The 254272-nt window shown below is 45.7% G+C and overlaps 2 protein-coding genes and 1 long non-coding RNA gene across 10 annotated transcripts; 2 read left to right on the top strand and 1 right to left on the bottom strand.

Moving 5' to 3' along the window:
* Positions 1 to 38860: 38860 nt before the first annotated feature.
* On the top strand, positions 38861 to 204557 carry ano5a (anoctamin 5a). Of its 8 annotated transcripts, XM_078221001.1 has the most exons (23): positions 38861 to 38975; positions 83013 to 83051; positions 86483 to 86556; positions 101939 to 101992; positions 114907 to 114948; positions 134331 to 134441; positions 159643 to 159711; positions 162561 to 162845; positions 164050 to 164163; positions 173427 to 173542; positions 176732 to 176866; positions 178189 to 178291; positions 181631 to 181691; positions 182225 to 182376; positions 183167 to 183241; positions 184815 to 185037; positions 188557 to 188726; positions 191883 to 191980; positions 194898 to 195028; positions 195207 to 195412; positions 197506 to 197675; positions 198992 to 199097; positions 201337 to 204557. In XM_078221001.1, exons 1-23 carry the CDS (start codon positions 38906 to 38908, stop codon positions 201559 to 201561), a joined length of 2829 nt encoding a protein of 942 aa, XP_078077127.1. In that variant the 5' UTR covers positions 38861 to 38905; the 3' UTR covers positions 201562 to 204557. The 8 variants fall into 8 exon arrangements, 7 of the variants coding, with proteins under 7 accessions (XP_078077127.1, XP_078077128.1, XP_078077129.1 ...); XM_078221002.1 differs by lacking the exon at positions 83013 to 83051; XM_078221003.1 differs by lacking the exon at positions 114907 to 114948 and having other exon boundaries at positions 38863 to 38975.
* On the bottom strand, positions 134297 to 136845 carry LOC144498985 (uncharacterized). The gene is made up of 3 exons (XR_013498781.1): positions 136752 to 136845; positions 135856 to 136051; positions 134297 to 134417 (listed from the first exon to the last, which is right to left on the bottom strand). It is a non-coding gene; the product is annotated as an uncharacterized LOC144498985 (long non-coding RNA).
* Positions 204558 to 227615: 23058 nt separating the features above from the next.
* Positions 227616 to 228482, top strand: LOC144499287 (P2Y purinoceptor 1-like). The gene has a single exon (XM_078221402.1). The coding sequence runs from the start codon at positions 227616 to 227618 to the stop codon at positions 228480 to 228482; it is 867 nt and encodes a 288-aa protein (XP_078077528.1).
* Positions 228483 to 254272: the final 25790 nt, after the last annotated feature.

A 254272-nucleotide genomic window follows, 5' to 3' on the forward strand; every position in this document is an offset into this window, starting at 1 on the left:
CACTGGTCCCATGCTCTCTTGAAAGGATGTTCATGGCAAGAGGGGGGAAAGATAATAAAATCTGGGTACACAATGTGAATTCCTGCCAGAACAATCTCTATATTTATGTATAATGGTACATGCTTAATTGAGCTGAGGAAGACAATTCTCATTGCAAACCGGTTAAAACAAAAAGCTATCGGTGAAACAACTTAAATGACCGTGACATCTCACACACTCGTATTCTGTTCAGCAGCAAATTATAGGAAATAAATGGAATTACTGATCTGACAAATTATAATAAGAATGAGCTACACAATGAAAAGATGTTGCAGTGTTAGTCCCGTGCCTTCATTCGCCGTTTTTGAAAGTCAATTGCCATTCTCCATGCTTCATGTCCATTCTTAATTTCTGCACATGCTGTGCCCAAAGCAGAACTTTAAGATTTCTTGTTTCTTTCGAAACAATTAAAATTTTTCAATGCAACCAGATAATCTGCTCAAGCAGGGATGTGCACAGATGAAGCCGAGAGCACCCCATACACAACAAAACCTGCAGCCTTCCACTGAGATCCAATTTCATTTTGAAGCGAATACGAGTTATTCGCTTCAGTAAAGTTCTCTTTCATGTTGCCTTTGGAGGTCTTTGGTCTGATTTATTATTGACACATGTGTTGGGATACAGTGGAAAGTCTTGTTTCTTGCACGCCACACAGACAAAGCATACCGTTCACAGAGAAGGAAAGGAGAGGGTACAGAATGTAGTGTTACAGTCATGGCCAGGGTGTAGAGAAAGATCAACTCAACGCGAGGTAGGTCCATTCAAAAGTCTGATGGCAGCAGGGAAGAAGCTGTACTGAGTCGGTTGGTACGTGACCTCAGACTTTTGTATCTTTTTCCTGACGGAAGACAGTGGAAGAGAGAATGCCCGGGGTACTTGCGGTCCTTAATTATGCTGGCTGCTTTTCCGAGGCAGCAGGAAGTTTAGACAGAGTCAATGGATGGGAGGCTGGTTTGCGTGATGGACTGGGCTATGTTCACAACCCTTTGTAACATAAGGCACACCCCATCTCCCCTCGCCTTTTTCAATAATTTCCCTACCACTGACATAAGGCTCACCGGTCTATAATTTCCAGGATTATCCCTGCTGTCTTTCTGAAACAATGGAACAACATTGGCTATTCTCCAGTCCCCCGGAACTTCACCTGTACCCAATGAGGATTGCCTTATCTGAGGCCTCGGTACAGTCCATTCGGTGAACTGAGAAACCCTCCGGTTGTAAGAGAATCAAAGATGAAATATTTGCTCTAAAGGATTTTTCTATTAGTGAGGGAGTGCAAAACAGGGTATGTTATTAGAGTTTCCGAACATTGCTGGTTTGGAGACCATGCAAACTCAATGCAGATAGTCACCCGAGGCACTGCTGCCTCACAGTGCCAGGGACCCGGGTTCAATTGAATTGAACCCGGGTCCCTGGCACTGTGAGGCAGCAGTGCTAATCAATGTGCCACCATCCTGCCCTATGGCAGCAATTTAAAAAATGAGACAGGCAGGGGCCTGAACTGGACAAACATGGAGATCTCAATGGGATTGATAAGGCTGAAGGAGGTTACAGAGATTGGGATAACATTCGCATAAAATGTGTGGGATTTTACGGCCTTGCTCGTCCCGAAACCATAAAATCCCACTTGAGGTCAACGGACCTTTCTATGGTCCGGCCCCCGCCTGCTCCAATTCCCATGGTGGGCGGGATGGTAAAATTCTGGCCAATATTTCCATGAGCAGCCGTATTATATGAGCCTGACAGTTTAATTGGATTAACACCGACATAAACAAAAATACATACAGGAGCGTATAGTGCAACAGTACTAACCAGTCATGGTCAGTATTTCTGATCTGATATGCGCAGCTTTGATTGTGAATTTGGTTGCCAAACTAACCATAATCAGCTGGCTAACCCGCAATTAGAGCATTTCTTTTTATGAGAAGACAAATCAAGACTACCGAGAAGATCCTTCTGGAACGGGGGTGGTGACGGCATCATAGAATCCATAGAATTCCTACAGTACAGATGTGGAGATGCCGGCGTTGGACTGGGGTGAGCACAGTAAGAAGTCTCACAACAGCAGATTAAAGTCCAACAAGTCCAACCTGTTGAACTTTAACCTGGTGTTGCGAGATTTCTTACTGTACAGTACAGAAGGAGGCCATTCAGCCCATCCAGTCTGCACCGACCACATTCCCACCCAGGCTCTATTCCACACATTTACGCTGCGAATCCCCCTGTCACTAGGGTCAATTTTAGCATGGCTAATCAACCAAACCCACAAATCTTTGGCGGTTGGGAGGAAACCGGAACACCGACAGGAAACCCACGCAGACACAAGGAGAATGTACAAACTCCACACAGTGACCCGAGCCGGAAATTGAACCCGGGTCCCTGGCTCTGTTAGGCAGTAGTGTTAACCACTGTGCCACAGTGCCACCTTAGTGGCATGGTGGTATTCTTGTTGGACTGGTAAGCTAGAGACCCAGGGTAATGCTCTGGGAATCAGGGTTCAAATCCCACCACCGCTGATGGTGAAATATGAATTCGCAAAAAAGAAATCCGGAATTAAAAGTTTTTTTTTAAAGTTTAAAGTTTTATTTATTAGTCACAAGTAAGGCTTACATTAACACTGCAATGAAGTTATGTGAAATTCCCCTAGTTGCCACACTCTGGTACCTGTTCAGGTCAATGCACCTCACCAGCACGTCTTTCAGAGTGTGGGAGGAAACCGGAGCACCCGGAGGAAACCCATGCAGACACGGGGAGAATGTGCAGACTCCACATAGACAGTGACCCAAGCCGGGAATTGAACCCAGGTCCCTGGCGCTGTGAGGCAGCAGTGCTAACCACTGTGCCACTGTGCCGGCCCACCATCTAATGATGGTCATGAAACCATTGTCGCTTGTCATAAAAACCCACCTGGTTCGCTCCTGTTCTTCAGGGAAGAAAATATGTTGACCTTACCTGGTCTGGCCTATGTTTGAGTCCAGACCCACAGCAATGTGGTTGACTCTTAAATGCCCTCGGGGATGGGCAATAAATTCTGGTCCAGCCAGTGACGCCTACATCCCATGAATAAAAAAATACAATTACCACATCGAATAAGGGAACTGCCACAAGTGTGCGAATTATGGAACCCGGGAGAGCAAAAACAAAAGAATTGTGCTGTGATCTCCCTCATGTCATCCTATGAAATATCTGCGGAATCCTTAGGGTCTCACAACCTCAGTCCCACAATCGGGGACGACAGTCCCACAGCAATAATCATGGCGATAAATCGTTTGAACAGCCTCAGGGAGTAGCTGCAGCTTTACAAAGTTCCCCCTTGGCCCTTAATATTTCAGATTTACTGGCTCCAATGTTGCCGTTTCAGCACTAACTTTTAAGAACAAAATTAATAGCCTGTAGTCATTAATGATGCCAGCGTTACTTTAATTAAAAAATTTCTGCACACGAGGATTTTGAGAAAGGTTACAACCAAAATAAGAATGTGAGAACATGAGAAGAGCAGGAGAAGACCATACATACAGCCTGTCGAACATGCTCCATCATTCAATATGATCATGGCCGATCTTGGCCCCCATCTCGACTTTCCCCGCCAGTTGATTCCCTGAAGACAAAGAACAAGGAAGATTACAGCACAAGAACAGGCCCTTCGGCCCTCCAAGCCTGCTGCCCGACTGAACTAAAACCCCCGACCCTACCGGGGACCATATCCCTCCATTCCCATCCTATTCATGTATTTGTCAAGACGCCTCTTAAAAGTCACAATCGTATCTGCTTCCACTACCTCTCCCGGCAGCAAGTTCCAGGCACCCATTACCCTCTGTGTAAAGAACTTTCCTTGTACATCTCCTTTAAACCTTGCCCCTTGCACCTTAAACCTGTGCCCCGTAGTAATTGACACTTCCACCCTGGGAAAAAGTTTCTGACTATCCACTCTGTCCATGCCCCTCATAATCTTGTAGAGAGATCAAACATCTGTCTATCTTCCCTGAGAAGCATCTTGACAGATACGTGAATTGGCAGGGAATAGAGGGATACAGACCGTGCAGAGATAAAAGGTCTTTAGTTTAGAAAAGCTTTATGGGCTGAAGGGCCTGTTCTTGTGCTGTACTGTTCTTTGTTCTTTGCGAGATCAAACGTCAAAACCATAATCATTTTACATTTTAACAATAATTTGCAGCTCTATAATTTCCCTTTTGACTTCAGATCTTCAGAATTTTCAGCATTTTCCTTTCTAAAGGTAACCTAACGGGCGGCATGGTGGCACAGTGGTTAGCACTGCTGCCTCACAGCTTCTGGGACCAGGGTTCGATTCCCGGTTTGGGTCACTGTGTGGAGTCTGCACATTCTTGCCATATCTGCGTGCGTTTCCTCCGGGTGCTCAGGTTTCATCCCGCTGTCCGAAAGATGTGCTGGTTAGGGTGCATTGGCCATACTGAATTCTCCCTCAGTGTACCCTAACAGGCGCTGGAGTGCGGCGACTAGGGGATTTTCACAGTAACTTCATTGCAGTGTTAATGTAAGCCTGCTTGTGACACTGATAAATAAAAAAACTTAACGGTGTCTTTGACGCAGAAACATATCCCAAAGTAGTTCTCGGAGAAACAGAAGAGCCAACACCAAGCTTTTGTGGGGTGATTAAGAGAGAACTGTAAGCTTGGGCAATGAGATGAGTTTAAAGCAAGATTGAACTGGCTGTGAAAGAAGTACAGAAGTGGAGGGATTTAAGGATAAAGTTCAAGAGAACAGGACTAAGGTAGCTTGAAGTTCCAGCAATGGATGGAGTGGAAGATGCACTGAAGTCTAATGTGAGAGGATACAATGCAATCTAAACTAGAAGAGATTGCAGAAACTGTGAGTGTAAGACGGTAAAGGGAACTATATTTGATGAAAATAATTTTATAATTAATGAACTGGGAAACAGGGAATCACAGCCGTCCAGTAAGGATGGGGATGACCTGAGGTATTTTAACTCCCAGTAGATAGAAGGGTTGAGAGCAGATAAGAAGGTAAAAATTGCAAAAAAATCTCAAATCTGATCTCAACTAATTATCAACTTCCAAGTTTAATGAAAGCTTGTTTAGCTGTGTGGGAGTAATCTGATCACCAAAGCTGCTTCAGTCAATATAACATTTTAGTAAAGCAATTTTCAGCAAGATATCGACAGGGATTTTAATTTAACGTCTCCAGCACAGGCTTTCCAACACCCAGGATAATCAATAGTGAACCAGAGGCAAGATTGTTTAAAGTTTATTAATTAGTCATCAGTAGGCTTACATTGCAATGAAGTCACTGTGAAAATCCCCTGGTCATCACTCTCCGGCGCCTGTTCGGGTACACTGAGAGTGAATTTAGCATGGCCAATGCACCTAACCAGCATGTCTTTGGACTGTGGGAGGAAACCGGAGCACCTGGAGGAAACCCACGCAGACATGGGAAAATGTGCAAACTCCACACTCAAGCCGGGAATTGAACCCGGGTCCCTATTGCTGTGAGGCAGCAATGCTAACCACTGTGCCACCGTGCTGCCACTTGTGCAACACTTTATGAGGATGTTTAAAGTTCAGATTGTTCCTTTGGAAGAAACTCTTCAAAATGCATCTAATGAAAATACAACAAAACTTATAAATCAAAGAAAGGGTTCAATAAAGAAACGTCATTACTCCAAACTTGGGGCCTCGCCCTGGGCCACTCCAAGCTCTCCACAATTCTACATAGTTCCTTACTTACAGTGAACCAGCTGGTCAGCTGACTATTACATCCCTCTGTAATTGGTTCCATGGTTTACTGGGTCAGCTGACCCTTACATCTTGTTCCCATTGGTCATATTACACCCAATACAAAGTTGTCACTGGTTACATTCTAACAAGGAGTGCCCCAGTTAAATAAAGGCTAAGGACTCAGCTGATTTTTCCCCCCTGATGTTTGGAGAGAATTCTTGTGATCATCCTCAGAGGTGTGGAAGCTTTCAAATGGACAACATTAGGAGGAACGTTTTCAAGAGAACATCGGATGAGGAAGATAAGGCAGAATTCTTCCAAGCCTCCACCAGCAAGTTCAATAGTATGGAGAATTAGGGAAGGACGTGGTGCTGTGGTATTGTTACTGGACTAGTAATCCAGAAATCCAGGGGAATGCTCTGGGGACCCAGGTTCAAATCCCACCACGACAGATGGTGAAATAAGAATTCAATAAAAATCTGATGACCATGAAACCATTGTCGACTGCCAGAAATCCCCATCTGATTCATTAAGGGCGAGGGCATTCAGCCTCCGATCTTCGGGTAAGCGTTCTCCAAGGTGGCCTTCAAGACACATGACTATGCAGAATCGCTGAGCAGAAACTGATAGCCAAGTTCCACACGCATGAAGATACCCTCAACTGGAATCTTGGGTTCATATCACACTACTTATAACTCCCACAACTTGCCTGGGCTTGCAAAATCCTACTAACTGTCCTAGCTCGAGGCAATTCACACCTCTTTAACCTGTGATTATTCCTCTCTCTACGCACACTGTTTGTATTTGTGAAGACTTGCTGTAAAGACTTGCATTCCTGCCATTCTTCACATCCCAATCTGTAATTATATTGCAATTGTGTCTTTGCCTATATATGCCATGTTTGTGAACCTACCTCCACTCACCTTGTAAAGGAGCAGCGCTCCGAAAGTTCGTGATTCCAAATAAACGTGTTGGACTTTAACCTGGTGTTGTGAGCCTTCTGTGGTTTATTAAGGTAAGGACAGCAGATTTCCTTCCCTGAAGGACATGACTGAACCAAATGGGTTTTCTTAACAATTGAAAATGGTTTTGTGGTTCATCGTGAGACAATTAATTCCAGAACTTCTATTGAATTCAAATTTCACCATGTGCTGTGGTGGAATTTGAATCCAGGTCCCCAGAACATTCCCCTGGGTCCCTGGATTACTAGTTCAACAACAATACCACTCCACCACTGCCTCCCCTATAGAGGCCTACAGAGGCTACCTGCCTGGTAGTGATGCGTATAGACAATACCTGCACAATTAACTGCCCAATTGTGGGCAGATTGGGGGCACCAGCAGGATCTTCCCAGCAGTGGACCATCAAGTCCTCCACTGATGGCCAAACCTTTCAGGTGCCTGGAGCCGGCTTGTCTGCGGTTGGCCAACAAGTCCCGCAAGGCCTTCAGTTCTAACCTCCACCATCTGCAGAGCATTGATTGGTGGATCATAGCTGTGATTGTCGGCTTTGGGTGGATGTGTTTCCCTCATATCCTCAGATCCTAAGATTCCGTCCTGTCTCAGGGATTTTGACCTACATAAACATAGGTGTTTCTGCAGCTGGAGATTGGCACAGCAGGTGGTCACAAACATCTGCATTCTTTCTTCCAGAATTCCTATCGGCTGTTGGATTCACTGGTTACACATGACTCTTCGCTGTTAAAATCACCACTGCCCTCGATTGCTATGCCACCGGTTGCTTCCACTGTATTGTTGGAGACATCTCGAGAGTCTCTCGGTTGGTTCTGCACATAGGTTTTCGGCGACCACAGATAGGTTGCTTCCAGGGTGTTGAATTATGTCAACTCCTCCTGGCAGCGAGAATAGCTAGAATGAGCAGATAATCAGCTTTTGTATCCCTGATTGGCTTCTCATAGTGTGCCACCATGGCAATCTAAGGTGGTGGAATTTAAATTCACTTCATATAGCTATAGAATCTCTCCAGTGCAGAAGAAGGCCATTCGACCCTTTGTGACTGCACCGGATCTCCAGACGGGCATCATAATTTAGTGCCATTCCCCTGCCCTTTCCCCCCGTACCCCTGCACTTTGTTTCTATCCAAGTAACCATCTACTGCCCTTGTGAATACCTCGATTGAACCTGCCTTCACCACACTTCCAGGTAGTGCATTCCAGACCCAAACCACTCACTGTGTGAAAAAGAATTTTTCTCATATCACATTTGCTTCTTTTGTGAATCACTTTAAATCTGTGACCTCTTGTTCTTGATCCTTTTACAAGGAGGGACAGTTTCTCCCTCTCTACTCTGTCCATCCCTTGAATATCTCTATCAAATCTCCTCTTAGCCTTCTCCTCTCCAAGGAGAACAGTCCCAACCTCGCCAATCTATCCTCATAACTGAAGTTTCTCATCCCTGGAACCATTCTGGGAAGCCTCTCCTGCACTCTCTCCAATGTGTTAACACCCTTCCTATAGTGTGGCGCCCAGATTGTAGAAATTTATTAGTTGAGGTCTAACTAGTGTCTTGTATAAGTTCAGCATAACCTCCTTGCTCTTGTACTCTATGCCCCTCTTAATAAAGCCCAGAATACTGCATGCTTTATTAACTGCTCTCTTCACCTGCCCTGCCACCTTCAATGATCGATGCATATATATAACCAGGTCCCTCTGCTCCTACAGCCCTTTAAGAATTTTACCCCTTATTTTATATTGTGGCTCCATATTCTCCCTCCCAAAATGTATCGCCTCACATTTCTCCACTATGGGCCTGATTTTACCAAAACTTAAACGGGTGCGAAATCACGGTAAAGTTTGGCATCGGACCTATACCACGATCTGCAACCGAATCCGAGCAGATCGTGGCTTTACCGACATCGGGTCCAGCCCACGCCCGAATCGGGCGGCCCGACGATTTAAATGCATTTGCATGCATTTAAAGCGACTTAATGAACCGCGCGCCCAACTCTACCGCCAAATCCCACTTTATCGTCTTCTGGCCCGTTCCGCGTCCGCGCTGTTACCGACCTGCAAAATAAAAGTCTGAAGTCGCCGCCGCAGCCTCCGAAGAGCGGGTTCAGAGACTGCAACGGCTCCCTGACCCAGGTCATCCTCTGGTCGGGGCGGGAGGGGGGGTGGGAGGAGGAGAGGGGGTGTGACGTCTCATCCCCTGGGGGGAGGGGGGTGGGAAGGGAGGGGGTGTGACGTCTCATTCTCTGGGGGAGGGGGGGGGGAGGAGAGGGAGTGTGACATATTATCCCCTGGGGGGGGAGAGGGGGTGTGACGTATCATCCTCTGGTCGGGGGGGGTCGGCTGCCAGTCTGCGGCCGATCCCTCCTACCGGAGTGGACGTGCGGCCATGCCATCCCACGAAACCTTCAGGATGAAGCGATTCCTCGCTAAGAAGATGAAGCAGAACCGGCCGATTCCACAGTGGCCGATTCCACAGTGTAAAGGGATACACCATCACTGGTACACTGCCAGCCACAAATTTCTCTTCCCTGCAGGGGCAAGAGAGCGGGAGAGATGGCTGTGGCTGGCAGTGTACCAGTGATGGTGCATCCCTTTACACTGTGGAATCGGCCGGTTCGGCTTCATCTTCTTCGCGAGGAATCGCTTCATCCTGAAGGTTTCGTGGGATGGCATGGCCGCATGTCCACTCCGGCAGGAGGCATCGGCTGCAGACTGGGAGCCGACCCGACCCCCCCCCCGACCAGAGGATGATACGTCACACCCCCTCTCCGCCCGCCCCCCACATGGGATGATACGTCACAACCCCTCCCCTCCCACCCCCCCAGGTGATGATCGGTCACACACCCCCCCCCACCTCCCCCCCCCCCCCCCCCACCACCCCCCCCCCCCCCACCCCACCCCCACCCCCCGACCACAGGATGAACGTCAGAGAGCCGCTTTCTGCTTTTTTTTTCACGCCCGGGCGCACTCTGTCAGATCTTTTTCGAACTGCGCATGCGCAGTTCAGAGCTCCAATCGGTCCACCAGTGCTAAGCCCCGCCTACAGCGCAGATCGGACTGGAGCCGGCAAAACGCGTATGGGCGCGCTGGAAAGCGGATTCCAGGCTCGGATCTATTTGATGCCCAGATTCGGCACTTAGGCTCAAAATGGTAAAATTCCCCCCATTGAACTTCATCTGCCACCTATCTGCTATTATACCGCTTTAATTTAAACACCTTCCAAGCATTCCAGTTTAATGAGACAAACAAGGACAGTAATTCAATTATTTCCTTATTTAACACTTCTTGTATCAACTCAAACATAAACAGTTGCAACTCCTTAACTCTTTACTGAACTTTAATTTGAACTGAACATCAACTTTCAACTGCACTTTAACTTTAACTGAATATCAACTTTAACTAAACAGCAACTTTAACTATTTAACTGAAAATAGATACTACCGAGTTTAGGAAAACCTTGGCAAAGAAATATCCTCAATGTAGAATCTATCTTCTCCTCCTCTGAAGCATCCTTCAGTGTACAGGTCTTATTGTGATGGTTGGTCTCTTTGCCTACCAAACAAAGGACGCACAAGTCTTTTTATCCATAATTCTTCACTCACTTCCAGAAGATTGTCTGTCATCCAGCCAACTGTGCAACCAGAAACTGATCACATGTTTCGAACATCCAATGAAATTACTTTTGAATGATGCCATTACACTTAATTCATTGACATGTCCCATACATAGCAGCGATAGAAATCAAAGACGTAGTGTCTTGTTGATGTAAGCAACTTCCCTTACCTGGGAAGCTTCAGATCACAGCCTCCAGACCAGAGCTTCTTTACGACCTGCATCTGGTTTTAATCTATTAATTGATCAAAAATCCCAGCATGCTACACTCTCAGGGAGAATAGCCATTTTAAAGCCACTATGCCATTATTGTTGAATCATTGTTGTAGCCATTCTTTCTCTGTCCACACTGCCAATTTGCCTGTTTTTTGAAGTTCTACACTGTCCAGTTCACAATTTACAATACTTGCAAGTTTTGTGTCATCCGCAAAATTTGAAATTGCCCCCTGCGCCTCAAGATATTTTAGGGAAGGTAATCTGCCTTGCTTACCTCATCCAATCTACATGTGACTCCGGACCCACAGCAATGTGGTTGAAATGGTCCAGCAAGCTATTCACTTCAATTACTGATGGGCAACAAGTGCTGACCTTGGCGGCAACACCCACATCCCATCAAAAAATTAATTTTTAAAAAACAGGAGGTTTATCACCGCAAGGGATTTTGTTCCATCAATGTATAACAGATGTGTAACCAGAAGCAATGATTCATACAGCTGTGCATCAAATTCCTTCACAGCTGTCCTGATGATTTACAGTATGACAATTCAACATTTCAAACCTTTTCATAATTAGGAAGCAAAATGAATGCCTCCTTCTTATGATACCCTCTTACATTCTTAGGATATCCATTTCAAACTTGCCTCCTGACGATTGTGAGAAACCCAGAAAGGAGGCACAGATTACGACAACAAGAGCTATATAGTTGCCAGCTGTGTCATTGAGCGAGCATAATGATTGGGCTGGTGGGGAATTGGTGGGAATGCAATTGGACTAATAATCTGCGGTCCGGACCAATTGTCTGGAGACCTTCGCTGATGTCTTGCTGCCACTTCCGCCGGCGCGATCTTCTGGTCCTGCTGACAGCGCACCCCCGTCACGGATTTCCCAGTGGCAAGGGGTACATTCACCAGGGAACCCCCGTTGACAATAATGGGACCGTGAGATCCCTTCGCCAGCGAGTGGCACACTGCCTCCCGCCTCGGCGAAACATGCCGCAGAGGATGGAGAAAAACTCCAGCCCTGGTTTCAAGTCTCACCATGGCAGCTGATGGAATTTAATTTCAATTATTACAATCTGGAATTAAAAGCTGGTCTCAGTAACCATCGTCAGTTGTTACAAAAACCCATCTGGTTCACTAGTGTTCTTCAGGAAAGCAAATCTGCCATCCTTACCTGGTCCTGGGAGGTGATGGCCTAGTGGTATTATCGCTAGACTATTAATCCAGGAACTCAGTTAATGTTCTGGGGACCCGGGTTCCCAGAACGACAGATGGTGGAATTTGAATTCAATGCAAAATACCTGGAATTAAGAATCGACTGATGGCCATGAAACCATTATCGATTGTTGGAAAAACCCATCTGGTTCACCAATGTACCTTAGGGAAGGAAATCTGCTGTTCTTATCTGGTCTGGCCTATATGTGACTCCAGAGCCACAGCAATGGGGTTGACTCTCAACTGTCCGTGGGCAACTAGGGATGGGCAATAAATGCTGGCCAGCCAGCGATGCCCATGTCCCATGAATAAGTATGAAAAAAAATGTGACTCCAGACCCACAGCAATGTGGTTGACTCTTAAATGTGCCTTCTCAACCTTGCTCCTCGCCAGAGGTATGGTGATCCTCAGGTTAAATCATCACCAGTCAGCTCTCTGCCTCAAAGGACCATTTGGGATTATGGTGACTTTACCCTTAAGCTGCAACCCAATCTGAAGTAAGAAGAGGAATGAGGTATAGAAAGAGAGTCCTAGTAAACTATGACATGATAAACCATGATCTGGATCTTGAATACAATGAGTGGATAGAACCCGATATTATTGTTGTAATATGTCACAGCATGTACCAGAAAAGGGGAGAAGTGGTTGCACGAAAGTAAACTGAAGAGATTGAGGAAATGGGAAAGAGTAGAACTGTTTAGCAATAGTATTCCACAAATCTGTAGAATAATCTGTGCTGGAGCACTCAGCAGTGCTGCAACCCGGTGGCGTCTTTGCTCGGAGCTGTGCACCAATTGTGTTTTCATTTCAAAGGATAGGGGTTTCACATTTTATTGTGTGCATTCGCTTATTGATAGTCCTTTTGAATGGGTCTGACTACACAGTGAACACTGAAACGTTGGTGTGGAGTAGTTGAAATTGCCATAAAATTGCCTTGCTGATTGCTGAATAAGCTGCGATAACACTGAGCTTGTAAACCAGTGACGGAAATAATAGAGCAGCAGTGAAGGGTGAGCTGCTCGATTAGTGTGTTGGGAATGCTGAACTGCAATGAAAAGAAAATCACAGCTAATTAATTGCAAGTGCAATGCTTTATTATTTTCCTGTTTAAAATATTATTAAAAAATAGTAAGGAGCTAGAATTTTTTGTGTGCATTGCACAGCACTTTATCACTCCCATCAATACTCAATTTGTTAAAAAGTATAGGTAAGAGTTTTTCTGTGCGTTTTGGGACCCTGACAACACAGCATCTCTGCAGTGCTGAAGGAGGCCGTTTGGCCCTTTGGATCTGCATCAACTCTCTGTTAGAGCCTTTTACTCAGGCCCACCCCATGCCCCATCCCCGTAACCCCATGCATGTACCCCAGTAAGCCCCCTAACCTATACATTAGAGACACGAGGGACAATTTAGCATGGCCAATCCACCTAACCTGCACATCTTTGGACTGTGGGTTAGGCCTAAGCGGGTTTGGAGCCTGAGTGGGGGTGGGGCTATGGGGGGGGGGGGGGGGGGGGGGGGAGGGGGTGGTGGGGTGGGGGAGGGGGTGGTGGGGGGGGGGAAGGTAAGTGGGGAGCTCTGCAGGGCTGATTGGAGGGGGGGTGCAATTCTACAGGTTGTGATCGGCGGGGGCAGGGGGATCTCTGCAGGTGGTGATCAGTGGGGAGGGCAATTCTGCAGGAGTGGTGATCAGCGAGGGGGGCTGGGGGGGAAACAGACCGACATGGGGAATGATCGCCCGGGGGGGTGGGGGGGGGGGGGTGGGGGGGGGGGGGGGGGCGGGGGGATAGAGAGTGGCAGAGAGTGCGATTGGCAGGGGAGTGGGGTAGGGATCGGCGGAGAGAGCATTTTGGGTGGGGCCAATATTCGTTGTGGGTGTGGGGGGGTGGCAGGAAATCCCCCAGTTCCTCCCCACCACCCCCTCCACTGGTGAGGATTGCATCTGGGCTCTTTTATTTTGCACTGAGTGCCATAAGATTGCAACCTGCGGCTTGCCGGAAAACCCGGCACCATTCTCTCCCATTTTCCCGCACGTTTGGTACTTAAAAGGTTTTCGTGCACAACACATTTTTTAAAAAATCACTTATTGGATCTCAGTTATCACAATTCACTGATGCACACTCACTCTAAGTGAACCCATTATTCTGCTTCCAAAACCATCTCGTAACTTCACACTTGGTAGGGCTCTCTGTTTAACCTTCACCCAGTCAGCTGACTTACATCTGGATCATGGGATCCAAGCTTATCAGGTTTAGCAATGCAGCACAGTGGCACAGTGGTTAGCACTGCTGCCTCACAGTGCCAGGGACCTGAGTTCGATTCCTGGCTTGGGTCACTGTCTGTGCGGAGTTTGCACATTCTCCCCGTGTCTGCATGGGTTTCCTCCGGTTTCGTCCCACAGTCCAAAAATGTGCGGGTTAGGTGGATTGGCCATGCTAAATTGCCCCTTAGTGTCAGGGGGACTTGCTAGGGTAAATACATGGGGTTGTGGGGATAGGGCCTGGGTGGGATTGTGGTCGGTGCAGACCCGATGGGCCGAATGGCCTCCTTCTGCACTGTAGGATTCTATGATTCTTATTTTAGAATCTGCGCTATAGATTAATGTCCTTGTCAGGTATAACAAGCATTTGCTGTTTTTACCAGCCCAATAGGCTGCTATGGAATACTTTATTTTAACCAAGAGAGCTGTGAGTTGTTGCTCAGTTGGTAGCACACTCACCTCTGCATTACAAGGTTCAGGGCTCATAAAGCCATTCCAGTTCAGCACTGAGGGAGCATTGCAATGTTGGAGGTGTTGGCTTTTAGATGATGCATTAAACCATTGACCCATCTGTCCGCACAGATGGATATAAAAGATCCAACTGCACTGTTTCGAAGAAGGGCCGGGGAGTTTTCCTCCTGTCATAGTCATAGAGGTTTACAGCATAAAAGTAGGCCCTTCAGCCCAACTTGTCCATGCCACCCTTTTTTTTAAACCACAAAGCAAGTCCCAATTGCCTATGTTTGGCCCATATCCCTCTGTACCCATCTTACCCATTTGACTGTCTAAATGCTTTTAAAAAAAGACAAAATTGTACCCGCCTCTACTACTACCTCTGGCAGCTCGTTCCAGACACTCATCACCCTCTGATGAGTGTGAAAAAATTGCAGTAAGAAGTTTAACAACACTCGGTTAAAGTCCAACAAATTTACCTGTTGGACTTTAACCTGGTGTTGTTAAACTTCTTACTGTGTTTACCCAGTCCAACGCTGGCATCTCCACATCATGATATAATTGCCCCTCTGGACCCTTTTGTATCTCTCCCCTCTCACCTTAAACCTATGCCCTCTAGTTTTAGACTCCCCTATCTTTGGGAGAAGATATTGACTATCTACCTTGTCTATGCCACTCATTATTTTATAGACCTCTATAAGATCACCCCTAAGTCTCCTACGCTCCAGGAAAAAAAGTCCCAGTCTATCCAGCCTCTCCTTATAACTCAAACCATCAAGCCCCGGTAGCATCCTAGTAAATCTTTTCTGCACTCTTTCTAGTTTAATAATATCCTTTCTAGAATAGGGTGACCAGAACTGTACACAGTATTCCAAGTGTGGCCTTACCAATGTCTTGTTCAACTTCAACAAGACATCCCAACTCCTGTATTCAATGTTCTGACCAAGCATGCCGAATGCCTTCTTCTCCACTCTGTCTACCTGTGACTCCACTTTCAAGGAGCTATGAACCTGTACCCCTATTATTTTTGTTCTGTAACTCACCCCAACACCCTACCATTAACTGGATAAGTCCTGTCCTGGTTCGATCTACCAAAATGCATCACCTCGCATTTATCTAAATTAAACTCCATCAGCTATTCGTCAGCCCACTCGCCCAATTCATCAAAGAACAAAGAACAAAGAACAAAGAACAGTACAGCACAGGAAACAGGCCCTTCGGCCCTCCAAGCCTGTGCCGCTCCTTGGTCCAACTAGACCAATCGTTTGTATCCCTCCATTCCCAGGCTGCTCATGTGACTATCCAGGTAAGTCTTAAACGATGTCAGCGTGCCTGCCTCCACCACCCTACTTGGCAGCGCATTCCAGGCCCCCACCACCCTCTGTGTAAAAAACGTCCCTCTGATGTCTGAGTTATACTTCGCCCCTCTCAGCTTGAGCCCGTGACCCCTCGTGATCATCACTTCCGACCTGGGAAAAAGCTTCCCACTGTTCACCCTATCTATACCCTTCATAATCTTGTATACCTCTATTAGATCTCCCCTCATTCTCCGTCTTTCCAAGGAGAACAACCCCAGTCTACCCAATCTCTCCTCATAGCTAAGACCCTCCATACCAGGCAACATCCTGGTAAACCTTCTCTGCACTCTCTCCAATGCCTCCACGTCCTTCTGGTAGTGCGGCGACCAGAACTGGACGCAATACTCCAAATTTGGCCTAACCAGCGTTCGATACAGCTGCATCATCAGACTCCAGCTTTTATACTCTATACCCCGTCCTATAAAGGCAAGCATACCATATGCCTTCTTCACCACCTTCTCCACCTGTGTTGCCACCTTCAAGGATTTGTGGACTTGCACACCTAGGTCCCTCTGTGTTTCTGTACTCCTGATGACTCTGCCATTTATTGTATAACTCCTTCCTACATTATTTCTTCCAAAATGCATCACTTCGCATTTATCCGGATTAAACTCCATCTGCCACCTCTCCGCCCAATTTTCCAGCCTATCTATATCCTGCTGTATTGCCCGACAATGCTCTTCGCTATCCGCAATTCCAGCCATCTTCGTGTCATCCGCAAACTTGCTGATTACACCAGTTACACCTTCTTCCAAATCATTTATATATATCACAAATAGCAGAGGTCCCAGTACAGAGCCCTGCGGAACACCACTGGTCACAGACCTCCAGCCGGAAAACGACCCTTCGACCACTACCCTCTGTCTCCTATGGCCAAGCCAGTTCTCCACCCATCCAGCCACTTCTCCTTGTATCCCATGAGCCTTAACCTTCTTAACCAACCTGCCATCAAGATCCCATTACAATCCTAGATAACCTTCTTCACTGTTCACTATGCCATCAATCTTGGTGTCATCTGCAAACTTACTAACCATACCTCCTATATTCTCACCCAAATCATTAATATAAATGACAAATAACAGTGGACCCAGCACTGATCCCTGAGGCACACTGCTGGTCACAGGCCTCCAGTTTGAAAAACAACCCTCTACAACCACTCTCTGTCTTCTGTTATCAAACTGATTTTGTATCCATTTGGCTACCTCACCCTGGATCCTGTAAGATTTAACCTTATGCAACAACCTACCATGTGGTACCAGGACAAATATTGTCCTGGCCAATATTTCTCCCTCCCACCGACATCATTATCTGGTCATTATCACATTGTTGTTTTTGGGACTTTGCTGAATGCATGTTAGTTACTGCGTTTCTAACATTACAACAGCGACTACAATTTAGAAAGTATTTCATCAGCTGTAAAACACCTTGAGACATCCAGTGGTCAGGTGCTATATAAATGCAAGCCTTTCTTTAATAATATTCAATAAATTTCTCAAAATTTTATAAAGTTGTTTTTTTATTTACTCGTTTACAGGATGTGGGTGTCGCTGGCTAGGCCAGCATTTATTGTCCATCCCTAGTTGCCCTTGAGTAGGTGGTGATGAGCTGCCTTCTTGAACAGCTGCAGTCCCTGAGGTGTAGGTACACCCACAGTGTTGTCATGAAAGAAAATCCAGGATTTTAACCCAGCGACAATGATGGAACAATGATATAGTTCCAAGTCGGGGTGGTGAGTAACACGGAGGGGAACCTCCAGGTGGTGGTGTTATAGAATCATGCAGTGCAGAAGGAAGCCATTCAGCCTATCAAGTCTGCACCGACCACACTCCCGCCTAGGCCCTATCGCCGCTTAGTTACGCTTACCTCAGTTAGGATCCCTCTAACCTATCACATCCTGGGCCACTAAGGGTTAATTTAGCATGTCCAATCGACCTAAGCCGCACATCTTTGCACTGGGGGAGGAAACCGGACCCCATCCGCACAACCCCATGCATTTACCCTAGCTAGTCTCTCTGACGCTAAGAGTCAATTTAGCGTGGGCAGTCCACTTAACCCACTCATCTTTGGAGTGCAGGAGGAAACCGAAGCACCCAGAGGAAACCCACGAGGATGCAGGGAGAATCTGCAAATTCCACACAGATAGTGACCCAAGCTGGGAATTGAACCCAGGTCCCTGGAGCTGTGAGGCAGCAGTGCTAACCATTGTGCCATCATGCCACCCCAAGGTGTTCCGAGGTATCTGCTGCTTTTGTCCTTCTAGATGGTAGTGGTTGTGGGTTTGGCAGAGGCTGCCTAGAGAAGATTGGTGAGTTTCTGCAGTGCATCTTGTAGATGCCACTGTTCTTCAGTGGTGGAGGGATTGAGTGTTTGGGGAAGGGCTAGCAGTCAAGCAGGGCAGCTTTGTTCTGCATGGTGTCAATTCTTGAGTGTTTTTGAAGCTCCACTCATCCAGTCAAGTGGGGAATATTCCATTACACTACTGATGTGTGCCTTGTAGATGGTGGGCAGGCTTTGGGGACTTATATAACAATTTCTTGCCACTGCCGGATGCTAATTCGTTTGATGAAATCCAGTTATATTTTTCTTCGTTAATACAGATCAGAACAATTTGGCTCTGCTCCCAATTAGATCAGAACATTTTCAATCATTAATTTTTTTCCTTGCAAACCTCTTGCATTATTCAACTTATTATTCCTTAACTTCGAGAGATCTTGTTGCAAATTTGTCAATCGGAATGATTTTCTTTGGCTTTCTCATTATACTTGGGTATACAAGAATTTAATTTGACTTTCAGCCTTGCAGAACTCAAGGATTAATCTCTTGTTTTGCAGAAAGTCTGCAGTATGATTTGGAATGGTCAATTTTCCTTGCACAATAAATCTGGAGTTTAAGAGATTTAATTGTTAATCTCTCATTAAGGAAACATTCCCCAAATATTGGAACCTCTAATATTCTTCAATCTAATCTTTGGACAAGAGCTGAATTAATCAGGCTAAGTATAACGACATAATGAATGATAGAGCATGAAAAGGTCTTTAATCCTATAAAGCTAATTACGCTCAGAGTCCACATTCTGTCATAGACCTCACTCTCAAATCTCGGTTGTCAAGGTACCTGAAGGAATATTAATTCCTGCCATCCATTCCCTTGAATCAAAATATCAATAGAATCCCTACAATGTAGAAGGAGGCCATTCGGCCCATCGAGTCTGCACTGATCACTGATCACCCTAGCCCGATCCTCATAACCCTTTTACCCTAGTTAATCCCCCTGACACTAAGAGCAATTTGGCATGGCCAATCCACCTAACCCGCACATCTTTGGACTGTGGGAGGAAACCGGAGCACCCGCAGGAAACCCATGCAGACACGAGGTGGGGAGTGTGAAAACTCCACACAGACAGTGACCCAAGTTGGGAATCGAACCAGATCCCTGGCGCTGTGAGGCAGCAGTGTCCACCACTGTGCCACCGTGCCACCCTTAATGTAAGTAAATATAAGAACAAGGCCCCACAAACAATGAAATGTATGAACTAATCTGATTTTGGTTTGTTAGTGAAGGAGCCAATGTTGGCCAATACACCAAGAAAGTCCCCATAATTAAGGACTCTATGCACCCCGGACATTTTCTCTTCCACCTTCTTCCGTCGGGAAAAAGATACAAAAGTCTGAGGTCATGTACCAACCGACTCAAGAACAGCTTCTTCCCTGCTGCTGTCAGACTTTTGGATGGACTTATTTTGCATTAAGTTGATCTTTCTCTACACCCTAGCTATGACTGTAACACTACATTCTGCACTCTCTCATTTCCTTCTCTATGAACGGTATGCTTTGTCTGTACAGCGTGCAAGAAGCAATACTTTTCACTGTATACTAATACATGTGACAATAGTAAATCAAATCAAAATCAAAGAAAAAGAGCAAGAAAATTTGCTCTTCATGCACTTGAACAATGGGAGGGGAAGGGGGTTCAGTTTAATGTCCCCCCGTGAAGACACCATCTCTAATATGGAGCACTCCTTTTCTTACTACACTGAAGACCTGTCAGCCTATATTGCATGTGCATGTCTTTGAGTAGGAACTGAATCCACGGTCTTCTGACTCAAAGATAAATATTCTACCACTGAAACAAGCTCATGTTTCAAAATATAAAGCAGAAACAATTCTCAAGTTGGAAAAAAAGTGATGTTTGACCCCCCCCACCATTTGCTCCGGTTTTGTGCGTAACCTCTGGTAGCAATGTCCCTTCTTCAAGACTAATAAAAATCCTTACAGTGCTTTATTTGCGAAATTATGTTGGCAGAAAAAGAGCAAGAATTGGTCTTCTAAAACCAGGAGTGGTAGTTTAGATTTAACCAAGCAAAGTATTTACGACAGCAGACAATTCAAATACCAAGGACAACAAATTAACAAAATGAGGGGAGAAGTGTCAGTACTTCATGTGTCTCATGTTCCAAAATACTTTACATCCAATGGATTACCTTATAAAACATAGTCCCTGATGTTTTACAGGCAAGAGTGACAGCCAGTTTGCACACAGCTGGTCTCATAAACAGAAATAAGATTAATATGAGAAATAGTCTGTTTTGATGATACAGGTTCATGGATGAATATTGGCCATGACAGCAGGAGAATGCCCTGCTCTCCTTTGAAGTTGTGCCACGAGATAACTTACCGCTGCCTGAATAGGCTGGATTTCAGTTTAAAGTCTCATTCGAAAGACTTCCAACTGTGCAGTATCCCCTCAGTACTGCATGGAAGCGTCAGCCTGGATTATACACTGATGTCCTTGAGTGAGACTTGAAGGCTCACGGCATGTGAGAATAAAACTCAAGTGGAAAATTTTACAGAGAGGGCTGATAGAATAAATTGCCAGCAAAAATGTTTGAAGCATAAACACCAGCATGTTGTTCTTACTCTTCTCCTGCTAAAGTAATTTCATAAATAAGGTTCTGCAATGATTGTGTTGAGAAGGGGACGTTGATGCCAAATAATTTATTATAAAAGTTATACACAAAACTGGAACACATGGTTGAATTGGAGTCAAGTACCACTGTTTTTTTTAAAGGAACCACATTAATATCATTACATTAATGATTTGGATTTAGTGTAGAGGGTATGATCAAGAAGTTCATGGATGACATGAAAATTGGTCGGGTGGGAAAAAGTGAGTAGGATAACCATAGACCGCAGGAGGATATCAATGGACTGGTCAGGTGGACAAAGCCATGGCAAATGGAATTGAACCCAGAAATGCGTGAGATCATAGAGCCATAGAGGTTTACAGCATGGAAACAGGCCCTTCGGCCCAACTTGTCCATGCTCCCAGTTTTTACCACTAAGCTAGTCCCAATTGCTCGCATTTGGCCCATATCCCTCTATCTTACCCATGTATAAAAACAAATCACTGCAGATGCTGGAATCTGAAACCAAAGGAGAAAACACTGGAAAATCTCAACAGATGCTGCCAGACCTGCTGAGATTTTCCAGCATTTTCTGTTTTGGTATCTTACTCATGTAACTGTCTAAATGCTTTGTAAAAGACAAAATTGTACCCACCTCTGTTCCTATCTCTGGCAGCTCGTCCCAGACACTCACCACTCTCTGTGCGAAAGAATTGCCCCTCTGGACCCTTTTGTATCTCTCCCCTTTCACCTTAAACCTATGCCCTCTGGTTTTAGACTCCCCTACCTTTGGGAAAAGATGTTGACTATCTACCTTATCTATGCCCCTCATTATTTTATAGGGGAAGGCTAACAAGGCAAAGGATTACACTATGAATGGTAGGATTCTGAAAAGTACTGAGGATCAGAGGGACATTGGAGTGCATATCTCCAGATCCCTGAAGGTGACAAGGCAGGAAGATAAGGTGTTTAAGAAGGCACATGGGATACTTGCCTTTATTGGAATACATGAGCAGGAAGGTCATGCTGGAACTGTATAAATGCTGGTTAGGAATAATGCAGTTCTGGTCACCACATTAAAGGAAGGGCGTGATTGCACTGGAGAGGGCGAAGAGGGGATTTGCCAGAATGCTATCTAGGCCGGAGGGTCTCAGCTACGAAGAGAGATTGGATAGGCTGGGGTTGGTGTCCTTGGAACAGCAACGGTTGAGAGGGGACCTGATGGAGGTGTATAAGATAATGAGGGATACAGATACGGTGGATAGCAAGGCACTCTTTCCATTAGTAGAGAAGTCAATAACTAGGGGGCATAGATTTAAGGTCAGAGGTAGAATGCCAAGAGGGGAGTTGAGGAGAAAATCTTTTACCCAGAGGGTGGTGGGAGTCTGGAACACACTGCCTGAAAAGGTGGTTGAGTCAGAATTTCTCATAACATTTAAGAAGTTTTTAGATATTCACTTGTGCTGCCATGACCTCCAGGGCTATGGGCCAAGCACTGGAAAATGCAATTTGCATAGATAGATCTTTGTTGATCAGCATGGACACAATGGGCCGAATGGCCCCCTTCGATGCTGTTATCATCTATGAATCTATGACTCTGCTGAGAATAGTTACTGTGTTATATTCTATTATAACATAAGTTTCGCACTTTGAATTTGGCTAGGGTAAGTATGATATGTTTCACCTCAAGTATGATTCAAATGACCCACAAGGGAGCTTTTATCAAATGAAGTTTATTTAAGAATATAGTTAACATGTATAGAAAGAAAATTAGCTATAACTTTTATCAATTGCAAACAAAAAACAAAACCACTACGATAATGTATAACCCTTAACAAATATATCTAAGTTGTTCCAATCAAACAAAACTTCCCATAGACAAAACCCTTTCCATAGGTTTAACACAGCAAAGACCAATGCTCACGTGATACTGGAACTGAGTCTTTTGGTTGGAGTTTTAAAACCCTGACTTCTCAGCCTTGTAACTGTAGCAGCCCTCTGCATATACCCAGAACAGTTTAAAGTCAGAACAGCTTCCCAGAACACCAGGGAGAGACTCTGGTCAAGCCACCAACAGCAGATATTCTACTCCATGAAGGCAAGAAGCCTTGCTTTCAGTGAACTAGCAAGAATTTCCAAAACCAGGGAGAGAAAGAAACACTCATCTTCAGCTTGAGGTCCCTTCTAAAACTTAACTGCTGCCAACCAAATGCTGGCTGCTTTGCTTCGCAAAACAGCCAGCATAATTAAGGACCCCACGCACCCCGGACATTCTTTCTTCCACCATCTTCCGTCGGGAAAAAGATACAAAAGTCTAAGGTCACATACCAACTGAGTCAAGAACAGTTTCTTCCCTGCTGCCTTCAGACTTTTGAATGGACTTACCTTGCATTAAGTTGATCTTTCTCTACACACTAGCTATGACTGTAACACTACATTCTGCACTCTCTTCTTTCCTTCTCTATGAACGGTATGCTCTGTCTGCATAGCACGCAAGAAACAATACTTTTCACTGTATGTTAATACGTGTGACAATAATAAATCAAATCAAATCAAATCAAAATCTCCACAAGCGACCGACTTTCCAGCACTTTCTGTTCTCCTCAGGTTTGTAGGGTGGGCAGAACAAAGATCAAAGAACAAAGAACAATACAGCACAGGAACAGGCCCTTCGGCCCTCCAAGCCTGTGCCGCTCCCTGGTCCAAACTAGACCATTCTTTTGTATCCCTCCATTCCCACTCCGTTCATGTGGCTATCTAGATAAGTCTTAAACGTTCCCAGTGTGTCCGCCTCCCCAACCTTGCCCGGCAGCGCATTCCAGGCCCCCACCACCATCTGTGTAAAATATGTCCTTTTGATATCCGTGTTAAACCTCCCCCCCCTTCACCTTGAACCTATGACCCCTCGTGAACGTCACCACCGACCCTGGGGAAAAGCTTCCCACCGTTCACCCTATCTATGCCTTTCATAATTTTATACACCTCTATTAGGTCTCCCCTCATCCTCCATCTTTCCAGGGAGAACAACCCCAGTTTACCCAATCTCTCCTCATAACTAAGCCCCTCCATACCAGGCAACATCCTGGTAAACCTCCTCTGTACTCTCTCCAAAGCCTCCACCTCCTTCTGGCAGTGTGGCGACCAGAACTGGACGCAGTATTCCAAATGCAGTGTATTGCATTGCTCTCAGACAGGGACAGTAGAAACCTGAATGAGTTGGAGTTTACGGAAAGAGTGAAGTGGGATGCTGGCCACAAGCTGATGAAATAAGATACTTTTACCACAGTCACTGCACCAACATCGTTGAAAAGATAGGCTAGATTTCAAGCTGCCCCTGACAGCCACAACCCTGCATTACAGTGACCCAGAATACAGATTACAAATCAAATGGTATCAAGATACAATAGATGTGTTTCACAGGACACCGTGTTACTCTTAGCTATGACTGTAACACCACATTGTGCACTCCCTCCTTTCCTTCTCTTCTATGTACTCTATGAATGGTATGCTTTGTCTGTATAGTGTGCAAGAAACAATACTTTTCACTGTATCCCAATACATGTGACAATAATAAATCAAATCAAATCAAAAAGAAAATGAAACTTTAAACTCACAGGAACTGTCCAGAACACATGACCTGCCAACCAGTCTTCCTCCTAACAATGCAGGGTCATAAAAGATCCCAGAGTAAAAATAAACAACCCCCATTTAAGCCACTTTAGGAGCGATAAAAGGACTTCTAGCAGAAGGCCCGGCAGCAATGAAACCAAAACTGCTTATAGCTGCAGAGAACATGATTTTTAAAAAATTATATTAAAGGTACACTAACATCACAGATAGAATATTTATCTTTATTAGACCAAATGTCCTCCTTCTGCACTGTGGGAATTCTATGATTTTATTGAATGTCTTGTTTTTGTAATTAAATAGAGATGATTTGAGAGCTGAATTTTCTTTCTTTACTTTTTCCACTCTTACCCTTTTCACTTGCAAATGGCTGGAGCCCTAGCAGATATTTCTGGAGAGGGAGGGGATTGAACGAAATGGTGAGTTGGTGGACTGAAGGTCTGTCAATACAGGAAGGGACTTGTTGGACCAAATGACTGTGTTCTAACGAAAATGGTGCTGTGGATGTTTTCAAGTTTTAGCAGGATAAGCAGTGGTAAAATTTGAAGGAGGTGGTGATGCTTGCTTGAGCTGCTTCAGAGGCCCATTATTTTCATGACCCTAACATTGGTGAAGGATGTATAGATCCTCCTTCTGCTCGTACAACAGCAGGGATCAAATTAACAGCTCAGTCATCATACAGGTGTAATATGGGGGAAAAAAAAGAAATAAAACTAATTGCTTTTTGTCCTCATCATCTCAGGATTGCAGCAACTTCTTAATTAGTGGGCCAGTAATAAGATTCCTCCTGTGGGAGCTGGCAAGCATCACAACCTGGGAAGATGTGTTTTATGAGGCATTTTTAAGTCCTTCTGTAAGCCTGCAAAAACAATTTACTCTTCTGCCATTACGGATATGTAAATATTGATAATTAAAAACAGCCCCTGATAAAATATTAGGAAAGGTACCTTCTCCCTAGAGGATGTGCCAGCCATGAAGAATGTTTATGACAGAAAAGGCAGGCAAATTTTAATTTGTTTTCACTTTCTATGGGAAACCAATAAAGGATCTGGTGCCTCCTAACATCAAAGCACTGAGGAGGAATGATCTCTGCTTTTTATTTGGAAACGCCATGTTGTGGTTTAAGATTGATGCGTTGCCAAACATTCTCGGACAGTTATTAATGTGTCAATGTTAATGTACCACATCAATAATGAATCATGCAATCAAACCAAGTCTTCCTCATGCTGAGAATGCACTATTTCCATGGCGATTCTATATTTACTTCAGATATGCCTGAAAACAAAGCAAAGTCTCAGCTTTTGACCATCTATGACGATCAAGCCCAGATGTTGTGTGACCATCAGATGTGCTTCATGTACGTGTGTGCCTGTTTTCCAGGGAGTGTACATGACAGCTTCACCCTCGACCAGTCGCAGATCCCTGGAATCTTCGAGGAAAACCCCAGGCAACAAGGATCGCTCCTTGGGGACAAGGGATATCCCATCATATCATGGCTGATGACACCAGTGCAGAGGCCATTGACTGCAAAGGTCAGGTACAACGGTGCAACCTGAGCTGTCATCAACAGTGCATCGGACTCTTGGAGATGCATTTCTGCTACCTTGACAGGTTGCGGGGGTGGGTTGGGGGGGGGTGCTCTATAATACAACCCTTCGAGGGTGTGCATGGGCTAAAGACACCTTCATTGCCTCATGCTTCATGGAGGACGACTAACTCGTTGGCCTACAACTTGACCCCCCTCATCCTCCCCACCCCACCTCCAACCAGGATGTTGTGACTCCTTGCGACCAGGGCATGAAGGTGGCTGAGCTCTCACTCACCAGGGTACTGGGGCTGGGGACTGCTTGCATGTCTGTTCCCTGCTCTCTGCATAGAGTCATAGGGCAAAATTCTCCTGTCCCGCCCGCCATGGGAATTGTAGCGGGCGGGGACATGGACCATGCAAACGTCCGTAGACCTCGGGTGGGATTTTCCGGCCTTGGGGCAAGTGCAGCTGGAAATTCTCGCCCATAGAGTCATACAGTGCAGAAAAGGCCTTTTGGCCCATCGCGTCTGCACTGACAATAACTATCACTAAAGGTGCACGAATCCCATTTTGCTGCACTTGTCCCATATCCTTGAATGTTATATTTCAAGTGCTCATCCAAATGCTTTTTAAAGGTTGTAAGGTTTCCAACATCCACCACTTTCCCAGGCAGCGCTTTCCAGATTCCCACCACCCTCTGAGTGAAAACATGTATTCTCAAACCCGCTCTGAATCTCCTGCCCCTTACCCTAAAACTATGCCCCCTCATTATTGACTCCTCAACCAAGGGGAGCAGCTTTTCCCTGCTCACCCTGACCATACCCCTCATAATTTTATAAACCTGAGGAGGGTGATGAAAATTCGCAATGGGGAATGGTCTGTGATGCTCCTCAGCTACTGCTTATGTCTGATTCCTGTCTGCTGCCAGCACGCTGACTCCCCGGCTTGTGCTTGAGTGAGGTCCCATGCTTCATTCCTTTGTGCCTTTGCTCTGGAGGGGGATTAGGGACGGGGGCCTTGGGTTCATTGAATATTGCCTGACTCCTTTCACTGTGAATGCAGGATTCGCACTGAGACGGCGTAACTGCCTGGTGGGCATGGAGGCCCAGTGAGAACAATGGTGTCCCAATGGGGAGAAACACCATGTCACTGAGAGTTGCTTGAGATGCCCCTGCTTGGTATTATAGAATCCCTGCAGTGCAGAGGAAGCCATTCGGCCCATCAAGCCTGCACCGACCACAATCCCATCCAGGCCCTATTCCTGTAACCCCATGCATTTGTCCTGCTAGTCCGCCTAATTGGCAATTTAGCATGGCCAATCAACCTAACACACACATCTTTGGACTGTAGGAGGTAACCGGAGCATCTGGAGGAAACCCACGCAGACACGGGGAGAAGGTGCAAACTCCACACAGATAGTTACCCGAGGCCGGAATTGAACCCAGATCTCTAGCGCTGTGAGGCAGCAATGCTGAGCACTGTGCCATCGTGCCACCCTTGTTGTCAGCTCACACGCCAGAAAAACTGGAGACATTGGCACAATGTTCCTAGATGTATTCTGCATCTCAATGCTGTGAGAATTAAATACCTCCCCATAGAAAGAATGGAAAAATTAAAAATACGGTCACTTTTTAAAATTAATTCATGGGGCATGGGCATCACTGGTTGGCCAGCATTTATTGCCCGCCCCTAGTTGCCCGAGGGCAGTTAAGAGTCAACCACATTGCTATGGTTCTGGAGTCACATGTAGCCCAGACCAGGTATAGACGTCAGATTTCCTTCCCTGAAGGACATTAGTGAACCAGATGGGTTTTTCCCAACAATCAACAATGGTTTCATGGTCATCAGTAGATTCTTAATTCCAAATATTTTTATTGAATTCAAATTCCACCATCTGCCATGACGGGATTCGAACCCGGGTCCCCCAGAACATTAGCTGAGTTCCTGGATTAATAGGTGAGCGATAATACCACTAGGCCATCGCCTTCCCTATCTAATGGTTTCTTCAGTAAATGTAACTGCTGCAAAGCGTAAGAGGACTTTTAAAACAGAAATTGAAAAAAATTAAAAGACCATGAAAGAAATTGCCTTCTACAGTTCATCAAATGAACCTGTCCCATCTGAACCATTGCTGATTTTTGGATGTAAAACAGCCTGTTAAAAAACCAGATAACTTTGGCAAGTGGCCAGAGCTTCTAGTTGTGAAGCCCAATAATTACCTGAACGGAACATTTGCCTCAGCGTCTGCAGACGATTAAATTTTAAAAGTAAAACATTCGCCAACATTTCCACTGAATGTGTTCACTTCCCTTGCCATGGGGTGGTGTGAGAGAGTTCAGATTCTGAGATCTATCGCAGTCTCCGAATTTAAATATGCAAAGGCAAAGCATGACTGTGCTTTCAAAAAAAGGACTTCCGAAAGGATGCTTCTGTGATGTGACCTTAAACATGACTAACTTTATGATCACAAAATCCCTGCAATGCAGAAGGAGGCCATTCGGCCCATCGAGTCTGCACCAACAACACTCCCACCCAAGCCCTATCCCCATAACCCCACATATTTACCCTGCAAATCAGCCTGACACTAAGGGGCAATTTCACATGGCCAATCAACCTAACCCACAAATCTTTGGACTGTGGGAGGAAACCAGAGGACCCAAAGGAAACCCACACAGACAACATGCAAACTCCACACAGTCACCCAAGGCTGGAATCGAACCCAGGTCCCTGGTGCTCTGAGGCAGCAGTGCTAACCACCATGCCACACCGTGCCACCTAGGGTTTAGAGGTTTAGAGCCCATTTGAAGTGATTGAAATATTTGAATTTAATTATCTCCATCCGTTCACGTTTTACTAATATGCTACATGCCACACTCCCCATTAGAGTCCTGTATGGTTGAATTGGTCCCTGTTGCATGATTGATACTGCATATAAGCTTACAGCAGATAGGTGAATGCTTTTTGCACTTGGTATTTTGAGCAAGGTATCATGTGTCTCCTCTGGACCAGTAGATAAAAATTGGTGAATATTTCTTACGTTTTATAGGTATCATTCAGTATTCATTTAAGTTAATACATTTCCTTTTTTTCTTTTGTGTAGCGTTTATTAATTCTGCCCTTCTTTAAAAAAGGGACAATTTCATTAAATTTCTGTTACTGGAGTTGATGACGCTGAACCAGTCCAATATCATCTTCTAGAGAAGGAATCAAAAATGATGCAGTAGTAGTGGCTTCAGTAGGAAGCAATTGTTCGAATTCACAGTGAGAGGAAGTGCTTTGTCACTTTACAGCTATCTCAGGGGTCCAATTGCCTGAGGGAGAACTGCAGTTCATGCTGCCGGCTGCCTCGCCTCTTGGGATAAGTCAGTTAGTTTAACAGGAAAGCCAATGGAGCTGGCAAAACCAGATGGCATGAGAAAAAGAAGGTGCCGTAAATTTATTCATGTTACCACATGAATATTAATCAAGTCCGACTACTTAAAGCAGACCTGCTTTGGAAATCACTGACACAGATCACAGGCACTTGGAAGTGAAGATTGGAGATGGATTTATATATCTTTAGTCTATTATCCACCCATAAAATAACTTGATCATCACAAGCTTTCACTCTCGGCCTTTTGGCTAAGATCAAGCGTAGAATCAAGCACAGGATCAGGTGTAATGCCCGTTCTTGTCAGCTTGGATCTAGTACGTCGCTATTGAGGGAACTATGAATTGGTTTGAGTTTTGAATTGGTTTTTAGAGTGAGCAAGGCGATAGAATATAGAACAGTTCAGCACAGGAACAGGCCCTTCGGCCCATGATGTGCTGAACATGACGCCAAATTAAACTAATCCCTCTGCCTGCCCTTGGTCCATATCCCTCTATTCCATGCATATTCATGTGCTTATCTAAAAGCCCCTTAAATGCCCCTATCATATCTGCCTGCAGCACCACCATCCCTGGCAGCGTGTTCCAGACACCTACCACTCTCTGTGTAAAAAACTTGCCCCTCCACATCTCCTTTCAGCTTTCCCCCTCTCACCTTAAGTGCATGCCACCTAGTCAGTCAACCCTCTCTGTGACTCTCATAATTTTACAAACTTCTATCAGGTCTCCCCTGGATGATGTATAAGGGGCTTTCCCATCCACTCTGCTCTTTGGCTTTGTAACTCTGTAAAAAAGTTTAAAAAGCAGTGAATGTCACTGAAATTATTTGAAATGTTTTTGAATGTATTTTTAAGAAATTATATGAATAAACGATAATGTGGGGGGAGAAGATCTCTTCTTATCATTTGGGGAAAGGACTCAGGTTATGGTTTGCCTCCCACAGTGCAATGAGGGGCTGGTAGCTGTGTAGAAACTGCCCCCCCGCCCCCCCCCCACCACCACCCCCCTACACTCCTCGCTCTGGGTTTATGCTTGACAATAGTATTAGGTGCATTGCAATTGTACAGAGACATGTCAGAGTGAAACATACTCTATGGAGGTAAGTTTAATGTGATTGCACTTTCCCTCGTGCCCAATTTGACATCATAGAATCATAAAGCGCAGAAGAGGCTCTTCAGCCCATCGAGTCCGCACCGACACATTAGAAACACCTGAACTCCCACCGAACCCCATCTGCCAGCACTTGGCCCATAGCCCTGAATGTTATGATGTGCCAAGTGCTCATCCAGATACTTTCTAAAGGATGTGAGACAACCCGCCTCTACCACCCTGTTAGAATGTGACAACTTTGTATTGGATGTTATGTGACCAATGGGAACAAGATGTAAGAGTCAGCTGACCCAGTAAACCATGGAACCAATTACAGAATGATGTAACAGTCAGCTGACCAGCTGATTCACTATAAATAAGGAACTATGTAGCATTGCGGGGAGCCTGGAGTGGCCCAGGGCGAGGCCTCAAGTTTGGAGTAATGATGTTTCTTTATTAAACCCTTTCTTTGATTTATAAGTTGGAGGAAGTTTTGTTGTATTTTCATTAGCTGCATTTTGAAGAGTTCCTTCTGAGGAATCACATCCTCCCAGGCAGCGCATTCCAGACCGTCACCACCCTCTGCGGAAAAATGTTTTTCCTCACATCCCCCCTAAACCTCCTGCTCCTCACCTTGAACGCATGTCCCCTTATGACTGACCCTTCAACTCAGGGGAACAGCTGCTCCTTATCCACTCTGTCCATGTCCCTCATAAATCTTATACACCTCCAACAAGTCACCCCTTAGTCTTCTCTTCTCTCGCGAAAACAACCCAAGCCTCTCCAATCTCTCTTCGTAACTTAAATGTTCCACCCCAGGCAGCATCCTGGTAAATCTCCTCTGCAACCCCTCCATAAGGGGACATGTGTTCAAGGTGAGGAGCAGGAGGTTTAGGGGGGGATGTGAGGAAAAACATTTTTCCGCAGAGGGTGGTGATGGTCTGGAATGCGCTGCAACCCCTCCAGTGCATTCACATCCTTCCTATAAAGTGGCAACCAGAACTGCACACAGTGCTCCAGCTGTGGCCTCACCAAGGTTCTGTACAGCTTCAACGTGACTGCCCTGCTTTTGTAATCTATGCCTCGATTGATAAAGGCAAGTGTCCCATTTGGCTTTTTCACCACCACCCGACTAACATGCCCTTCCGCCTTCAGCGATCTGTGGACAAACACGCCAAAGTCCCTTTGATCCACAGAACTTCCTAGTGTCCTGTCATGTTTGAAATGTGCATTTTATAAAAAGTACATTTTCGTGAGCCATGACAGCTGTGGCAACAGCTGTATTAGCTAACCACCCTCCCCTTCCACCCCCAGCCCCTCAATGCCATCGGTTTGCTACAGGGAGCTTTGTGCACGTTGCACAGATATCTGGGGAACCTCAGAAGCAGCCTTGTGTCAAGCATTTGCTTCAGGTGGCTTCTCCCAGTTACAGTCTGTGTTACTCCAGCCCCCGCTAATTCCTTGTAAAAATGTTTTGAGTTATTTTAAATTCCGTTTCCTGGTGATTTCTTTTAGTTGGCATCATTTGGAGAAGGATGGACGTAAGTGCTGGCCTGGTTTGGAAGAGAGACCATGAAGGCTCGAATCTTCAGGCAGCTAGAGGCAAGTCCTTGGGAGAGGAATCACCAGTATTGGGAGACCCCCGCTTGTGTTGGGGAGCCCCCATCACCCAGGACACCCCGGCATGACAAATATTACTTGTAGCAACCTGTTACTGCCAGGGCTGCCAGCAGAGGGAGCCCCCAGCTACAACCTTCGAATGGGTTTGCTGTGAACGAACGAACAAGGGGAATTAAACTTGATCTTACCGTTATTGCATTAAACAGGAGACGCTGATGTTGATCCTCCACCCCATCCAACCCCACCAAGCAATATTCTTCTAAAACATTAGGCAGAGTATAACAGAGCCACTTTCCCTCTATAACCAAAGGTCAATTTCACCCAGAAAGTTTTTAAAAGTCCACAAAGTCTTGAAGAGAATAAAACGTTCATCAGAATTCTCCCACTTTGGGATTTTCTGACCGCGCTCGTCCCAAAGCTGGAAAATCCAGTCCGAGGTCAACTGACCTTTGCACGATCCGTGTTCTGCCCACTACGATTCCCGTGGCGGGCGGGATGGGAAAATTATTCTCTGAGGGTGTGTTCTTACCGGCCATTCACACCACGTTCCCGCTGCAACGAGATTGGAGAATTTGGCGCCTGGCCAAATCCCCGTCCACTCCTGTGGGGTAGAAAAATCCCGCCGGCGAGAATGGCTGTAACATTCCGGTCTCAATGTTTCCCACAGCAGCAGCCAACAGGAATACACGCCAAGTCTTCCAGCCCCGACCAGGGTCATTATGCACCCAGGGGAGCGATGGCCTAGTGGTATTATCATTAGATTATCAATCCAGGTACTCAGCTAATGATCTGGGGACCCGGGTTTGAATCCCGCCACGGCAGATGGTGAAATTTGAATTAAAAAAACAATATCTGGAATTAAGAATCTATTGATGACCATGAAACCATTGTCGATTGTTGGAAAAACCCATCTGGGTCACTAATGTCCTTTAGGGAAGGAAATCTGCTGTCCTTACCTGGTCTGGCCTACATGTAACTCCAGACCCACAGCAATGTGGTTGACTCTTAATGCCCTCGGGCAACAAGGGATGGGCAATAAATGCCGGCCAGCCAGCGACGCCCATGTCCCACGAACGAAGAAAGAAAAAGGTGTTTCATGCCATGTTCAGTGACGGGGCAGACCTGGAGGGCGCATTGTCTGCTATCGTGTCCGGGTGCCATGGTGAAAAGGCACCCAGAATCACTAACCCGGTATTGAAGAAAGTAGGCGGGCCACCCGGGAAAGAATGAATCTCTGGGAACGCTCTTGAGGCTGGAAGCTGGACTGCAACCCCCTCGCCCTCATTAATCTCCCCACCCCACCCTCATCTCCCCCCTCATCCCCATCCCCCCTCCCATCCCCTCTATCCCCCCATGATCACCTCAAGATTAGGTGTCCTAGGTTGAGGCAGCCTCAGGCATTGTTCAAATAAATCCTGACATTTATGCATCACGTTTTCTGCTAGCATTGTGGAGAATCTGGCATGGGATGTAAATACGGATATAAATACAGTGAATACAGACAGCACAGTGGCACAGTGGTTAGCACTGCTGCCTCACAGCGCCAGGAACCCAGGTTCAATTCCTGGCTTGGGTCACTGTCTGTGCAGTGTCTGCACGTTCTCCCCATGTCTGCGTGGGTTTCCTCCGGGTGCTCCGTTTTCTTCCCACAGTCTGAAAGACGTGCTGGTTAGGTGCAGTGGCCATGCTAAATTCTCCGTCAGTGTACTGGAACAGGCGCCGGAGCGTAGCAACCAGGGCATTTTCACAGTAACTTCATTGCAGTGTTAATGTAAGCCTACTTGTGACACTAATAAATAAACTTAAACTTAACTGAGGTTCACGCCGTCCTCTGCTGGGTTTTCTGACCCGCCATGGGGGGCACCAGCTGTAAATTCACACCAATGTGAAACCGATCTCTGGGCTTCCCCTCATATTCTCCCACCATGCTCACCATTGGGCATGCCAGTGGGGGAGAATTCCGCCCATAGCTTTTAGGCAGAGCTATGAGTGAAGAGTGTCATTTTCCCAATAAAAAAGTACCTACCATTAAAACTGTTTATGCTTTTTAGCATCACCTTGTCTGTCGACAAACAAAAGGAAGTTTGCTAAACACTTTTCACGAAAGTCAACGCCCCCATTGAGCTCATTCCCATCAACAATAATAACCAGTGGGTGAATTGGATCATAGAATCCCTACAGTGCAGAAGGAGGCCACTTGGTCCATTGATCCTGCACCGACAACAATCACATCCAGGCCTTATCCCCGTAACCGCATGTATTTACCCTGCTAATCCCCCTGACACTAAGGGGCAATTTAGCACGGCCAATCAAACTAACCCGCACATCTTTGGGGTGTGGGAGGAAACTGGAGCACCCAAAGGAAACCCACACAGACATGGGGAGAACATGCAAACTCCACACAGACAGTGACCCGAGGCCGAAATTGAACACGGGTTCCTGGTGCTGTGAGGCAGCAGTGAACAAAGAACAAAGAACAGTACAGCACAGGAAACAGGCCCTTCGGCCTTGCAAGCCTGTGCCGCTCCTTGGTCCAACTAGACCAATCGTTTGTATCCCTCCATTCCCAGGCTGCTCATGTGACTATCCAGGTAAGCACTCTGTGTTAAGCAGAGTGCTAAGTACTCTGCCACCGTGCCGCCCGTGGTGAGATATAAAACTGTGGGGCACCTTTCAGAAAGAAATTAAGATTGTGGGACTACTTGAGGAGACGATGCTCAAAACATCTCCACTTCTTGTTTTGCAAAAATATACTTTCTCTATGTCTAAAAGAACAAATACAAAACATTCCACAGAGCGGGAAGTTGAATGATATTCAGTGTTTCTACATGGATCATGTTGCAAGGTGAGACATTGCTGTGTAATTGTAATATATGTAATATTTACTGTATATATTGGATGTGAGTCACACAGCCGGAGGGGTGCGAGATGATTTCCAGTCCCTTGGTACACTATGCCTGAAAGGCCTTCTACTGCGATCTTTCCCTACTGAGCCTCTGTGACGAAAGACCCAGGCTTTAACCTGGCAAGTCAACAGGACATGTCTGGGATTCGCCGTTCCAACAATGCCACAGACAACCTTAGCCTGACCTGACTGTAATCAGGCACTAATTAAAACCAATCTAATTGCTAAAAAATAACAGTCATATTGTTTTTAGATTTTGCCTTTAAGTCAGCAGACAGACAGGGGTGAAACTAATTAAGGCAGAGCCTAGCTTTTATTTATCCTGTATGACCCAACGACAGGATAAGCCTTTGGTATTTCCCAGATATCAAACTCCTGATCAGTCAGTTACAGCGAGCAGGGTGGGAGGGTTTTACTTGGGACAAGTACCTCAATGGTGAAGATGGAGGGGTGATTGAGGCTATCATCAGCTGCAGGATAGCGTGACAAAAGGAGGGACAACTGTCAGGTAGAAGTTTGAAACTGGCATTGTAAGTGATTTTTGGAAAGAGATTTTTCCAGGGAGGGGTGGGAGAGGAAGTGTAGCAAGGAGGATGTGGGTGGCAGAGGAAAGGATGACAAATGACCTTGTCTTTGACTGAGGCAGTATGAATAGAGACTACATGAGATGGCAGGAGGGAGAGTTTATATTGTTGGAAAGGTCAAGGGGGAGACAGGAAGACAGTGAACTCAAAGAGAGGATGTGGTGAGTCCAGATCACCGAGAATGAGTCCAGATCACCGAGAATGAGGAGTCAATCAGTGAATAGACTCAGGTAGGGAAAAAAGTGAGAATCTTTGATGAAAATGGGTAGAAAGTGAGGATTTTAAAGGCGAGGCAAGAAAAGTGGAAGATAGTGAGGCACTAAAATGAGGAGGATATTCCAGAAGAACAGATGCAGACCGAGGTAGGGTAACACGGTGACTTAGCAATTAACACTGCTGCCTCACAGCGCCAGGGACCTGGATTCGATTCCCGGCTTGGGTCACTGTCTGTGCGGAGTTTGCACATTCTCCCCGTGTCTGCGTGGGTTTCCTCCGGGTGCTCCGGTTTCCTCCCACAGTCCGAAAGACGTGCTGGTTAGGTGCATTGGCCGTGCTAAATTCTCCCTCCGTGTACCCGAACAGGTGTCAGAGTGTGGTGACTAGGGTATTTTCACAGTCACTTCATTGCAGTGTTAATGTAAGCCTACTTGTGACACTAATAAATAAAAAAAAACAAGGTGAAGTTTCGCAATAAGAACCTGACCACCAGGCAGGTGGTGAAAGTCATGAACAGGGGGGGAGGATAGGTGGGATTTTCCAGCTGCATTCGCCCTAGGGTCGGTAAATCCCACCCAAGGTCATCAGACCTTTGCATGGTTCAAGTCCTGCTCCGGGCCAGGAAAGTTACCCCCAAATGTGCCATCACCATGGTGCCAATGAAATCCTGTATGAGAAGAAAGAAAATGAATGGAGGGAACAGAATGAGATTTAATGATGAGGATCAAACCTCCCCCCAAAGCCCGAGCCTCCAACTTTCACTTGTTAGTCCGCAATTTCCTCACGGAGCTTGTCTTATCCATTAGACTCATCATCTGGTCTCTCAACTCTCTTTCCATTAAGATGCTGATGGTCCAACCATCCTTCCTGGCAGCCATGCTAGCTGATATCATAAATGGCTCACCCTCCACTTCTCTCATCAAAAGAAATCACCCTTGACCACCCCCCGTCCTTGCAAATTACTACGGCCACTCCAACCTCCCTTTCGTCTCGGATGTCCTTGAACATGCTTTCACCTTCCAAAGCTGTGGACATTTTTGCTACTGCTCAAACATCTTAATCAGGTTTTCTCCTCATCAGATAACATCCCCTGTGACTGTGACCCTGTTACACTCTATCCCTCGTCATCCTCTCTGCAGCCACTATCACCGTGACACGTTGGTCCACAAATTACCTGATTTATTGAATTCAATTTCAAATTTACCTTTGATATCAGGACGTAGGTTGTTATTTCAGTACCACAGTGTTATATATTTAAATAGTTGCATGATTGCTTTGACAGTTGATCACATGGTTTGATGGTGACATCATTAGGGTGTTGCACCAGCTGCTGTTTCAATTTCAGTTTGCACTCTTTACAGGCAAAAAGCTCTTAGAATAAATCTGTAACTTTGAACCTATGTGTGCAAACCACGTCTTTTCAGAGCGGCACGGTGGCACAGTGGTTAGCACGGCTGCATCACAGCGCCAGGGACCCAGGTTCGATTCGCGGCTTGGGTCACTGTCTGTGTGGAGTCTGCACATTCTCCCCGTGTCTGCGTGGGTTTCCTCCGGGGGCTCCGGTTTCCTCTCACATTCTGAAAAGCGTGCTGGTTAGGTGCATTGACCCGAACAGGTACCGGACTGTGGTGACTAGGGGAATTTCACAGTAACTTCATTGCAGCGTTAATGTAAGCCTTACTTGTGACTGATAAATAAACTTTACTTTCTTTTTGTGTAAAACCCACAACTCCTAACATAGTTAGGGTATTACACATAGTCATAGCTCGACCCTACAAGAGAGAGGCAGTTATTTGATTCTCATTGTAGTCATTTGACAGAAGAAAGATTCAATTGGTAACAGTGTGGAGAATTCTTCAGCCTCCCAGCCGCATGTTTCTCGGCAGTGGGAGGCGTCATGCCGTTCGCTAGCGGCGAGATTCCATGGTCCTGTTGCTGTCAATGGTATTTCCCATTGACGTCACCCAACGCCACTGCAAGATCCACAGGAGGGGGTGCGCAGCCAGCAGGACTGGAGAATCCCACCTGTGTGAACAGCCAGAGCACTCCCCCGAGTGGCTCAAGACAAGACAAGGATCTTTTTGTTTCAACTTGACCAGAATCATAGAATCCCTACAGTGCAGAAAGAGGCCATTTGGTCCACCAAGCCTGCACAGGCAACAATCCCAGGCCCCATCCCTATTATTTACACTGCCAATCCCTCTGACACTGGGGGGCAATTTAGTATGGCCAATCCACCTAACCCGCATATATTTGGAGCATGGGAGGAAACCAGAGCATCTGGAGGAAACCCACGCAGACACGGGGAGAACGTGCAGACTCCGCACAGACAGTCATTGGAGGCCTGAATCGAACCCGGATCCCTGGCACTGTGAGGCAGCAGTGCTAACCACTGTGCCACCCACCGGCTACCTCCGCTATTGGTGCAGAGTGCCCACCCTCCTTGCCCATGCTAGCAGAGTGGTGCCCCCCAGGAGAAATATAACCATTTGCCTCTCCCTCTCTCTCCAATGGAGAAGGGGATGCGTGTAGTCCTTAGTGGACCGAGGCTTATTATTTATAAGGTAATTCGACAAAGAACCTGTGCATTATTGGGAGGAATCCAAAGCTTTTGAAAAACTCCCTGAGGAATAGTCATAGAATCATAGAATCCCTACAGTACAGAAGGAGGCCATTCGGCCCATTGAGTCTGTACCAACCACAATCCCACCCAGGTCCTATTCCCCTAACCCTACACATTTACCCTGTTAATCCCCCTGACACTAGGGTCAATTTAGCATGGCCAACAATCTAACCCGTACATCTTTGGAGTGTGAGAGGAAACCGGAGCACCCGGAGGAAACCCACGTAGACACGGGGAGAATGTGCAAACTCCACACAGACAGTCTCCACACAGATAGTCTCCCGTTAGAGATAACAGCGTGCCAAGGTCTTTGGCATCAAGCTTCTCACCCAACCAGCCACAGAATGACAACGTTTAAAGTTTTAAAGTTTATTTATTGGTGTCACAGGTAAGCTCACATTAACACTCCAATGAAGTTGCTGTGAAAATCAGACGAATCGCTCGGGATCCGTAAGACGGTAGGGGGGGACATTCCATTCTGCCGATTGAAAAGGCGAACGGGACCATCCCTTTAAGGCAGACGTCAAGATAGCTGAATGTAAAACAGGCTGAGAGAGAGGGAGAGGATTGAGAGCCGGCAGCAGTGTCCATGGGGGAGAGAGAATGAACCAGTTCAATGGCAAAAACCTGGAAACTCTCATTGAAATGTCTTCCACTGGGGAGGAAACAGGAGGTAAGTGTGTTTATTTATTCATGTGTACACGCAATACAGATGTTGGTAAATGTACAGGTTAACATTCGGCAGAGCACTGGGGATGGTGAGCGTTGCGGAGGCAGGAGGCGAGGGGAGAGTTCATTTCTTTCCCACACCCCAGAGGGGATGCTGGAGGAAATGGGGAGCAGTCCCACGAACGGCGTTAGAGAAGGAGGGGATGAAATGAGGGGACCTGCCTCTGCTGGCTAGTTTCAGGGCAAATCAGCTGGTGCGCATCAGTCAAGGCTGAGTGGCAGCTTCAGGCTCCCACTGAAACTGACACCAGTCAGTGTTAATTTCACCTGACCAGCCAGAGGCGGGGGGGGGGGGGGGGGTGTGGGTGGGATGTGTGTCCCACACCCCTCAATCCCTTATTGTGAAAGGCTCTCTCGGGAGACAGGGTCACCCCTAAGTTGGCACCATGAGTAATGTCTTTATTGGAGGCATTTTGGGGAGATGGTCACTGATGTTCTAGGGTCAGAAACTGCGGCGAAATCTCCAAGTTTGTTCTCATTCATGTACCCTGGCGATCCGGGTGGAGGGGAATGGATATTGCGACCTTTCCTCCAAATGGCGGAAGAGAAGCACATTCCCTCTATCCGGCTGTTCTCAATCCCTTTTGCCTGCCTCCCTATTTAAAACATGCATACACAGCCACAATGTCCAGATGCATACTCCCAATCTGAATAGGACAATTCAGATTCGCTCGTTTTGAGATTTGATTTATTATTGTCACATGTATTGGGATACAGTGAAAAGTATTGTTTCTTGTGCACTATACATAGAGGAGAAGGAAAGATGATGCAGAATATAGGCCGGAATTCTCCCATCCCACCCGCCACTGCGATTGCAGCGGGCGGGTTGCGGACAATGTGAAGGCCCTTTGACACTTAGGCGGGAATTTCCAACTTTCAGACCAGCGCGGCCGGAGAATTCTGCCCACAGTGTTACTGTCACAGGGTGGGATTTTCCGTCCGCGCTCGCCCCCAACCTGGAAAATCCCACCCGAGGTCAACAGACCTTTGCATGGTCGGTCCCCACCCCCCTGCTTGTTACGATTCCCGTGGCAGGCAGAGCAGGAAAATTCCGGTGATAGAGTACAATTTTAAAAGAATAGAATGAGAGTAAAAGATTAGAGGGGATGCTGGGGGCAGCTCGCAAGAAGTCACCTTGCTCTGGTGCCATCTTGAAATCTCTTGTACCCATTGGTGGCAACCACCTACATTGACGGGGCGGGGGGGGTGGTGTTTCTATAACATTTAAGAAAACCTTGGATGGGTTCATGGATAAGAGGGGTGTGGAGGGATATGGTCCAAGTGCAGGTCAGTGGGACGAGGCAAAAAATGGTTCGGCACAGACAAGAAGGGCCAAAAGGCCTGTTTCTGAGCTGTAATTTTCTATGGTTCTATGGCATGCACGATTAAGAGGGAAAATTCCATATAACTTGGGTTACAGCAGCTTCAAATAAATCCTTTAAAGGAATGGGATATTTAAGGTTGGTTCTCTGTTCTGGAGCATGTGATGTCTTCCATATTGTTGTGTAATCCTGCACGGAATTGTCAGTTGTGTAAAAATCTACCAGCTTTTTCACTTGTGGGGCAAATTTCATTTAACTTTTCAGTAGTGCTCAGTCATTAGGAATGGGTCCATCTCTCTGGGAAAGTGACCCATCTTCTGTGTTAGGACACATGGATGCTGGGAGCAATTTATTTTGCTTTTTGCTCCCCAATGGGCCAGGTTGGACTGTCTGAACCCAACAAAATCTCACCAGGTGACAACAATTCATAAAATGTAGATGCTTAGACCATGGAGGCAGTTTTATTCAGATGGGGCGGCTCAGTGATGAGCACTGCTGCCTCACAGCACCAGGGACCCGGTTCAATTTCCGGCTTGGGTCACTGTCAATGTAGAGTTCGCACATTTGGCCCATGTCTGTGTGGAGTTTGCGCGTTCTCCCTGTGTCTGTGTGGGTTTCCTCCGGGTGCTCCAGTTTCCTCCCAAAGTCCAAAGATGTGCAGGTTAGGTGGAATGGTGATGCTAAATTGCCCTCCAGTTTCAGGGGATTAGAAAGATAATTTAAAAAAAGAAAATTATTCATTCATGGGATATGGGCGTCGCTGGCTGGCCAACATTTATTGCCCATCACTAATTGCCAAGGGCAGTTGAGAGTCAACCACACTGGGCCGAATGGCCTCCTCCTGCACTGTAGGGATTCTATGATGTCAACAATCCACTGTGCAAATCAGAATTTGGGGACACAGCACCCATGATTTTTCAACCAAGGGGCAGTGTTGACTCATAAAATGACCCTCCCCCATTCCTCAGGGTGACTGTCCTTTAAAATCTAGAGAGTCAGAAAAATAAATTGTATTTAATAAAGGGTTTGTTCTCATAGAGTCATAGAATCCCTATAGGTCAAATGACTCCTCCTGCAATATCAAGTCTGCACCAACCACAATCCCACCCAGGCCCCACCCCCACAACCCCACATATTTACCCTGCTAACCCCCTGACAGTAGGGACAATTTAGCATGGCCAATCAACCTAACCCGCACATCTTTGGAGTGTGGGAGGAAACTGGAGCACCCGGAGGAAACCCGCGCAGACATGGGGCGAACATGCAAACTCCAGAGAGTGACTCAAGGCCGGAATTGAACCCAGGTCCCTGGCGCTGTGAGGGAACAGTGCTAACCACTCTGTGCCACTGTGCCATCCCGTTCTCATTGACACTGGAGAGATTGGGTCACAAATGTTGTTATTAATGCAGCAATCGCAACCCTAATATATCATAAATAAGGAACCAAGCCTAAGAAGCTCAGAGGCTATGAATTCTCTGGTGGGTAACTTGCTTCTGGTATGTTCAGAACCTACAAAGTATAAGATAGGAGGGTGGTGGAATACTCTCCACTTGCCTGGATGAGTGCAGCTCCAATAGCACTCAAGAAGCTCAACACCATCCAGGACAAAGCAGCCTGATGATAGGGGCCCCCTCCACCACCTTCAACATTCACGGATTCCACCAATGTCTCACAGTAGCAGCAGGGTGTGCCATCTACAAGATGCACTGCAGCAACTCACCAAGGCTCCTTAGACAGCACCATCTAATTCAGTGACTATCTACCACCTTGAAGGAGGGGGTTGGCTGAGGGTAAACCTGTAAAATTATGAGAGGCATGCATAGGGTTGATTGTTAGAATCTTTTTCCCAGAGTTGAAATGTCTAATACTAGAGGGCACGTACTTGAGGTGAGAGGAGGAATGTTCAAAGGAGATGTGAGGGGCAAGTCTTTTTACACAGAGAGTGGTAGGTGTCTGGAACACACTGCCGGGGTGGTGGTGGAGGCAGATACAATGGGGCGTTTAAGGGACTTTTAGGTAAGGGCATGAATATGCAAGAAATAGAGGGATACGGACCAAGGGCAGGCAGAAGGGATTAGTTTAATTTGGCGTCATGTTCGGCATAACATCGTGGGTCGAAGGGCCTGTTCTGTGCTGTACCGCTCTATACTCTATCTTCTTGCTTGCACCAAAAACCAATTCAAAACTCAAACCAATTCATGTTCCCCACAGTAGCGACGTACTAGATCCAAGCTGACAAGAACGGGCATTACACCTGACCCTGTGCTTGATCCAACGCTTGGTCTTAGCCAAAAGGCCAAGAAGCGAAAGCCTGCGATGATCAAATAATTTTGTAGGTGGATAATAGACTAAAAATATATAAGTCCAGTTCCATTCTTCACTTCAAAGTGCCTGTGATCTGTGTCAGTGATTTCCAAAGCAGGTCTGCTTTGAGTCGTTGGACCTGATTAATATTCATGTGGTAACATGAATAAATTTATGGCACCTTCTTTTTCTCATGCCATCTGGTTTTGCCAGCTCCATTGGCTTTCCTGTTAAACTAACCGACTTATCCCAAGAGGCGAGGCAGCCGGCAGCATGAACTGCAGTTCTCCCTCAGGCCATTGGACCTCCTGAGATAGAAAGGAATAGAGAGATATGGACCAAGCGCAGGCAGACGGGATTAGTAACGTTTGGCTTCATGTTCAGCGTAACATTGTGGGCCAAAGAGTCTGTTCCTGTTCCATGTTCTATGTTTAAGAACAAGGATAGCATGGGAACACTACAATCTGCAAGTTCCCCTCCAAGCCACACACCATCCTGTTTCTTCACTCTTGCTGGGCTAAAATCCTGGACTCCCCTACATAACAGCACCGTATCGACACCACATGTCCCACAGCACTTCATGAAGGCAGCTCACCACCACCATCGCAAGGACAATTAGAGATGGACAATAAATGCTGGCCTAGCCAGCAACACTCCCTCACTCGAATAAAGAAATGAAAAGACACCCAAAGGGGAGTCTTATAGGGCTGAATCCTGGGTGGTGTTGAGTTTTTTTGCATGCTGATGGAGTGCACTCATCCAGGCAAGTGACGAATATTCCAACATGCTCCTGACTTGTGTCTTGTTGATGGTGAAAACACTTTGGGGAGTCAGAGGGTAAGTTATTGACCATAGAATTCCAACTGCTCTTGTAACCACAGTATTTATATGGCTGGTCCGATTCCATTTCTTGTCAATGGTAACCCCCCCCCAGGATGATAAAAAATGTTGATTGTGGGGGATTCAGTAATGTTATTGTCATTGAATGTCAAAGGGAGATGATTAGATTCTTTCTAGTTGGAGATCATCGTTGCCTGGCACTGTGAATGTGGTGTGAATGTTCTTTGCAATAAAGCCTCTTTTCAGAGATCAGTGCCAGAAGAACACCTGACCTGAAGATGAATTGGGTCATCTTTCAGACACGGAGTCTGGAATTCTACCGTCCCGTCTGCCACGGGAATTGGAGTGGGCGAAGGGTGGACCATGAGAAGGTCCATTGACCTCAGGCGGGATTTGACAGTTTTGGGATGAACAAGGCCGTAAAATCCCGTCCGTAGAGTGGCTGCCAAAGAGTGCATTTGGCAAGTTGCATGGATTAATGAGGGGCCTCATGGGGGATTTAGGACCCTGCGGAGAGATTGGGATGCCAGCTATCAGACCTCCTGTCAGCCATGAATATCTGTCTCTGGGATTGCCAACTATTATTGCCAATGTATTCCTGGGGGGTTTCATCATATGACTTGTCCCCGCATTGGAGCCATCAGTCGCCAACACATCCATCCTTGTGATGCACTGCCTTCTTACACTAATTGGAACGCAAACAGACTCTCACCAAATTGGATAATGCATGACTGTCAGTCAAGCAGCCTTTTTCAAACAGTTGACAGAACGTTCACTGTGTGCCTCAGCTTGTACAGCTCCCATTCACGCTGTTATACCAATGCAGATCTTTGTCTCTTAAACAATTTAACATTGTCCAACATATTGGGATTTGTAATATACTTTTTATTAATTCATTCCATTTCTCTGCTTTGCATCTTGAACTCACAGGTGGGCTTTTAAAGTTAATTGTGGATTGTTGAGACTGAAACGCTGGTGCACGGTGTTGTCTTAACATGCTGGATTAGAAAACAAACAAAACAAGCTCTACTTTTCCACCGGGAAACAACTTGCATTGATATCACACTTTTTTAATGTGGTGAAATGTTCCAAGAGTGTAGGATCAGAGAGAGTTAAGTATCTTGAGCCACCAATGGTGAAGTGACAGAAATTGGAGAAGCATAGATTTCTGTGAGTGTTGCACAGTATTTACAGCACGGAAACTGACCATTACAATGTCAGACATTGCTGTGGGTCTGGTGTCAGGTGTAGGCCAGATCAGGTAAGGATGGCAGATATCCTTCCCTAAAGGGCATCAGTGTACCAGATGGGGCTTTTACAACAATTGATAGTTTCATGGTGACCATCCCTGAAACCAGCTTTACATTCCATATTTTATTAGTTGAATTTAAGTTTCGCCAGTTGCTCTGGTGGGATTTGAACCCATGTCCCCATAGCATGTGCTTGAGCTTCTGGATTACTAGTCCAATGACATTATCACTACACCACCATCTTTCCCTAAGCCTTCATCAAACCCCTCGACGTGTTCTCATATAGTCAGTCGTACAATCTGAAGGAAGCTATTCGGCCCATCAAGTCCAAGCCAGCTCTCCGTAGAGCAATCTCATCAATTCCATTCCCCTGCTCTGTCCCTGTAGTTTATAATAAAATCTCCTCTCAATCTCCTTTGTTCCAGTGAGAATAATCCCAGTTTATCCAGCCCAACTTTATAGCTCGAAAGTGTTTCCATAAGGACTAACTTTCCATATTCGTCACAAAGTTACTGAGAGTGAACAGTGTAGCAGATCCGTAACAGGACATGGCCTCAACTAGCTGGTTTCACACAGTTCATAACAGTGGGAGAGTTCTTTCTGATTTACGAGCAGTCTGTTTTCAGCATTGACGTTCTCCTGCTTCAATGAGTTATGGCAACTTGTAGTCATTGCATAACTTTCCCACCCTGGGATGACAAATCTGCAAAATGTTATCCTGTGCATCCTGCAGAATGCATTCGCCTGCCACCTCTCGCCTTCTTCAACTCCAGCAAGATATAATTCGCCCTGGTTCTAATTGACTCTCGGGACTGTGGAGAAAATCCACTCACTGGGCAAAGGCTCTCGGGCAGATGTTTCAGCTGTCCTCGCACTGTAGGTTGTTTTGAAGCTCTCATTAATAGTTAATCGCTTGGTATTCTTACTGTTGATGGATGGTGTTAAAATAGCAACTGTGTATCTGTCCTTTTTCCAAAATAGATTCTGAAATAAAATGTTTTTTTTAGAAGGCCGGGTATCCGAATGCACAGTTGGACACCCTCACGTAACTATTTAAAATTGCTTTGACAAATTCCCGATGCTTTAGATTTCACCAAAGGTTAACGCCCAATTGAACAATCTGGTGTATTATATTATGGCTTGCAATCCTAATCTTTCTGAATATACCTACCCTTTTCTTAGAATTAACAACACAGCCCAACTGGTCCATGCCACACAAGCCTCCTTCCATCCCTTTGGATTTCATCTTGTCAGCATAGCTAGGGTGTAGGGAAAGATCAACTTAATATGAGGTAGGTCCATTCAAAAGTCTGAGGAGATTGAATTAAAGCATTGTTACAGAGTTCAAAAGAGTTGGAGCAGAGTTTTAAAAGCGTAGAATGAGAGTAAAAGATAGAATTAAAAGGTATGCTAGGCACAGCTTGCAAGAAGTCACCACGCCCCTGCGTCGTCTTGGAATATCTTCAGTCTTTGCTGGTAGTTATGACCTCTCATGTTGCACTATATAAAACCTTGGTTGGGCCGCATTTGGAGTGTTGCGTTCATTTCTGATCACCACACTACCAGAAGGATGTGGAAGCTTTGGAGAGAGTGCAAAGAAGATTCACCAGGATGTTGCCTGGTCTCAAGCGTGTTGACTATGAGGAGAGGTTGAATAAACTTGGATTGTTTTCACTGGAAAGGCAGAGGCTGAGGGGAGACCTGATAGAAATCTACAACATTATGAGAGGCATAGACAGGGTGGATAGTCAGAGGCTTCTTCCAAGGGTGGAAGTGTCAATTACAAGGTGAGAGGGGAAAAGTTTAAGCAAGATGTGCAGAGGAGGTTTTTCATGTAGAGAGTGGTGGATGCCTGGAACGTGCTGCCAGAGGCGGTGGTGGAAGTGCACACATCAGCAACATTTAATAGGCATCTGGATGGGTACATGAATAGGGAGGGAATAGAAGGATACAGACCGAGTAAGGGCAGAAGATTTTTTTTTAGTTTAGTTTGGGCACTATGATTGGCATGGGCTTAGAGGGCCAAATGGCCTGTTCCTGTGCTGTACGTTTCTTTGTTCTTTGTTCTCTCAGTTCTTATGTTCTTCAGTTAGTTTGCTTTCTTTGACCGGGCCATGAGAAATTGGCTGCTTTCTCTGGGAAATGTATTGATTTATCTATATCTCCGATACACTTCCTAGAAAATGCATTGTAGGAATACATTTGAACCGTACAGTAAAATTACTGAGTGCTCGATTTACAGTCATACTATTGATGACTCCAGTGCAAGTAACAAAATGCTGAAATGGAAATGGGACCAACAAGCTGTGGGTGAAAGGATTTGAAGAGGTAATCGGGTCCGGAGTTCTCCAGCTCTTCATGCCCTGCCGCTATTGCCAGCGAGAATAGAGAACTTGGCGCTCAGCCAAATCTCCACTTACTGCAGCGGGACTGGAGAATCCCAGTTGTGGGCGAGGTCGGAGAATCCGGTCCCAGATGCTTGGTTAGCAAGATGGGTTTTTAGAAAGATGTCAAGGTGTAACAGAGAGTAAAGGAAATCAGGGAATAGATTGCAGAGAGTAGGGTTCAGCAGCCTCTCAGTATTGTTGTGGTGATAGAAGGGAGGGATGTGTGGAGAACTGGCAGATGTGGCATTGAATATCCAGCTTTAGGAGGTAGGATTAAGAACTGTGATTAAATGTATTCTTGAAGGTTTCATCGCATGACTTGCCTCCGCATTTAGTCAATCATCAGCCTACAATCTCGCTTTGTGATGCATTGCCTTCTCGTGCCAACTGTAAAGCAAAAAGTCTTGTTAGCCAATTGGATGATGCCTGACAGCCAAAGAGCCCCCCCACCCCATTTTCAATACTTTTATTCAAAAGTTAAAGTTTATTTATTAATCACAAGTAAGGCTTACATTAACACTGCAATGAAGTTACTGTGAAATTCCCCTAGTCGCCACACTCTGGTACCTGTTCGGGTCAATGCACCTAACCAGCATGTCTTTCAGACTGTGGGAAGAGGTGGGGGGGGGAATTTAGAATAAATTACTCTATGAAAAGGGTCCAGAGGGGCAATTTGTTTCACACAGAGGGTGGTGAGTGTCTGGAACAAACTGCCAGAGGTGGTAGTAGTAGAGGCGGCTACAATTTTGTCTTTTTAAAAAGCATTTAGACAGTTACATGGGTAGGATGGGTATAAACGGATATGGGCAATTGGTTTTTTTTAAAAAAAAGGGTGGCATAGACAAGTTGGGCCGAAGGGCCTATTTCCATGCTGTAAACCTATATTACTAATAAATTGGAGCAATTGTTCATACAGTTATTGGTTTGAAACAAAAACTGACCGAAACCAATCCGAGAGATCGACCTTCAATTCCTGGTGACTCCAGAACAATTCTGGAGGGTTGGCAACCCTGTTTGGAGGTTTCAAAGATGAGTACGAGGAATCTGAGGACAAGTATGAGGAATGTACATTTAATAAGTAAGGGACCTTGGGGCAAACATGGATCCACAATGACAGGGGTAAAGGAGAACTGGAAAAGGATGCAATATCTGTATTTTGGAGGAGTTGGGAGTTCCTGGATGAGAGGAGGACTTTGAAGACATCACGTCTTGAAGTGAGAAAAGTAAGCAGTCTTGGAGTGGATAACATCACAAAATCCTACAATAGAGAAGGGGCCCTTCGGCCCACTGAGTCTGCACCGATGCATGAAAAGCCCTGACCTGCCCACCTAATTGCACTTGGCCCATAGCCTTGAATGTTATGGTGTGCCAAGTACTCATCCAGGTACTTTATAAAGGATGTGAAGCATATCACCACCACCACCCTCCCAGCCACTGCATTCCAGACTGTCACCGCCCTCTGGGTAAAAAAGGTTTTCCTCAAATCCCCCCTAAAGCTCCCACCTCTCACTTTTAACTTGTGTCCCCCCATAACTGACCCTTCAACTAATGGGAACAGCTGCCCCTATCCACTCTTCCATGCCCCTCATAATCTTGTACACCTCCATCAGGTCGCCCCTCAGTCTTCTCTGCTCCAGAGAGAACAACCCAAGCCTATCCAATCTCGCTTTATAACTTAAAAGTTCCATGCCAGGCAACATCTTGGTGAATCTCCTCTGCACCCGTTCCAGTGTGTTCACGTCCTCCCTATAATGTGGCAACCAGAACTGTCTGAGTTTTCCCCTGTACTCCAATACCCAAGTCATATATGAGTAGCAACAAAAACCTTGGGGGATGCCAGTGTCTAATAACATCCTCCAGTCTGAAAAACAATCATTGACCATGACTTGCTGTTTTCTGGCCTGAAGCTAATTTTTAAAGAATCTAAGGTGACTCATTCCATGAGCCTCTGTTTTGGTAAACCAGCCTTTGATGTGGTATGTGTCTTGGATAGTGATAACCTTCTTGAATATTATTGATTCTGCCCTCATCCAGGCAAGTGGAGGGTTAACCAACAATCTCCTGACTGGTGCCTTATTGGTTTTGGGGAGTCAGGCTATAAATTGCTCTCACAAAAACAGAAAATGCTCGAAAATCTCTGCAGGTCTGACAGCATCTGTGGAGAGAAAATAGAGTCAACATTGAGTCTGATTAGAGCTGCCCTGGGCAAAGGTCACACCTTTTATTTCACTCCTTCTGTTTTTGTTTCAGATTGCAGCATCCACAGTATTTAAGTTTCAAATAGGCTCACATTAACACTGCAATGAAGTTACTGTGAAAATCTCCTCGTTGCCACACTCTGGCGCCTGTTCGGGTACACTGAGGGAGAATTTAGCATGGCCACTGCACCTCACCAGCACGTCTTTTGGACTGTGGGAGGAAACCGGAGGAAACCCATGCAGGCACGGGAAAATGTGCAAACGCCACACAGACAGTGACCCAAGCCGGGAATCGAACCCGGGTCCCTGGCGCTGTGAGGCAGAAATACGTTGCTCACTGCTGGACACTGAGTCCCTGGCCTGTTCGTGTAGCTCCAGTATTTATGTGTCTGGTCTAATTTATATTTCTGGTCAATGGTATTGATGGTGGGTGTCCAATGAAGGTAATGTCATTGAGTGCTGAGGTAGACTGTTAAGCTAAAATGTAACAAGATATACCATGATGTCCGTGATTCTAAGGCAACCAAAGGTAAATTAAAGATTTCATGCCATTTTAATAAGAGTCTGGGAACCAACACTAATAGCAATTTTGAACAGTTTGCACATCAATCAAGACAAATAAATCTTAAAGGGGCTGTTATAACATCCTGGATAGGATTTTCTGTTAAAAGTGGAGTGGAGGTTTTGTCTGAAAGTGTCATTTGGAAAACCTGGTCTGGACTTTGGAATGCAAACTGCTAAGGGAAAGCATTGTGATGAGACAGGATTGTAAAACCTGTTTCTGGAAGTGGAAGTCTCATGTAACAACAATTTGGGGGAATTCTGTGGAGAAATTCACAGACACTAACTTGGGTTCAGAGCAGAGTGTGTGCATTTGACCACAGTCAGTCTGTGTGCCTAAAAGAGACTTTGGGCCTGATTTTTACCATTTTCATTCTAAAGTGCTGAATCTGGACATAATTCACATCTGACTTGGAAATCTGCTTTCAGGCGCCCCCATACGCACTCAGTCTGAAAAACAAATTGCGGGTCCCATTTGCGCTGTGGGCGGGCTTAGCGCGGCCGAAACAATCGGAGTTCTGAACTGCGCATGCGCAGTTGGAAAAAAATTTGAAAAAGAGCGCCCTTGTCAGATTGCTCCCGGGCCGCAGAAAGTGGCCCGGGAGTGAAAAGCGGGAGCGATGGTGCACACAAACATCACTGACCCCCCTTATCCACCGCCCCCCCCCCCCCCCCCCACCGCTAACCAGACCGATCGCAACCCATGCCCCCTTCCCCCCTCACCCCCCAACTGATTGCCCACAGAGTGGCAGTGGACCCCCCCACACCAGATACATCTGCCCCCCCCCCACCAGTGAGTGATTGCCACCCCCCCCCCCCCCCCCCCCCACCAGAGATACATCTTACCCACCCCCCCCCCCCCCCTCAGAGAATGATCCGGCCTCACTCACCCCCTGCCCCCCTTAGAGAACGATCTGGCCTCACTTCCTCCCCACCTCCCAGAGAGTGGTCTGGCCTCACTCACCCCCCCCCCCCCCCCCACCTCAGAGAACAATCTGGCCTCACTCTCTCTCGCCCCCCCCCCGTCCCCCAGAGGAACATCTAACCCGCTGCCTCCTCCCTCCCCACCAGACAACGATCAGCCCTTCTCTCCCCCCCGCCCCCCCCCCTCATTACCAGGCAACGATCGACCCTCCCCCGCACCAGGCAACGATTGCCCCCCGACCCCACCCCCTCCACCACCACCAGACAAAACGATCGTGCCTCCCTCCCTGACCCTCCCCACCAGAGATACATCTGACCCTCCCCCCCCCCCCCCCCCACCCCACCCCACCAGACAACGATCGGCCCTCACCACCCCCCCCCCAACCAGACAACGATCAGCCCTCTCCCCTCCCCCCTCTCCCCACCAGACAACAATCGGGCCTCCCTTCCCACCAGAGATACATCTGACCCGCCTCCTCCTCTTTCCCCCCCTCCCCCCTCCCCAACCAGACAACGATCTGGCTTCCCCCTACCCCCGCCGAGAGCCGTTGGAAGCTCTGAACTCTCTCTTCAGCAGCGAGAGCACCCGATTCAGAGTTTTATTTAACAGGTTCCTTTCAGCACAATTCCGGATTGGCGAATGCAGTGGTAAAGGGGGAAATGCTGATAAAGTTGGGCGGGCAGTTTATTAATTCAATTGAAATACATACAAATGCATTTAAATCGCCGTTGCGCCCGTTTCGGGCGCAAATCGTATCGCCGCCATTCTAAGGTTTCGGTAAAGTGGCCATCTGCGCGGATGTGGGCGCGGATCGCGTTAATGGCCTCACACTCGCCTTTACCATGTTTTTGCACCGGAAAACGGGCGCGATGCAATGGTAAAATAGGGTCCTTTGTGTTAAACATAGAAACTAGTTGCACGGAGGCACAGTGGTTAGCACTGCTGTCTCACAGCACCAGGGACCCGGGTTCGATTCCCGGCTGGGGTCATTGTCTGTGCAGAGTCTGCACATTCTCCCCATGTCTGCGTGGGTTTCCTCCGGGTGCTCCAGTTTTCCTTCCACAGTCCAAAGATGTGTGGGTTAGGTGGATTGGCCATGCTAAATTGCTCCTTAGTGTCAGGGGGATTAGCAAGGGGTTATGGGGATTGGGCCTGGGTGGGATGGTGGTTGGTTCAGACTTGATGGGCCAAATGGCCTATTGTAGGATTCTATGATTCTAAGCAAGAGTAGGCCATTTGGCCCTTTGAGCCTGCTCCGCCATTCATTACGATCGTGGCTGATCGTCCAACTCAGTAACCTAATCCTGCTTTTTCCCCATAACTGTTGATCCCATTTGCCCCAAGGTTGGCTAAGGCTACTGGAGAGACTTTAAACTAGAAAGGTTGGGGGGAGGGAATCGAAATGAGGGGACTGAGAGTGAGGAGGTTAGCTCGCAAATAGATAAGGAATGTAAACAGGGTAAGAGGGAGGTTAGACGAGTGATGGAGAAGGGAAGTGCTCAGGCTGAAGGTCTGAGATGTGTCTATTTTAATGCCAGGAGTGTAGTGAATAAAGTGGATGAGCTTAGAGCGTGGATTGCTGCTTCGAATTGTGATGTGGTGGCCATTACGGAGACTTGGATGTCTCAGGGACAGGACTGGGTGCTTCAGGTGCCGGGTTTTAGATGTTTCAGGAAGGACAGGGAGGGAGGCAAGAGAGGGGGGGGGAGTGGCACTGTTGATCAGGGATAGTGTCACGGCTGTAGAGAAGGTGGACGCCGTGGAGGGATTGACGACGGAGTCTCTGTGGGTGGAGGTGAGGAACAGGAAGGGGTCAGTAACGTTGCTGGGTGTTTTCTATAGGCCGCCCAATAGTAACAGAGATGTTGAGGAGCAGATGGGGAAACAGATCCTGGAGAGATGTAGGAATAACAGAGTTGTCGTGATGGGAGATTTTAATTTCCCAAACATAGATTGGAATATCCCTAGGGCTAGGGGTTTGGACGGAGAGGAGTTTGTTAGGTGTGTCCAGGAGAGTTTCCTGACACAGTATGTGGATAAGCCTACTAGAGGAGAGGCTGTACTTGATCTGGTGCTGGCTAATGAACCTGGACAGGTGGAGGATCTCTCGGTGGGTGAGCATCTTGGGGATAGCGATCATAATTCTATCTCCTTCACGATAGCATTGGAAAGAGATAGGATCAGGCAGGCTAGGAAAGTGTTTCTCTGGAGTAAAGGGAAATACAGTGTCATCAGGGAGGAAATTAGACGGGTAAATTGGAAGGAGGCATTCTTGGGGAAAAGTACCGAAGGAAAGTGGAGGATTTTCAAGGAATGTTTGTCTGGAGCTCTGCATGACAACGTTCCGATGAGACAGGGGGGTGTTGGTAGGGTACGGGAACCGTGGTGCACGAAGGTTGTGATGAACCTGGTGAATAAGAAAAGAGAGGCGTACAGAAGGTTCAGAGAGCTAGGAGGTGTTAAGGATTTAGAGGAGTATACGGGATGTAGGAAGGAGCTTAAGAAGGAAATTAGGAGAGCGAGAAGGGGTCATGAGAAGGCCTTGGCGGGTAAGATTAAGGAGAACCCCAAGGCTTTCTACAAATATGTCAAGAGTAAAAGGATGAGATGTGAAGGCATAGGACCCTTAAAAGGTGAAGGGGGAAAAGTTTGTGCGGAACCGTTAGAAATGGTGGAGCTGCTTAATGAATACTTTACCTCGGTATTCACGGTGGAAAGGGATCTGGGTGGTTGTACTGCTGGTTTGCGGTGGACAGAAAGGATCGAGCATGTGGACATAAAGAAAGAGGATGTGTTGGAACTATTGAATGGCATCAAGGTTGGTAAGTCGCCGGGACCGGATGGGATGTACCCCAGGTTACTGTGGGAGGCGAGGGAGGAGATTGCGGAGCCTTTGGCGATGATCTTTGCATCGTCGATGGAGACGGGAGAGGTTCCAGAGGATTGGAGGATTGCAGATGTGGTCCCTATATTCAAGAAAGGGAACAGGGACAGCCCGGGAAATTACCGACCGGTGAGTCTAACCTCAGTGGTTGGTAAGTTGATGGAGAGGATCCTGAGAGACAGGATTTATGATCATCTAGAGAAGTTTAGTATGATCAAAAGTAGTCAGCACGGCTTTGTCAAGGGCAGGTCGTGCCTTACGAGCCTGGTTGAGTTCTTTGAAAATGTGACCAAACACATTGACGAAGGAAGAGCGGTGGATGTGGTCTATATGGACTTCAGCAAGGCGTTCGATAAGGTCCCCCATGCAAGACTTCTTGAGAAAGTGAGAGGGCATGGGATCCAAGGGGCTGTTGCCTTGTGGATCCAGAACTGGCTTGCCTGCAGAAGGCAGAGAGTGGCTGTGGAGGGGTCTTTCTCTGCATGGCGGTCAGTGACCAGTGGAGTGCCCCAGGGATCTGTTCTGGGACCCTTGCTGTTTGTCATTTTCATAAATGACCTGGATGAGGAAGTGGAGGGATGGGTTGGTAAGTTTGCTGACGACACCAAGGTAGGTGGTGTTGTGGATAGTTTGGAGGGATGTCAGAAGTTGCAGCGAGACATAGATAGAATGCAAGACTGGGCGGAGAAGTGGCAGATGGACTTCAACCCGGATAAGTGTGTGGTGATCCATTTTGGCAGATCCAATGGGATGAAGCAGCAATATAATATGAAGGGTACCATTCTTAGCAGTGTAGAGGATCAGAAGGACCTTGGGGTCCGGGTCCATAGGACTCTTAAATCGGCCTCGCAGGTGGAGGATGCGGTCAAGAAGGCGTACGGCGTACTGGCCTTCGTTAATCGAGGGATTGAGTTTAGGAGTCGGGAGATAATGCTGCAGCTTTATAGGACCCTGGTTAGACCCCACTTGGAGTACTGCGCGCAGTTCTGGTCACCTCATTACAGGAAAGATGTTGAAGCCATTGAAAGGGTGCAGAGGAGATTTACAAGGATGTTGCCTGGATTGGGGGGCATGCCTTATGAGGATAGGTTGAGGGAGCTTGGTCTCTTCTCCCTGGAGAGACGAAGGATGAGAGGTGACCTGATAGAGGTTTACAAGATGTTGAGAGGTCTGGATAGGGTAGACTCTCAGAGGCTATTTCCAAGGGCTGAAATGGTTGCTACGAGAGGACACAGGTTTAAGGTGCTGGGGGGTAGGTACAGAGGAGATGTCAGGGGTAAGTTTTTCACTCAGAGGGTGGTGGGTGAGTGGAATCGGCTGACGTCGGTGGTGGTGGAGGCAAACTCGTTGGGGTCTTTTAAGAGACTTCTGGATGAGTACATGGGATTTAATGGGATTGAGGGCTATAGATAGGCCTAGAGGTGGGGATGTGATCGGCGCAACCTGTGGGCCGAAGGGCCTGTTTGTGCTGTGGCTTTCTATGTTCTATGTTCTATGCTATATCCAGCCGCCTCTTGAATACATTCAATTACAGGTTAGGAACTTTGAAGTTGAAAGAGACAGGAGTCCTCTTTAGTCTTCCTTCCTGCTGCTGTTTCTGATTTGCCCTACCTCAAGATATTTTGCCTTCGGTCCCTCGGTTATACAACCATCCTCAGTATGAAGTTTGAATATATGAAACAGAGATAGATGGGAAAAGACAGGAAGTCTGCTGCACATTCATGAGGACTAGTAGAACATGACTAAGCACTTCCTCTCTCTATCCTTCCTCAGAAACTTTAAATTCTCCTGGGAGAACTAAAAATGTGGAAAAATAACTCAAGGCCGATGTTAGTGGAATTCCATTGTTAATGTTACAATAAAGGGTTGGTAGTCCTGCAACAATGACCCCCTCATGATTCAGGCCTGAGGGGTCTTTGAACAAATATACATTGTCTAATAATAACAGCATTTGTTTTATATAACTATCCTTTAATGTTAGATGGCAAGCAATTAATACAAACTGTTTCCTCCATGAATTCCATTCAAGCTGATCAGACATCCTATCTTTCGTATTTATTTATTTTATTAGTATCACAAGTAGGCTGACAATACTGCACTGAAGTTACTGTGAAAATTCCCCTAATTGCCACACTCCAGTGCCTGTTCGGGTACACTGAGGGAGAATTTAGTATGGCCAATGCACCTAACCAGCACGTCTTTCAGACTGTGGGAGGAAACCGGAGCACCCAGAGGCAACCCATGCAGACACGGGGAGTTCATGCAGACTCCGCACAGAAAGTGACCCAAACCGAGAATCGAACCTGGGTCCCTGGCACTGTGAGGCAGCAGTGCTAGGCACTGTGAGGCAGCAGTGCTAACCACTGTGCCACCGTGCCTCTAACATAGGTCAACATTACAGTGAATGGACCTTAAAACTTCCCACAAGCACTTTAATGTTTGTCGGGAACAGGTCTATTCTTTGTATTATCTGGCTACCTTTGGGGCTGTTTGTACTCGTATCAATATTCTGTCAGAACGAACAGTTTATGATATGTCCTTATAGTTATTGTTCTTTTTATTTGTAAGTGGTTCAGGACATGTTACCGTAATGCCAGCCATTCTATGACGTTGCCTGTTAGTTGGGGGTTACCCTAGCAACCAGTCCCTGATCTCAGTTTTGAAACTTGAGCACTTTTTCCGCATTTTTTCCCTCTGGCCAAAATGCTGAAGCAAAGCATGCTGGGATATGTTGACCATTAAAACCACTTCAAAATATTCTGACAGCCAATGAAGGGGGAACAATAATCTGGAAGATTCCTATCTGCTATCCTCTGGGATTAAAGCTAGCCCAAGGGATCACATTATCTATAAAGACTTTAAATGCTGTGACGAGTATCCGCAGTCAGGAACCAGTGAAGGAGATGATCAGATGCATTGAGCAGGAGTCACGAGTCAATGCTATTAATTAATGAAGTTAAATAAATTGAAAAGATTGTTGATGTGTGCCAGTCAATACACCATCTGATCTGTTTGCATACCTCTTTGTCCTCAGCTGTCTAATGACCTGAATATTGTGACAATTGTCAGCTGTGTCACACTGCCTTGAGTCAGAAAGTTGTCAGTTCAAATCCCACTCCAGCAATCTAGGCTGATGCTCCACTGAGGTACTGAGAGAACACTGCATTGCCTGATAAGAGCTCATTCATCACAGAACCCAGCGCACTAATTCGAAGATGAGCAGAGAGCGTCCCTGGCCAATATTTACCCCCCTCAACCAAGGTCACAATTTGATCATTATCTCGTGCTATTTGTGGAATCTTGCTGTGCGCAAATTGGCTGCTAGGTTTCCCACTTTGCCTCAGTAAATCTACTTCATTGGTATTTCATTGGTTGCAAGGCACATTGAGATTCCAGGTGGTCATGAAAGGTCTTAGAATCCCGACAGGGCAGAAGGAACCCCTTTAGCTCATCAAGTCTGCACCGTCCCTCTGACAGAGTATCTTACTGAGCCCCCACGCCGCCCCCTCCACGCCCCCCCGCCCTATCCCCTTAATCCCTCACATTTATCATGTCCAATCCACCTGACCTGCACATCTTTGGAGTGTGGGAGGAAACCGGAGCACCCGGAGGAAATCCACGCAGACACAGGGAGAATGTGCAAACTCCACACAGACAGTGACCTGAGGCCGGAATTGAACACGGGTCCCTGGCACTGTGAGGCAGCAGTGTTAACCACTGTGCCACCCCTACTTGTACTTGCCTTCCGTTTGTTCTTTCTGATGGAAAAGCCCCTGAAAGATTGATTTCTTTTTTGCGTGTGTGGATCTTTCATGCACAACAAACTGATAAAAGAACAAACCTTGGACAGATTTGGACCAAATGCCCCTGGAAACATGAGAGGCATCAACAACCTGCTGCAAAAAGCCGAAAGACCATTTTCAGGAGATGCTCGGACTGAGTTTTCCTTGCATTTGTGCAACCTGTTTTGTTTTATGCCTCGGAGATATGCAGAGGTAACTCCTGTCAGACACTAAACAATTGAACACATCGCTATTAACTCATTTTTACTCCATTGAGGATCATTTTCTTTGCACACTTGGAGCTGGTTTCCCATTCTCATCAACTTTTCTTTGCTGGGATTAATGATCAAATAAATGGGGCGGCATGGTGGCATAGTGCCAGCGCTGCTGCCTCACAGTTCCAGGGACCTGGGTTCGATTCCCGGCTTGGGTCACTGTCTGTATGAAGTCTGCATGTTCTCCCCTGTGTCTGCGCGGGTTTTCTCCGAGTGCTCCGGTTTCCTCCCACAGTCCAAAGACATGCTGGTTAGGTGCATTGGCCATGCTAAATTCTCCCTCGGTGAACCCGAACAGGCGCCAGAGTGTGACGACTAGAGGATTTTCACATAACTTCATTGCAGTGTTAATGTAAGCCTAGTTGTGACACTAATAAATAAACTTTAAAAAATAGGAAAAATAACAAACAATTTGTAAAAGAAAAACAAAAGCAAACTGAAGCAACTGATGGAAATATCACATTTGCAGAAGTTGTAATCTCTTATTTTCCAGGATAAGACGGTTGGTAAGTAGCAATGATTCAGCTCCACAGAATCCAATTTCCTTCATTTAAAAGCTCCAGGATGCAATTTGCAGGATTCATTGAATTACAGTAAAATATACTTAGAGTCATAGCATCATCAAATCCCTACAGTGCAGGAGGAGGCCATTCGACCCATCGAGTCTGCACCGACTCTGCAACAGTGTGTCTTACCTGCCCCCCCACCTATCCCTATAACCCTGCACATTTAACCCACTATTCCATCTTGCGACACTAAGCGGCAGCTTAGCATGGCCAATTCACCTAACCTGCATATATTTTGCCTGTGGGTGGAAACCAGAGCACCCGGAGGAAACCCATGCAGACACAGGGAGAACGTGCAGACTCCACACAGACCGTGACCCAAGCCGGGAATCGAACCTGGGTCCCTGGAGCTGTGAGGCAGCAGTGCTAACCACTTGCCCTAGAAAGCCCACAGTTGGTGTGGCAAAAGCAACGTAAGTCACTGTAACCTCTGCATTTCCAGATGGCTGAACTGCAGAGGTGGCTGCTAATGCATTGACATGGAAGAAAATAACTAGCGGGTTACCCCAAAGATGCACGAGGTGGGGGGCCGGGGGTGGGGGGCCGGAGGGGGAGGAAAGAGTGTAGGAGTCGGGCGAGAAGTGAGTGGCTGGAATTCCGGGAAAGAAACAAGGGGTGGAGTAGCAGTCCGAGTTGGATTGCTGCTCCATGGAAATTCAGGCTCATTGTAACCTGATCCTTGCCACCTTTTACAAACATTATGCCCTGTGATTTTCTTTTCCTTTTTTTTGCATTTGATTTTATGTAGATATGTATAAGCATGAAAACATGTTTTCAAAAATCTACAGTGTAATGTAGTTGGTGCATTTGATTGCATGTTATTTTGGTAAAAAGACACTTGTGTTTATATAAAAGCCTTTCTTGACCTCAGGACAACCTGAATGTTTTACAGTCAATGGAGTATATTGTTGAGGTGTAGTCACTGATGTAATGTAAGAAACGTGGCAGTCAATTAGCACACAAATTAAGATCCCACAAGCATGTGATAACGACCAGATCATCTGTTTTTTTTGTTGCTGAGGTTAAGAGGTAAGTGTCGAGCAGGACATATCTAATCTAATTCAGTTATGAACTGAAGTGCAATTATTTTCTTCCATGCCACCTCAGCACTTCAGCCATCTTTTAAATGGGTGGCACAGTGGTTAGCACTGCTGCCTCACAGCGCCAGGGACCCAGGTTCAATTCCGGCCTCGTGTCACTGTCTGTGCGAAGTTTGCACATTCTCCCCGTGTCTGCGTGTGTTTCCTCCGGGCGCTCCGGTTTCCTCCCACAGTCCTAAGATGTGCGGGTTAGGTTGATTGGTCCTGCTAAATTGCCCCTTGATGTGTCAGGGGGATTAGGAGGGTTATGGCGATAGGACCTGGGTGTAACTGTTGTCGATGCAGGCTCGATGGGCCTAATGGCTGCCTCCTGCACTGTAGATTCTATGAGATGGTTAAGATGTCAGGATGGCTAAGGTTTCAGGAAATCCATTTTTTTTTGTGTAAGTATGTTAGACGGAGATGTAGGACAAGATAGATAGACGGTTTGGAGTGGGTGGGTGCACATACAGGAAGAGGGGAGTCCCCTTAAAAGTGTGAACCTATGAACGACCAGTTAATGAATGTATATTTAAGCACAGGTTAAACAGACAGTTGTTGTAGGGAAAAATCCCTTGTACCAGTGCATTCAAAGAAGTCGAGTCGCAAGGCAACGTTCAAAGTGTTTTTCTTTATTGTACAATTACTGGGAACCCCGGGAGAACCAACGTAACCAGCTCCGAAACAGTGGCTTGGCCACGTTGATCTCAATCCTTTCACATCAGCTCTGGATCTTTATAGGGATCCAAATTCGAGCGGGAACATTTGATTATGCATTTTTACAATATGTATAAAGTGGTCTGTCGGGTCAGGAAGTTCTCTGGGAGGCTTGTCAATTTGCATTTGTATGGTGTGTGTTTGTGTTAATGGGACGACCTGTTCTTGCCCCGGTGTTTTAATGTGTTTCCCATTATCCCCTCTATGTGTCCCCTTATCTGAATTGACCTCATTTTTTTGTGTCTGTGTTCCCTGCTTGCGAGATTAGGTGTTAATGTCATTTTGTCCTGCTGTGTGTAGGGAGATTTAATCTAATCTTTTATTCCTTTTACCCTAGTTTGTTAAGTTTCTTTGCCTGCCTTGGCCATTTTATTCCTGTAATATTTTATTGATAGTCTGGTTATGCCATATAGCCCACTCTCGGTCTTGACTCGCAGATATCCCGATCTTCCTTGGCCAAAGGCCGGTTTAAAATGCAGCTTCGCGCTGTTGCCGGGCAGAATAAGGATCTTTCGTTGGCTTTGAAATTTAAAGGTCTCTCAGCTGTGCAGAGGGGGTTTGAACGAATATCCATCCAGGTGTTCCCCTCTGCATTGTAGGCACGTTATGAATGGTGCCAATATGGCTTTTGGAAAATTGCCTACTTTACAGTTGAGAAAAGAAGAGAAAGGGACTAGGAAGCAGAGCAGGGCCTTTGGGATTGGGCCTAGTTGTGTGAAGAATATACAGGTGGAGTGGGTTGGGTCTCGCTGTAATTTTCTGCAGCTTCTATGAAGAACACAAATCCAAACTGAATTGATGGGAAGAGGTGTATAGGAATAGAAAACTGGAATTATTCTGAAATATAGAAAGTGGGATCAGGAGTAGGCGATTCGGCCCTTCGAGCCTGCTCCGCCATTCATTATAATGGCTGATCAACCACCTCAATAACCTGATCTCCTCCCCCACCCCCCCCCAAATCTTTTGATACCCTTCAACCCAACATTTCTAGCTAACTCCTTCTTGAAAACGTCCAATGTTTTGACCTCAATTGCCCAATGTGAGGATGTGTTAGATCGAGGAACGATGGTGGAAGCAGATTCCTTAAATGGTTTCAAGGAAGAGGTGGATAGATTCTTGGTAAGGAAGGGGGTGATAGGTTACAGGGGGTAAGCGGGATACAGATTTAAAGTCTATTTATTAGTGTCACAAGTAGGCTTACATTAACACTGCAATGAAGTCACTGTGAAAATTCCCTAGTCGCCACACTTCGGCGCTTGTTCGGGTACACTTAAGGGAGAATTTAGTATGACCAATGCACCTAACCAGCACGTCTTTTGGACTGTGTGAGGAAACTGGAGCACCCGGAGGAAACCCATGCAGACACGGGGAGAATGTGCCGACTCCGCGTAGACAGTGACCTAAGCCTGGAATGGAAGCCAGGGTTCCTGGCGCTGTGAGGCAGCAGTGCCAGCCACTGTGAGGTTACTTTCAGATCAGCCATGCTCCTATTAAATAGCAGAGCAGGCTCGAGGGGCTGAATGGCCTACTCGTGCTCCTCATTTCCATTCTGCCACAGCGTGCTTGGCATAAATGTCTGCCAGTCCTTGTTCCTTCTGGTTACTGCCAAAATCTTGGGGTAAGTGGCATGAATTTAATTCTGTGTCGAGAAGTAAACTGAATGCTTTCCAAAATGGATGCCATTTCCCCAACACCAACATCACCCTGAAGGAAAATCCACGTGGATGGATATTAGGTTGAGGACCTGACTGTATTCGACTGTGATGCATTTCGTGGTCAAATACTCTGTCATCTAAACTCACACATGAAGAATGTGGATTAGCTGGAATGAAACAACATCAAAGTGTACAGGACCTTGGTGAGACCACATTTGGAATATTGTGTGCAGTTCTGGTCACCTCACTATAAGAAGGATGTGGAAGCGCTGGAAAGAGTGCAGAGGAGATTTACCAGGATGCTGCCTGGTTTGGAGGGTAGGTCTTATGAGGAAAGGTTGAGGGAGCTAGGGCTGTTCTCTCTGGAGTGGAGGAGTCTGAGGGGAGACTTAATAGAGGTTTATAAAATGATGAAGGGGATAGAAAGAGTGAACGTTCAAAGACTATTTCCTCGGGTGGATGGAGCTATTACAAGGGAGCATAACTATAGGGTTCGTGGTGGGAGATATAGGAAGGATATCAGAGGTAGGTTCTTTACGCAGAGAGTGGTTGGGGTGTGGAATGGACTGCCTGCAGTGATAGTGGAGTCAGACACTTTAGGAACATTTAAGCGGTTATTGGATAGGCACATGGAGCACACCAGGGTGATAGGGAGTGGGATAGCTTGATCTTGGTTTCAGATAAAGCTCGGCACAACATCGTGGGCCGAAGGGCCTGTTCTGTGCTGTACTGTTCTATGTTTGCCTTCTGGAGAATGAGAGTAAAGCGTGCTGTATCGTGTTCACTCTTTAGCATATTCCATCTTTTGATTTTACGAGTGCCAGTGACAATAAATAGCTGTTTTCAGTGGGTTCTGTCGTCTCTGATATGTATTTTACATCGCAGGAGCAGACAGGCTGTTGCTTGTTTCGTGTACACATCTTTAAGCTGTCTCTCAGCATAATAACCATATCCAGGAATTTTTCTGATTTTGTCAAAACAAAGGTCTTGAATCGACTGATGTTCCAATTCGAACACCAACACTTTTTACTGGAGCCACACTTTTAAATTACTTCTGGTCGACTTAAAAAGAGTAAATTATCCAATTTTACTTGTAAGTCCTATACGGTTACATATTATAACAGTGGAACTTGACATGGCACAGTGGTTAGCACTGCTGCCTCAGAGTGCCAGGGACCTGGGTTCAATTCGCAGCTTGGGTCACTGTCTGTGTGGAGTTTGCGCGTTCTCCCCGTGTCTGCGTGGGTTTCCTCCGGGTGCTCCGGTTTCCTCCTACAGTCCGAAAGACATGTGGTTAGGTGCATTGGTCATGCTGAATTCTCCCTCAGTGTGCCCGAACAGGCGCCGGAGTATGGCTACTAGGGGATTTTCACAGTGACTTCACTGCAGTATTAACATAAACCACTTCTGACACTAATAAATAAGCTTTAACTTGTTAAGTACAGCTGGAATGAAGGGAATATCATCAGTTTGATATAACTTTCCATTTCTCTTTTATTCCAGTGAGGTTTTCTTTCAATATAACCTTTCGTGTTTTAATGACCACAAATAGACTGCGTGAACCCAAGCTGGTGATATCTCTTTATTCCATTTAGGGTAAATGAAATGTTTTTAATCCCTAAATTTAATAGCAATCTCAGCCACTGATTGTGATCAATGCGCTGTAATAATTGGGGATAACCGTGCTCTTATATTTCTTGTAAAATGAGCTTCAGAATGCTTTGTGTGTTTAAACTCAGGCTTGTTTCTCATTACAATAGATCTTTGTTGCTTCCTAAAAGCCTTTTCTCCCATTTGTGCAGCAGACAATCTAATGGACTGAATATTTATTTTGGTTACCTAGCATTTTCTGACCTCAGGCTCTGTCTCTGACATTTAATTGTAGATGGATCAAATTTTTCTTTATTAGGAAGACCAGAGACACCAATATGCACTCCCACTTAAAGACTCTTTCACTGACACTGTCTCCAAGCATCACCGGCTGACCGCTGAGGCTGAATCAGCAGTTGTAAAGCCTTGGGGTATTATTTGACCCTGAAGAACTGGGTTTCAATCTTCAGCATTATCAAAACTGGTTTACCATTAACTTGGGGTAGACCAGTCAGTCCACCATTCACTGAGCTCAGGGATGATCTGGGATCTAACTCCATGGGCTTGGATATACAGCCCCTGCTGAGGCTGGGAATGCAGGCTGGCCTGCAAAAGTCTGACAGCAGCAGAGAAGAAGCTGTTCTTGAGTCGGTTGATACGTGATCTCAGACTTTTATATCTTTTTCCCAATGGAAAAAGATGGAAGAGAGTTTGTCTGAGGTGGTTATGATTATGCTGGCTGGCTGCTTTTCCGAGGCAGCTGGAAGTGTAGATGGAGTCAATGGGTGGGAGGCTGGTTTGTGTGATGGACTGGGCTACATTCATGACCCTTTGTAGTTTCTTGCGGTCTTGGGCAGAGCTGTGATACAACCAGAAAGAATGCTTTCTATGGTGCATCTTGTATGAAGATGCGGCTGAAATGCCACTTCATAAAAATTCACTTTGAGGTATCTATCCAGATATCCATGACAGGTATCCTTCTGGGCAGCATGGTAGTGCAGTGGTTAGCACTGCTGCCTCACAGAGCCAGGGACCCAGGTTCAATTGCTACCCTGGTGACTGTCTGTGTGGAGTCCGCACTTTCTCCCCGTGTCTGCGTGGGTTTCCTCCGGGTGCTCCGGTTTCCTCCCACACTCCGAAGATGTGCAGGTTAGGTGGATTGGCCACTCTAAATTGCCCCTTAATGTCCCAAGATGTGTAGGTAAGGGGGATTAGTAGGTTAATTACATGGGGTTATGGGGATAGGGCCTAGATAAGTGTTCTAGGGCGGCACGTTAGCACAGTGGTTAGCACTGCTGCTTCACAGTGCCGGGTTCGATTCCCGACTTGGGTCACTGTCTGTGTGGAGCTTGCACATTCTCCCCGTGTCTGCGTGGGTTTCCTCCGGGTGCTCCGGTTTCCTCCCACATTCTGAAAGATGTGCTGGTTAGGTGCATTGACCCAAACAGGTGCCGGACTGTGGCGACTTGGGGAATTTCACAGTAACTTCATTGCAGTGTTAATGTAAGCCTTACTTGTGATTAATAAATAAACTTTACTTCTACTTTAGTTTACAATTGTAGAGTCGGTGCTGAGTCGATGGGCCAAACGACTCTTTCTGCACTGTAGGGACTCTATGACTTTGATATGCCACTGCATCTGACATTGAATATAGACTTCTCGATGTTTCGACAGAGTTGTTGGTTATTTAAGTTAACGTGGCTTTTCTGAGATGGGTGATCTTTAAGCTTGGTCAGGAAGGTCTAGTTTTGCCTTTGGATCACTTTCAGTGGTTAAATCTTGACACGCAGATAAAGAGTTCCAACACCAGGGTTCACAGTGCCACTTTCTGTGAACTCCCTCTACTGTCTTTTTCCTGAGTCACTACATATGGCAACACGTTCTCACTGAGCCAATGATTTGCATGTAGAATGTACTTTCTTTCCTACTGATATACATTGCCCAAAATGGGAAAATTGGGCTTCATTGAGCTGATGTGATTCGAAGGCAACGGTGTAAGTTTTTCATTAAAACACGCAGCGTTCTTTAGTGTGAAAAAGTGCCCTAGTGTTCCTCAAAGATATGAGGAAAGCATGAAGGAGGACAGGGTAACTTGTCTGACCAAAAGTGCTTTAAAGAGATGGGTTTTGAGGAGAGTATTCGAAGAGAGGGCAAAGGGTGAAAAGGATGGAATTTCAAGAGTGGGATCTCGGTTTCAGAATGTACAGGTGGGGCAAAGTTGAAAGATATTGATCAAGAGGTCAGATTCGGCAGAGGGGAGAGCCCTGGCGTGGGGGGACCTTGTGCGGTTGTAGCATCTTTTTAAGAGACTGGAGGAACATAAATAAGAGTTTTTTTATTTTGCGCTGGACCCAGTCAGCAGCGATGGGAGGGAGGAATTGGGAGCAGTGTTTTAGGTAAACTGAACATTTAGAACCAAATTAATCAACAAAAGACAAATAGGTCTACAACACTCCACAAATTATTGATTACTTAACCAGTGTGGCTCAGTCCAGGAATCTGGAAGGGTAGACCAGCACTGGGGATGCTTCCCACTCAGCTCTGGCTAATTAATGTGCAAAAAGAAATTTCTCGTGTTGCATATTCCTGATTAGAAAAGCAAGCGAAAGCTTGCCAGATGCCGGTAATCGAAAGTTGGACGTTTTTAGATGTTTAACCAATAGCAATAGCTCTGTGGAGACTGGGATAGTCTCACATGCACGTGGTGACATGTGTTTAAGCTTTGAGTTAAGATCAGAAGTGAATGAGTCGGTCAATTGATCATTCCCTCCCTCTCTACCCGCTCCCCCCCCCCCCTCTTGCTGAGAGAAATAGTGTACCCCAAGCGCACAAGGCAGAACTCTAGCTGTGCAAATGTAAAATGTTTGTGAGAAAGTGTAGACCTCGGCCTCACTTTTAACAAGTCCTTGGGCTTCCCTCCGAATCACAGTGCCTCCACCGGGCTTTAGCTTGATAAAGCAGTGTACCAAGAGCATTCAAGGACATGGAGGCCCAGCCAACCTTAATGCCATTTTCTCATTTTAACCCAATGTTTCCAGGGTCCTACCGATACCCAGCCAAATTGGAGCGGCATGGTGCGCACAGTGGTTAGCACTGTTGCCTCACAGCTCCAGGGACCTGGGTTCGATTCCTGGCTTGGGTCACTGTGTGTGTGGAGATTGCACATTCTCCCTGTGTCTGCGTGGGCTTCCTCCGGGTGCTCCAGTTTCCTCCCACAGTCCAAAGATGTGCGGGTTAGGTTGATTTGGCCATGCTAAATTGCCCCTTAGTGGCCCAGGATGAGTATGTTAGCAGGGTAAATATGTGGGGTTTCAGGGATAGGGCCTGGGTGGGATTGTTGTTGGTGCAAGCTCGATGGGCCGAATGGCCTACTTCTGCACTGTAGGGTTTCTATGAAATTCCTATCCTGGCTATTGGGTTGGAGCGGGATTTTGATGACTTGAATTGCCAGAGAGGAGGAAGTTGCAGTGTGTTATGGGTGGGGGTGTGTTTGATTTGATTTATTATTGTCACATGTATTAGCATACAGTGAACAGTATTGTTTCTTGCGCGCTATACAGACTAAAGTATATTGTTCATAGAGTACATTGGAGAGAAGGAAAGGAGAGAGTGCAGAATGTCATGTTACAGTCATAGCTAGGATGTAGAGGAAGATCATTGTGAAAAGAGATTGTATTGGGTGGGCCTCTCTGTGGGACACAAGGATGTTCTGTGAGGCCTGATAAAGCACTCCTACTCCCGAGAGAAGTATTTTTTTCAATAATTAACTTACTGCTAATTCTTCACATCTTTGGGGCATGTGTAACACCTTGAATGGTGGTTCTGTTGCTGGGCGGCAGACAACAGGAGAATCCCCTATATTAAAATGAGCATAATTGGGGCTCTGGCTTTTGTAGGCCACTTTTGTATCCTGCTGCCCTAAGGTGGAGACTTGTCAACAGTCTGATTTGCCATTGTTAATCTCACAATGACGACGAACGTGGTTGGTTAGAGGTGGGATCAAGAGCTTTGAGACTTTTAACTCCTTAATGGCTCATCTCTTTCCTGCCCCTCGTATGTGTGGTGGAGGGGGTGGGCAGGCAGTGGGTGACAGGGGTCTAAAAATGAGGCCTATAATTGTGCATATTTCTGACTATCATTAACCAATGGAAACTCCATCAGAAAACAGCTCGAAAGATGTGTTCATCTTTGGACATGCTAAGAACAGGGTGTACTCTGGCAATAAAACCACTAAATATAGAAAATTAATATAATCATACGTTCAAAACAGCCGTTTTGGTCAGCGAGTTAATCACTTAGTATTGAAGGTTAATTTGCACCTTTATTGTATTAAGAACATTTTTGCAGTCTGGAGAGTGTCACAAAGTCTGAGCGCCTTGTTTGTGAAGTGAGCCTTGGCACAGTTCCTAGAATTTATATTTTACTACAGTATCAGTTCTCTTGAAGGAAAAACTTATTTTGTATGCTGACCTCGAAGCAAGAAAGCTGCTGTATTTGTCCTTTTATTCTCTGCGTTCTGGCAGAGCTTTGGCAGCAGAAATCATTTCTTCTTTACGGCTCGTAATTCTTAAGCTGCGGGAAAAATCCATGAACAAAAATACTGAAATTTGACCTGTCAAATACAAAATCTTCCAGAACCCTGGGGTAGCTGACACCTGATAGATGCAGTTTTTGATGTTTGTTAATGTTAATCACTCATTGTAAAGTAGTATCACTGGGAGCACAGAAAAAAATCCAACTGCTGGGTCAGATTGCAAATGGAAAAGGGTTGAAAGCTGTGGACTGGGCCCCGGATCACTGGAATGGATACAAGTTGCAGAATTCTCTGGAAGAATCATACAATCCCTACAGTGCAGAAAGAGGCCATTTGGCCCTTCAAGCCTGCACTGACAACAATCCCAGCCAGGCCCTATCCCCGCACCCCGATGTATTTTACCCTGCTAGTCCCCCTGACACTAGGGGGTAATTTAGCACGGCCAATCCATCTAACCCGCACATCTTTGGAGTGTGGGAGGAAAGCAGAGCACCTGGAGGAAACCCACGCAGACACGGGGAGAATGTGCAAACTCTACAGGCAGACGCCCAAGGCCGGAATTGAATCCAGGTCCCTGGCCCTCTGATGCAGCAGTGCTAACCACTGTGTTGCATGCCACCCAATAATGCTTTTCTGATAAGACGTAGCAAACCTCCACACTCCTTTCTCATTACACCAAAGATTTTATGTTGCACTACCTTTTTGCTTTCCTGGTTAATTTTGCCAGATAATCTCCTGACTTTCTTTCCCGAGGTGTGAGATGTTCCTTCCTCTGCGTGCACACCTTTTAGTGCAACTGAAGCGTATTGGGGCAGCGTGTTTATAACCCATCAGATTGTTTTGTTTGATGTATGAGTCATATTTTGGTATGTCCAAAATCAACCTTGTGGGTTAGGATTGAAGTGGATCTCTGGATTGAAGGTCAGGTTTAATAATCTGCTTTCTTAAAAAATGTAAACAGCACGTATACTAGTTTAAAAATAATCATCTGTGAACAAAAGGGTATTAGCCTAGCCGTCTATCAAATGTGTCACTTGTTAGAGTGACACCCACTCATTTTCATAGAATCCGACAGTGCAGCTGGAGGCCATTTGGACCATTGAGCCTGCACCAACAACAATCCCACCCAGGCCCACGCAAACCAGCTTCCCATCCATTGACTCTGTCTACACTTCCCGCTGCCTCGGAAAAGCAGCCAGCATAATTAAGGACCCCACGCAACCCGTACATACTCTCTACCACCTTCTTCCATCAGAAAAAAGATACAAAAGCCTGAGGTCACGTACCAACCGACTCAAAAACAGCTTCTACCCTGCGGCCATCAGACTTTTGAATGGAAAATTTCAGCAGGTCTGGCAGCATCTGTAAGGAGAGAAAAGAGCTGGCGTGTCGAGTCCCTTTGTCAAAGCTAAGAAAACCTAAAAAAAAACAGCTTTGACAAAGGGTCATCTGGACTCAAAACATCAGCTCTTTTCTCCTCTTTATAGATGCTGGCAGACCTACTGAGATTTTCCAGTGTTTTCTCTTTTGGTTTCAGATTCCGGCATCCGCAATAATTTGCTTTTTATTTAGACTTTTGAATAGACCTACCTCGCATTCAGTTGATCTTTCTCTTCTCCCAAGCTATGACTGTAACACTACACTCTGCACACTCTCGTTTCCTTCTCTATGAATGGTATGCTTTGTATAGTGTGCAAGAAACAATACTTTTCACTGTACACTAATACATGTGACAATAATAAATTAAATCAAGATGCAGTGTGCCTGTTTAGTGAACTTTAGAAAATTTTCAATCTACAGAAAAAAAGGCAAGTGTTTTTGTCTGTTTTCCAAGGGTAATTTTGAAGGTCAGCTTTGTAAACTGGAATGCTGATTGCTTTGACTTGATACACCCAGTGTCACCAGTAAATGGATTACTGTGATTATAGTGAATTGCATTTATTGAGCTCAGAAAGGCTCACTGCTGCCTAGCTAAAAGCAGCTTAATTTTTCTCAATAGACAAGAACTGGATGATTTATGTGCCAAACTGAACCAGATGGAATTCGCTGTTTGGAGAGTGCCTGAGGCCTCGATATTTGACTGCATAGCACCTGTTTTTTTGCGGTGGGGGGGGGGGGAGGAAGAGGAGGAGGAAAGGGTACAAAATGGCTATCTACAAGATGGCTGACAGGAAGTGCACCATTAAGATGACCTGGAAGTGCACCACAATTCATGTTGTCAAAGGTTAGCATGCTGTGCCCATGTCTGAAATGGATGAAGACCCATTTGCGAATGTTTGAGGCTATCATGGCAAAATTGATTTACTCAAAAACGGGCATGTTTAAATATTTATGGCCAGGTAGTTCTGCTGGCAGTTGAACCGTGTTGTGTGTCTCTTCGCAGTCCATGTGGTATATTACTCAGAATCCAAATTGTGCATTTTTGCCCTTGACAAATTTGAAATGATTATGGGCAGAATTTTCAGGAGGGTGAGTGGTCAATGCTTGCCATCCTGAGAATTGGCGCATAGCACGCACCCGCTGACTCTCGGAAGCCCGTTGCCATATTGCACTCAGTTGAGCATTGGTGGACAGGTGGGTGAGACTTGCCCTGGCCGAGAGTTCTTCAACCCAACCAAAGTGCTACAGTGCTCTGCCTGGAACTAAGTCCTGGGGCCAATCTTAAGGTAAATCCTGCATGTCCTGGGGGTGGGAGGGTAGGGGATAACCGGGGGGAAGGAAGGGGTGTGGTCATGACATTGGCGGGGGTGGGGTCGTGGCGCAAGCCATGGGGGTTGTCGAGAGAGTGGGAGATCCTCGGTCCCAGAAGGGAGAATGTTCTAAGTGTGAAAGTGGCCTCCCCCACTGTTCCGACGCAAGTTGGAAAATTGTCTTTTTTTGTTTCCCACCCTGCTTCAACTTCGGCTTTATGGCCACTTCCGGGCCTTAATAAGGGAAAGGGTGGATTTCCCACCCAAGGACCTGCTGGGACAGCCATGAAATTGTTTCTGAGTTGGGTTGGGTTGGATCCTGAGGGGAATTCTGTCTGTAAAGCTCCACCTCAGAACTTGCCTGCTGAGAGTGTAAAATCCTGCCCTATGTATCGTAAGATTCCAGTTCGTCATCTCCCGTTCCTCTTATTTTTTGGCTCCAATATATTGTTCGTTTGGCACAGTTCCCAAATTATGATCAGACTTGTATCTTGTGTATTTTTCACGTGGTGTTTCCTATTGACCAATATCTTCTCCCTCTGTGCTCTCGAGCAAAACTAGCCAATACCGGGGTCGGATATTGTTACCTATAGTATTTACCAGTAATTCAAAGGTTGTGTCTTCAAATCCCATCCTGGAAAATTGTACAATGGGATAGAATTGACAGGGTGGATGTGGCGAGGATGTTTCCTCTTGTGGGACAATCTAGAACTAAGGCTCACTTTTTAAAATTAAAGGGTTGCCCATTGAGACGGCGATGAGGAGAATTTTATTCTCTGAAAGTCATGAGTTGGATGATCAGCCATGATAATTAATAGCATGGCAGGCTCGAAGGGCTGAATGGCCTACTCCTGCTCCTATTTTCTGTGTCTTTGGAATTGCCTTCCTGAAAAGGCTGTGCAAGCAGAGACTTTGAATATTTTTAAGGCAGAGATAGATGGATCCTTGAAAAGCAAAGGGGCAAAAGGTTATCAGGAGTAGGCGAGAGGTTACAATAGGATTAGCTGTTATCTTATTGAATGGTGGTGCAGAATCAAGGGGCTAGTGGCACAGTCTGACTCTTAATTTGTATGTTGAATATGATCTGAAGATGGTAGGCAAAATGCCAGATTAACCATGTAAATTGCAGATTGTTATTTAAAGAAATTCCATCTGACCTTCTCTGTGGAATGGGGAATTTAGTTGATATACTGTGTGGCTGATTCTTAACGCAGAGTTATAAAACAGCCAGCTTCACCGCAGGGAGGGAGGGCAGGAGAGTCAGCTTATCCTGAGATAAATGGAGGCAGGCAATAAAATGTGCTGGTGTACCCCAGGAGAGTGTGGGGTGGTTCTTCACCCCCTGTGGTGTGTTTTGCGATGGTGGGGGTGGCCCTCCTTTGGCTGGCGGCGGGACCGGCTGTCAATGGGGTTTTCCATTGTTCGCACCATCTGCTGCTGGGGAACCTGTGGCGGGGGTGGTCACTGGTAGCGGGAACAGAAGATCCTGCCATTGGGATCAGCCAGAAAGTCCCTACCCTATATAGAGTCATAGAGTTTTACGGCATGGAGACGGGCCCTTCAGCCCAACTTGTCCATGCTGCCCAGTTTTTGCCACTAGGCTATTCCCAATTGCCCGCATTTGGCCCATATCCCTCTATACCCATCTTAACCATGTAACTGTCGACATGCTTTTTAAAAGACAAAATTGTACCCGCCTCTACTACTACCTCTGGCAACTTGTTCCAGACACTCACCACCCTTTGTATGAAAAAATTGCCCCTTTGGACCGTTTTGTATCTCTCCCCTCTCACCTTAAACCTATGCCCTCTAGTTTTAGACTCCCCTATCTTTGGGAAAAGATGTTGACTATCTAACTGATCTATGCCCCTCATTATTTCATAAGCCTCTATAGGATCACCTTGAAGCCTCCTATGCTCCAGGGGAAAAACGTCCCAGTCTTTCCAGATGTTTTTTTCCCCAAGTCCCAGCAGCATCCTAGTAAATCTTTTCTGCATTCTTTCTAGTTTAATGATATCCTTTCTATAATAGGGTGACCCAGAACGTTTCACAGTATTCCAAGTGTTGCCTTACTAATGTCCTGTACAATTTCAACACATTGATATGTATTGGAAAATATATTTTCTTGGGCGTTACTTGGGGATTAAAATAATGCACATTTGCTTTGGCTTTCTGCATCTCCAAAGACCTGTTTAACTCACAAAAGTCAATACCTATTTAAAATGTTAGAATGAAAAATGGGTTTCTATGGTTGTTACAAACCCTTAATCCATCTCCTTTCTTGCTCCATAAATCAATCCAAATTCAAATTGAATCCAGTTTATGGACTAGGCAATGGGCTAGTGGTATTATTGCTAGACTATTAATCCAGAAACTCAGCTAATCTTCTGGTGATTCAGGTTCAAATCCCCACCACGGCAGATGGTGGAATTTGAATTCAATTTTTAAAAAAACTCTGGAATTAAGAATCTACTGATGACCATGAAACCATTGTCAATTGTCAGAAAAACCCATCTGGTTCACTAATGTCCTTTTAGGGAAGGAAATTTGCCATCCTTACTTGGTCTGTGCCTACATGTGACTCCAGAGCCACAGCAATGTGGTTGACTCTCAACTGCCCTTTGAACAAGGGCAACTAGGGATGGGCAATAAATGTTGGCCAGCCAGCGACACTCAAGTCCCACAAATGAATAAAAAAAAGAGAGACATGCAAGGTCCAAACTGGATAGGGAAAGGCATTGCACCGGACCCTGGGCTTGATCTGATGTTTGATCTTGGCCAAAATATCACTTGTGTTTTATCATGTTCCAATTATCCCCTTATTTGATTGCAGCCTTCAATTCACTCATACAACTGGTTTTATTTACATTTATTATTACATTGTGCTCTCTCTCTCTCTCTCACACAAATGATGTGTACTGATCATTTGCCAATCCAGCCTGATTGTGCATTTGGCACTACTTTTGATAGCAAAAGTTTTGGAGTTAAAGATTCTGACGGGGATCTCAATGCTGGGATCAGCAAGGTAATTGGAAAGTTTCCTATTGGAATCATAGAATCCCTGCAATGCATCAGGAGGCCATTTGGCCCATCGAGCCTGCACCAACAACAATCCCATCCAAACCCTATCCCCATAACCCCATGTATTTACCCTGCTAGTCCTCCTGACACTAAGGGGCAATTTAATATGGCCAATTAACCTAATCTGCACATCGTTAGAGTGTGGGAGGAAACCGGAGCACTCAGAGGAAACCCATGCAAACACGGGGAAAATGTGTAAACTCCAAACAAACAGTGAACCAAGGCTGGAATTGGACCTGGGTCCCTGGCGCTGTGAGGCAGCAGTGTTAACCACTGTGCCGCCATTATGTGGATATAACCCTGGATCAGTTCTAGACAATGGGAAGGGAAATGTCTGAAAATTGAGTGGATCAAGTGCTCAGAAAGGAATCACAAATGGATTTAGTCAGAAAGAAAATGATCATTCAATGCTACGAATAGTGTTTTGTTTCTTCTATCAACATTCCAGTTTTACTGCAATTCTATATGCAGAAGGCCAGTTTCTAGATCAGCCACCATCACATTGTTTTTAAGTTTATTTATTAGTGTCAGAAGTAAGCTTACATTAGCACTGCAATGAAGTTACAGTGAAAATCCCCTAGTCGACACACTGCGGCACCACTTCGGGCACACTGAGGGAGAATTTAGCATGGCCAATGCACCTAACCAGCACATCTTTCAGACTGTGGGAGGAAACCGGAGCACTCAGAGGAAACCCACGCTGACACGGGGAGAACGTGCAAACTCCACATAGACAGTGATCTAAGCCTGGAATTGAACCCTGGTGGTGTGAGGTCTCAATGCCATCCATTGTGCCACTGTGGTGCCCCTATTGGCTCAATAGATTACGTGATCTATTCCTGGCCCTATTTCTTATGTTCCTTCACCTCATCTGTTTTCCGGATCCTTTTACTCTTGGGCCATTGTTTCTCTAACCTACATACCGTAGCCTTCCAAATAGGGTATTATCATGACACAGATACATACATACCATATCCCAGGACATTGTGGGAGGCTAGGGAGGAAATTGCGGGTTCCCTAGCAGAGATACTTAAGTCATCAACAGCCACAGGTGAGGTGCCTGAAGATCGGAGGGTGGCAAATGTTGTGTTTAAGAAGGGCTGCAGGGAAAAGCCTGGGAACTACAAGCCGGTGAGCCTAACGTCTGTAGTGGGTAAGTTGTTAGAAAGTATTCTAAGAGAAAGGATCTACAGGCATTTAGAGAGGCAAGGACTGATTAGGGACAGTCAGCATGGCTTTTTGAGTGAAAAATCATGTCTCACAAATTTGATTGAGGTTCTTGAAGGGGTAACCAAGGAGGTAGTTGAAGGAAGTGCAGTTGATGTTGTCTACATGGACGTAAGCAAGGCCTTTGACAAGGTACCATATGGTAGGTTGCTGCAAAAGGTTAAATCTCACGAGATCCAGGGTGAGGTAGTCAATTGGATACAAAATTGCCTTGATGACAGAAGCAGAGGGTGGTCGTATAGGGTTGCTTTTCAAACTGGAGGCCTGTAACCAGCAGTGTGCCTCAGGGATCGGTGCTAGGTCCACTGTTATTTGTCATTTATTTAATGATTTGGTTGAGAATATCGGAGGCATGGTTAGTAAGTTTCAGATGACACCAAGATTGATGGCACAGTGGACAGTGAAGAAGGATATCCACGATTGCAACGGGATCTTGATCAATTGGGCCAGTGAGCCGATGAATGGCAGATGGAGTTTAATTTGGATAAATGTGAGGTGATGCATTTTGGTAGATCGAATCAATGCAGAACCTACTCAGTTAATGGTAGGGCGTTGGGGAGAGTTATGGAACAAAGAGATCGAGGAGTTCAGGTTCATAGTTCCTTGAAAGTGGAGTCACAGGTGGACAGGACGGTGAAGAAGGCATTCGGCGTGCTTGGTTTCATTGGTCAGAACATTGAATACAGGAGTTGGGACATCTTGTTGAAGTTGTACAAGACATTGGTAAGGCCACACTTGGAATACTGTGTACATTTCTGGTCACCTCATTATAGAAAGGATATTATTAAACTAGAAAGAGTGCAGAAAAGATTTACAAGAATGCTACCAGGACTTGATGGTTTGAGTTATAAGGAGAGGCTGGGTAGACTGGGACTTTTTCCCTGAAGTGCAAGAGGCTTAGGGGTGATCTTGTAGATGCCTATAAAATAATGAGGGGCATCGGTCAGCTAGATAGTCAACATCTTTTCCCAAAGGTAGGGGAGTCTAAAACTAGAGGGCATAGGTTTAAGGTGAGAGGGGAGAGATACAAAAGGGTCCAGAGAGGCAATTTTTTCACTGAGGGTGGTGAGTGTCTGGAATGAGCTGCCAGAGGCAGGTACAATTTTGTCTTTTAAAAAAGCATTTAGACAGTTACATGGATAAGATTGATACAGAGGGATATGGGCCCAATATGGGCAATTGGGACTAGCTTAGTAGTAAAAACTGGGTTGCATGGACAAGTTGGGCCTGTTTCCATGCTGTAAACCTCTATGACTCTCTGATACATGCTCACAGGAGTAAATAATAAGCTTTTTGCAGAATAGGTGTTTTGCTTACAAGTCAAGGTAGGTTACAAATTTTGCTGCATAGTTGATGATTACAAGCTGCCAGAAATAGATTGACTGTCCCAGAATGCCCTGTACAAAGGAGAAACAGAATGCAGATTCAGGCAGGATTTCTCTGAGGCAAGTGCCATATGGCGCGGTGCCACTAACAAGCAGATTATTTACATTTTAAAAAAGACCAGTACCAACTCCCTCTAAATAATGCTCATTGTAAATGAACAGATGATCAGTGCTAAAAGTGGAAATGGATTTTGGATAACAATCAAATTAGAGAAGGATTCATTTTGAACTCTAAAAGGTGCAAATAGAAACTAGAAGCAGGAGTAGGCCATTTGGCCTTGCGAGCCTGCTCCTCCATTCATTTTGATCATGGCTGGTCATCAAATTCAATATCCTGATTTTCCCCCCACCCCCCCTCATATCCCATGATCCCTTTAGCCCCATGAGCTCTGTCTGATTTCAAGAAATTAGACAATGTTTTGGCCTCAACTATCATTGCTACAATTCTGTGGTGGTGAATTCCACACATTCAACACTCTCTCTGGGTGAAGAAATTTCTACTCACCTCAGTTCTAAAAGGTTCTAAATATCTTTGTACAGAGCCAAAGAGCATTAGCATTCTAAGTTATGAATTTAGATAGCAATGAAATAGAATCCCCACAATGCAGTCCATTCGGCCCATTTGAGTGTGCACTGTCTCTCCTCAAGCATCACACCCTATCCCCATAACCCCACGCATTTACCCCACTAATCCCCTGAACCTACACATCTTGGGACACTCAGGTCAATTTAGCATGGCCAATCCACCTAACCTACACATATTTGGACTGTGGGAGGAAACTGGAGCACCCGGAGGAAACCCACCCAGACACGGGGAGAACGTGCAAGCACCACACAGTCATCCAAGACTGGAATCGAACTCTGGTCCCTGGCGCTATGTGGCAGCAGTGCTAACCACTATGCTCCCGTGTCACCCTTGTAATGATTGAAAGTTGGAGTAGGCCATTTGGTCCTTCGAGCCACATGCTCCACCCCACCATTCAATATATTCATGGTTGATCTGGTTATGGTTGAAATGTGTGTGTTTATCTTTCATCATTTTCTTTTTATTTCTTTACCTTGGAGGGTTTCCAGAAAGCTTATCAGACTGAGTTCTTTGCAACTAGCACGTGAACAGTTCAGAACAGACATTGAATTGACACCTTCACCCTTATAAATTTCAAAAAAATCAGTAACCGTTCTATTGAGGAATGGGAAAGGGGGTGTCCTCACTCCAGTCCTCAGCCGTTGTAACAACTGTTGTAAAGTAGGAATTGTGGCATCCAATTTGTGCACAGTGATGTCTCCCAAACAGCAATGTGAAAATGATTAATTAGTGGGAGAGATGAATGTTAGCCAGGATAAACACCATTGCAAGACATTGTTCTCCCTTACTGCATTTCTAGCTAATTGGAATATTTTATTTATTAGTGACAAGTAGGCTTGCATTAACACTGCAATTAAGTTACTGTAGAAATCCCCTGATTGCCAGCCTCTGGTGCCTGTTCGGGTACACTGAGGGAGAATTTAGCATGGCCAATGCACCTAACCTGCACGTCTTTCAGTTAGATGCATTGGCCATGCTAAATTCTCCCCCAGTGTATCCGAACAGGCACCGGAGTGTGGCGACCAGGGGATTTCCACAGTAACTTCATTGCAGTGTTAATGCAAGTCTACTTGTGATTAATAAATAAAATAAATATTCAATTAGATAGAAATACAGTGTTGATGTGGCTGGAATGTTGGTTAAGATTTTCCTGTGTTGGGCACTTTCATCCAGTGAGAGAATGGTCACTTCCAAGTGCATATCATCTTTTCCTTTTGTCAATGCAGCATCCTCACTAACTCTGGTTTGCAGTTTAATCTGTGTATTTTTACCAAGCTGTAATTCAGTTCAGCTTGTTTGGTGATCTGTGCTCTCAAATCTAACTGTAAATTAATCTGCTTGGGATTTCATTGTGATGTGATTGAAGTTGAGCATTTGCCCGTGATATAGGCCAACATGTGCTGCATCACGTGAGATGATGGTTTGAGCTGTGGTTGTCAACTCCTGTGTTAAGCATTGCTCTGGATCTCCACTCTGGCCTGGCAGTCTTTGCCATACTTACTGCAGAAGGAGACAGGGGCTGCTGAGAAGGTGCACATTTACATAGAAACATAGAAGATAGGAGCAGAAGGAGGCCATTCAGCCCTTCGAGCCTGCTCTGCCATTCATTACGATCATGGCTAATTGTCCAACTCAATAGCCTAATCCTGCTTTCTCCCCGTAACCTTTGATTCCGTTCACCCCAAGTGCTATATCCAGCCGCCTCTTGAATACATTCAATGTTTTTTGGTATCAATTACTTCCTGTGGTAATGAATTCCACAGGTCGCCACTCTTTGTGTGAAGAAATATTTCCTCACCTCTGTCCTAAATGGTCTACTCTGAATCCTCAGGCTCTGATCCCTGGTTCAGGACTCCCCTACCATCGGGAATATCCTCTCTGCATCTACTCTATCTAGTCTTATTTCCTCTGGGCTTTCTTCTTGTCCAGCTGAGTTTTGTGTTTCTGCTTGCCTCTCTGAATGCCCTTCCAAACGGTCAGCCTCCAGAGGCCATGACCATCAGCGAACATCATCCAGGTATCAATGTCCACCATCTTTGTATCTCACGTGCAGTTTCATAGAATTTTTCTCTACAGTGCGAAAAGGCCATTCAGTCCCTTGAGTCCGCAATTTAACATGGCCAATCCACCTAGCTTGCACAACTTTAGACTGTGGGAAGAAACTGGAGCACCTAGAGGAAACTTATGCAAACTCCACACGGTCACCCAAGGCTGGAATTGAACCCAGGTCCCTGGCACTGAGACAGCTGTGCTAACCACTGTGCCACCATGCCGCCCTCTTGTAGTGTTGTCGTTTGCAGTGGAGGTAGAGACACCAAAGAGGTTGTGGCCCATAAGAAATCAGTATTCCTAGAATCCCGAGAGTGCAGAAGGAGGCCATTCAGCCCATTTGAGTCTGCACCGACTCTGTGACAGAGTATATTACCGTTTCAATTTTACTGCAATTCTGTATTTAGAAGGCCATGAAATGGAAATTTTGCTGTGGCCAATGCATCTAACCAGCACATCTCTCGGACTGTGGGAGGAAACCAGAGCACTCGGAGGAAACCCACCCAGACACGGGGAGAATGTGCAGACTCCACATACCCATCCAAGGTCAGGTGCTAACCACTGTGCCACCATGTTGCCCTGTATCCTTCCAATGAATTAAAACTGTCCAAAAATGTTTCCCTCCTTACAGCTGAATTAAACATTAGTGAGAAGCCATGAGCTCCATCAGCTGAAAGGAAAGTCCCATTATGGCGATAGATTTCCTTAATACTTCCCTTTAAGGTTTGTTTTCTAGCGACCACACTGAATTCCCAATTTAGAAAAAAATATTCTCCTCAAAGTATGCAGCGAATGCTGAATATGTTTTCAGGACTGTAATCCAGATTAATTGGGTGGCACAGTGGTTATCACTGTTGCCTCAGAGCACCGGGGACCCGGGTTCAATTCCAGTCTCGGGTCATTGTCAATGCGGAGTTTGCACGTTCTCACCATGTCTGCGTGGGTTTCCTCCGGGTGCTCCGGTTTCCCCTCTCAGTCCAAAGATGTGCAGGTTAGATTGATTGGCCATGCTAAATTGACCATTTGGTGTCAGAGGGACTTGCAGTGTAAACACATGGGGTTACAGGAATAGGGCCTGGGTGGGATTGTGGTCAGTGCAGGGTCGATGGGCCGAATGACCTCTTTCTGTACTGTAGGGATTCTATGGTTCTGGAATTAATTGAAATCTAAAGCCGAATTGGAGACCCCAAAAAGATATAAATACTATGCGAATCTTTGCAACTAGTTCACAAACCGACCCCCCGCAACCCCCGCTTCCCTGCTGTATCTTTTTTATATCATTATGCTGTTTGTTTCCTCTTGTTTTAATTTTGGAGCCATGGTAATTTTTGAGCTATGATGCCTCTCTGGAATACTGCTAACAAGAGACTCCGAACATCCTTGGTGATATTACTGTGGTATCCCAGAGGATAACGAACAGTAGATTACAGTGTAAATCCGAATACATTCATGACCTAATTTCCAACACACTCTGGTTGGGATTCATTTTTCTGTTTTAAGTACTGATTTTACACAGTGATGCATCAGCAATTATCAGCAAGCATATCACTTAGTAAAATACAGTATTATATTTTTCCTTTTGAATGATGAATTTCACTATGATTAACAATTCATCGGCCCACAGCGCTAGCTACAAGGTGAAAGCAAACCATTAGGTTGAAATTTCTCTGTGCACTTCTTGCTAGTTAATTGTTTTGTGTCGCATTCCTGTGTTTTATTTATCCATGTGACGTGGCTATCTCTGGCAAGGCTGATATTTATTGCCCTTCCTGGATGCCTTTGAAGTGTTTTTTAACTTCATTTATGGGATGTGGGTGTCACTGGCTAGACCAGCATTTATTGTCCATCCCTAGTTGCCCTTGACAAGGTGGTGGTGAGCTGCCGCCTTGAACTGCTGCAATCCATGTGGTGTAGGTACACCCACAGTGCTGTTAGGGAGGGAGGGAGTGCCTGGATTTTGACCCAGCAGCAGTGAAGGAATGGCGATATAATTCGAAGTCAGGATGATGAATGAATTTGAGGGGAACGTCCATGTGGTGGTGTTCCCATGTGTCTGCTACCTTTGTCCTTCTGGGTGGTAGCAGTCATGGGTTTGGGCGATTGCTGCCTAAGGAACCTTGGTGAGTTCCTGCAGTGCATCTTGTAGATGGTGCACACTGCTGCCACTGTTCGCTGGTGTTGGAGGGATTGAGTATTTGTGGAAGGGGTAGCAATCAAACAGGCTGCTTTGTCCTGGGTGGTGTTGAGCTTCTTAAGTGTTGTTGGAGCTGTACTCATCCAGGCAGGTGGAAGGTATTCTATTACACTCCTGACTTGTGCCTTGTAAGTGGTGTACTGGCTTTGGGGAGCACAGGAGGTGAACAGGTAGTGGTGAATCATTTCTTTGAACCACTGCAGTTTGTGTGAAGTTGATTTCGCCCAGTGAGGTACTTTGGAAGTGTCGTCACTGTTTGATGTAGGCTAATGAAGTAGTTAATTTGTACTCAGCAAGGTTCCACTAAAAGCAATGAGATAAATGACCAGATAATCTCTTTTAATGATCTTGATAAAAATCGGCCATTATGTCGAGGAGAACTCGCTACCTTTCTTTGCATTAGTGACATGGATTATTTGTGTGCACCTGAGAGAGCACAAGAGGCCTTGGGTTAGCATCTCTGCGCTGAAAATTGAATGTTGGGAGCCATGCAAGGTACTTTCCTGGTTAGTTAATGCAAAACCACGCCCGGATTAAAAATGGAAAACACAAGGAAATATGCTGGTATGTTACTTACAGATCTGCACTGTGCTGGTACAAATTGAATTTAGTCTTAGAATCCCAGAGGAAAAATGGCCTCAAAGGTGCAGTTTTCACTTTCACTTCAGATGCTGATAGAAGCTAACTTGACAAAGTTAACTTACCATTTTAAATTCTGAGATTTTTAATTGACACTGTGCCCTAATCCAAGTGTGAAACTTTTAGTTTGAATACTAATTAACATAATTGGTGCATACAGAATTGCTTGATTTTTGTCCCATGCCAGTCATTATATCACAATGCCCAAAGCATTTCTCTGTGAATTATGACTTGAGTAAAGCTGGCCAGACTATTGTCAGAGAAGGATTGTACCCTGACTTTAAAGTGGAGGGATCCTGTGTGATCTAAATCCATTCTCCACCAACTTCAGATAAGTGGCCACTTCAGTGACAACTGGGGAGGCGATAGCCTAGTGATATTATCGTTGGACCATTAATTGAGCAACTCAGTTAATGTTCTGGGGACCCCAGTTTGAATCCCGCCATGGCAGATGGTGAAATTTGAATTCAATAAAAAATATCTGGATTTAAGGATCTACTAGTAACCGTGAAACCATCGTTGATTGTTGGGAAAAATCCATCTGATTCACTGACGTCCTTTAGGGAAGGAAATCTGCTGTCCTTACCTGGTCTGGCCTACATGTGACTCCAGAGCCACAGCACTGTGGTTGACTCTCAACTGCCCCCGGGCAACTAGGGATGGACAATAAATGCTGGCCAGCCAACGACGCCCATGTCCCACAAATGAATGAAAAAAACTGGACATTTGATTTGATTTATTATTATCACATGTATTAGTAAACAGTGAAAAGTATTGTTTCTTACACGCTATACAGACAAAGCATATGGTACATGGAGAAGGAAAGGAGAGAGTGCAGAGTGTAGTGTTACAGTCATAGCTAGGGTGTAGAGAAAGGTCAACTCCATGCGAGGTAGGTCCAGTCAAAAGTCTGACAGCAGCAGGGAAGAAGCTGTTCTTGAGTCGGTTGGTACATGATCTCAGACTTTTGTATCTTTTTCCTGACCAAAGAAGGTGGAAGAGAGAATGTCCGGGGTACGTGGGGTCTTAATTATACTGGCTACTTTGCCGAGGCAGTGGGAAGTGTAGACAGAGGCATTAAGACTTCCAGAACAAGCCTTCAAACATGCAAGGACTGGGCTGTGGTTACTAGTTCTGAGAATGAAAGTATGTTAAGCTGCTAGTTGATGTATCATTTCAACAAAGCTTCATTTTACCTGAATGGATTCAAGTTGTTCTTGCTTCCCCTTGTCCCTAAACCTAATGTTTTCTTCCTTAAAGATATTGCCGTTATCACCGGCATCGCAGTGGACTCACCAGGTATAATAAATCTTTCTGGCAATGCTTTGTGCATTTTGTGTCCTGCTGTGTCTCATTTTCAAGTGTCAAACCAATGTGCAAGTGGTTGGACGTTGTGCTGATTGATCTTTCCAGTGTTATTCTTGATGTTGTGTCAATGTCATTGCGTTTTGTGGTATTCCTCAATAATTAAACTGAAATGCCATAATTATCAGCATTGCGCAAGAGTTTATGGAGGAAGTGAATTCATCTGAAATGCCATGTACTGTTACTGTTCCAGTCAATGTCTTCGTAAAGTCAAGATTTTTGATACTGAGGAGGATAGGTCAAATCAACAACTCTCCCCATTCGGCAGATGCACCTTGGTTTAAAGATCCCAGTTTGATCCAAATTTCACTCTAGGGCAAGAGGGGGCAGTATTGAGTCAGGCCTGCTGACCCCAGAAGCCACTAGCTGAGGAGCCACAGGGATGGGCAAGTGCTGAGGCAGCTGGTCAGAAGATCCTCCTAGATTCTCTGGGACTTCATTCCAGTTGTTTTGGATACTTTTTGGGCCCTCTCACCCCTCCGTGCTTCCATCCACCCACCATACCCCCTCATGGCCCCTTTCCACCTCCATTCCAATGAATGGCCACATCCTCAAATGCCAACTCATGTCCCCATGCCACCTCATGCCCCACACCCACCCTCCATGTCAACTCACACCCCTCATACCACCATGCCAGCTCCAGAACCACTCCCCCAGCATCGACCATGAGCAGACCTCCGGGTCACATCAAACAATAACTTCTGACTATTTAATACCGTGCTCACTCATAAACGCTTAGTAGTCTGGGGAACCCCCAAGAAATGAATGCAAAGCTTTTTAATCTCCTCAACTGGTTAATCTCCTATAAAAACAAACTTTATTCAGACTGCACATCAAGGAAAACCAATCCTTTACTAGTCTCTTGATGTCAATCAAACAGTCAAGTTGAAACCCTTTGCTAAGCTAATTGGAATTTTAAAACTCAGACAAGCAATCAAAATGACATAATAACAGACCTTGGGGCAACATCAACAAAGACATCATGAAAGTGCATGACCAGGTGATGATTCTTTTTCTAAATTACATCAGATCCCTGTCAATCAAAGTAGCCCAGCAGAGGGTGTTCTTTCAAATCTTACTGACAGCTAAAGCCTGTTCTTTTTCACGTTTAAGGAAGAGGGATTAAAATCATGACACAACAGATTTTATTTTCTCTTCAAGAGCTTTTTCATCTACTCCATCAATTCCTTACTCGGACATTGCGGATTAAGGCCCTTGGGGTTCGTTTGAACCCGACACTAAGATCAAAAATGCCTTACTCAGTTCAGATTTCCCTGCTCTGTGAGTCAAGCTCTGCTCTCTTCCCTCTGCTGGTAAATTAGGATCTGTTTTTAATGGGAGCAGGAGTCCCACCCACTCTTTTTAATGATCCACAGAACCTTCTGGACTCCGACAATGAGAGTCATGGGGCAGAATTTTCCCGTCCCGCCACGGGAATCATAGCAGGCGGGGGTGGACCATGCAAAGCTCGGCACAGTGGTTAGCACTGCTGCCTCACAGCACCCAGGGACCTGGATTCAATTCCAACCTCAGGTCACTATCCGTGTGGAGTTTGCACGTTCTCCCTGTGTCTGCATGGGTTTCCTCCCGGTGCTCCAGTTTCCTCCCACACTCCAAAGATGATTGGGTTAGGTGGATTGGCCATGCTACATTGCCCTTACAGGGAGACTAACAGGGGAAATATGTGGGGTTACGGGAGTAGGGCCTGGGTGGGATTGTTATCAGTACAGACTGCATGGGCTGAAAGGCCTCCTCCTGCACAGTAGGGATTCGACGATTCTATGACCGCGGGTGGGATTTTCCAGCCTTGAGGAGAGCGTGGCTGGAAAATCCCAGCCATAGTCTCGCTTTCTTCCGATTGTCACTAAACAGGGAATTCGATATATGCTGCTCGCTTCTGGACTTTCACTGGTCATGTAGCTTTCCAGATGGATGCACTTCCTTTTCAATTGAATGATGGATTCAATGTCTTGTCATTTCTTCATTTGCATTCAGGCGCTTTCCTTCAAGATTTGTCTCCCCTCTAAATGTACTGGTTTTTGCAAGCTGGATTGCATCAAACTTGATGCAGCATCATATCGTTTCAGTAGCTTCATGTTCAACCATGATCAAAATGAATGGTGGAGCAGGCTCGAAGGGCCAAATGGTCTACGCCTGCTTCAATTTTGTTTTTTATCTATGTTTCTAGCTGCCCCAATAGTTTCCCCTTCAAAAAAGTTTGTTTATTAGTGTCACAAGTAGGCTTACATTAACACTGCAATGAAGTTACTGTCAAAATCCCCTAGTCGCCACACTCCGGTGCCTGTTCGGAGACACTGAGGGAGAATTTAGCATGGCCGATGCACCTAACCAGCACGTCTTTCAGACTGTGGGAGGAAACCGGAGCACCCGGAGGAAACCCACACAGACACGGGGGAGAACGTGCAGACCCCGCACAGACAGTGACCCAAGCCAGGAATCGGACCCAGGTCCCTAGCGCTGTGAGGCAGCAGTGCTAACGACTGTGCCACCGTGCCGCCCCAGTGCTTAGAAAAGCATGTTGTGAGGAGGAGGGTGGATTAATCTGCTTTCTAAACATTTATTGGGCTAAAAAAAACCACAGCATCCCGTGGGAGCAAAGATTAACAGTATTTTGAGGCATCCTGTGGGAGCAAAGATTAACAGTATTTTGAGGCATCCTTTGCTGGGGAGGGGTCAATGGGGATCCACTGTTAACAAAGCAGTGAATTGGAATTGAAACTTCTGTACGAATGCCTGTAAATATTTGGGCAGTGACTGGAGTACTGGATTAAGGTTGTTCTGACAATCCATAGCACATTGAACGCTGGCCAGGGCACGTCATAGTCATCTACAGAAGTGTTTTGAGTGGTGGTGATCACCCCTCCTATCTTAGCCTGCAATAGCTGAACTTTGCTCCAAATAGATCATTCTCCGGATAATTTGGCTCATGTAAATCCCCCAGGCTACCCACTGCTTGAATAATCAGGAATCCATAAATAGTTTCTTGTACGGTTCATTCAGTTTGGATAGGGAAGACTTCCACTCTTCCCACCCCGCTCCGTCCCATCAACAAGGCTGGAGAGATAAAGGTGTGTTAGATTAAGTGAAGCATGTTGCTTAAACTTGGGATCTAGCAGTCAAGCATCATTCCCACGTGGCGCCTTCCTGCATCAATGTTCTTGTCCCACAATGTTTGAAAGAGCCACGTCCAATATTTAGTTGTGAAGTGTTGTTTTTGCCTGATCATCCTGAACAAGATGCTGAGTGATGTTTTGAAAAGATCACTTGCTTCATGAAATGTTGCTGAGATTTCTAAGGGTTGTTTGTGCCGGCAGGAGGAACTCATGTTGTCCATTATGTTGTAGGTGAAGATAATGGGCCTAATTACTACGGCTCTTCCATTGGGAGCAGAGACTGTGAAATTCCCGGCAATCCAGAGGTAAATCCAATTGTTTCTTGACCAACTTGTATCTCTATGTATGTTACAACTTCTGTAGAACGCCAGTGCTGAAAGAATATTAATGGCTGAGATAAGTGCTCAAAATGAAGGATGCATTAACCTAACTTGGACAAAGGGTCATCTGGACTCAAAACGTCAGCTCTTTTATCTCCTTACAGATGCTGCCAGACCGGCTGAGATTTTCCAGCGTTTTCCCTTTTGGCTGTATTAACCTAATCTGATGAACAGTAGGCCGGAAGTATACATATCCAAAATATCATAACTTGTCATTTTCTCTGTACAATTCCTGATTACTCTACTGTGTATTCCTAGAATTTTTTGTTCCTTTTTAATTATTTACCTTTTGTGTCATTTTTATCGAGTGTTGTGCGATAAAATGTTTTGGACGATATGACCAGTATGAAATGTTGGCAAGTTGTGGAAACGACCTTCATAGATTACTCAGGAGGACAGATAAGAATTAATGAAAAAGTGTTGTACCAGCATTACTGAAAATGTAGCTTTCCTGTAAAGGAGTAATGTTTCCCCTTTAGATTCTTCTATAGACATCTAATACTTGACTGTTCAGCTTTTGTTTTGTTTCTGTCACTGGAAGCCCTCGACTCTCCCTCAAGGATCACTCCTGGATAACCATGGATGTATAGGTTAGAGGGATTAGCGAGGTAAGTATGAGGGGTTGTGGGTGGGATTGTTGTCAGTGCAGACTTGATGGGCTGAATGGCCTCCTACACTGTAGGATTCTACGATTCTATGAACCAGTGGCATTCTGCCAATTAACAACACTGATTGATAGACCTTCCCCCTCAGTTTATGCTTCTTCACTCCTGGATTCAGAATCATAGAATCATAGAATCCCTACAGTGCTGCAGGAGGCCATTCGGCCCATCGAGGCTGCACCGACCACATTTCCACCTCGGCCCTAACCCCATGCATTTACCAGAGTTGGACGTGAGACGAAAGAAAAGTGGCAGAGCACATGTCCTCTCTGTGTCCGACCCCAAAAACCCATAACCCCATGCATTTACCCTAGCAAGTCCCCCTGACAAAGGGGCAATTTAGCATGGCCAATCCATCTAACCCACACGTCTTTGGACTATGGGAGGAAACCGGAGCACCCGGAGGGAATCCACGCAAACACGGGGAGAACATGCAAGCTCTGCACAGACAGTGACCCAAGCCAGGAATCGAACTCTGGTCCCTGGCACTGTGAGGCAGCAGTGCTAACCACTGTGCCGCCCATCTCGGGGCGAATGGATCTCTGAAATCCGATGCTAACATGAAACAAGCAGCAGAAAGGTGGAAGTTAATTGTGAGAATTGAATGAGAAATACCATCCAGATGCTTCCCCAGTACTGTCAAAGAACCCTACTTGGGACCGAGCTCCGATTTTTAAACTTTAACCTCCCTCACCTCATCCAGCGAGGATGGGCATTGAGTGTGTCCCGGTAACGGCTTCGCTTGGAGCAACAGGCCCAGGAGGGGAGGGACCAAGATTATAAGCAAATTTTAAAAGGTTCCTGGAATTATTTTTTTTGTTTTATTTTAGCTTGTCGTAAAATCACATGAGCTCCCAATTCCAATATTTTTTAAAAGCAGTAAATGAAAGTGTTCAAAACACACTTTTTAAATGTTTCCGTGGTTTTTCTCTTGAGTAGCTCATAGCAGTGTCCTGGTACCTCCAGGAATTAATCCTGGAAGAATGATAAATCTGCCAACACTCCTAACGATGAAACGTTGGTTAGTGGTTGCCCATTACAGTGCCTCATTTTATTTTTTAAAATGAGTGCTAGTTTCCTGGTCTTGGAGGCAATATCAAGACTGCCAAACATTCTAAATTCCATTCCATTGCTATGAGTGCAGATAAAGCTGCGGTCAGACTATTTAAGGAAGAAAATTGCTCTTGTTTTTAATATAATCTGCAGCAAGTTAGTTGTTACAGGGATCGGTTTCAGCTGCTTGTCAGCAGTGTTTAACGGTTACACATGATGCCGGCATTGGACTGGGGTGGGCACAGTGAGAAGTCTCACAACACCAGGTTACAGTCAAACAGGTTTATTTGGAATCACAAGCTTTCGGAGCGCTGCTCCTTCATCAGGTGAGTGAGGAGGTAGGTTCACAAACACAGCACATATGGACAAAGACACAAGATAATTACAGATTGGAATGCATTCCAACCATTCTTCACATTTCAATTTGTAATTATTTACAATTGTGTCTTTGCCTGTATATGCCGTGTTTGTGAACCTACCTCCACTCACCTGATGAAGGAGCAGCGCTCCGAAAGCTCATGATTCCAAATAACCCTGTTGGACTTTAACCTGGTGTTGTGAGACTTCTTAAAAGTTATACAGCTGTGCTCCTTTTTTTACTGAATTGGAGGGTGGGACTTTGTTTGAGTTGTCACATTGGAAGGATGTTCAGAGTTGCAGGTTCTCCCCGTGTCTGCATGGGTTTCCTCCGGGTGCTCCAGTTTCCTCCCACACTCCAAAGATGTGCACGTTAGATAGTTTGGCCATGTTAAATTGACCCTTTGTGTTGGGGGGTTAGTAGGGTAAATGCATGGGGCTGCGGGGGTGAGGTCTGGGTGGGACTGTTGTCCGTGCAGGCTCGATAGGCCAAATGGCCTCCTTCTGCGCTGTGGGGTTTCTATGATTTTATGAAACGTTAACTTGTCCCTCAGTCATTTGAAAGCAATTTTTTGCACAATTTTCCACTTCATACTTGAGTGTTAGAATTTGCTTTTGAATCCATCATTGGAGTTTAGCCGCTCTCGGGCTGATGATAATCCCCCAGCAGTTCTGCTTCTGTGGTTGTCACCTCATAATCTTTTGCAGAACAGAATTTCGCACCCACAGTATTTAATCTCTAGACAGTTCAGGTAGTTTCTGGAGCTGGAAGCCCAGGCAAATCCTGGCAGCTGTCTATGTTTCCCAGGAACATGATGAGCCCCCCAACTACATCTTCGCAACTTGCATTCAGCTGAAATAAAACTAATATATCAGCCAGAATTCTCTGACCAATCACGTCGGCGGGATTCTCGGGTCCTGTTGTGGTGAACAGAGATTTGGCTGAGTTCCAAATTCTCCATCCTCACTGGCAGCGGCCATGGGGCATGAACGGCCATAGAATTCAGGCCATTATTCCCAGAATAAACATAGAAACGTAGAAGCTAGGAGCAGGAGGAGGCCATTCGGCCCTTCGAGCCTGCTCCGCCATTCATCACGATCATGGCTGATCGCCCAACTCAGTAGCCTAATCCTGCTTCCTCCCCATAATCTTTGATCCCATTTTCCCCAGGTGCTATATCCAGCTGCCTCTTGAATACATTCAATGTTTTGGCATCAGCTACTTTCTGTGGTAATGAATTCCACAGGCTCACCACTCTTTGGGTGGAGAAATGTCTCCTCACCTCCATCCTAAATGGTCTACCCTGAATCCTCAGACTGTGATCCCTGGTTCTGGATTCTCCCACCATCGGGAACATCCTCCCTGCATCTACCCTGTTTCGTCCTGTTAGAATTTTATAAGTCTCTGTGAGATCCCCCCCTCATAAACAACAACATCAGCATTGTATGAGTGTTAGGGTTGCCAACTCTGGGTGGATATTCTCTTAAGAGATTCAATCGCATGACCTCTGACCTCCAACTGCTCCCATATTGGTCATGTCCGTTCATCCCACCTCCTGATACACCAAGCTATTTCACACTTTCGAAAAGCCTTTCAACTGCTTTGAGTGTGGAAGGGGTTTCACTTGGTCATCCTATCTGCTGATACAGCAACAAGTTCACGTTGTGGAGAGGCCATTCACCTGCTGTGTGTGCGAAGAGATTCATGACGTCCATTCTCCCAACGCGCCACTTCCTGTGTCCATTGAAAGGCGAGCTGGCTTTTGACCTGATTGGATGATTCTTAACTGTCAGACAGCTCCTTTTTCTCACTACCAGCACTGTTTATTTTGAGAACAATGAAGTACATTTTTCTTCCCTTTAATGGCTCGATTGCTTTGCTCTCAGCAGCGTCCTGGGAGCTTGTCTTAAATTCTTGGAAACTCCAGACACAGACGAGGCGATTCTGCTGAGAGTGTGTGTACACATTATATTGTCGCTGTACAACTGATGGGAGCAAAATCAAACACAGGTCTGCAAACCTGAGTCATTCTCATAACTCGGAAGCAAACTTGGAGAGGGGGTGAGCGCAATCCCCGTAAACCCACACATTTCCCATGGTTAATCCAATGAACAAGAAATCCTTTAGTCAGGCAAAATCCGGTCTCATAAAGTGCTGCTTTACATGCATTAGCTTCTAGCAGCCATGCAGTTGCAAGTTAATTGCTTGGGTTTTAAAAGTCCTGACTGCTTGGGTTCTGTGAAAGGAGGAAGATTTAATAGTGGAAAAGGAACAGCGTGGTTTAAACTCCAGTGGCACATTTCCCAATTAGCTCCAGTAGAGCATGAATCAGATCGGAGGTTAGGATACCACTACCATCTCTTGAGTGGTTTGTCACTTGTGAGTTCCTCTGCGTGGGAGAGAGGAGGTAATTTTTTTTTTAGAATCAGTGAATCCTTACAGCGCAGAAGAGGCCATTCAATCCATTGAGTCTGCATCAACTCTCTGACAGAGTGACTTACACAGGCCCTCTCCCCTGCTATATCCCCGTAACCCCACACATTTCCCATGGTTAATCCATGTAACTTGCACATCCTTGGACCCCGAGGGGCAATTTAGCATGGCCAATCCACCTAACCTGCACAGCTTTGGAATGTGGGAGGAAACCCACGCAGACAGGGGGAGGACAAGCAAATCCACACAGACAGTGACCAAGGCCAGAACTGAATCCGGGTCCCTGGCGCTGTGAGACAGCTGTGCTAACCACTGTGCCACCGTGCAAAATGTTACTTAAGCATGATAATGGAGAGAGTGCTACAACCTTTATATTTAATAAGACCAGAAGACATAGGAGCAGAATTAGGCCACTCAGCCCATCGAGTCTGCTCCGCCATTCAATCATGGCTGGTTTTTTTTTCTCATCCCCATTCTCTTGCCTTTTCCCCATAACCCCTGATCCCCATTATTAATCAAGAACCTATCTATCTCTATCTTAAAGACACTCAATGACTTGGTAAAGAGCTCTACTGATTCACCACTCTAGCTGAAGAAATTCCTCCTCATCTGTTTTAAAGGACCGTCCACACTATCTAGGCCTTGCAGTATCCTGTAAGTTTCAATAAGATCTCCCCCTCCTCATCTTCTAAACTCCAACGAGTACAGACCCAGAGTCCTCAACCATTCCTCTTACGACAAGCTCTTCATTCCAGGGATCATTCTTGTGAACCTCCTCTGGACCCTTTCCAAGGCCAGCACGTCCTTCCTGAGATTTCCAGTATTCTGACCAATATTTTCCACCAGCGAAGCAGATCGGACAATGGGAGAAGAGGCAATAATGTTTGTTCAGCGTACTAGTTTTTATATTCTGATCCTTATGCATTCTAATATTATTACTACTGAGGGCAAGTTATTTTCTCCCCATTTCCGTGCTTTTTCTTGGCTACTCTAAATGGAGTAAAGAAAGCAATGGGCCACCCTGCACCTTCTGTCAAGGCTCCCCTGAACTGGCTATTTATAATGTGTACTTCCTTAGATGTGTCTTCACGTCAGGGAGACTGGCCCCGACCCTCCCTCGAGTGTTTTTCTTTCATTTTCCACAGTGATTTGGCTGATGTTGGGAGGTTGCAGCCCCAAACCACATCCTGCTGCTCATCCTGTGCAAAATACTGATATAGAAACATAGAAAAATAGGAGCAGGAGGAGGCCATTCGGCCCTTCAAGCCTGCTCCGCCCGCCATTCACCATGATCATGGCTAATCATCCAACTCAATATCCTGATCTCCCCCCCCCCCACCGCCACATCCTTTGATCCCCTTCGCACCAAGTGCTATATGTGACTGCTTCTTGAAAAAAACATAAAGGGGGGAGTTTTAGCGTCCTACCCACCACGGGAATTGTAGCGGGGGGGGGTGCGGACGGACCATGCAGAGGTCCATTGACCTCGGGTGGGATTTTCCGGTTTTGGGGCAAGCGTGGCCAGAAAATCCTACCCATTCAAACATTCACAATGAAACCAAGAACATCTCCTTGCCAGAATGTTGCACCGTCCAAAGGTGTGTGTGTGTGTGTCCATTTCCATGGACTGGGATCCTTGTTATTATTTCCATTTTTGTTGGATCGGGGCCTCGACCTCTTGAAGGCCAAGGTTGCGGGCAGAGCCTCAGTCAGATACTATCCCATCAGTATAATGCTACGGGGTCCACCTCCTACATTTTTTTAACCATGTTTCCAGTAAGATGGCAGGAAAAGTCGACAGTCGAGCTGGCAAGCAGCGCACCAATTTCTCCCACCTGAGTTGTCACTTGGTTTAAAAAAAAGACTCAGTCCTTCATTGTAAATGGCTCCCAATCCACAGACAATCAAGTGGGCTGCTTTGTCCTGGTCAGTTTCCTGAGTGTTGCTGGAACTGCAACCATCCAGGCAAGTAGGGAGTATTCCATCGCACTGCTGACTTGTGCCTTGGCTTTGGTGCCTTGGTGGACAGGCTTTAGGGAGTCAGGGGGTGAGTTACTCACTGCAGGATTCTTAACCTCTGACCTACTCTTGTAGCCACAGTATTTATCTGGCTAGTCCAATTGTGTTTCTGGTCAGTGGCAATCCCAGGATGTTGATAGTGGGGAATTCAGTGATGGCAATGCCCTTGAATTTCAAGGAGCAATGGTTAGATTCTTGGAGCTCTTGTTGGAGATGATCGTTGCCTGACACTTGCCTGGCGTGAATGTTACTTGCCACTTGTCAGCCCAAGCCTGGATATTGTCCAGGTGTTGCTGCATTTGGGCACGGACTGTTTCCATATGTGAGGAGTCGCCAATGGTGCTGAACATTATGCAATCAACAGTGAACGTTCCCACTTCTGACCTTCTACCAGAACAAAGATCATTTATGAAACAGCTGAAGATGGTTGGGCCTAGGACACAACCCTGAGGGACTCCTGTAATGATGTCCTGGAACTGTGATGACTGACCTCCAACCACCACCAATCATCGTCCTTTGTGCCAGGTACGATTACACCAGTGGAGAGTTTTCCCCTTGATTCCAGTTTTGCTGGAGCTTCTTGATGCCACACTCAGTCAAATGCTGCCTTGAAGTAAAGGGTTGCCACTCTCACCTCACCTCTGAAGTTCAGCTCTTTTGTCCATGCTGGAACCAGGGTGGTAATGAGGTCAGGAGCTGAGTGGCCCTGGTAGAACCCGAACTGAATATCATAGAAGCCCTACAGTACAGAAAGAGGCCATTCGGCCCATCGAGTCTGCACCGACCACAATCTCACCGAGGCCCTACCCCCATATCCCTACATATTTTACCCACTAATCCCTCTAACCTACGCAGCTCAGGACACTAAGGGGCAATTTTAGCACGGCCAATCAACCTAACCCGCACACCTTTGGACTGTGGGAGGAAACCGGAGCACCCGGAGGAAACCCACGCAGACACGCGGAGAATGTGCAAACTCCACACAGACAGTGATTCAAGCCGGGAATCGAACCCAGGTCCCTGGAGCTGTGAAGCAGCAGTGCGAATCACTGTGCCACCCAATGAGTAGGCTCTATGGCCTATATTCCTACTTCTTCTTGTGTATGGTACATGAATGTGTTCTCTCAGCAGTTCAATCTGAACTTGCTAGAGCAAGTCTAAGAATTGGTGAGTGCTGCAGTGAATGAGTAATCATGTAGGCCTCCTCAGGATCAGGACACGTCACTGAAATACTATTTTTTTATGTTTCGTTTTTAAACCAGCCCTGTGTTATAAACATGAAATGGGGCTGAAGAATATCGTAAGGATGAAGGGGGATCTTATTGAAACTTACAGGATACTGTGAGGCCTGGATAGAGTGGACGTGGAGAGGATGTTTCCACTAGTAGGAAAAACTAGAACCAGAGGGCACAACCTCAGGCTAAAGGGACGATCCTTTAAAACAGAGATGCGGAGGAATTCCTTCAGCCAGAGAATGATGAATCTGTGAAACTCTTTGCCACAGAAGGCTGTGGAGGCCAGGTCATTGAGTGTCTTTAAGACAGAGGTAGATTGGTTCTTGATTAATGAGGGGAATCAGGGGTTATGGGGAAAAGTCAGAAGAATGGGGATGAGAAAAAATCAGCCATGATTGAATGGCGGAGCAGACACGATGGGCCGAGTGGCCTAATTCTGCTCCTATGTTTTATGGTCTTATAAAGCACTCTGTTAAAGCCAGGGTGTTAGTGTTTTTTTAAAAATGGAATTGAACAGGAGTTCCTTCAGTTACATGGATCTCTTCGACGGAGGCCCTGGATGGGAGTTAGGAAGCTTTTTGAACTAATTTGCTGGAAGAAGCTGAAGGAACAGAAATGCCTCGGAGTGTGTCCTGCTTTCATTGGAGGACGGGAATCAGATAACTGTGAAATGTGCAGACGTCTGCTGGGTGCCTGCCAAAGGCTGTGTTTCCATGCACGGCCGACACAGATTTTTGCAGCTATTCGAAGTTAGAACGTAGGGTTTGAAGGCAACGCAGATGCAGCACTCAGCTTTTAACCAGTGGGCTACGAGTCGTGCATTCCAGAGATGAGGAACCCTGATCATATTTCCATCAGCAAATTCCAAGGGATAATGTACTTCTTTCAGAGGGAAGTGACAATGGTGAGGCCGAGCATTGTGCCCTGCCGGCAAAACTAATCTGTTTGAGAAAAGGAAAGGTAGGTGGATTGCCCTTCAGAAATCAATTACACCCCAACACCAAAGCAATGCGACTTGCCCATGACTTTCAAAACTAGACGTTGAAGCCAGCGTTATTCTAATGATAATTTTAACCCATTATTAAGTAAATCATATCAGCATTAAAAATGAAGTCAGTCAGAAAGCCTCGTGCTCAAAGTTTAGGTAGTTTGAAATTTAGCAGCACCGTTCCAATACCATCATCATATTAAATGTTATAGCAACAGGCAGAGATATAATCCAGGAAAGCGACCCATTGAAGGTGATCTTCGTTGTTGCCAGGAAGAAATTGTGGAAACTCTGGTCTGGGATGTTGTAATAATTAGCTATTCCGATTTTTTTTTTTAAAACCCCCCCCCCCCCCCTTGATTTTAAATTCTCATCCTTGTTGCACGTTCTCCCCGTGTCTGCGTGGGTTTCCTCCGGGTGCTCCAGTTTCCCCTCTCAGTCTGAAAGATGTGCAGGTTAGGTGCATTGGCCGTGCTAAATTCCCCATCGGTGTACCCAAACAGGTGCTGGAGTGTGACGACTAGGGGATTTTCACAGTAACTTCATTGCAGCGTTAATGTAAGCCTACTTGACACTAATAAATAAACTTTCACTTTAAATTCTTCCATGTCCTTGTTTCTCTTTATGACTTCCCCAAGCCCAGCAACCACAAGATCTCGGCACACCTTCAATTCTGGCATCTTGTATCTCCTGAATTTCTTCATCTCACGGTTGGTGACCTCGCCTTCAGCTCCTTGGGCCCAAAGTGCTGCAATTTCATCCCCAAAACCCCTCCAACTCTACTCCATTAAGATTGTAAAGATCCAGCAACTCCAAACTGGGCATCCATGAGGTATTGTGGGCCTCAGCAGCAGCAGAATGGTATTCAACCACAATCTATAGCCTCGTGGCCCAGCATACCCCCCACTCTACGCTTACCACCACCCCTGGTTCAATGAAGAGTGCAGGAGGGCATGCCAGGAGCAGCACCAAGCATACCTAAAAATCAGGTGTCAACCTGGGGAAGCTACAGCACAGGACTACCTGCTTATCAAACAACGCAAGCGGCATGTGATAGACAGAGCTAAGAGATCCTACAACAAATGGATCAGATCTCAGCTCTGTGGTCCTGCCACATCCATAGAAATATAGAAATTAGAAACTGGAGTAGGCCATTCGGCCCTTCGAACCTGCTGTGCCATTCATTTTGATCATGGCTGATCATCGAATTCAATGTTCTGATCCCCGCTCTCTTGCCCCCCATATCCCTTGATCCCTTTATTCAGTCATGAATAACAATGGATAATTAAACAACTCACTGAAGGGGAATCCACAAATATCCCCATCCTCAATGATGGAAGAGCCCAGCACATCCGTGCAAAAGACAAGGCTGAACCATTTACAACAATCTTCAGCCAGAGGGGCCAAAAGGATGATCCATCTCGGCCTCCTCCTGAGGTCCTCAGCATCACAGATGTCAGTCTTCAACCAATTTGATTCACTTCATGTGATATCAAGATATGAAGGCACTGGATACTACAGAGGCAATTAGTACTGACAATATTCTGGCAATAGTACTGAAGACTTGTCCTCCAGAACTTGCTTCATCCCTAGCCAAGCTGTTCCAGTACAGCTGCAACACAGGCACCACTCCAGCAATGTGGGAAATTTTCCAGGTATGTACTGTACAGAAAAAGCAGGACAAATCCAACCTAGCCAATTACTGCCCCAGCAGTCTGCACTCAATCATCAGCAAAGGAAGAGAAAATATTGTCGACAGTGTTATCAAATGATTCTTAATCAGCAAATAATCTGCTCGCTGACACTCAGTTTAGGTTCGGCCATGACCACTTGGCTCCTGACCTTATTACAGCCCAAATGTGGTCAAAAGCATTGGACTTGAGAGGTGATGCATTTTGGTAGAACTAACGTAGGGGGGAGCTATACGATAAATGGCAGAACCATAAAGGGTGTAGATACGCAGAGGGACCTGGGTGTGCAAGTCCACAGATCCTTGAAGGTGACGTCACAGATGGAGAAGATAGTGAAGAAGGCATATGGCATGTTTGCCTTTATAGGACGGGGCATGGAGTATAAAAGTTGGGGTCTGATGTTGCAGTTGTATAGAAGGTTGGTTCGGCCGCATTTGGAATACTGCGCCCAGTTCTGGTCGCCACACTACCAGAAGGACGTGGAAGCTTTAGAGAGAGTGCAGAGGAGGTTTACCAGGATGTTGCCTGGTATGGAAGGGCTTAGTTATGAGGAGAGATTGGGTAAACTGGGGTTGTTCTCACTGGAAAGACGGAGGATGAGGGGTGACCTAATAGAGGTGTATAAAATTATGAAAGGCATAGATAGGGTGAACGGTGGGAAGCTTTTCCCCAGGTCGGTGGTGACGTTCACGAGGGGTCATAGGTTCAAGGTGAGGGGGGGGGGAGGTTTAACACTGATATCAGAAGGACGTATTTTACGCAGAGGGTGGTGGGGGCCTGGAATGCGCTGCCGGGCAAGTTGGTGGAGGCGGACACACTGGGAACGTTTAAGACTTATCTAGATAGCCACATGAACGGAGTGGGAATGGAGGGATACAAAAGAATGGTCTAGTTTGGACCAGGGAACGGTGCGGGCTTGGAGGGCCGAAGGGCCTGTTCCTGTGCTGTATTGTTCTTTGTTCTTTGTGAGGTGAAATTGACTACTCTTGGCATCAAGGCAGCATTTGACCGAGTGTGGCATCAAGGAGCCCCAGCAAAATTGGAGTAAATGGGATTCGAGGGGAAAACTCTCCACTTTTTGGAGTCATACCTGGCACAAAGGAAGATGGTTGTGGTTGTTGAAGATCAATCCTCTCATCGACGAGACATTGCTGCATAAGTTCCTCGGGGTAGTGTCCGAGGCCCAACCATCAGCTGTTTAGTTAATGACCTTCCTTCCATCTTAAGGTCACAAGTGGGGGATATTCGCTGATTGCATTATGTTCAGCATCATTCACGACTCCTGAGATACTGTAGCAGCCCATGTCCATTTGCAGCAAAACATGCACAATATTTAGCCTTGACTGATTTGTGATGAGTAACATTTGCGTCAGACAAGTGTCATTCATGACCACATCCAATAAGAGAATCTAATCATCTCTCCTCAACACTCAAAGGTATTACCATCGCTGAATCCCCCACTATCAACATGCTGGGGGTTACCAATGACCAGAAACTGAATTGGACTAGCCGTATAAATACTGTAGCTGAAAGATTAGGTCAGAGGCTGAGAATTCTGCTGCAAGTAACTCGCCACCTAACTCCCCAAACCCTGTCCACCCATCAAAAATGCACAAGTCCTTGAATGTGATGGAATTCTGTCCGTTTGCCTGGATGTGTGCAGCTCTAACATCACTCAAGAAGCTTGACAGCATCCAAGCCAAAGCAGTTTGTTTGACTGGCACCCAGTTCACCATCTAAAACATTCACTCTCTCCACTAGTGACACACAGTAGCAGCAGTGTGTACCATCCACAAGATACATTACAGCAATTCACCAAGGTTCCTTCAACAGCACCTTCCAAACCCAGAAGGACAAGGGCAGTAGGTGAATGGAAAAACCACCACCCTGGAGGTTCCCCTCCAAGTCGCACACCATCCTAACTTGGAGCTATATCGCCATTCCTTCACTGTTGCCAGATCGAAGTCCTGGAACTCCCTCCCTAACAGCATTGCGAGTGTATCTACTCAACATGGACTGCAGCAATTCAAGAAGGTGGCTCACAACCGCCTTCCCAAGCGTAATTAGGGATGGGTAATAAATGTGAGCCTATCCCATGATGCCTGTGTAAGAACATGTATAAAAATAATAGCTCCTTGAAACCTACCTCTTTGATCAAGTTTTTGGTCATCTGTGCTCAGCACTTTGTGGCTTGAGTGTCAACCATTGGCAGCTAGTGTTTCTGCAAAGCACTTTGGGACAGTTTTACTATGTTAAAGGGCAGCACGGTGGCACAGTGGTTAGCGCTGCTGCCTCACAGTGCCAGGGACCCGGGTTAGATTCCCGGCTTGGGTCACTGTCTGTGTGGAGTTTGCACATTCTCCCCGTGTCTGTGTGAGTTTCCTCCGGGTGCTCCGGTTTCCTCCCACAGTCCAAAGATGTGCAGGTTAGGCTGATTGGCCATGATAAATTGCCCCTTAGTGTCAGGGGGACTAGCTACGGTAAATGCATGGGGTTATGGGGATAGGGACTGGTTGAGAATGTGGTTGGTGCAGACTCGATGGGCCAAATGGCCTCTTTCTGCAGTGTAGGATTATATGATATAAATGCAAGTTGTCTTTTAGAAAATAGCTCTTTCTTGCAGAATTTTGGGATTCATTCATCCCTGAAATTTTGGCTGGTGAATGGAGCTTGACTGTTTGCTAACATGTTATGACCCATCAGTGACTTTAATGATAGCTGCTAGTCATTTGCTGCTGCCATTAAAATGACAGTAGGCAATTGCAGACTTTTATCTACATTCGTGAAGGATATCCATGGGATCCCCCACTTTTGGAATTAGTCGATTGGTCACTCGAGAAACCTTTGGTTCAGAGTGGAATGAGAAAGCAACCTCTGACTATCTCTGATACCAGAGATAGAATTAAAGATGTCACAGCAGATAATGGACACCACTTTGGCCAGAACAGTGGCTGGAGCTTTTCTTGTTTAATCTCAGTTCCCGGCCCTTTCTCTCAGCTGCTTATCCAACTCGAGTTATGTTGGAATGTCAACAGCCCATTGTCACAATGTTTTCCCTGTTCTACTAACCCCTTGTGTTGAATACTAACTTCTCCCTTTGTGTTCTTCGATTTGACCCATGTTGTTGCCAACTTGAAAGCAAGCTGTTGACTTTTACTTATTAGTGCCACGAGTAGGTTTACAGTAACACTGCAATGAAGTTACTGCTGACCAAGGGTGTCTGTAATCCAGGGGTGTTTTTTATAACTTAACCTACCCAACAAGAGATCATGTCCATGAAATCATCCAAACATTTCGTGCCCTGCCCCATTCAATTTTAACAATATCCAGAGGTAGCCTCTGTAAACATCACTGCCAATGTATTCATTTGAATGATTCTGATGTGGGGACACCAGTGTTGTTCCACAGAATTCTGAGCGCGTCGATCCAGCAGCATGTTTTAAAGTTTAAAGCTCATTTATTAGTGTCACAAGTAGGCTTACATTAACACTGCAATGGAGTTACTGTGAAAATCCCGTACTCGCCCCACTCCGGCGCCTGTTCAGGTACACTGAGGGAGAATTTAGCATGGTCCACGCACCTAACTATCACGTCTTTCAGATTGAGAGAGGAAACCGGAGCATCTAGAGGAAACCCACGCAGGTATGTGGGTTCTGCTGCTGGACTTGTATATAATGGACAGGTAATTGGTTTGCAATGCATAGACATGACATTCAATTCATTTATATTTATTAGTTTGGGTGGCACAGTTGTTAACACTGCTGCCTCACAGCGCCAGGGACAGCGGCTTGCGTCACTGTCTGTGTGGAGTTTGCACATCCTCCCCGTGTCTGCGTGGGTTTCCTCTGGGTGCTCCAGTTTCCTCCCATAGTCCAAAGATGTGCAGGTTAGCTGGCTTGGCCATGGTAAATTGCCCCTTTAGGATCAGGGGGACTAGCTAGGGTAAATGTATGGGGATAGGACCTGGGTGGGATTGTGGTCGGTGCAGACTTGATAGGCTGAATGGCCTCCTTCTGCACTGTAAGGATTCTATGGAATTTATAATTGAGGCAACCAGAAATCTGCCTCGTTGATGACCCCCTCTTGAGTGAGACTTCTGCGTTCTAATTGACCCGGGCTGATCTGCAACACTTTTAGAATTGGTTTTCAAGCTGTCATTCACATTTCAGTCCAAAGAAACTGATTTAAAGTAGCTTCAACTAAATTTATTATCGTGATATATTTACATTTAGGGGAGGCAATGGCCTTATGGTATTATCGCTAGATTATTAATCCAGAAACTCAGCTAATGTTCTGGGGACCTGGGTTCGAATCCTGCCACGGCAGAGGGTGGAATTTGAATTCAAGAAAATAAATCTGGAATTATGAATCTACTGATGACCGTGGAACCATTGTCGACTGTTGGAAAAACCCATCTGGTTCACTAATGTCCTTTAGAGAAGGAAATCTGCCGTCCTTACCCGGTCTGGCCTGCATTTGACTCCAGAGCCACAGCAATGTGGTCGACTCTCTAAGGGCAACTAGAGATGGGCAATAAATGCTGGCCAGCCAGTGTCGTCCCACGAATGAAAATAATAGTGATATTATACGTATTGAAAGATTTTCATTTTTTGCACTGCTTGCCTAATTGTTCAATAATTCAGAAAACAGATGGTGTAACCATCCAGAGAAGGCGCATTCCTCCCCACAATTGCATGCACGCTGTCACCACTGCAGTTAATGTATGCCCTCCTTTCACTGCCCCGCTCCCTCACCTATGCCCCGGATGAATTCCATTCATTAACCTAGTTGACTGCTGTATAACCCTAAAGAATGGCTTCTTTGGTCTGTGACCTAACATGCAAATCTCTCCTTGATGCACTCATTAGGTACTAAGCACAACAACAGAGACTGCATCTCTCATCCATGGTCTGCCTAAGGGGGTAAGCAGCCATCGTTACATAAGTCCGTCTGCATGTGGGTGTTTGCATGTTCTGCATGCTCAACCGTTGTGAACCAATTTGTAAAAGTAGTGCATGTGATGACCATAGAACACTGTTTGTCTGTGTTTTTCCTCAGTATGTTGAAACTTGGCTGTTATTAGGAAGTCACGGTTAGCTTGTTGGTCCGGATTTTCGCCCCAAGCTCGGGTTCACAAGGTTGGCAGGTTTCTTGGTTCGGCAAACCCAATGTTTAAAAATAGCCGCCCTCAGGACGACTGTTCTTGGTCCGTGGTTGGGGAGTGGGCAGTTATGGGGCAGGCTGAAATAGGGGTTGGGACAGATGACTGCAGACAGACCGTAGAGGCTGTTGGGTGTGAAGGCAGTCTGGGCGTAAGGCTTACCTCTCTGCTCTAGAACTGTGTGTAAATAAATAAAAAGCCTCTCCAACCCTCACCCCTCAAACTCTCAATACCCTGTCCATGCCAAGCTGTGCCAACCCACCTAGTGTCCGAGGACAGTTCTTGGACAGGTTTGACAGCTGGACAGCCCTTTAAAAGTTCCTTGACAGCTTGACCATTCCAATGTGTTTGTGCGTAAAAGGTGCATAATGATGTTCACTTTTCACGATCCCAAAGGCTGTACACTGACTCTGTGAAAAATTGTCCAAACTTGCCTTGCCCATTAGAAGCAAAACAAATCCAACTCAGCCAATGATTGAACTATCGGTCTACTCTCCAACCACTAGCAATGTAATACAAGGAATTATCAACACCACTCACACAAGCTCCCAACGATGTCTCAGGGCCCTATCCAAAGGGGTACCCTGGCTATACAAACAGACCCACCAAATACAGACCTCCTTTTACCCGTTCCAATTCGCACACTCCAGTTTGCACACTCTTGGGTTTTCAAAATCCCATTTCGGTGGAGGCAGCTAGTGATTTAATTGGCTAGCTGCTTCATTAAATCTCACATGTATGAACTCCAGCCCGACTCCACGAAAATGGGAAATGCCAGGATCGGGGGTGGGAGATAGAATTTCTGGAATCATTGCAATGTTGGAGAGGATCTGTACCCTGGTGAAGATCCACGTCATTATCAGGTTAAATGTGCTGGAATCATCCTCCTCCAGAGTGTTCCATTGTCGCTGTTGCTAGTGATCGGCCATTTTAAATCATTCCTGATGATATGAATAAACAGCGAGTTCACTCGACACATGACAGCTCAGCCCCAGTTTTGGAGTCTCCATCCAATGTGGACGGAAGAGCTGAATTCCAGAGGTGAGGTAAAAGTGACTGGTTTTGACGTCAAGGCAACATGCGACCAAAATGTGGCACCGGAGAGCCCTAGTGTCAAGTCAATGGGAATTGGGGGAAATCAAATGTGGCAGAGAAGATCATGGTCACTAGATGCTCTTCCTGTCCCCCGATGACTGACCCAACTATACTCTCCGTCCCTCCTGACAACTCCTCTCAACCACCCGACCACTGCCTCCCACAACCGCCCATTGGCCATCTTATAACCTCCACAATCCAGTCCCTTCCCCCCCAAACCAATCCTGTCCACTTATCTTATTAAAATTTGTTCTTTCTGGACTTTTAAACTTGCTTGTTTTATGGCAACTAGTGCCGTAACAAAAGGGGAATGCACTCCTTAACGCCAGTGCTGCAGAAGGACAGAAGATCGTGGGAACCTGCTGAGTAACACAGAACTCACCCGGCTTGAGTTGGAAGGTCAGGTGAGATAGGACTGCCAGGATTACCAGGTAAGGAGCTAAGAGCAGAATGGCCATCTGACACTCCACTGGAGGTTTTAGCCCATTTTGACATTGGGTGCCAGCTATGGTTCAGTTATAACGTACTCACCTCTGAGTCTGGAGGGTGTGGGTTCCAGCCCCAATCCAGGATTCGAGCACAAAAATCAAAGCTGAAACTCCAGAGTAACACTGAGGGAACGCCACATCCTTTGAGGTGAAGCCTTTTGGATGCAACACTAAACTAAGGCCCCACCTCTTCCCCTGTGGGTGTAAATAATCCCAAGGTCCTACTTTGTCCCTCAAATCAGCATCAGCAGAACAGATTATCTGCTCATTGTCACATGGCTCTTTGTGAGAGTTTGCCGTATGTAAATTGGTTGCCATGTTTCTTACATTACAACAGTGGGAACACTCCAAAAATACTTCCATGGCTGTAAAGTGCTTTGGGATGCCCTGCAGTTGTAAGAGACGCTATATTAAATGCAAGTCTTGCTTTTTTGAGTGGTAGCATAAACACGTGATAGCAAGTCTGCATTGCTTTGACTCAAATGAAAATAACATCGGTAGTGATGTGAATTGAACTGCCAACTTACTGTTGTCTGTTTTTCACTACTGTATTAAGTCGAGTGTGTTTCCTGTTAACTTACAACCTGTGCTGAAATCTGACTGATTTGTTGGAAGTTAATTGCAGGTGGTGTAATCACAAGAAAAGTCTTAATTCACTCGTACTGTGCACTCCATGTTTCAAGAGATATGCATTTAAGCAGTTTAAGAGGTTTCTAAATGAGAACAACAATGACAGCATTTTTGATCATCCCATCTCACTCCTCTTAATGTTAGAAAAAGGAAAACCAAGAATCTGGAAGTCAGAAATAAACATTGGAAATGCTTGGGTTCAGTCAACATTTACACATTGAGGCTACCTAAACAATGAGGCTACCTCATTGAATGTTCTTAAGGCAAAGATCTTTTTGAACAGTAAAGGAATGGGAAGGCACAGGTTCAATTCCTGGCTTGGGCCACTGTCTGTGCGGAGTTTGCATGTTCTCTCCGTGTCTGCCTGGGTTTCCTCCGGGTGCTCCGGTTTCCTCCCACACCCCAAAGATGTGTGGGTTAAGTGGATTGGCCGTGCTAAATTGTCCCTTTAGTCTTAGGGAGACTAGCTAGGGTAAATGCATGGGTTATGGGGATAGGGCCTGGGTGGGTTTGTGGTCGGTGTAGACTTGATGGGCTGAATGGCCTCCTTCTGCACTGTAGGATTCTATGATTCTATTCTGAATTAAGCGTTATGGTGAGCGGGTGGGTAAGTGGAGCTGAGTCCGTGAAAAGATCAGCCATGATCTTATTGAATGGTGGAGCAGGCTCGAGGGCCCAGATGGCCTACTCCTGCTCCTAGTCTAATGTTCTTATTAAAGGAAAAAGCTAGGTTTGCAATTTGGGTGGAAACTTCTGACCAATCTCGAATATTCAGGAGAAAATTCCTTTTTTACAACTGCCCAAAACAAAATTAACCTTCTGCTTAGTAACTGGAGCTGAGTGTGAATGTGCAGCTACTGTTCTTAATGTCCGCTACACTGAGCAATATAAACTCCCAGGTTTATCTTGTTTGGTGGCAAGACAAATCAAAGCAATATTTGACCGAGTTGTAGAGGAGTTGCTGTTGCTTCTTCACCTCTGCTTCTGTCTGTTACCTGCTGTTAATGGTATTGAGTCAATGGCCAGATTTCTCCGGCCATCCATGCCGGTGGGATCACCTGGTCCAGCCAAAGGCACACCCCTGCCGCGGGTTTCCTGGCGACATGGAGTGCAGTCATTGACACTGGTGGGACCAGAAGATCCTCACCGCTGACGAACGGCATGCCATCTCCCGTCAGGAGAAACACACTGTGGGAAGACCAGAGAATCCCCCCTCAGTATGTGAATAAGACAAATGAAATAGCAAGACCAGAGTAGTCAAAGCAACTCTCCCTGTGTTAAAAGGGCTAATGCCCAGAAGGAGGAGCAACAGATGACATCAAGAGTACAGACGCGGCACAACAACACTAAAGCAACATACTGCGGATACTGGAAATCCTGAAATAAGAACAGAAAAATGTTAGAAAAGTCATCAGTCAGGCTGTAGAGAGAGAGATGCTGACTGCTTACAACATTTTCTATTTTTAGTACAGATATGCTTGCCACTTCCCCAAGAGACAGCTCTCAATCTTGGCTTTTATCTAGCATGGATTGATTGATGCTCATTTTCATAGAGAGCCTCTCCACGGGCAGCGAGTTTCCTCGGAACTGAAACCAGTGACCTTGTATTGGTTAGCATCCACAGATTTAATATCGGGTTTAGCTTTGAGTCGCAGCGTGTTGATCATTGGAGGACAGAAAAGTGGACCTGTCAGATTGCACCCACACACAGCAATGTGATGTGCCATTTGCCTGATGTGTACAGGCTAAATGTACATGGCTAGTTATCTTTACAGTTTGAATGAACATCAAGAATAGTGAGACAGGCATTGAAACAGGATATTCTTTGGAAGAAAACATCCTTTTCAGAATGTTATTTGATGAGTAATAGCGTTTCCTTTAAAGTTTATTTATTCATAGAATCATTAGAATCTATGGCACGGAGATGGGCCCTTCAGCTCAAACTGATCCATGCTGACCAAAATGCCCATCTAAGCTCACCCCATTTGCCTGCATTTGGCCTGTATCCCTCTAAACTTTTCCTATCCATGTATCTGTCCAAATGTCTTTTAAATGTTGTCAATGTCCCCACCTCAACCACTTCCTCCGGCAGCTCATTCCACATACATACCCCCTCTGTGTAAAAAGGATGCTTCTCAGGTTCCCATTAATTCTTTCCCCTCTAAACTTAAACCTGTGCCCTCGAGTTCTCGATTTCCCAACCCTGTGAAAAAGACTGAGTGCGTTCACCGTATCTATGCCTCTCATGATCTTATACACCCCTATAAGATCACCCTCGGTCTCCTACGCTCCAAAGAAAAAATTCCTAGCCTGTCCAATCTCTCCCTGTAACTCAGTCCCTTGAGTCCTGGCAACTTCCTTGTAAATCTCTTCTGCACTCTCTGCAGTTTTCTTTCCGACATCAAGGCGACCAAAACTGAACACAATACTCCAGGTGCAGCCTCACCAATGCCATGTCACAAGTAGGCTTACATTAGCACTGCAATGAATTTACTGTGAAAATCCCTTAGCTGTCACACTCCAGCGCCTGTTCGAGTACACTGAGGGAGAATTTAGCATGACCAGTGCACCTAACCAGTACGTCTTTCAGACAGTGGGAGGAAACTGGAGCATCTGGAGGGAAAACACGCAGACATGGGGAGAACGTGCAGGCTCCGCACAGACAGTGACCCAAGCCTTGAATCGAACCCAGGTCCCTGGAACTGTGAGGCAGCAGTGCTGATCACTGTGCCACCGTGCCGCTCACATCTCTACTTAGGCCTCCAGCCCAAGATGTTGTACAATTAGGATGTGAATTTCCTTTGCTTTCATTTCAAATTGAGCATTGAAAGCTGAAAGCTATTTTTCACAATGTTGAACTGACCTGTTCATGTCCTTGGCACCCGATGCATGGATTCCATGCAGCCAACAGTGATGTCAGAGAAAAACTGTTGATCTCGCTGTAGCTGCCAACCAGTAAAGTCCATTTCTTTAAAAATGTTTCTCATTGTGTCCAGCCTCAGCTGGTCTGCTGACAGTGACCTTTCGACACTAACATGGCTGGTACAACAATATAGCTTTACATGACAACTGGGATTCATGCCCGGAGGTGCTCCTTTCATGTGACAGCTATTTCCTTCATACAAACAGACTAAGAAATTAACAAATCTCACACGTTCTGATCTGAGATGTTTAATGTCTGGATATTACTGCTTCATCCAGACAATATTAATAATAGCTAACTGGAGAAATGAGAATTCTCTATTTCACTGACTGCTAATAAATGGCCTCGTGGTGTTATCGTTAGATTATTAATGCAGAAACTCAGCTAATGTTCTGGGGACTCGGGTTCGAATCCCACCACAGCACGTGGTGGAATTTATATTCAATAAAAGATAGCTGGAGTTAAAAATCTACTGATAACCATTGTCGATTGTCAAACAAACCCATCTGATTCACTAAAGTTTAAAGCTTTCAAGTTTAAAGTCCTTTTAGGGAAGGAAATCTGCTGTCCTTATCTGGTCTGGCCTACATGTGATTCCAGACCAACAACAATGTGGTTGACTCTCAACTGCCCTCAGGCAACTAAGGATGGGCAATGAATGCTGGGCAGCCAGCGATGCCCATGTCCCATGAATGAATAAAAATAAATAAATTCAAAGAAATAATTCCAGCTGTGAAATGTTTTTAACTCTATTGGTTTCTGGTCGAGTCATTGAACCCACAAAGAAACCGATTTATGGCAGAGATTTCAGTATGCTTGCATGTAGGCAATTGCAGCAATACAATTTCCCCAGTGTCAAAGCTTGCTGAAACCCTTTTTAAATTGAATTTACCCTAGTTATCTGACATTTCACAGAATAGAGTGCTCCTTCCAAATGCAAGATACTGTGGGGGTTGGAATAAAATAAAAAATACTGGAAACATTCAGCAGTTCGGGCAGCATCAGTAGAGAGAGGACCAAGAGTTAACCAGAGTTTCAGGGGTGTGACCTCCCTGTCCTGGTGAAAGATCACAAGTTGAAACATTGGCTGGAATTCTCTGGCCGTTCACACCGCGCCGCCAGCGAGGACGGGGAATTTGACGCTCAGCCCGATCTCTGTTCACTCCAGCAGGACGGGAGAATCTCGCTGGCGTGAATGGCCGGATAATCCCACCCCTTAACTGTTTCTTTCATCACAGATGCTGCCAGACCTGCTGAGTATTTCCAGCATTTTCTGCTGGATTTTTTTTTTGGTTTCTTTAATTTGCAATTGGGCTTCATAGCCTTTGTCTTGTTTTACAAACAAATACACTGGGAATATATAATAGGTCCTTGAACAACTGAGGCGACCAATTGACTGGAGGTGCTTCATCCTCCACAATCTTTTGTGTAATGGAGGAAGGGATTGGGAGTAGACTGGGGTAAGGGTGTCAAAATAATGTCATTGTTGACATGATAAAGTCAATGGGGCAAACTTTACCATCACAGCGGGCAAGGGGCAGACCATGGAAAGGTCCGTTGACCTCGAGTGGTATTTTCCGGTTTCGGGGTGAGCGAGGCCAGAAAATCCTGCCTAATGTTCTTTCAATTCTTTCATGGGCATCATTGGCTGGGCCAGCATTCATGCTCATCCCTAATTGCCTTTGAACTGAGTGGCTTGTTAGGCTATTTTGGAGGGTAGTTAAGAGTCGACCAGTGGCTCTGGCTCTGGAGTTACATATAGGCCAGACCAGGTGAGGAGCTTTCCTTCCCTAAAGGACATTAATGAACGAGATGTGTTTTTATGCCAAATGGCAATGATTTCATTGCCACTATTAGACTTTTAATTCCAGCTTTTTTTATATTGAATTCAAATTTCACCATCTGCCATGGTGGGATTTGAACCCTGGTCACCAGGGCATTTTCCAGGGTCTCTGGATTACTAGTCCAGTGACAATACCACGACACCACTGCTTCCCCAGTGTTGATGTGGAGATGCCGGCGTTGTCCAACGCCGGCATCTCCACATCATGACTACCATCGACACCGCAAACTACCGGCTCCAAGTGGAGAGGATCTCCAAGAAGATCGCGCATATTTTCCCCAGTGTTGAAACAGGAGTCGGCCATTTTGTTCTCTGAGCCTGTTCTTTATTCAATTAGAACATTCATGGCTGATTCATGTACCTTGATTCCATTAATGCTCCACCATGTCAATTGAACCCCTTATTCAACAAAAATCTATCAATCACAGTCTAGTAAACTTCCTTTAGGGGGAACTGTGCTCCAGATTTCTTCTATACTTTCTGGGGGGAGCAAGTGCTTCCTGACTTCACTCTTGAGCTCTAGTTTCAATAATGTGTCCCATTGTTCTAATTTACATTATCAGAGGATATATGTTTTCTGTATTTGCCCCATCAAATCTTTATCATTTTAAACATCTCAATTAAATCACCCCTCAACTTTATAGACTCAAGGAGATGCAAGCCCAGTCCTGCTTCTATCTACATGACTTAATATTCATTCATATCTGGTGTCAGTTACATAGTTGCGCACACCACTCTTTATTGCTCTTCTGAGACGTTTATCAATATCGTGAAAATCCAAAGCCCAGTAAAGTGAGGGACATCCCTTATCACATCACGCCAATCAGAGAATCTTCTCTTTGTCCTTAGTCTCTCTCCTTTCCAACCATTTTCCACCAATGCGCCCAGGGCATGCTTAACTGGAGCCCAAAACGCTAAAAATTGATTCAGAATTGAAGACCGCAGCTAGATAGAGGTCGGTTGAGATATTTCTCAAGAAAGAAGCAGGGAATCTGGACAAGGCGGAAGTGGATAATATAATTGTAGATCAAGTAAACATCTAAGGGGTGGAACCAAAAGAGAAAATGCTGGAAAATCTCAGCAGGTCTGGCAGCATCTGTAAGGAGAGAAAAGAGCTGACGTTTCGAGTCCAGATGACCCTTTGACAAAGGGTCAATTTCTCCTCATCACAGTCCAATTCCTTTGACAAACGGTCATCTGGACTCGAAACGTCAGCTCTTTTCTCTCCATACAGATGCTGCCAGACCTGCTGAGATTTTCCAGCATTTTCTCTTTTGGTTTCAGATTCCAGCATCTGCAGTAATTTGCTTTTATCCAAGGGGTGGAATTTTACAGAATCTTCCCATGGTGAAGGTGCGATACCGAGAACAGTTTCAACCAGCTTGAAACTGAACAAAGAAGAATGAAGTCAGGTTAAGAGAAGATCAATTCAGTGGGACAATGATCATGAATAAAGATCTCCGCCCAATGCACTAACCTGTTTGATGTGCCATTTCAGGTACTGAAAGACCGAGGCTGGGATTCTCCGATCTCGTACACCCCAGCATCAATGCCAGCAAGAATGGAGAATTTGGCACTCAGCCAAATTTCCATTCACAGCAACGGGACTGGAGAATCCCATGGACAAGGTCAGAGAATCCCGGCCCTTGTTTATATTAGCAGTGTTTTCTGTCTTTACTTCAGATTTTCAGCACTCACGGTGTTTTTTACAGTTATACAGGACTGCACATTTTGTAATCGGCCAACGTGGTCAGGGATACAAGTAAGTTTAGACAAAACCACAGATGGATATAAGCAGGAGTAAGCCATACTGTCACTCGCTCTACCATTCAGTTAAGATCTCAACTCCAATGTCCCACCCAATTCCCAGATCCTTTGAAACCCATTAGTTTCAAAAAGTAACAGTTTCAGCTTAATGCTCAGTCACTAAGTACATTCTACAAACCTCATGAGGTAGATAATTCCAAAAATTCCAACCCTCTGAATGGAGAAATTTCTCCTAATCACAGTCCAATTCCTAATTGATGGCATCATGGTTAGCACTGCTCCCCTCACAGCGTCAGGGACCCAGATTCGATTCCCGGCTTGAGTCACTGTCTGTGCGGAGTCTGCACGTTCTGCGTGGGTTTCTGCCGGGTGCTCTGGTTTCCTCCCACAGCCCGAATGGCGTGCTGCTTAGGTGCTAAGAGTATAGAAACACCAGAGGGACCTAGGTGTGCAAGTCCACAAATCCTTGAAGGTGGCAGCACAGGTGGAGAAGGTGGTGAAGAAGGCATATGGTAGGCTTGCCTTTATAGGACGGGGTATAGAGTATAAAAGCTGGAGTCTGATGATGCAGCTGTATAGAACGCTGGTTAGGCCACATTTGGAGTACTGCGTCCAGTTCTGGTCGCCGCACTACCGTAAGGACGTGGAGGCTTTAGAGAGAGTGCAGAGAAGGTTTACCAGGATGTTGCCTGGTATGGAGGGTCTTAGCTATGAGGAGAGATTGGGTAAACTGGGCTTGTTCTCCCTGAAAAGACGGAGAATGAGGGGAGACCTAATAGAGGTGTACAAAATTATGAAGGGGATAGATAGGGTGAACAGTGGGAAGCTTTTTCCCAGGTCGGAGGTGACGATCACGAGGGGTCACGGACTCGAGGGGCGAGGTATAACTCACATATCAGAGGGACTTTTTTTACACAGAGAGTGGTGGGGGCCTGGAATGCACTGCCAAGTAGGGTGGTGGAGGCAGACACGCTGGCATCGTTTAAGACTTACCTGGATAGTCACATGAGCAGTCTGGGAATGGAGGGTTACAAACGAACCCATTGGTCTAGTTGGACCAATGAGCGGCACAGGCTTGGAGGGCCGAAGGGCCTGTTTCCTATGCTGTACTGTTCTTTGTTCTTTGCATTGGCCATGCTAACTTTTCCCTCCATGTACCCGAATAGGCGCTGGAGTGTGGCGACTAGGGAATTTTCACAGTAATTTCATTGCAGTGTTAATGTAAGCCTACTTGTGATACTGATAAATAAACTTTAAAGGAAGCACTATTGCTCATCAAACAACATTCTGAAGAGGATGTTTTTTTCTAAACAATATCCTGTTTCAATGCCTGTCTCATCTTTGAGGTTCATTCAAACTGGGGACAGCATGGTGGCATAATGGTTAGCACTACTGCCTCCCAGCGTCAGGGACCTGGGTTCAATTCCTAGGTGCATTGAACATGCTAAATTCTCCCTCGGTGTACCCAAACAGGTGCCGGAGTGTGGCGACTAGGGGAGTTTCACAGTAACTTCATTGCAGTGTTAATGTGAGCCTACTTGTGACACTAATAAACTTTAAACTGAATTCTGAAGTATGCCCCTGGTTCTGGACTTGTCAGTCAGGGAAAAACTGTCTTTCATCATCGAGCCTTGTCGAACTTTCTTAGAACTTTCTAGCATAGATCTTCCAGGGAGTAGCAATTATCAGGCTCCCACTCCACTTGCACTTTGCCCTGACTCAGTGCTACTCCGCATTTCTTGCCAGGTCTTCCGAACTTGGCTTTCCAAGAAATGTAGAGCAGAACATCCGTTGGGATATTCTGTTCCAGCAGTGTAGAGTCAGGGGCAAGAGAGGACGTGCCCCCTTTTTTTAAGGGCAACAGTTTCCATATGGTATGCTTAGAGGTCCAGTGTGTGTCTTAGAATCATCGAATCCTACAGAAGGAGGCCATTCGGCCCATCGAGTCGGCACCGACCACAATCCCACCCAGGCCCTATCCAATAACCCCGTGCATTTACCTTAGCTAGTCCCCCTGACACTAAGGGGCAATGTAGCATGACCCATTCACCTAACCCGCACACCTTTGGAGTGTGGGAGAAAATAGGAGCACCTGGAGGAAACCCACCCAGACACGGGGAGAATGTGCAAACTCCACACAGCCGGGAATCGAAACTGGATCCCTGACGCTGTGATGCAGCACTGCTTGCCACTGTGCTGCCCTTAGTGAATGGCTGAGTGAGGAGTGGATAAACGAGTGAATGGATAGAGTGGTAGGTAGGTGTGGGTCAGATAGGTGGGTGGATGAGTTGATAATTGGGTTGGTGGGTGAAGGGTAGTCAAGTCAAGTCTGGTAGAATTTCTGCTTGTCTTTTACCCTGTCCATCATCATTGCTTTCCATTTCCTTCCTGGTGTTTGTGCCTCTGCCATCCCTATCCATTACAGCCCTTCCCCCCCCCCCCCCCCCCCCCCCCCCCACACCTCGCCCTCACAGTATAACTCTTGTCCTATTTTCCTTGACTTCAGCTCTGACAAAGACTCAAAACATTGGCTCTATTTTCCCTCCACTGATGCTGTCAGCCTTGCTGAGATTTTCCAGCATTTTCTGTGTTTGAGCTTACGAAGCAAGTTGCTTCTCCATACAGCTGAATGGTGTATTGTCCAGGCCATCAGATTAGAGTGTATCGTTACCATTGACTAAAGGGAAACACTGGGAGAGATTAAAGAGTGGGTCTGTCATCTGATCCTTTAACTTGGAAGAGGTTGTGGTGACATGGTGAGTTAAATGGGAACATTTTCCATCGTGTAAACAAGAGGAAAAGAAAGAATATGCCTATGTGGGTGGCATGGTAGCACAGTGGTTACCAGTGGGCAGCACAGTGGTGAAGTGGTTAGCACTACTGCCTCACAGTGCCAAGGACCCGGGTTCAATTCCGGCCTCTGGTCACTGTCTGTGTAGACATTCTCCCTATGTCTGTGTGTGTTTCCTCCGGGGTGCTCTGGTTTCCTCCCACACTCCAAAGATGTGTGGGTTAGGTTGATTGGCCATGCTAAATTGACCCTCGTGTCGGGGGGATTAGCAGGGTAAATATGTGGGATTACGGGAATAGGACCTGGGTGGGAATGTGGTCAGTGCAGACTCGATGGGCCGAATAGCCTCCATCTATACTGTAGGTATTCTAAATTTTGTTCCAGCAAGTTTTGCTTTAATATTAAGTGCTTGAATGTTTGGCAATATATTAATGGTTATGTCCTAGCTTCAGATACTTGTCTGTATGAATGGTATTATGATTATTTAGTAACATGGATCTTTAGTGCACGAAATGCCAGCTTGTTAACTATTTCTCTGAGACTGGAAGGTAAGTCTGAGTAAGTAGGGAAATTATCTGCTGCTGTGGCCTTTGTCTGTCCATGAATTTGTGTCTGGCATCTGTGGAATTAAATGTATACAACAGTCATCTACATTGTACAACATTGCATTCATCTAACTCAATTCAATTGTGGTGTCTCTGTTCTTGTCCAGACGAGTAATTGTGTAGCATGGAGTACTGTGTTGACTGCAACAGTGAATTTTGACATAGCATTTATTATTTTGCCTCTTTTTTAGCAAGGGAGGGACTTACCTGCGTTTGCAACTCTTAATCTCTAAGTGGGCAACAGGTATCCCTTGAACGGGACTTTTTGTCAGACGTTTCACCATTTGTTTTTCCTGCTATTCCATTCATTTAGCTTTCCATTGGTCAGTGTTGGTGAAACCTGTTCGCTGAAGGCAAGTGAGCTATAAGTGTTAGTCATGGGTCCAACATGCAACCTGAATTGTATACCATGCTGACACTATCTGGATAACACGATGTATAATGCAATGATGCTGGGGCTGCTAACAACTACATGTGTAGGTGTGATGTCTTTTACTGCACTGTTTTTACTCTTTTTGGTGGTTACTCCACAGATGCAGAGAAAACATATGCTCTTCATGAATAGACGTTTCAGGGTACTGTATGGAAAAGCACCTGTAGTGTTAAACAGTGACGGTGGCTTGGAGGCTGCAATGACTCTCCTTTACAGCAGCAGTGTACCTTTTAATGCTCAAATATTGCTCTTGCTTTTAACAAGGGAATGTTTCTCCTTCCAAATTGTTCCATAGGGTGAATAATTTCCCAACAAGATTTGCTGGTTGTGCCACGATATTGCATTCATTTCAAATTGTTAGAATCCCCACAGTGCAGAAGGAGGCCATTCAGCCCATCAAGCCTGCACCGACAACAATCCCACCCAGGCCCTATCCCCATAACCCAATGAATATACACGAGGTCCCCTGACACTAAGGGGCAATTGAGCATGGCCAATCCACCTAACCAGCACATCATTGGACTGTGGGAGGAAACCGGAGCACCCGGAGGAAACCCACGCAGACACAGGGAGAGCGTGCAAACTCCGCACAGACAGTGACCCAAGGCTGGAATTGAACCCAGATTCCTAGTGCTGTGAGGCAGCAGTGCTAACCACTGTGCCACCGTGCCGTGCTATCCATCTGAATACTGCTGAGCACCATTAATTCTATCCTATTTCCTGGATTAATTCCTGCCTAATTTTATTATGTTCAGACAATAAACTCTTGAACTATAATAATTGTGTTGGTTTACACCCGCCATGCTTCTCAACAGGGGAAATTTGAGACCGAGAATTCAATTGCGAATTCCAAATGATAAATTTGTGTAAAATTATCCAGGTACTTTGACAGACTTCTAGTTTAATGTTTCCACAAATTAGTGGTACGTGGGTACGCCCATGTACGCCTACTCCATTCATGTTTCTTTTGAAAGTCTTTCTTTGGCACTGATTCGAGATTGTATTGCTGTGTAATGCTGCAAAGCTTGTTTTGGGATTGGCATTCTCGTGCAGTTACCATGCCATCTAACCCAAGCAGCAAACTGCTGCGGCAAAGTCTTCGTTCGCCTGCTGAAATATTCTGCCTACTAAATAATACCCTGAAACTGGGGCAAGTTGTTTAGTTTAAGAATTGTCTTTGCATGTTTGGAGAATGATTGATTGTTTTACCAGACAACCTAATGTGAAAGGTTAGAAAACTGCCTGATGTCTTTTCAATATTACGCCTTCATTGTGCTAGGACATGGGGCACTTGCAAAGAGTCTGTGCATTTGATGCAAACAATTTTGTTGGAAACTATAATGTACACTATTTTTCACTAGAAAATAAGACCATGAACTAGCGTGCTTCTGTGCATCAATACCAGAGTTAGGAAAGTGCACATTTACGAGGGCGCAGTGTGTGTGCGCATATACACGAGGGCACAGTGTGTGCGCGCATATACACGAGGGCGCAGTGTGTGTGCGCATATACACGAGGGCACAGTGTGTGCGCGCATATACACGAGGGCACGGTGTGCGCGCGCATATACACGAGGGCGCGGTGTGCGCGCGCATATACACAAGGGCGCGGTGTGCAGCGCGCATATGCACGAGGGCGCGGTGCGCACGCGCATATGCACGAGGGCGCGGTGCACGCGCACATATACACGAGGGTGCGGTGCACGCGCGCATATACACGAGGGCGCGGTGCGCGTGCGCATATACACAAGGGCGCAGTGTGCACTTTTGTTCTACATGTTTTCTCCATATTTTCATTCAGAAATTGAAGACAGTGTGGGAATTGATAGAATTACTGGGTGACATTGTGGAAATATAATGTGGTAGAGGGACTATTCTGAATTAGACAGGCTGATTTCCCCAAATCACCATGGCAGATGGTGAAATTTGGATTCAATAAAAATCTGAAACTAAAAGTCTACTGATGGCCATGAAAATATTGTCGATTCTTGTAAAAATCCATCTGTTCCTCTAATGTCCTTTAGGGAAGGAAATCTGCCATCCTTACCTGGTCTGAACAACATATAGCTCCAGATCCACAGCGATGTGGTTGACTCTTAAATACTCCCTCAAGGACATTTAGGGATGGGCAATAAATGCTGGCCCTATGCAAGAATCTTTTAAACCAAGTGCTTCCACAGTGGTGTTCAGTTCATCATCAGCCGACAAACCTTGATTTTCCATTTACTTGCGTTAATAAACTTGAGTGTGCACAATTTCCTGGCAAGTATTCCTTACAAATTTTGTTCCTCACTAGGAGTGCTGAATGAAGAAATTAGCCTGGAGAGTCTGTGTGTGTGTGTGTCTTTTCAGTGGAGTCTGATACTCTAACTTCTGGTTCTACCATTTGACATTTCTGGCAAAGTGAAGGCTGCAAATACCTTCATTAAGTTTAAGTTTATTTATTAGTGTCACAAGTAGGCTTACGTTAACAGTGCAATGAAGTTACTGCGAAAATCTCTGAGTCACCACACTCCGGTGCCTGTTTGGATACACTGAGGGAGAATTTACCATGGCCAATCAACCTAACCAGCACATCTTTTGGACTATGGGAGGAAACTGGAAGAAACCCACGCAGACATGGGGAGAATGTGCAGACTCCGCACTGACAGTGACCCAAGCCGGGAATTGAACCCCTGACGTTGAGAGGCAGCAGTGCTAGCCACCGTGCCGCCCAGAAAGTGTAAATATCATTGGTCCTACACTGAAGTTCCTCCAATGTCGTGTAGCACGCAACTAGGGATTAAAAAGAGAGTGGAAGAAGCAATGAGACAAATCAGTAAATAGGGATTCGATAAGCCCATGCTTAAATTTTAAACCCTTCAGGGTTGTAGAAACACATATTCCAGAATTCTACTACTCCACCCGCCATGGAATTGGAATGGGAATCCTCACACTTAGATCCCTTTTAGCTAAATGAAAAGATTCTCTTGCATTTCCTAATTCATTCAGATGCAACAAAGGCTGCAAGGGGGTGGAGCGGTGGCACAGTGCTTAGCACTGCTGCCTCATAGCGTCAAAGACCTGGGTTCGATTATCAGCTTGGGTCACTGCCTGTGTTCAGTTTGCACATTCTCCCCGTGTCTGTGTGGGTTTTCTCCGGTTGCTCTGATTTCCTCCCACAGACCGAAAAACGTGCTGGTTAGGTGCATTGGCCAAGCTAAATTCTCCCTCAGTGTACCCGAACAGGCGCCAGAGTGTGATGACTTGGGGATTTTCACAGTAACTTAATTGCAATGTTAATGTAAGCCTACTTGTGACACTAATAAATAAAGATAGGTCATTATGGACTGTGCTGGGAATTAAAATACAGTTAGAAGCTGAACTGAGGAAACTATGTAGAAGGTGATTGTTTTTGTTGTGAAGGGAATGTGTTTCAAGTGTTTTTTTTCAGTCATGTCTATTCTGCAAATTAAACCACCTTCTTGATGAACTAGATTTGTAAGAACTTTCAATAGGTACACTTGTTGGAAAATGGGAGAACTGGGAAGATGTTAAATTTATTATTATCCAATTCGTAAGTCAAATGCCCTCCGTAACCTTGAGGCCCATTATCACAGAGACGGATATTAGATCAGGTGAGGCAAATCCAGATGTGGAATCCACTTACAGGAGTGAGTGATGCCATCGAAACCAAGAAGGTTCTTTCTGAAGATCTGAAATCATAAAGCTTTGGCTCTATGTTAGCTCATTGGCCCACACCACCTTTCCCGTAAATATTACCAGAAAAATGTTCACTCAGCCCCACCTTCCTGCTTGGTGTTTTATTTTTGCTTAAAGAGCAACAGCAACGGTTTGCAATTATACAGCAACATTTAATGTAGAAAAGCAAATCCTGAGTTGCTTCACAGAGACAGAAGGAGAAAGACTGGCTGCCAAGCTGAAGGTGGAAAGGTTAAGGAAGGACGATCGATACCTTGACCCAAGAGTTGGAATTTAAAGAGTGCTCAATGTAAATGAAGTGGAGATGCCGGTGTTGGACTAGGGTGGACAAGATGAGAGGTCACACAACACCAGGTTACAAGCTTTCGGAGCGCTGCTCCTTCGTCAACTTCACCTGACGAAGGAGCAGCGCTCCGAAAGTTCATGATTTCGTATAAACCCTGGTGTCATGTGACCTCTCATCAAAGTAAATAAAGGAGTAACAGAATTTTAAGGAGGAAATTATTGAGCACAGGACCCTAAACTGTTGATACTTTTCTGACACTGGTGGCCAAAACAGGGAATAAAAGAAAGGTTTCAGTCACCGAAATGGGGGTTTTGGGACATGATCATACTGTTTGGAGTGATTGATGTGGAGAAAACCAAGTTCAAGGGGGGAGGGGTGGGGACACCAAACAAATTGAAGGAGGAGATAGTTTTTCCATTAGTTACGGGCTGAAGGGTTTCGGGGAGCGGGCAGGAAGGTGTTGATGAGGCTAAGATGAGATCAGCCATGATCATACTGAATGGCGGAGCAGGCTCAAGGGGCTAAATTGCTACTCCTGCTCCTGACATCACCACCAATTACATCTGTCTCTTCAGCCACTGTCTCAGGTTGTTTGCATTCTTAGTGACCTGTTTGATCACAGGCTGAGCTTCTGATCCTATAACCTTTCCATTGCAAAGTGCACTACATTTACCTCCCGAATGCCCCTGCTCTCTTGTCACCTCCAAACTCAACGAGAGCAAAATCCTCGCTTGATAACATTCTTCAGTCCCCCCTCCAATAAACCTCGGCTCACCCACCAAGCAGCAAGTCCCATTCACCCATCCTTCAATGCTCGTTGACTTACATTGACCTCCCAAGTGCCTTCTATTTAAAATTCCTTTAAGCTTGCTCCTACCTGTCTGTATATTATCCTCCAAAGAACTCTGGGTTCCTCTGACCCCATTTTTTTGTGTACTCCCACTCTCTCTCTCTCTTTCCCTCTCTCCCATTGTCACCATTCTTCTATCCCCTCAAAGTGGGGAGGGGGCATGTCTTGGAATACAATGCAAATGTCTTAGCTCACACTATTTAACAATGTTGAACAATGAAGTGTTATTAACTGGGCAAGTCACTGCAGATGTATGACTAATGCATGGTTTTCTATTCTCTTTCCCAGTGTGAAGTTCCCCTTTTGTGTGTTACCTCTATTATTTGAATGTTATTTGAATTCCACTGCGAATGAGCAAATAAATGGCAAGAGCCTTTGCAATGAATTGTTCCTTCAAGCAGTTAGAAGCAAATTAATGTTTAGGTCAGTAAATCACCCTGCTGTACACTGGAGAAAGTATTTGAAAGCCAATGCAAATGCCTAGCGTCAAAACAAAAGCATATCGTTAATCCTATTTATCGAGAAAGGACAGATTGTTGGTTAGTGATGCAGAGTGATACCAACAGTCTGGGTTCAATTCCTGTACAGGCTGAGGTTACTGGCTGAGGTTATTCATGAAGGTCCCATCTACTCAACCTTACCCCTTTCAGTGGTTAGCACTGTTGCCTCACAGCGCCATGGACCCGGGTTCAATTTGGGCCTCTGGTGACTGCCTTTGTGGATTTGCACGTTCTCCACGTGTCTGCATGGGTTTTCTCCGGGTGCTCTGGTTTCCTCCCACAGTCCAAAGATGTGCAGGTTAGGTTGATTTGGCCATGATAAATTGCCTCTTAGTGTCAGGGAATTACCAGGTTACAGGGATAGGGCCTGGGTGGGATTGGTGTTGGTGCAGGCTCGATGGGCCAAATAGCTGCCTCCTGCACTGTAGGGATTCTGTAATTCTTTCCTGAGCTGTGGTGAACCTCAGGTTAAATGACCACCAGTGAGCTCTCCCCCTCAAAGGGCAGAAGTCTATGGTCATCTATGGTGACTTTACCTTAATATAAGTTTGATTTTTAATTCCCCTAGCTTCAGTTGTTATGATGGTCTTTCACCATTCACGTGCCTGGTTATTGCTAAATCTTTGGTTGCAGTGCTGTGCCAGTGTAGCCAAAAATAGAACATGAAAGCAGCTGTAAAGAATTAAACTTAGTTCCTCTTTGTGTGTTCAGTTTTGCGCTTCAGTTTTGTTTTATTGAATCCAAGAGTTAAACAGAGGTCTACAGTTTTAAGTTTCAAATAATAGAATCATAGAATCATACCGTGCAGAAGGAGGCCATTCAGCCCATCGGGTCTGCACTGACCACAATCCCACCCAGGTCCTATTCCCATAACTCTATGCATTTGCCCTAGCTAGTCCCCCTGACACTAAGGGACAATTTAGCACGGCCAATCCGCACATCTTTGGAGTGTAGGAGGAAAACCAGAGCACCCGGAGGAAACCCATGCAGACACGGGGAGAAAGTGCAAACGCCAATCAGACAGTGACCCAAACCGCGATAAGTGAATGTAATATTGTGAATAGAATAGATGCGGGTGAACCAGTTGGGTTTTTTGATATTTTGACTTTTTTGTGTGACCTTTTTCCTGATTGCCAGGTTTCTATTTACAGATTTTCCCTTTAACTTGAAATCAAATTCTCATCCTACACCACTGAATCCCCTTTCACTGCATTACTTGGCCAGGTCGCTGGGTTACTAGGCCACCAACATAACCACTACACTACCAAAATAAATCCATTCATTAAAGGGATGGAAGTTGAAGAAAAGTACAAAACTGTTAGTTGAATCTGACATCGTGCCAGTTTACAACCACATATACCAACTCCGAATGTCCTTATTGCATTTTAAAAACCAGAAACGTTATATAAGGTCACCAAAACCACACGCCTTACATTATTGTCATGATTGGCTGCTTTGTATAAGGGTTTGTTTATTGTTAGAATGGCCAACAATGTATTTTTAATTACTATTGAGCCTGCTTGTTCAAAAAAGCTTCGCCGTTCTAAATGATCAAATTACCACCACTTTGGAGCTGGGGGGGCGGGGGGAGGGGAAATAGTGGTGATTATTGAATCAACATATTGAGCAACATTTCACGTTGGATATGAGATCACTTTGAATCCAGAATTCAATATTGGGAAATAGATTTGTGCCTGTGAAGGTGCACAGCCGAATTCTACGCAGTGGATGGGTGGCTTAATACAAGTTAGAATATTGATGGGGTTTTTTGGACGAGTCCAAGTTTATGCAGACGGAAGGTGTGAGGCTGGTCAGGAGGACATTGGAATACAGGTGGCATGGTGGCACAGTGGTTAGCACATAAGAACATAAGAACTAGGGGCAGGAGTTGGCAATCTGGACCCTCGAACCTGCTCCGCCATTCAATAAGATCATGGCTGATCTTTTCAGGGACACAGCTCCACTTACCCGCCCGCTCACCATAACCCTTAATTCCTTTACGATTCAAAAATGTATCAAACCTTGCCTTAAAAACATTCAATGAGGTTGCCTCAACTGCTTCACTGGGTAGGGAATTCCACAGATTCACAACCATTTGTGTGAAGAAGTTCCTCCTCAACTCAGTCCTAAATCTGCTTCCCTTATTTTGAGGCTATGCCCCTAGTTCTAGTTTTACCCACCAGTGGAAACAACTTCCCGGTCTATCTCATCTATTCCCTTCATAATCTTATATGTTTCTACAAGATCTCCCCTCATTCTTTTGAATTTCAATCAGTATAGCCTCAGTCTACTCAGTCTCTCCTCATAAGCCAACCCTCTCAGCTCTGGAATCAACCGAGTGAATCTCCTCTGCACCCCCTCCAGTGCCAGTATATCCTTCCTCAAGTAAGGAGGCCAAAACTGTACACAGTACTCCAGATGTAGCCTCACCAGCACCTTATACAGCTGCAACATAATCTCGCTGTTCTTAAACTCCATCCCTCTCGCAATGAAGGACAAAATTCCATTTGCCTCCTTAATTACCTGCAAACCAACTCCTTGTGATTCTTGCACAAGGACACCCAGGTACCTCTGCACAACAGCATGCTGCAATTTTTTACCATTTAAATAATAGTCCATTTTGCTGTTATTCCAACCAAAATGGATGACCTCACATTTACCAACATTGTACTCCATCCGCCAGATCCTTGCCCACTCACTTAGACTATCTATATCCCTTTGCAGACTTCCAGCGTCCTCTGCACACTTTGCTCTGCCACTCATCTTAGTGTCATCTGCAAATTTTGACACCTACACTTGGTCCCTAACTCCAAATCATCTGTGTAAATTGTAAACAATTGCGGTCCCAACACTGATCCCTGAGGCACACCACTAGTCACTGATCACCAGAAAAACACCCATTTACCCTCCCTCTTTGCTTTCTGTTAGTTAACCAATCCTCTATCCATGCTAATACATTACCCATAACACCGTGCACCTTTATCTTATGCAGCAGCCTTTCGTGTGGCACCTTGTCAAATGCCTTCTGGAAATCCAGATACACCACATCCACAGGTTCCCCATTGTCCACTGCTCATGTAATGTTCTCAAAGAATTCCACCAAATTAGTCAAACATGACCTGCCCTTCATGAACTCATGCTGCGTCTTGCCAATGGGACAATTTATATCCAGATGTCTCGCTATTTCTTCCTTGTTGATAGATTCAAGCATTTTCCCTACTACAGAAGTTAAGCTAACCGGCCTATAGTTACCTGCTTTTTGTCTATCTCCTTTTTTAAACAGTGGCGTCACATTTGCTGTTTTCCAATCTGCGGGAACCACACCAGAGTCCAGTGAATTTTGGTAAATTACCACTAGTGAATTTGCTATTTCCCCCGCCATCTCTTTTAGTGCCCTGGGATACATTCCATCAGGGCTAGACTTGTCTACCTTTAGCCCCATTAACTTATGTGATAATAGTTTCTAGGTCCTCACCTGCCATTGCCTTCCTGTCATCAATTTTTGGCATGTTATTGTTTCTTCTACTGTGAAGACCGACACAAAATACTTGTTCAATGCCTCAGCCATTTTCTCATTTCCAGTTATTACATCCCCTGCCTCATCCTCTAAAGGGTCAATGTTTATTTTAGCCACTCTTTCGTTTTATATATTTGGAGAAACTTTTGCAATCTGTTTTTATATTCTGAGCTAATTTACTCTCATAATCCATCTTTCTTTTCTTTATAGCTTTTTTCGTGGCTTTCTGTTGACCTTTAAAGATTTCCCACTGCTGCCTCACAGCGCCAGGGACCCGGGTTCAATTCCGGGTGGAATTGGAATGTGTTGAATTTGCACATTCTCCCCATGTATGTGTGGGTTTCCTCTGGGTGCTCCGGTTTCCTCCCACAGTCCAAGATTGCACGGGTTAGGTTGATTGGCCATGATAAATTGACCCTAGTGTCAAGGGATTAGCAGGGTAAATATGTGGTGTTGTGGGAATAGGGCATGGATGGGATTGTGGTCAGTGCAGACTTGATGGGCTGAATGGGTTCCTTCTGCACTGTAGGGATTCTATAGTTCAATTTGGAAGTAACCAGAGCATGGATGAGGAGTACCGCTATACTCTGTCAGTATTGCCCCAGGATGCCACCCTACATTATGTGCTTAAGTCGTGTCCCATAAGATAAGCCATATAAATTTCAAATAAGCCACCTTGGTTCACTTCCAGAGGAATGATTTTCAGAAGCAGGAATGTCATATTAAACTTGGATCACACTCGGGAATTCTGGTGTCTGTTTACAAAAAATGTATGGAAATAATGGAGAAGATTCAGGAAAGAACTGAGGGAGTGTAACAGTTAACATTAACAATTACCACATCCCATGACAGAATTTTTAAAAATTAGGTAGCAAAGCCAATAAGGAGGTTTGAGATTGTAATTGGTAATTCTGTGATTCAAGTGAATGGAATGATTTCTTTAAACAGTTTATATTACTGGGTCATTGTTTTTAGCAAGAGGAGATGAGAGGAGTTGCAGACATTCACTCTTGAAAGCATTTTGAACACATAGCAAAGATTCACTGCTGCATTGAAGGAAAGAGGAGCGGGAGCAGCTAAATCCAACTTGTACAACTAGATCATTTCAAACTTTTAAAAATAGTTGAAACATAATCTTGCGAAAGCAGGAACCTTTTTAAAAACTGTTTCTTTTAAAAATATGTTAGTGTTGAAATCCATTGTCTGGGTTTGTGCGGATAAGACGGTTTATGGTGCTGACGGTACGTAAGTTAGTCATTGTAAGGGCATTTCCTAAAAGTTCAGCTTAGTGAGTGATCAAGTGAGTGTGGTGTTGGCAGTTATGCTCTGCAGAATATCTGTGATGTGTGTGTATATGTTGACTCATTGTTTCCATGGTACCCTCCTCCTATTTCCTCCAGAGCACAGATGGTGGCAGCTCAGTCAGTACAGGCCCAAGCCAAGATAAATCAGCAAAAATAAAGACCACTCACCTGATGAAGGAGCAGCGCTCCAAAAGTTTGTGCTACTAAATAAACCTGTTGGACTTTAACCTGGTGTTGTGAGACTTCCTACTGTGCCCACCCCAGTCCAACGCCGGCATCTCCACATCACAGCAAAAATAAAGGCAACTTCATTGAGCACAAACAACTGTTACTTCTGAAGTGCTTATTGAGGTACTTGGTGGGTTGATGCAGGAGTAATGAAGTTAATTGAATTTCTCTGTCAGTCATTGGTAATACTTTTGCTTTTGATACAAAGTTGTGGCTTTGTGGTTGTGCTATGAGAAAGGATTAGTTGGCAATCCAGTTGAGAGAACCCTTGGAGATGAGTGACTAGAATATGGTAGAATTCTTTGTCAAGGTGGATAGTGATGTAGTTGATTCTGAGACCATTGTCCTGAATCTCAATAAAGGTAACTATGATGGTATGAGCCATGAATTGGCCATGATGGACTGGGAAACATTATTGAAAGGAAAGACAGTGGAGAGGCAATGGCCGGCATTTAAAGAACAAATAGGTGAACTCCAGATGTTGTTTATTCCTGTTTGGCGCAAGTGTGGTAGGGGAATTGTGACCAAACCATGGCTTACAAGGGAAATTAGAGATCGTATCAGATTCATGGAAGAAGCATACAAATTGGCAAGAAAAAGCAATAGGCCTGAGGATTGGGGGTAGTTTAAAATTCAGCAAAGGAGGACCAAGGGATTGATTGAAATGGGGAAAAATGGAGTATGAAAGTAAGCTAGTCGGAAACATCGAGGCTGACTGTAAAAGTTTCTATAGATGTGTAAAGAGAAAAAATTGACAAAAAGAATACAGGCCCCTTACAGTCAGAAATGGGAGAATTCATAATGGGGAATAAAGAAATGGCCGAGGAATTAAATTTGTTCTTTGCTTCAGTCTTCACAAAGGAAGACATGAATAGTGTACCAGAAATGCTGAGAGAAACAAGTTTTAGTGAGGAGCTGAAGGAAATCGGCATGAGTAGAGAAATGGTTTTGGGGAATTTGCTGGGATTGAAGGTGGATAAATCTCCAAGTCCTGATAATCTTCATCCCAGAGTACTTAAGGAAGTGGCCCTGGAAATAGTAGATCCATTGGTGATTATTTTTCCAAAATTCTTTGGACTCTGGACTCTATAGACCAGTGAGCCTAACGTCGGCACCAGGGATGTTGCTAGAGTCCATTATCAAGGATTTCATAACTCAGCATTTGGAAGGCAGTGGTATATTCAGACAAAGTCATTATGGATTTACAAAAGGGAAATCATGCTTCATAAATCTATTGGAATTCTTTGAGGAGTAGAGTTGACCGAGGAGAACAATGGATGGGGTTTATTTAAGGTTTCAACAAGGTCTTACATAATAGGCTACTATGTAAAGTTAAAGCACATGGGATTGCAGGTAATGTCTTGAGATGGATAGAATGCTGGTTAGCAGATAGGAAGCAAAGAGTTGGCATAAATGAGTCCTTTTCTGATGGGCAGTCGGTGATTAGTGGGGCTCCGCAGGGATCTGCGCTAGGACCCTAAATGTTCACATTGTATATTAATGATTTGGAAGAGGGAACTGAATGTATTATCTCCAAATTTGCAGATGATACAAAGTTGGGTGGGAGGGTGAGCTGTGAGGAGGATGCAGAGGTGCTTCAGCGTGATTTGGACAGGCTGAGTGTGTGGGCATAAGCATAGCAGACACAGTATAATCTGGATAAATGTGAGGTTATCCACTTTGGTAGCAATAATAGGAAAACAGATTATTACTTGAATGGGTGTAAATTAAGAAAGGTGGATACTTAGCGAGACTTTGGTGTCCTTGTGCATCAGTCACTAGACTCTGGTGAACAGGGTGGATTCACAAACAATGTTCCTGATGGTGGGGGTGTCCAGAACTAGGGGGTCATAGTTTGAGGATAAGGGGTAAACCTTTTAGAACTGAGGTGAGGAGAAATTTCTTCACACAGAGAGTGGTGAATGTGCGGAATTCACTACCACAGGAAGTATTTGAAGCCAAAACGTTGTGTGATTGCAAGAAGAAATTAGATATAGCTCGTGGGGCTAAAGGGATCAAGGGATATGGGAGAAGGGGGGATCAGGATATTGAATTCGATGATCAGCCATGATCAAAGTGAATGGTGGAGCAGTCTCAAAGGGCCGAATGGCCTACTCCTGTTTCTATCTTCCATGTTTCTATGTTTAAGTTCTGCTCCAGAATCTTGAACACAACATGCAGCTGATACTTCAGATGAGGCATTTTCTACATTCTCAGGTGGACAACTCTACATGAAGAAGAGCAAATGAACGTATATATATATATCCCTCAATCAGCACAAACAAAATCAGATTATTTCTTTATAATCTCATTGATGTCTGTGAGCTCTTGGTGAATTGGCTGCTGCAGTTCCCACATTGCAAAACATCTAACATTTCAACAAGTACTTGTGTGGCCGGAGATCTGGGATGTCCTGAAATTGTGCTAGGTGCTGTGTAAATATAAAAGTACAAGGTACAAGAAACTACAAAGTATTGTGAACGAAACCCAGTCCATCATGTAAACCAGCCTCCCAACCATTGACTCCGCCTACACTTCCTGCTGCCTCAGAAAAGTAGCCAACATAATCAAGTAGCCAACATAATCAAGGACCCAACACACCCCAGACATACTCTCTTCCACCTTCTTCTGTCGGGAGAAAGATACAATTATATCCACCTCTACCACCACTCTGGCTGCTCATTCTATATACGCACCACGCTCTCTGTGAAAATGTTGCCCCTCGGGTCCCTTTTAAGCTTTTTCCCCCTCACCTTCAATCTATGCCCTCTGGTTTTGGACTCTCCTACCCTGGGGAAAAGACCTTGGCTATTCACCTTATCTATGCCCCTCATGATTTTATAAACCTCTATAAGGTTCTATAAACCTCATCCTCCTAGCTCCAGGGAAAAAACTCCCAGTCTCTCCAGCCTCCTCTTGTAATTCAAACTTTCCAGTCCCAGCAACATCCTTGGAAATGCACCCTTTCCAGTTTAATTACATTCTTCTTCTAGCAGGGTGACCAGAATTGTATGCAGTACTCCAAATGTGGCCTTACCAATGTCTTGTACAGTTGTAACATAACGTCCCAATTCCTGTACTCAATGCTCTGACCGATGAAGGCAAGTGTGCCAAACGCCTTCTTCACCACCCTTTATGTGGAACTTTTGTTAGTCCACACTTGGAGTACCGTGCATAATTCCAGTACCGATACTGCAAAAAGAATATTGAAGCACCACAGAAAGTACAGATTACTTTTACAAGGATGTTGCCAAAATTGAGAGGGTTTGACTCTCAGGCAAATGGGAGGCAGGGCTGTTATCTCTAGGGGGAAAAGAAGAAGGTGAGATCCTATAGAGATCATTTAGAATTATGGAACAGTTTGATGAGAGTTGATGTGAAGAGATAATTTCTGCTTGTGGATGAGGCCAGAACAAGATTGAATGAATATAACATAACTGCAAACAGTTCAAATAAAGAACTTATGAGGAATTTCTTCTGCAGGAAATGGAGAGGATGTGTACTCTGTCCTGAATGGAGAGATTGAAAGAGATAGTATTGTTGCTTTAAGGGGAGATTGATGCAGACAGGAAGAAGAAGGCTATGGTGGGAAAAGATTATTAGAGTGGAATTAGGTTCCTGGTAAATTCCAGGAAAATTGAGTTATGTCAATTGGCCAGTTTCTGTGTGGTGGATTATATTCAACTCTATGTGTAAGGGATATGTTAACATAAAGTTGTTGATAATCAACAAGGGCAGAAATATAGACCATAGCTCCAGGAAAAAACAGCCATCTTGTTATGCACTTGTTTGCTGTTTGAGGGACCTTGCTGGGCACAGGTTAGCTGCCAGACCACTTATATCCATAAGACCATAAAATATAGGAGCAGAATTAGGCCATTTGGCCCATCGAGTGTGCTCCGCCATTCAATTATGATTGATAGGATTCTCATCCCCATTCTCCTGCCTTCTCTTTGTAGCCCTTGACCCCCTTATTGATCAAGAACCTATCTATCTCTGTCTTAAATACACTCAGTGACCTGGCCTTCACAGCCCTCTGTGGCAATGAGTTCCACAGATTCACCACCCTCTGGCTGAAGAAATTCCTCCTCATCTCACTTTTAAAGGAGCGTCCCTTCACTCTGTGAACTTGTGCTCTCGAGTTCTAGTCTCTCCCATTGGTGGAAATATCCTCTCCACGTCCACTCTATCTAGGCCTCTCAGTATTCCGGAAGTTTCAATTTGATCCTCCCTCATCCTTCTAAACTCCATAGAGTATAGACCCAGACTCCTCAACCGCTCCTCATGTGGCAAACCCTTCATTCCTGGGATCATTCTTGTGAACCTTCTCTGGACCCCTTCCAAGGCCAGCACATCCTTCCCTGGGTGTGGAGCCCAAAACTGCTCTCAATAGTCCAAATGGGGTCTGACCAGAGCCTTATACAGCCTCAGCAGTACATCCCTGCTCTTGTAGCACAACACTGATTGGATTTCCAAAACTCTTACGCAGTCCCCTGTGATCCAGGGTGACTTGCTTCCACTCCAGTTTGTTGGATTCTTAAACAAAAACAGAAAATGCTGGAAATAAAGCCAAAGTTTTGAGTTTGGATGACTCTTCATCATCGCTGTTTCTGAGATGGGTTAAGTCCATTGCCACCTCTGCAGACTCTGCCACGTGTTTAGCAGTTGGTGCTTGATAGAGTGGGTTGGTGAGTTGTTGGGAGGTTTATGCGTTCCCTCCGATGCTTCGACTTTGCTCCTGCACATTGCTGATAATATCTCAAGGTGTTTGGTGCTGTCCAAATGAGCGTTCTTCATTTTGGTCAGCCACAAGCCAGGGTCTTCCATGAGTGGGCAGGAATGTTTGACATCTTCAGGGATGCTTTGAGGAACATAGAACATAGAACAGTACAGCACAGAACAGGCCCTTCGGCCCACGATGTTGTGCCGAGCTTTATCTGAAACCAAGATCAAGCTATCCCACTCCCTATCATCCTGGTGTGCTCCATGTGCCTATCCAATAACCGCTTAAATGTTTCTAAAGTGTCTGACTCCACTATCACTGCAGGCAGTCCATTCCACACCCCAACCACTCTCTGCGTAAAGAACCTACCTCTGATATCCGTCCTGTATCTCCCACCACGAACCCTATAGTTATGCCCCCTTGTAATAGCTCCATCCACCCGAGGAAATAGTCTTTGAACGTTCACTCTATCTATCCCCTTCATCATTTTATACACCTCTATCAAGTCTCCCCTCAGCCTCCTCCGCTCCAGAGAGAATAGCCCCAGCTCCCTCAACCTTTCCTCATATGACCTACCCTCCAAACCAGGCAGCATCCTGGTAAATCTCCTCTGCACTCCTTCCAGCGCTTCCACATCCTTCCTATAGTGAGGTGACCAGAACTGCACACAATATTCCAAATGTGGTCTCACCAAGGTCCTGTACAGTTGCAGCATAACCCCACGGCTCTTAAACTCCAACCCCCTGTTAATAAAAGCTAACACACTACAGGCCTTCTTCACAGCTCTATCCACTTGAGTGGCAACCTTTAGAGATCTGTGGATATGGACCCCAAGATCTCTCTGTTCCTCCACAGTCTTCAGAACCCTACCTTTGACCCTGTAATCCACATTTAAATTTGTCCTACCAAAATGAATCACCTCACATTTATCAGGGTTAAACTCCATTTGCCATTTTTCAGCCCAGCTTTGCATCCTATCTATGTCTCTTTGCAGCCTACAACAGCCCTCCACCTCATCCACTACTCCACCAATCTTGGTGTCATCAGCAAATTTACTGATCCACCCTTCAGCCCCCTCCTCTAAGTCATTAATAAAAATCACAAAGAGCAGAGGACCAAGCACTGATCCCTGCGGCACACCGCTAGCAACCTGCCTCCAATCCGAAAATTTTCCATCGACCACCACCCTCTGTCTTCGGTCAGACAGCCAGTTGCCTATCCAATCGGCCAACTTTCCCTCTATCCCACACCTCCTCACTTTCATCATAAGCCGACCATGGGGGACCTTATCAAACGCCTTACTAAAATCCATGTATATGACATCAACTGCCCTACCTTCATCAACACACTTAGTTACCTCCTCAAAAAATTCTATCAAATTTGTGAGGCACGACTTGCCCTTCACGAATCCGTGCTGACTATCTCGGATTAATCCGCATCTTTCTAAATGGTCGTAAATCCCATCCCTAAGGACCCTTTCCATCAATTTACCAACCACCGAAGTAAGACTAACCGGTCTATAATTACCAGGGTCATTTCTATTCCCTTTCTTAAACAGAGGAACAACATTCGCCATTCTCCAGTCCTCTGGCACCATCCCCGTGGACAGCGAGGACCCAAAGATCAACGCCAAAGGCTCTGCAATCTCATCCCTTGCCTCCCAAAGAATCCTAGGATACATTTCATCAGGCCCAGGGGACTTATCGACCTTCAGTTTATTCAAAACTGCCAAGACATCCTCCCTCCGAACATCTATTTCCTCCAGCCTATTAGCCTGTAACACCTTCTCTTCCTCAAAAACATGGCCCCTCTCCTTGGTGAACACTGAAGAAAAGTATTCATTCATCACCTCGCCTATCTCTACTGACTCCATACACAAGTTCCCACTACTGTCCTTGACCGGCCCTAACCTCACCCTGGTCATTCTTTTATTCCTCACATAAGAGTAAAAAGCCTTGGGGTTTTCCTTGATCCGACCCGCCAAGGACTTCTCATGTCCCCTCCTAGCTCTCCTAAGCCCCTTTTTCAGCTCATTCCTTGCTAACTTGTAACCCTCAATCGAGCCATCTGAACCTTGTTTCCTCATCCCGACATAAGCTTCCCTCTTCCTTTTCACAAGACATTCCACCTCTTTTGTGAACCATGGTTCCCTCACTCGGCCATTTCCTCCCTGCCTGACAGGAACATACCTATCAAGGACATCCAGTATTTGTTCCTTGAAAAAATTCCACTTTTCATTAGTTCCTTTCTCTGACAGTTTCTGTTCCCAACTTATGCCCCCTAATTCTTGCCTAATCGCATCATAATTACCCCTCCCCCAATTGTAAACCTTGCCCTGCCGTACGGCCCTATCCCTCTCCATTGCAATAACAAAAGACACCGAATTGTGGACATAACTAAAGGATTTCTGTTGTCCTCTGGTGAGTCTCCTGCCGCAACCAAGTTCCAAATAGAGAAGTTGCTTCTGGAACCTGGTGTGTCAGGAATATGATTGGCTCGTCACGCCCAGCAGAGCTGGTTTCAAGTGATTAATGCCTCGATGCTCGGCTAGTTGGTTCTGGAGAGAACATTGTGGTTGGACTGCTTTCTTTGACAATGGGTTTGGAGAATCTTGCAAAGACACTGCTGATGATACCTCTCCAGTGCTTTGAGGTGTCTGCGAAAGGTCATCTCTGAAGCATATAGGAGCACTGAAATCACTGCCTTCCATTAACTCATGAACTTAGTCTTGCATTTGAGATTCTGGTCCTCAAATACTGTTCCTCAATCAGCCAATTTCCAAAATAACCCATGATCTGCACAGCACATAAAATTGTCTAGTTTAAATCTGTTTTGGGGATTGGAAGGCACTGGCACAGTGAAAGGAAGTGTTTATTGTTCATCCTTACTTACCTTAAGTTCATAAGTCTATACGTTATAGGAGCAGAATTAGGCCATTTGGCCCATTGAGTTTACTCCACCATTCGATCATGGCTGATATGCTCCTCATCCCCATTTTCCTGCCTTCTCCCCATAACCCATCAACCCATTATCAATTAAAAATCTGCCTAACTCCTCCTTAAATTTACTCACTGTCCCAGCATCCACTGCAATTTGGGGTAGCGAATTCCACAGATTCACAACCCTTTGGGAGAAGTAGCTTCTCCTCAACTGTGTTTTAAATTTGCTACCCCTTATCCTAAGACTATGACCTCCCGTCCTTCAATGCCCCACAAGAGGAAGCATTCGTTCCACGTCTACTTTATCCATACCTTTTATCATCTTGCATACCTTTTAAGAGCAGTAAGATATTGTGGCGATTAGAGTTGTACCCCAGAGCTGTTGGTTCGACAGGTTCCCTTCCCAAAGGACATTAGTGGATCTATTGGGTTGTCCTTTCACAACAATGCAGTAGCTATTAGTGTTTTTTTCCTTTCATTTTAACCTTGCGTCAAGCTATGTGGTTACTCAATCAGCTATTTTTGTGACGTAGGCCAATAATCTGAAAACGTCTGCTATCTGATTTTTGATTTGATTTATTATTATCACATATTAACATACAGTAGAAAGTACTGTTTCTTGCATGCTATACAGACAAAGCATGCCATTCATAGAGAAGGAAACGAGAGTGCAGAATGTAGTGTTACAGTCATAGCTAGGGTGTAGAGAAAGATCAACTTAATGCAAGGTAAGTCCATTCAAAAGTCTGACAGCAACAGGGAAGAAGCTGTTCTTGAGTCAGTTGGTACGTGACCTCAGACTTTCCATCTTTTTCCCAATGAAAGAAGGTGGAAGAGAGAATGTCCAGGGTGCGTGGGGTCCTTACTTATGCTGGCTACATTGCCGAGGCAGCAGGAAGTGTAGAAAGAGTCAATGGATGGGAGGCTGGTTTGCATGATGGATTGGGCTACATTCACAACCTTTTGTAATTTCTTGCGGTCTTGGGGAGAGCAGGAGCCATATCTCGCTGTGATATAACCAGAAAGAATGCTTTCTATGGTGCATCTGTAAAAGTTGGTGAGAGTCGTAGCTGACATGCCAAATTTCCTTAGTCTTGAGAAAGTAGAAAATGCACTGGACAATGAAGGATACAATGCTGCCATAATTTGGTTGGGCAAGTTGCATTATATTACGGGCATGGGGTTGTGTTCAGTAATTACAAGTGAATGAGTAGCCCAGTAACAGGATCAAGACCATTCCTCTGGGGCAGAAGAATGTACGCCTCATTGCTTTAGTTTCATGAGTGTGCATGGTCTTTGGGTTGTGGCTTGGCTTGGTTATTTGCCTTTTGCAAGTAAACAGTTGCCTGCTGAGTAACGGATAATTCGCACTTGTGACCCCGTTTCGCTCTGACTTTTCACAGTGTTAAATGAACAGGAGTCTGCACCAGAATCACTGGCCACTTGTTCACAGTAGGTTTTCTGCTTCTTCCTCAGATAGACAAACAGATCCACAGCAAGGACTCTATTTTCTTCTGTGATGGGGTCAGAAGAATTGACTTCATCCTGTCCTACGTGGATGATCTGAAAGATGCGGAAAAGAAAATGGTAAGAACCTTTCCTTTCATACTGGCATCCATTCTGCATGTAACAGTCATTGGGCAATTGTACGCCTAAAATCTAGCCTGTCAATGCTTAGCATACTGGCTGCTGTACAGAAAGTTGAGCTGGTATCCCAGGCTAACACCTCTGTGCATACCAATTGAGCTCTGCATTAGCTAAGGTGCTTTTTTCAGGTGAGACATTAAATAGAGGCCCTGTCCACAACATTCAGAAAAGGAACATTTGGAGTTCACTAAGATCAAGGCAAAATAGAATCGTAGAATCCCCACAGTGCAGAAGGAGGCCATTCGATCAATTGACAATTCGAACTGCACCGACAACAATCCCATCTAAGGCCCTAGCGTAACCCCGTGTATTTAACCTGCTATTCCCCTGACACAGTAAGGGGCAATTTACCATGGCCAATCGACCTAACCTGCACATCTTTGGAGTGTGAGAAGAAACCGGAGCACCCGGAGGAAACTCGCGCAGACGGGGAGAAAGTGCAAACTCCACACAGTCACCCAAGGCCGGCTTTGAACCCGGGTCCCTGGCGTTGAGGCAGCGGTGCTAACCACTGTGCCACCCTGATGCTGGAATCTGAAACAAGACAGAACTTGCTGGAAAAGCTCAGCAGGTCTGACAGCATCTATGGAGAGAGAATAGAGTCAACGTTTTGAGTCTAGCTCTGACAGAGTCATCCTGACTCGAAACGTTGGCTCTATTCTCTCTCTCCACAAGTGCAGTCAGACCTGCTGAGTTTCTCCAGCATTTTCTGTTTTCGTATTGGAGTTCTCTTGCCTTCCTGGTCAATATTTATCCCTCAGCCAACATCATCATCATTGCCCTTGAACGGAGTAGCTTGCAGGGCCATTTCAGAGGGCAGGTAAATGATTACTGTCGGTATGGAGTCACATGTAGGCCAGATCAGGTAAGGACAGCAAATTTCCTTCCCTAAAGGACATTAATGAACTAGATGGGTTTTTATGACAATTGATAATCATTTCCTTCTCACTATTACAGAGACTGCCTTTCAATTCCAGATTTTATTAATTGAATTTAAGTTGCACCAGCTACTGTAATGGGATTTGAACTCATGTCTCCAGATCATTAGCCTTTGGATTACATGTCCGGTGACATTACCATTACATCACCATCTCCTCCATATGTTCCAATTGTGAGCACACTTAAAAATGACCATGAAGTGCTTTGCGACATTCTAATGTTGTGAAAAGAACTATAAATGCAAGACTTTTTTTAAAATTGGTTGTTGGGAATGGAGGGATACAAACGATTGGTCTAGTTGGACCAAGGAGCGGCACAGGCTTGGAGGGCCGAAGGGCCCGTTTCCTGTGCTGTACTGTTCTTTGTTCTTTGTTGCCGAAAGCTTAATAAGAAAAGTGCTCATAAGCTAATATACCTTGGTGAGATCTTGCTGATAGCCGTTGTCTTCAATACACTTACACAGGATGGCACAGTGGTTAGAACTGCTGACTGGTTCGTACCAGGGGCCTGGGTTCGATTCCTGGCTTAAGTTTCCTGTCCTCCGGGTGCTCCGGTTTCCTCCCACAGTCCAAATATGTGTGGGTTAGGTTGCTTGGCCGTGCTAAATTGCCCTGTAATGTCAGGGGGTTAGCAGAGTAAATAAGTGGCTTATGGAAATAGGGCCTGGGAGGGATTGTGATCAATACCGACTCGATGGGCCAAATGGCCTCTTTCTGCACTGTAGGGATTCTATGATTCTAGACACTTTGTGAAACACTAAACACTGCAACAGTAAATTGATATCACCTGGTTACGTTGGAGTAAGTGTTAACACGGGACTATATTCATACCAACTGCGCCCTTCAGTTAATGGAGTTGCTAAGCTTGTTGATGTCACTGGAACATCTAGCCAGAATTTACCAGCCCTCCCACTGGTGGGATCTTGGCGTGTGAATGACCCGCCATGCCAGAGATGCGAAATCCTGGCCCCCGTAACTGTGGAGTACAAAATTGTTCTTGTTATTGAAAATGCGATCATGTTACACTTAAAGGCTTCTTATTTTCTTCACTTAAGATTGAAGTCCTTGGCATAATCTTTATTCTGCCTTGGTAGCTTCTCCAGTCAGATTTTAAAAATATTTTTTTTTCCCCCTGTCAAAATTTTTCTCCACAGAATGTTGCCAAGTTTAGGAGTCTCTGTTGCAGTTGCGGGAGTAAGCCTGGGGCCTACATATCTGAGCGGAATTAAGATCTCTTGCAGTGTGTCATTTGGCCCTTGAGGCCTAATTATTCAAGCTATACCATTAGACGGCATTCAGAATGTGCTTTTACCTCATTAGGCTGCAGTCATTTGTTTGTGCTGGTTCTGAGCCAATTCCAAATTGAATCACCGTGGGCAGCATATGCCAGTCTAAACTAAACGCCATCCCATGGCAGGCAAAGATGACTGTGAGGGTATCGCAACTCTGACACGGCACATTTACCAATGTGTCTGTAGAATATGTGCCTCCACATTCACCAATTCTACTTAGAATAGAATCCCGACAGTGCAGAAAGAGACCATTCGGCTCATCGAGTCTGCATCGACTCTCTGGCAGAGAAACATATCCAGGCCCTATCCCAATGGAATCATAGAATCCCTACAGAGCAGAAAGAGGCCATTTGGCCCATCAAGTCTGCACTGACCACAATTGCTCCCAGCCCCTATCCCCATAACCCCACGTATTTACCCTGCTAATCCCCCTGACACCAAGGGGCAGTTTAGTATGGCCAATCAACCTAAACCACAGATTTTTGGACTGTGGGAGGAAACCCACGCAGACACGGGGAGGACATGCAAACTCCACACAGACAGTCACCCAAGCCGAGAATCGAACTCGGGTCCCTGGCGCTGTGAAGCAGCAGTGCTAACCACTGTGCCACCGTGCTGCCCAAACGCTATAACCCCACATAATTCAAAAGATATGCGGGTTATGTTGACTGGCCATGCTAATTAACCCGAGGATCGGGGGGGCAGGGGGGGATAAGCAGGATAAATATGAGGGGTTATGGGAATAGGGCCTGGGTGGGATTGTTGTCATTGCAGACTCAATGGGCCAAATGGCCTCCTTTTGCACTGTAGATTCTATAATTTTTGATTCTATGACTCCCATGGCTAATCCATCTAACCTGCACATCCTGGGACACTTGGGGTCAATTTAGCATGGCCAATCCACTTAACCTGCACATTTTTGGAATGTGGGAGGAAACCCATGCAGACACGGGGAGAATGTGCAAACTCCACACAGACAGTGACCAAGGACGGAATTGAACCCGAGCCCCTGGCGCTGTGAGGCAGCAGTGCCAACCACTGCAACACCGTAATGCCATGCACGTACAAGTGTCAGTTGAGGTTAAATGATTTGAAAGACGTCTGTGTGTGTGTGTGCTTGGGGTGGGCGAGGGGGCTGTGCTGTGGGGAAGGCACCATTAATCATCTGCTTTGAGACTAGTACTTGAAAATCCTGACTGGGACAAGCAAACATTGCAACATAATGATGTTTATCTATATTACCAATGATCAGTTATTCTGGAAAGAAATGTGTGTTCACCATCAAATAGGCCAGTTGTAGTTTGCTTTACGGACAATGCCATCCCAACTTCATCAACCAACCAAGTAACTTGTATTAAATGTCATTCTGGGTGGCTCGGCTAAAGTTACAATTTTTTTGTCAGATGCTTATCTGGAAGGGGTGGGGCTCTGCGTATCTCGGGTTACAAATGTCTATGGTTGGCAGCTGTGTGTCTGGCAGCTGCAGTTTTCACTCCTTCCAGTCCGCCTGCTTTAATACAAAGCACTAATTGAAGATTGCATTCTCAAGGCGGGCAGCAGGAGTCATGAAATTCCCAGATTGCTCCATCCTCCACCACAGGAGGAAGTGCCTGAAAGGATAGAATTTTCCTTATCATAGAATCCCGACAGTACAGAAGGAGGCCGTTCGGCCCATTGAGTCTGTACCGATCACAATCCCACCCAGGCCTTTTTCCCATAACCCCACACATTTACCCTGCTAATCCCCCACACACTAGGGTCAATTTAGCATGGTCAATGCACCTAACCCGCACATCTTTGAACTGTGGGAGGAAACCGGAGCACCCGGAGGAAACCCACACAGACACAGGCAGGACGTACAAACTCTACACAGACAGTGACCAAAGGCCAGCAATTGAACCTGGGTCCCCGGCACTGAGAGGCAGCAGTGCCACTGTTCTGCTCATATGGCACGGTGTGGGATGGGCGGGAGAGGCATTGTGGACACAGGGAGCAGTTGGCTATTGACCCTGGGAATGCTTTAGAGGTAGCCACGGGCTGCTGGATGCCAAGACATGCTGTTTAAAAGGCCTTCCTTCATGCTGTGCAACTTAATTCCAGTTATAATAAAACAGGAATGCTCTCCAGTCCTCACACCCCACCCCCCTCCCCAGCAACACGCACACTCCACATTCCCCACCCATGCCACCTCAAGTCTCCCCAAACAACCACTATGACCCTTCATGCCCCCCACGCCAAGGTATGACCTCCACCACACACACCCTTTCAACAAGCTAATAGATTTATGGACTCTCAGCCAAGCCTTATTATGTATTCTTGGCTGGGAGCCCAGCATCCATGAGAGTACCAGAACACCTGATCCCCAGTGGAAACATTACTTGATTGACAGCTCTGGCTGTTTGATCTCTTCAGTCAATTTCACAATGTTTATTTACACAAGATAAGGAGATTTCGAGTGCTTTCAGTTATTGATCCTTTAAAGGATATGGATATTTGACTATTTTATGGGGCTGTATTAAAAAGGAGCTTTTCTAAAAGAAAGTGGAAAGTTCTGACTTTATTTTTTTTTTACAAACCTACTGTCACTACAGGGTTCATTGGTTCTATATAGTATATAGTGGATGAATGGACACGGAGATGCCATCATTTTTGGGGGGTATAAATTGGAACAGGACCCAAGGGGGCGTTGGGCACATACCTTGACACTGGAGACATGACTAGCACCATTTGAACTGAAAGGTTCTCTCATGCAGACTAGGGTTCACGATATCTCTGAGGTGTCATGAACCATGATTTGAAAAACTGGCCTGATTCAATGAAATTTGGGGAGGACTAGGACATGCCCAACCTCATAATGGAGCCAAGTGGGTCAGGAGTTCAGAGTGTGGGCTTGCAGCCAAACTAGCCTGCACCCTTAAAGGATACTCCGGAAAACCAGATATCCCGGGAATGGGGTCCGGCGGCCATTGTTTTTAAAGGGCTCCTGAGTCATCCTGATTCGGTGACCAGCCCAATATATCCATTATCAAGTCTTTGCAATCTTTCTGTTGAGCAAGCTTCCAACTGTGACAGATTGGAAAGAATTCACAATGCCAAAGACAATATGCTGCCAGTTTTGGTTCGAGTGTTTCGGTAACTTTGAGGTACAGAAACCCTGTGCGGCTGTTCGAAATTTCCTGTACAATAAAACTAGCACATGTTCACACTTGATGAATGTAATACACCCAAATTCTTGGAAATAAATTCCTTTCAGGTGCTTTGTGCACCAAGGCAAAAAGATAAATCACTGTTTGTCAAGAAAATGAATCTTAGTTACAGTTCTGCCTTATACTTGACTTTTTTTTCCTGTTGAAATAGTGATGATAAATCCCTCTCTTTCACAATTTGCTAATGACTCACCCTTCCTATCAGGAAAAAATCCAGAAAGCTTGAATTTCCTTATTTGGCTTCCTTTCAGATTATTAAGTTGTCTCTTTGACGGTGGCACGTTTTGTGACCTTGTGTGGAATTATTTTATGGGATAGATTGTAAAAATGGTGGGCGGGGGTGGCGATGGGAAATCTTTACCGTGCCTGATCTTGGTGACTAATTAACGAGCATTGAGGCAGCTCCATTGACAAGGAAATGGCCTCAACTGCTTCTGACCTGGAAGTCCTGTAGTGAAAATCTGAATTGAATTAGGCTACTGTGAACTGTTAAAAGTTCTTCTGCCTGTCTCTGAGCGAAGAAATTGAGAATGCCATCTTGCTGTCAAAAATGTGGTATCAATTTAATGTATTGTGTGGCAGAAGTCAAACTCTTGTGAATGAATGGTATATCTATATCAACTGTACCAGAGCAGGCACTATCAACACCCATTGGGCGGAATTTTACCAGTTCATCCCGCCCATCGACGGGCAGAGTGAGCCAGTAAAATCATGCGAGAGCCGAGAAATCAGGATCTCGCCGGAAATGGACAAGAGGCTGAATAAATTATGTTAATTTATTGAAATGTTAATTTGCATGTCTTTAGTGAACTGAATTGCCCAGGCTCGCTTGCCTTTTATGGCCCCGCCGGGAGAGGTTTTCTCCGGCGAGGAAAACATCTGCTCCCCATGAATGGGGAAAAGTCGTGTTGGCCGGGCCGGTAGAACCGGAGGCCTTTGAGGCCCCCTGGGGAGGTCGAGGGCAAAGGCTGACCCTTGGGCACTGCCAGCCTCACACCTTAGTAATGCCCACCAGGCACCTTGACACTGCCCACCATAGGCGGGGCCTATGGGGAAGGCACCTATGGGGCAGGGCCTGTGGGGCAGGGTCTGAAGGGGCAGGGCTTATTGTGGCGGGGCCCATGACAGAATTGTTTAAAAACTGGAAGGTCAAAGGCTGAGTTCAGTAGAGTATTTTGGTTGAGGGTATTTATTGCTTTACCATTTATTTGCACAGAAAATTGTTTATGTTTAACTTAACGTTTTTTAAATTCATGTTTAATGTTGGGTCAAAGCCGATCTCAGCCAGCTGCTGGTGGGATCCTCACTGAAGGGGAATGAGAGGCTCACAAGATTCTGATTGGTTTTTGGAGAGCTGACAAGGGGGTTGTGGGGGCGGGGGGGGGGTTATTTTTGCTTCAATAGAAACAGGAAGTGTTGGAAATGTGAAGAATATCTGGCGTCTTCTATGCAAAGAAAAACAGGGGTCATTAATCCTTCATCAGAACTAGTGCAGATAAAGGTTGACCATGTTTCTCCACAGATGCTGAGTATTTCCAGCATGTTTTGTGAATATTTCCAATATATTTCAGATTTCCAGCGTTAGGGTGTTGGACCCAAATCCCAAGGTCTGTTATGAAGTCAGGTTAGACCGCAGCAATTTTTTTTTTGGCATAAATGTAATGATCGAATGCTTCGCTCCTGGTGTGATTCTACTGACAAGTTAGGATTCTTTATCAAAACTAGCTTTATTCATAACAGAGTTTACAGATAGCTCAAACAAAATGAAACAGCGTAACTCTTAACAGTTGAGCAATCTTTAAACATGGAAAAAAACATCTAATTTCTCATTTATCACCATTTCAGTTCCAAGTAAGCAACAGTCTTCCCATAGACTTAACCCCACTTTAAATATAGTTAGCAAACCCAGACATACTTGCTTTAAATTATAACAGCCATGAAGATTGCAGAGAATCTTTTCAGAATGAGAGAGCTACTTGTAGGCTTCTATCTTTGACGTGGAGTTGCTGGCGTTGGACTGGGGGAGGCACTGTAAGTAGTCTCAACACCAGGTTAAAATCCAACAGGTTTATTTGATAGCATGAGCTTTCGGAGCGCCGCTCCTTCAATAGGTGAACAGTATCGTCACATTAATATCTACAATACTTTGCTCTCCTACCCTATGCTCCATGCTGGGCATTTATCAAGAGGAATTGGTTGGCTGAGGGAGAAAAAACCTCTATTTTGTTTTGTAATTGGTTCCTGAACTTCTGTCTGTCTCTCTGTCTGTGTACAAACATACAAGAATCACCAAGGAAAGATCAGCCAGCCAAATCAGTATAAATATTCTTAGCAGTGATCAATGAAATCCAGATGCTAATTTAGCGCTTTCAAAACTCGACTTCTATGACACTTGGAGGTGCAGAATCTATGCACTGCAGTGCCACAGCTGGTGGGAGGGCATAATTACAGTGCACAGATTCACATTGACAATTTCTGCTGTATGTCAGCCAAGTTGAGATTGTATCTCGAACTGTATCTGATATGTTGGAATATGTAGACGTCACAGTTGGTAATTATCAACATAACAGTAATAATCAGGTGACATGATTACAGATTTGTTGATTCATAATGCCACCAATTTTGTCAAAAATGGTCTCCATCCCAATGTTTTTTTAAAAATGGGACATGAATTTCAGGCTGTAACACATAGAACAAAGAAAATTACAGCACAGGAACAGGCCCTTCGGCCCTCCAAGCCTGCACCGACCATGCTGCCTGACTCAACTAAAACCCCCTACCCTTCCGGAAACCATATCCCTCTATTCTCATCCTATTCATCTATTTGTCCAGTTGCCCCTTAAAAGTCACTATTGTATCTGCTTCCACTACCTGCCCCGGCAGCGAGTTCCAGCCACCCACTACCCTCTGTGTAAAAAAACCTGCCTTGTACATCTCCTTTAAACCTTGCACCTCGCACCTTAAACCTGTGCCCCCACAGAATGACTGATCGCAAATTAGGAGCAAATTTAGGCTCCAGCTGATGTAAGGTGGGATACTGATTTGCTATTCCTCATTTTATATTATTGCCGAAGATAAATTTCTACCCCAAAGATTCTGCGCTTCTCTCTGTTTGCTAACGCCACAATCGGTGTGCAAACAGTAATTTGCCTTCTCATACAAAAACATCAGATATAAAGTTTATCTGGACCCAGGTTTTTTTTTCTCAAGATGGCACCAGAGCGAGGCAACTTCTTGTAAGCTGTGCCCAGCATACCTTCTAATTCTAATTTTTACTCTCGTTCTATGCTTCTAAAACTTCATTCTAACTCTTTTTAAACTCTCTAACAATGCTCAAATTCAATCTATGACTGTAACACCACATCTACACTCTCTCTTTTCAATTCTCTATGAACGGTATGTTTGTCTGTATAGCATGCAAGAAACAATACTTTTCACTGTATACTAATGCATGTAACAATAATTAATCAAATCAAAATCAGATCAAAGTCTTGAAATTTCTTTCCTCAAATAACTTTTAGAAGACATTTTGACCAGATGCCGGTGCAGTTAATTAAATAGTTCTGGTACATTCTAGGATATTTAAGCACACTGCACATACAGTAAATGACAGAATCCTTAAGAGTATCGATAGGCAGAGGGATCTGGATGTACAGGTACACGGGTCACTGAAAGTGGCAATGCAGGTGGAGAAGGTAGTCAAGAAGGCATACGGCATGCCGGGGTACTGAGTTTAAAAATTGGCAAGTCATGTTGCAGCTTTATAGAACCTTAGTTAGGCCACACTTGGAATATCGCGTTTAATTCTGGTCGCCACACTACCAGAAGGATGTGGAGGCTTTGGAGAGGGTACAGAAAAGATTTACCAGGATGTTACCTGGCATGGAGAGGTTGGAGAAACTTGCTTTGTTCTCACTGGAATGACGGTGGTTGAGAGGCAACCTGATGGAAGTCTACAAGATTATGAGGGGCGTGGGCAGAGTGGATAGTCAGAAGCTTTTTCCCAGGATGAAAGAGTCAATGACTTGGGAGCATAGGTTTAAGGTGCAAGGGGCAAGGTTTAAGGGAGATGTACGAGGCAAGTTTTTTACACCGAGGGTGGTGGGTGCCTGGAACTCGCTGCCGGGGGAGGTAGTGGAAGCAGATATGATAGTGATTTTAAGGGGGGGGGTCTTGACAAATACATGAATAGAATGGGAAAAGAGGGATATGGTCCCCGGAAGGGTAGGGGGCTTTAGTTTAATCGGGCAGCATGGTCGGTGCAGGCTTGGAGGGCCGAAGGGCCTGTTCCTTTGTTGTAATTTTCTTTGTTCTTTTTGGTTCAATTTTGGTTGTGCTCGAACAGCATAACCAAAATTTGGGGCAGAATTATCCATATTTGAGACTTGGGTGCTTTGGCGAGCGGTTCCGGCGGCGCTTTGTTCACTGGCCAGAATGGCAGGATCCCACAAAGTTCTGCGCTTGATGCCTCATTAATTGGGCACTGGCGAGTTCCTCTCTGAATCCACTTGGCAGGTCAGCAACTGATACGCCTGCCCACCATCATCAGGCATTTGAGTGAATTTTGAATGAGAGCGATAATGGGTTTCTTTGACGAGCCCCTTGCTGTCAATGATATCAATGAAATTTGGGGGAGATGGTCATGTAGTGATTAGGTCACTAGACTAGTAATCCAGAGGCCCAGGCTCATGCACTGGGGACACGGGTTCAAATCCCACCAAGGCAGCTGGTGGAATTTAACTTCAATTAATGAAATCTGGAATATAAAGTTAGTCTCAGTCAAGGTGACTGTGAAGCTATCATTGTTGTAAAAATTCACTTTTTTTAGTTTATTTATTAGTATCACAAGTAGGCTTACATTAACACTGCAATGAAGTTACTGTGAAAATCCCCCCAGTCGCCACACTCCGGCACCAGTTTGGGTACACTCAGGGAGAATTTAGCATGGCCAATGCACCTAACCAGCACGTCTTTTGGACTGTAGGAGAAAACTGGAGCAGCCGGAGGAAACCTGCACAGACACGGGGAGAACATGCAGACTCCACATGGACAGTGGCCCAAGCCGGGAATCGAACCTGCGACCCTGGCGCTGTGAGGCAGGAGTGCTAACCACTGTGCCACCGGGCCGCCCCAGGGAAGGAAATTGACCATCTTCATGGTCTGGCCTACATGTGACTCCAGACCCGCATACAGTTAACTGTCCTCTGAAACGACTGTGTACGTCACTGAGTTCAAGGGCAACTGGGGATGGGCAACAAACCCTGGCCTTTCCAGCGAATCCTATGAAACAATAAAAAAATTGGAAGCCAAGTGGTTTAGACAGAAAATGTACTTTAATGTAAGAATTTAATAAGATAAGTAGCTGAATTGAAACCGTAAATATGCAAAATATTACTAACGTGTTGTTGTGCAATTGCTCAAACAGAAATAAGGTCAGATTTCAGTGAGTTTATAAATAATGCAAACCGCAGTGCTCAATGTACTGGTGGGTGGTGGAGCCTCACAGTGCACACTGGCTCTCTGTGCCTCTTCCCACTCACTGGAAAAAAATAGTCTGAAACAGGTCAACAGGCAGGATATTGGGTCTAACGTTTAGCTTCCTGAGTACTGCTTACCAGTTCTCCAAGTTAGTCATTTTAAATCCACAAACGTCATCTCTCCAGACGTCACACAGAAACCTTTGACATTTTTTAAAAAATCTTTTCAAACATTACAGTTTGTTTTTAGGGCTGTTTCTTCAGAAATGGTTTCCTGCTGCTAAGCTACCAATGCAATCTCTGCCCTCTCTATTTCAAGTGAAGGAGTAGGCAACAATGGCACGGTGGCACAGTGGTTAGCATTGCTGCCTCACAGTGCCAGGGACCCAGGTTCGATTCCCCGCTTGAGTCACTGTCCGTATGGAGTCTGCATCTTTTCCCCGTGTCTGCGTGGGTTTCCTCCGGGTGCTCCGATTTTCCTCTCGCAGTCCAAAGATGTGCTGGTTAGGTGGATTGGCCATGCTAAATTGCCCCTTAGTGTCAAGGAGAATAGCAGAGTAAATATGTGGGGTTACGGGGTTATGGGTGGGATTGTGGTTGGTGCAGACTCGATGGGCCGAATGGCCTTCTGCTGCACTGTAGGGATTCTATGATAGGTTATAAAACTTAGAGCTCACCCTTCATTCTCTACTGATTATGCTGCCAGTAAAAGGCTTGATTAAGCTGTGTGATATACAGTTAATAATGGGGTAAACATTATAACCACAAGTTTCATGATGATTGTGTTATGTCATATTAGCATGCGCTTCAGCATAAAATGCCTTTCAAAACCTTTACCTTTCACAGATCAGCCCCTTTAAGTTTGACAGTTTAAGCATGCTGTCATGAAATGATTCAGCTCCATGTGTGTAATTACTGTGGGCTGTCTCTGGCTGCTTTCTGGGAGAGATGACTCTGCGTCTGTGCCTTACATTCCTATCCTCTTATCCATCCTGTGCAAAAATGAACTCCATTTCCTGAATCTTCTGTTGTTGCTATCATCGTTAAAAACATTTTAAAAATTCATTCATGGGACATGGGCGTCGCTGGCTGGGCCAGAATTTATTGCCCATCCCTAGTTGCCCTTGGAGGACAGTTGAGAGTCAACCACATTGCTGTGGCTCAGGAGGCACATGTAGGCCAGACCGGATAAGGACGGCAGATTTAAAGTTTGTTCATTTATTAGTCACAAGTAAGGCTTACATTAACATTGCAATGACGTTACTGTGAAATTCCCCTCGTTGCCACACTCTGATGCCTTTCCGGGTCAATGCACCGAACCAGCACGTCTTTCAGAACGTGGGAGGAAACCGGAGCACCCGGAAGAAACCCACGCAGACACAGGGAGAATGTGCAAACTCCACACAGACAGTCACCCAAGCCAGGAATCGAACGCAGGCCCCTGTGAGGCAGCAGTGCTAACCACTGTGCCACCGTGCCGCTCATATCATTAATGTATGAAGAATAGGCCCATTGAATGTTCATAAACTACATTAATAATTTATTATTCCAGGACAACAGAGGAGAGGAGAAACACCTACTTATGGCTGGCATTGCTGTGAGCTCCCTAAGGAGTCCTGGACACCGGTCACGGACCCCATAGACCCAAGCATTAATCTGTCCTGTCACTATCCACATACACCCACCCATCCTGCGACACTAGATTAGTGACTGTTCCTTACTGTGCTCCAATCCATTGTTAAAGGCCAATCCTCGCGTTAACTGCACGCCTAATTTTTAGGTCTGCTTCTCTTTGACCATGTGTTCAGTATCCCTCTGTAAGTATCCTCCTTTTGCCTGTGCACTGTTCACTCTTCAGGCTGTGTCATAAACCTTGTCTGAACCTGTGTCTGAACCTTGAGGAAGTTTTAATACATTAAAGTAATTAGACAAATGCAAATTGTTTTTGCTGAGATGGGTCTGAAACGTTTATGCAAATATTAGTTGTCAAAACCAGCCGTTGGTGAAATGAAGGCTTAATACCATCTGTGGCTGACGCAAACGGTAGGAATTAACAGTAGAAAAGTACATGTTATCTTGTGGTCCACTGATACCAATAATTATCACTGCGGTCAGCCAAAAATGACTTAACAAATGGTTTTAATCAGGACATCAGAGTGTCCTGAGACACTGCCACCTTGTGGTATTTTGTATTGTCTGCACAGACTTGCCGGCTGCAGAGAAGGATACAGTTTTGTGCAAATGAAATTAGATAATCTTGATACAAAAATTGAGTGCTGACCCATGAAGGTGGATGCAATGAGTTCATGTAATATGTTGTTTTTATTCATTCATGCGATGTGGGCCTCACTTTTATTAGGCCACAACATTTATTTCCCATCCCTAATTGCCCTTGATCTGAGTGGCTTGCTAGGCCATTTCAGAGGGCATTTAAGAGTCAACCACATTGCTGTGGTTCTGGAGTCGCACGTAGGCCAGACCAGGTAAGGACGGCAGATTTCCTTCCTTAAAGGACCCTCGTCAGACCCCACTTGGAGTACTGTGCTCAGTTCTGGTCGCCTCATTACAGGAAGGATGTGGAAAAGATTGAAAGGGTGCAGAGGAGATTTACAAGGATGTTGCCTGGATTGAGTGGCATGCCTTATGAGGATAGGCTGAGGGAGCTCGGTCTTTTCTCCTTGGAGAGACGTAGGATGAGAGGAGACCTAATAGAGGTGTATAAGATGTTGAGAGGCATAGATCGGGTGGACTCTCGGAGGCTTTTTCCCAGGGTGGAAATGGCTGCTACGAGAGGACACAGGTTTAAGGTGCTGGCGGGTAGGTACAGGGGAAATGTTAGGGGGAAGTTTTTCACACAGAGGGTGGTGGGCGAGTGGAATCGGCTGCCGTCAGTGGTGGTGGAGGCAAAGTCAATAGGGTCTTTTAAGAGACTCCTGGATGAGTACATGGGACTTAATAGGATGGAGGGTTATAGGTAGGCCTAAAAGGTAGGGATATGTTCGGCACAACTTGTGGGGCCAAAGGGCCTGTTTTTGTGCTGTAGTTTTCTATGTTTCTACGTTTCTAAGTGAACCAGACAATCGACAATGACTTCATGGTCGTCAGTAGGCCTTCAATTCCAGGCAGTTATTGAATTCAAATTTCACCAACTGCCACAGTGGGATTTGAACCCAGGTCCCTAAAGCATTACCCGGGGTCTCTAGATTGCTAGTCTGGTGACAATACCACTACACCACCACCATCTGCTTTGTTCACTGAAAAAACAGTGGTGGCATGGTGGCACTGTGATTGGCACTGCTGCCTCACGGCGCCAGGGACCCGGGTTCAATTCCGGCCTCGGGTCACCGTCTGTGCGGAATTTGCACATTCTCCCCGTGACTGCTTGGGTTTCCTCCGGGTGCTCCGGTTTCCTCCCACACTCCAAAGATGTGTGAGTTAGGTGGATTGGCCATGTTGCAGCTGTACAAAACTCTGGTGCGGCCGCACTTGGAGTTTTGTGTACAGTTCTGGTCACCGCATTATAGGAAGGATGTGGAAGCATTGGAAAGGGTGCAGAGGAGATTTACCAGGATGTTGCCTGGTATGGTGGGAAGGTCTTATGAGGAAAGGCTGAGGGACTTGAGGTTGTGAAAATCCCCTCGTCGCCACATCTGGTGCCTGTTCGGGTACACCGAGGGAGAAGTTAGCATGGCCAATGCATCTAGCCAGCATATCTTTTGGACTGTGGGAGGAAACCGGAGCACCCGGAGGAAACCCACGCAGTCCCCGGGAGAACGTGCAAACTCCACACAGTCACCCAAGCCGAGAATTGAACCCGGATCCCTGGCACTGTGAGGCAGCAGTGCTGACCACTGTTCCACCGTACCGCCCCATAGTATACCTGGGTTAACAGGGAAACTGGTTACCATGGCAATCCATAATGGCAGACTCTATCATGAGACTTCATGGCCAGAATTCTCAGACGTTCACGCTGGAAGGTTTCTCGGTCCCACTGGCAGTGCACCCCCGCCCGCGGATTTCCCACCAGCATGGGGTGACGTCAGTAGGAATTCCCATTGACAACGGCGGGACCAGATAATCCCGTCACCAGCAAACAATGCGCCACCTCCCACCGGTGGGAAACAGGTGGCTGGGAGGCTGGAGAATGTGGCATCTATTTTGCTGATTGAATTTGAAGCGGATATCCAGCAGTCAGCTCAGCAATAAACAAACCATGCAAACCAAACACATTTCTTTCACCAAATGTAGCGGCATGCGGGCACAGCGGTCAGCACTGCTGCCTCACTGCGCCAGGGACCCTGGTTCGAATCCTGGCTTGGGTTACTGTCTGTGTGAACTTTGCACATTCTCCCCATGTTTCTGTGGGTTTCCTCCAGGTGCTCCAGTTTCCTCCCACAGTCTGAAAGATGTGCTGTTTAGGTGCATTGGCCATGTTAAATTCTCTCTGTGTACCCGAACAGGCGCCTGAGTGTGGCGAATAGAGGATTTTCACAGTAATTTCATTGCAGTGTTAATGTAAGCCTACTTGTGACTAATAAATAAACTTTACTTTAGCACTGCCAAGGACTTGTCCGTAATCTGTGACCTTACTGACCTCAACCTAGGTCTTAGTGTTGGTTTTTTTTTATTGCTTTCCGTTCCCACCCTGTCAGCTCAAGACACAGACAAGTCTCTTCAGCTCAGGAGTCCACCAAAATAGCTGTAACATCACCTACTGGAAAGTCTCAAGTTTTTCTGACTTGTTTGTTATCGGAATTTACCTGTCACTCCCTGTGGGGAGAGGCAGTCGGTCCACATGTTTGAGATGAGGTTACGGTGTGTGAAAGGACTTCCACACACTACTTTTTTTGTGGTTGCGATCACCAACTTAAGAAAACCGACTTCAGGAAATACTTGGTTTTAAAATACTTCCTTCTGTTAAAATGGATTGCCTTTACGTTCTCACTTGCAGCCTTGCAAACGTATCAGAGGTTGCACTTGCATGTTGTTGCAGCACAGGTTACAGACAGAATGGAGGTGATTAAGTAACTCCCCTGTGAATTGGGGCCCTCTTTAAATTGACTTTGTTTGCTGTTAGCTTCAGACTAAGTCTCGTACTACTGCCAAATCTTTGGCCGGCACAGTGCAACTGATTTGACTTGACACACTGGTCTCGTAGAGTTAGTAAGAAGTTTAACAACACCAGGTTAAAGTCCAACAGGTTTATTTAGTAGCAAAAGCCACACAAGCTTTCGGAGCTCCAAGCCCCTTCTTCAGGTGAGTAGAGTTATGCAGTCATACAGCAACACAGCATGGACACAGGCCTTTCAACCCATCCAGTCCATGTCGAACATGATACCCTCCCAGCTTGACCCAATTGCCCGCATTTGGCCCATATCCCTCAAATCCTTTCCCATCCATGTATTTATCTGAATGCTTTTTAAATGTTGCTATTGTACCTGCCTCAACCACTTTCTCTGGCAGCCCATTCCATACACGCACCACCCTCTGCGTGAAAGAGTTGTCCCTCCGGCCCCTTTTAAATCTTTCGTCTCTCACCTTAAACCTGTGCCCTCTAGTTTTCAATTCCCTTTCCCAAGAAAAAAGACGATTCCCGGAATTCTACCGCCCCGCCTGCCACGGAATTGGAGCGGGCGAAGGGCGGACAACGGAAATGTCCGTTGACCACGGGCTGGAATTTCCGGTCTCGCTCGAGAGAGGCCGTAAAATCCCGCCCTATGTGTGTTCATCTCTTTTATGCCCCTCATGGTTTTGCACGGCTCAGTAAAGTCACCCCTCGTTCTCCTACGTTCCAAGGAATGAAGTCCTAGCCTGGCCAACCGCTCCCAGTAACTCAGGCCCACTAGTCCTGGTAACATCCTCATAAATCTTCCTTGCACTCTTTCCAGTTTATCAAAGCCTTTCCTACAACAGGGGATAACAAGTGTCGATACTTATGATTGGAGCTTTGTTTCTGAAACATTGTAGTTGTAAATGATTGAACTCTCGAGTAGTGGCACCGATACCAGGCCTGTCACGTTTCATGGGTTCGTAGGTGGTGAGAAGCTCTCCAAATTTTAACAAGCAATCACTTCAGGCTTGATCTGGACCAGCTTAAATGTTTTGCCACTCAAGCGGCTCATGTCATGAAGACAAGTGTTGAATAGCGTCTGACTACTCCATGGGCAGAACTTCATTTTTGGTCTTGCTCATTCCTTTGAGGAGAGACCATTGTTTGTGCTGCAGACTTCATTCACATATCTCTTTTTCTTACCAGCTTTGCCAGGATGTGATTTGGACAGGCTGAGTGCGTGAGCATCTGCATGGCAGATGCAGTATATGTGGATATATGTGAGGTTATCCACTTTGGTAGCAATAACAGGAAGACAGATTATTACTTGAATGGGTGTAAATTGAGAGGGGGATACTCAACGAGACCTTAGAGTTTTCGTGCATCAGTCGCTGAAAGTAAGCGTGCAGGTACAGCAGGCAGTAAAGATGGTAAATGGTATGTTGGCCTTCATGGCGAGAGGATTTGAGTGTAGGGATAGGGATGTTTTGCTGCAATTGTATAGAGTGTTGGTGAGACCAGGAGTTTTGTGTGCAGTTTTGGTGTCCTTATCTAAGAAAGGATGTCCTTGTTATAGAGGGAGTACAGCAAAGGTTTACCAAGCTGATTCCTGGGATGGCAGGTTTGTCATATGAGGAGAGACTAAGTCGGTTAGGATTCTGTTCACTGGAGTTTAGAAGAATGAGAGGGGATCTCATAGAAACTTATAAAATTCTAGCAGGTTTAGACAGGGTAGATTCAGAAAGAATGTTCCCGGTGGTGGGGAATCCATATCATAGTTGAGGATAAGAAGTAAGGCTTCTGCAGAAAATGCAGATGTATGGGATTGGGGGTGATCTAGGAAATTGGATCAGGAATTGGCTAGCGGATAGGAAACAGAGGGTGGTGGTTGATAGTAAATATTCATCATGGAGTGCGGTTACAAGTGGTGTACCTCAGGGATCTGTTTTGGGGCCACTGCTGTTTGTAATATTTATTAATGATCTGGATGAGGGTATAGTTGGGTGGATTAGCAAATTTGCTGATGACACCAAAGTCGGTGGTGTGGTAGACAGTGAGGAAGGGTGTCGTAGTCTGCAGGAAGACTTAGACAGGTTGCAAAGTTGGGCCGAGAGGTGGCGGATGGAGTTTAATGCGGAGAAGTGTGAGGTAATTCACTTTGGTAGGAATAACAGTTGTGTTGAGTATAGGGCTAACGGGAGGACTTTGAATAGTGTGGAGGAGCAGAGGGATCTAGGTGTATGTGTGCATAGATCCCTGAAAGTTGGGAATCAAGTAGATAAGGTTGTTAAGAAGGCATATGGTGTCTTGGCGTTTATTGGTAGGGGGATTGAATTTAGGAGTCGTAGCGTTATGTTGCAACTGTACACAACTCTGGTGCGGCCGCACTTGGAGTACTGTGTGCAGTTCTGGTCCCCACATTACAGGAAGGATGTGGAGGCTTTGGAGAGGGTGCAGAGGAGGTTTACCAGGATGTTGCCTGGTATGGAGGGGAGATCCTATGAGGAGAGGCTGAGGGATTTGGGATTGTTTTCGCTGGAAAGGCGGCGGCTAAGAGGGGATCTTATTGAAACATATAAGATGATTAGAGGTTTAGATAGGGTGGATAGTGATAGCCTTTTTCCTCTGATGGAGAAATCCAGCACGAGGGGGCATGGCTTTAAATTGAGGGGGGGTAGTTATAGAACCGATGTCAGGGGTAGGTTCTTTACCCAGAGGGTGGTGAGGGATTGGAATGCCCTGCCAGCATCAGTAGTAAATGCGCCTAGTTTGGGGGCGTTTAAGAGATCCGTAGATAGGTTCATGGACGAAAAGAAATTGGTTTAGGGTGGAGGGTCACAGTTTTTTTTTTAACTGGTCGGTGCAACATCGTGGGCCGAAGGGCCTGTTCTGCGCTGTAATGTTCTATGTTCTATGTTCTATGTTCTAAACCTTTTAGAACTGAGGTGAGGAGAAATTTCTTCACCCAGAGGGTGAATGTGTGGAATTCACTACCACAGAAAGTAGTTGAGGCCAAAATGTCATCTGATTTCAGGAAGAAATTAGATCTAGCTCTTGGCGATAATGTGATCAAGGGATATGGGGGGGAAGGGGGGATCAGGATATTAAATTTGATCAGCCATGATGATGCTAAATGATGGAGCAGGCGTGAAGGGCCAAATGGCCTCCTCCTGCTCCTATTTTCAATGCTTCTATGCCTCTCACTGTGCAGCGTGCTGCTGTTCTGCTAACCTTTTTTTGCCACAAGATTCTACAGTCGGTTAAAGCTAGCAGCGGGAATTAGATAACATAACTCTCGAACCCACACAATATTGGAACGATATACAAATCTGTCACTCGTATGCGAATCCCCCTCGGGTTTTCTCATGAGCTTCAGGCTACAGATGCCAGGACTGTATGGGCTATTTACCCAGAGACGGCCTCCTCCACACTCATTGTCCAGTGGGCAACCCTGCTATTGTTGGCCCAATCAGAGGCCTGGAGCTTTTCTATTTGCTGCATCCCCACCCGGAGATGTGGACACTATGGAGGGAGGTAGGAACTGCGAGAGCGATTCAACAATTATTCAGGGGAGGTGAGGTGTGAGACCGTCGGTCTGGGGGCGAAGTCCCTCTGCTTGTATCGTTGCTGCTGCAAGGGCATCATTTGATGCCTGCGGACCCTCTTTGAGGGATGGAGCCTCCAGCTCTGATGGGCCTCTGGCCTGCTGCCAGGAGATGGCTTCCAATGAACAAGAGGCCATTCCCCCACTGGCAAAACGTGGTGAACCAGGAAATCCCCCCAAATTGGGGCCTGACACAGTACAAAGAAGAAAAGAACAAAGAACAGTACAGCACAGGAAACAGGCCCTTCGGCCCTCCAAGCCTGTGCCGCTCATTGGTCCAACTAGACCATTCGTTTGTATCCCTCCATTGCAGCCTGCCTCTGTCGAGTGAGCAGCTGACTTCTATACCTGCCTTCCCCGGGAAACTCCTCAGTGGCATGAATATGTCAGGGCGACATACCAAAGTGACCCCCCCCCCCCTCTCTGCCCACCACCCCCTCCGCTCCTACCCCCCCTCCCCCCGCCCCACCCCATATATTCCACCAGGCTGCCTTCAGGTCCAAAGTACTTTGAATGAGTACTTCCCCTTTGAGGTGTGTTCATCTGCAGGGGAAGTAATTTGAGACCAAGTACTTCCTATTGCTTGATTTGAGGTATTGAAGAATACTGGAATTAGTGTCCCTTTTTTTTAGGACTTACTCAGTTAATGGTAGGGCATTGGGGAGAGTTACAGAACAAAGAGACCTAGGGGTACATGTTCATAGCTCCTTGAAAGTGGAGTCACAGGTGGACAAAGTGGTGAAGAAGGCACTCGGCATGCTTGGCTTCATTGGACAGAACATTGAATACAGGAATTGGGACGTCTTGTTGAAGTTGTACAAGGCATTGGTAAGGCCACACTTGGAATACTGTGTGCATTCTGGTCACCCTATTATAGAAAGGATATTATTAAACTGGAAAGAGTGCAGAAAAGATTTACTAGGATGCTACCGGGACTTAATGGTTTGAGTTATAAGGAGAGGCTGGATAGACTGGGACTTTTTTCTCTGGAGCGTAGGAGGCTGAGGGGTGATCTTATAGAGGTCTATAAAATAATGAGGAGCATAGATCAGCTAGACAGTCAATATCTTTTCCCAAAGGTAGGGGAGTCGAAAACTAGAGGGCATAGGTTTAAGGTCAGAGGGAAGAGATACAAAAAGGTCCAGAGGGGCAATTTTTTCACTTAGAGGGTGGTGAGTGTCTGTAACGAGCTGCCAGAGGTGGTAGTAGAGGTGGGTACAATTTTGTCTTTTAAAAAGCGTTTAGACAGTTACATGGGTAAGATGGGTATAGAGGGATATGGGCCAAATGCGGGCAATTAGGACTATTTTAAGGGTTTGAAAAAGGGGCGGCGTGGACAAGTTGGGCCGAAGGGCCTGTTTCCGTGCTGTAAACCTCTATGACTCTAAGCCTTTTACTTGCATGTTCAGCACTAAGATCAAGCCTGAGATCAGGCATATTTCCTTTTCTTGTCAGTTTGGATCTTGTATGTCTCTCTTGTGGCAACCATAAATTAGATTCAATTTGTATTTGAATTGGTTTTCGGAGCAAGCAAGGAGATGGATAAAGGGTTTTTCCTCTTCATTCTGCTCATTGGGGCCTTGTTAACGCTGAGAAAGGAATAACATTTTTTTTTTAAATGCCTGCCTTGTAGATTTGTTGCTGAGCTCACTCACTTATTCTCACTGCCTTTGCAAGTTGGTGACTGCGCTGAAAGGTTTCCAAGTTTAGTCCAGGTTAACATTCCCCCCTCCTGCCAGTTTCCCCCTCTCGCTGCTTCCCTTTTCTCAAGGGATTGAATTCCTGTCATGAAACTGTTGGAAAAGGAGCTTCACACGTCTTCTGTTGGCAAGCTGTTTTTTATTCACTCGTGGGAAATGCTGGGCCAGCATTTAATCCCCATCCCCCAAGAGTCAACCACATTGCTGTGGCTGTGGACTCACACATAGTCATGATGTGGAGATGCCGGCGTTGGACTGGGGTAAGCACAGTAAGAAGTCTCACAACACCAGGTTAAAGTCCAACAGGTTTATTTGGTAGCAAATACCATAAGCTTTCGGAGCAATGCTCCTTCGTCAGATGAAGTGGTCTCTGTTCTCAAACAGGGCACAGACACCCTGTCTGTGCCCTGTTTGAGAACAGAGACCACTCCATCTGACGAAGGAGCATTGCTCCGAAAGCTTATGGTATTTGCTACCAAATAAACCTGTTGGACTTTAACCTGGTGTTGTGAGACTTCTTACTGGACTCACACATAGGCCAGAGCAGGGAAGGGTGACAGATTTTCTTCCCCAAAAGGATGTTAGTGAACCAGATGAGTTTTTATGACAATTGTTTTGCGGTCATCATTAGACTTTTAATTCCAGATTTTTATTGGATTCAGACTTCACCATCTGCCATAATGGGATTTGAACCCAGGCCCTCAGAGCATTACCCCAGGTCTCTGGATTACCAGTCCAGTGTCAATACCACTATATCACTGCCTCCTCCCTGTTTGTCTACATGGGCATCGAAGCCAGATTGGACCCTGCTCTCTTCAGTGCACACACAGGTAGAAGATTGGCTACTGCATAGCCAGTGGAGTGTGAAATAATAAATCTTTTTTTTTCCCCCTGCAATCCCAGGGCACTGAGGCCTATTGCAGAGCCCAGTAAGAGAGCTGGAGCTTTTCTTGCCCTCTGCTGCCCTAGAGACATGGATGCAGACCTGCAAGCCGAATCAATGTACATATTCTTAGCAGTGATCAATGAAATCCAGATGCTAATTTAGCGCTTTCAAAACTCTACTTCAATGACACTTGGAGGTGCAGAATCTATGCACTGCAGTGCCACAGCTGGTGGGAGGGCATAATTACAGCACACATTCACATTAACAATTTCTACTGTGTGTCAGCCAAGTCTGGATTGTATCTCGAACTGTATCTGATGGCTGTTTGAATATGTAGACGTCACGGTTGGTAATTATCAACATAACGGTAATAATCAGGTGACATGATGAGAGGCTTGTTGCTGCATATTGCAACAATGTTTGTTAAAAATGGCCTCCATCCCAATGTTTTTTAAAAAAAGGGACACGAATTCCAGGCTGTAACACAGAGTGACTGATCGCAAATTAGGAGCAAATTTTAGGCTCCAGTTGGTGTAAGGTGGGATACTGATTTGCTATTCCTCATTTTATATTATTGCCGAACATAAATTTCTACCCCAAAGATTCTGCGCTTCTCTCGGTTTGCTAACACTACCATCGGTGTACAAGCAGTAAATTGACTTTTCACACAAAAGCACGTATTCTCTCTTTTTAAAAAAATCAGATATAAATTTTACCCGGACCCAAGTTTTTTTTTTCACAAGATGGCGTCAGAGCGAGGTGACTTCTTGCAAGCTGTGCCCAGCATACCTTCTAATTCTATTTTGTACTCTCGTTCTATGCTTCCAAAACTTCATTCTAACTCTTTTAAACTCTCTAACAATGCTCAAATTCAATCTATGACTGTAACACCACATCTACACTCTCTCCTTTCCTTCTCTATGTACGGTATGCTTTGTCCATATAGCATGCAAGAAACAATACTTTTCACTGTATACTAATACATGTGACAATAAATCAAATCAAAAAGTTTTTTCCTTCTCAAGTAATTATCCAATTCTTGTTTGCAAGTTTATAATCTACTTCAGGCACCCATTCAAGCAATGCATCTCACTGCATATCAACATGCTGCTTAAGAAAAAAAATGATTTTGGCATCTTCCCTCAGTTGCATAGAACATAGGAACAGGAGTAGGCTATCCTGCCTTTGATTTGATTTCATTTGATTATCGTCAAATGTATCAGTATACAGTGAAAAGTATTGTTTCTTGTGCACTGTGCAGAAAAAGCATACCGTTCATAGAGAAGGAAAGGCGAGAGTGCAGAATGTACTGTTACAGTCATAGCTAGGGTGTACAGAGAGATCAACTTAATGTGAGATAGATCCATTCAAAAGTCCGACGGTAGCAGGGAAGAAGTTGCTTTTGGGTCAGTTGGTATGTGACCTCAGAATTTTGTATCTTTTTCCCGACAGAAGAAGGTGGAAGAGAGAATGACCGGGGTACGTGGGGTCCTTAATTATGCTGGCTGCTTTTCCGAGGCAGTGGGAAGCGTAGGCAGTCACAGCTCCACCATTAATTATGATCATGGCTGATCATAGAAATGTCATAGAAATCATAGAAACCCTACAGTACAGAAAGAGGCCATTCAGCCCATCGAATCTGCACCGACCACAATCCCACCCAGGCCCTTCCCCCATATCCTACGTATTTTGCCCGCTAATCCACGCATCCCAGGACACTAAGGGGCAATGTTTTAGCATGGCCAATCAACCTAACCCGCACTGTGGGCTGTGGACTGTGGGAAGAAACCGGAGCACCCGGAGGAAACCCACGCAGACACAAGGAGAATGTGCAAACTCCACACAGACAGTGACCCAACTCAATAGCTTGTGATCCAACTCAATAGCTTGATCCTGCCTGATGCTAGTTCTTTTGCTAATTATGTTAGTTCTGTGGCCTCTGGTTACCAATCTTCCTGCCACTGGGGACAGTTCCTTCTTATCTACTTTATTCAAACCTTTAAGGATTTCGAACAGCTTTATCAAATCTTCCCTTGACCATTTGACTTCCAGCCTCTCTTCTCTCTCCACAAACCTGAAGTCTCTTCTGGCTTTCTCCTCCCCAAGACCATGTCATCCTAATTGTTGTTGTCAAAGGCATTGATGTGTGTTTGTTTGCGTTGCGCCTTTCTGCCATCTTTTATACTACAGAGCTACAGCCAACATCACAAATCCACTTGGTCCCTTGCCATTGACATGAGCCTTGTAGGCATGCAGTAAAACTGGTGCATCTGTGCAAGTGCAAAGTGAATTGTTGCTACAAAGGGATGTTTGCGACCTTTGCCCTTCTGGTTGGAGATCCTCTTTTGTCTTTTGAGAAGGTTGATTAATGGCAGCAAATTCAAAGAATCATTACTTGGCCCACTGGCAGCCAAAATAAGTATGCTCAAAGTGCTGCTCCCAGTCAGCATTTTCAATACAGCGAGTTGGCACGGTAGCACAGTGGATTAGCACTGCTGCTTCACAGCGCCCGGGACCCAGGTTCAATTCCAGCCTTGGGTGACTCTCTGTGTGGAATTTGCATAATCTCCCCGTATTTGCCTGGGTTTCCTCTGGGTGCTCCGGTTTCCTCCCACAGTCCAAAGATATGTGGGTTGGATTGATTGGCCATGCTAAATTAACCCTAGTGTCGGGAGGATGAGCAGGATAAATACGTGGGGTTGCAGGAATAAGGCCTGGGTGGGATTGTGGTCGGTGCAGACTCAATGGGTCAAATGGCCTCCTCCTGCACTGAAGGATTCTATGATTCTAGTCAAAGTGGCACTTCACTGGAGGAGAGTGGGATTAATCGAGCAGCAAGGATCCCCGCTGACAGATCCCTCTCTGCCTAACCGCGTGTGCTAGTTTGAGATATTGGCTTGCAACCCTTCCAATCGGTGTTATAAATCTAGCTCCTTAGCTGAGGATATCAGCAAATGATGTTCTTTGTGTTAAATTCCTCTTTTTCAGGAAAGAAGAAAAGAGTTTGAAATAAATCTGTTGAAGACCGGCCTTGAACTGGAAACTGAAAGTAAAGAAGTGAGTGAAGCTCTCTTTCATTCCATTGTTCAACCATTAGCTGCCGCTGAGGCCCAAAGCTCAGGGATTCCCTTCCATCCTTGACACTTCACCTCTCTTTAAAACCCTGGTTAAAACCTACCTCAATCTCCTTCAGCTTTGTTCCCATTCCATATCCATGAAGTGCTGATAGGAACATTGGAATTAGGAGCAGAAGTAGGCAAATTCAGTTCTTTGAGCCTGCTCCGCCATTCAGTCAGATCATGGCTGATCTCTCCCTGGTCTCAAATCCACCTCCCACCTGTTCCCCATATCCCTTTCTCCCATTTTTATTAGAAATATATCTATCTCCTTCTTGAAACCATTCAATGATTCAGACTCCACCGAGCTATGGGGCAGCGGCGTTCACAAATTTACCACCCTCTGCGAGAAGTAGTTCCTCTTCATCTCAGTTTTAAATCTACCGCCTCTCAACCTATACCTGTGACCTCTTGTTTGAGATTGCCCCATAAGAGGAAACATTTGGTCTACATTTACTTTATCAATCCCTTTTAAAATTTTATATATCTCAATCAAATCCCCTATCGTCCTTCTAAACTCCAGTGAGTACAAGCCCAAACTGTTTAATCTCTCCTCATACGTCAACCCTTTCATCCCCAGAATCAATCTGGTGAACCTCCTCTAAACTGCCTCCAATGCCGCAACATCCTTCCTCAAATAAGGAGACCAAAACTGGACACAATACTCCAGGTGTGGTCTCACCAACACCCTATACAACTGCAACAGTATTTTGCTGAATTAAAGGGCATTGTATCAATACCATTTGTTACTGTTGTTCACTAGTCATAGAATAGACATCAACATGAGAATTTTGTAAGAGTTGCACCTACTCCACTGGAAATAATTTGGCCACAGCGGACCTTCCAGTGAAGCAGACAAATGGGTTTACGCTGCACTTCTTACAGAGCAGTGGCATCTTAGAATTTGTGAATGGAGGAACTTTTGGTCCCCGGGCCCTTAACTGAGTACCCAGTATGGAGGATGGAATATGACATGTTGTAACAGCTGTTCTTTTAAAATGCAGAGGAAGAGCCCAGTGAATGTGCGTACATCCACGTTTTACAGACTTTATCTGAAATACAACTAACCTGCTGCTTTAACCTGATCTATCAAGTAGATCTGGTCAGATGTATGTACATGTGACCAAAATTGTCTTGGGGTAGACCCTCAATGAAACGAAACCTAGGAAAATCCGGTAGGGACAATGCTGCAGTGTTGCACAGCTGATTTAGAAGTCTTGAGTTTGAATCCCAGGGATTAAACCAGAGTACTGAGACCTGAGACACCAGGCATGGTGGCACAATGGTTAGTACTGCTGCCTCACAGGGACCCGGGTTCAATTCTGGCTTCAGGTCACTGTCTGTGTGGAGTTTGCGCGTTCTCCCCATGTCTGCGTGGGTTTCCTCTGGGTGTTTCGGTTTCCGCCTACAGTCCAAAGATGTGCGGGCTAGGTTGATTGGCTATGCTAAATAGTGTCAGGGGATTAGCAGGGTAAATACATGGGGTTCTGGGGTTAGGGCCTGGGTGGGATTGTTGTCGGTGCAGGCTCGATAGACCAAGTAGCCTTCTTCTGCACTAGTGATTAATATGAGTCCTCAACAAGCCCGCCAGCCATAAAATAACAAGAGGCAGCGAGATCAAAGATAGAGTCATCGATAGCGCAGCACACGGCTCTGAGATAAATGAAGAAAGGGATTGGAGGTTGGGGCATGGACACCGGGAAGTTGTGTAATCATGTCAGGAGATTGTAGTGACTTGTGAGAAAATGGCAGCTCCCATTAAGGCAAACCAGTCACTTGGTGAGGTCTTTAACACTTATTTGCATAGCACAGGGTTCCAGGCTGGCGGACTTGATGCTGTGTTGTTAGCTTTCATCAAAATACTTCTGGCCTGTAATGAGCTGTGCTTCCTACACTTAGGAGGTAATTTAATGCTTGAAAACTGGACATTCTGCAGCTGAATTTAGAGGTTTCAGTACTCAGGCATCCACTGGAGGAGGCAATGCAGCATTTACTCAGAATGACATGTGTAAAGAGTGGAAAATTCACCCTGCATTAAATTATGCCTCGTGGATTATGAACAGCTTGTGAGGTGGACATAGGGACATAAGAAAAGCAGTTCACCCTTGAGCCTGTTTCGCCAAAGCTTAATAAAACGGGCTCCATTCTGGACTCTGAGGAAGGATGTTCTTGCTCTCGAGGGAGTGCAGCGAAGGTTTACCAGGCTGATTCCGGGGATGGCGGGACTGATGTATGAGGAGACATTGAGTGGGTTAGGATTGTTTTTGCTGGAGTTCAGATGAATGAGGGGGATCTCATAGAGACTTATAAAATTCTAACAGGACTGGACAGGGTAGATGCAGGGGGGATGTTCCCGATGCTGGGGGGAGTCCAGAACCAGGGGTCGCAATCTGAGGATTCAGGATAGACCATTTAGGACGGAGATGAGGAGACATTTCTTCACCCAAAGAGTGGTGAGCCTGTGGAATTCATTACCACAGGAAGTAGTTGATGACAAAACATTGAATGTATTCAAGAGGCGGCTGGATGTAGCACTTGGGGCGAATGGGATCAAAGGTTATGGGGAGAAAGCAGGATTAGGCTATTGATTGGACGACCAGCCATGATCGTGATGAATGGCGGTGCAGGCTCGAAGGGCCAAATGGCCTCCTCCTGCTCCTATCTTCTGTGTTTCTATGTTTCTAATTTTCTCTCATCTTCCTGGTCGATGATCACTTTGGAAGCAGAGGGGTATGAAATTTACCTGCAGTGTAAGGCTACAAACTAAGATGAGATATGTTATGTTTCCAGGATTCAGATGATGGTAAAACATACTTTACCAAGATTCACGCTCCTTGGGATGTCCTGGCCACGTACGCGGAGGTTATGCACATCAAAGTGCCCATCAAGGAAAACGATATTCCACAAGCAAGAGAAAACCCATTTGACTGGTTGATGAAACCGTTCCGCCTGAATCCAAAGATAATAAACCCAGAACCAGATTACTTTACCGCGCCCTTCAGTAAACAGAGGCAGGAGCTCTTCCTCATTGATAATCCAGAGACTTTCTTCTCCCCTTCTACCCGCAACAGAATTGTAAGTATGGCCAAGTATAAACCCTTTGCTGTAATGTGCAGGCATAGACCTTGGCATGCGGAATGTTATTTACCATTATAACTTTGCAGGAAGCAGAGTTTGCTCTGTTTCAGTGAGCCTCTCAGTGTTGCACTGATCTTTTCTATTTACACAAAAAGTGAACCGCAGAATCTGTGGAGAGGCAGATGCACAGGTGCTGCCTGAGTTAGGAATATTTCCAGCTTGCCTTTATTGAATGGCTTGCTTGCATTCTGCGATTATGTGCTTCTGAGTACAGATCATTTGGCTTCTTTGAATGTTGGAGCACTTGATTTTAATTAAGGGCTTCATTTGTCATGGGGGCTGCAGATTTGCTGTGTGGTTAGCACTGCTGCCTCACAGCGCCAGGGACCCGGGTTCGATTCCTGGCTTGAGTGACTGTCTGTGTGGAGTTTGCACGTTCTCCCCATGTCTGCGTGGGTTTCCTCCGGGTGCTCCGGTTTCCTCCCACAGTCCAAAGATTTGCTGGTTAGGCGGATTGGCCATGCTGAATTGCCCCTTAGTGTCCCAAGATGTGTAGGTTAGGGGTGGTTAGCGAAATATATGGCGTTTCAGAGATAGGGCCTGATTAAGATGCTCTGTCAGAGTGTCAGTACAGACTCGATGTGCTAAATGGCAAATTTCTGCACCATAGTGATTCTATGCTATATACCCTGAAAAGCAATATTCCTAGTTTTATGGGCATTTTAAAGTTTCCCCCTCAATTGTACGAGTAGAATCGCCAAGCAGAAACTGATAGCTAAGTTCCGCACGCATGAAGACAGCCTCAATCAGGATCTTGGGTTCATGTCACACTATCTGTAACCCCCACGACTTGCCTGGGCTTGCAAAATCTCACTAACTGTCCTGGCTGGAGACATTTAATACCTCTTTAACCTGTGCTTAACCCTCTCTTCGCTCACATTGTCTGCACCTGTAAAGACTTGATTACCTGTTAAGACTCGCATTGAGTTTGTGTCCTGTTTGTGAAACAAATCCTGCACTCACCTGATGAAGGAGCGGTGCTCTGAAAGCTCGTGCTACCAAATAAACCTGTTGGACTTTAACCTGGTGTTGTGAGACAACTCACTAAAACTCGTACAGTAAGTTTCTAATCCCCCTCTCCTGTGTTATGTGTAGGAAGTGTGCTGTCCACTTGTTGACGCGCTCTCAATTCTTGCTTCAGGTGTATTACATTCTTTCTCGATGCAAGTACGCAACAGAAGAAGGGAAGAGGAAATTTGGGATCAAGAGGCTGCTCAACAATGGCACATACACGGCTGCTTTCCCACTTCATGATGTATGTATTCTGTTCATGGTATACCCTGTGCTTCTGTCTCAATCAAATTATTGGTGTTTAGGTTTGATTTGATTTATTATTGTCGCATGTATTAAAATACAATGAAAAGTATTGTTTTTTGCACGCTATACAGACAAAACATACCATTCATAAAGAAGGAAAGGAGAGAGTGCAGAATATCTTGTTACAGTCATAGCTAGGGTGTAGAGAAAGATCAAAATAATGCAAGGTAGGCCCATTCAAAAGTCTGACAGCAGCAGGGAAGAAGCTGTTCTTGAGTCGGTTGGTACGTGACCTCAGACTTTTGTATCTTTTTCCCGATGGAAGAAGGTGAAAGAGAGAATGTCCGGGGTGCGTGGGGTCCTTAGTTATGCTGGCTGCTTTGTCGAGGCAACGGGAAGTGTCGACAGTGTCAATGGATGGGAGGCTGGTTTGCGTGATGGACTGGGCTTCATTCATGACCTTTGTTTTAGAAGGGCTGCAGGGAAAAGCCTGGGAACTACAGGCCAGTGAGCCTCACATCTGTGGTGGGTAAGTTGCTGGAAGATATTTTGAGAGACAGGATCTACAGGCATTTAGAGACGCAAGGACTGATTAGGGACAGTCAGCATGGTTTTGTGAGTGGAAAATCATGTCTCACAAATTTGATTGAGTTTTTTGAAGGGGTAACCAAGAAGGTAGATGAGGGCAGTGCAGTTGATGTTGTCTACATGGACTTTAGCAAGGCCTTTGACAAGGTACCGCATGATAGGTTGTTGCATAAGGTTAAATCTCACGGGATCCAGGGTGAGGTAGCCAAATGGATACAAAATTGGCTTCTTATCAGAAGCCAGAGGGTGGCTGTAGAGGGTTGTTTTTCAAACTGGAGGCCTGTGACCAGCAGTATGCCTCAGGGATCAGTGCTGGGTCCACTCTTATTTGTCATTTATATTAATGATTTGGATGAGAATATCGGAGGCATGGTTAGTAAGTTTGCAGATGACACCAAGATTGGTGGCATAGTGGACAGTGAAGAAAGTTATTTTTGATTGCAACGGGACCTTGATCAATTGGGCCAGTGGGCTGATGAATGGCAGATGGAGTTTAATTTAGACAAATGCGAGGTGATGCATTTTGGTAGATTGAACCAGGATAGGACTTACTCAGTTAATGGTAGGGCATTGGGGAGAGTTACAGAACAAAGAGATCTAGGGGTACATGTTCATAGCTCCTTGAAAGTGGAGTCACAGGTGGACAAAGTGGTGAAGAAGGCACTCGGCATACTTGGCTTCATCGGACAGAACATTGAATACAGGAATTGGGACGTCTTGTTGAAGTTGTACAAGGCATTGGTAAGGCCACACTTGGAATACTGTGTGCATTCTGGTCACCCTATTATAGAAAGGATATTATTAAACTGGAAAGAGTGCAGAAAAGATTTACTAGGATGCTACCGGGACCTGATGGTTTGGGCTATAAGGAGAGGCTGGATAGACTGGGACTCTTTCTTCTGGAGCGTAGGAGGCTGAGGGGTGATCTTATAGGAGGTCTATAAAATAATGAGGGGCTCAGATCAGCTAGATAGTCAATATCTTTTCCCAAAAGTAGGGGAGTCTAAAACTAGAGGGCTTAGGTTTAAGGTGAGAGGGGAGAGATACAAAAGTGTCCAGAAGGGCAATGTTTTCACAGAGGGTGGTGAGTATCTGGAACAAGCTGCCAGAGGTAGTAGTAGAGGCGGGTACAATGTTGTCTTTTAAAAAGCATTTAGATGGTTACATGGGTACGATGGGGATAGAGGGATATGGGCCAAATGCGGGCAATTGGGATTAGCTTAGGGGTTTAAAAAAAAAGACGGTATGGACAAGTTGGGTCGAAGGGCCTGTTTCCATGCTGTAAACCTCTATGACTCAAAGAACAAAGAACAATACAGTACAGGAACAGGCCCTTCGGCCCTCCAAGCCCGCGCCGCTCCCTGGTCCAAACTAGACCATTCTTTTGTATCCCTCCATTCCCACTCCATTCATGTGGCTATCTAGATAAGTCTTAAATGTTCCCAGTGTGTCCGCCTCCACCACCTTGTCCGGCAGCGCATTCCAGGCCCGCACCACCCTCTGCGTAAAATACGTCCTTCTGATATCAGTGTTAAACCTCTCCCCTCCTCGCCCCCCCCCCCCTTCGTGAACGTCACCACCGATCTGGGAAAAAGCTTCTCACCGTTCACCCTATCTATGCCTTTCATAATTTTATACACCTCTATTAGGTCACCCCTCATCCTCTGTCTTTCCAGTGAGAACAACCCCAGTTTACCCAATCTCTCCTCATAACTAAGCCCCCCCATACCAGGCAACATCCTGGTAAACCTCCTCTGCACTCTCTCTAAAGCCTCCACGTCCTTCTGGTAGTGTGGCGACCAGAACTGGGTCCAAATGCAGCCGAACCAACGTTCTATACAACTGCAACATCAGACCCCAACTTTTATACTCTATGCCCCGTCCTATAAAGGCAAGCATGCCATATGCCTTATTCACTACCTTCTCCACCTGTGACGTCACCTTCAAGGATCTGTGGACTTGCACACCCAGGTCCCTCTGCGTATCGACACCCTTTATGGTTCTGCCATTTATCGTATAGCTCCCCCCTACGTTAGTTCTACCAAATTGCATCACTTCGCATTTATCTGGATTGAGCTCCATCTGCCATTTCTTTGCCCAAATTTCCAGCCTACCTATATCCTTCTGTAGCCTCTGACAATGTTCCTCACTTTCTGCAAGTCCAGCCATTTTCATGTCGTCCGCAAACTTACTGATCCCCCCAGTTACACCTTCTTCCAGATCGTTTATGTAAATCACAAACAGCAGAGGTCCCAACACAGAGCCCTGCGGAACACGACTAGTCACAGGCCTCCAGCCTGTGGACTCTGTGACCTTCTATTCTTAGTTGTTTTTCAGTGATTTAGAAATACATTTTATTGCATGCGTTTACGATAAAAATGTCTGACTTGTGGTTTTCTTCGATACCTAATGTTGCCCAGAAGGAAGGAAACACAGTAAAACAGGGAAGTAAGAATACTGGTCGGAACTGTTTTTTCTTTCTTCCCTTCTGGGTGAGACTGTAGGATGCTGGTGTGTTGCATACATGCATAGACACTGTTCTTCTGCCCTCCCCTTCGTCTGGAATTGCCACACATTCCTGGAAGACGATACCAACTAGTGTTCGTAAGCCACCCTCATATGCAGATTCTTGTTGCAATTGGGAGAGCTGTTAAGCAGAGTGCATGTTGACTAGCTAGGGCAGGGAAAGGGTGTTAGCGGTGACTGAGGAGTGGGCTGGTATGTCGAGGAGGGGATGATCCCTCCCGAATACTGAAAGGGGAGTTCAGCCTTCATTGTTCCCTATTCTTTTGCTTTTGTCTTCGCTCTCTCCTCTCCCCACGTCCGATGGCAATGGGATATTCAAACTTTTGTGTCAACTTATTTTGATCCCGGAGCAGAAATTTAGTTTTTGTGTCAGTAATATGAACATCCGCTCTAATAACTCACCAACTCAAGAACAGCTTCTTCCCTGCTGGCATCAGACTTTTGAATGGACCTATCTTGCATTAGATTGATCTTTCTCTACACACTAGCTATGACTGTAATACTACATTCTGCACTCTCTCCTTTCCTTCTCTATGAACAGTATGCTTTGTCTGCATAGTGCGCAAGAAACAATACTTTTCACACTATACTGATACATGTGACAATAATAAATCAAATCAGTTTTGTGCGTGGAGTTTGCATGTTCACCCTGTGTCTGTGTGGGTTTCCTCCGGGTGCTCCAGTTTCCTCCCACACTCCAAAGATGTGTGGGTTAGGTGGATTGACCATGATAGATTGCGTCTCAGTGTCAGGGGGATCAGCTGGGTAAATGTGTGGGGTTACGGAGATAGGGGCTGGGTGGGATTGTTGTTGGTGCAGGTTTGATGGGCCAAATGGCCTGTTCTGCACTGTAGTGATTCTATGAGTTTTGGAGTGAGTCTTTGTGTCTTTTTAGTCAACTGTGGAGTTTGTCTGCATTAGTTAAAATGACGCAAACATGTTAGTAACATTTTTTTTCAGCAGTGCAGGACTTTTCCCCCCTGCTGTTCTTGATCAAGAAGAAGTCTCACAACACCAGGTTAAAGTCCAACAGGTTTATTTGGTAGCAAATACCATAAGCTTTCGGAGCATTGCTCCTTCGTCAGATGGAGTGGAAATGTGCTCTCAAACAGTGCAAACAGACAATATTTTGCACTGTTTGAGAGCACATTTCCACTCCATCTGACGAAAGAACAGTGCTCCGAAAGCTTATGGTATTTGCTACCAAATAAACCTGTTGGACTTAAACCTGGTGTTGTGAGACTTCTTACTGTGTTCACCCCAGTCCAACGCCGGCATCTCCACATCTTGATCAAGAAGGCAGGCAATGAGACCTGTTCAGCGAGATGCTGGCACCTTTTAAAGCAGCTTCATTCATCATCGGTGCTGTGGGTTGGCTTAACTCTCTGACTTAACAGAGAAAATGTTTTTCCTGCATCCTTGGAGCAGGTTCAATATCACCACAGTCAGCCTCCTAGAGGTTAATCGCTGGCCAAGATGGGTGGTTAACTATACTCTGCTATGCCCCCCCGTTGCCTGCGCCACCGAAAATATTAACATTGATTTCCAGCCAGTTACCACATTTGGAATAATATTTGGCGTTTGCTTTTGAAGTCGGGTGTGTTTGTCTGGAGTTTTGAGACCTTTTGCAACGGCAAAACAGTTCTCGTAGCTGCACTTGAGCCTCGACAGAATCAGACTGACCCACTTAGAATCATAGAATCCTACAGCACAGAAGGAGGCCATTCAGCCCATCAAGTCTGCACTGACCACAATCCCACCTAACTCCTATCTCCATAACCCCCTAGCTAGTCCCCCTGACACTAAGGGGCAATTTAGCATGGCCAATCCACCTAACCCGCACGTCTTTGGACTTGAACCTTGAACTTGAACCACACTTCTCCAGTTAACCTGAATCCTTCATTATCACGTTAAAATGGCCTTCCTTGTCATCAAGCTGTGCTAATGTGTATTGTAACTGGAATGCTTTGAAAGACTAAAGGGGGTAACCTGGTATGTTTCGCCAAAAGCAAATGTATTGTATCAGCCCCACAGATTGCAGAAGCTGAGCTGAAGAATTCAACACTGTATTGCCATTACACGTAATTCGTGCGCAATTCAGCTGACTTGAGTTTCATTGAATGTTTGAGTGTCCAAGCCAAGTCACTGAGCAATCTATTCCACTGCTGTGGGTTTAGGGAACTGAAATATTGCCCTGTGAATCAGACACTTGATGGAAAGAGTAATTTTAGCTCAAGTCTGCACCAGCATCTATGAATTTTAATACATTGCAACACTTCTACTCGCATATAGCCAAAGGCCTGTCATCTTCGTTCTCTGCCCGAAGGTCGGTCCTTTGCGATTGTTCTACAGACTGTGGCAAAATGCCATGATTTTTATCACGGGTAGGGCAAGGAGACAGACCGAGCGTCTACTTCAGTCAGATTGGGGATCTTTGGCTGCTGACGTTAATTTGACCCACTCCCCAGTCGTCTAGCCACCTGCGCTCTCCAGCCTCTCCCCGCACTTCCGTATAGGAGTGAATAGCCGTGTAAATAACCCTGTAAATTGTAAGGGTAAGGAACCCCAAAACTTGAGCAACAGGTCAAGCTAGCTGTTTCACACCGCTACCTTGCGGTAACAACATGAATGGTGTTTTCCATGAACAGGATGCTGCCATCAGGCTAAAGATATGTGCTGCCTACCACACAATTCGGCAATATGGTTATATGAATTTCAGTGCCGGTACAATGATTTTATCTCGACTCAGGCTGATGACGGTTAAAGGAAAATAAAAATGCTTTTTCCTAATCGATGCTGACCTGTTTGTAATATGTTTCTCCTGGAAATCTATGTCCTGAACACGTTAGCAAGTGAAAATGACCTATCTCTCTCTCTCTCTCTCTCCCTCTGTCTTGTTGCTCCTATTGCTGCAGGCCACATTGCCTTTAAGAGCAGCTGCATGCATTCTGTGGTGATAAATGTTGCTATAACGCACTGGCAGCTTGCCAACGCAGGCAGCTTAGCATGTGTACCTAGACTAGTATTCTGGAACTGTCTTTAAAAATAGCACCATGCACAGTACAGTGTCACATATTGTGAGGTTCTTTTGTGCACTGGGTTCACTTATTTGTGCAGGTGTACAACATTCTGCAGAGTATCAGTGGAAAAATACATTGAGGATCACGCTCAAGCTGTGGTACTTTTGGAATTAATGTAGTCATTGAGAGGATGGGAGGGTACGTGGGCAGAAGTTCACGAGGATTATGCCAACATTTTGGGTGTGACATTGGGTTAAGAGGCTCCTTGTCTTGGGCAGGTGGTGATGCAGTCCTGCATTATTTACCTTTCCACAGCAGGGTGTTTTTCAGAGCTGCTGACAGACACCTCATTTGTTGGTCCTCCAAGCAACGTAATTTTGTTTAAGCTCCAGGTGGTACAACCTCCACTTTGACTGGAAAGTGTGCCAATGTGCATTATCGTGATGGCATTGAAAGGCTTTGCGTAATAGGGCAGTATGGTGGCACAGTGGTTGGCATTGCAGCCTCACAGCCCCAGGGACCCAGGTTCGATTCCTAGCTTGGGTGACTGTCTGTGTGGAGTTTACACATTCTCCCCGTGTCTGCGTGGGTTTCCTCCGGGTGCTCCGGTTTCCTCCCACAGTCCGAAAGACATGCTGGTTAGGTGGATTGGCCATGCTGAAATTCTTCCTCAGGGTACCCGAACAGGCGCCAGAGTGTGGCGACGAGGGGATTTTCACAGTAATTTCTTTGCGGTGTTAATGTAAGCCTACTTGCGACACTAATAAATAAACGTAGACTTTAAACTTAAAAACTAATGGGTGTTGTGCATTCGGGGGATTACTGCGGGTGGTGTGGCCCCTTTAAGATGATGGTCACATGATCACTTCGTGACATCACCAGGGCCTCCACAGCCTGCTGGCTGGGGAGCACCGTTTTAAAATTAGGGATTGCCCTTTTAGGATAGAGATGAGAAGAACTGGAGATTGGAGCCTGTACAGTGAACATCTAAAATAAACCTTACCTGCTGTTTATATTAAAACCTGTGTGGACATCCTGAATAGAACTGATCTCCGCACCCCCCACCCGAGCCACAGGCAACACAACAATGGGAAGATTGTTACCCTGGGTAGAATTGTGCGAGTGGGTGTGGGTCACAGGTGAGGAATCCCCCTGCTATTCTGAGCGAGGGGATCAGAGGAGATCTCAGTGCTGGCCACGAGACATTTGTTTCCTTGACTCAGTGTTTTGGGAGGACAAGGCAGCAGGTGTGTGTGCGCGGGAAAAATCATGTTGCCTTTTTTTCACAAATTGTCTGCAAAATGACCATGGTCCTTTAATAATGCTGTTCTGCGGGCCTTGTTTCCACAACTTTGAAATAATCACACTTAAAATGCTGGAACTTCATTGAATGTATTTCCCGCAGCTCTCCATTTGGCTGATGGACTGATGCATTGTTGCTCAGTGTCTAACTGCAGAGCGACAGCGAATGTGTCATTCTGAATCATGGAATCCCTACAGTGCCAAAGAGGCCATTCGACCCATCAAGTCTGCACTGACTCTCTGACAGACCATCTTACCCAGGCCCTCTGCCCCGCCCTATCCCTGTAACCCCACACATTTCCCACAGCTAATTCATCTAATCTACAAATCTTGGGGCGCTCAAAGATAATTTATCATGGCCAATCCTCCTAACCTACATATCTTTGGACTGTGGGAAGAAACTGGAGCACCTGGAGGAAATCTACCCAGCAGGCACGGGGTGAACATGAAGACTTCACACAGATACCCAAGGCCGCAATCAAACCCGGGTCCCTAGTGCTGTGAGGGGCAGTGCGAATCACTCTGCATTCTCATAACGATTAGTTCTGAGCTCTTTGCGAGTCACATAGCAGCATAACAAATGCTTAACACTACATTTCCGAGGTTGCTTTCTTTGCTAATGAGGAAGCCGGTTTGCATAGGGTAAGATTGTCTGGCCCTGCCCACTGGTGGGATCTTCCAGTCCCGCCAAAGTCACGGGGATTTAATCAGATCACCGCACTCCATGCAGAAACGTCTCAGCGATAGGGCCAGGGGCTGAGTCAATCGGAGAATCTGTCCAATAGTCAAGCTTCAGCTAGCAGCTGCAATGCAATGAAGCAAATTCAAGATTCATTGAAGCTTTTTATTGAGTACTTTCTGCGTGAGATGATCAGATATCTAAAGTAGCCAATGTACAGGACTGCACAGTGTCAAATGGTTAGCACTGCTGCCTCACAGCGCCGGGAGCCCAGGTTCGATTCCCGGTTTGGGTCCCTGTCTGTGTGGAGTTTGCACATTCTTCCCAGGTTTCCTCCGGGTGCTCTGGTTTCCTCCCACAGTCCAAAGATGTGTGAGTTAGGTGGATTGGCCATGCTAAATTGCCACTTAGTGTCAGGGGGACTAGCAGGATAAATGCATGGGGCTACAGGCGTACGGGCTGGGTGGGATTGTGGTCGGTGCACTCTAATGGGACGAATAGTCTCCTTCTGCGCTGTAGGAATTCTATGGAGGACAAAATAATGGCATCCTCCATTACCATAGATTAGGAAAGTCCACTTCAACTGCTGTCCATGTACAGAAGAAGGTATGCAGAGTGGGTGCTGACTCCTGTGTGTATCAGGAGTTGCCTTTTCACATCAGTGTGAAATTCATTCTAGAACAATTTTTATGTAGATGGACATATACGAACATCACAAGGTAGGAGCAGAAGTAGGCCATTCGGCCCTCGAGCCTGCTCTGCCATCCCATAAAATCATAGCTGATCTCTTGAGTTTCGAGCTCCACATTTTGATTTATCCCCTTAGATTCTTTCCCTCTCTATCTGACTCAAAAATATTCAATAACACCAACACCAGCTTCTAAGGCAGAGAGTTCCAAAGTCACGCAACTCTCTGAGAGAAAAAAAAAATTCTTCTCATCTTTATCCTAAAAGGGTGACCTTTAATTTTAAAACTCTGCCCCTTAGTTCTGGACTCACCCAAAGAGGAACCATCCTTCTGACATCCACTTTATTTGAGACCATTCAGGACCTTGCAAACTTCAATCAAGTCAATCATTTAAAAACCTTTCTCCTTCATCTCATTGTGGTTCTGTAATTTACGTGTTTGTTTGTTTGTTGCTACAGTGTCGATACTGGAAGAAATCACATGACCCTAAGAGTGAGAATGAGCGATACACGTTATATAAAGAGTGGGCACGATTTGGACGGTTCTACAAGGAGCAGCCTCTAAACCTCATCCGGTGAGAGACTTTGGGCCCGATCCTCCGAAAAAAATTCTAAGTGCTGAATTCGCGGGAGAAATGGTGTAAATCACGATTGTTTTTTCAGTGGGAGTTAAGACTCAAATCTCTGTCAATCGGGAATATCATTAAAAGCTCGGGTGGTGGGGCCTGTTCACATCAGAGTCCGACAGCTCGATCGCTGGCCAGCCCAGGACCTTCGCACTGCTGTCCCTCCAGTGCCTCTCTCCTCCCCCCCATCCCCCCTCCTCGCACTGCTGTCCCTCCAGTGCCTCTCTTCCCTCCCCCCCCCCCTTCGCACTGCTGTCCCTCCAGTGCCTCTCTCCTCCCCCCATCTCCCCTCCTCGCACTGCTGTCCCTCCAGTGCCTCTCTTCCCTCCCCCCCCCTTCGCACTGCTGTCCCTCCAGTGCCTCTCTCCTCCCCCCATCCCCCCTCCTCGCACTGCTGTCCCTCCAGTGCCTCTCTTTTCCCCCCCCCCCCCTTCGCACTGCTGTCCCTCCAGTGCCTCTCTCCTCCCCCCATCCCCCCTCCTCGCACTGCTGTCCCTCCAGTGCCTCTCTCCTCCCCCCCATCCCCCCTCCTCGCACTGCTGTCCCTCCAGTGCCTCTCTCCTCAAAAAACCCCAAACCAACCCCCCCCCCCCCCCCCCCCCCCCCCCCACATGGCCTGATTGCGATCCGATCGCAGCTCCCACAAGCACTCCCAATTGCGGACCTCCCTCCAGCCCCGAGCGGATTCCAATGCACAGGGGCAGCAGGACTCCCTGCCCCAATAGGCCATGCCCCCTTGGCACTGCCCCACACCCAGTGGGCAGTGCCAAGGTGCCCCCGGGAAGGGGAACTTTGCCTCTTGGACAGTGCTGGGGGCACAGGCTGGCACTGCCAGGATGCCCATGCCCAGGGGGCACCATCCACCCCCCCCCCCCCCCACTGCCCGACCCCCTGGGGGCCCCCGTTTGCCTCTCCCTTCACTCCAGTGGGGTCTCCCGCTAGTTCCCCTAAAGTAGGGAGCTACGCTAAACCCTACCAGAGTGAATTTGTAGGGGCGGGGTGGGAGATGTAATTGGGCCTGGAGAATTCAGTCCTGGGCCCGATGATCACATTTAAATAATATTAAAAATAGATGAAAATTACTTACCTGGTCATCCCGCCGGTTTCCTGTGTGGTCCCGGCCACGCCTGATTTCCGGCGGTGGGAGACGCGCATGCATCATGAACACATGCGCGAATCCCATGAGTCGGCGAATGCGCGCATCTCCCGACCCGACCCGCCAAATAATTAGCAGGTCAGAATGGCAGAATCGCACCCTTTGAATTGGCTCTCTCATATTGGGCTTGAGATTAAAACTGAAGGATGCCATGTGAGCAAACTAATCCCTGCCAGCAGGAATTCATCTCCCTGCCATTGAGGAGGCCTTGGACATTCCCTGTAAATAACATAAAAGGCTACAACTCCAAAGGGGGTGGAGGAGTAGAGAGACCTGGGTGTATGTGTGCATCAAGCACTGAAGGTGTTAGCACAGGTTGAGAGAGCAATTAATAAAGCATATCATATCCTGGGCTTTATTAATACAAATATAGAGTACAAGAGCGAGGAGTTTACGTTGAATTTGTGTAAGTCACTAGTTCAGCCTCAGCTGGGGTATTTTTTCCAGTTCTGGACACTTACTTTAGGAATGATGTGAAGGCATTGAAGAGGGTGCAGAGGAGTTTCCCGAGAATAATTCCAGAGATGAGGAACTTCAGTTCTGATGATAGATTGGAAAAGCAGCACTGCTGTCTCACAACGCTAGGCACCCAAATTCAATTCCGACCTGGGATGACTGTCTGTGTGGAGTTGGCATGTTCTTCCCATGTCTGTGCAGGTTTCCTCCGGGTGCTCCAGTTTCCTCCCACAAAAATGTGCAGGTCAGATGGATTAGCCATACTAAATTGCCCCTTGGTTTCAGGGGGATTAGTTGGGTAAACGTGTGGAGTTACTGGGATAGGGCCTGGGTGGGATTGTTGAGAGTGCTGGGTCGGTGGGCAGAATGGCATTCTTCTGCACGACAGGGATTCTATATTGTCGGGTCCATATTTTTCTATTATTCTTCCTTTTGTTCTTTGAATTCCTCAAAATAAAATCTTCTCCTCATGTGTATTGGCTCCAACGTGAAGAATGGCCATATTAATTGGTTATCTCTACTTGTAAGATTACTTTTAAAACTGAACATGGACCACTTCAGGAACCATGAAGAGTCAAACACGTCACTCTCTTGCTTACCACCATTTAGTTTTGACTGGATTTTTCCTGTGTTTAAACCTCAGTAAAGTCATCTAATTGAATTTTCTTTTATTCTTTTATGGGATATGGGCATCGCATTTATTGCCCATCCTTAATTGCCCTTGAACTGAGAGACTTGCTAGGGCTATTTCAGAATGTAGTTAAGAGTCAGTTACATTGCTGTGGGTCTGGAGTCACGTGTAGGCCAGACCGGTAAGGACGGCAGGTTTCCTTCCCTAAAGGGCATTAGTGAACCAGATGGGTCTTTATGACAATCCATGCTAGGTCACTCTAGAGTAAATTTCTATTCCAGATTTTTAAGTTGAATTTAAATTCCACCAGCTGCCATTGTGGGATTTGAACCTGTGTCCCCAGATCATTAACAAAGAGAGAATGCTGGGGGGGGGGAAAAAAGATCGGCAGGTCTGGCAGCATCTGTCGGGAGAGAGAAACAGAGTTAATGTTTCGAGTCTGTTTGGGTCTTCGTCAGGACTGAGAGAAGGAAAATCTCCCTACTGCAGCTGGAAGAGATTGCAACAAAAGTGTATCAAACCTAAGAAGAAGAGAAAAGCCTGACCTCCTGGGTTACTAGTCTAGCGACACCACTGTTATGCCACCATCTTGGCTATGGGCCATGTGCTGGCAGGTGGGATTAAGTGGGAGTTCAGGTGTTTCTAATGTGTCGGTGCAGACTCGATGGGCCAAAGGGCCTGTTCTGCGCTGTATGATTCTATGATCTCCAGAATTTGACCTCTAAGAAAGGGCCAATTTTCCAAATGTGCATTTTCAGCAGGAATCTTCATCTGGCTAATAACGGAAACAACATTTGGATTGTGACCACTCTAGAATATGCAGCACATGTTGGATTATTCTGCTTTACAGATGTGAGTTAGTGCTCTCTTTAACTTCTCTCTTTCTACCTTCCAGGAAGTACTATGGAGAGAAGATTGGGATATATTTTGCCTGGCTCGGATTTTACACGGAAATGTTGGGCATTGCTGGTGCCGTCGGCTTCATTTGCTTTTTGTACGGATGTATCACCAAGGATGGAAACGTATGGAGGTAAGCTCCCCCGCTCTTTTCGAGCAGCTAGCGCTTCAACAACTCTTGCGAAGGAATACAAAACAGGAAGCTGAACCCCTCCCTGACCATCTTACAAGTGAAATTCACGCCATTTTCTAACCTGCTTGCTGTGTTTAAATTTAACAACCTGTCTAAAAATATTTCATAGCCAGATATTGCCCCAAAATACCTGCGTTGTGACATTGTTAATGTTTGTAATTCAGACACAGTAAGACTGATGTTAAATTGGGGGCAGTAGCAGATAGTGAAATGTTGGGGTCCCCAGAGTATGAGGCCAGGGAGATTTTTACTCCTGGGCCTTATTTGCACACTCCAACTCTTGCCTCCTACCCGGAGCTGGTGGGAATGATGTTGATGCTGGCAGGTGGTAGTCCTAACTGTTTGGAACAGGGAGGATGGAGGCACATGACACCATTATCAGGGGCATATAGAATCAGCCCTTGGTAAGGCAAATACAGATTGATACAGTTGAAGACTAAATCCATGATTGGGAACTCATTTTGATTCTGCACCAGAATGATCCTTGATTAAAAAGGAATATGAAAATATAAAGTTAGATGACAAGCATATTTTTATTTCACTAATCAAATATTGCAGCACGGTGGTTCGCACTGTTGCCTCACAACGCCAGGGATCCAGGTTCAATTCTGGCCTTGGGTCACTGTCTGTGTTGAGTTTGCACATTCTCCCCATGTCTGCGTGGGTTTCCTCCGGGTGCTCCGGTTTCCTCCCACAGTCCAAAGATGTGCAGGTAAGTTTGATTGGCCATAGTATATTGCCTCTTAGTGTCCTAAGATGTTTAAAGTTTACTTAATAGTGTCACAAGTAGGCTTACATTAACACTGCAATGAAGTTACTATGAAAATCCCTTAGTCACCACATTCCAGCGCCTGTTCGGGTACATGGAGGGAGAATTTAGCACGGCCAATGCACCTAACCAGCACGTCTTTCGGACTGTGGGAGGAAACCGGAGCACCCGGAGAAAACCCATACACTGGGAGAATGTGCAGACTCCGCATAGAGAGTGGCCCAAGCCAGGAATCGAACCCGGGTCCCTGACGTTGTGAGGCAGCGGTGCTAACCACGGTGCCACTGTGTGTAGGTTAGATGGATTAGCCAAGGTAAAATGTGCAGGATTACGGGGATAGGGCAGGGGAGAGGGCTTGGGTAAGAGAGTCGGTGCAGACCCGATGGGCCAAATGGCCTCCTTCTGCAATGTAGGGTTTCTGTGAAATGTGTGTTAGATTACAAATGAGATCTGCCGGGAATTTAATGAATCAGTTTTCCCATCCCTCTCCTAGTGATGAGATTTGTGATGCTGAATTCGGAGGGAAGATCATCATGTGCCCCCTGTGCGACGGTTGTGACTTCTGGAGACTGAATACCACCTGCGAATCAACCAAGGTCAGTAGCTTTGAACAGAGAGAACTGCAATTCCAAACAGTATAGCTCTCCAGGGCACTTCCAGCTATACATACCAACATAGAAACTAGAGGCAGGAGTAGACCACTTACCCCCTCGAACCTGCTCTATCACTCAATGAGATCATGGCTGCTCTGATTGTAATCTCAACCCCACATTCCTGCCTACCCCCCTATAACCTTTCACCCCCTTGTTACTGTAAGATGGTGATTCAGGAATGTCGATGCCTAAGTTGGTTTGATATCTTATTTATGCGCTCTTTTGGAAATAAATTGGAAAATTTGGCATCCTGTTGCAACATTTTAGCTGGCTGTCCAGACTTTCTCCTTATCATTCTTTTCAAACCCTCTTTCTTGTATCACTCCATTATAACCATGTGATTGGCTCTTAACACCATTGAAAAATTACAGCACCGAAGGCCATTCGGCCCATCTTGCCCATGCCTGCCCGAGGGCACACAGGTGCCCTTTCTAGTCCCACCTTCCTGAACCCGGCCCAGTTTATAGCTGTCAACCGAGAATAATACAGATTGTCCAGATGTTCTTGTTTCTCTTGGTGTTGGAACGGTTTTTAAATTAATTTTGCGAGATGTGGGCGTTGCCAGCTGGGCCCAGCATTTTATTGCCCATTTCTAATTGCCCTCCCCTTCAGAGGGCAGTTGACGGTCAACCGCATGGCTGTGGGTCTGGAGTCACATGTAGGCCAGACCAGGTAAGGACGGCAGATTTCCTTCCCTAAAGGACATTAGTGAACGAGGTGGTTTTTTACGACAATCGACAATGGTTTCATGGTCATCAGTAGACTTTTAATTCCAGATTTTTACTCGATTCAAAATTCACCAGCTGCTGTGGTGGGATTTGAACCTGGGACCCCAGAGCATTACCCTGGGTCCCTGGATTCTAATCTAGTGACAATACCAGTACGCCACCGCCTCCCTCGATTGTTGTTGCAGCTAACAACCTAGCTTGGAGTGTCAAACCAATCGCTGATTGAGGCCAGCACGCACAGAGAAGGTGGCTTTGGATTAAACATTTCTTAGACAAAGGAACACATTTGCTCCACCACTGGGTTGAAGGAATTGGCACAGTTTTGTACAGATTAGCTTTACCTCATTGACCTTCTCATTTCCTTCCCTGTTCACTTAGTTTCTTGAAATTTATGTTTTGTTCTCTTTTGCTGACTCTATGGGCGGCACGGTGGCACAGTGGTTAGCACTGCTAGTAGTGCCAAAGAATAATCCACAAGTACCAAGCACTGCTTCCGTTCAACAACCAAGATAATATCAATATAAATGTGTGCTTATTGGCAACACGGTGGCACAGTGGTTGGGACTGCTGCCTCACAGCGCCAGGGATTCCCAGCTAGGGTTACTGTCTGTGCGGAGTCTGCACATTCTCCCCATGTCTGTGAGGGTTTCCTTCGGGTGCTCCGGTTTCCTCCCACAGTCCGAAAGATGTGCGGGTTAGGTGCATTGGCTATGTAAATTCTCCCTCCGTGTACCCAAACAGAGGAGGAGGAAGAGGGGGCGGAGGGGGGAGGGGAGGAGAGGCAGGAAGAGGAGGGAGGAGTGGGGCGGGGAGAGGAGCGGGGAGAGGACCGGGGAGAGGCGGGGAGGGGAGGAGAGAGGAGTCATTAATTCAAAGAAAAGAAACATTTCCCTTGCTATTTTACCCTTGATGTAGCCCCACTAAAAATTAAGCTGATAATTACTACTTTTTGTTTAAAAATTTATTTATTTTAGTCACAAGTAAGCTTATATTAACACTGCAATGAAGTTAATGTGAAAATCCCCTAGTTGCCACACTCCGGCACCTATTCGGGTACACTGGGAGAATTTAGCATGGCAAATGCACCTAACCAGCATGTCTCTTTTGGGCTGTGGGAGGAAACCAGAGCACCCGGAGGAACCCATGCAGACACTGGGAGAACGTGCACACACTGCACAGGCAGTGACCCAAGCCGTGAATCGAATCCGGATCCCTGGCGATGTGAGGCAGTAGTGCTAATCATTGTGCCACCATGTCGCTAATTCTGCGTATTTGATGGTCTGGGCCTTAGACTTAGGTTTTCCAAATGATACAAGTTCAGTGCTTCTTCATATGACATAAAGTGAGAGGCAGAGAGTAGAGGCCTGATGAGTGGCTTGGTGAGACCAAAGGAGAGATAGCCACACATTTATATTGCTGGTATTTTGGTTATCTTATATAGATGATGAACTGATGCAGTGCTTGGTACTTGTAGGTTATTCTTTGGCATTACTAGCAGAAGCCCTGCAGTGTAAATATTTGGCACAATTAGACTTTGTGGCTTCCAAACTTCACAACTTGATAAGTGAAGAAATAGTAACAATTCCGATCAAATGAAACTGTGCTGAGTGTTCTTAGGATTGGTTAAATTGAAAATACAATTCAATTTTAAACTTTGAACTATGAGTGCCATTTTTGAATTCAGCCCTAAAAGTCCTCTTTTATTGTAAACCTGTATACCAAGGTCTTGACCCACCCCCTCCAACAGAGCAAACATCCTTCCTGTACCTACCCTGCCAAGCCCTGTAAGAATTGTGTATGTTTCAATGAGCTCACCTCCCATTTTTCTAAATTCTGGAGAATGCAAGTCCAATCTCCTCAATCTTTCCTCGTATGACAATCTCCTCCCACCACACCCCCCCCACCCCGCCCCCCCCCCCCCACCCCGCCTCCCCCCTTTCCCTTCCTCCCCCCAGGGATGAGCCTTCATTGCACACCCTCTGGTAAGTATATCTTTCCTTGGATAAGAAGATGAAAACTGCACACAATAGACCACCAACTGCAATTTGCCCTCCAAAGCACTCACCGCCCTGGTTTGGAACTATAATCACGGTTTTGTCACTGTCGCAGAATCAAATTCCTGGAATTCCCTTCCTAATATCATGGTGTGTATGTCTACGCTAGATGGACTGCAGCGGTTCCAGAAGGCTCACCACCATCTTCTCAAGGGCAATTAGGGACGGGGAACAATTGTTGGCCTTATCGGTGACGCCCAGATCCCCTGAAAAAGCAGACAATTCTTAAGTGTGGATGCACCTCACCCTCGATCCTTAAACTTCACACCTTCCTCCTTCCCAAGTAAACCACTGGCGTACCTATGTGCCACTGGAGTGCACACATCGAGGGGATGATTGGAGTTTAAACTTGTAAAGGGTCTTTTATTTTTTTTGGTAAAGTGAGTGGGAAACTTTCCATTTCTGGTCTTGCTGTACCAACCCAGATAATCCACTCAACGTTGCATTGAGTTTGAACTTTGCTCAAAAGAGATTTTCAAACCTTCTTTCTTTTGCTGCAGAATTCGCACTTGTTTGACAATGCTGCCACTTTGTTCTTTGCGGTTTTTATGGGAATTTGGGGTGAGTGCCTTTTGTTGTTACATTTGGATAATGTAAAACCAACACAAACTGTGTGTCCATTTAACTTGTATTTGCCTAATACAGTCACAGCTGAAAGCACTGAATCTACCCACTGTGGCACAGTGGTTTGCACAGCTGCCTCACAGCACCAGGGACCTGGGTTCGATTCCCGGCTTGGGTCACTGTCTGTGCGGAGTCTGCACATTATCCACGTGTCTGCGTGGGTTTCCTTCCACAGTCCAAAAGACGTGCTGGTTAGATGCATTGGCCATGCTAAATTCTCCCTCAGTGTACCTGAACAGGCGCTGGAGTGTGGCGACTAAGGGATTTTCACAGTAACTTCATTGCAGTGTTAGTGTAAGCCTACTTGTGACACTAATGAATACATTTTTTTTAAATGATGAATAAAAATAAATCCACTGGTCTTTGTAGGGAAATCTGTGAACTGAAAGGTAATAGAAAATGCGGTTTTCAAAAGGATGAATGGTTGGGGCTTGGTTACAGAACTTCCTCTGTTTTTGTTTCTTGAGCAGTCACTCTTTTTCTGGAGCTGTGGAAGCGTCGACAGGCCAAGCTTGAGTACGAGTGGGACCTTGTGGACTTCGAAGAGGAACAGCAGCAACTCCAGATACGCCCAGAGTACGAGGCAAAGTGTACTCACTCCAAGAGAAACCCAGTCACTCAGGTGCGATTTAGCGGACTAAACCATGACATGCTCAGTTTAGCCACCTGGTGCGGGAGACTATGGCATGAAGCAGCTTCTGTAAGGGGCATTGGTTGGGAATTTAGGGGACCATGGTGGCTGATTTTGATTTTGATCACAAACAGGTATTTGATTTGATTTATTATTGTCATGTGTTAGCATACAGTGAAAAGTATTGTTTCATGAGTGTTATGCAGACAAAGCATGTCATTCATAGAGTACATAGGGGAGAAGGAAAGGAGAGGGTGCAGAATATAGTGTTACAGTCATAGATAGGGTGGAGAGAAAGATCATATGATAGGTCCATTCAAAAGTCTGATGGCAACAGGGAGGAAGCTGTTCTTGAGCTGGTTGGTGCGTGATCTCAGACTTTTGTATCTTTTTCCCGATGAAAGAAGGTGGAAGAGAGAATGTCTGGGGTGCGTGGGGTCCTTAATTATGCTGGCTGCTTTTCTGAGGCAGTGGGAAGAGTAGGCAGAGTTTGGGAGGCTGGTTTGCGTGATGGACTGGGCTACACTCACTATGTAATTTCTTGCGGTCTTGGGCAGGGCAGGAGCCGTACCAAGCTGTGATACATTCGGATGGACAGATGGGCAATGAAAAGAGGATAATCAGGGAGTCGTGATCAAATGTGAATCGGTTGTCTGGCCAGTTTGTTGAATAGTGTTCAAATCCAGCTCATCTTCTGGTATTTCTGGTCAAGCTGCCAGAGCAGGCGAGGCTGGGGATGCTCTGTTTTTACACTGTGTGAACTCATGTTAACCCCTTTCAGGAAATGGAGCCTTACATTCCAATATCAAACCAGGCAATGCGCTCATGTCTGTCGGGAGCTACAGTCTTGTTTTGGGTGAGTGTTGCTTTGAATTCTTTGATACAAAGTCCTTGTTAACCACACTGAGGGCCGGCAGTCCAGTTTCCATTCCAGATGTTGGTTAGCACTGCAGCCTCACAGCGCCAGGGGCCCGGGTTCAATTCCGGCCTCGGGTCACTGCCTGTGTGGAGTTTGCATGTCTGCATGGGTTTCCTCCGGGTGCTCCCATTTCTTCCCACACTCCAAAGGTGTGCAGGTTTGGTGGATTGGCCATGCTAAATTGTCCATTAGTGTCCCAAGATGTGTAGGTTAGATTGATTAGCCATGGTAAATGTGTAGAGTTACGGGGTTAGGGCTGGGGAGAGGGCTCAGATAAGATACCCTGTCTGGGAGTCGGTGCAAACTCGATGGGCTGAATGGCCTCTTCTGCACTGTAGGGATTCTATGATACTCATCATTTCCCCCTCCCATGGTAGATATATTATTGTTCGATTTTTAACTATTGTGGGGGTGGGGGCTGGGGGGGAACCTGGTCGCAAGAAGAAACGCAAAATGGGTAGAATTGCATTTTCCACCTGCTACACAAAAGTGCTCTCCCCCCCCCACTCCGTCCCCCCCTCTCCCCTCCATCCCCCAACCCAATATTCAGTCTTATTGGAGTCCAGGGAGTTGAATTTTAGGCAGACTGTATAACAGACGATCAGTGTGGTAATAAAAACAGAAAATGCTGGAAATATCAGCTGGTCTGATACATCCCAGGAGAGAGAACAGAGTTAATGTTTTGAGTCTGGATGACCCTTTATTAGAAGAGTCACCTTTATTCGAAACATTGGCTCTATTCCCTCTTGGCAGATGCTGTCAGACCTGCAGAGATTTTCCAACATTTTCTGTTTTTGTTTCTGATTCCAGCATCCGCAATATTTTGCTTTTATATCAGTGTGATAATGTCAGTATTTCATCTCCCCACATTTCCATTCTCACCCATCACCATTTCTATTTATTTAATTTGATTCAGTAATTCCTCCCAACCCCAGTTTATCAGGTGTCAGTGCTCATTACATAAAAGTACATTGCAGAGTTTTCAGTTCACGTACGCAGTATTGTTACTGCGCAGAAGGAGGCCATTCAGCCCATCGTATCACTGGACTATTAATCCAGAAACTCAGCTAATGTTCTTGGGACCTGGGTTCGAATCCCACCATGGCAGTCAGTGGTATTTGAATTCAATAAAAAAAAAATCTGGAATTAAAATCTACTGATGACCATGAAACAATTGTCGGAAAAACCCAATCATCCTTTAGGGAACCCTAATGTCCTTTAGGGAAGGAAATCTGCCATCCTTAGCTGGTCTGGCCTCTGTGTGACTCCAGACCCAAAGCAATGTTGTTGACTCACAACTGCCCTTGGCCAACTAGGGATGGGCAATAAATGCTGGCCAGCCAGCGACACCCATGTCCCATTAATGAATGAATAAAATTGTGGAGCGTGCAACACGCAGAAGTTGCTATCAGTGCAGTCGAGAAAGGGATTGCACAGGGAACGGCTGCTGTGATTCTCTCTTCTTTTCAGCGGCTTAAATTCTGCTTCTAATGTTTACCTTTTCACACAGATCTTTTTAATCCTGATCTGCATCATTGCGGTTATCGTGTACCGCCTCTCGATGTACGCCTCCTTTGCGAAGATTACTGTGAATATGAAGAAAGTGAAGTACATCGGTACTTTCTTCACTCCTCAGATGGTAACATCAGTCACAGCCTCCGTACTGAACTTCATCATCATCATGATTCTCAACTACTTCTACGAGAGAGTGGCAATCTGGATCACGGACCTGGGTAAAACTCTGCATTTACCATCTTTCTCACTAGAGCCCGTCTCTTACCAGGTTAAAGCTCACCTTTTAATGCTGTAGAATAATTGAATTGTTTTATTATTGTCACCTGTATTGGGATACAGTGAAAAGTATTGTTCCTTGCATGCTATACAGACAAAGCATACCATTCATAGAGTACATAGGGGAGAAGGAAAGGAGAGGGTGCAGAATATAATGCTGCCTATTCGTGTATCTATCCAGATGCCCCTTGAAGGTTGTTACAGAATCTGCTTCCACCACCTCCTCCGGCAGCGCGTTCCAGGCATTCACCACCCTCTGTGAAAAACTTGCCCCCTTACATCTCTTTTAAACTTTCCCCCCCTCTCACTCTCAACCTATGCTCCCGAGTAATTGACCCTTCGACCCTGGGAAAAAGACTCTGACTATCCACTCTATCCAAGCCTGTCAACATCTTGTAAACCTCTATCAGGTCCCCCCCCTCATCCTCCAACACTCCAATGAAAACAATCCAAGTTTGTTCAACCTTTCTTCATAGTCCATATCCTCCAAACCAGGCAACATTCTGGTGAATCTCTTCTGCACCCTTTCCAATGCATCAACATCCTCCCAGTATTGTGGTGACCAGAATTGTACACAATACTCCAGATGTGGCCTAACCAAAGCCTTATACAGCTTTTCGGACTTCATGGTCACAGAGGGATCGCGACATAAATTTATCTGGTTTCTAAAGACTAAATCGAATATGCAAACTAGAGTTGTATTTCCAGGAATTTATAGGAGGTTCAGAGATGATTTGATCAACGTTTTCAGGATATTAAGGGGAAAGGATAGGGTGGATAGAAACTATTTCCACTGATTGGGGGAGAATCTGTGACTCCGAGACACAGCCTTAAAAATTCAAGCCACACCTTTCAAGAGTGAAGTTAGGAAACGGGCAAAGTAGGCTGGGATTTTCCACTAAAGTTTTCAGATTCAGCGACGCGGGTGGAAAATCTTGCGAGATTTAAAAAATCGAGTAACATTATTGCCCCCTCTCCCCCCGCTAGTGACATAGCGTGGTTCTTGATGTTTGACATTGGTAAGATTGTTTCTATACACTAGTATACCATACACTACTTCAGGAAGCGTAGTGGAGAACATGCCCCTGTCTACATCAACGGGGACGAAGTAGAAAGGATCGAGAGCTTCAAGTTTTTAGGTGTCCAGATCACCAACAACCTGTCCTGGTCCCCCCCATGAAGAAATTATAGTTAAGAAAGCCCACCAATGCCTCTACTTTCTCAGAAGATGAAGGAAATTTGATATGTCTGCTACGACTCTCACCCTCTTTTTTTAGACGCACCATAGAAAGCATTCTTTCTGGTTGTATCACAGCTTGGTTTGGCTCCTGCTCTGTCAAGACCACAAGACCACAAGAAATGAAAAAGAGTTGTGAACAAAGCCCAGTCCATCACTCAAACCAGCCTCCCATCCATTGACTCTGTTTACACTTCCTGCTGCCTCGGAAAAGCAGTCAGCATAATTAAGGACCCCACGCACCCTGGACATTCTCTCTTCCACCTTCTTCTGTCGGGAAGAAGATACAAAAGTCTGAGGACACGTACCAACCAACTGAAGAACAGCTTCTTCCCTGCTGCCACCAGACTTTTGAATGAACTTCCCTTGCATTAAGTTGATCTTTCTCTATACCCTAGCTATGACTGCAACACTACATTCTGCACTCTCTCCTTTCCTTCTCTATGAATGGTATGCTTTGTCTGTATAATGCACAAGGAACAATACTTTTCACTGTATGTTAATATATGTGACAATAATAAATCAAATCGAAAGCATATCCTTATCAGGCCCTAAGCTTGAGTCATCCACCCCAGCCCCATAAGAAAGTCCATTCACCTCGGCGTGAGGGCGAAATGGCGTGAATCCTGGCGGGTCTCCCGAGGCGTGCACCTGACGAGCAGAGGAGATTGGGTGAGTGCATTCCCGGGGGGGAAGGGGGGAGAGGGTCATGCCGGATCCAGTAGGAAGTGCCCGGGCAGTGCACTTTCCTACACTGGGGCGGCCTTTCGAAATGATGCCCCCATCTTTAAAATCACAGTTGGTGTCTGAGCCCGCCCTGCCAGTGTGACGTCTGGGACCCACCCCTTGCTTTTCTTCCTCTTTGTCCCAAACAATAAGATGGAGAAAGTTGCCATCAGCGACATTTTTCTCGTCCGCTATCGGCCGTTGCTGATATTTGAAAAAGTTCCTCCCGCAGAATGCTTTCCCGTAAATCATAGTTAATTCTTGTGGACTATACAGACAAAGCATACCGTTCATAGAGAAGGAAAGGAGAGAGTGCAGAATGTAGTGTTACAGTCATAGTTAGGGTGTAGAGAAAGATCAACCTAATGCAAGGTAAGTCCATTCAAAAGTCTGACAGCAGCAGGGAAGAAGCTGTTCTTGAGTCAGTTGGTACGTGACCTCAGACTTTTGTAGTTAATTCCACGTCAGTTAATTTTAAAACTAAATTTGATAGATTTTTATGATCTAACGTGATTTTTTTAAAAATCTGGTGTGCCTGGCACGCAACCTGTTTTAACCCTTATTCGGTGGACAAAGAATTGCGAGTAGACTTCTTGTTAGTACAACCAATATTTATTTATCAATAATCACCCACCCAACCAACAATAAGGTATCTTACAGAAAATACTAAAGTTCAAGTCCAATACTCGACCTTGACTTGACTTTGCGTGACTGGCGAGTACCCGGGCAGATATTGGTCTTTATCTGTGCGCTGGTCTCGGTCATCCTCTGCGTGGTCTGGTCCTTTGATCTGGTCTGTCATTCTGCCTCTGGTCTTCCTTCCTCCTCGGGTGTGGTGGCTCTCCTCGTGCTCGGCCGTCGCTGGCGACGGTCACCGTTGTTGTAGCTCGTTCATGGGGTCGGAGAGAGAGAGAGAGATTCTTGGTTGTGCAGCACCCTTTCTATCCTGTTGGGATTTGCGCCCCTTTTGGCCATTGCCAATCAATCGATCAGGACTTGATCACCCTGATCGATAAAACCCAATCGGGTGCTGCCACACCAATCTCTGGGTGTGTCTCCAACGGCCATGCCCGTAGGTGCTGGGGGCACGGAGGACACACCCCCCCCTCCCCGCCCCAAATAAGGAGCTACGACGCTCCTATATCTGCTAAACAACCCAGTTTGACCAGAAAGTCCCGTTTGTCCTGGAGATGCCCCATATCCTGTGTATTCAGTCGTCTGAGCTGCAGCCTGTTTATCTCTGTCTTTTAGGCTGCAGCCTGCTGTTTTAGTTCTTGCCCACTTGTCCCAGAGTGCTTTATAAATCGCCATTTTAGGTGACCTGTTTGGCCACACTGGGGAAAGGTGAGTATACGGAGTTCGGTCACAAATCAGCCACAGCACACAGGATGGCAGAGCAGGTTTGAGGGGCTGAATGGTCTATGTTCCTGTATGTATAAGGACATTGAGGTGTCGTCACAACTACTCTGTTATGACCACTCTCTTTCTCACCTTCCAGAGATCCCCAAAACCCATTTAGAGTACGAGAATCGACTGACCATGAAAATGTTCCTCTTCCAATTTGTTAACTACTACTCCTCCTGCTTCTACGTGGCCTTCTTCAAGGGCAAGTTTATTGGTCGCCCAGGAGAATATAACTATCTGTTTGGCTCATGGAGAAACGAGGAGGTAAGCCACCTGAACAGACAGCAACAACTTGGATACATACCGGCCCTTTAACAAGGAAAAGATTCAGGCTGCTACATAGGCATCATAGAAACTTCACAGTGCAGTAGGAGGCCATTCAGCCCATTGAATCTGCACTGACTCTCTGAAAGATCATCTTGCCAGGCTCACACCCCCCAACCTATCCCTGTGCATTTCCCATCTAATCCACTAACCCACCTAACCTACATATCTTTGGACACTATAGGGCAATTTAGCATGGTTAATCCACCTAACCTACATATCTTTGGACTGTGGGAGGAAACCCACGCAGACACGGGGAGAATGTGCAAACTCCACACAGACCGTGACCGGAGGCTGTAATTGAACCCAGGTCGCTGGCGTTGTGAGGCAGTGTTGCTGATCACTGTGCCACCGTCCTGCCCAGGACAAATTTTAGCAAGTGTCTTAAAGTAGGATAGCAAGAAAGAGAAAGCAACATAGAGAGGCTGAAAGATTTAGGGCTTGAATTCCAATGCTTAGGCCCCAGGCAGCTGAAGATACCGTCACCAAAAACCTCTTCTTCAGGGAGGCAAAGCACCTGGAGCCAAGAGTGACAAAATATACTGTGGAAAATTCCCCTCTGATTCTCCCCTCAGTTGGCCACAACCCAATCCATGATTCTCTGACCTCTCCCGTGGCTGGGATTCTCCATTCCTGCTGCAGTGAATGGAGATTTGGCTGAGCGGCAGAATCTCCACTCTCGCTGGCAGCAGAACTGGGGCATGAACGGCCGGAGAATTCCGGCCATAGTATGAATCAAATGTTTTGCGTTCCGTGCAACGTGATCTCTGCCCCCAGCCAAGAGCTGGTCTGCCCTCTCTTGAAGATCCACAGAGAATAAGCACAGTGGCTGAACGTGTTAAAATGGTGGATGTGCTTGAGGCTAGAGTTGGAGGAGTGCAGCGATGGGGCTGGACAGGATTACAGAGATAGGGAGGGCAGGGCTGTGGGAGATTTGAAAACAAGGATGCGAATTTTAAACAGCCAGGACAGATCCAGGTGAAGTCGGCAACAGGTCAAGGACTCACTCAAACATAAATTTTTATCCCATTATTTTTGGGTGGCACAGTGGTTAGGACTGCTGTCTCATAGCGCCAGGGACCTGGGTTCAATTCCGGCCTCGGATCACTGTCTGTGCGGAGTCTGCACATTCTCCCCATGTCTACGTGGGTTTCCTCCCACAGTCCGAAAGACGTGCTGGTTAGGTGGATTCGCCATGCGAAATTGCTCATTAGTGTCCAAAGATGTGCAGGTTAGGGGGGATCAGTGGGGTAAATACAGGAGGGTATGGGGATAGGGTCTGGGCAAAATGCTCTGTTGGAGAGTCGATGCAGGCTTGATGGGCTGAATGGCCTGCTTCTGCACTGTGGGGATTCGATAATTCTATGCAATGCATAATATGAACCAATTAATTACATGATCCGTATGAATCACTGAGAAAAATATTATTCTAAAGATATTCGGTCGTAAATTATAATAAAATGCATTAAAATGGAAAGTTTGATGAAATGAAACCAAGGGTGGAATTTTCCTGTCCCGCCTACCACGGGAACCGTAACAGGCCGGGGTGTGGACTATGCAAAACTCCTTTGACATTGGGTGGGATTTTCCGGTTTTGGGGCGAGTGCGGCTGGAAAATCCCGCCCAAAATGTTTGTTGGTTCATTGTTGGTGTCGGTTTCTCTTAATGTTCTGCATTGGGTTTGGACCTTTGGGTCCTGCACCTGGCCAAGTGCACCCTCTGGTGGTTTGTCTTTGCTATTACACAAGTAGCAAGTCATTTTCAGCTTTTGATTTTAATGGAGATATAATTTGGGGAATAAAAAAAAGACTTGCATTTATATAGCCCTTACATGACCACCAGAGTTCCCCAAAGTGTAATCACTGCTGTAATGTGGTTGACTCTAAAAATGCTCTCCAAACAAGGGCCATTAGAGATGGGCAATAAATGCTGGCCTAGCCAATGACTCTCTCATCCCATGGACGAATAAAAAAAACCAGCAATGTAGCCAATATGCACACAGCAAACTCCCACAAACAGCAATATGATAATGTCAATCTTTTTGTTTGATTTGATTATTATCACATGTATTGGTATACAGTGAAAAGTATTGTTTCTTGCGCGCTATACGGACAAAGCATACCGTACATAGAGAAGGAAACGAGAGAGTGTAGAATGTAGTGTTACAATTATAGTTAGGGAGTAGAGAAAGATCAACTTAATGCGAGGTCGGTCCATTCAAAAGTCTGACAGCAGCAGGGAAGAAGCTGTTCTTGAGTCGGTTGGTACATGACCTCAGACTTTTGTATCTTTTTCCCGACGGAAGAAGATGGAAGAGAGTGGGTGGGATTTTACGCCCTCGCTCATCCCAAAGCCGTAAGTTCCCACCTGAGGTCAACAGACCGTCCCATTGTCTGCCCCTTGCCCGCTCCAATTCCCGTGGCAGGCGGGGCGGTACAATTCCAGCCAGTATGTCCAGGGCGTGTGGGGCCCTGTTCTTTTTTGGTGATTTCGATTGATTGGTAAATATAGACCAGGACACTGGGAATAACTCCCTTTTTTCTAAACAGATGATGCCTTGGTTTCACATTTCATCGGAAAGGTGGCACCTCTGACAGTGCAGCACACCCCTGGAGTGCAGCAGCACTCCCCCGCGGCGCAGCACTCCCCCGCAGTGCAGCAGCACTCACCTGCAGTGCTGAACTGTTAAGTGTCGGCCTTGATTGTTGCTCTCAAGCCCTGGAATGGGAGTTGAGTCCAGAACTTCGTGACTCAGAGCTACCAACTGAGCCATGGTGGACACGGGAGGATGTAAGAGGGGTTGACCCTTGGGATAATACCCATCTCTCTCAGTTGCAGTAAGTCATAGTGGCCCCAGCATTTTTGGAACGTTGATTTCTCATAATTCCTAGGACTGAGAGGCAACATTGATGACCTGCCTTGAGATGTCATGGGGAATAAACCACTCACAACGGCACCCATGTAAGATTCATTGTCATAAGACATAGTTTCACACATTGAGATAAAGAGACATTTGACTGATTGCAGATGTAAACTATTCTTGTACTTTGTTTTATCGTCATTGAATTTGACTTATCTGTGTCCCCATTCTCCCAGTGTGACCCAGGTGGCTGCCTCATTGAACTAACCACTCAGCTCACCATCATTATGGCAGGGAAGCAAATCTGGGGCAATATTCAGGAGTCGTTTTTGCCGTAAGTACATTTTTCAATTGCTGCTGCTTTTCATGTAGGGGTGACACGGTGGCACAGTGGTTAGCACTGCTGCCTCACGGCACCAGGGACCCAGGTTCAATTCTGGCCTTAGGTGATTGTCTGATTTGATTTGATTTATTATTGTCACATGTATTAGCGTACAGTGAAAAGTATTATTTCTTGCGCGCTATACAGACAAAACATACTGTTCATAGAGAAGGGAAGGAGAGGCTGCAGAATGTACTGTTGCAGTCTAGGGTGTAGAGAAAGATTAACTTAATATAAGGTAGGTCCATTCGAGGGTCTGATTGCAGCAGGGAAGAAGCTGTTTTTGAGTCTGTGTGGAATCTGCACATTCTCCATGTGTCTGCGTGGGTTTCCTCTGGGTGCTGCGGTTTCCTCCCAGATATGTAGGTTAGGTGGATTTGCCTTGGTAAATGCATGGGGTCGTGGGAATAAAGCAAGGAATGGGCCTGGGTGAGATGCTCTTTCGGAGAGTCTATGCAGACATGATGGGCTGAATGGCCTCCTTCTGCAATGTTGGGGGAGGATTCACTGTCCTCGTTAGGCAGCCGACAGGAATCCCAATGCCCCATTGAATGGGGAATCAGCCAAAAATTGGAATTCCCACCAGGCTTGAGGGCAGCTCTGAACAGCGGGGCTGGCTGGCGGGTTTCCCAGTTTGACCTCATATTTGCATCTTTCAGGTGGGTGAATCGTACCTGACAGACGCGGCCAGCACAAAACATTCCCGTTTTCCCGCAGCTCTGACGAATGGTCATCCAGACTCAAAACGTTGGCTCTGTTCTCTCTCCACAGATGCTGTCAGACCCACTGGGATTTTCCAGCATTTTCTGTTTTTGTTTCAGATTCCAGCATCCGCAATAATTTCCTTTTATCCAGTCTATTCCTGCTGTTTCCCAGTTTAAACCTGCTTCCCCAACCCCACCCCTTGGTCATCCAAACACAATCTGAGAAGGAGGGGAGGAGGGAGATTACAAAAGCAGGGAGGTCATGATGGAGTTGTATAGAACTTTGGTGAGGCCACAGCTGGAGCACTGTCTGCAGTTCTGGTCACCATATTATAGGAAGGATGTGATTGCACTGGAGGGGGTGCAGGGGCGATTCACCAGGATGCTGCCTGGAATGGAACATTTAAGTTATGAAGAGAATTTGGGGAGGTTTGAGTTGTTTTTATTGGAGCAGAGAAGACTGAGGGGCGACCTGATTGAGGTGTACAAGATTATGAGGGGCATGGACAGAGTGGATAAGGAGCAGCTGTTCCTCTTAGTTGAAGGGCCAGTCACAAGGGTACATAGATTCAAGGTGAGGGGCAGGAGGTTTAGGGGGGATGTGAAGAAAATCCTTTTTACCCAGAGGGTGGTGACGGTCTGGAATGCCCTGCCTGGGAGGGTGGTGGAGGCGGGATGCCTCACATCCTTTAAAAAGTACCTGGATGAGCACTTGGCACATCATAACATTCAGGGCCACGGACCAAGTGCTGGTAAATGGGATTAGGTGGGAGTTCAGGTGTTTCTCGCATGTCAGTGCAAACTTGATGGGCCGAAGGGCCTCACTGTATGATTCTATGAAATAACTGCGTGGGGGGAGGTTCTCTCACTTCAGCTCTGCACCAAGCAGTTGGAGCCTGGCAAATTTGCATCGACCTGCCTCTTGCATCCTGAATACCGATCACAGAATTGAGGCACAGAAGGAGGCCATTTGGCCCATCGCGTCTGCACCGGCTCTCCAAAAGGGCATCATGACTTAGTGCCAATCCTCTGCCTTGCCCTGTACCCCTAACATTGCTTCTATTCAAATAATCATCTAACGCTCTCTTAAATGCCTCGATTGAACCTGCCTCCATCACATTTCCATGATGTGGAGATGCCGGCGTTGGACTGGGGTGAACACAGTAAGAAGTCCCACAACACCAGGTTAAAGTCCAACAGGTTTATTTGGAATCGCGAGCTTTCGGAGCACTGCTCCTTGACTCACCTGATGTCGGAGCAATGTTCCAAAAGCTCGTAATACCAAATAAACCTGTTGGACTTTAACCTGGTGTTGTGAGACTTCTTACTGTGCCCCTCACACTTCCAGGCAGTGCATTCCAGACCCCAACCGCTCGCTGTGTGAAAAAGTACTTTCTCACGTCACATTTGCTTCTTTTGTAAATCACTTTATATCTCTCGTTCTTGATCCTTTTCAGAGCAGAATCGGTTTCTCCCTATCTACTCTGTCCAGCCCCTCATGATTTTAAACATCTCGATCAAATCTCTTCTTAGCCGCCTTCTCTCCCAGGAGAACAGTCCCAGCCTCTGACCTGACATTTGTTGAGTTCTGATGGTGAATAAGCAAACTCGAGACTCTGGCCATGCGGCACGGTGGCCCAGTGGTTAGCACTGCTGCCTCACAGCGCCAGGGACCCGGGTTCAATTCCGGCCTTGGGCGACTGTCTGTGTGGAGTTTGCACGTTCTCCCCATGTCCGCGTGGTTTTCCTCCGGGTGCTCCGGTTTCCTCCCACACTCCAAAGACGTGCGGATTAGGTTGATTGGCCCGGGGAAAAATTGACACTAGTGTCAGGGGGATTAGCGGGGTAAATATGTGGAGTTACAGGGATAGAGCCTGGGTGGGATTGCGGTCTGTGCAGACTCGATGGGCCGAATGGCCTGCTTCTGCACTGTAGGGATTCTATGATTCTCTATGAGTGACTTTGCGATGACAATACCTGACCTTCCGAGATGGCACTAGGTGATTTTAGGCTCTTTGATGCCGCTGACACATCCCTTCTGGCCATTTGACCATTTTGTCAAGAGTGCAGATCCACACTGCGACTCCCGTAAGAAGGCAGGATCTTGGGAACTTTCAGCACATGCGACGATTACCTTTTCATTTCCTTTTCTGCTATCTCTGCAGTTGGGTGAAAAACTGGTGGGTAAGTCGGAATGCCAGGCATCACCCGGAGAGGCTGTACTCCCGCTGGGAGCAGGACCATGACTTGCAGGACATGGGCCAGTTTGGCCTCTTCTACGAATATCTGGAAATGGGTGAGTGAAATAACTGATCAATATCACCTTTTGACAACAAGGTTCTGGTGTCCTGTTTTTTCTCTGCAATTCTGCCCTCAAAATTAGAAGCCATTTTGTTCCCTTTGTGTTGTAAGTGATAAAAGATGCCGATGAGTTGGAAGGGATTCAGTCGTGTTATCTGATGTCTGTTTTGCAGTCATCCAGTTTGGGTTTGTCACTCTGTTTGTGGCCTCGTTCCCCCTGGCTCCTGTTCTTGCTCTGCTCAACAACATCATCGAGGTCCGTGTGGACGCCTGGAAATTCATCACACAGTTCAGGAGGCCCATGGCCGCAAAGGCTCACAGTATAGGAATATGGCAGCAGATTCTGAATGGAGTCGCCATCTTCTCTGTGGTTACCAATGTAAGTACAACACCAAGTGTAGCACCATGAATTCCTCACGCAAAAGTATTCCTGGAAGAGTAGATTTTGACAATCGTCACTCGTATTAAGGCACGTGGCCTCCTCTGAATCTAGACCAGAAAACTGTGAGCACGGTAATTCCACATGGGCGAGGATTCAGGAGTTCCCATAGATTCTACACTCTTGCCCATTGGTAAGACTGGAGAATGCCATTCTGCGAGCCTCGCCTGCCACGGAATCGGGGCGGGCGTGCCGGTAAAATTCTGGCCTTGGTGTCAACCAGAGTCACAGAATACTACAGTGCAGAAGAGGCCCTTCAACCCGTTGAGTCTGCACCAACGCATGAACTGCCCACCTAATCCCACTTGCCAGCACTTGGCCCACAGCCTTGAATGTTATGGCGTGCCAAGTACTCATCCAGGTACTTTTTAAAGGATGTGAGGCATCCCATCTCCACCACCCTCCTAGAGTTTAGAAACTCATATTGGTGCACCACTCAGATTGTCTCCCACAGTCCGAAAGATGTGCTGGTTGGGTGCATTGGCCATGCTAAATTCTCCCTCAGTGTACCCGAACAGGCGCCAGAGTGTGGCGACTCGGGGATTTTTCGCAGTAACTTCATTGCAGTATTAATGTAAGCCTACTTGTGACTAATAAATACATTTTAAAACTCTTAGACCAGCATTCTCTGCATTAGAACATTCGAAGTAGGGACAGGAGTAGATGATGAGGCCCCTCATGTCTGCCTCACCTTTCCATGGCCAACCCACCTCACCTACACATCTTTGGACTCTCAAGGTGAAATTTAGCATGTCGAATCCACCCAACCCGCTGTCGGAGGAAACGGAGCACTCGGAGGAACCCCACACAGGCCCATAGAGAATTTGCAATCTCCGCGTAGACAATCGCCCAAGGCCGGAATCGAACCGGGGTCCCTGGTGCTGTGAGGCAGCAGTGCTAACCACTGTGCCACCATGCTGCCCCAATACAAATACAGTTGATGTTCTGCCTTAGCTGCATGTTCCCACCTTGTTCACTTCTGAACAATGTCAGGTACAAGGAGAAAGCACTCTGTTCCATCCAGCCTGTCCCACAATACTGTAATTACTGTGCACCACAATATAGACACTCCCCAGCTCATCTCAAACTGTGCAGTTCCTTGAGAGGTCAAAAACCATATATGTCAGGGAAAAAAGCACCATTTTCCTGAAATTTATTTAAGAAATATGCTACGACACTGGCTTCTGTTCATAACTAGGTGCTGGGAAAAATCCTAGGAGGACTGCACGTACAAACACCAGCCCCATTAGCTCTCTAAACGTTACACGTTTCTAGCTAAAATGAGTTATTAACCTACTTTCACAACCCTTGGGCTAAAGGTTTTCCAGACGCCCTGGCTGGCTGCAGAATAAACTGAATTTTAAAACATTCCCCTTAAACGTAAAATATATCAAGGGCATATTATCATCACACAAGGCAGGGGTGTGATGAAATACTCTCCACATGTCTGGATGAATGCAGCTGCAACAACACTCGAGAAGGTCAACACCATCCAGGACAAAGCATCCCGCTTCATTGGCAGCCTATCCACCAATCAACATCCACTTCCTCCATCACCGATGCACAATGATAGCAGTGTGTATCATCTTCAAGATGCACTGCAGAAACTCACCAAGCTTCCTTAGACAACAGTTTTCACCCCTGCAACCTCTACTACCACCTCTCTAGAAGGTCGAACGGCAGCAGATGCATGGGCATAACACCACCTGGAAGCTCCCCTCCAAGCCACTCACCAACCTGACTGAAAATTTACCCACCGTTCCTTCACTGTCGCTGGATCAAAATCCTGTAACTCTCTCCATAACAGCACTGTGGGTGTATCTACACCATTAGTACAGCACTGGTTTAAGAAGGCAGCTCATCATCACCTTCTCAAGGGTAATTACGGATGGGCAATAAATGCTGGCCTACCCACATCCCATGAATGAATGAAAACAAAAGTGCCATCAGTTTAAATAGACCAAGTTATTTATGGAGAAAAATAAAACTACCCTATCCTACAATTAATGATTTCTCCTTTCAAATTCTTTCAGGCTTTCATTGTGGCTTTTACCTCGGATATGATCCCCCGATTAGTTTACAAATACGCATATTCTCCCAATGATCAACTACCAATGAGAGGCTACATCAACAACAGTCTATCAATCGCCAATGCCTCACTTTTAAAATTTGGATCATTAGATAAAGAAATCACCACTTGCAGGTAAGAATTCCAACAAACATTTCCTTTCCAGGTGATCGGATCCCCGATGGTACATAATTTATAAGTGTATTTTTAAATGATATGAGAATATTTGATTCTGTTGCATGTTAACTGGGACAGCTACAGCTCAGATATATTGCACGTTGGACACTGGTTGTAGTTTGCAGGACAGAAGCTTGGGGGTGAATTGTGCTGCGCGAGCAATGGACAACACTGAGTTTCCAGTTCATGAAGGTGTTTCCAACAACCCAAAAGCAATGAGGAGATGACTCCCTTTGCACATGAGTTTCGGGAGATGAGAAGTAGAGCGTTAGAATCATATCATATAATAGAATCCCTACAGTGCAGAAGAAGGCCATTCGGCCCATCGAGTCTGCATGAACCACAATCCCACCCACCCCGTAACCCCACATATTTACCCTGTTGGTCTCCCTGACAGTAGAGTTAATTTAGCATGGCCAATCAACCTAACCTGCACATCTTTGGATGTCTTGGGTGTAGATAAGACCTTAGGGGTAGATAAAGTCCACAAGTGAATGTCACTTGCAAGCAAAGTGGGGTGTAATTTCTGGGCAGTTTGCCTAATGTAATCCTCCTTGTGTTTTGGCAACCTAAACACAACTGCAGCCCTCCTCCTGCATTCCTGGTGTAAGCAGAGAGGGCAGCCTGAAGAATTATTAGTCACCGTTCCAGTTACAATCACCTATCATCAGTGGTTAGCACTGCTGCCCCGCAGAGCCAGAGACCCAGGTTTAATTCCGGCCTCGGATCACTGTCTATGTGGAATTTGCACTTTCTCCCTGTATGTGCACGTGTTTCCTCCAGGTGCTCCGGTTTCATCCCACAGTCCAAAGATGTGCAGGTCAGGTTGATTGGCCATGCTAAATTGACCCTTAGTGTCAGGGGAATTGGCAGGGTAAATGGGTGGGGTTATGGGAATAGGGCCTGGGTGGGTTTGTCATTGGTACAGACTCGATGGGCCGAATGACCTCCTTCTGTACTGTAGGGACTCTGTGATCCACTTTATATACTGCAAACCTCATCTTGGAAAGTATTTAGCAGACTTTTATTGATGAGACGATTCACATTGTGAAAAGTCAGCTACAACGTGAGGCCCCCCAAGTACCAAAAGTTGCAGAGAAATCCCCCTAGCTTTGAAACAAGAGCCTCTTTCAGAGTTCCTGGGATTGTGGTGTTTAGATTCTTATTTTCCACGATTTAAGAAGTTTGTAAGATCGCCATAAATGGTGCCAGTCTGAATGGCACTTTCGACTTTGCATAAATGTTCACCATCAGATTCCTTTTCAATGTTACAGGTATAAGGACTATCGTTATCCGTTGGGGCACAGATTAGAATATCAGCACACCATGCAGTTCTGGCACATTTTGGCTGCGAAAATGGCATTCATTATCATCTTGGAGGTACCATCAAAAACCTGCTACCTTTACTTTAATGTCTGATTCTAAGATGCAGGTGACTGGGAGAAGGATGTGTCCTCAAAGTCCGCCAACCAACATTTTCTAATTTGGAAGGAATCTATCTCATTATAGCCTGTTAATACTCATTTATATTCCCACTGTGTTTACCAGCATTGGATTGGTGATGTTCAGCTATACAGCATAACCTAGCTAACCACCTCTGAGTCATAGAGTCATAGAATTGTACAGTGCAAAAAAGGCCTTTCAGCCCATCGAGTCTGCACCTACAATAACTACCACTAAAGGTGCACTGATCCCATTTTCCTGCACTTGTCCCATATCCTTGAATGCTCCAAATACTTTTTAAAGGTTGTAAGTTTTCCAGTTTCGACTGGGGAGGGCGGCACGGTGACACAGTGGTTAGCACTGCTGCCTCACAGCACCAGAGACCCAGGTTCAATTCCAGCCTTGGGTGACTGTGTGGAGTTTGCACGTTCTCCCCGTGTCTGCGTGGGTTTCCTTCGGGTGCACCGGTTTCCTCCCACAGTCCAAAGATGTGTGGGTTAGGTTGATTGGCCATGCTAAATTGTCCCTTAGTGTCAGGGGGCAGGGTAAATAAGTGGGATTACAGGGATAGGATTGTTGTCGGTGCAGACTCGATGGGCCGAATGGCCTCCTTCTGCACTGTAGGGATTGTATGTTTTATCTTCCCAGGCAGTGCATCTCAGATTCCCAGAACCTTCTGAGTGAAAATATATATTTTTTTCAAATCCTCTCTGAACCTCCTGCCCCTCATCCTAAAATATGCCCCCTCATGATTGACCCCTCAACCAAGGGGGAAACAGCTGTTTCCTATTCACCCTGTCCATACCCCACATAATCTTATACACCTCTATCATGTCCCCCCTCAGCCATCTCTGCTGTAAAGAAAACAATCCAAGCCTATCCAGCCTCTCATTATAGCTCAAATGCTCCATCCCAGGCAACATCCTGGTTTATCTCCTCTGTACCCTCTCTAGTGCAATCACATCCTTCCTATAATGAGATGACCAGAATTGCACACAGTACTCCAGCTGTGGCCTAACCAATGTTCTGTACAGCTGCAACATTATCTCCTTGCTCTTATGCTGTACGCCACGATTGATAAAAACGCGTGTCCCATATGCCTTCTGAAGGCCTTGAGAGGATTGACAAGTTTAAAGTTTCCACTTGCGTGGCAATAGTGCTAAATATCCACTAACACCTCCAGTGGGAATTCCAAATAGGGGAGCTGAGATCTGGCTGGAAGTGTGTTCCTATCCACAGCTACCTAGGATCGAGTGATAACTTATTTTTTATTCTTTCGTGGGATGTGGACATTATTGGCTGGGGCAGCAAATGATCCAATTGCTCTTGAACTGAGTGGCTTGTTCCGCGGTTTCAGAGAGCAGTTAAGAGTCAACCAAAGAGTCAAGGTTGTAAGTTTTCCTGGGCTAAACACCTCTAAGTAATAGAGTGATAGAGTCATACAGTGTAGAAAAGGCCCTTTGGCCCATCAAGTCTGCACCAACAGTAACTACCACTAAAGTCATGCTAATCCCAATTTCCTGCACTTGTACCATGTCCTTGAATGTTATATTTGAAGTCCTCATCCTAATACTTTTTAAAGGTTATAAGACTTCCAGCCTCCACTACCTTCCCAGGAAGTGCATTCCAGATTCCCACTACCCTCTGAGTGAAAAAATGTTTTCTCAAATCTGCTCTGAATCTCCAGCCCCTGACCCTAAAACTATTCTCCCCCCCCGCCCCCCCCCACCCACCCCCCCCCCCCACCCCCACCCCGCCCTCGTGAATGACCCCTCTATCTTGGATAAATCAGATATCGTTAACTATTACAGATTACAGAAACTTCATAGAATCATTGAATTCCTACAGTACTGAAGGAGGCCATTCAGTTCATCGAATCAGTACCAACCACAATCCCACCCAGGCCCTATTCCTGCAACCCCACACATTTACCCTGCTAATCCCCCTGATTCTAGGGTCAATTTAGCATGGGAACTCGACCGAACCCACACATCTTTGAACTGTGGGAGGAAACCGGAGTACCCGGAGGAAACCCACGCAGACACGGGGAGAATTATACCCCTGAGTGCCCAGATTAAATAACATTCTGTCAGGCTTCTGCCTTGACTCGCCAATGTTCTCTGTTCTAATCTGTAAGGTGATGTGATGATGAATCCTTTTTGCTCTTTAACCCCAGCACGTTGTCTTCCTGGTGAAGTTTGCAATCGCTGCACTGATTCCGGACGTCCCGAGCGAGGTGAAGGCTCGCATAAAACGGGAGAAGTATTTAACACAAAAGATTCTGCACGAGTACGAACTCAACAAACTCAAAGAGATGCTCGTTGGCACGGGGGGCAGTTCCGGGAACAAGGAGGTGTCGGTCCAGGCAGAGAAAGTGGAGCTGCTGAAGGGAGAGTTATAGTCCACGCAGTGGCAGGTTTCAAATGTGAGAAGAAAAGACATGTTTTTTTGTTCTTTGCAACAAAAGACAATTGTTTTGTTTCTTTAACAATGAGCAACCTGCCACGATGGCACGGGATTAGGCTGGCAGCAGTCTGGATGCTGAGACCACCAATTCAGATAATACGTCCTACCGTAGACCCAGTGAGCTCCTGCTTTCAGTGCGACCGCATATCGGGCTTCTATCAGAGCAGCTTTCTAAACTGGAATTAACGGTTCCTGTTGTCTTCTAACTTGCACGAGTGGATTAGCATCTACCATGTTGGTGCCACGGGGTGAGGAAAAATGTCTTGTTGTAAGAACCTGACTGTTAAACCTCCCAAAATGTAACCACACTAGGTGTGTTGAAGAGCTAGCAAATAGGATCAGGAAGAAAGTTGTCAATATGATTGTTAAAGACGTATCTATCTCCTTACTTCGTCGGGAATAAGAAGCAACGCAGTCCTCTGATCATAGAATCGTAGAATCCCTATAGTGCAAAAAGAGGCCATTTGGCCCATCGAGCCTGCACCGACAACAATCCCACCCAGGGTCTATCCCCATAATCTCATATATTTGCCCCACTAGTCCTCCAGACACTTGGGGTCAATTTAGCATGGCCAATTAACCTAAGTGCTCATCTTTGAACTGTGGGAGGAAACCAGAGCACCCGAGGAAACCCACGCAGACTCCGGGAGAACGTGCAAACTCCAGACGTTCACCCAAGCCGGATTTGAACCCGGGTCCCTGGCGCTGTGAGGCAGCAGTGCTAACCACTGTGCCACCGTGCTGCCCCACAAACATCTTTCCATTTCTTGGTTTCACTCCTGTGGTCATTGACTCGTTCCTGTCTCCTACATTTTTTTCTCAGCCACTTCCCTTTTCCCGGCCACCGCCCTGTCTCTTTCTTTCCTTTTGAACGTCTCTTCTGTATCTCTCTTTCCTTTATTCTTATCCCTTTTGTCCGCACACCACAGAAATTCACCAGCGTAGCTTGTGATAACACGGCAAAATTGAAAAGCAAACTTGCACAATGTAACACGTGGGGCAGGATTTTCTGGCTGGGCTCACCCCAAGGCAAGAAATTCCATCCGAGGTCAACAAACCTTTGCATGGACCCCCAACCCTCTCCAATTCCCATGGTGGGTTAGATGGGCAAATTCCACCCATGAAGTAAGATCTTGCCCCCCCATAACCACATCCTCCAGACCCAAAGTGGAAACTAACTGGTAGATGCTAATCCACAAGTGGAAGCACTGATCTCTCAGTAACCATATCACATGTATCTTCCGGATGAGATGACTGCAAAAGAAAGGCCCGAGATACAGCTCCTCTCAATTCATGCGATCTTTCTACATGTGCTGGATGCAAAATCCATCAGTTTCCTAAAAATAGTACTATGGTTAGAGCCAAACACTTTCCAACTCTTTATTCTTAACCAACACCTCCACATTGGAGGTGTTAGTTTCAGCTGACAAGGAAGGAAATGTACTATTTATTTAAAATCAAAATGTGCTCTTGGAAGTTGCAATCAACCCTTCAGAATGGTGGCACAGTGATTAGCACTGCTACCTCACAGCGCCAGGGACCCGGGTTCAATTCCGGCCTCGGGTCACTGTCTATGCAAGTCTGCACGTTCTCCCCGTGTCTGCATGGGTTTCCTCCGGGTGCTCCGGTTTCCTCCCACAAAGATGTGCGCATTAGATTGACTGGCCATGCTAAATTGACCCTAGTGTCAGGGAATTAGCAGGGTAAACGTGGGGTTATGGGGATAGGTCCTGGGCGGGATTGTGGTCGGTGTAAACCCGATGGGCCAAATGGCCTCCTTTTCCGCAGTGTCGGGATTCTATGAGTCTTGATGATTTTTAAACCGGTGGGTGTATAAGGTGCAGAGGGAGTATATTTTGTTCCAATCACACATGTCCTGAGCGGGCGCCTGGGCCACCATTTTATGTTTCCCTGCCGGCGGGTTTGTAGGCAATGGGGCGCATGGTGTGATTATAAAATTTTTCAGATGGCATTCCCACCAGGTTCCCGCCCTCCCCGACTTCTCCACTATGTTATGCTTGGACAGGTGAGGCCGGAGCCAGCCCGCCCGCCATTGCATCAGTTGAGGCCCTTTGACTGCTTGTTAGCTATTTCCCACCTCGCCTCTCCTCCCCACCCTGAGACTCCCACCCTTACTCCCAGAACCTAGACTCTGGTGGAGAAGGTAGATTCAGAAAGAATGTTCCCAGTGGTGGGGGTGTCCGAAACTGGGGGTCATAGTTTGAGGATAATCGATAAACCTTTTAGGACTGAGGTGAGGAGAAATTTCTTCACCCAGAGGGTGGTGAATGTGTGGAATTCACTACCACAGCATGAAGTTGAGGCTAAAATGTTGTCTGATTTCAAGAAGAAATTAGATATAGCTCTCTGAGCTAAAAGGATCAAGGGAGATGGGGTGGGGGGGGAAGATGTTTAAAGTTTTATTTATTAGTGTCACAAGTAGGCTTACATTAACACTGCAATGAAGTTACTTTAAAAATCCCCTTGTCGCCACACTCCTGGCGCCTGTTCGGGTACACTGAGGGGCAATTGAGCATGGCCAATGCACCTAACTAGCACTTTTGGACTGTGGGAGGAAACATGAGCACCTGGAGGAAACCCACGCAGACACTGGGAGAACATGCGGACTCCACACAAACAGTGACCCAAGCTGGGATTCGAACTCAGGTCCCTAGCGCAGTGAGGCAGCAGTGCTGACCACCGTGCCGCCCTTACCTTCCAGGAGGCAAGGTGTACTCCAGGAACACGTATTAATACAGTCACATTGCTAGTTTCCTCCGTGTCTGATACAATGACTTAATGGGAATATATGTTTGTTTAATTCCCATTTTCAACTTTAAAAAAAAATTCCAATGTGTTTTATCTCCTCTTAGGTCATTGCCACATATATATATTCTATTGAAAAAAATACAGTTTTAATTTTAAAACGTTTTGATTGCAGTGATGTTCGTATTAGTGGAAAATGCCTGTTACAGGAAGCTAAAGAGCCAGTCTAACGCAAACCCAGCTGTCTGCTAAACAAACCAGGCTGGGGGATTTCAATGAGGAGGATTGGCTGTGAGGTGGTGGACTGGGCCTCTCCATTGGGGCATAAGGTCCAGCCACCACTGCGATGCCTTGTGACGAGAAGGTTTATTTCCCCGTCGAGGAACTTTGCCAAGGAATTGTGTCAAAATTAAGACCGAGGTCAGACGTGACCAGCTGCAACATGGCCTCCTCAATGCCTCTGGTTAAGGCATGGTATTTGTAGCCCATTATCCAGCAGGACAAGTGGCAGAGAGTCGAGCCGAGGACGTTTGCCATTTCCGGCATTGTTCACATGGGGGACATGTTCATTGGCAAAATAGCAGATCAAACAGTGGATTGTGTCCCCACGCAAGTTTGCACCCACTCCATATTCACTGCAAAATTCACAGATACGAGGGGGGGATATTCGGTCTGGCCTCATTTGCAATAATAAGTTTCCTCTTACCATCACAAACGGGCAATGAAATTGTCACTTGCCCCTCATTTGAACAGATTATTGGTTTGTTCTAGTATAGGCCTAGATGTATATTGGACCTCATGTACAAAGAATACATTGATTGAAGTCTTCTCCACCCACTAAAACCAGGATGTTTTTTTTTCTCTCTGCTGAGTTTTGAAATCCAGAGGATTAATAAAGGTTGACATAAAGCTAGGCTCCACTCGGCTGTTGAACTGATGGAATTGGATGTCGTTCTGGCCTGGGATACCAAAAACAGTCGCAGTTGTCAGTAGCAGACACCCGGATCTCACTCAGCTGCGTATTGTCTACTCCGGATTTTTCTTCCTCTTTACTGATGCCCATTTAGAAAATGATTCCAGCACCAGTTCATTCTCACCTCTGAAGATTCATTGATCTCACTTGCTTCTGTCCAACTTTTGTTTTCGCAATGATTAGATTTAATTATTTTATAAACTGTCGCAAAAGCTTAAGGGTCCTCATGTATATAATTTTACAAAAGGAAACCGTTAGGTTGCACGGTAGAGCAGGAACACGGTACTGTGAAAAAGGACTGAAAGTTGGTCTCTGTAATTAAAGCTGCGGTTATTCTTGTCCAAGCTACATTAACGAATGAAGGTTATATTCTAAACATCAGAGAGGGATCTGTGCTGGTAGCATCGTTGCACTTGAAGATACCCCATTAAGAGTTGAGCTCAGAAATGCGAAACATAATAGGACATTATCAAGATTTGCAAAGGTTGCTTCACTTGGTTGCCCTCTTAACTGTGGATCTTCTGGTTAACTTGTCTCCATACTTATTTTTAGACTTTCAGCTATTTTAGTGTCTGCTCTAGGTGCCCGCACTCTCGCTCTCATTATCTCTAAAGCCTAGAGGTTCTGAAGCTGTGGCTTTACCTGGTCACTGTAAGCTGCTGGACATTCATTTGGAAGAACAGATTTTGATCTGACTAGGACGTTAGTGTGAAAGAATCGTGTATTTCCTTATTTAAAGTGGCTCAATTTGATTAAAATAGCGCAATATTGTGACTTGTGAATGAAAGCTCTGAAAGAGACTTTTGTATACCCATCTGTAGAATACCTAAAAAAACATTTCTGTTTGAAGTTAATAAGTGTTTTTTGTAAATTATATTTCAATGTACGTTATCATTAATAATGTACTCAAAGCCAAAGAAATGGTGCAAATTGAGAAATTATAATGTGCAGGAATCCAGATGTTCAGCAGCAGCGCTAGAATGTTTTGCTGTTAAATTGAGAACTCCAGTTGTTGTCTGATAAAAATTCAGTGCAGCGAAACCAAGCCCAAAGGGGATTTGATTAGAAAGCTGCCACTTGCCTCATGGCTGTTATATTTCAGCTCAGCATCGTTCTATTGTACTGGCACCTGTTTTGGACACACCTGAACAGCAATCTGCCATTGAAAGAGAGATATGTACGCTCTGCCAATGCAGTTACAGACCATGGGCTCCCTACAGTGCAGAAGAAGGCCACTCGGCCCATCAAGTTTGCACCAACTCTCCAAAAGAGCATCTTACCCAGGTCCCAGCGCATTTACTGTGAATATTCCACTTAACCTGCACATCTTGGGACACTAAGGTGCAAATTAGCATGGCCAATCCACCTAACCCGCCCATCTTTGGACTGTGGAAGGAAACCGGAGCACCCAGAAGAAACTCGCGCAGACACAGGGAGAATGTGCAAGCTCCACAGTCAGTGGCCCAAGGCCGGAAGCTAACCCGGGTGTCTGGCGCAGTGAGGCAGCAGTGCTAACCACTGTGCCACCATGCCTGCCCTGGGATACTAAAGTTAGAGCAAATATCAGGAAGTTTCCTCATCAATCTGTGCTTTCTTTACTGTGTGAAAGGTCCGCATTAGCTTCACACAACACAATAGTTAACAGGACTGAGAAATTGGTGCTGCAACTAGCTATTGATGAGGTGTGGAGGGGGAAGTAAGTCCCATACAATATGGTAAGGAGTAAAGTCGAACTAAAAGTGGTTCCTCTATGCAAGTGCTTTCCCTTGTATCTCTCATGCATCATTAGGGAAGGGAGTGAAGATTCTTTAATCTACAAACATTATCCAACATTTCAACCACAGAAAAGTATTGATGCATGTTCAGAACTGCAGAATTAGAATAGAAAATTAAAAATCCATTGAAGCCAAGAGATTCCAAGGGAGCTTAACTGTTGGCTGTTGTTTTAATGGAGATAGAAGCATGCATTTCATATAACACATTCATAACTGCTGTAAATATTTAATATGCCTGTATTTAATCTGCAAAAAAAAATAATAGTCCAAGCCAGGACACTGAAATGAAGTCAGCAGTAACTTGCTACCAACGCAACTTTAAATAAATCTTTTCAAATAAACACGGTGCCTTCGAAGGAGACCTCACAAAACAGATATATTTACATGGATGCAACACGCTGTGTCACAATCTTTCCCATCTCGACCATTGCAGATACACACCAAGCCTTTTCCCTGACTCATTTGTTTTCTGAAGATGTCGTCATGTATTTGCCCCTCTTCGCATAAGAGTAAACAGCAATTATTTCACCAAAATCTGTCGCTGCTCTCTAACAGTGGAGTATAAGCTTCACACAGGGGGAAGGTAAGCCTTATGCCAAGAATTCAATAAGCCATATATGTTTACAGTACCTGTATCGAGCAGTATTGCCCTACATTGTGAATCCGGTTGGGTTAAGGTGTTTTTATTTAACCCAAGCAGACACCCCGAGCATTTTTTACTTTGGCAGCTAAAAATGCCTGGGGGAAAAAAACCAGAAAGAGTCCAAATATTTACTGAGTATTGGCTACTGTTACATGTATATTTTAAAAAAAAACTATTTTGTTTCAATGAAGGAAAGTTGAAAAATATAACATGCTAGTTAGTAACAGTTTTTTTTAATTATTTGTATAGTGTATTTTTGTAAACCCTTCTTTGCTCTCGTTCTGGCTTTCCCTCTCCTGCTCCAGAATGATGGCTTCATTGCAGATGTTTTACTGATACTGAATGTTTCTGGTCTCCAGTTCCAGATGATTGTTTCTTGTAAGACCATATTTGCCTTTTAAATGATACAACTATGTTTATTCAGGATAACACATTTGCTTTGTACCCGACTTGAATGAAATAAAACACTTTACAACGTCAAGGCAACCCGTTCAGTGTTTTCCATGTGTTTTACCAGCATTTACAATGCGAACAATTTTCATTTTTTGGGCGGGGCTATGATGAGTGTTTGATTTTTCACTTAAGGTTTTAGGATGGGGCGTGAGGGGACATGGCACAGGCAAAGATCTAAGACTGGGGACTCATGGAAGATGTCTCACAAGGGAAACGTACAGAACTGTTGGCTTGGGGATCAGCTGTCATTGCACGCACTACGGTGGGGAGGCAGTGTCATAATGGTACTGTCACTGAACTATTAATCCAGAGACCCGGGGTAACGCTCTGAAAACCTGCGTTCAAAACCCACCATGGCAGAGGGTGAAATTTGAATTCAATAAAAATCTCGAATTAAAAGTCTAATGACCATGAAACCATTGTCGATTGTCGTAAAAGCCCATCTGGTTCACTAATGTCCTTTAGGGAAGGAAATCTGTCATCTTTTACCTGGCCTGACCTACATGTGACTCCAGAGCCACAGCAATGTGGTTGACTCTCAACCGCCCTCTAAAATTGAGGGCAGTTGGGGATGGGTAATAAATGCTGGCCTAACCAGCGACGCCCATATCTTGTAAATGAATTTTTTAAAATTTCAGTTCTCTGCCACAACCACAATCTCCAGTGTGCATAGGACAAGATTGTCCCCAATCAGTATGAATATGAGATGAGCACCAATCTAACCCACACAGCCAAACCAGAAGATCCATTTGATCTGTTATGTCTTGACAACTCTTTGAAAGAATCATCCAATTAGTCTCGTTTACGCCCCTATAAAAGAAATGTAGTTGCTGTTTGAATCCTTAACAGGGAATATATTGACAAAATTTAAAATGCATTAAATACTAGCTGCATCAAAATTAAAAGGTCAATATATGGGACAAAAAGCCAAAACAGGTTAAATGTACATAGAGGCGGGAAATGTAGACAACAGCATGTAATGGAATGCCCCAGCTCCTGAACCTCGACAGCTGCACTTGAAGAATGTATTGTTGCCTGAGATGTGTCTCAAGAGGTGTGTCCATTTTGCCAAGCCATGGCGATCTCCCCAAGAGACTGTACACACCCCTCCCCCATGCCCCACCACCGAGCAAGCATTGGGGGCTCTCCACACTCTTTCCCCCCCCCCTTCCCCATTGCCCAAGCATCAAGAGTTCCCCTCCCCAGCAAACAGAATGGGAACCCTACCCCCATGTGGCTCATCAGAGGGTCCTACCCTAGCACTGCCCCCTTTCACTGGTTGGTAATGCACTGCCAACCTGTATCAGGAGGCAGTGCCCGAGCATGACCCTCTTCCCCCTGGGGGTTATATTTAACTTTGCGCCCCCAGAGGGAATCTCTTCCACTGATACTTTTGTGCACCTGTTCTAAACCTTGCTGACGGGATGAATATTAAGTGAGCAGGGATCATGTGTCGTGGGGGGAGGGGGTGCTCATTAACTATATTACAATGTATTTAGTGTATTACAATGAGGTTCTAGCCCTTTGTGGACAAAACCTTCTTACATCACCAGAGAGGAGCGAGAAAACCGAGAAACAAGACCTTACTGGCAAGAATCACGTTTCCTGAATCTCGCTGGATTTTGCGCTTGCGGCAGACATGGGCACAAAATTGATCCCATTATTAATGAGTGACTGACTGTTCCCAGAAGAAATCCTCAGAAACTGAGAAGTATGCCTGAAATTTCCCGATAACTATTTATATTTATTTATTAGTGCCACAAGTAGCTTACGTTAACACTGCAATGAAGTTACTGTGAAAATCCCCAAGTCGCCACACTCCGGTGCCTGTTCGGATACACTGAGGGAGAATTTAGCATAGCCAATGCACCCAACCGGCACGTCTTTCAGACTGTGGGAGGAAACCGGAGCAGCCGGAGGACACCCACGTAGACACAGGGAGAACGTGCAGACTCCGCACAGACAGTGACCCAAGCCGGGAATCAAATCCGGGTCCCTGGCACTGAGGCAGCAGTGCTGACCACTGTGCCATCGTGCAGCCCTATTCCTGGCAGAGCTCCATGTTGGGGCTGTGCACTCTGGAATTTGGCCCTGAATGTTGTCAATAATTAGCTGGGAAAGAATAGCAAATTAAGAAACAGATCATTGGTGATGAAAGTTGAATTAAGGCTCCAACCGTCAGCTGATTTGACAGAGAAAGCCAAAACATTTCCTCAGCCCTTTTAAAGTTGAGATTTGAAGGACCTTCCCTTTAATGTGTGTCTGTAATGAACAGAAGTATGCTGGAAATGTGAGTGAGCTTGTTAAATGCCCTCATTACTAAGCTGGGTGCATGCGTGATTAGTCTCCTGCCTGGTACAGACAGATACAAAAGCCTTCCGTTCAATGGAATGTCTCACAGCCCTGACTCCTATTGCCAGAGGCAGAAAATTAGTGCTTGAGTTGAACAACACGGAGCATCTATAGGGCTGCAGCCTGGAATGTTTTCACATACTTACCGTGCCTTTGGACCTTTCATAGCCGCAGGTGGGAAAAGAATTTCTGGTGGTCTGTACATTAGGTCAGCTCTCCAAGTAACCTTCCATCCACCCAGCACAGCAGGCTTTCTGTTTCAGTGCGATTTGTGTAGTTTGGAGCTGAATAATTTGATCGGCTTTGATAAACAAACCAAAAACACTTTCTACCTCAAAAGATAAAATACTGCGGATGCCAGAGGTCTTAAAATAAAAGTGGAGAATGATGAAAATTCTCAGCAAGAGGAGGTGATGGCCTAGTGGTATTATTAGATTAATAATTAACTATTAATCCAGAAGCTAAGCTAATGCTCTTGGGACCTGGGTTTGAATCCCGTCACGGCAGATGGTGGAATTTGAATTCAATAAAAAAAAATCTGGAATTAAGCATCTACTGAGGACCATTGTCGATTGTCAGAAAAACCCATCTGATTCACTAATGTCCTTTAGGGAAAAAAAAATTCCGTCCTTACCCGGTCTGGCCTACATGTGACTCCAGAGCCACAGCAATGTGGTTGACTCTCAACTGCCCTGTGAATAAGGGCAACTAGGGATGGGCAATAAATGCTGGCCCAGCCAGCGACGCCCATGTCCCATGAGTGAATAAAAAGGAAATCTGACAACATCTTTGGAGAGAGAATCTAAGTGAACATTGCAGACCTGTGACATTTGATCGGAACTGGGGAAAGTTAGATAATGTGATAGGTTCTGAGCAAGTGGAAGGGCAGGGGGACGAGGATTAATAGTCTAGTGATAATATCGCTAGACCATCTCCTCTCCTCTGTGGGATTCTGTACTGGAAGTAGAAATCCAACACAGAGCTGTACCTCAACAGGGACCTAGAACCTGCATAAACAAGACAATGCCCTTAATTAATCAGCTTGAAGGATCTTTTCTGAAACACACACAAAATTCAAGCAGGAAATGGCAGTTAAGGTTCATGTACAGAAAATGAAATAAAGTGATTGAAAGAAAGATGGGATTACAATTAAGGGATAAAGGATACAGAAAGAAAAATCTCCTATGAAGGAATGAGATTCTACACTTGTTCTGGTAAATTTTCCGTACCGGAGCAATAGTTTGGTGGTAATTATAATTTATCACTAATGTTCCTTCTACCTGAAAGTTGAGAGCAAGTTAATTATGTTTATGAATCAGCGAATGCATGGCTACACAAAATAATGTAAAGGCCCTGCACGGAATAATAGCGGCATGGTGGTACAGTGGTTAGCACTGCTGCCTTACAACGCCAGGGACCTGGGTTCGATTCCCAGCTTGGGTCACTGTCTGTGTGGAGTCTGCATGTTGTCTGCATGGGTTTCCTCCAGATGCTCCAGTTTCCTCCCACAGTCCAAAAGATGTGCTGGTTAGGTGCATTGGCCATGCTAAATTCTCCCTCAGTGTACCCGAACAGGCACCAGAGTGTGGCAACTAGGGGATTTTCATAGTAACTTCATTGCAGTGTTAATGTAAGCCTACTTGTGACATGAATAAATAAAAAAAAGGTTGCACCCAGCTAAAGGAAATAGAAGAGTTGTTGTTTATCACACCAATAAATATTTCATTGTAATGGAATATACGAGCCCTAACTTTTACTGGCATATTTAATGGGTAAATATGACAAATCAAATAACAATTCCCTGTCTTTCACATTTACCTGCACATGTGCAGATGCTTGAAGTTGCCGTGAGATTTACTGCTTATGATGGTAAGTGCTGATAGCTTAACAGTTATTGTTATTTTAAAACCCAGTCCATTTCCATTGGAGCAAAACTGGAGTGAATGATCAACATTAACAGGGATCTAAGATGTGTTGACTCACCCAGACATGCTGTGCAGTCCTATTCTTCAATTATGTGGGAAGATGGAGACATTCTGAGTTATTGTGCACCACTTCGTTGACATGCACCTTTTCTTTTGTCAGCGCTGAATGGTACGAATGTCTGCAGCTTCATCAAGACCTAACACATCATTTCAAATGCTGTGACAGTCACAGTTTGAGCACTCTCCCAAATCTGTTTATGTTCACAGCGGAAGGCAGTTTCCTTACCTGACCTACATATCCTTGGACATTGGTATTTTCAATAGCATGTCAGTGAATTGACAATAACTCTTCTTTTGCAGTTTTTCTCATTGAGAATTGCATGAACTCTGTGCACAATATTTTACAAGCCACAAATGGTTTTCTGATCGTGTTAATCAAGGTCAATCTAAAAATCAAACTCACTTTCAAGAACAAAAGTTGAAAGTACATTTATATATACCTTTCGTGACCTTTGGCTTTCTCAAATGCTTCACAACCAATTAAGTACTTTTGAAGTGCGGTCACTTCTATAGTAAGAGTTCTAATGTAGATAACCAGAATACTATAGCAAGGGACCAGTGGTGCAAACCAGAAACTACCCAGGTCCCTAGCTCTGTGAGGCAGCAGTGCTAACTACTGTGCCATTGTGCTGCCCATACTCCTGCATCTTAATCCTCCTACCAACTAACATAGCCTCCTTTCCACACTATTCATAGCAGGCAAACAATAGAAATTGTACCTGCTGCTGGGCAGGAGAAGGGAGGTCTTGTGGTGCAGTGTGGTCAAATTGCTATCCTTCCAATACGTCTGTGCCAGGTGGTAAACATGAGTGGAGATGCCGGTGTTGGACTGGGGTGAGCACAGTAAGAAGTCTCACAACACCAGGTTAAAGTTCAACAGGTTTATTTTTTTTTATACTTTTCCAATTCAATCAAATCAAATCCAATTCAGAGTCTCAACAAGTTGAGACATTTCAGATCCAGGCTGACAAGACAGGGCGAGCGACCAAACCAACCTGTCCTGGGCCTGATCTACATGAGCCAAGCTGATTGGAGAAGGGGGAGGTTCCTCCTCCAAGACTTGAGCTCATTTGCATCTTAGCCAAAAGGCCGAGATGCCGCTTTTAAAATTGCTTCATATGAAACATATGAAGCTTCAGTATAACCTAATGACCTTGACCAAGTGCGGCCGACCATGGGGTGCCGACCATACTACACTTGATCTTAGCCAACAGGCCGAGAAGCGTCAATAGGTTTATTTGATAGCACGAGCTTTCGGAGTGCTGCCCCTTCATCAGGTGAGTGGAGAATTGTATTCACAAGCAGAGCATATATAGACACAGACTCAATTGCAAGATAATGGTTGGAATGCGAGTCTTAACAGGTAATCAAGTCTTTACAGGTGCAGACAATGTGAGTGGAGAGAGGGTTAAGCACAGGTTGAAGAGATGTGAATTGTCTCCAGCCAGGACAGTTAGTGAGATATTTCAAGCCCAGGCAAGTCGTGGGGGTTACAGATAGTGTGACATGACTCAAGATCCCGGCTGAGGCCGTCCTCGTGTGTGCGGAACTTGGCTATCAGTTTTTGCTCGGTGATTCTGCATTGTCGTGTGTCGTGAAGGCCGCCTTGAGAACACTTACCCGAAGATCAGAGGCCAATGCATCTGTACTGCCGACAGGAAGGGAACACTCCTGCTTGGTGATTGCCGAGTGGTGCCCATTCATCCGTTGTCATAGCGTCTGCATGGCCTTGCCAATGTACCTGCCTCAGGACATCCTTTCCTGCAGCGTATCAGGTAGACAACGTTGACCGAGTCACAAGAGTATGTACCGTGTACCTGGTGGATGGTGTTCTCACGTGAGATGATGGCATCCGTGTCGATGATCCGGCACGTCTTGCAGAGGTTGCTGTGGCAGGGTTGTGTGGTGTCATGGTCACTGTTCTCCTGAAGGCTGGGTAGTTTGCTGCGAGCAATGGTATGTTTGAGGTTGCGCAGTTGTTTGAAGGCAAGTAGTGGGGGTATATGGATGGCCTTGGCGAGATTTCCATCTTCATCGATGACCGTATTGAAGGCTCCGAAGAAGATGATGCAACTTCTCCGCTCCGGGGAAGTACTGGGCGACGAAGATTACTCTGTCTGCCGTGTCCCGTGTTTGTCTTCTGAGGAGGTCAGTGCGGTTTTACGCTGTGGTGCGTTGGAACTGTCGATCGATGAGTCGAGCGCCATATCCTGTTCTTTTGAGGGTGTCTTTCAGCATCTGTAGGTGCCTGTTGCATTCCTCCTCATCTGAGCAGATCCTGAGTATACGGAGGGCTTGTCCATAGGGAATGGCTTCTTTAATGTGTTTAGGGTGGAAGGTGGAGAAGTGGAGAATCAGGAGGTTATCCATGGGCTTGCGGTACAGTGAAGTGCTGAGGTGACCATCCTTGATGGAGATGCATGTGTCCAAGAATGCAACCGATTCCGGAGAGTAGTCCATGGTGAGTCTAATGGTGGGATGGAACTTGTTGATGTCATTATATAGTTGTTTCAGTGATTGTTCACCGCGAGTCCAAAGGAAGAAAATGTCATCGATGTATCTAGTGTATAGCATCGGTTGAAGGTCCTGTGCGGTGAAGAGGTCTTGTTCGAACCTGTGCATAAAGATGTTGGCATAGTGAGGTGCGAATTTGGTCCCCATGGCTGCTCCGTGTGTCTGGATGAAGAACTGGTTGCTGAAGGTGAAGATGTTGTGGTCCAGGATGAAGTGAATGAGTTGTAGAATTGCCTTGAGAAGGGCAAGAGATTGGCAGCTGTTGGCCTTGAGTACTGAGGCAGTTGCAGCAATGCCATCATCGTCGGGGATGCTGGTGTTGAGTGCCAAGACATCCATTGTGATGAGGAATGTTCCTGGTTCAACTGCTCCATGGGTGCTGAGTTTCTGTAAGAAATCTGTAGTATCGCGACAGAAGCTGGGGGTTCTTTGTATGATGGGTTTCAGGATGCCCTCAACATAGCCGGAGAGGTTCTCACACAGGGTCCCATTGCCTGATACGATGGGATGGCCGGGTGTGTTGGCCTTGCTTTAAATCCTGCCTCAATCGTATTTGGAATTGTGCTGGTGTTCCTTGTTAAAACCTTGTTATTTACTGAGCAAAATAAATCCCAGAGAGAAACTTAACAGATCATAATCATAACCCTATTTGTTGTATTCTAAATTGAGAAGAATCTTATTGGTCTTAATAGCATAGAATGCCAGGAACACCTTTGGGATTTTAAAATAAAATTAAAAGGTTTATTAACAAAAGGACAAGAAAACTTCAGCACGCGTGACTACAGTTACACAGCAAAAAATAGTCTTACAAAACATCTTTCACAAAAACCCCCACTTGGTCCGAAACCATAGTACACATCATTATGCCAACACGTCTTTATAGATTTTGACTCTAAAAATCCAGTAATCTTACCCAAAGCAAAACCACTGTCACTTCAATATTGGTATCCTACATGACTTTCCTCTCAGCTGTGGAAATTCAAGAATATTCTGAATCAAGACTGCTTTCTGCAACAGTCTTTACTGGTTTGAATAATGCCTGATTCCACCTTCACACCTTGTCCCAACATAAAGCTGTTCCCAGGAGATCTTCTCCACAAAACCAATACATCTCAGCTCAACATTCAGAGAGCTTGTCGAAGATAGGGATCTAGAGGAGTATACGGCTTGTAGGAAGGAACTAAAGAAGGAAATTAGGAGAGCCAGAAGGGGTCACGAGAAGGCCTTGGTGAGTAGAATTAGGGAAAACTCTAAGGCGTTCTATAAATATGTGAAGAGTAAAAGGATGAGACGTAAAGGAATAGGGCTTATAAAAGGTGAAGGCAGGAAAATCTGTACGGAACCAGTAGAAATGGCAGAGGTGCTTAATGAGTATTTTGCCTCGGTTTTCACAGAGGAGAAGGATATGGGTGGATGTACTGTGGGCATGCGGTGGACTGAAAAGATTGAGTATGTGGACTTTAACAAAGAGGTTGTGCTGGAATCTTTGAATGGCATCAAGATAGATAAGTCGCCGGGTCTGGATGGGATGTACCCCAGGTTACTGTGGGAGGCGAGGGAAGAGATTGCAGAGCCTCTGGCGATGATCTTTGCGTCGTCGATGGAGACGGGAGAGGATGAAGCGAATGAGTTGTAGAATTGAGTGCAGATTCAATCATTGCTTTCCAAAGGCGATTGGATATGCACCTGAAGATTTGGTTTAGGTTTAGTGGGAATTTGAGGAAAACCTTTTTTACCCAGAGGGTGGTGACTGTCTGGAATGCGCTGCCTGGGTGGGCGGTGGAGGCGGGATGCCTCACATCCTTTAAAAAGTCCCTGGCATGCCATAACATTCAAGGCCATGGGCAAAGTGTTGGCAAGTGGGATTAGGAGGGCAGGTCAGGTTGTGCCTTTCATGCAATGGGTGCAGACTCGATGGGCTGAAGGGCCTCTTCTGCACTGTAGTATTCTGTGATTCTGTGAAGATGAAAGACTGTGCAGGGTAATGAGGAAAGACGTGGGAATGAGATTCACTGAGTTGATCCTGCAGAGATCTGGCAAGGACAGGGCAGTCTAAATGGTCTGACTCTATGCTGTAACCATTCTCAGATTCCATGAAGCATCAGAGCTCTAGTAGTGACGGGGGAAAGGACAGACTGGAGCTTGGATGGTGGTTTCCAGACCATACAGTGCCAGCCCATGCTGTTGTCTCTTAGTGTTTTCGGAATCTGACAGCAGGCGCAAAGCTGGTGACTGGTGGAGATATGATAGTTGGAGTCCATCTGCTTCAAGATGCTGAGTTTGAGGACAATAACATTTAATGTGGGCAGTGGACTTCCCTCTCTGACTTTCACATCAATGGACCATGGGAAGATGCATCATGCTGCCCAATCACCAGCTCCTGAAATGCAATTAGGATAGAGGTTGCTGGCCAAGGGCAAGCTGTTATGAGTGTAACTCAACCCCCAGAACCCCTCCATATACATACTCAAACATACTCTCTTCCACCTTTTACCATCAGGAAAAAGATACAAAAGTCTGAGGACATGTACCAATCGACTGAAGAACAGCTTCTTCCCTACTGCCATTGGTCTTTTGAATGGACCTACCTCACATTAAGTTGATCTTTCTCTACACCTTAGCGATGACTGTAACACTACATTCTGCACTCTCTCCTTTCCTTCTCTATGAATGGTATGCTTTGTCTGTATAGCGCGCAAGGAACAATACTTTTCACTGTATGCTAATACATGTGACGATAATAAATCAAATCAAATCAAAAATATCAGACCCTAAATTTACATCTCCAAGGTAGTGGAAATCTGGGCAGGAGGAGATACAGAAGCACCCTTAGCTACCATGGCACAGACGTGCCTCTGGTGCACAGAACAATGTTAAAAATGTTTTCTAGACTCCAGCTCGGACTGGGTTGTGAAGGTGCTGGTCATTGCGTGAAAACATCAATTAATCTGAATCAGTTCACACCATCGATAGCGAGTCCCCCTCCCCTCTTTTTTGAGATACAGCATCCAAAACCATGTTTGTCAACATAGATGTAATTAAGATTGATAAGGTAACAAGTTAGATAACAGAATCACACTTTGCTCCGGATCGCATAGTCGCGTTACCCTGGTGAAATGCGATAAACTGCTAAAAGCTCCGCAGCTGCTTACAGACAGGTCAGAAAGTCCAGGGATCTAAACCCATGCGCTTGGCAGAGCAGGAAAGCTGGAGTTATGATTCACCCAACTGCACAAGTAAGTGGGGCATTTCAATTAGTTTACTGGATGCGGAGTGAATTCGACACGGCATAATTCTACTCTTCCCCCAGAGAACAGAGGCTAAAGATGTTGTTTCAAGACTAACTTCAATGTGAAAAGTTGAATCCTGTTTTTGGCAATTACCACCAGGAATTAGCTTTAACTTGGTAAGAGGTAGTTTGCAGCCAGGTAATCACACTTTCTCAGAGATGAGACATTCCTAAATAGTTATTTGGTTAAAAAGTAAAAACATTTAAACATATGAATATTCATTATTTCTGAAATTAAGATTGGTGATGGTCTCTCTCAGTTGTGAGAATTTGAGAGCAGAATTCAGCATTTGCATGTTCACTGAGGCTGGATTTAGAGAGGTCGTTTATGGTAGGGTTGCCTTGTAGAATGAATTATATTTTGTTGAGAGATGATGAGCTGATTGTAAACTGGGCTGGAAAATAACCATTTAGGAAACTGCTCCCCCTCCACCCCTCCAGCTTTGACCAGTCAGATGTTTGGGTTACGGAAAGTGAATTTGTGAAATGAAATCCGAAGACCATTCGGCCCAGCCATTGCCTTCCATCCCAAGGCCATGGCTAATTATTTGTCCCCAAAATCATCTGCTTTCACAGGAGGCCATGTTTGATTTGATTTGATTTGATTTATTATTGTCACATGTATTAACATACAGTGAAAAGTATTGTTTCTTGCGCGCTATACAGACAAAGCATACCGTTCATAGAGAAGGAAAGGAGAGAGTGCAGAAGGTAGTGTTACAATCATAGCTAGGGTGTGGAGAAAGATCAACTTAATGCAAGGTGGGTCCATTCAAAAGTCTAACAGCAGCAGCAGGGAAGAAACAGTTCTTGAGTCGGTTGGTACTTGACCTCAGACTTGTATCTTTTTCCCGATGGAAGAAGGTAGAAGAGAGAATGTCCGGGGTGCGTGGGGTCCTTAATTATGCTGCCGAGGCAGTAGGAAGTGTAGACAGAGTCAATGGATGGGAGGCTGGTTTGCATGATAGATTGGGCTACATTCACGACCTTTTGTAGTTTCTTGCACCCACTACACCCACTACGCCCGCTACAATACAGACTCGATGGGCTGAATGGCCTCCTTCTTCAGTGTAGGGATTCAGTAAGGCACTTTCAACCATAGCATGAATGGGGCTAGAGGAGTGGAGAGGCGAGACTGCACAAAGTACTGGTCGATAGGCAATTTGAAAACATCAAATATAAGGATGTACTGACAAACACAGCAGGATGAAAAACATCCACAAATACAGCAATTAAAATGATAGGCAACCTCTGTAGAAATAAAAGCAAGCATGGTGGCACAGTCGATAGCACTGCTGTCTCACAGCGTCAGGGACTCGGGTTCAACTATGGCCTTGGATCACTGTCTGTGTGGAGTTTGCACATTCTCTCCGTGTCTGCATGGGTTTCCTCCGAGTGCTCCAGTTTCCTTCCACAGTCCAAAAATGTGCAGGTTAGGTTGATTGGCCATGTTAAACTGACTCTAGTGTCAGGGGGATTAGCAGGGTATATATATGGGGTTACGGAATAGGGCCTGGGTGGGATTGTGGTCGGTGCAGACTCGATGGGTCGAATGGCCTCCTTCTGCACTGTAGGGATTCTATGATTCAAATAACTGCGGATGTTAACCTGAAACAAAACCAGAAAGTGCAGGGTAAACTCAGCAGCTTTGACAGCATCACTGGAGAGAGAATTGGAGTTCGCCTGACTCCAATATGACACGTCTGTTTCTCTCTCCATAGATGCTGCCTGACCTGCTGAGGTTTTCCAAAACTTTCACGCCGGAATTCTACCACCCCGACCGCCACGGAATCGGAGCGGGCGAGGGGCGGATAATGGAAATGTCCGTTGACCTCGGGCGGGATTTTCTGCTCTCGCTCGAGCGAATTCCACCTGTTTCAGATTTCCAGTACTGCAGTAGTTTGCTTTTATTTCAATGTTGCTAACTGTAGAATCACCAGTCACTTAAACAATAGCTGTCTTAACCTTTCGAGCACTTGGGAAAGAAAGTAATCTTTCTTTGAGTTAAGATCTAATCATTTTAAAATAGCCCCGTCGATAAGCAAGGTTTTTAAAAATTTAACACTATAAATTGAAAGTTAAGTACCGGGGTCTATTAATACAACATGGTGGCATAGTGGTTAACACTGCTGCCTCACAGCTCCAGGGACCTGAGTTCAATTCCGGTCTTGAGTGACTGTCTGTGCAGAGTCTGCATGTTCTCCCCATGTCTGCGTAGCTTTCCTCTCTGTGCTCCGGTTTCCTCCCACACTCCAAAAATATGCAGGTTAGGTGGAATGGCCATGCTAAATTGTCCCTTAATGTCCCAAGGTTAGGGGAATTAGCGGGGAAAATATGTGGGGCTACGGGGATAGGGCTTGAGTGGGATGCTCTTTTGGGGAGTCGATGCAGACTTGATGGGCCGAATGGCTCCTTCTGCACTGTTGGGATTCTGTGTTTCTGTGTCTCTCTGAAACAGCATCTTACACGGTCCCACTCCCTACCTTATCCCTGTAACCCCACACATTTACCATGGCTAATCTCCCTAAACTACACAATTTGTGAGACTGAGGGGCAATTTAGCATGGCCAATCCACCTAATCCCTACAGCTTTGGACCAAGGGAGGAAACCCACACAGACAAGAGAGAATGTGTGAACTCTAAACAGACAGTTACCCAATGCCAGAATCGAACCAGGGTCCCTGGCGCTGTGAGTCAGTAATGCTAACCATTGTGCCACCTTACCGCACAGGAACAGTAGGTCATTCAACCCCTTCAACCTCTCCTTTCATATGAAAGCTGAGCTCTGCCTCAACACCATCCTTGCTGCACATAGTACCCTCAGCCAAAAAACTCGATTGAACTCAGTTCCAGATCTTTCCATTTTTAAGCAATTATTTCATGGGATGTGGGCATCACGGACCAGGCCAGTATTTTTTATTGCCCTTCCCTCATTGTCCTTGGAAAGCTGTGGTGAGTCACCTTCTTCCTTTATTCTTTCATGGGATGTGTGTGTCTCTGGCAAGGCCAGCATTTGTTGCCCATCCCTAATTGCCCTTGATCTGAGTGGCAGTTAAGAGTCAACACATTATTGTGGGTCTGGAGTCACATGTAGGCCAGACCTGGTAAGGACGGCAGATTTCCTTCACTAAAAGGCATCAGTGAACCAGATGAGATTTTTTGACAATTGGCAATGATTTGATTTGAGTTGATTTGAAAAATCGAGGGAAAGAGGGGAACCAGGAGAGCAATAGTAGTGGGGGATGAAATGGTTAGAGGCACAGACAGACAGGCGTGAACGAGACTCCAAGATGGTAGTCTGCCTCCCTGGTGCCGGGGTCCTGGATGTCTCTGAGCGGGTAGGAAGCATCCTAAAAAAGGCGGGTTACCAGACAGACGTCATTGTCCACATTGGTGCAAATGGCGTAGGCAGAAAGAGCAGGGAGGTCCTGCGAGAGCAATTCAGGGAGTTGGGTAGTAGGCTAAAAAGCAGGGTAGCGATCTCTGGACTACTCCCAGTGCCACAAGCTAGCGAGGCTAGGAACAGGGAGACTGCACAGCTGAACGAGTGGCTAAAGGACTGGTGCAGGAGGGAGGGTTTCGAATTCGTGGATCACTGGGAAGTCTTCAAGAGAGGACGGCACCTGTACAAGAAGGATGGGTTGCACCTAAACTGGAGGGGTACGAATATCCCAGCTGGGAGTTTGCTAGTGTAGTTCGGGTGGGTTTAAACTAATGTGGCAGGGGGATGGGGATCAGAACAATAGGTCAATAAGCATGGAGGTTGGGGACGAGGTTGGGGCCAAGACAAGGCTATCTAAGAGGAAGGGCATTCTGGGGGAGGATGACCTCAGTGGGCCTGGAGGTCTGGAATGTATCTGCTTCAATGCAAGGAGCGTCACGAGCAAGACAGACGAGCTTAGAGCATTAATGTTTGCGTGGAACTTGGATGTGGTTGCAGTGATGGAGACTTGGTTAAAAGAAGGACAGGGCTGGCAGCTGAATATTTCAGGGTACAAGTGTTTTAGGCGAGACAGAGGAGGGGCGAGGAGAGGTGGGGGAGTAGCAATGCTGGTTAGGGAGTATATTACAGTGGTACAGAGGGTGGACAATATGGAAGGGTCAGGTAACGAGTCACTGTGGGTGGAGCTCAGAAACAGGAAGGGTGCAGTCACTATGCTGGGGGTATACTACAGGCCTCCCAACAGCCCACGGGAAGTTGAGGAATGGATATGTAAGGAGATTGTGGACAGGTGCAGAAAAAATAGGGTTGTTGTAGTGGGAGATTTTAATTTCCCTCACATAGACTGGAAATCGCTTAGGGCTGGGGGCGGGGAAGAATTTATAAAATGCGTACAGGAAGGTTCTTTGGAACAATATGTTGACAGTCCAACTTGAGAGGGGGCTATACTGGACCTAGTACTGGGGAATGAGCCCGGTCAGGTCATCAAAGTTGCAGTAGGGGAACATGTGGCAAATAGTGACCACAATTCTGTAAACTTTAGGATAGTAATGGAAAAAGATGAATGTTGTCCTATGGGTAAGGTACTGAATTGGGGGAAGGCTAACTACAGCCGGATTAGGCAGGATTTGGTGGCTGTTGATTGGGAGAGGCTGTTCGAGGGTAAATCCACATCTGGCATGTGGGAGTCTTTTAAGGAGCAGTTGATAGGACTGCAGGACAGGCATGTGCCTGGAAAGAGGAAGGATAGGAAAGGTAGGATTCGAGAGCCGTGGATAACCAGTGAAATTGTGGGTCTAATCAAAAAGAAAAAAGAGGCATACATGAGGTCCAGGCAGCTAAAAACAGATGGAGCACTGGAGGAATACAGAGAAAGTAGAAAAGAACTCAAACAGGGACTTAGAAGAGCAAAAAGGGGTAATGAAATGTCCTAAGCAGACAGGATTAAGGAGAATCCTAAGGCATTTTATACATACGTTAGGAACAAGAGGGTTGTTAGGGAAAGAATCGGACCTCTCAGGGACAAAGGAGGGGAATTATGCTTGGAACCAAAGGAAGTAGATGAGATGCTAAACGAATACTTTGCATCAGTATTCACAAAGGAGAGGGTCATGTTGACTGGTATTGTCTCAGAGAGATGTGTTGACCCATTAGAAAAAATCTCAATTACAAGGGAGGAAGTGTTAGGTTTTTTAGGAAACATTAAGACAGACAAATCCCCAGGGCCGGATGGCATCTATCCTAGACTCCTCAGGGAGGCAAGAGATGCAATTGCTGGGCCTCTTAACAGAAATCTTTGTCTCTTCACTGGACACAGGTGAGGTCCCAGAGGATTGGAGGAGAGCAAATGTGGTCCCGTTATTTAAGAAGGGTAGCAAGGATAACCCGGGTAATTATAGGCCGGTGAGCTTGACGTCCGTGGTAGGGAAGTTGTTGGAGAAGATTCTTAGAGATAGGATATATGCGCATTTAGAACTGAATAATCTCATTAGCGATAGACAGCATGGTTTTGTATGAGGGAGGTCATGCCTCACAAATTTGGTTGAGTTTTTTGAAGAGGTGACAAAAACGATTGACGTGGGAAAGGCCGTGGATGATGTCTATATGGATTTTAGTAAAGCGTTTGACAAGGTCCCTCATGGCAGGCTAGTGCAAAAGGTTAAATCTCACGGGATAAAAGGTGAGCTAGCTAGATTGGTGGAGAACTGGCTTACCCATAGAAGACAGAGGGTAGCAGTGGAGAGGTCTTTTTCCGGTTGGAGGTCTGTGACTAGTGGTGTTCCGCAGGGCTCTGGACTGGAACCTCTGCTGTTTGTGATATATATAAATGATTTGGAGGAAGATGTAACTAGTGTGATCAGTAAGTTTGCGGACGACACAAAGATTGCTGGAGTTGCGGATAGTGATGAACATTGTCAGAGAATACAGCAGGATATAGATAGACTGGAACATTGGGCGGAGAAATGGCAGATGGAATTTAATCCAGATAAATGCGAAGTGATGCATTTCAGTAGATCTAATGTAAGGGGGAGCTATTCAATAAATGCCAGAACCATCAGGAGTATAGACACACAGAGGGATCTGGGTGTACAAGTCCACAGATCCTTAAAGGTGGCAGCACAGGTGGAGAGAGTGGTGAAGAAGGCATATGGCATGCTTGCCTTTATTGGACGGGGCATAGAATATAAAAGTTGGCATATGATATTGCAGCTGTATAGAACGATGGTTAGGCCACATTTGGAATACTGCGTCCAGTTCTGGTCGCCACACTACCAGAAGGACGTGGAGGCTTTGGAGAGAGTACAGAGAAGGTTTACCAGGATGTTGCCTGGTATGAAGGGTCTTGGCTACGAGGAGAGATTGGGTAAACTGGGGTTGTTCTCCCTGGAAAGACGGAGGGGCGACCTAATAGAGGTGTGTAAAATTATGAAGGGCATAGATAGGGTGAACAGTGGAAAGCTTTTTCCCAGGTCGGAGGTGACGAACACAAGGGGTCACGGGTTCAAGGTGAGGGGGGCAAGGTTCAACACAGATGTCAGGAGGACTTATTTTACACAGAGGGTGGTGGGGCCTGGAATGCACTGCCAAGCAAGGTGATTGAGGCGGACACGCTGGGATCGTTTAAGACTTATCTAGATAGCCACATGAACAGACTGGGAATAGAGGGATACAAAAGAATGGTCTAGTTGGGCACATGAGCGGCGCGGGCTTGGAGGGCCGAAGGGCCTGTTCCTGTGCTGTATTGTTCTTTGTTCTTTTGTTCTTTGATTTGAGTTATTCTTGTCACATGTATTAGTATACAGTGAAAAGTATTGTTTCTTGCACGCTGTACGGACAAAGCATACCATTCATAGAGAAGGAAACGAGAGAGTGCAGAATGTAGTGTTACAGTCATAGCTAGGTTGTAGAGAAATATCAACTTAATGCGAGGTAGGTCCATTGAAAAGTCTGACAGCAGCAACAATGGTTTCGTGGTCATCAGTAGATTCTTAATTCCATTATTTTTCATTCAAATTTCACCATCTGCTGTGGCAGGATTTGAACCCGGGTCCCCCAAAGCTTTAGCTGAGTTTCTGGATTAATAGTCTGGCGATATTACCAGTAGGCTGTCACGTTCTTGCTAACCTTACAGTTGAATCTGACACATGTGGAGACTAAGGACAGAATTTTCCGGCTGCACTCACCCCAAGACCAGAAAATCCCACTCAAGGTCAATAGATCTTTGCATGGCCCATGTCCCATTCGCTACGATATCTGTAGCGGGTGGGATGGGAAAATTCCGCCCTAATTCTTTCTTTGAAATGTGTCAACAGCTTTCGAGATGTGAAAGGCACATTCTGCAATTGGCATGACTCTAAACAGTAAAGCTGAGGTGGCCAGGAGGTGTAAGCACTCAGCAGTCTGAGTGAGGGCAATGCCTCATTGAACACATTATGAATTGCCGTGTTGCCAGTTAGCAGTGCAGTGCTGTGACAGAGAAAAGTTATCATTTTAAACATACATTCAGCTCTTAGAGGAACAGTCATGTGTTTTCTCCAAAAACAAATTCTCCGGTGACATGGAAAGAACCATAGAAGTGAGCACCGCTCTCCCTGTGTAAAAGGAAAGCAGGAGAATGGCATTAATCTCTCAGGTGTAGATTGTTATCCGGTCTCCGTGCTGGTAAAAATACACTGTAACTTGATAGGACCATTTCAGGAGCTTGCGATAACACATAAAGGGAAGAATTAAGTGTGAATAAAGTGACACTGAATCAGGGAGGTGGTGGCCTAGTAGTATTAACACTAGGTTGTTAATCCAGAAACTAGGGGCCCAATTTTACCATCAGGCTGTGTCCATTTTCGGGCGTGAAAAGTTCAGGCGTGAGGCGAGAAGTGCGATCCACGTCCACCTCCGTGCTGGTTCCCCCTTTACCAAGGCCTGAAAATGGCCACAATCGTGACAGCGCCTGAAATGGGTGCGACGGCCATTTAAATGCATTGGCATGCATTTAAATTGACTTAATGGGCTGCACGCCCAACGTCACCAGCACTTCCCTCTTTACCACTGATCCAGAATCGGCGCGAAACAGACATGCTCCATGTAAGTCCAATTTGGGCGCTCCAGTTAGTGAGGGGTAAGTGCCGAGCATTTGACGGCTCTCTGCTTGAGATCAGTGAGGAGGAATGGGGGGGGCGGTCTGCTGCCACTCTGTCTGAGATCAGTGAGGGGGAAGGGGAGGGTTTTCTGCCACTCTGTCTGAGATCAAAGGGGGTCCACTGCCACTCTGTCTGAGATCATTGAGGGGGAAGAGGGGTCCGCTGCCACTCTGCCTGAGACCATTGAGGGGGAAGGGGGGTCTGCTGCCACTCTGCCTAAGATCGGTGGGGGGAATGGGGGGAGGGGCCCACGATCAGTCTGGGTGGTGGGAGGGGGTGGGGGGATAAGAGGGTCAGTAATGTTGTGGGGATGAGGCAATGTCTGTGTGGGGTGGGGGGGGGGGGGGGGGGGGGGCAGGGGGAGGCATTATCCGGCCCGGGAGCAATGTGGCAGGGGAGCAGCATTCTATCATTTTTTTTCTGCGCATGCGCAGTTGGAGGCACCGATCGGAGTTGCAGGGTTTTGGGCACGTTAAGCCCCGCCCACAGGCTTCTGCAGCGCGATTTGAAATCGCTGATATTTTTACAGGCAGGGTGCGTATGGGGGCGCCTCAGAACGGGTCTAAAAGTCGGATCTGAAATACTCCCAGTTTCAAGTCCGCCCCACACTTCGAATCAAAATGGTAAAATAGGGCCCGAGGCTAATGTTCTGGGCACCCAGATTCAAATCCCGCCACGGCAGGTGGTGGAACTTGAGTTCAGTTTAAAAAATCTGGAATGAGGAATCTACTGATGACTAATTGTCAATTGTCAGAAAAACCCATCTGGGTCACTAATGTTCTTTGGGGAAGGAAATCTGCCATCCTTACCTGGTCTGGCCTACATATGACTCCAGACTCACAGCAATGTGGCTGACTCTCAACTGCCCCTGGGCAACTGGGGATGGACAATAAATGCTGGCCAGCCAGCGACGTCCATGCCTCATGAATGAATAAAGAAAAAAAATTACTGGTTAATATTAGATGTAAAACTGCACTGTGATCTATTTTTTGCAACTAGTTCCAGACCATTTGGGAAATACATGTAACCTGTCAGGAATTCTTTTTTTGCAGGGAGTTGAATCTATTTTCTGCAACTTGGAACAGGACCAGACACTGTTCTTCATTCAGGTCTATGTGATCCCAGTGGCATTTCTGCTGGTTTTAGTCATTGGGCTGACAATGAACTGCCTGGCTCTATGGGTTATGATCCGTAAGACCAAGCCCTGGAACCGCAGCACCCTCTTCCTCTGCAATCTGACGATGGCCGACACCACGTGGATGCTCACCCTCCCGTTCCTCATACACTACCACTTTGCCAGACTGCAGTGGGTTTTCGGAGACTTTGCCTGCAAGATGGTGCGGTGCATGTACCACGCCTGCTTCTACTCCAGCATCTACTTTGTGACTTGCATCAGCCTGGACCGTTACCTGGCTGTCGTGCACCCTTTGCAGTCATTCCTCTTGCTCAGCAGGCGACAGTCCTTGTATGTGTGCGTGGGGATCTGGGTGCTGACATCTATCCTTAGCATTCCCTCCGCCCTCATGACCTTCATCACCCCTTGTTCCCAAAACCGAACCGTTTGCACCCTCTACATCTTCTCCTACAACACTGACAAGACCTTGCCCTACTCGTCTGTCAGCACAGTGACCGGCTTTGTGTTGCCCTTCGTTGCCATCTGCTACAGTTACTGGAGCTGCACCAAGGAGCTCAAAAAGCACAGCATCCAAAAGAAGAAGAAACTCTTCAGGTTGATGTATTCGGTGCTGATCATTTTTGGGCTCATGTACCTGCCCTACCACCTGGTGAGGAATACCTGCATTGTACTGAGAGCCTTCTGGAGCAACCAGACCAGGCTGGTCTACAACTCGGACATAGCTTTCTCAGTGGAGATGGCCATCTGCAGCTTCAACACCTGCGTCAACCCTTTCTTTTATTTTATAACAAGTAGCAACGGCAAGAATTCTCTAAAAGAGACCCTTTCCACTTGTTGCGGGGAGACCAAGCAGCAGGTTAGGTTCAAGGTCGCTGCAGTTCACCCAGTCTAGAGGGTTTGGTATTCAGGCTGATTTTAACACCCCTTATATTGCACACTGACCATTTATCACTATGGATTCCAAACCTTCCATGGGACTGCATGGTACCACTGTGTCCATAAGGATATTTGTGCACTTTCCACTGTTGACTTATCTTGAGTACTTTAAATATTTAACATCTCTCGCGCAGTTAAAAAAAACATTGCTGCTAATTAATCTTTTCCGTTCCAATTTAAAAAAATATTTAAAATTGGTTTTTCAAATCATTTTTTATTTTAGTTGGTTTCATTGTGCAAGATGACAAAATGTTTTTTTTACAGTGTACCTTTCAATCGCAGCAACAGGAAATCTACAAAGATCGTTTGCTATTATTCTTTGGATTTCTGTCTATCTGTAATATATTAAAGATCTTTATGCTGCCACATACTTCCTTTCTGCCAAACCTTTTTCTTTCAGAATCTCATTCACCGCACTCCCCTGCAATCCCTGTAGTGAGGGGTGGTGGTGGCATAGAGTGGTATTGTCACTGGACAAGTAATCCAGAGATCCAAGGTAATGCTCTGAGGATCCAGGGTTCAAATCCCACCATGGCAGATGTTGAGATTTGAATTTAATAAAAATCTGGAGTTAAAAGCCAGATGATGACCATGAAACCATTGTTCATCTGGTTCATTAATGTCCTTTAGGGAAGGAAATTTGCTGTCCTTATCTGGTACATACAATTCCGAAATGGCCTAGCAAGTCACTTAGTTCAGGGGTGGGTAGTAAATGCTGGTGCCAGTGATGTCCACATCCCATGAACAAATTTTTAAAAGTGTTGCTATGGGACTTCTATTTCATCTCTCCCAACTCCTGTGAACATAGGACTAAGAATAGGCCATTCTGCCTGTTACGTCTGTTTGACCCATCTTGTTTGTATTAATCATTCACAGCATCTGAGCATCACTGGGTTGGCCAGCTTTATTACCCATCCCTAATTGCTCTTAAGAAGGTGCTGGTGAGCTGCCTTCTTGATCCACGTGCTGCAGTCTCCATGTGGTGTTGGCACATCCATAGTGATGTTTGGAAGATTTATTTAAATCTTGGTTGGCCTGTGTCTCCAACCTTAGTTACATATCACTTTAACACCCTTTCAAACAAAAAACTATTCAGTCCATCCTGATATCTTCCTGAAATGGCCAAGCTTCCCACGCACCCCAGACATTCCCTCTTCCACCCTCTTCCATCGGGAAAATTATACAAACGTCGGAGGTCGCATACCAACCAACTCAAGAACAGCTTCTTCCCTGCTGCCATCAGACTTTTGAATGGACCTACCTCTTTTGATTTGATTTGATTTATTATTGTCACATGTATTAACATACAGTGAAAAGTATTGTTTCTTGCGCGCTATACAGACAAAGCATACTGTTCATAGAGAAGGAAACAAGAGAGTGCAGAATGTAGTGTTACAGTCGTAGTTCGGGTGTAGCAAAAGATCAACTTAATGCAAGGTAGGCCCATTCAAAAGTCTGACAGCAGCATGGAAGAAGCTGTTCTTGAGCCGGTTGGTACGTGACCTCACACTTTTGTATCTTTTTCCTGAAGGAAGAAGGTGAAAGAGAGAATGTCGGGAGTGCATGGGGTCCTTAATTATGCTGGCTGCTTTGCTGAGGCAGTGGGAAGTGTAGACAGAGTCAATGGTTGGGAGGCTAGTTTGCGTGATCAATTGGGCTACATTCACGACCTTTTATAGTTCCTTGCAGTCTTGGGCAGAGGAGGAGCTATACCAAGTTGTGATACAACCAGAAAGAATGCTTTCTATGGTACATCTGTAAAGGTTGGTGAGAGTCGCAACTGACGTGCCAAATTTCCTTAGTCTTCTGAGAAAGTAGAGGCGTTGGTGGGCTTTCTTAACTAGAGTGTCAGCATAAGGGGACAAGGACAGGTTGATGGTGATCTGGACACCTAAAAACTTGAAGCTCTCGACCCTTTCTACTTTGTCCCCATTCATGTAGACAGGGGCATGTTCTCCTTTATGCTTCCTGAAGTCGATGACAGTCTCCTTCGTTTTGTTGACATTGAGAGAGGGATTATTGTCGCTGCACCAGTTCACCAGATTCTCTATCTCATTCCTGTACTCTGTCTCGTCATTGTTTGAGATCCGACCCACTACGGTGGTGTCGTCAGCAAACATGAAAATCGAATTGGAGGGGAATTTGGCTGCACAGTCATAGGTGTATAAAGAATATAGTAGGGAGGTGAGAACACAGCCTTGTGGGACACCAGTGTTGAGGATGATCGTGGAGGAGGTGTTGTTGCCTATCCTTACTGATTGTGGTCAGTGAGTTAGGAAGTTCAGGATCCAGTTGCAGAGGGAAGTGACCATGGAGTCATATTAAGCTGACCTTTCTCTACACCCTAGCTATGACTGTAACACTACATTCTGCACCCTCACCTTTCCTTCTCTATGAACAGTTTGTTTTGTCCGTTTAGTGCGCAAGAAACAATACTTTTCACTGTTTACTAATGCATGTGACATTAATAAATCAAATCAAATCAAAGAGCTCTACTTTTAATGTTACACCTTATTCTCGACTCCTCCACCAGAGAAAATACTTTCCCTCTATCTACTCCACCAAATTATCTTAAACATTTCCATTGCACCAACCCCTGGTTTTCTTTACTCAAGGGATATAAGTCTAGTATATACAGCCTCTTCTCATTATTTAACATTCTGAGTGATGGTATTATTAAAATACATTGCCACAATACCATCTCCAAGGCCTATATGTTGCTCCTTAGGCCCAGAATAGAGTGCAGTTGTCAGGATGGGATTGTGGTGAACCATAGATGGTTACCACTATGGGTACTTGTATATATGTTACTCTCGTTGCTGTTGGGGTTAGGGTTTGGGTGTTCCACCTGTTATTACTGTTTATGTGGTACACTCCGTTCGGCTCCGCCCAGGACTCCGCCTTCTTACAGGAGTATAAAGGTCACTGCTACTTTCTAGTAGTCTTTAGTCTGGGATAATATTGTTGAGTAGTGTGCTCCTATTTGTAGTGAATAAAAGCCTTTATTCCTGGGTACGTTCTAGCCTCCCGTGTGAATCAATCGCGCATCAGGGATATAACTAGATCTTCCAACAACCATTGAAAAATTTCCACCCCTCTGTAACCTGGTTTATATCAGCAAAAACTAGCATCAGTTAGCCCTTTTTAAAAAATTCATTCACGAGACATGGGTGTCGCTGGCTGGCCAACATTTATTGCCCATCCCTAGTTGCCCTTGAGAAGATGGTGGTGAGTCAGCTTCTTGAAACACTGCAGTCCACATGCTGTGGGTTGACCCACAATGCCATTAGGAAGGGAATTGTAGAATTTTGACCTAGTGACTGCGAAGGAACACTGTTATATTTTATTTCTAAGTCAGGATGGTAAGTGGCTTGGAAGGAAACTTGCAGGTGGTGGTGTTCCCATGTACCTGCTGCCTTTGTCCTTGTAGATGAAAGTGGTCATGGGTTTGGAAGGTGCTGTCTAAGGATCTTTGGTGAATTGCTGCAGTGCATCTTATAGATAGTACACACTGCTGCTACTCAGCGTCGGTGGTGGAGGGAGCGGATGTTTGTAGATATGGTGCCAATCAAGAGGGCTGCTTTGTCCTGGATGGTGTCAAGCTTCTTGAGTGTTGTTGAAGCTGCACCCATCCAGGTAAGTGGGGAGCATCCCATTACTTGACTTGTGCCTTGTGAATGGTGGACAAGCTTTGGGGAGTCAGGACTCCCCCACCATTCTTTCTGAATCTACCCTGTCTAACTCTGTTAGAATTTTATACGTTTCTATGAGATCCCATCTCACTCTTTTAAACTCCAGTGAATATAATCCTAACTGACTTACTCTCTTCTCATATGACAGACCTGCCATCCCAGGAATCAGCCTAGTAAACCTTGGCTGTACTCCCTCCATAGCAAGGACATCCTTCCTCGATAAGGATACCAAAACTGTACACAATACTCCAGATGTGGCCTAACCAACGCCCATTTTGCAATTGCAGCAAAACATCCCAATCCCTATACCAAAGTCCTCTCGCTATGAAGGCCAACATACCATTTACCATCTTTACTGCCTGCTGTACCTGTGCGCTTACTTTCAGTGACTGATGCACGAGAACTCCAAAGTCTCGTTGTGTATCCACCTCTCTCAATTTACATCCAATCAAGTAATGATCTGTCTTCCTATTATTGCTACCAAAGTGGATAATCTCTCACTTATCCACATTATGCTGCATCTACCATGCAGGTGCCCACACACTCAGCCTGTCCAAATCACGCTGAAGCATCTCTGTACCTTCCTCACAGCTCACCCTCCCACCCCACTTTGCGGCACGGTGGCACAGTGGTTAGCACTGCTACCTCACAGCACCAGGGACCCAGGTTCAATTCTGGCCTCAGGTCACCGTCTGTGTGGAGTTTGCACATTCTCCCCGTGTCTGCGTGGGTTTCCTCCGGGTGCTCCAGTTTCCTTTCACAATCCAAAGGTGTGCGGGTTAGGTGGATTGGCCACAATAAATTACCCCTTGGTGTCAGGGGTGATTAATAGGGTATCATCTGCAAATTTGGAGATAATACATTCAATTTCCTCTTCCAAATCATTAATATATAATGTGAACAGTTGGGGTCCTAGCACAGATCCCTGCGGAATCCCAGTAGTCACTGTCTGCCAATCAGAAAAAGACCCATTTATGCCAATTCTTTGCTTCTTATCTGCTAACCAGCTTTCTCTCCATCTCAAGGCATTACCTGCAATCCCATGTGCTTTATCTTTACATAGTAGTAGTCTGTTATGTGATATCTTATCGAAACCCTTCTGAAAGTCTAAATAAATCACATCCACTGGCTCTCCTTGGGCAACTCCACTAGTTACATCCTCAAAGAATTTCTCATCAAGCATGATTTCCCTTTTGTAAATCCATATTGACTTTGTCTGATTATACCATTGCCTTCCAAATGTCGAGTTATGAAATCCTCGATAATAGACTCTAGCAACTTCCCTAGTACTGACGTCAGGCTCACTGGTCTATAGTTCCCTGTTTTCTCTCTACCTCCCTTTATGAAGACCAGGCTTACATTAGCTACCCCCCAATCTGTAGGAACTATTCCAGGATCTAAAGAATTTTGGAAAATATCCACCAATGGATCTACTATTTCCAGGGTCACTTCCTTAAGTACTCTGGGATGAAGATTATCAGGACTTGGAGATTTATCCACCTTCAATCCCATCAATTTCCCCAAAAACCATTTCTCTATAATGCTGATTTCCTACAACTCCTCACTAAAACATGTTTCTCTCAGAACTTCGAGTACATTATTCATGTCTTCCTTTGTGAAGACTGAAGCAAAGTACAAATTTAATTCCTCAGCTATTTATTTATCCCCCATTATGAATTCTCCCATTTCTGACTGTAAGGGCCTACATTTGTTTTTGTCAATCTTTTTTTCTTTACATATCTATAGAAATTTTTACAGTCAGTTTTTAAGTTCCCTGATAGCTTAAGTTTATATTCCATTTGTCCCTTCTTAATCAATCTCTTGGTCTTCCTTTGCTGAATTTTAAACTGCTCCCAATCCTCAGGCTTATTGCTTTTTCTTGCCAATTTATATGCTTCTTCCTTGAATCTGATACTGTCTCTAATTTCCCTTGTAAGCCATGGTCTGGCCACAATTCCCTTACCACTCCTGTGCCGATCAGGAATAAACAACATCTGGAGTTCACCTATTTGTTCTTTAAATGCCTGCCATTGCCTGTCCACTGTTTTTCCTTTCAATAATGTTTCCCAGTCCATCATGGCCAATTCATGCTTCATGCCATCATAGTTACCTTTATTGAGATTCAGGACCCTGGTCTCAGAATCAACTACATCACTATCCACCTTGACAAAGAATTCTACCATATTATGGTAACTTGTCCCCAAGGGGTTCTCTCACAACTATGTAACTTAGTGTTATCAACACGTTTCAATATACACTCTCTACTCCTTTACCTGAGTAATTGATAAATGTAGAGTAAAGCCAAAGCTCAAGTACAGATCCCCAAGGGAACACCACTCTTCACACCCTGCCAAATGGAGTAGAAGTCCATTATTCTGTTTGTTTCCAAACCAATTCCCACCCCATATCAATAGGTTTCCTCCAATTCCATGTACTTTCGTTGCTAACAGCCTCCTGTCCAAAACTTCTAGAAGTCCATGTAAAGCAGATATTTCCCTGTCTACCATATTAGGAAGCACCTCTTAAAATTCACTAAGTTTAATTCATCATGATTTACCTTTTACAAAACTAGGTTAGTTTGACATGATTTACCCTTTACAAAGCCGTGCTGGCTCTCCCTAACTAGTTCATAATTGTCCAAATGCTCTGTCACTAATCATTTCCACAAAACAAATTCAATTGTAATTTTCAAAAGGGGATTGAATATATTGTCAAAAATACACCTGCAGATCTGTGGGGAAATCAGAAGCTGCAGGTCTTGATAGAAAGCTGTTACAAAGAAGAAAATTACAGCACAGGAACAGGCCGTGCACCGACCATGCTGCCTGTCTTAACTAACACCCTCTAGCCTTCTGGGGACCGTATCCCTCTATTCCCATCCTATTCATGCAGTTGTCCAGACATGCCTTAAAAGTCACTATAGTATCTACTTCCACTACCTCCCCCGGCACCCACCACCATCTGTGTAAAAAACTTGCCTCATACATAGAATCATAGAATCCTACAGTGCAGAAGGAGGCCATTCGGCCCATCGAGTCTGCACCGACCACAATCCCACCCAGGCCCTATCCCCATAACTCCATACATTTACCCTAGCTAGTCCCCCTGGCACTAAGGGGCAATTTACCATTGCCAATCCACCTAACTCGCACATCTTTGGACTGTGGGAGGAAACCGGAGCACCCGGAGGAAACACACACAGACACGGGGAGAATGTGTAAACTCCATACAGGCAGTGACCCAAGCCGGAAATCGAACGCTGGTCCCTGATACTGTGAGCTAGCGATGCTAACCACTGTGCTACCATGCCGGCCCAAGAACAGTAACAGCTTTTAAATAATTGCCCAGCATAGCCAATCCACCTAACCTACACATTTTTGGACTGTGGGAGGAAACCGGGACACCCGGAGGAAAATCCTTTTTCCTTTACTAATCCTTTACTAACCTTCTCCTTTAAACCTTGCCCCTTGCACCTTAAACTTATGCCCCCTAGTAATTGACTCTTCCACATTGGGAGAAAGCTTCTGACTATCTTTTAGTGACCATCACAGGCATGACTTCTTCCTGTGCTATATGATGTGGATTCTAGCTAATTTACAACACCCTTCTTTCCTGCTGTTCTGCCTCCTCTTTGTCCTGTCCTAGTGTCTGCACTATTGCTTACTTTAACCCTTTCCAAAACTTCCAACGTTCTTTCCTTTCCCAATAACATCCATTCTCAGGGCACCCCCCTGCTCCCAGGTCCATTCCTCATCATTGCTACTCTCGCAACTTTATCATACTAATTTCCCTGAAATTCTATTCTTGTCTCTACCCTGGTGCCAAAACTCCCTCTGGACTCTTTGTTATGTTTTCCAAGCCTTTACTGCCAGAGTAGCAAGTCATCCGCATCTCTTTTGCTTCCTCTCTCCATCCTACATCCCAAACCCACTTCTTCCTCATTTACCATCCTCGTATCTCTGGGCTGTGAATAGCGTACATAGCCGTTCCTCCCCATCCTTCTCGCCAGCTCACTGTGCATGATGCTCGCTAATCAGTCTTTGGATCGAACTTCCTCTTTCTTTCTCAATGGGTCTTCCAGCACAACGGTGGACCCCAATGTCCCTCCCCTGATTCCCGGGTCCAAATATTCTTGGTATCTATCGGGTCGGAAAATGTTTAAATCTGATTCTGCCAGTTGTGGGAAGACAAAATGCTTTGGGGAGACAAATCTCATTCAAAGAATGTGACAAAACTTTGTAAGTACACAGATGAATATTGAATGATAGTTAACACAAAGAATGTTGAATACTGTATATTAATATTAAAATCATTCACTATGATTGCACAATAAAGTTACATCAATAAATGAATTAAAGTAGAAAATGATCTGATTATGCTGCTTCCTGAGTAGTTTAAAAGGTCCCCTCATTTTATGTTTAAGGATTGTCAAACTAAACAGGAAATTATTGTAATTATATACAGTGTGAAGTTCTGGGAGATTATATGGATACTCTTATAAAGCAGATCAGTTTTGGTCACGATACGTAGCACAACACAGAAAGGTAACAAAAAAGGTTCAAGGGAATGCACCAAAGTTTAAAGTTTTTTTATTTATTAGTGTCACAAGTAGACTTACATACACACTGCAATGAAGTTACTGTGAAAATCCCCTGCTCACCACACTCCAGCGCCTGTTCGGGTACACTGAGGGAGAATTTAGCTTGGCCAATTCACCTAACCTGCACTGTGGGAGGAAACTGGAGCACCCAGAGGAAACCCACTCAAACACAGGGAGAATGTGCAAACTCCATACAGACAGTGACCCAAGCCGGAAATCGAATCCTGGTCCCTGGCGCTGTGAGCGAGCGATGCTAACCATTGTGTCACCGTGCCGGCCCAAGAACAGTAACAGCTTTTAAATAATTGATGGAGAGATCAAAGAGATTAAATTTGTTACCAGAAGTAACAAGAGGCATTAAAGACAAATATAATCCAAATGTTTAAAATCATGACAATTTCATTGAGTCTGAGGCCAGATGCTCTTCACAAATAATAAATATTGAATGAGAGGAGGTGTATTATTGATGGATTTTAGTACGATATTAGAATGCAAAAAGCGCAAGCATAAAAAAAACAAAGCACAAAAATATGTACCGCTTGAAGAAACCAATCATTGCTCACACCTAACCATCCAATCAGGATACCAACTGAGCATTTTGCTCACCACAAACAGAATGACAACTGGAGAATACACCCTCTCAACCAAACGTTTACTAATCACGAAAAGCAACTGTTTCTTCAGAGTGGGTGCACAGAATTGACATAAATGGTGTTTGATTTGATTCATTATTGTCACATGTATTGTGGTAGAGTGAAAAGTATTGTTTCTTGCATGCTATACAGACAACGCATACCATTCATAGAGTACATTGGGGAGAAGGAAAGGAGAGCACAGAGTAAAGTGTTACAGTCATAGCTAGGGTGTAGAGTAAGAGCAACTTAATATAAGTTAGGTCCATTCAAAGTCTGATGGCAGCAGGGAAGAAGTTGTTCTTGAGTCGGTTGGTTCGTGATCTCAGACTTTGTATCTTTTTCCCAATAGAAGAAGGTGGAAGAGGGTATGTCTGGGGTGCGTGGGGTCCTTGATTATGCTGGCTGCTCTTCTGCTGAAGTGGGAAGTATAGGCAGAGTCAATGGATGGCAGGCTGGTTTGTGTGATGGACTGGGCTATGTTAACGGCCCTTTGTAGTTTCTTGCGGCCTTGGACAGAGCAGGAGCCATACCCAGCTATGATACAACCAGAAAGGATGTTTTCTATGGTGCATCTGTAAAAGTTGGTGAGAGCCGTAGCAGACATTCTGAATTTCCTTAGCCTCCTGAGAAAGTAGTGCATAGTAAACAGAGTGTAAACTTTAATGAAAGGATAAAACAACATTATAATGAGCAGGGCTGTTCCACAGTTAACTGGCACTTCAGGGGACCAGTCAGGAGATAACAGGAAGTGAAACCTGGAGATGAAACTCTTAGGGAACCAAACAGACAGATCACACACACCCTACTGTAACTAAACCAATCAGAGACTGACTATGGATAGCCATGCCCAGTCAGAGTCCAGGTGCACCACTGCCCGTGAAGATGGGCTAGGTACCAGAAAGAATTAAACAGCAATCGATGAAAAATTCAATTCAATTCAATTCAAATTGGAAGTTAAGTTCTGCCAGATGTCTTTTGAAGCCAGGTCCCTGGGGATTACTAGTGCAATGGCATTAGCATTGCAGCACAGACTCCCCAATGATCTCAACTCCCCACAAGATACTTGCTCAGTTTGAGTCACCGGTGTCACCAACAGGAAAGTTATATTGGATGTCATTGTAGTAATCAGTTTTGCTAATTTTGATCACTTTAGGGGCGGCCCAGTGGCACAGTGGTTAGCACTGCTGCCTCACAGCGCCAGGAACCTGGGTTCAATTCCCAGCTTGGGTCACTGTCTGTGCGGAGTCTGCACGTTCTCCCCGTGTCTGTGTGGGTTTCTTCTGGGTGTTCTGATTTCCTCTCACAGAGTGAAAGGGGAGGGTTTAAATTGATATGCCAGAGGGATGGGAACCTATGTAAGGAGTCCGAGAAGGAGGGAGCAAGGACAAAATGTGGGGAGAAGATTCCAACTACATCAAAAATCAGGAAAAAAGTTAAAAGGAAGGAGAGCTCAGGAGATGTTATTGATGGAAGTGTTAGAATTCAAAAAGAAGGTACAAAAACTGGCATAAGGGCACTTTATCTGAATGCTTGTAGCATTCGAAACAAGGTAAATGAGTTGACAGCACAAATCATTGCGAACGAGTATGATTTGGTTGCCATTATAGAGACATGGTTGCAGGATGGTCACGACTGGGATTTAAATATTCAGGGGTATCAGACTGTTCGGAGGGACTGACAGGAAGGTAAGGGAGGTGGTGTAGCTCTGATATTTAAGGATGACATCAGGGAGGTAGTGCGAGATGATATAGGTTCTATGGAAAAAAAGGTTGAATCCATTTGGGTGGAAAGTAGAAATAGTAAGGAGAAAAAATCACTGATAGGCGTAGTATACAGGCCACCAAATAATAACATCATGGTGGGGCGAGAACTAAACAAAGAAATAACTGATGCATGTAAAAATGGTACAGCAATTATCATGGGGGATTTATATCAATTGGTATCAATTGATCAAACCAGGTCGGTCAAGGCAGCCTTGAGGAGGAGTTCATAGAATGTATCAGCGATAGCTTCCTTGAACAGTATGTAATGGAACCTACAAGGGAGCAAGCTATCCTAGATCTGGTCCTGTGTAATGAGACAGGAATAATTAATGATCTTGCAGTTAGGGATCCTCTTGGAAGAAGCGATCACAGTATGATTGAATTTAAGATGGAGCATGAGAAGGTAAAATCCAATACCAGTGTCTTGTGCTTAAACAAAGGAGACTACAAAGGGATGAGGGAGGAGTTGGCTAAGGTAGACTGGGAGCAAACATTTTATGGTGGGACAATTGAGCAACAGTGGAGGACTTTCAAAGCGATCTTTCACAGTGCTCAGCAAAAGTATATACCAGTGATAAGGAAGGATTGTAGAAAAAGAGATAATCAGCCATGGATATCTAAGGAAAGAAAATGCATACAAAGTGGCAAAGATTAGTGGGAACTTGGAGGATTGGGAAATCTTTAAAGGTCAGCAGAAAGCCACGAAAAAAGCTATAAAGAAAAGTAAGATGGATTATGAGGGTAAACGAGCTCAGAATATAAAAACAGATAGCAAAGGTTTCTACAAATATATAAAATGAAAAAGATGGCTAAAGTAAACATTGGTCCTTTAGAGGACGAGAAGGGGGATATAATAACTGGAAATGAGAAAACGGCTGAGGCATTGAACAGGTATTTTGTGTCGGTCTTCACAGTGGAAGACACAAATAACATGCCAAAAATTGATGACAGGAAGGCTATGGCAGGTGAGAACCTAGAAACTATCATTATCACGAAAGAGGTAGTGTTGGGCAAGTTAATGGGGCTAAAGGTGGACAAGTCTCCTGGTCCTGATGGAATTCATCCCAGGGCACTAAAAGAGATGGCGTGAGAAATAGCAAATGCACTAGTGGTAATTTACCAAAATTCACTGGACTCTGGGCTGCTTCCGCAGATTGGAAAACAGCAAATGGGAGGTAGACAAAAGGCGAGTAACTATAGGCCGGTTAGCTTAACTTCTATAGTAGGGAAAATGCTTGAATCTATCAACAAGGAAGAAATAGCGAGACATCTGGATATAAATTGTCCCATTGGAAAGACGCAGCATGGGTTAATGAAGGGAAGGTCATGTTTGACTAATTTGGTGGAATTCTTTGAGAACATTACACATGCAGTGGACAATGGGGAACCTGTGGATGTGGTGTATCTGGATTTCCACAAGGCATTTGACAAGGTGCCGCACCGAAGACTGCTGCATAAGATAGAGGTGCACGGTGTTATGGGTAATGTATTAGCATGGATAGAGGATTGGTTAACTAACAGAAAGCAAAGAGTGGGGGTAAATGGGTGTTTTTCTGGTTGATGATCAGTGACTAGTGGTGTGCCTCAGGGATCAGCGTTGGGACCGCAATTGTTTATGATTTACATAGATGATTTGGAGTTGGGGACCAAGTGTAGTGTGTCAAAATTCGCAGATGACACTAAGATGGGTGGAAGAACAAAATGTGCAAAGGGATACAGATAGTCTAAGTGAGTGGGCGAGGATCTGGCAGATGGAGTACAATGTTGGTAAATGTGAGGTCATCCATTTAGATAGGAATAACAGCAAAATGGACTATTATTTAAATGATAAAAGATTGCAGCATGCTGCTGTGCAGAGGGACCTGGCTGTCCTTGTGCAGGAATCCCAAGGAGTTGGTTTGCAGGTGCAGCAGGTAATTAAGAAGGCAAATGGAATTTAGTCCTTCATTGCCAGACAGATGGAGTTAAAAAACAGTGAGGTTATGTTGCAGCTGTATAAGGTGCTGGTGAGGCCACACGTGGAGTATTGTGTTTGGTCTCCTTTTGGTCTCCTTACTTGAGAAAGGATATATTGGCACTGGAGGGGGTGCAAAGGAGATTCACTAGGTTGATTTCGGAGTTGAGAGGGTTGGCTTATGAGGAGAGACTGAGTAGACTGGGGCCAAACTCATTGGAATTCAGAAGAATGAGGGGAGATCTCATAGAAACATATAAGATTATGAAGGGAATAGATAATATAGAAGCAGGGAAGTTGTTTCCACTGGCGGGTGAAACTAGAACTAGAGGGCATGGCCTCAAAATAAGGGGAAGCAGATTTACGACTGAGTTGAGGAGGAACTTCTTCACACAAAGGGTTGTGAATCTGTGGAATTCCCTGTCCAGTGAAGCAGTTGAGGCTACCTCATTGAATGTTTTTAAGGCAAGGGTAGATACATTTTTGAACAGTAAAGGAATTAAGGGTTATGGTGAGTGGGCGGATAAGTGAAGCTGAGTCCACAAAAAGATCAGCCATGATCTTATTGAATGGCGGAGCAGGCTCGAGGGGCCAGATGGCCTACTCCTGCTCCTAGTTCTTATGTTCTTATGAAAGACGTGCTGGTTAGGTGCATTAGCCATGCTAAATTCTCCCTCAGTGTACCCACACAGGTGCCAGAGTGTGGTGGCTAAGGGATTTTCACAGTAACTTCATTCCAGTGTTAATGTAAGCCTACTTGTGACACTAATAAATAAACTAAACTTTATTTTTTATTCATTTGTGGGGCATGGGCATCGCTGGCTGGCCAGCATTTATTGGCCATCCCTAGTTGCCCTTGAACCGAGTGGTTTGCTGGGCCATTTCAGAGGACAGTTAAGAGTCACCCACATTGCTGCAGATCTGGAGTCACATGTAGGCCAGACCGGGTAAGGACAGCTCATTGTGTTTCATTGAGAAAGATAAAGGGTTACACTGAAACGACTAGAAATACGGAACAGCTTCAAATAGAAAGTGAGCCAGCAAACAGCAGAAATAAGTACCATATTCCTGTGAGGGCGGGGGAGGGGAATTATCAATATTGGATGAAAATTTGAAAAATATCCAACTTAGATCATAGAACCCTACAGTGCAGAAAGAGGCCATTCGGCCCATCGAGTCTGCACCGACCACAATCCCACCCAGGCCCTACATATTTCACCCGCTAATCCCTCTAACCTACTCATCTCAGGACACTAAGGGGCAATTTTAGCACAGCCAATCAACCTAACCCGCACATCTTTGGACTGTGGGAGGAAACCGGAGCACCCGGAGGAAACCCACGCAGACACGAGGAGAATGTGCAAACTCCACACAGACAGTGACCCGAGCGGGAATCGAACCCAGGTCCCTGGAGCTGTGAAGCCGCAGTGCTAACCACTGTGCTACCGTGCCGCCCAAATGCACTTGGGAACAAATTCAGGTCAAAGCTCGATTTGAAGATCAGAGTATTTTGACCCAGATATTAACAAGGGTGGATTATGAAGCCAAGTTTCAGATGTGAAACCTGGAATTTTGGGTCGTCCGCAGTGTGCATCTTTTGTCCTTGACAGGTTCCCCATTTGGAACATAGCCTGGTTTCCAGGTCCAGATCCAATCAGCTGCAGGGGACTCTGGAGCAGGCCAGAGGAGGAGGTAGGTCTGGTTCCGGGGATGGGTGCATCTCAGGGGCTATTCCACGACACCGACTGTGGGGACTCTGATTGACGGGCAGGTGATGGGAGGGTGCTGGGGGGGTGGTCCTCTGGAGGGCTGTTCTGCTGGAAAGGGGTGTCTGATCCTAAGGAGATCTGGGGTGGAGATACCTGATGGGAGGGGAGATTGAGTCACTTGGAGGAATCATGGCCGGAATTCTCCCAAAAAATTCTGAATGTTGAATTCGCGGGAACACTAGGGTAATTCACGCTGGTTTTTTCAGTGGGAGTTCAGAGAAGAATCTCCCACATTCTGTGCACTGCAGAGGCCACCAGTGTGAATAACATGAAATTTCAAGGAGTGGGGCCGATTCTCACTGGAGCGGCTGGTAGCATAGCGCGAAGTGAGCCACTGCGCATGTGCCAATCTGTCAGTGCCAAGATCAGCGCGTGCGCAGTGGCCCTTGTCTGCCAGTCTCCCAATTGCTGGCCAGCCGTGCGACTCCCCACCACTCCATGGCCCGACCACTGGCCCCCACGACCATTCCCGGGTCAACCCCAAATACCCCTCCTCCCACCCTGCCCCAATCTCCAGCTGCCCCACACTGATACCCCCTGACAGTAACCACCCGGCATGGGTTGCACGGTGGCACTGTGGTTAGCACTGCTGCCTCACAGCGTCAGGGTCACGGGTTCGATTCCCGGCTTGGGTAACTCTCTGTGCGGAGTCTGCACGTTCTCCCCGTGTCTGCATGGGTTTCCTCCAGGTGCTCCGTTTCCTCCTACAGTCCAAACGACGTGCTGGTTAGCTGCATTGGCCACGCTAAATTCTCCCTCAGTGTACCCGAACAGGCACCGGAGTGTGGCGACTAAGGGATTTTCACAGTAACTCCAATGTAATGTAAGCCTACTTGTGGGACTAATAAATAAACTAAACCCCCCCTTCCCCTGCAAAGTCTGGTCACCCTCCCCCCCGCAGTGCTGACTCCCCGCAGCCCGCCCTTATCGCTGGCCTCCCTCCTTCTCCCACCAATCCCTATACAGAGTGGCAGCAGCACCACCCCCCATCCCCACCAATCACCCCTAGGCCCTGCCCCATCAGACCCTGTCCCCTCAGCCCTGTCCCCATATGCCCACCCCCTAGACAATGCCCCATGCCTGATGGGCAGTGCCAAGGTGTCCCCTGGGCATAGGCACCTTGTCCCTTGGGCAGAGCCAGATAGCACAGGCTGGCCCAGGTGCCAATGTCCAGGGGACACCACACCCCAGCCACCTGATTGCTGGGGGCCCAGATTGCCCACCTTCAGTCCAGCGGGGTTAGGCCACTGGCTCCCCGAAAGTGTGGAGTTACTCTAAAGCTTGCTAATACCATTTAAATTATATTAAAATTAGGATTTAAATACTTATATAAGAACATAAGAACTAGGAGCAGGAGCAGGAGTAGGCTATCTGGCCCCTCGAGCCTGCTCCGCCATTCAATAAGAACATGGCTGATCTTTTCGTGGACTCAGCTCCACTTACCTGCCCGCTCACTGTTAATTCCTTTACTATTCAAAAATTTATCTATCCTTGCCTTAAAAACATTCAGTGAGGTAGCCTCAACTGCTTCACTGGGCAGGGAATTCCACAGATTCACAACGCTTTGTGTGAAGAAGTTCCTCCTCAACTCAGTCGTAAATCTGCTTCCTCTTATTTTGAGGCCATGCCCTCTAGTTCTAGTTTCACCCGCCAGTGGAAACAACTTCCCTGCTTCTATATTATCTATTCCCTTCATAATCTTATATGTTTCTATGAGATCTCCCCTCATTCTTCTGAATTCCAATGAGTATAGTCCCAGTCTACTCAGTCTCTCCTCATAAGCCAACCCTCTCAACTCCAGAATCAACCTAGTGAATCTCCTCTACACCCCCTCCAGTGCCAGTATATCCTTCTCAAGTAAGGAGACCAAAACTGTACACAGGACTCCAGGTGTGGCCTCACCAGCACCTTATACAGCTGCAACATAATCTCACTGTTTTTAAACTCCATCCCTCTGACAATGAAGGACAAAATTCCATTTGCCTTCTTATTTATCTGCTGTACCTGCAAACCAACTCCTTGAGATTCTTGCACAAGGACACCCAGGTCCCTCTGCACAGCAGCATGCTGCAATTTTTTGCCATTTAAATAATAGTCCATTTTGCTGTTATTCCTACTAAAATGGATGACCTCGCATTTACCAACATTGTACTCCATCTGCCAGACCCTGGCCCACTCACTTAGACTATCTATATCCCTTTGCAGACTTTCAGGATCCTCTGCACACTTTGCTCTGCCACCCATCTTAGTGTCATCTGCGAATTGTGACACACTACACTTGGTCCCCAACTCCAAATCATCTATGTAAATCGTAAACAATTGCGGTCCCAACGCTGATCCCTGAGGCACACCACTAGTCACTGATCATCAACCAGAAAAACATCCATTAACCCCACTCCTTTCTTTCTGTTAGTTCACCAATCTTCAATCCATGCTAATACCATGCACCTTTATCCTATGTAGCAGTCTTTGGCGCGGCACCTTGTCAAATGCCTTCTGGAAATCCAGCTACACCACATCTACAGGTTCCCCATTGTCCACCGCACATGTAATGTTCTCAAAGAATTCCACCAAATTAGTCAAACATGACCTGCCCTTCATGAACCCATGCTGCGTCTTACCAATGGGACAATTTATATCCAGATGTCTCACTATTTCTTCCTTGATGATAGATTCAAGCATTTCCCCCACTACAGAAGTTAAGCTAACTGGCCTCTAGTTACCCGCTTTTTGTCTCCCTCCTTTTTTAAACAGTGGGGTCACATTTGCCCACATTGTCACATTACCCTGCCTCCCCACCGATTTCCGGCACTGGGAGACGCTATCGTGGCGGGAAAGCATGCGTGAATCCCATGCATCGCCCACCACAGGATTCTCCCGGCCTGCTGTGCTAAACATTACAGCAGCAGGATGGGAGAATTGCCCCCATCATCTACTTCCCCTGCCCTATAAACAGTGCTGGAAGAGGGCCTCACTCTCCTTCAACTTCTAGGTTTCCCTCGGCCTGGACAATCTCACAGGTCACAGTTAAACCTATAAAACAGGTTAACTAAGAGCCTGCAAGTCTCATTAGAATTATAGAATCCCTACAGTGCAGGGTGGATTTGCGGAGTAAATTCGTGAGGTTACAGGGATAGGGCCTGGGAGGCATTGTTGTCAGTGCAGGTTCGATGGGCCAAATGGCCTCCTTCTGCACTGACAACAATGCCTCCCAGGCCCTATCCCTGTAACCTCACGTATTTGCCCCACTAATCCCCCCGACACTAAGGGACAATTTAGCATGGCCAGTCAACCTAACCACACATCTTTGGAGTGTGGGAGAAAACTGGAGCACCTGGAGGGAACCCACGCAGACACGGGGAGAAAATGCAAACTCCACCCAGACATTAAAATATTTAAGTTGCCAAGCTGCTTTCTGAGAGCAGAGTAGCTACCTGTGTTAACCCGAAAGTGAGGGTGGTTTGGGGCTTGGTTTGAGATTTTTATTTGCAAATGCCTTTGCAGCCTCAAGAACTGCAGCTAACTTTCACGATACAGAATTAGAGAGAAACATCCATTTCACACCAGGTGGCACTGTTCCACTGATGTATGTTTGAGACAGTTGTTAGCTGCTTGAATGGAACATTTAACACTGGATGTCGGTCACTTGGACCCGGCCATGGGACAGGTTTGGACTCAAGCCTCACACATTGTTCAGACACTCACTAGGGGAGACTAGGTGAAGTGGCTTCCTCATGTTATTTTTATCCTGAAGTACCTTCTCCTTAACGGCCTGCAGCCAAGGGTGTAGGATCCCATTTCCACATTACAGTGGGGGAGAGGTGCACCCCTCACCCACTCACATTGGATGTTGACTCAGTAGTCAGGGTTGGAGGGTCATAACTCACTCAACAAGGCTGCCTGGAGAGTAGCCTCACATGTGGTTAGCACTGCTGCCTCACAGCGCCAGGGACCCAGGTTCGATTCCCAGCTTGGGTGGGTCAACGACTTGCGTGGAGTCTGCACGTTCTCCCCGTGTCTGCGTGGGTTTCCTTCAGGTGCTCCGGTTTCCTCCCACAGTCCGAAAGACGTGCTGGTTAGGTACATCGGCCATGCTAAATTCTCCCTCAGTGCACCCGAACAGGAGTGTAGCGACTGGGGGATTTTCACAGTAACTTCATTGCAGTGTTAATGTCAGCCTACTTATGACACTAATAAATAAATAGCCTGAGCCTAAACTAACACTGAGACTAGAAACCTCCGGGTACTCCGGTTTCCTCCCACAGTCCAAAGATGTGTGGGTTAGGTGGATTGGCCATGCTAAAAAAAATTGCCCCTAGTGACCCGGGATGTGTAGGTTAGAGGGATTAGTGGGTAAATATATGGGGGTATGGCCTGGGTGGGATTTGGTCGGTGCAGACTCAATGGGCCGAATGGCCTCTTTCTGTACTGTAGGGTTTCTAAGATTCTAAGATTCTAAGAATGTTACCATTGAGCCAGCAATCTGACCATGAGTACCATGCTGTACATCAATCCGGTATTTAGATTCTAACTCTTGCTAAGGTTTACAGAATGCAACATTTTAAATATTTTCCGAATTATTTGTATCGCTACACCTCATATGGCCAAGAGCTGAGTAATCTGAAACCAATTATATCGATCCTGAGTAGATGGGGGTCACTCATGTAAAAGCAACCAGGGGTTTGACATGCCAGGAATTTAGCGTCATGGATTGTAGTTCCTTGAAATGCATTATGGTCTTTTCCTAATTGCAACAAGTATGGACAATTTCAGCAAGAGGGATGATAATGCCAATGTTGATGGCAATATTTCATGAGGAAAAATATTCAACCATCAACTAAATTTTGAAATGATTGGAACCGGAATTGAATAGTGTGTTGCACTTTCAGTAAATGAAGAGAATTCCAAAAGGGTTAACTCTTAAACAGGTTTTTAGTTTCCGAAGGAATGCCCCATCATCGGAAAAACAAGTTGATTTATATAAGCATTGCCATCAAACTTCATGTAGTCACTGCCCTCTGGTGGCCCATTCTGCTGCTTGCAGTTGTATTTTTTTTAAACTTCGCAATAAAACGTACACATTGAATCATAGAAATCATAGAAACCCTACAGTGCAGAAGGAGGCCATTCGGCCCATCGAGTCTGCACCGACCACAATCCCACCCAGGCCCTACCCCCACATATTTACCTGCTAATCCCTCTAACCTACACATCTCAGGACTCTCAGGGGCAATTTTTTTTTTAAACCTGGCCAATCAACCTAACCCGCACATCTTTGGACTGTGGGAGGAAACCGGAGCACCTGGAGGAAACCCACGCAGACACGAGGAGAATGTGCAAACTCCACACAGACAGTGACCCGAGCCGAGCACAGTGACTAAGTTGCCTCAGAGCAATGATTCGCAAGTCATTAATGAGCATTGGCTAATTACATTCAGCACAATATTCCGAAGTCCTAAAGTTTATTGCGCTAAACCAGGGATCTGCAATCTGCCACTGTGGTGCCACCTGCGAAACATTCCCAACCTTGATCGACTGAACCCATTTTGATGGTAAGCGCATGGCTTATTTCACTTCTATTTAAATTTTCATCATTAACATTGTACTGAGGAGAATCAACAACCATTTTGTAACAACCGTGAAAATGTTGTTGAATTATGCCTCTGTCCTGTTTTCCATTATTATTTGTGTTTGGGTAAACAGCAGACCGGATTCTCCGGCCTCGCCCGCGGATGGGATTCTCCGGTCCCACTGCAGTGAACGGAGATTTGGCTGAGCACCAAATTCCCCATTCTTGCTGGCAGTGGTGGTGGGACATTAAAGGCCGGAGAATTCCGGCCAGCATTTCAGTTCTTAAAATATTGCATTTTTGACTAAATCTAAGAAATAGTTCTTTGTGTTTTTAAGGTTTCTGCACTTTGTTTTAAGTGCAAGGGCAATAATCTGGTGAACTGGTGCGACGTTAATAATCTCTCCCTCAATGTCAGCAAAATGAAGGAGATTGTCATCAACCTCAGGAAACATAGTGGAGCACATGCCCCAGTCTACATCAACGGGGATGAAGTGGAAATGGTCGGAAGCTTCAGGTTTCTAGGTGTCCAGATCACCAATAACCTGTCCTGGTCCCTCCCCACTGACTCTATAGTTAAGAAAGCCCACAAACGCCTCTACTTTCTCAGGAGGCGAGGGAGATTCAACATGTCCATTACGGCTCTCACCAATTTTTACAGATGCATCATAGAAAGCATCCTTTGTGGTTGTATCACAGCTTGGTCTGGCTCCTGCTCTGACCAAGACAACAAGAAGCTACAAAGGGTTGCGAATGTAGCCCACTCCATCACACAAACCAGCCTGCCGTCCATTTACTCTGTCTACATTTCCCGCTGCCTTGGGAAAGCAGCCAGCATAATCAAGAACCCCACACACCCCGGACATTCTCTCTTCCACCTTCTTCCATTGGGAAAAAGATGCAAAAGTCTGAGATCACCAACCGACTCAAGAACAGCTTCTTCCCTGATGCCATCAGACTTTTGAATGAACCTACCTTATATTAATTTGATCTTTCTCTGCACCCCAGTTATGACATTATATTCTGTACCCTCTCCTTTCCTTCTCCCCTATGTACTCTATCAATGGTATGTTTTGTCTGTATAGCATGCAAGAAATAATACTTTTCAATATATCTCAATACATGTGACAATAATAAATCAAATCAAATCAAATAAAACAATGATTCAACCTGAAATGTAGGGCAGAATAATCTGCTCTTTGATTGCAAGCATGGGTCTGGGCCATTTCCAGCTGAACATTATAAGGAAACAGCAAATGCTGCAAACAGTCAGCAGGCCAGGCAGCATCTGAGGAAAGAAACAGAGCTAATGTTTCATGTTTATGGCCCTTCATTTTCGAGTAGCAGACTTACCTTGATCAGCAGCTGGGAACCGGAGCCAGAGAGGCCGCGGGGGAGGGGGGTGGGGGTGGGGTGGGGGAGGCGGGGGGAGGGGGGGGGGAGGTGGTGGTGACAGTGACTGGAGAAGGTAAAAACTCGAGTGCAGGGCATTTCGGGCCTAGTTTCAAGTCACAGCCTTACCTTGATCCATTAGACGGGGCATATCGTGGGATCTGTACTTCGCGAAATCCCAAGTTCAAAAGTAACATTTTAGTCAGAAGGACTCTGGATAATTTTCATTCCCACAAGGTTTTAGATTGTGGGATTTAGGCTAGTCGTAGAGTCATACAGTGCTGGGATTAGGAGTAGTACCGAGACTGTTGTTTATGGAATTGTGCGTTTAGTATTTTGTAGTGAGAATCTAACACTAGGGACCATCTAGTTAGCTGTAAATTAATTTAATAGAAATTTATTTTTAATTAATTAGTTGCTAGAGGGTAAAAACAGCAGTCAGTGGGATAGTAGGCTTCTCCTGCAGAATGTGAGAAATCGGAGTCAGTTCAAACATCCCTGATGACTATATCTACAGGAAGTGGGTTGAATTGGCAGCTTCTGTCAGCCCCCATGGATCAGTTGGAGCAGCAGTTGAACATACTCAGGAGCATATAGGATGTAGAATGAATTATAAACAGGAGACTTAGAGACGTGGTCATACCCAAGGTTCAGGCAGATAGAGGGTGACCACTAGAAGGTGCAGACACACAGTGCATGTGTCCCCGGTGGCTACCCCCCTCTCTAACAAGTATACTGTTTTGGCTACTGTGGCACGGGGGGGGGGGGGGGGGGGGGTGGTGGGGAGGAATTGCCTATCAGGGGATGGCAATAGCAGCAGCCAGTATTGGCACCACAGCTGGCTCTGTTGTACAGCAGGGAGGGTCAAAGTGCAGTAGAGCAGTAGTAATAGGGGACACTATAGTCAGGGGCACAGATAGGCATTTCTGTAGCCGCAAAAGAGACTCCAGGATGGTATGTTGTCTCCCTGGTGCAAGTGTCAAGGATGTCTCTGAGTGGGCATGGAATATTCTCAAAAGGGAGGATGCGCACCCAGAGGTCGTGTTACACATTGGTGCGAACGACATAGTCAGGAAGAGTGACGAGGTACAGCAAAGAAAGTTCAGGGAGTCCGGCAGCAAATTAAAAGGCAGGAAGTCTAGGATTATAATCATGGGATTACTCACTGTGTCACATGCCGGTGAGGCTAAGAATAAAAAGTTAAATACACAGCTAAAGAACGGGTGTAGGAGGGTAGGCTTCAGATATGTGGATCAGTGGGATGTCTTCTCGAGAAGGTGGAATCTGTACAAGGGTTGCACCTAAACTGGAGGAGCAGGGTGGTTTGCTAGTGTCACTCGGGAGGGTTTAAACTAATGTAGCAGGGGATGGGAACCAGAGCAGTAGGTCAGCAATTGAAATGACCACGGAGGAGTTAGAGACTAAGGCCAGTAAGACTAAGAGGAAGAAGAAACAGGGAGAGGTTAATGAACACGGTGGGTCTGGCGGTCTGAAGTGTATTTGTTTTAACCCAATGAGTATGACAGGTAAGGCAGATAAACTTAGAGTTTGGATTAGTACATATACCTATGATATTGTAGCTACTACAGAGACGTGGTTGAGAGAGGGACAAGACAAGCAGCTCAATGTTCCAGGATCTAGATGTTTCAGGCATGATAGAGAAGGATATAAAAGAGGTGGGGGAGGTTGCATTACTGATTAGAGAGAATATCACAGCTGTACTGAGGGAGGACATCTGGGAGGGTTCATCCAACGAGGCCATATGGGGAGAACTCAGGAATAGGAAGGATGTGGTCACAACTGCCAACGTGAGATAGTGGAACAGATATGTGAACAGATTATGGAAAAATGTAAAAACAACAGGATTGTTGTGGTGGGTGATTTTAACTTCTCTTATATTGACTGGGACTCCCTTAGTGCCAGGAGCTTGGATGGGGGATGGGGGAGTTTGTTGGGTGCCTCCAAGAGGGTTTCTTGAAGCAATATGTAAAAGTTCAAGTGGGGAAGGGGCCATACTAGACCTGCTATTGGGGAATGAGCCTGGCCAGGTGATCCAAGTTTCAGTGGGAGAGCCTTTCGGGAATAGTGACCATAACTTTGTAAGTTTTAAGTTTCTTATGGATAAGGATAAGGTCTTTGGGTACAAAATATCAAATTGGGGGAAGGCTAATTACAACAAGGTTAGGCAGGAACTGGGGAAAGTTGATTGGGGATGGATGTTTGAAGATAAATCCACATCTGTCATGTGGGAATCTTTTAAAGGCCAGTTGATTAGAGTTCAGGACCAGCATCTTCCTGTGAAAATGAAGGATAAGGATGGCTAGATTCCAGAACCTTGGATTTCGAGAGAAATTAGGGTTAGGGTTAACCCTAATGAGCTAAGTCAAAACGAAAAAGGAGGCAAGCGTAAGGTTTAGGAAACTGGAGACAGACAAAGCCGTTGAAGAATATAAAGAAAGCAAGAAAGAACTTAGGCAAGGAGTTAGGAGGGTTAAAAGGGGTCATGAAATATCCTTGACAAACAAGAATGAGGAAAATCCCAAGGCATTTCATATGTATATCAGGAGTAAGAAGGTAGCTCGGAAAAGGATAGATCCACTCAAGTACAATGGAAGGAATTTATGCATGGAGCCAGAGAAAGTGGGTGAGGCTATTAACAAATACTTTGCATCAGTATTCACAAAGGAGAAGGACATGGTGGATGGTGAGTCTAGAGAAGGGTATGTTGATATTCTAGGGCATGTCGATATAAAAAAGGAGATGTTGGGTGTTTTGAAAAGCATTAAGGTGAACAAATCCCGAGGATCTGATGGGATCTATGCAGAGGATTTTGCCAAGGTTCATCCCGAGTAGCTCCATGATGCTGGAGTATCTGATGGATGGGCTGTTCCCAGGTACATAGACTGAGACAAACACCAACTGCTGCTGGAGGATCATCAATTGGGTGAAAGATGCTTTTTGACCTGCCTGGAACTTGCCAGTCTTACAGTGCAAAGACTTGTCAATGGCTGCATGTTGTAGACTGGCACATTTCACAGCCCAGAACTCCATGCTGAGGGACGCACTAAAGCGTGGGGCAACCACCACAAAGATTCAATTCCACGGTCTAAGGCCCTGAGTACACTGAGGGGTTGGAAAGCATGTAAAAGCCCCTGGCATGTATGTTTGAAATGAATATTGTAAATGTAAGCAGTGAGGCACCTCAGAGTGTCACAGGCTGTATTGAAGGAACTGAAGTGCTTTGCACTAATATTTAAAGTTAACTTTGAAATGTTAGGTAACACACTTCGATAAATTTTATTCATTTTTTGGGGGGGGAACACTTTGCAATCTCTGGTGGTCGTGTAAAACGCCATTTAACTGCAAATGCACATCTTCTCTACAATGTCGAGAGACTTGAACAAGTTAAGCAAGGACAATCTCAATTGGCTGGCCAGCTGATTTGTGATGCAGAGCGATGCCAACAGCATGGGTTCAATTCCCGTGTTGGCTGAGTTTATTCATGAAGGCCCCACCTTCTCAGCCTTGCCCCTTGCCTGAGGTGTGGTGACCCTCGGGTTAAATCACCACCAGTCAAAACGGGAGAGCAGCCTATGGTCATCTAGGACTAAAGTATAAAGTTTATTTATTGGTGTTACAAGTAGGCTTACATTCACACTGCAATAAAGTTACTGTGAAAATCCCCTCTTTACTTCAAGTTAGAAAGTTGTGAATACTACCATTTGTGCTTCTTTTGGGCATAATACCATTTGTGAGTATGCTTTGACTCAGATCACTTTTGTACCCACAAGATTTTAATCGATTTATTATTGTCACACGTATTGGGATACAGTGAAAAGTATTGCTTCTTGCGCAGTATACAGACAAAGCATCCCGTTCAAAGAGTACATAGGGGAGAAGGAGAGACTGCAGAATGTAGGGGGAATTTTCCTATCCAGTCCACCACAGGAATCGTAGCGGGTGAGAGGCGGACCATGGAAAGGTCCGTTGACCTCGGGCGGGATTATCCGGTTTCGGGGCAAGCGTGGCTGGAAAATCCTGCCCACGACTGTAGTGTTACAGTCATAGTTACAGTAAGAAGTCTCACAACACCAGGTTAAAGTCCAACAGGTTTATTTGGTATCACGAGCTTTCAGAGCGCTGCTCCTACGTCAGGTGAGTCATTTTTCTTGGGGATCTCTTCACTTTGAGCCGGCGGTTTGCGGTGTCGGTGGTAGCCATAATGTGGAGATGCGAGAGTTGGACTGGGGTAGGGACAGTAAGAAGTCTCATAACACCAGGTTAAAGTCCAATTGGTTTACTTGGTATCACAAGCTTTCGGAGCACCTGATGAAGGGGCAGCACTCCGAAAGCTCGTGATACCAAAATAACT

The sequence above is a fragment of the Mustelus asterias genome, chromosome 9 (assembly GCF_964213995.1).
Source record: "Mustelus asterias chromosome 9, sMusAst1.hap1.1, whole genome shotgun sequence".
Lineage (NCBI taxonomy): Eukaryota > Metazoa > Chordata > Chondrichthyes > Carcharhiniformes > Triakidae > Mustelus > Mustelus asterias.

What these genes read in the sequence shown, in the direction of transcription:
- LOC144499287 (XM_078221402.1), top strand. Translation starts at nt 227,616, where the DNA reads ATGAACTGCCTGGCTCTATGGGTTATGATCCGTAAGACCAAGCCCTGG.
- ano5a (XM_078221001.1), top strand. Translation starts at nt 38,906, where the DNA reads ATGAACCAGTTCAATGGCAAAAACCTGGAAACTCTCATTGAAATGTCT. An exon ending in GCTCATGGAGAAACGAGGAG is followed by an intron (nt 188,727 to 191,882) that starts GTAAGCCACCTG and finishes CCATTCTCCCAG; the next exon opens with TGTGACCCAGGTGGCTGCCT. An exon ending in CTACGAATATCTGGAAATGG is followed by an intron (nt 195,029 to 195,206) that starts GTGAGTGAAATA and finishes TCTGTTTTGCAG; the next exon opens with TCATCCAGTTTGGGTTTGTC.